Source organism: Astyanax mexicanus, chromosome 10 (assembly GCF_023375975.1).
Source record: "Astyanax mexicanus isolate ESR-SI-001 chromosome 10, AstMex3_surface, whole genome shotgun sequence".
Lineage (NCBI taxonomy): Eukaryota > Metazoa > Chordata > Actinopteri > Characiformes > Acestrorhamphidae > Astyanax > Astyanax mexicanus.
Genome location: NC_064417.1, coordinates 10,351,260 through 10,639,617, shown reverse-complemented (window position 1 = coordinate 10,639,617; position 288,358 = coordinate 10,351,260). Strand labels below are relative to the sequence as shown.

The following is a 288,358-nucleotide window of genomic DNA, read 5'->3' as shown; positions in this document are numbered from 1 at the left end:
GGAGAGTGCACACACACAGGTAGAGTGAACACAGACACGGAGAGTGCACACACACACACACACACACACACACACACACAGGTAGAGTGAACATAGACACGGAGAGTGCACACACACACAGGTAGAGTGAATACAGACATGAAGAGTGCTTATACAAAGGTAGAGTGAACACAGACACGGAGAGTGCACACACACAGGTAGAGTGAACACAGACACGGAGAGCGCACACACACAGGTAGAGTGAATACAGACACAAAGAGTGCACGCACACAGGTAGAGTGAACACAGACACAGAGAGTGCACACACACAGGTAGAGTGAACAAAGACACGGAGAGTGCACACACACAGGTAGAGTGAACACAGACACAGAGAGTGCACACACACAGGTAGAGTGAACACAGACACAGAGAGTGCACACACACAGGTAGAGTGAATACAGACACGAAGAGTGCTTATACAAAGGTAGAGTGAACACAGACACGGAGAGTGCACACACACAGGTAGAGTAAACACAGACACAGAGAGTGCACACACACAGGTAGAGTGAATACAGACACGAAGGGTGCTTATACAAAGGTAGAGTGAACACAGACACAGAGAGTGCACACACACAGGTAGAGTAAACACAGACACAGAGAGTGCACACACACAGGTAGAGTGAACACAGACACGGAGAGTGCACACACACACACAGGTAGAGTGAACACAGACACGGAGAGTGCACACACACACACAGGTAGAGTGAACACAGACACGGAGAGTGCACACACACAGGTAGAGTGAATACAGACACGAAGAGTGCTTATACAAAGGTAGAGTGAACACAGACACGGAGAGTGCACACACACAAGTAGAGTGAACACAGACACGGAGAGTGCACACACACAGGTAGAGTGAATACAGACACAAAGAGTGCACACACACAGGTAGAGTGAACACAGACACAGAGAGTGCACACACACAGGTAGAGTGAACAAAGACACGGAGAGTGCACACACACAGGTAGAGTGAACACAGACACGGAGAGTGCACACACACACACACACACACAGGTAGAGTGAACACAGACACGGAGAGTGCACACACACAGGTAGAGTGAATACAGACATGAAGAGTGCTTATACAAAGGTAGAGTGAACACAGACACGGAGAGTGCACACACACAGGTAGAGTGAATACAGACACGAAGAGTGCACACACACAGGTAGAGTGAACACAGACACGGAGAGTGCTCATAAACAGATAGAGTGAACACAGACACGGAGATTGCACACACAGGTAGAGTGAACACAGACACGAAGAGTGCTTATACAAAGGTAGAGTGAACACAGACACGGAGAGTGCACACACACACAAGTAGAGTGAACACAGACACAGAGAGTGCACACACACAGGTAGAGTGAACACAGACACGGAGAGTGCTCATAAACAGATAGAGTGAACACAGACACGGAGATTGCACACACAGGTAGAGTGAACACAGACATGTAGAGTGCACACACACAGGTAGAGTGCACACACACAGACAGAGTGCACACAGATACGAAGTGTGCTCATACACAGGTGGAGTAAACACAGACACAGAGAGTGCTCAAACGGTGGTAGAGTGAATACAGACACGGAGAGTGCACATACACAGGTAGAGTGCACACAGACATACAGAGTGCACACACACAGGTATAGTGAACAACATATGATACACTGTTTTCAATAAAAAAAAAAAAAAAAAATCTGAAAGCATTCAGCCCCCTTTACTCTGAATCCCCTAAATAAAATACAGTGCAGCCAATTGTCTTCAGAAGTCACTGAATAAGTTAACAGAGTGCAGCTGTGTGTAATTTAGTCTCAGTATAATTACAGCTGTTCTCTGAAGGTCTCAGTGCTTTGTTAGAGAACACTAGTGAACCAACAGCATCATGAAGACCAAGGAACTCACCAGACAGGACAGAGATAAAGTTGTGGATAACTTTAAAGCGGGGTTAAGTTATAAAAACATATCCCACGCTTTAAGCATCGAAAAGAGCACTGTTTAACTGGTCATCCAGACAGACACAGACAAGTGGAGCGCACTTAATTAGGTAAAGTAAACATAGGTAGCCCGTTTAAGGTGGAATGGAAAATTATATAATATTTTTATAGAATTATTATATAAATAGAAGATGGTGAATAAGAATGAGCGTAGGAAATGAAGTCTGACTCTATTCTTCTCTGTTTCTCTAATTTTACAATTAGACAAAAGCAATATATATAATTCTGGAAGGCTCTGTTTAGGTCCATTATTATTTACATTATACACGCTTCCATAGAGCACTTTTGTAATTAAACACAATGTTAACTACAACTGTTACGCAGACGATACGCTACTATACATATCAGTCAAACCTGATGACAAAAAGACAACTGAGGACTGTGAAAATGCTGAATGTTTTATATTTCTCTTATAAAAAACTATGTTTTTCAAACCTGCCCTGCAATGTTATTGCTTTCTCTTGTCAAAAAAGCAACAGGCATTAAATGATTAGACTTTAAGTTAAATATGACTGATTTCTCTATTTTGACTATTTTCAGCAGCTACACATCAAGGTGTTATAACTGATTAAGATTTAATTTTAAAACTTTGCTTAACACACAAGTACAATATTATTATAACAGCTTTTTACATTTTCATAACACTGTTGCATGCATGCCTTATGGTACCATCTGTCTTTCTCTCCTAAGCTGTTCTCCCTGCTATATGGAGATCTGCTGAATTATACTGAAAAAATACTATAGAATAAAAACTGTTTTAATTTAATTAGATAAAAAGATTGCTGAGTGAGAAGAGTGATCTACAGCAAAATAATCCACGAGCTGAACCAACACAACACAATCAATTTAAACCCGAAGAATTAGGAGATATATGTCATTGGCTAAACTGAAACTGGTCTTCTGTGTGAGCTGGTTATGTAATGGAACGTTCAGCTCCACACCCGGTTGGTGGGTGTCTGATGGATGCAAACCATTACAGTTTATTTCCTCTGAGGTTAATTCTGCGCCCTGAGACAAAGCGGAAACTATGAAGAGCTCTTCACATCAGTGGGGTGACGTAGACTGACCGTTACTAAAAATCGGGTTTTATAACCCTTTCTGCCACTAAAAGTCGAACTAGAGCAGTAGTGGCTCTAAAATCTCTCGGGAGTGCAAATATTATGATACTAGAATTTTATGGTGACCTGTTCAATATTAACAGCAATATAACTAGACAGTAGTCAATCTGCACTGTGCAAATTAATAAGATAAGTTCATTTGGCATTGACACCTTGCATTAACAAGTTTTTTATGTTCACTTGGGTAGTATTACCTTCAGTAATCATAACACATAAAACATTTACATATTTACACACATTGTGTGTACATACTGTACAGTTTGTGTGGACTGCTATATCACGCTTATTGTAAATGTCTACTTAAATGAATGATTTCCTGGTTGTGATTTAAGTGGAAAAAGAAACAGTGTGCCAGTCTGTACCTGTGGGCAGGTAAATTACTCTTGACACAGAAGTGCAGTATAGCTAAGAGCAGTGCGGTGAACATGGAGCTCTGCTTGCGCTCCAGACCACATACATCTGCTGGAGCCATGTTTCTGGGATTATGCTATCACATCCTTTTCCACTCGGACAACCTCTTTTTACAACAAAATCTTATACAACAATCACCATGGAGGGACTCTATTCTGGCACTGAGACTTGTGAGCCTTCCCATGGAAGTGTTACTGAGGGTGACTCATTTACCGGAGACTCTCAACCTTATTGAGACCTCAGTCTTAGTATATTCTGTGTTTTTTCTACCTACCCTCTCTGTTTATTTATCCTGTTTTATGTTAGTTTTTTGCTTAATTTCTTGTCAAATAAATAGTATGTGCATTTATGTTCAGTAACCCCGCATCCTGACATAGACCTACTTTAATGAAGAGAAAAGTCTCTTAATTAAACAAATCAGCTTTAATTTCACTAGTTCATCTAACATTCCAAACAGCAATTATGTAAAAACACCAGTGACTGTCTTCATATGTTTGCTCGTTTATGTTCTGCGCTGTCTCCAATTCTAATGTCTTTCCCTCGTTATTTGTTAACAGTACAGAAATGTTCTGCTTTGTTGGCTGTGCCTATCATCACATAACCTCAATATTTCATTTCTACCTTTAAATCTGGACCTATAAAAGGGAGAATGGTTCGTGTTGCTATTATAACGATGAACAGTAGCTTCATGCTGTGGCTTTTTGTGTTTATTTATTATACAACATATATAACAAATTTATGATGTGTCACCATTTTATTACAAATGCGATATATTTGCTCAGGGTGGGAATCATTCCAGGCCACACATATACTCACAGCTGCTTTATCTGCCTACGTAGCATAGTATTGCTTGTTTTTGTATATTTAAGTCAATTCAAAATTGATTACAACCTCAGTCACCTAAACTGGCACCCTTAATGCATTTTGTTTATATATTATATATGTTATATTAGTATATTTATGTTTTTTTATCATGAGGTAGAACTGATATAAGCTATACCTGAACTTTTATGCTTTCTCTCTGCCTGCATTTTTAAGTGGCACAAATTAATTATAAACATACCTAGTGAATCTAACACTTTAGTTTTAGCAACCAATGTATGCAATGATTATTAGGTGGCTCGAGCTTTTCATCATGACATACTGCATGATTTATTTTTTAATGCATCCTAAATATAAATCAGAACCTCTTGTAGAGACATCCACAAATGAGAAAGTGTGACTTAGGTTTGTAAGGCATTTTTGTTCATTTTGTAAATTCTTGCTGCACAATAAAACTTCTAAAAAATTAATTTCCGTGAGAGGCAACAATTTTATTTTAATAATACATCATGACAGGGAAATGCCATGAAAAAGGACTGAGGCTTCTCTGTTGATTTCCTAATAGTGGTTAGTTTTACATAACCACTAAAAATGCAAACCATTACAAAGAGAACAAAAATCTGTGTGAGGACTAACAAATTTTAGTATGTAAAAATAAATACATTTTCTGTTACCACTATTTTTTTAGTGGAAAAAGAGAAAACGTTTTTTAGTGCAGAGTTCCATTTTGTAAAATATTTGTGAAGTTTTGACCAAGTGTCTAACTATTTTTGAATTTATGTTTAAAGTTTTTAAGCCTCTTAAGGATGATTTGATTTTTGCATCCAGAATTTTCATTTGCAACATATTCTTCCCTCTACTCTTGCAATATTATCACTGCCATTGATTGCAATGCAAGCCCAGAACAATATACACCAGGGGCAATTATTCTTCCCATGTGGCCACATGAGACATTGGGACTATTTTGGAGAACAAATTGTCCTTAATTTGACTCACTGTTAATTTTATTTCTTTTAAAAATACAGTAATTTCGTTTCTAAGCTATGACAGTGCAGAGTAGATATTACAAACAGGCAATTAAATGTGAATTAGGCAAAGTAATTACGCATCCACATTTACATAAACAGTTGTAAATAAATGTATATGTGTTTGCAGTAAAACGAGCATTAAAGGAGATCTTCAGTGTGAAATAGACTTGAGTTACAGTGAAACATGATAACGAGTACAAACATTTGTCAACTAGCCCATCTCTGTTTGCCCCGAGCATTCTGAGATACATATAGTACGGACTCTAGATTTTGTCAATGTTGTTTTTTATTGCATTCATCCACATGAGTGTTTGAGTGCTGAAGCTGCTGCTCTCTCCTCAGCTGATGGGGCTGAATGTCTCTTATGAAAGCTGAGGCAGAAGAGGAACTCAGGATGCTGACTGTCATTATGGACCTCATTGAATTCCTTTAAACACAGTAACACACCTGCAGACATTGATGCAGATGCTGAACATCAAACAGCTGGAAAGGTTTCTGATTCTCTGAATGAACAATGATGTCATCATCCGTCATAGATCTCATCATACAGCGTACACAAGGGACCACTTCCGATTGGTTGGTGGTCCATCTCTGGCAGCTGATTGGTTGGCGGTGGATAATTAGCCTCCAACACAGTCAGCAGCCAAAGCCCTGTATATAGGCTTCAGCACTGTGGTGTGTTCTACAGAACCAGGAGTCACTCCACAGGAGAAGAAGACGACTGTGTGTGTCTCTCGCTGACAGTCTCTCAGCTGTGTGTGTCTGTGCAGGAAGACTCCACACTCCCACAGTAAGTGCTCACTCCTGACACTCTTCTCTGACAGGCTGTGCACTCAGAGTGCTGCTGCTGCTGCTGCAGCTTAAACTCTCACCTGTGGACAGACAGCAGGTCAGTGACCAGGATTTTACCTTAACTCAAGTAACTTAATAAGAGACTATATTTGAAACTGATAATAATCTGATAATAATCTGTGTGAGAAAAGAAAATAGAAGAGTAAGTGAGGAACAGCAGGAGAAAGAAAAACATTATTAAGTAAAAAATGGAGAAAAAGGAAGAAAAAAATATTTAAGAAGAAAGATTTAGAAGAGGAGAGAGTGAGTGGAAGACAATAGAGAGAGAGAGAGAGACAGAGAGAGAAAGGGAGAGAAGAGAAGAAAGAATCAAAAGGAAAAAGAAAGTAAAAAAGATACTAAAGAAAACTGAAAGAGAGAGAGAAATGTGACTGAAAAAGTGAATAGAACGAAAACCAAGAGACAGAATGAGACAAAGACAGGGATATAGGAGAGAAACAGGAGAGAGAGAGAGCATTAACAAGGATGAACTGAAGAGGAAAAAGCTGCGAGAACAAGGAGGTATAGATGAGAACGATAGATGAGGACAGAAGAAAGTGGGGGAAGAGAAAAAGTGAGTGGGTGAGTGTGATTAGGAGGGTATGAGTGTTAAACAATAGTGAGAGTATGTTAGAGTGGAAGAGTGTTATACAGTAGTGAGTGTATGTTATAGTGGAAGAGTGTTATACAGTAGTGAGAGTATCTTAGAGTGGAAGAGTGTTATACAGTAGTGAGTGTATGTTAGCCTGGAAGAGTGTTATACAGTAGTGAGAGTATGTTAGAGTGGAAGAGTGTTATACAGTAGTGAGTGTATGTTAGAATGAAAGTGTGTTATACAGTAGTGAGAGTATGTTAGAGTGGAAGAGTGTTATACAGTAGTGAGAGTATGTTAGAGTGAAAGAGTGTTATACAGTAGTGAGTGTATGGTAGCCTGGAAGAGTGTTATACAGTAGTGAGAGTATGTTAGAGTGAAAGAGTGTTATACAGTAGTGAGTGTATGTTAGAGTGAAAGAGTGTTATACAGTAGTGAGAGTATGTTAGAGTGGAAGAGTGTTATACAGTAGTGAGAGTATGTTAGAGTGGAAGAGTGTTATACAGTAGTGAGAGTATGTTAGAGTGAAAGAGTGTTATACAGTAGTGAGTGTATGTTAGCCTGGAAGAGTGTTATACAGTAGTGAGTGTATGTTAGAGTGGAAGAGTGTTATACAGTAGTGAGAGTATGTTAGAGTGGAAGAGTGTTATACAGTAGTGAGAGTATGTTAGAGTGAAAGAGTGTTATACAGTAGTGAGTGTATGGTAGCCTGGAAGAGTGTTATACAGTAGTGAGAGTATCTTAGAGTGGAAGAGTGTTATACAGTAGTGAGAGTATGTTAGAGTGGAAGAGTGTTATACAGTAGTGAGTGTATGTTAGAGTGGAAGAGTGTTATACAGTAGTGAGTGTATGTTAGAGTGGAAGAGTGTTATACAGTAGTGAGTGTATGTTAGAGTGGAAGAGTGTTATACAGTAGTGAGAGTATGTTAGAGTGAAAGAGTGATATACAGTAGTGAGAGTATCTTAGAGTGGAAGAGTGTTATACAGTAGTAAGAGTATGTTAGAGTGAAAGAGTGATATACAGTAGTGAGAGTATCTTAGAGTGGAAGAGTGTTATACAGTAGTGAGTGTATGTTAGAGTGGAAGAGTGTTATACAGTAGTGAGTGTATGTTAGAGTCGAAGAGTGTTATACAGTAGTGAGTGTATGTTAGAGTGGAAGAGTGTTATACAGTAGTGAGAGTATGTTAGAGTGAAAGAGTGATATACAGTAGTGAGAGTATCTTAGAGTGGAAGAGTGTTATACAGTAGTGAGTGTATGGTAGCCTGGAAGAGTGTTATACAGTAGTGAGTGTATGTTAGAGTGGAAGAGTGTTATACAGTAGTGAGAGTATGTTAGAGTGAAAGAGTGATATACAGTAGTGAGAGTATCTTAGAGTGGAAGAGTTATATACAGTAGTGAGTGTATGTTAGAGTGGAAGAGTGTTATACAGTAGTGAGTGTATGTTAGAGTGGAAGAGTGTTATACAGTAGTGAGTGCATGTTAGAGTGGAAGAGTGTTATACAGTAGTGAGAGTATGTTAGAGTGAAAGAGTGATATACAGTAGTGAGAGTATCTTAGAGTGGAAGAGTGTTATACAGTAGTGAGAGTATGTTAGAGTGAAAGAGTGATATACAGTAGTGAGAGTATGTTAGAGTGGAAGAGTGTTATACAGTAGTGAGAGTATGTTAGAGTGAAAGAGTGATATACAGTAGTGAGAGTATCTTAGAGTGGAAGAGTGTTATACAGTAGTGAGATTATCTTAGAGTGGAAGAGTGTTATACAGTAGTGAGTGTATGTTAGAGTGGAAGAGTGTTATACAGTAGTGAGTGTATGTTAGAGTGGAAGAGTGTTATACAGTAGTGAGTGTATGGTAGCCTGGAAGAGTGTTATACAGTAGTGAGAGTATGTTAGAGTGGAAGAGTGTTATACAGTAGTGAGTGTATGTTAGAGTGGAAGAGTGTTATACAGTAGTGAGTGTATGTTAGAGTGGAAGAGTGTTATACAGTAGTGAGAGTATGTTAGAGTGAAAGAGTGTTATACAGTAGTGAGTGTATGTTAGAGTGAAAGAGTGTTATACAGTAGTGAGAGTATGTTAGAGTGGAAGAGTGTTAAACAGTAGTGAGAGTATGTTAGAGTGGAAGAGTGTTATACAGTAGTGAGTGTATGTTAGAGTGGAAGAGTGTTATACAGTAGTGAGAGTATGTTAGAGTGGAAGAGAGTTATACAGTAGTGAGAGTATGTTAGAGTGGAAGAGTGTTATACAGTAGTGAGAGTATGTTAGAGTGGAAGAGAGTTATACAGTAGTGAGAGTATGTTAGAGTGGAAGAGTGTTATACAGTAGTGAGTGTATGTTAGAGAGGAAGAGTGTTATACAGTAGTGAGAGTATGTTAGAGTGGAAGAGTGTTATACAGTAGTGAGAGTATCTTAGAGTGGAAGAGTGTTATACAGTAGTGAGAGTATGTTAGAGTGAAAGAGTGTTATACAGTAGTGAGTGTATGTTAGAGTGGAAGAGTGTTATACAGTAGTGAGAGTATCTTAGAGTGGAAGAGTGTTATACAGTAGTGAGTGTATGGTAGCCTGGAAGAGTGTTATACAGTAGTGAGAGTATGTTAGAGTGGAAGAGTGTTATACAGTAGTGAGTGTATGTTAGAGTGAAAGAGTGTTATACAGTAGTGAGAGTATGTTAGAGTGAAAGAGTGTTATACAGTAGTGAGAGTATGTTAGAGTGGAAGAGTGTTATACAGTAGTGAGTGTATGTTAGAGTGGAAGAGTGTTATACAGTAGTGAGAGTATGTTAGATTGGAAGAGTGTTATACAGTAGTGAGAGTATGTTAGAGTGAAAGAGTGTTATACAGAAGTGAGAGTATGTTAGAGTGAAAGAGTGTTATACAGTAGTGAGTGTATGTTAGAGTGAAAGAGTGTTATACAGTAGTGAGTGTATGTTAGAGTGGAAGAGTGTTATACAGTAGTGAGTGTATGTTAGAGTGGAAGAGTGTTATACAGTAGTGAGAGTATGTTAGAGTGAAAGAGTGATATACAGTAGTGAGAGTATCTTAGAGTGGAAGAGTGTTATACAGTAGTGAGAGTATGTTAGAGTGAAAGAGTGTTATACAGTAGTGAGAGTATGTTAGAGTGGAAGAGTGTTATACAGTAGTGAGTGTATGTTAGAGTGGAAGAGTGTTATACAGTAGTGAGAGTATGTTAGATTGGAAGAGTGTTATACAGTAGTGAGTGTATGTTAGAGTGAAAGAGTGTTATACAGTAGTGAGAGTATGTTAGAGTGAAAGAGTGTTATACAGTAGTGAGAGTATGTTAGAGTGAAAGAGTGTTATACAGTAGTGAGTGTATGTTAGAGTGAAAGAGTGTTATACAGTAGTGAGTGTATGTTAGAGTGGAAGAGTGTTATACAGTAGTGAGTGTATGTTAGAGTGGAAGAGTGTTATACAGTAGTGAGAGTATGTTAGAGTGAAAGAGTGTTATACAGTAGTGAGTGTATGTTAGAGTGGAAGAGTGTTATACAGTAGTGAGAGTATCTTAGAGTGGAAGAGTGTTATACAGTAGTGAGTGTATGGTAGCCTGGAAGAGTGTTATACAGTAGTGAGAGTATGTTAGAGTGGAAGAGTGTTATACAGTAGTGAGTGTATGTTAGAGTGAAAGAGTGTTATACAGTAGTGAGAGTATGTTAGAGTGAAAGAGTGTTATACAGTAGTGAGAGTATGTTAGAGTGGAAGAGTGTTATACAGTAGTGAGTGTATGTTAGAGTGGAAGAGTGTTATACAGTAGTGAGAGTATGTTAGATTGGAAGAGTGTTATACAGTAGTGAGAGTATGTTAGAGTGAAAGAGTGTTATACAGAAGTGAGAGTATGTTAGAGTGGAAGAGTGTTAAACAATAGTGAGTGTATGTTAGAGTGGAAGAGTGTTATACAGTAGTGAGTGTATGTTAGAGTGAAAGAGTGTTATACAGTAGTGAGTGTATGTTAGAGTGGAAGAGTGTTATACAGTAGTGAGTGTATGTTAGAGTGGAAGAGTGTTATACAGTAGTGAGAGTATGTTAGAGTGAAAGAGTGTTATACAGTAGTGAGTGTATGTTAGAGTGAAAGAGTGTTATACAGTAGTGAGTGTATGTTAGAGTGGAAGAGTGTTATACAGTAGTGAGTGTATGTTAGAGTGGAAGAGTGTTATACAGTAGTGAGAGTATGTTAGAGTGAAAGAGTGTTATACAGTAGTGAGTGTATGTTAGAGTGGAAGAGTGTTATACAGTAGTGAGAGTATCTTAGAGTGGAAGAGTGTTATACAGTAGTGAGTGTATGGTAGCCTGGAAGAGTGTTATACAGTAGTGAGAGTATGTTAGAGTGGAAGAGTGTTATACAGTAGTGAGTGTATGTTAGAGTGAAAGAGTGTTATACAGTAGTGAGTGTATGGTAGCCTGGAAGAGTGTTATACAGTAGTGAGAGTATGTTAGAGTGAAAGAGTGTTATACAGTAGTGAGAGTATGTTAGAGTGAAAGAGTGTTATACAGTAGTGAGAGTATGTTAGAGTGAAAGAGTGTTATACAGTAGTGAGTGTATGGTAGCCTGGAAGAGTGTTATACAGTAGTGAGAGTATGTTAGAGTGAAAGAGTGTTATACAGTAGTGAGAGTATGTTAGAGTGGAAGAGTGTTATACAGTAGTGAGTGTATGTTAGAGTGGAAGAGTGTTATACAGTAGTGAGAGTATGTTAGATTGGAAGAGTGTTATACAGTAGTGAGAGTATGTTAGAGTGAAAGAGTGTTATACAGAAGTGAGAGTATGTTAGAGTGGAAGAGTGTTAAACAATAGTGAGTGTATGTTAGAGTGGAAGAGTGTTATACAGTAGTGAGAGTATGTTAGAGTGGAAGAGTGTTATACAGTAGTGAGAGTATGTTATAGTGGAAGAGTGTTATACAGTAGTGAGAGTATGTTAGAGTGAAAGAGTGATATACAGTAGTGAGAGTATCTTAAAGTGGAAGAGTGTTATACAGTAGTGAGTGTATGTTAGAGTGAAAGAGTGATATACAGTAGTGAGAGTATGTTAGAGTGAAAGAGTGATATACAGTAGTGAGAGTATCTTAGAGTGGAAGAGTTATATACAGTAGTGAGAGTATCTTAGAGTGGAAGAGTTATATACAGTAGTAGGTGTATGTTAGAGTGGAAGAGTGTTATACAGTAGTGAGTGTATGTTAGAGTGAAAGAGTGTTATACAGTAGTGAGAGTATGTTAGAGTGAAAGAGTGTTATACAGTAGTGAGAGTATGTTAGAGTGGAAGAGTGTTATACAGTAGTGAGTGTATGTTATAGTGGAAGAGTGTTATACAGTAGTGAGAGTATGTTAGAGTGGAAGAGTGTTATACAGTAGTGAGAGTATGTTAGAGTGAAAGAGTGTTATACAGTAGTGAGTGTATGTTAGAGTGAAAGAGTGTTATACAGTAGTGAGAGTATGTTAGAGTGGAAGAGTGTTATACAGTAGTGAGAGTATGTTAGAGTGAAAGAGTGTTATACAGTAGTGAGTGTATGGTAGCCTGGAAGAGTGTTATACAGTAGTGAGAGTATGTTAGAGTGAAAGAGTGTTATACAGTAGTGAGTGTATGTTAGAGTGAAAGAGTGTTATACAGTAGTGAGAGTATGTTAGAGTGGAAGAGTGTTATACAGTAGTGAGAGTATGTTAGAGTGGAAGAGTGTTATACAGTAGTGAGAGTATGTTAGAGTGAAAGAGTGTTATACAGTAGTGAGTGTATGTTAGCCTGGAAGAGTGTTATACAGTAGTGAGTGTATGTTAGAGTGGAAGAGTGTTATACAGTAGTGAGAGTATGTTAGAGTGGAAGAGTGTTATACAGTAGTGAGAGTATGTTAGAGTGAAAGAGTGTTATACAGTAGTGAGTGTATGGTAGCCTGGAAGAGTGTTATACAGTAGTGAGAGTATCTTAGAGTGGAAGAGTGTTATACAGTAGTGAGAGTATGTTAGAGTGGAAGAGTGTTATACAGTAGTGAGTGTATGTTAGAGTGGAAGAGTGTTATACAGTAGTGAGTGTATGTTAGAGTGGAAGAGTGTTATACAGTAGTGAGTGTATGTTAGAGTGGAAGAGTGTTATACAGTAGTGAGTGTATGTTAGAGTGGAAGAGTGTTATACAGTAGTGAGAGTATGTTAGAGTGAAAGAGTGATATACAGTAGTGAGAGTATCTTAGAGTGGAAGAGTGTTATACAGTAGTAAGAGTATGTTAGAGTGAAAGAGTGATATACAGTAGTGAGAGTATCTTAGAGTGGAAGAGTGTTATACAGTAGTGAGTGTATGTTAGAGTGGAAGAGTGTTATACAGTAGTGAGTGTATGTTAGAGTCGAAGAGTGTTATACAGTAGTGAGTGTATGTTAGAGTGGAAGAGTGTTATACAGTAGTGAGAGTATGTTAGAGTGAAAGAGTGATATACAGTAGTGAGAGTATCTTAGAGTGGAAGAGTGTTATACAGTAGTGAGTGTATGGTAGCCTGGAAGAGTGTTATACAGTAGTGAGTGTATGTTAGAGTGGAAGAGTGTTATACAGTAGTGAGAGTATGTTAGAGTGAAAGAGTGATATACAGTAGTGAGAGTATCTTAGAGTGGAAGAGTTATATACAGTAGTGAGTGTATGTTAGAGTGGAAGAGTGTTATACAGTAGTGAGTGTATGTTAGAGTGGAAGAGTGTTATACAGTAGTGAGTGCATGTTAGAGTGGAAGAGTGTTATACAGTAGTGAGAGTATGTTAGAGTGAAAGAGTGATATACAGTAGTGAGAGTATCTTAGAGTGGAAGAGTGTTATACAGTAGTGAGAGTATGTTAGAGTGAAAGAGTGATATACAGTAGTGAGAGTATGTTAGAGTGGAAGAGTGTTATACAGTAGTGAGAGTATGTTAGAGTGAAAGAGTGATATACAGTAGTGAGAGTATCTTAGAGTGGAAGAGTGTTATACAGTAGTGAGATTATCTTAGAGTGGAAGAGTGTTATACAGTAGTGAGTGTATGTTAGAGTGGAAGAGTGTTATACAGTAGTGAGTGTATGTTAGAGTGGAAGAGTGTTATACAGTAGTGAGTGTATGGTAGCCTGGAAGAGTGTTATACAGTAGTGAGAGTATGTTAGAGTGGAAGAGTGTTATACAGTAGTGAGTGTATGTTAGAGTGGAAGAGTGTTATACAGTAGTGAGTGTATGTTAGAGTGAAAGAGTGTTATACAGTAGTGAGTGTATGGTAGCCTGGAAGAGTGTTATACAGTAGTGAGTGTATGTTAGAGTGAAAGAGTGTTATACAGTAGTGAGAGTATGTTAGAGTGAAAGAGTGTTATACAGTAGTGAGTGTATGTTAGAGTGGAAGAGTGTTATACAGTAGTGAGAGTATGTTAGAGTGGAAGAGTGTTATAAAGTAGTGAGTGTATGTTAGAGTGGAAGAGTGTTATACAGTAGTGAGAGTATGTTAGAGTGGAAGAGTGTTATAAAGTAGTGAGTGTATGTTAGAGTGGAAGAGTGTTATACAGTAGTGAGTGTATGTTAGAGTGGAAGAGTGTTATACAGTAGTGAGTGTATGTTAGAGTGGAAGAGTGTTATACAGTAGTGAGAGTATGTTAGAGTGAAAGAGTGTTATACAGTAGTGAGTGTATGTTAGAGTGAAAGAGTGTTATACAGTAGTGAGAGTATGTTAGAGTGGAAGAGTGTTAAACAGTAGTGAGAGTATGTTAGAGTGGAAGAGTGTTATACAGTAGTGAGTGTATGTTAGAGTGGAAGAGTGTTATACAGTAGTGAGAGTATGTTAGAGTGGAAGAGAGTTATACAGTAGTGAGAGTATGTTAGAGTGGAAGAGTGTTATACAGTAGTGAGAGTATGTTAGAGTGGAAGAGAGTTATACAGTAGTGAGAGTATGTTAGAGTGGAAGAGTGTTATACAGTAGTGAGTGTATGTTAGAGAGGAAGAGTGTTATACAGTAGTGAGAGTATGTTAGAGTGGAAGAGTGTTATACAGTAGTGAGAGTATCTTAGAGTGGAAGAGTGTTATACAGTAGTGAGAGTATGTTAGAGTGAAAGAGTGTTATACAGTAGTGAGTGTATGTTAGAGTGGAAGAGTGTTATACAGTAGTGAGAGTATCTTAGAGTGGAAGAGTGTTATACAGTAGTGAGTGTATGGTAGCCTGGAAGAGTGTTATACAGTAGTGAGAGTATGTTAGAGTGGAAGAGTGTTATACAGTAGTGAGTGTATGTTAGAGTGAAAGAGTGTTATACAGTAGTGAGAGTATGTTAGAGTGAAAGAGTGTTATACAGTAGTGAGAGTATGTTAGAGTGGAAGAGTGTTATACAGTAGTGAGTGTATGTTAGAGTGGAAGAGTGTTATACAGTAGTGAGAGTATGTTAGATTGGAAGAGTGTTATACAGTAGTGAGAGTATGTTAGAGTGAAAGAGTGTTATACAGAAGTGAGAGTATGTTAGAGTGAAAGAGTGTTATACAGTAGTGAGTGTATGTTAGAGTGAAAGAGTGTTATACAGTAGTGAGTGTATGTTAGAGTGGAAGAGTGTTATACAGTAGTGAGTGTATGTTAGAGTGGAAGAGTGTTATACAGTAGTGAGAGTATGTTAGAGTGAAAGAGTGATATACAGTAGTGAGAGTATCTTAGAGTGGAAGAGTGTTATACAGTAGTGAGAGTATGTTAGAGTGAAAGAGTGTTATACAGTAGTGAGAGTATGTTAGAGTGGAAGAGTGTTATACAGTAGTGAGTGTATGTTAGAGTGGAAGAGTGTTATACAGTAGTGAGAGTATGTTAGATTGGAAGAGTGTTATACAGTAGTGATTGTATGTTAGAGTGAAAGAGTGTTATACAGTAGTGAGAGTATGTTAGAGTGAAAGAGTGTTATACAGTAGTGAGAGTATGTTAGAGTGAAAGAGTGTTATACAGTAGTGAGTGTATGTTAGAGTGAAAGAGTGTTATACAGTAGTGAGTGTATGTTAGAGTGGAAGAGTGTTATACAGTAGTGAGTGTATGTTAGAGTGGAAGAGTGTTATACAGTAGTGAGAGTATGTTAGAGTGAAAGAGTGTTATACAGTAGTGAGTGTATGTTAGAGTGGAAGAGTGTTATACAGTAGTGAGAGTATCTTAGAGTGGAAGAGTGTTATACAGTAGTGAGTGTATGGTAGCCTGGAAGAGTGTTATACAGTAGTGAGAGTATGTTAGAGTGGAAGAGTGTTATACAGTAGTGAGTGTATGTTAGAGTGAAAGAGTGTTATACAGTAGTGAGAGTATGTTAGAGTGAAAGAGTGTTATACAGTAGTGAGAGTATGTTAGAGTGGAAGAATGTTATACAGTAGTGAGTGTATGTTAGAGTGGAAGAGTGTTATACAGTAGTGAGAGTATGTTAGATTGGAAGAGTGTTATACAGTAGTGAGAGTATGTTAGAGTGAAAGAGTGTTATACAGAAGTGAGAGTATGTTAGAGTGGAAGAGTGTTAAACAATAGTGAGTGTATGTTAGAGTGGAAGAGTGTTATACAGTAGTGAGTGTATGTTAGAGTGAAAGAGTGTTATACAGTAGTGAGTGTATGTTAGAGTGGAAGAGTGTTATACAGTAGTGAGTGTATGTTAGAGTGGAAGAGTGTTATACAGTAGTGAGAGTATGTTAGAGTGAAAGAGTGTTATACAGTAGTGAGTGTATGTTAGAGTGAAAGAGTGTTATACAGTAGTGAGTGTATGTTAGAGTGGAAGAGTGTTATACAGTAGTGAGTGTATGTTAGAGTGGAAGAGTGTTATACAGTAGTGAGAGTATGTTAGAGTGAAAGAGTGTTATACAGTAGTGAGTGTATGTTAGAGTGGAAGAGTGTTATACAGTAGTGAGAGTATCTTAGAGTGGAAGAGTGTTATACAGTAGTGAGTGTATGGTAGCCTGGAAGAGTGTTATACAGTAGTGAGAGTATGTTAGAGTGGAAGAGTGTTATACAGTAGTGAGTGTATGTTAGAGTGAAAGAGTGTTATACAGTAGTGAGTGTATGGTAGCCTGGAAGAGTGTTATACAGTAGTGAGAGTATGTTAGAGTGAAAGAGTGTTATACAGTAGTGAGAGTATGTTAGAGTGAAAGAGTGTTATACAGTAGTGAGAGTATGTTAGAGTGAAAGAGTGTTATACAGTAGTGAGTGTATGGTAGCCTGGAAGAGTGTTATACAGTAGTGAGAGTATATTAGAGTGAAAGAGTGTTATACAGTAGTGAGAGTATGTTAGAGTGGAAGAGTGTTATACAGTAGTGAGTGTATGTTAGAGTGGAAGAGTGTTATACAGTAGTGAGAGTATGTTAGATTGGAAGAGTGTTATACAGTAGTGAGAGTATGTTAGAGTGAAAGAGTGTTATACAGAAGTGAGAGTATGTTAGAGTGGAAGAGTGTTAAACAATAGTGAGTGTATGTTAGAGTGGAAGAGTGTTATACAGTAGTGAGAGTATGTTAGAGTGGAAGAGTGTTATACAGTAGTGAGAGTATGTTATAGTGGAAGAGTGTTATACAGTAGTGAGAGTATGTTAGAGTGAAAGAGTGATATACAGTAGTGAGAGTATCTTAAAGTGGAAGAGTGTTATACAGTAGTGAGTGTATGTTAGAGTGAAAGAGTGATATACAGTAGTGAGAGTATGTTAGAGTGAAAGAGTGATATACAGTAGTGAGAGTATCTTAGAGTGGAAGAGTTATATACAGTAGTAAGAGTATCTTAGAGTGGAAGAGTTATATACAGTAGTAGGTGTATGTTAGAGTGGAAGAGTGTTATACAGTAGTGAGTGTATGTTAGAGTGAAAGAGTGTTATACAGTAGTGAGAGTATGTTAGAGTGAAAGAGTGTTATACAGTAGTGAGAGTATGTTAGAGTGAAAGAGTGATATACAGTAGTGAGAGTATCTTAGAGTGGAAGAGTGTTATACAGTAGTGAGTGTATGGTAGAGTGGAAGAGTGTTATACAGTAGTGAGAGTATGTTAGAGTGAAAGAGTGATATACAGTAGTGAGTGTATGTTAGAGTGGAAGAGTGTTATACAGTAGTGAGTGCATGTTAGAGTGGAAGAGTGTTATACAGTAGTGAGAGTATGTTAGAGTGAAAGAGTGATATACAGTAGTGAGAGTATCTTAGAGTGGAAGAGTGTTATACAGTAGTGAGTGTATGTTAGAGTGAAAGAGTGTTATACAGTAGTGAGAGTATGTTAGAGTGAAAGAGTGTTATACAGTAGTGAGAGTATGTTAGAGTGAAAGAGTGATATACAGTAGTGAGATTATCTTAGAGTGGAAGAGTGTTATACAGTAGTGAGTGTATGGTAGCCTGGAAGAGTGTTATACAGTAGTGAGAGTATGTTAGAGTGGAAGAGTGTTATACAGTAGTGAGTGTATGTTAGAGTGAAAGAGTGTTATACAGTAGTGAGAGTATGTTAGAGTGAAAGAGTGTTATACAGTAGTGAGAGTATGTTAGATTGGAAGAGTGTTATACAGTAGTGAGAGTATGTTAGAGTGAAAGAGTGTTATACAGAAGTGAGAGTATGTTAGAGTGGAAGAGTGTTAAACAATAGTGAGTGTATGTTAGAGTGGAAGAGTGTTATACAGTAGTGAGAGTATGTTATAGTGGAAGAGTGTTATACAGTAGTGAGAGTGTGTTAGAGTGGAAGAGTGTTATACAGTAGTGAGAGTATCTTAGAGTGGAAGAGTGTTATACAGTAGTGAGAGTATGTTAGAGTGGAAGAGTGTTATACAGTAGTGAGTGTATGTTAGAGTGGAAGAGTTATATACAGTAGTGAGAGTATGTTAGAGTGGAAGAGTGTTATACAGTAGTGAGAGTATGTTAGAGTGGAAGAGTGTTATACATCAGTAGTGTGTGTTACAGTGCGGGAGTGTTATACATCAGTAGTGTGTGTTACAGTGCGGGAGTGTTATACATCAGTAGTGTGTGTTACAGTGCGGGAGTGTTATACATCAGTAGTGTGTGTTACAGTGCGGGAGTGTTATACATCAGTAGTGTGTGTTACAGTACAGGAGTGTTATACATTAGTAGTGTGTGTCTACAATGTCTAAAATGTTCATAGCAAGCAACAGTGTAGAAGTGTGTGTGTGTGTCTGTGTGTGTGTCTGTGTGTTTGATAGTTTACACTGGAAACAATACTTGACAGGGCCAGTGGGGGGTGCTGACATGACTGAATCCCCCATCCAAAAAAGAGCCTGGAGTGAGAAAGGCCCATGTTGAGACAGAACAGCAGGCGGGCAGTCTGTGCTCAGGAACAGATTCTGTAACAATTGGGTCAGGATTGGGAGGTTTTAACAGGTAATGAGTAACCTGTTATGACCACATAGGTTATAACAGGTTACTCATTACCTGTTAAAAATGTGTGTAATAACAGACTGCACTTTTTTGTATAAAAAAAGTGCTGCAGCCAGAATAAATTGTTGGATTGCAATAGTGCTGAAAAGCAAGATACAGCTCATCAGGAACAATAAAATATTTTTAAAACTATTGACACGAATTACATTTATTTAACCACACATACAGAAGTAGTGCCTAACTCATGTGTAACGTAACTTGCCAGATGTTTCGGCAGGAGTTGCAGAGGTTCATAAAGATTTCTTGCGATAATCCATCTGTAAAATATTCTCATGTAGCTCCTGCAAGATGAGTAGAAGTTGGTATGTTTTTTAAGCTCCACACTAAAGTATTCAAAATTCAAAAGTAGTGGATTCTTCTTCTAAGTTTATAAGATAAGCTTGATCGCTTGATTTGCATATTGATGAGCATATTCATCAAACCTGGTGGCAGTGCGATTTACTGCTCTGGCACTGAAAATATGGATTTAGAGATAAAAATAAAAATCCAGTGCAGAACAGATACAGTATTTTAGCACTTAACTACAGTAGTGAAATAGTTCTACTTAATTAATATACATCTCTGGAGTGCAGGAGTGTTAACAGAAGGAGTGTGTGTTACAGTACAGGAGTGTGTGTTACAGTACAGGAATGTGTGTTATAGTACAGGGGTGTGTGTTACAGTACAGGAGTTATAACAGTAGAAGTGTGTGTTACAGTACAGAAGTGTTAACAGTAGGAGTGTGTGTTACAGTACAGGAGTGTGTGTTACAGTACAGGAGTTATAACAGTAGGAGTGTGTGTTACAGTACAGGAGTGTGTGTTACAGTACAGGAGTTATAACAGTAGGAGTGTGTGTTACAGTACAGGAGTGTGTGTTACAGTACAGGAGTGTTAACAGTAGGAGTGTGTGTTACAGTACAGGAGTGTTAACAGTAGGAGTGTGTGTTACAGTACAGAAGTGTTAACAGTAGGAGTGTGTGTTACAGTACAGGAGTGTTATGAGTAGGAATGTGTGTTACAGTACAGGAGTGTTAACAGTAGGAGTGTGTGTTACAGTAAAGGAGTGTTATGAGTAGGAGTGTGTGTTACAGTACAGGAGTGTTAACAGTAGGAGTGCGTGGTACAGTAAAAGAGTGTTATGTGTAGGAGTGTGTGTTACAGTACAGGATTATTAACAGTAGGAGTGTGTGTTACAGTACAGAAGTGTTATGAGTATAAGTGTGTGTTACAGTACTGGAGTGTTAACAGTAGGAGTGTGTGTTACAGTACTGGAGTGTTAACAGTAGGAGTGTGTGTTACAGTACAGGAGTGATAACAGTAGGAGTGTGTGTTACAGTACAGAAGTGTTAACAGTAGGAGTGTGTGTTACAGTACAGGAGTGTTAACAGTAGGAGTGTGTGTTACAGTACAAAAGTGTTAACAGTAGGAGCGTGTGTTACATTACAGGAGTGTTAAAAGTAGGAGTGTGTGTTACAGTACAGGAGTGTTAACAGTAGGAGTGTGTGTTACAGTACAGGATTATTAACAGTAGGAGTGTGTGTTACAGTACAGGAGTGTTAACAGTAGGAGTGTGTGTTACAGTACAGGAGTGTTATGAGTAGGAGTGTGTGTTACAGGAGTGTTAACAGTAGGAGTGTGTGTTACAGTACAGAAGTGTTAACAGTAGGAGTGTGTGTTACAGTACAGGAGTGTTAACAGTAGGAGTGTGTGTTACAGTACAGGAGTGTTAACAGTAGGAGTCTGTGTTACAGTACAGGAGTGTTAACAGTAGGAGTGTGTGTTACAGTACAAAAGTGTTAACAGTAGGAGTGTGTGTTACATTACAGGAGTGTTAACAGTAGGAGTGTGTGTTACAGTACAGGAGTGTTAACAGTAGGAGTGTGTGTTACAGTACAAAAGTGTTAACAGTAGGAGTGTGTGTTACATTACAGGAGTGTTAACAGTAGGAGTGTGTGTTACAGTACAGGAGTGTTAACAGTAGGAGTGTGTGTTACAGTACAGGATTATTAACAGTAGGAGTGTGTGTTACAGTACAGGAGTGTTAACAGTAGGAGTGTGTGTTACAGGAGTGTTAACAGTAGGAGTGTGTGTTACAGTACAGAAGTGTTAACAGTAGGAGTGTGTGTTACAGTTCAGGAGTGTTATGAGTAGGAGTGTGTGTTACAGGAGTGTTAATAATAGGAGTGTGTGTTATAGTACAGAAGTGTTATGAGTATAAGTGTGTGTTACAGTACAGGAGTGTTAACAGTAGGAGTGTGTGTTACAGTAAAGGAGTGTTATGAGTAGGAGTGTGTGTTACAGTACAGGAGTGTTAACAGTAGGAGTGTGTGTTACAGTAAAGGAGTGTTATGAGTAGGAGTGTGTGTTACAGTACAGGAGTGTTAACAGTAGGAGTGTGTGTTACAGTAAAGGAGTGTTATGAGTAGGAGTGTGTGCTACAGTACAGGATTTTTAACAGTAGGAATGTGTGTTACAGTACAGGAGTGTTAACAGTAGGAGTGTGTGTTACAGTAAAGGAGTGTTATAAGTAGGAGTGTGTGTTACAGTACAGAAGTGTTAACAGTAGGAGTGTGTGTTACAGTACAGGATTTTTAACAGTAGGAGTGTGTGTTACAGTAAAGGAGTGTGTGTTACAGTAAAGGAGTGTTATGAGTAGGAGTGTGTGTTACAGTAAAGGAGTGTTATGAGTAGGAGTGTGTGTTACAGTAAAGGAGTGTTAACAGTAGGAGTGTGTGTTACAGTACAGGAGTGTTAACAGTAGGAGTGTGTGTTACAGTATAGGAGTGTTAACAGTAGGAGTGTGTGTTACAGTAAAGGAGTGTTAACAGTAGGAGTGTGTGTTACAGTACAGAAGTGTTAACAGTAGGAGTGTGTGTTACAGTACAGGAGTGTTAACAGTAGGAGTGTGTGTTACAGTATAGGAGTGTTAACAGTAGGAGTGTGTGTTACAGTAAAGGAGTGTTATGAGTAGGAGTGTGTGTTACAGTACAGGATTATTAACAGTAGGAGTGTGTGTTACAGTAAAGGAGTGTTATGAGTAGGAGTGTGTGTTACAGTACAGGAGTGTTAACAGTAGGAGTGTGTGTTACAGTACAGGAGTGTTAACAGTAGGAGTGTGTGTTACAGTACAGGAGTGTTAACAGTAGGAGTGTGTGTTACAGTACAGAAGTGTTAACAGTAGGAGTGTGTGTTACAGTAAAGGAGTGTTAACAGTAGGAGTGTGTGTTACTGTACAGGAGTGTTATGAGTAGGAGTGTGTGTTACAGTACAGGAGTGTTAACAGTAGGAATGTGTGTGTTACAGTATAGAAATGTTATCAGTAGGAGTGTGTGTGTGTTAGTGTGTGGAACATTAAAAGAGAAAAGATCAGGAAGGTCACTAGATTGTGAGCAGGTCAAAGGTGACAGTGTTTCTTATTATACTGATGAAATGGGAGTCTGTGTGTGTGTGTGTGTGTGTGTGTGCGTGTCTGTATTGAGGGGTGGGGCTGTGGGTGTATTGTTGACGGCTTCCTGTAATGTTTAATTTAATTTAGAACAGTGAGCACAGCCAGACACACACACACACACACAGTGCATCAGGTCTGACACTCAGTGGATGAAGTTGGATCTATATGAAAGGAGAGAGAAAGAGAGAGAACAGAAAGGGGAAGAGACAGGAGGATGGACAGCAGGAGAAATTAGAGGGATACAGAGGAAGAGTGGAAGAGATGCAAAATAAGGGAAAAAAGAGTGAAAGTAAAAGTCAAAAGTCAGTACCAGTCACAAGTTTGGACACACATTAAATTGAATAAGTTATTTTTAAATATTACAGTCATCCAAACTATGAAGAAAAACATATGGAACTATATAGTAACAAAGTGTTACGCAAATCAAAATATGTTTTATATTTTAGATTCTTCAAAGCAACACCTCTTGCTCAGATGACAGCTTTACACATCTTGGCTGGATTTTCTCAGTCAGCTTTATGAGGTAGAGTCACCTGGAAGGGCTTTCAGTTAACAGCTGTGCTAAACTTGTTAAGAGTTGATTACTTGTCATATTAATGTGTTTGAGAGCCTCAGTTGTGTTGTAAACAGGTAGAGCTGAAGGTCAGTCAATCAGAATAAAATAAAGAACTTTGGAAATATTCTCAAGTGCAGTCACACTTGAAATGTTCATTAGAGTTACCAGCCTCAGTTACGAGCAACCCAGACAAAAGCACCTAAATAAATTCCTTATGTGTTCCTTCATAGTCTGGATGACTCCAGGATTCATTAACAATGTAGGAAAAAATAAAATAAAAACATTGAATGAGAAGGTGTGTCCAAAATGTTGAATAGTTCTGTATATTTATGATTGGACCCTGCATGTACCCATTTATCATTTGAATTAATAACTAAAACACATTTTAGAGCCAAAGTTTCTCAGAACAGCAGGCAGTGGTGCAGTACCTTTTTTACAGGTTCAGCCTTCTGGTTCTGGTTTATTATCATTTCAGAGATTTGATGTTTTTTTGTGACAGATGTATTTTTCTGTGTGTGTTTGTTTGTGTGTGTTTTTTCTCGCTGTGAGCAGGGTTGTATATTTATTATTGTGTGGAATCATGTTCATGGTGAAAGTCTCCGCCCTCCTCGCTGCTTACTTTCTGCTCATCTCCCAAATGTACAGCTCCCATGCCGCTCCCAGGTAAGAACAGTCCTAAATACACACTTCAACACACACAATCACACACGTCAACATACACCCACATAAAAACTTTTGCTGAAATCATTAAACATCATTAAAATCAATTTTTATAGTCAAATTCGAAGTAAAATTATTTCATTTACAATTAATAAAAAGTAAAAGACATAAATAAACATACAGTATATAAATTATATACGTAATATAATTTTTTTTTTTTTCAAATACAAAGGCAAGACTCACCTGGTGGTCTTTTTCTCAGATAAAAGGGGGCATCTTGTCCTATTGATAATGGATTTGATGTGGATAAGATGTTCTTTTTTGTGCTAATAAAACAGAACAGACTGTTCCACCATTACCATCATCACCACTATTATCTTCATTATCATCATGCTGTACCTGCTAAACTGCTGTCACACATTCAATTTACAGTGGACGGTGTGTGTGTGTGTGTGTGTGTGGATGCAGACCTGCTGCAGATGCTGTAACAGACACGGTGGTGCTGACGGATTATGAAGCACGCAGGTTAATAAACGCCATTGTTAAAGAGTTCGTTCAGATGACAGCAGAGGAGGCGGAACAAAGTGAGGGAAACAGGTACGGCCCCTCTCCTCCCCTTTCTCCTCTCACCTCTGCCTCCTTCATTAGTTCTTCTTTTATCAGGTCATCCTCCTTTTTGTTACTCAATTTGTTTATTGTTTTTATTTCCTTGTTCTTTTTATTTTTGTCTCTTCCTAAATTTTACTATCACTTTTAGGCTAATATTAGACATCTGAACCCCTTTTTTATTCATATTTCTTTTCCTTAATCAAATCATTCAATATACATGTTCTCTGTCTGGATACTGATGGTAATGTATGTTAGAGCACAGAGCCTGTGCTGTGTTCCACTGGTCTGTGAAACAGTTAAAAGCAGTGGAGGCTGAGTGTAGTGCAGTGAAGCTCCGGTGTTGCTGGTGGGGTTAGTGGAGAGAGGTATGTGATCTGAACAGCAGCTCCAGTACAAACACCTTCAGCTCTAACCAGTACACCTTCCCAGTCCTGCTGCATGAACTCTTTAATCACGGAATGTAAGAGTGGACGTTCTGCTTGCAGACAGTTTGAGGGGAATGCAGAGAGGCCCACTAAAGCATGAGAACCCTGATCTGACTGAATGATTGCATGACAGCAGCAGCACTCTATAGCTGGAGAAGAGCATGTGACTGAAGTACAGCATGATATATGGAGTCTAGGACAGTGTGTGAATGTAGACCCTTTAACCCCTTAAACTCTGCAGTATTGCACAGTAATTGATTTTAGGGATTATTAAACATGTTTCTAAGGGAAAATATTTGATAAATATAATATAGATAAAACAATATAAATAACTGAGCTCAGATCTTTATTTCTATCTGATACGTAGAGTCTTTAAAACAATGTATTTCTGGCCTGTTCAGCTTTGGATACAAATTGTTTAGTACTGGATACAAATTATTATTTATTCATTGATCTCTTATAAAATATTCCAATACATGGTAAATTATTGTGTATCTACTGTAAACTGTTCAGTATTCACCATCAATTATTGAGCAGATAATTATTCATTTTCCAATATTAATTAACTAGCTACAATATTATTTTTTGCCCTATTATGAAGTACTTATTATATATTGTAATTGTCTCAGTAAATAATGTGAATGTAGTATGTACTGTGAAGTACTCATAGCATCCACTATGAATTATTCAATATCTTTGATTATTTTTCAGTATTTAATTTGAATTATTTCAATATATAACACAATATTTACTATGAATTCTTAAATGTATTTAGTTATAAAAGAGTCTTTACAGTTTAAGGGGTTAAACGCATGTAACCACAGGAGTGTGTGTGTGTGTGTGAAAGAGAAAGAGAGCTAATGTAAAGAGAGTAAGAGAGCATGGGGTCAGTGTGCATGTCACTTTGAGTTTGTTTCTGCATGTTTATCTCCTCACAGCCCGGGCCGAGCTCTAACCAAGCGCTGCTCCAACCTCAGCACCTGCGTTCTCGGGAAGCTCTCGCAGGAACTTCACAAGTTACAGACTTTCCCACGGACAGACGTGGGCGCGGGCACACCGGGCAAGAAACGCAGCCTGTCTGTCACCGAGCGTCGCAGCGGCTACGGAGATGCATTTGATATCATCTAACCCTGCGCTGCATTTGCATGTGGACTCTGCCATCTTGAATGACCTCCCAGAATGAACCCCACCCCCTTCCACACCCTCTTCCTCCCCCCACACCCTCTTCCTCCTCCTCTTAGTCTGATTTCAGTTGTTTGTGCTGATTCTGGTTCAGCTGAGAGTGAACGGCTCTGTTTCAGTACAGAGTTTCTCTCCTGTTGCTCTGAATCTGAACGTTCAAACTGAAACATGTTGAGTTTGGAAGTGCAGATTTCAGACACCTCGCTGAAGAGCAGCTCAGCAGTCAGTCAGGCCGATCTCAGTGTCAGCGCTCACCTGTGTTTTTACTGTAATAAACATATTTTTCTATCAGGAAGCTGCTTTACTTTTATCACTCAATACTGCAAAACACACTGACACACACACACACACACACACTCACATTTAACATCCTTACTCATTACAACTCAGCCTTGATGCCCTCTAATTAATCTGACACACATTCGTCAAATTCTCCCAAATTCACACACATTCACACTCTCACTAAAACTAGCAGGTAAGGTAATATTAACTTAACTCGGTTTGTGTGTGTGACTGTGTTTATGCATGATTACATGTTTAATTTTGTGTATAATTTGTTTCTGTCTTTACCTTTTCTGTACAGCTATGTCCGATGCATATACACAGTCAAGTCAGAATATTTAACCACCCACTTGTTTCTACAGTCATTGTCTATCTCAGGGGTCACTAATAGGCGGACCACGGTCCGGGTCCGGACCCAGCGCAGGCGTGCTCTCTTTACTCCCAAAACAACCCTACCTCACAACTAAGGCAAACCCCAGGGGACAAAAAGCATTGGCAACTTCCCCCATCAGTTTTACTCACAACATAATAAAGTATGCTAGAGTAATAATATTAAATAAAATAAAACTACTGTTTTTTTTTAAGGTGATATTTTGGCCAAGTTCAGCAAACATTTCTCCATATATTGTACGATTTATCATTCATGTAATTTTTATTATGACAGGCAGGCATAAATCTAATATAAATAAAATCAAATAGAATAAATATAGCATTTTGAAACAAAGTGAACATACAGATTCACATTATTAGACTCGATATGTTAGATTATTGAGGGTGTTTCCATTTATTTTATGACAGGTTGATAATGTAATTATTGTGACAGGCCTATTTAAAACAATACATATTGTTGAAATATACTAGTATGTTTAATTTGTTTTGTCTTTCAGTTGTTGATAAAACACTGACAGCACTACTATAGGCTTCTTCAGTAAACAGAATAAAACACTGAATTATAACACAAGTTAACCCTGGCGACGGTCCGGACCTTAGCCTGATGAAATTTTCTTTAACTTGACCAAACTGAATTCTAATTAAATACCCCTGGTCTATCTTTTTAGCTCCAATGAGCATTTGGAGTTCTATAATTACAGACTGTAGTCCTGTATTTGTTTATCTGTATAATTTATTATCATCCTCCTTTTACACTGTTCTTCAGGTCAAGATCCCACAAGACCACAACAGAGCAGCTATTATTATTATTTGGGTGGTGGATCATTCTCAGCCCTGCAGTCACACTGACTGGCATGTTGGTGGTGTATTAGGTGTTAGTTTGTGTTGTGCTGGTATGAGGGGATCGGATACAGCAATGCTGCTGGAGTTTTTAAACACTAGAGTCAGGGTTCATACACGTTTTAACCAATACATATGCATGATTTTTTCATGACTTATCCATGCTTTCGAGGCAAATTTTCATGACCATATGATTTTTAAAACATCAGTGCAGAGATGGACAATAAAACTAATAATTAATTGTTATTATATGTATTTGTGAACTTCTTCACCAATAAACTGAAACACAAATATTTGTAGACCATTCCATTTGTAGACATTTCCATGACTTTTCCAAAACTTTCTGGGTATTTTTATTTTTCCAAAACTTATCCAGGCATGGAAATTGCTATTTTTAAATTCCATGAGTTTTCCAGACTGTATGAACCCTGTAGACTGTGACTGCTGGACTGAGAAGAGTATACCAACCAGAAATATCCAGTCCACTGCGGGTTGAATCCTCTGAATACTGAATAAAGTCTAGAAGATTACCAACACAAACACTAACACTTCATACACCACCACCTTGCTAATCAGTGCTAATATTTCATACCGGCTATGGTGCAGGCCTGTGTGGTCCTGAGCACTGAAGAACAGGTTGAAGGTTTATAATAATAAAGTATGCAAAGAAAAAGATACAGGACTACAGTGGATCTGAAAACATGGACAATGACCATAGGAACAATAGGGTGGTCATAATATTGTGACAAACTGTGTGTTATATATATGTATCTTTTTATATAGATTCTATATTATACAGTATATGGACAAATGTTTTGGGACACCTGTTTCTTTTTACAGTCCAGGGTAGGGTTTCTACTACATCCTGCTGTCAGGATTTGATTGCATTCAGTGATTATACAAGTGGTATTTTTCTGAGATTTTCCTAAATGGTCAGTGCAAATGACAGTCAGAATAAATTCTAAGTTATAAATCCAATTTTATTGAACAAACCTCCTAATGGTAACAGTAATAAAAAAAAACTCAAAATGCACTGTTCCACGTAATTAAGCAGGCCACAGGTTTGTACAGATAACAGATGGGTTCATGCAGATAAAGGCAAAATAAGGAAGGTTTCTGCTAAATTCATCAAATTAAGAGAGCAGCTACTAAAATACCATTACAAAACAGCAAACAGGTATTTGAAGCTGCTAGTGCCTGTGGGTGTAGGATTCTCCAGAGGCTTACAGTTGTGCATAAAACTATTATTCGGCCACCCCTACCCAGAGCTCTCAAGCAGAAACGGTTGCAGTAGCCCAGACATACATGAAGACTCATTTTCAAACAGTCCTGTTTACTGATAAATGTGGTGCAACCCTGGCTAGTCCAGATGGATGGAGAGTGGATGGTTGGTGGATGACAAACCTCTGTGTCACTGGCTGCTTTGGGCAAAAAAGGAGAGAAACTCATGGTGTGGCCATCATCTTTTGCCTAACCTCAACTCTATTAAGAACCTTTGAAGTATCATCAAGCAAAAAGGTGATTTTAAAGAAGTGGTGTTACGGTTGCAAGTTAAAGTATATGAACCCTTTGGGAGGACTTGGTATTCTGCACAAACTTTTCATTAAATGTGTTCTGATCTTCATCTAAGTCACAACAATAGTCTGCTTAAATACCACACAAAAAATATGTTTGCATGGTTTTATTGAACACAACATGTTAACATTCACAGTGAGGGTGGAAAATGTATGTGAACCTTTGGATTTAATAACTTTGGCAGCAATAACCTTTTGGATCATTCCTCTTCACAGAACTGTTTCAGTTCAGCAATATTCGTGGAATGTCTGGTGTGAATCGCTCTCTTGACGTCATGCCACGGCATCTCAATTGGGTTGGACTGTTGATTTAGTTCTATGATTTGGGTTGTTGTCCTGTTGCGTCATCCATACTCTTGAACTTCAGTTGTTGGACAGATGGTCTTAAGTTTTCCTACAAAATGTCTTGGTAAACTTGGGAATTCATTTTTCTTTTGATGACGGCAATCTGTCCAGGCACTGAGGCAGCAAAGAAGCCATGATGCCTCCTCCACCATATTTCACAGTTGGGATGAGGTTTTGATGATGGTGTGCTGTGCCTTTTTTCTCCACACATAGCGTTGTGTGTTCCTTCCAAACAACATTTTTTTTGCACTTTTGCAAATTTCAAACATGCAAAAATGTTTTTTTTGGACAGTAGTGGCTTCCTCTGTGGTGTCCTCTCATGAACTCCATTCTTGTTTAATTTTTTCCTTTTTGCAGATTTGACAACAAAAATGTTAGATTGTAAGTTTTTAGCTGACACTCTAGGATTCCTCCTCACCTCATTGATCATTCTGCACTGTACTCTTGCGGTCATCTTTACAGGACAACCACACCTAGGGAGCGTAGCAACAGTGCTGAACTTTCTCCATTTGTAGACCGTCTGTCTTACTGTGAACACATGAACATCAAGGCTTTTAAAGATACTTTTGTAACCCTTTCTAGCTTCATACAAGTCAACAGTTCTTGAACGTAGGTCTTCTGAGAGCTCTTTTGTGCGAGGCATGATTCACATCAGTAAATGCTTCTTAGGAACAGCAAACTCAAAACTGGTGTGTTTTTATAGGACAGGGCAGTTTTAACCAACACATCCAATCTTATCACATCCTGGCTTTAATTAGCTCTTAGAAAAGTCATTAGCCTAGGGGTTCACATACTCCCCCCCCCCCTGCACTGTGAATGTTAACATGTTGTGTTCAATAAAACCATGCAAACATATCATTTTTTGTGTAGTATTAGTTTAAGCAGACTGTGTTTGTCTATTGTTGTGACTTAGATGAAGATCATAACAAATTTAATGCCCAATTTATGCAGAAATCCAAGTAATCCCAAAGGGTTCACATACTTTTACTTGCAACTGTATGTTAACATATACAATAACTAGGTCTGTTAAGATGTTTTAGATTGAAATAGTTTTTAAATTTTGGTAAATGTGATAACTTAATGCTGCAAATAAAAGAAAGAAGAAAAATGTTTTGAAACTTTGTGTAAAAAAGAAAATACCATCATTGGGAGGTTTTTTTTTTATAAAAATTGGCTCTATACTTAACGGGTCATAACTTGGAAATTATACTGGCTGTCATTTGCACTGACCAATTACATCTGAGAAAAATATCACTTGCATAATAATTTGGAACATGGTGCAGTGCATATATATTTTTGATGTAGATTTTTGCTCACTCTTTTTATGTTTTATTTTAAGCAGTGTATTAGTGCAGAAGCGGGCATGTAACACAGCAACGTGTGTAACTCACCGATTGGCTGATTTCCTGAGCCGCTCGGGAGGAATGGGCAGCAGCAGTTTTGTTCCTACCAACGTGGGCTCCAAGGCGTTCGGCCGCCGCCGGAGAACAGGCAGCATGTGAGAATCACTGTTTAAGGTAAACATATATATTTGTGATACGATGTAATTTGTGAGTCAGATAAAATAATGATAATAATAAAATTAATAATAATTTGATTGTTTCAGAGGCTCCATCTGGGCTCCGCTGCTTTCTATCTAATCTGAGGACAACAACAGCAACAACAACAACAAACATCAACCAACAACAAACAACAACAAACAACAACAGCGACTGCCACTGCCCTCTTCCCTTTCCAGAGTGTGTGAATCGCCTCACTGCTGTCAGTCTTCTGCTTCTGCTGAAAAGATCTAAGATCATTTGATCAGGAATCATCACAGATCAGATCAAACACAGATTTAAATTTTATATGAAAACAATTTGAAATAAAATGAAAAAAGCCATTTTGTCCTTCTTTCTGTTGAAGATGAACCTGTGCATGTTTTACTTTTTAAACGCAGTGGATTGATAATCTCACATTAAAAACCTGCTCTATATCAGAAGCTGACATTAACCTGCATAAACAGTTATTAATGACTGTTAAAAATGTGTCAGTTTTGTCCGTTTTTTTTTGTTCCTGTTGTTCCCCAAAAGAACGACTGTAATGGATTAATACATTCCTGGCTTTTTTTCCCTAGAGTGTTTTCAGGAACAACTCCAAAAGCTTGGTTCTCTCATGGTATGGAGTTGTAAAAATGTCCCTTGCAAAGGTCATTTACACTTCTGTTCTGAGAGCTGGGTCCAAAGCAAGATTCTGATAAGAGGCTCTCCTAATGGATCTCTTTAAGCCAAAAAGTGAAAAATTTTGAAGCTAATATAGGAATTGCAATATAGGTAAACTGATAGGAGGAGTGTAATCACCCATCACATCCTTATGCTGCTGTAAATGCTGGAGACTGACACCAATATGAACACATTTAAACATGCAGATGCACAATTTAAAGCTGGGCATACACACTATGATATTTGTAATCGTTTTACTCAGGGTGTAAAAGCTTACAGCTCATGATACATGTTCTCACACAATATGGCCTGATGCTCTGATGCTTACACTGTACGTCCATACATGACACGTCAGAATCTTGTATACGAAACTGCAACTGTAAAGAAAATGGAGGAGAGATCTCAGGAGGAGTCAAAGCAACAGAACATTGACTTAAACAGGTCAAGAGATGACCCTGAAAGAGAACGCACAACAAAGAAATGTGCTGCCCTGGCAATTAAGCTTGTGGGCCTGATTCAACAGTGAGATACCTTCATAAAGGGCCACCAGGATTTCAAACAGGTTTGATTTAAGATTACGTACAATTACTGATCGGTCATGAGGTTTTAATCAACTCTCTTTTCCCCATGTATGATGCACGATGCACATGATTAAAGCCCAAACTCGGCATAATAACAAAAATAGTTGCACAAATGAAAAATCTATTTTGCTCCCCATACGGCAAAATAACAAAACAGAAATAAAACACATTGTAGCAGTTCAATTTTACTCCTTCACTAGTTAAGGCATACCAGAATCAAATATAACTACTAATTGTATAAAAATTTGAAGAACTAATCAGAAAGTAATTTTTTAAAATGTATTGAAACACAAATTTACCCAACCGCAGTCTTTTTTCAGCTTTTTATATCCTAAAGGACAGTTTTGCTTCATCTTCTGATTGATGTGGGCCACTAACTTTTGCTAACCTGATGAGGTGAGGGAGAGATGCATTCAGTGCAAAAGAACGGTGTTCTCTGGAATGATGGTGCTCCATCTAAAACTTTGGTCATAAGCTGGAGATGAGATACTGTAGTAATCATTTAACATTCTGACATCACTAACACGTTTGTTAATGATTGCAACCAAAACCTTACAGCAATGCTCCAAAGTCTTAAAGAAACCCTTTACTATACAGTGGACACTTTATCCATATTCGATGAGCAAGTGTCCCAAAATTTTTGTCCAAATAAAGTATCTGGACAAGAAACTGACCTCCGACACAAACAGGCAGAGGCCAGATAGCATACACTGTTCATCAACAGATGAGCTACAGTCTCTAATTGAACACAAGTAAGGGAGGGGTTTCTGATAAAGTGACCGCGGAGGATATCCGATGCTTTTAATCAGAAGTTAATTTCATTATAATGCAGACACAGTGAATCAGCAGCAAATTCTGTAGAACAGCTCCCAGTAAAGTCAGGAAGGAACTGGACTGGAGGCCTGCTGACACGCCTGTGGCTTAGAATGGCCGAGCCCTGAACACGACCACATCCAGCAGCACATTATCAGAAAACACTATATGGACACAAGTAGTGGGACACATGCTCATTCATTGTTTCTTCCAAAATTAAGGGTATAAAAAGTGTGTTTCCAGTTTTTTGTTGGAGTGACTTTCTATACTGTCCAGTTAAATGTATTTTATTAGATTATGGAGCATTGCTGTGAGGATTTGATTGCATTTAGTAATGACAGCAATAGGATTGGGTCAGAGTGTGGAATATTCAGCACCCCAGCTCATCCCGACCCTGACTCATTCACAAAGTACTGGATGAAGTGCCATCATTTCAAACAACACAGTTACACTAGCCCTCCACTGTCATTAGGCAAAGAGCCAATGCATACATCTTTTCTGCTCTAGGTATTATTATATCCTATTTTTTACCAGTGGCATCTTGAAACTATGTTATATTTATTTTGATGACAAAAAAAATAACTCTCTGAATTTACATTGGTTAATTGTGTTACGTGGAAGAATATAAACTGACCTCAAACAAAAAACAATAATTAAAAACAATCGACTTGACATTGCCAGTACAATTAAGGGATGCTTGTATAGAGACAATATAGTCTCTTTATTTATTTCATAAATTAACATTTCAAGAATGAGTGGTCATCTGTTTTTAAATCAGTGATTGTTCCTCTTCCGTATTCATTATCACCTTTATCACCTGTACAACACCAGAAAAACACAATAACACCCTACTGGAAAGAGAACAGGAGTATATTTATGAGTGAGTTTATTTATGTTTATTTATTTATGTTTCCTCTCCTTTGACTTTGCCAAAATGTACTGTAATGCAATCTATTTATTGTTTTAAATATTCTAAAATAATAAAAAATAATCTTTATAAAAATGTAGATATAAAAGAATAAACATTCGTCTAAGAAATGTGTTTATATAACACATTTAAAAGTGCAGCCATCACACTATACAGGCACTGTGTACACATATATTTATTTATTTTTATATTATATATAATTATGTTGATGAAAATCTAACTATATTACAATTTCTGTTCTCCAGACCTTATTATTCAAAAATAAACTATTTTTTCATCTGGAATAGTGTTGACACATTCCTAAGAGAAAACAGCATTACAACTATTCCTCAACAGAGGGCACTGTTTTTATCTGCAATACTTTCCTAAAAATCTTCAGTGTGCCTTATGTATGAATTTTAGCAGTCAGGTTGTAAGGAGCAGTAAAACCACTCTGTTGAAGTACAGCATTATACAGGAGTTTCAGTTTAGTTCTTCAGCACAGAGGCTGGAGCAGTATTAGCTGCTAAGCGCAGCGCTAGCTGAGGAGAGGGTAACACTTTATCATACTGTTCCATAGTTAATAGGTAACTAAGCAGTAACTAAGCAGTAACTAATTAATAGTGCTGCATTCACACCTAAATATTTTCTATTAACTACCAGGGAGTACTGAATAATTACTCAGTAGATAGTACTGAACTAATGATTATAGTAGTTCACTATTAACTCCACAATAATTACTGAGACTTACATATCTCCCAGAGAACTACTTACTAATAATGTCTTCTTTATAATAACTACTTATTAATTACTTTATTATCTTATTATCATCATTATCTTCCAAATATTAGCAACATATAGTAAAATACTACAGTGTGTCGTAATCTGCTTAAACCCCATTTTTAAAAGAAAAAAAAAATAATAAAAAAATAACGTAATATTATTACATAGTACCCAGATAGCCAGCGACTTTGGCCCGGAGTCGTTTCTAAGTCGGCACTGCTGGTTTAGAGTCGCAAGCAGAAAAATACTTCTGGCCCACAGCTGGCCCAGTGTCACTTTCTGAGTGTTCTACATCAGTGTCACTGAGCAGTCGTTTTGGTGCTGGTGAACGACTGACGCACCTGACCTGTTGATTCTCTGAACACAGGAATGTACTGGCTCAAATACGGCAGACGACCCTGTACCAGCACTGCACTAACAAAGTGGAAAACTGACTGTTCCCTACTGTTAGCACTTTTCTACCAAAGCTGACTTGAATATTTTCTTTTTATTTACAGTTATAGATGACTCCTGTCAGTAAGAATACTTACTCCCGCTGTTATGCTGCTCCTCACACACACACGCACGCATGCACGCACACAAACACACACACACACACCCACACACAGAGCCTGTTATAGTACACACACACACACACACACACACACACACACACACACACACACACACACACACACACACACACACACACACACACAGCCTGTTATAGTACACACACACACACACAGAGCCTGTTATAGTACTGCTACACGCACACCTTGGTGCCCCTGCGCATCAGCCCAGTTCAACCCGTGCGGTTTCTCGTAGCACTTGGTGCGCGGATTCCTCAAACATTACAACGTTCCTCAACTGTCAGCTATCCTGAAACCTTTGAAGTTTGTAGGTAGGTAGCAAACCTAACTAAGTATTACGTACCTTTTTTGAAATATAATTTATTTTGACTTAATAAATATTTTGGCCGTCAAATATGATTTATAACCCTATCTGTGTTGCCTCTTCAGTTAGCTAAGCTAGCTAACTTAGCAGCATATCAAGGTGATATTATCTGAAGCTAAATTATCTCAGAATGTAGCATTAAACACATTTCATGTTAATGTAAATGTTAATGTAGCTATAACAGTTACTAACAGACAACCAAAAAGTATGGTTTTACTTGAAATTCAAATTGTTAACTAGTGTACAAGGCCAGAACAGAAGTACTGTTTCGGTATTTACGTTAGCTAAGCTATAAACAGTTAGCTAGCTAGGATAGAAACCAGCCAGTTTGCTAGCGTTAGCTTAAATGCTTTTACAAACATACATACTGTAAAAGCATTTAGGCTTGCTAGTTAACCAATTTGGTAGTTAGCTAGCGAATTGGTCTTTACTAGTGTTGTAGAAAAGAAAATGAAAGGTGGGCTAGCCCCCACCTCTCGTCCGGGGTACAACTCCCCTGCATGTTCGTTTGATAGAGAGAGTCAGACAGGTGGAGTGAAGTTGAAAGCAAACCAAGTATTTATTACAAAGTACTGAATATTCAGGAGAACTAACACATGAAAGACCGTCTAACAGCCGTCCCAGCATAAGTTCTGACCCCCCTCTGATCTGACTCCATGTTTTATACCCCAAATGACGTGAAACCTGTTGATGAGGCGTTGTTAAAATCATCTCATGTTAGCATGCACGTGTTAGTACTGAAGTTTCACGTGTCTGACTGGACCACTAGTGTTTGACCTTGACTGCGTTCCTCCAGAACGGAACCTCATGGCACTATCTGTGTGTGTGCGTCACCCCCCGCTTTGAAGCAGAGGTTTTTTAGGGAGGCACTCACTCACCAAAAGGCTGCTTTGATCTAATAGCCTTTTTTGTAGCAATTTAGCCCCGTACCAGTCGAATTGATGACCGTTAGTTAGGGTCCTGCAGTAAACAAAATACTTCAAGCCTGAGCTACATCTCACATGTTATATGTTAATGTGTTAGTAGATGTATCATGTGGGTTAATTTGTCATATAATAAAGTCTGTGTTAGTCACATGCCATATCAAACAATGTTTTACTATATGTGTAAAGGATATATTGTGATTATTGGTTAATCTTTTATATAATTGCGTGTAAAATACACTGTGAGTAAAAATGATCAAATATAATGTGAGTATTGGTTAATGCATATACAATACAAGGTTTCACACAATAATTATGTAATTATAGATACTAAGATAAGTAATCATTATTGAAAGATATTTGTCAATACACTGAAGGTAAAATAAACAGTTACTCTTTACTAGCTAACCTAAATGCTTCCACAGAACTTTTGTTTAGATGTTGTACATTAGCTAGCTAGTCAGCTAGGTTAACTTAGTGGTTGTGTGTCTCTACAAGTCACTGTGTAATTTTTGTTTTGGCTAGCTTTTTAGTTAAATAAAATGGTGCTGTGTCTGTGAGTTAATATAAAAAAATCTTTATTTGTATTGTTTATTCCAGAGTTCAGTAATACGTTCCTGCACACTCTGCTACTTCGTTAAAAGTGTATGTTATTAACTTAGCTAGCACATTTTTATATAAACACACTCACTACAACCAAATAAGCTTTAGTCAACATTTCTCTAATTTGTAAAATCACACTAGAAGTTGTTTGTGTATGCAGTATATTAGTATACTAGAGACAAAAATGTTTTACTTGAAAAAGTTTAAAATTAAATGACACACACACAGTTATCCTGTTAGACACAACAGGAGAATTTAACAACATTAAGTAAAATAGTGGAGCTTTTCAGAGCAATTAAATTATTCATGTTTTATATTGGCAAAAAAAGGAAATATGAAAATCATAGATACATTTTATTATTGTCAGTAAATTAATATGTTTTAATGTTGCTGCCCCTACTTTCGCTTCTGCTGGTGCCCAATTTTCCAAGTACTTATTTCAAGAATGTGATGCTGAATTTAAAATGGTCATGTCATAAAAAAGAAAAAATATAACAGCATTATATTTGTAAATATGACTGCAATAAACATATTTAACATTAAACTATTACTGTACTTTGATTCTATTAGTTGATAGTTGTATCTATAGAAACAAGCGTACAATTAAATATGTGTAGAGAAGGTATAACTTGCTTTTAGAGCCTACTCAGAAAATATAAATAAGAAAAACTATACTGGTGCGTGTGTAATGCTCTCAGGGAGTAAGATATAAATTTACTGAGGAGGAGACATCAATGAATTATTAAATTATCTTTATTTTAATTGTCTTTATATTATTTTAATCTTTATAATCAACACATTTTCCTTATAATTAATGTAGATGTATTTATATATTTAAGTATTACAGTAAAAATGACATACGTATAAATAAATAAATAAATAAATAAATGCACATATAAATGTAGAAATAAATAAATGTTGAAATAAATAAATGAATAAATAAATAAATGTTGAAATAAATAAATACATATATAAATACACATAGAAATGAATGAATAAATAAATAAATATATAAAAAATAAATACACGCATGAATAATTGTATAGGTAAATAAATAAATTAATAAATACATTTCTAATTTTTTATATTTATTTTTATTTATTCATTTATATGTGCATTTATTTATTTTTTCATTTATTTAGTCATTCATTTATTTCAACATTTCTACATTTATTTATTGATTTATTGCCACATTTATTAATTTATTTATTTCTGTATTTCTGCATTTGTATGATAGTTAGGTAGGCGGTCCTATCCTCGCTCTAAAGCAGGATTGGTTTTTGAGCTGCAAAAGTTTTGGCTCTACTGCTCCTGCCTTGGCCTGCAGCAGCGACATTTTTAAGCTGTTGACCCTCATTCATTTTCAGCAGTTGTTACTGCAGTAGGGGTTATAGCCGCGATGTTGCTGTGCCGTCCCTTTTGTTCTGTCTCACTGATACCGGAAGTACAGGACGGTGGAGATAAATAAATAAATGAAGAAATGTGGAAATAAATAAATAAATAAATGTAGAAATGTTGAAATAAATAAATGAATGAATAAATAAGTGTTGAAATAAATAAATGAATAAATGTTGAAATAAATAAATGAATGAATAAATAAATAAATGCACATATAAGTAAATATATAACAAATATATAAATAAATAAGAAATGTATTAATTTATTTATTTACCTATGCAAATATTTATTCATTCATTCATTCATTCATTTATATGTGCATTTATTTATATATTTATTTATTTATTTCAACATTTATTTATTTATTCATTTATTCATGTATATATTTATTATTTCTACATTTATATTTGCATTTATTTATTTATACTTATGTCATTTTTGGTCCTCCATAGTACAGCTCAAACACACACACACAAAAACCTATACAGTATGTGTGTATATGTACAGTACTGTGAAAATGTTTTAGGCCGATGCAAATTTCTTAAAACCAATTATCTCAATATTAAGTTGAGTTAATATTGAGTTTTACTTGGCAAAGGTACCATATATTAAAACAAATACAAATAAAAATAAATACGGTAAAAAGTAACAAGAAGTCCACAGGTGCCAAACCTTTGTTTGGGCGAACCTATTAAACCAATGTTTTTCATAGTACAAAGTAGGGCTGTGAATCTTTGGGAATCCCAAAATTCGATTCAAAATTGATTCTTGGGGTCACAATTCAATTTTTTTCCTGATTCTTTCAAATCAGTTGGATTTCTTTTTCTTCATCCTCCATACTTTAGCGGCGCAACAACAAACACTGTAACACAACACTACATGCCCCTCTGTAGCCTAATAGGGAGAGGCAGTAAGAGCACTGTCGTGGGGAGCTTTTTAACTGTACCGCAGAGCTCAGCTAGTTAAAGAAACAGTCCGGGGGCTCCGTTCTCGTATTTGGTCTTCATAATGCATGCATAATGTTGTTACCCCTGTCTTAACTTTTGGAACATGTTACAGGCATCAAATTCAAAATGAGTGAATATTTGCAACATTAAATTTCTTGTCTTTGTAGTGTATTCAATTGAATGAGTTAAAAAGAATTTGCAAATTGTAATCTGTTTCTGTTTTCTTTTTTTCCCTTTATTTTTTAAATATGTAAACTTTATGAATTAAACATAAATTTAATATAAATCTTTGTTTTATGTCTTTCTTTGAGCTTCCAGACAAAGTTTTTCTCTCATTAACACTTATTGAGTAAACAGAATACTCTATTTAAACCAATGGTGAATTCCTTATTAGTGTTTCCTATAATAATATATAATAATCATATTGATGTACTGATGTACAAAGTGGTTATTTACATAAATTTTATGTACAAATAGCTTGTAGCTTGTAGTAGTAGGAATAACATTGTAGGTTCCTGAACCTCCTAGTTCTTAGAAAACAACATAGGCGTAGGAACCGGGGGGGATGGGTGGCACATGTCCCACCCAATATTAGAAACAGGTGGATTTGTCCCCCCCAAAAATGATATCAGTTCGCTCAGGTCAGCTGTACTATTAATGAGGAGACAGACCGGACCAATCACGGAGCCGGTTCAGGTATTAAGTCACGCCTCTCAGTAGAAACAGCCAATCAGCTTGCTGGTTTTGCGGCGCGCGGAGCAGAGTCAGTTTGCTGTTGGGGAAGCCCCGCCCCCTCGCTGTGAGATTTAGCAGCGGGATCGGGACGCAGCAGCTTCAGCTGATTTTAAAACAGATATGGATATACGGAGATTTTTCTAAAAGAAAGGTAACGATAGGCTAACCACGTAAACTGTGATGATATGTTTCTGATAGCTGGTTAAAAATACACGTCTCTGAATCAGCACACAGTTTAAACCCACTGTGATTAATAAACTGCAGCTGTGTTAGTGTGTAAGCTTATCTTTGGAATTAGCTAGATTGGGAGTCAAACTGTTTATTCATTTAGGATTACAGGACTTACTGTGAGCTATAATGAACGAAAATATATAAGAACTGGGTTGAGAAACACTGCTGTAACGTGACTTCTGTTCATTTGTATTTCACAGTAAGACCACATATCCTGACGTTTATAAAAGTCTCTATGAAACGTAAAGTTACATTCTTTTACATAAAAGGACACCATCTTAAGAAGAGCTCTCAGTAGAAAAAAATAAAAGTGCAGGAGAAAATGTAAATATACAACAGAATTGACATGCCAATACATAATAATAATAATAATAATAACAATAATAATAATCTGTTATATTATTTTAAATATTAGGTGATAACTCAGACATTGCTTGCATAATTTTTCTAACAACAGTAGCTGTAATGTGGAGTAACATGTTTAGGTTGTAAAATCACCTTATAATAATAATTTACTTTTAATTAAAAGTAATTTCCACAAATGTTGTTCTAGGAAACTATTGGATGGGCTTGGGTTCATATTGGCAAATGTGTCCCCCCCAATATCAAGCCCGCTCCTACGCCCTTGGAAAACAAATTCACCAACAGTAAAAGACAAAGTACCTTCAGTTACAAAAGTTTTGCTTAACTTGTGTTGGGCACTGGACCAAGTTCGGTGGCAGGATCTCAGCCAGCTTCAAGAACAGTCAGAAACCAGTGTAGGCCCAGTCCTGGTCCTACGTTCAAAAAGACACTGGGCCGAGTCCGGTGAACGAATCTCAGCCAGCTTTGAGGAGTCAGAAACCGAATAAGGCCCAGACTTGGTCCTACGTTCAAAAAGACACTGGGCCAAGTTCAGTGGCCGGATGTCAGCCAGCTTCCAGAACAGTCAGAAACCAGTGCAGGCCCAGACCTGGTCCTACATTCAAAAAGACACTGGGCCGAGTCCGGTGACCGACTCTCAGCCAGCTTCGAGGAGTCAGAAACCGAATAAGGCCCAGACTTGGTCCTACGTTCAAAAATACACTGGGCCGAGTCCGGTGGCCGGTTCTGGGCCACCTTTGAGGACAGTCAGAAACCAGCTAAGGCCCAATACTGGGCCAGCACTCGGTGGCTATCTGGGTAGACATTATTTATGTTCTCCAGAAGACTCTAAGACTGACTGTACTCAATTTTGTTTTAATGGTCACTGCTTTAATTTTCAGCACCAACCTTATAAACGTTCATCTTTAGCCTTGCAGTCTCACAGACTTTGAGTGCCCATTATTAGGGTAATTACGGTAATTCCACAGCGCCGGACCGCTAGCCTCTATCAGTGTGTTTATCTGCTGCTGCAGGTTATTCTATCAGTGGTGATATTAAAGTCAGTGACACCACTTATCATATATTAACCTTACTTACCTTAGTATGCTCAATATCTTCCAAATGTTAGACACACTGAAATGTGCAGTAGTCTGCTTAACCCCCATTTTTGTAATGTTCTGTCAGTGTGTTACAGGTGTTTATTCTAAACCTGTGCTCTTCTTCAGTCCTCCTGGAGATGTGCTCAGTAGAAGTGATGGCTCACATACAGCTTTACTCTAGGCTGTGTCCTACATCCTTATTCTGGGGGAAATCATGTTTAAATGAATAAATATTTGTGTTAGATAACGAACTAGGTATCCCTGTGTTCTTCATAGATAATTAATAAGGGGTCCCTGTCTTCTTTTTTCGGGAGTTAACAGCAGCACATGGTAACCCATTACTAATGACTGAGGAGTTACTGTGTTCTTCTTTAGGAGTTACTGCAAATCATACCACAGTATTATAAAGTGAGAAACATGTTAACTAATTACTAATTACTGAGGAGTTACTGTGTTCTTCTTTAGGAGTTACTGCAAATCATATCACAGTATTATAAAGTGAGAAACATGGTAACTAATTACTAATTACTGAGGAGTTACTGTGTTCTTCTTTAGGAGTTACTGCAAATCATACCACAGTATTATAAAGGGAAATATACATTAATAATAATACTAATAATAACAACACACAATTAACCTAGCTAATACACACACATTTCCCCTAGCTAACTTAGCTGGCTAACTAACACACATTTAACCTAGCTAACTTAGCTTGCTAAATAACACACATTTAACCTAGCTAACTAACACACACCCATTTAACTTGCTAACACACATATAACCCAGCTAACTAACCCACACATAAAAGTTTACTTAGCTAGCAAATGAACACACATAACCTAGCTAACTAACACACATTTAAACTAGCTAACTAACACACACATAACCTAGTAAACTTAGCTGGCTAACGCTAACTACACACACAACTTAGCTAACTTAGCTAGCTAACACACATCCTAAAGCTGGTTAACAACCCACAAAGAGTCCTCCTCTGATCCGGGGGTAAAATAAGCTGGAAAAGATCTCAATATCTTGATTACTAGTTTATTTTCAATCAAATACAGAAATATGAAAGCAGCAGAGTCTCTCTTAATCCTCCTCCAGCAGCAGCAGCAGCGCACAGCAGAGAATTTACACGAAGGACCAGGAGAGCTGCGTCCGCTGTGAAATTACCGTAATTACCCTAATAATGCGCAGTAAAATAAATAAATGTGAGACTGCAAACGCTGAAGATGCACTTTTATAAGGCTGCTACCTAGTATTAAAGCAATGATTGTTACATTATTACAGTCTTACAGTCATTCTTAGAGTCTTAGATGCCTTCTGGAGAACTTTCATCAATGTCTTCTATGCAATAATATGACGTTATAATGTTGTTTTTTTCTTCCAAAATTGATGGTTAAGCAGAGTAATACACACTGTAGTATTTTACTATATGTTGCTAATATTTGGAAGGAACTGGGGATAATAAGGTAATTAAGGTTACCACTACTACAAATGGTGTCACTTGCTTAATTCAAATATGCCTTTAATTAATATGCATTTAACTCAAATATGCCTGATTTAGATCTATAGTTCCCCAGGTGGGATGTAAGGGTTTTCAGTAGTTAATGTTGATTTGAGCAGTAATTAATGAATAGTTATTATAAAGGAGACATAATTAGTAAGTAGTTCTCTGGGAGATATGTAAGTCTCAGTAATTATTGTGGAGTTAATAGTGAACTACTATAATCATTAGTTCAGTACTATCTACTGAGTAATTATTCAGTACTCCCTGGTAGTTAATAGAAAATATTTAGGTGTTAATGCAGCACTATTAATTAGTTCCTGCTTAGTTACTGCTTAGTTACCTATTAACTATGGAACAGTATTATAAAGTGTTACCGAGGAGAGTATATCAGACTGCAGTCTGCGCACGTTTATCATGTTAAAACAAGCTCTGTGGGACAAACTGCTAACTGATAGCGCCCTTGGTTACCGGAACAGTCAGGGTTCCTCAGTGTGGTGCTGTCGAGCGTCATTTACTAGCTGCTAACCGTGTCTAGCGCTGTTACTTTCCACACTAAAATACTGGAAGCTCAAATTACTGCAAATAAACGGAAGCACTTTACTCACCAAAAGGAGAGAAATTTGTGTAGATTAACATCCAGCACTATTTTGACTTGACATATTTGATAGAAAATGTTTTCTTTTTTTTAAGATTTAGAATTAGAAGGGATTTAGCTGAATTAGAAGGGAAACAACTATATGCGCTATATGTATGAAAATGCTTTTTTTTCCTACTTAACCCTTAGAACCCTACAGACGGATTTTACGTCCTAAATCACACCTTGTGTTCTCAGCTTAATTACTCAGGAAATCCTTCACACATCAACATAAACCATATATGGTTACAAAGGGCAGTTACATCCCAGTGTGGTAAAGCATCTGTGAGAAATCACACCTAAAAAATAAGATCTCTTTTATAGGTTCCTTATTTTTTTCTTCCATTACAACTCAATTTATTTGCTCATAACACATAATCAGCTTATGTACATTCACTCTCGGGTCTCCAAGTTGCCAATTGATTCCTCAAAGTGTTGAGAAAAAAGGACTTTCCTCACAAAAAAAAAACGTGCAATTTTACCCAACCATTATTTACTTCCAGTGCTTCAAACATATTTATATGATATTTCAAACCAAATAATATTAGTAAATGACCCAATAGTGTCCACAGAAAAAGTGTGAAAACTGATTGGCTGTTTCTCGTGAAAGGCGGAACTTTATCCTTGAACTGATTAGCGTTAGCAGATTTTTTTTTTATTCACGCACGGCCAGTGTGTTAATTGAAAGTGAGCTAAATGAGGGGCTGCTGGAAATTTATTTAGGGCTAAAGCCCAGGAAGCCCAGGCCAGGCGACGCCCCTGAGCTTGTTGTCTGCTTTTAGCTGTTTAGCGTCTCTTAGCTCCATCAAGAGATTCAAAGACATTTCTATATTTATTCTTGTCGGGCCTTTGGGCCGATTAGTCTCTCTTTCTGCCTTTCTGGCTTTTACAGACATATTACATGTCTTTCCAGCTTCTGCCATAGTGTCTGTATGTTAGTTAACGTCTGTAAAGAATTTAAGATCGACAATGTCATTTAAGGTGACAATGTCTAGTTAGCCAGCTGATTCAATTGCACAGTCCAATTTGACTATTTTTCTGGTTAAATAGCTGTTCATTTACCTATTGAACAAGTCACCATAACAGCATACTATCATAACATTTGCCACTCCTGAGATTTTTGGCTGGAGCCACAACTGCCTTCCAGAGATCACTGTCTGTGAACACTGTTTGCTGTTTAAACAAATGCAAGTAAAAGCTCTATCATGCAAAGGAGAAACCACATGACTTTATCCAGAAACACCGCAGTTATATGTTATATGTATAGCTGTGGAGTGTGGCAAGAATCAATACATTTAGAGATCCAGAGCAGGACAATAACGCAGCAGGCAGCAGGGCAGTGGAGAACCAGTCTGGACAGCACCCGAACAGAATAAGAGGAACAGGGCATAAAACAAGTAAAAGAGCTGGTTTCTTTAACTTTCTGACAGGTGCTTCTGCAATACTGGGGTTAAATGTGGTTTGCAGTGCTTGTTTTGTGTGTGGTTAGTGATGTTTGTTAGCTCTGCTACTGACTGACTGGGCCGAAAGATGAACTGTGGAGAGCGATATTATCCGGTTAGTAAGGTTAAAATCTTTACTCTCTTTCCTACATGTGGCGCATTAGACCTATGAACTGCAGAAACTGGGAAAACGCTGCAAAATAAGCATGCAGCATGGACTGTAGCACTGAGTGCTGTTGATGAGCGAGTTGAGAAAGCAGAGTTTCTTAAAATGGTTATGAATCTATGCTGCAGCTCTGAAATTTCAACTAGAGATTGGACAAGGAACTGCAGTTTCCTGTGGCTGAGCAGCTTCAACAATGATACAAAAACACGATTTCAAAAGATTTCACAGCCGCAGACAAATTTCCAGAGTCGGGATAAAATCACAAGAGTCTGGCGTTGAGTCGCAGTCGCGTTATCTTGATCGTTCAGTGTAAGGTGGTTAGGACTGAAAGTATTAATTTGCGTCCTGGGTCTCTGATAAAATTAACTGTGTTTAATATTATTACAAGTCTTGAGACTTGGCTCACGCAGATAGTGACATGAACAATGTCAACATCCAATAGGAGAGCTACAGGAAGAGGCAAGATTATATTTCATGTGACTGTTTAGAAAATATTTCAAAAGAAGACATTTTGCAGTTAATAGGTCTTATATGTTTCTTACTTTAATATGTACAGTATTTTAAACACAGGTAGCACTTTAAAGGCATTATGTTTAAAGTTGTTTTATGTTGCACTATTTGTCTTATTGTGCAGTGTTATTTTTAAGTTTAATAAACACACATTTTGCAAGAATTATGATTTTTATTGCATTAATTCTATCTAAAACAAAGGCAAATGTATAGCAGTGAAGCTGTAATTCTTTGCTATACAATGTTGTAGCAAAAAAGGGGGTAATGAAGCTTATAGGCAGAGTTGAACACAAAATGTATTCTATTAAAAAATATCTAACTAACAGTGTGGCAGAAAAATAAACCATTGGTGGGTCTCTGATAAAGCACAGTCTTCATATACACATTATTTGTAATGTAATATGTAATATGTAAGTAATTAGTAAATTGTATGTAAACCCCACCAGAAGCATGATGGGATACAGTCTCAGAAAGAATCTAGTCTCTGTCTTGCAGTTAGTGAGCCCCAGTCTTTGCAAAATCTTAGCCTGTGACTATTCTGTGACAAGTTTTTAGATGTAAGAGGGGATCAGACTTCAGTCTGTTAAAAGTCTTTTCAGAGTCGTGTAGTGTATAGACAGCGTTAACTGCTTAACCCTCATCTCCTGAATCAGATCGGCTAAATCAGAGAAATTTTAGCCAATATTTTGGCTAAAAATCACATAGTTGATCGACCTTCCCACCATTTTGACCTTCTTGGGCTCTACTTTTAAATATATTAGATAATAAAATTTAAGTTATTAAACCTTAACGTTATTAAATGAAATATATCTAGATTCTAGCTTACTTAGAGCTAAAGCAACAAACAAGCTTCTTGCCTCAGATGAATGCTGAGTATCTGTTGGTGTTGCCTGGCCTCAATACACTTTTCTTCTAGAAAGAATTGAAAACCCAATAATTAAAATATGTATCTTCCAATTACAGTACATAAAAATTATACTCTCTATGTGTGGCAAGTGAAAGTATAGGACAGTTATTTATAGTCTTAAATTAATAAACCCAATAAATAAGTACATTTGTAGCCAACTACGCCACCTGGACAACCCAGGAATTAAGAAAAATGACCCAAAACCAAATTTTAATCTACCAAGCAAAATAGGTCACACAAGAATTACACTGCCCACAGCAGGCTGACAAGGTAGGAAAAAAGGACTCGCTAAATGTTTAAAAAAACATGTCAGTTAAAAAATTGAAATACTGTCAATTTCCAAATAAACAAATAAGCAGTAATGTTTTAATGACCCAGAGCTTTATTTAGCCAAAATGCTCCTAGGCTACAAAACAAAATACTCATCCTGCCACATATGCAAGGCTCTATTTTAGAAATGGCATTAATTTTCACAAAAACACAAATGATACACTACTATACATATAAACCAATCCTGGTAATAAACTTAAATGAAAGGAAATTTCAATATAACCATAATCAAATCCTTTTGTTTTAGAATGGGTGGGGCTAAAATGCTGTAGGCTCAGTGGACTGGGTTAAACTGCTGTACACTAAATAGGCGGGGCTTAAGTGATGCACAATGTGACCTGTTTGTAGCTGTCACATATGTCTACATACTGCGTACATATATTGCTGTAATTAACCAGTAAACTTGTTTTGTTATTCTGTCACTTGTATTTAATATTAAAATGTAGTGATTCTTGAGTTAAATTTGTGTTTTAGTCTGGTACGATTTCTGCTTCACTCTGAGAGTCAGTGATCTGAATGCCATTATTCCACAGGCACGCAGTTCTCATCTGCGTCTGTTTTTATGGTTTTTCCGCTGTCTCCATGCGATCTGTCTGGGTGAAATCAGCTCCTGACTGAATGGGACTGGAATTCATATGGAAAGTTTGCTCGGGAGATGGAAAAGCGTTCTGTATAATTGTCGGGGACTAGAAGGCACTTTTTTCTGGTTTGGTTTCTTTCTCTCTCTCTCTCTCTCTCTCTCTCTCTCTACACTATGTGCTCGCTTTACCCTTGAAGAGAGCAGCTCTAATAGTGAACAGCTGTAAGTCATTTGGTAATCCCCCCCCCCCCCCCCCCCTTTAACCACAGCAGTGCTGCAGAACGTTCATATACTTGTTATGCGACTCCTTCATCCGCAGCTCCAGTCCAGTGCTGACCGTTGAGGCTGGACTCAATGGAAAGGTTTTTAAATTCCTGTATATTTCCCTCTCTGTGTTTCTGATGGGATGCTGCTGCCGTGATGAACTCTCACTGCTACAAAATACTCACTGACTCTTAAACTGTCTTTAAAGGTTCCTTAGAGGCCCTTGCCTTGAAGTTATGGAACCCTTGCGTTATAAGAAGCTGATAAAACAGATATTATGTTCTCCTGCCCTCAGTTCTTTCATTGTTCAGGGAAGAGAGAGGTTTCTTCATGAATGTACAGTTCTAAACAAAAAACACCTAGTGCTTCCATAATTTACTGAACATGGGTTCTAACGTAGTCTTGGCTTGGCTTCTTTGGTTCATGTAGAGCCCTGTAAGATGTACAGCTAAACATTTCTTTACACTCTAAAAAGGTTCCTCCCTTTTACTTTTACTTTAAGTTACTTAAAGTGTAATTCCTCTTCTTCTTCAATTTATATTATACACCTATTTATTACATCTATTGCTACTATCTGTTTACATACACCAGCTTCAAGAACTGACTGTTCACTTGCAGACTAATATATCCACCCCTTCACTGTCACATCCTGGTCTCGTCTCGTGTCTGTGTGTCTTACTTTCCTCGTCTCCCTGCCTGGGTCATCCGTGACATTCACAGATAACATTAAAACCAGATCATCAATGTTACTCAATCGTCTACCAGTGGTTGTAATATTATGATTGATTGGTGTAAAATGTTAGCTACTGTTTATCTAATGGTTGTCAGTGTTTATTGTATTGATGTTTCCACTATTGTGGCCTTGTCTGTGTTCTGAAGTGAGGGCCTACTCTGTGTGCTGCTGTGTTTCAGTGTTCCAGGGAGTCATCACTTCAGTCATCACTTCAGTGAAACAAGACACCTTTTGGAAATTTGATGGTAAAAGTACAGTTTTTCCAGACAACATCCTCACACTCCCCAACTCCCCTCTACCCTGCATTCAGGAGAAAGTAAACACACTCCAGCCGGGAAAGAAATATGATTTCATTCTGCTGCTGTGGCAGCTCTGCCGTCTGGCTCTCTCCAGTGTTTTCTTCGGCTCCGTCTGCCTCCCCGCACATCTGGATTCCAGTCCCTCCATTTATTTATGCGGTTTCTGTTGTTTTTGTGGAACTTTAAAAGCCCACCACCTTTTCACATCAGCAGTTTGGCCGGATCCGATGAGGTCTACAATTACACCCCACCGTTACTGGTCACTGTGCAATTACACGCCTGACCACACAGTCTAAAGAAGAGAGACGTTTTCAGCCTTGCCTCTCAAACGGCGACAGAAATAGAATAGTTTTCATGTCTGTCTGGCCTGGAGCCCAGCTGGAGCTGCCTGATCGGCACGCCGACGTGGGCTTTACTCCAGAGCAAATCTTAAGGTCATTTTAGTCTGCAGCACCAGTGTGTGTGTTTCACACACTCTCTGGGCTTTGAGCAGGGCTGGTCTTTAAAGAGGGAGGATGAAAACCTGTGGAGTGTAGCTCTTCAGTCGGTGCTGCGGTGAGTCTCACCTTTTCACTCATTCTGCTTTAACTGGAGAGGTTTAAAGGAATGCTCTGGTGTTTGTTTTGTCTTATTTTCTAGTCTAACCTATCTGCTGCATCTGTAGTGCACGGTCGATTTCCATGCACAATAACTTTGACAGCTTTGACTGAACTTATAAAAACACACTTAACTGAAGCAACTGCCTGTTGATTTATGCTCTTTTATGCTCTAAACACATTCTACATCCCACTGGAATAACATCATGTGCTAAATGACTGCAACAGACACAATAACTAGAGATTATGTTAAACCCACTGGAGTCTTTTTTTCAAGGGCTGTTTATTCTCAGGTATGCTTTTAATCAGCTGTTTACTATAGTATACATTACCATCTTTATTGAAAAGAGGTGCATCTGGAGCACAAACATACTCGCAATACACTGCAATGATCCACTACCAGAGCCAAGACCTTGTTCATTCATTATTCATACTTTATCAGACTTTATAAGTCTTTAAATTAGAGTTGACATCTATAGTAAAACAAAAACCCCAAGATGGAAACTGATAGAGATGGTCATCCATTCAGTGCCTCTGTTTGAGGTATAACCTTATGAGATTCATTTGTGAGATTAAATTACAAACCAAGCAACAGTTTAAAGAGGAGTCTGGGTGTGTTCATGAAGTCTAGACTACCACAGCAGCCTGGCGCTAATGACAGAGCACAGCAGAGGCAGAGATTCACCACTAATGACCGTCCTGCACTGGCACACTCAGGCTTATCGGCCTGCGCTGCCTTCACCAACCACACAGTCACACACACCCACAGAAGCAGGCAGAAAGCTGCAGGGATACTGTTACCATCACAGACCCTCTTTGTTTTCCACAGCCGGGCCTCAAGTCAAACCCACTGATGCATTGTCTTACTCTGCTGACGGCCTTCAGGCTCGGTAACGGTCAAATCTCACTCCAGTCTGCCTCTCACTGAGAGCATGAGAGTACAGACAGTCTGAGCACAGACTGAGACAGACGGGCACGGAGGACTGTTGATGCTACACTGACTGAAAAAGGAAGTAAAGCATCTCTATTATTGTTACTTCATGCTCAGAGAGCTGCTAGCTGCACTATGTAACTCTGGTGGGCAGGACAAGGTTTGCCAGAACTGCATAACTTTGCACAACTCAAGTTATATTTGTGTAAAATCATGTAAAATAACTCACATATTCTTTCACTTTCTATGACAGTTCTGTATCTCTTAGCTTGTCAACAATGATGAACAAATTACACATTTTTGCATAATATAGTTCTACTTACTTACTTTTTTGTACATTTGCAATACACAAAACAATACTGTTAAGGAGGGTTGTTTGTAAGGCACCACAGTAGAGACTTGCATATCTCATTTACAAAATGATTTATCAAAGCACTTCTGGCAGGGGTTTTAGGAAACAAATTGGCCCTATTGGTGCTTTATACAAAAAAACTTTTTTGGGCCTTTTTTTATGTTTGTACTTTTGCTGTAGCCCCTAGCAGGCAGGTTTAGAAGAGTCACATTAATTTACTAAATTAATACACTTTGTTGAAACATTCATTTTGCATCATAGATCTTATTTGCAACACAATGTATGCACCTGCGTAATTTTGTTTAAAGAATTATTGCACACTTTCTGAAAAAAATTGTAAACATCATTTCACTTCTCAAACATTACTGTGTTCATCTGCTATATGATATATGTAACTAAAATTGCTGAGCAAAGATTTATAAAGGAAAATAATGAAAATGATTAATGGTGCCCAAACTTTTTTATACCACTGTATGAGACATTTTACGCATTCCTAGAGAGAGGAAGCCTTTGGAAGGACATTATAAGATAAGATCAAGATAAGATAAGATAAGATAAGATAAGATAAGATAAGGTCACCAGTCACTATAACTATAATGATCCTTTACATTGTATTTTTTTTTTATGTGAAAATAGGAACTGCCTTTTCTAACTTTTATGAACCACCACCAATAAACAATTGAATTGGTTTGATTTTACAACACATCAACATACCAGTATAAAGTATATATCCAACCCTAAACCCAAACCTAAACCCTGTTATTTTAAAGGGGCATTGTGTACATTTACCCAACACGGGCCTCTTCCAGCCAAAAAAATCTGAGCCTCTCCTGCTGACATGTACTGTACTCAAGAAAAGTGTTGTAATACATAAATATATATATATATATATATATATATATATACCTATGTACAGTATGTATACAATATTACATGTTAAATTGTTGGAATATGCATTTTGTAAGCCTGAAATCTGTAAATCTGTTTGTGAGGTGTATCTTTGTATGTAGAGTGTGTGGAAATAGTGAAATTTTCACTAAATATTCTATGGAAATAGTAAATTATGGGTCATTAACTCAGCACTGCAGTTACTCTGACATGGTGGTGGTTGTGTTTGAAGTGTTGTGTGCGATGTGTTTGTACACATTGAACAGACACAGCAGTGCTGCTGGAGTTTTTATTCGATGCCCTTCACAAACAACATCTTAAATAAAGTGAATGTCTAAATATGGTTGCCCTAGTCTTACACATATCCAGATTCAGTATTCATATACGCATACATAAAGCCTGAGTGCCTATTTTCATTCACTCTCTTACTGTATCACAGCATTTAGATTTAGTTTAACTCTGTATTTTAGCTGCATTTGTATTTCAGATCAAGTTACGTCTCTGAAACAACAATCTGATTTGAACTCTTCCAGAAACGTTCTGATGTTCAGGAGTTCAGATGAAGGTGTGTTTCAGGTCTTTTAGCTTCAGCATCCTGCTTGATTGCTTTATAGCTGTGGAGAGACTGTTCTCGGCCTCATTTAGGAGAGTGCAGATATAAATTACTACGCCGGTGGGTGTGTGATTATGTGAGTGAGTCCCAGTATGGTTAAGTCTGTGGGGGAGGAAGTGTCTCAAGTCATGTGGGTCATGATGTCACAGAATGATGACGGCAACATCTGTACCTTTGGGAACAATTAAACTGAGTGTGTGCAGAAAGTGAGTGTGTTCTGAGTGTGTTCTAAGATGCTTCAGAGGGAAACACGCTTCTTCTCCCGCTGTTGTGTATGTAACCTTGCCCTCCATGCTGCGTTTTGTGTGTGTGTGTGTGTGTGCTGGGCCTTAAGTATCCCTTCACACAAGTACAGTCAGTAGTGGGGAGAAGGTGGGGCCCCGTCTACCTACGCAGACATAAGTAAGCTCAAGATAATGTCTGCGTTTATACATACGCTACCATTGTGAAACTGGTCATCACTGTCTAAAGTTTAACTATTAGCATCCAAAATAGCTTTAATTTACTTGTTAGCTTCACTCAGATAATGCTAATATGTCCCACCCAGCACCAGACATGATTTAGACATTGTATTTTGGGTTGAATCTGGTAGGCCATTTGATTTGGCTGAATATGAGCCTAAGAAGGACGAAGCTTGTTACATCAATGACAAGGAGCCCAGCAACAGTGACTGACACGCAACTCAAGAGGCAGATGAGTGAACAGGTGTGTTAAAGTGGGGGCGGGTCTGAGTGGGTGGGATTGTTAATAGGGACTCTCTGTGGGTGGGACTCTCAATCAATTATACAATCTACAGGAATATTTCACCCACAACAGCTCTGTGAACCTCCCACACTGATTAACACTGTCTACACAACTCTCACTCACTAACACTGTCCACATAATTCTCACTCACTAACACTGTCTACACAACTCTCACTCACTAACACTGTCCACATAATTCTCACTCACTAACACTGTCTACACAACTCTCACTCACTAACACTGTCTACACAACTCTCACTCACTAACACTGTCTACACAACTCTCACTCACTAACACTGTCTACACAACTCTCACTCACTAACACTGTCTACACAACTCTCACTCACTAACACTGTCTACATAATTCTCACTCACTAACACTGTCTACACAACTCTCACTCACTAACACTGTCTACACAACTCTCACTCACTAACACTGTCTACACAACTCTCACTCACTAACACTGTCTACACAACTCTCACTCACTAACACTGTCCACATAATTCTCACTCACTAACACTGTCTACACAACTCTCACTCACTAACACTGTCTACATAATTCTCACTCACTAACACTGCCTACACAACTCTCACTCACTAACACTGTCTACACAACTCTCACTCACTAACACTGTCTACACAACTCTCACTCACTAACACTGTCTACACAACTCTCACTCACTAACACTGTCCACATAATTCTCACTCACTAACACTGTCTACACAACTCTCACTCACTAACACTGTCTACACAACTCTCACTCACTAACACTGTCTACACAACTCTCACTCACTAACACTGTCTACACAACTCTCACTCACTAACACTGTCTACATAATTCTCACTCACTAACACTGTCTACACAACTCTCACTCACTAACACTGTCCACATAATTCTCACTCACTAACACTGTCTACACAATTCTCACTCACTAACACTGTCTACATAATTCTCACTCACTAACACTGTCTACACAACTCTCACTCACTAACACTGTCTACACAACTCTCACTCACTAACACTGTCCACATAATTCTCACTCACTAACACTGTCTACACAACTCTCACTCACTAACACTGTCCACATAATTCTCACTCACTAACACTGTCTACACAACTCTCACTCACTAACACTGTCCACATAATTCTCACTCACTAACACTGTCTACACAACTCTCACTCACTAACACTGTCTACATAATTCTCACTCACTAACACTGCCTACACAACTCTCACTCACTAACACTGTCTACACAACTCTCACTCACTAACACTGTCTACATAATTCTCACTCACTAACACTGCCTACACAACTCTCACTCACTAACACTGTCCACATAATTCTCACTCACTAACACTGTCTACATAATTCTCACTCACTAACACTGTCTACACAATTCTCACTCACTAACACTGCCTACACAACTCTCACTCACTAACACTGTCCACATAATTCTCACTCACTAACACTGTCTACATAATTCTCACTCACTAACACTGTCTACACAATTCTCACTCACTAACACTGCCTACACAACTCTCACTCACTAACACTGTCCACATAATTCTCACTCACTAACACTGTCTACATAATTCTCACTCACTAACACTGTCTACACAATTCTCACTCACTAACACTGTCTACACAACTCTCACTCACTAACACTGTCCACATAATTCTCACTCACTAACACTGTCTACACAACTCTCACTCACTAACACTGTCTACATAATTCTCACTCACTAACACTGTCTACACAACTCTCACTCACTAACACTGTCTACACAACTCTCACTCACTAACACTGTCTACACAACTCTCACTCACTAACACTGTCTACACAACTCTCACTCACTAACACTGTCTACACAACTCTCACTCACTAACACTGTCCACATAATTCTCACTCACTAACACTGTCTACACAACTCTCACTCACTAACACTGTCTACATAATTCTCACTCACTAACACTGTCTACACAATTCTCACTCACTAACACTGTCCACATAATTCTCACTCACTAACACTGTCTACACAACTCTCACTCACTAACACTGTCCACATAATTCTCACTCACTAACACTGTCCACATAATTCTCCCTCACTAACACTGTCTACACAACTCTCACTCACTAACACTGTCTACACAACTCTCACTCACTAACACTGCCTACACAATTCTCACTCACTAACACTGTCTACACAACTCTCACTCACTAACACTGTCTACACAACTCTCACTCACTAACACTGTCCACACAATTCTCACTGTCCACACAATTCTCACTCACTAACACTGTCTACACAACTCTCACTCACTAACACTGTCTACACAATTCTCAATGACTAACACTTTCTACACAATTCTCACTCACTAATACTGCCTACACAATTCTCACTGACTAACACTGCCTACACAATTCTCACTCACTAACACTGTCTACAGGACTCCCATTCACTCGCACTGTAGGATTTTTTGATCATTGTATTAATAATACACTGTATAGGTCTCTATGTTCACACGCACACACACACACACACACACACACAGACATATTGGAAGGTAGTATGTAATATAAGCTCAGTGCATACGCTGCAAATTTTGTGTTTATTTCCTTCTTTCCTCTCCGCGCTCCATTCAGATTCACTCGGCTTTGATTTCACTGAAATAACACGACTGTGAAAACACCGCAAGAATTCCACACACACACACACACACAAGATGCCTTTGTTTTGGTGTGTGTGTGTGTGTGTGTGTGTGTGTGTGTGTCTGTGCGCGTGGGTTCTGATCTGTACAGAGGGATAGAGCACTGAGTTGCTGTCACTAAAACTATTTTATTGTTATGGGATACAAAAGTGGTCATTTGTTCCCTTATGGAAAGGCAGAAAAATTCATTTTAGATCCTTCTTTTTAAATTCTATGTCTTTTTTTAAGTGTCTCTGTATGAAAGTTTATTAGGTAGGAGATCACTAGATCGTCTAGTTTATCATTACAGTCTAATGTTTTATTGTGAATTTTAGGTTTTGTACATAAACTAAAGCAAGAAAACAAATACAGAGAATCTCTCGTATGCAGCTAATTAGCAAGATCATGCTCGTGGTGAGAGGAGAAAGACAGAGGCTCATTCATTATTAACAGTGAATGTGTTTAGTGGATGCTGCTACTGCTCACTGTGCAGGTCAGAATACACTGGACACAAGCAGACACACACCTGAGAGGCCTCTGTAAACGCCAGCAGCTCGGTAAGATAGCCATCCTGTCTGTATTCTGTTCAGTTAGAACAACAGTAAGCAGAGAGCGGTTCTGTTAATATTCTTATTAAAACGTAAAGGAGGGGTCTGTTCTCCAGCTCTGGTTTAACTGTATTTTAATGAAATATGACTGTCTTTGTTAGTCTCTGTTTTAACTGTTTTTTTGGTAAAAGCTAAGAGTTTCAACTTATTTAAAGAAATGATGACAGGGTTAACTGTGTTTTAAAGAAATGACACATGGTTCAACTATGTTTTTAAGAAATCATGACTGGTTAAACTGTGTTTTAAGTAAATGATAAGTGGTTTAACTGTGTTTTGAGAAAAGAGAACAGCCCCTAAACCTCACCAGTTTAATACATACATCAGCAGGATCAGAATCAGAACAGGCATTTTACAGGGCAGGACCTCTTTCTGTGGTTACTGACTGCTCTGCAGCTTTAGGGGATCAGAATATTTTAAAGCAGAACGTCAGACAGTTTAAAGCGTTTACAAAACAAAAAAAGCCAAGGTTTCTGGGGTGGAGGGTGAGAATACTTGATAAAACTCCAGTTGTCAAAGATAATATCACTAACAGCTCACTGAGTGTGAAAGTAATGGGAGTTAAATGTTAAAATTCCTCCATTTGTGAAGTTGTGGTGTTATAGTAAGTACTCTGTATAATTATTTAAGCTCCATTTATTTTGAAAACCCTAAAGGTTGAAGCAAATAATGCTTGAGACTGTGCGTTTGTAACTTTACCTCTCTCTGTCATCTGATCTCTCCACGGCTGCCAGCAGGTTTAGAGCTCAGCTGTAAAGAAAAGGTGAAAAAGTCACACAGCGGGAAGTGTCACAGTAAAGTTTTAATAAAAGTGTACAATAAAAAAAATGCTCAACTTGAAATTTCACACTGCATTTCAGACATGTCACATTCTTTTAAAACCCCTTATTTATATACAGTTGTGGTCAAAAGTTTACATACACTTGTAAAAAAACATAATGTTATGGCTGTCTTGAGTTTTCAATAAGTTCTACAACTCTTATTTTTCTGTGATAGAGTGATCGGAACACATACATGTTTGTCACAAAAAACAGTCATAAAATTTGGTTCTTTCATAAATTTATTATGGGTCTGCTGAAAATGTCACCAAATCTGCTGGGTCAAAAATATACATACAGCAACAAAATTTGTCAATTTTGGTGATGTAGCGAGTTGTGTCAATCAAATTAGCTTCATGTCATGGCCTCTTCACTTCTTGTAAGTGATTCTGATTGACTACAGCTGTTGACTTCTCATGAGCCCATTTAAATAGGGCTCATTTGACCCAGTGATTAGACTCAGCTACAAAAGCTACATTGGGAAAGTCAAAGGAACTCAGTGTGGATCTGAAAAAGCGAATTATTGACTTGAACAAGTCAGGGAAGTCACTTGGAGCCATTTCAAAGCAGCTACAGGTCCCAAGAGCAACTGTGCAGACAATTATACGCAAGTATAAAGTGCATGGAACAGTTGTGTCACTGCCACGATCAGGAAGAAAACGCAAGCTATCACATGCTGCCGAGAGGAGATTGGTCAGGATGGTCAAGAGTCAACCAAGAATCACCAAGAAGCAGGTCTGCAAGGATTTGGAAGCTGATGGAACACAGGTGTCAGTCTCCACAGTCAAGCGTGTTTTACATCGCCATGGACTGAGAGGCTGCCGTGCAAGAAAGAAGCCCTTGCTCCAGAAAAGGCACCTTAAGACTCGGCTGAAGTTTGCTGCTGATCACATGGACAAAGATAAAACCTTCTGGAGGAAAGTTCTCTGGTCAGACGAAACAAAAATTGAGCTGTTTGGCCACAACACCCAGCAATATGTTTGGAGGAGAAAAGGTGAGGCCTTTAATCCCAGGAACACCATGCCTACTGTCAAGCATGGTGGTGGTAGTATTATGCTCTGGGGATGTTTTGCTGCCAGTGGAACTGGTTCTTTGCAGAAAGTAAATGGGATAATGAAGAAGGAGGATTACCTCCAAATTCTGCAGGAAAACTTAAAACCATCAGCCCGAAGGTTGGGTCTTGGGCGCAGTTGGGTGTTCCAACAAGACAATGACCCAAAACACACATCAAAAGTGGTAAAGGAATGGCTAAACCAGGCTAGAATTAAGGTTTTAGAATGGCCTTCCCAAAGTCCTGACTTAAACCCCATTGAGAACATGTGGACAGTGCTAAAGAAACGGGTTCATGCAAGAAAACCATCACATTTAGCTGAACTGCACCAATTCTGTCAAGAAGAGTGGTCAAACATTCGACCTGAAGCTTGCCAGGAGCTTGTGGATGGCTACCAAAAGCGCCTAGTTGCCGTGAAAATGGCCAAGGGACATGTAACCAAATACTAATGTTGCTGTATGTATATTTTTGACCCAGCAGATTTGGTGACATTTTCAGCAGACCCATAATAAATTTATGAAAGAACCAAATTTTATGACTGTTTTTTGTGACAAACATGTATGTGTTCCGATCACTCTATCACAGAAAAATAAGAGTTGTAGAACTTATTGAAAACTCAAGACAGCCATAACATTATGTTTTTTTACAAGTGTATGTAAACTTTTGACCACAACTGTATAAAGGAATACTTTATATTTAAAATCTTCATAAAATGAAGGAGTATCATATGACATGTATTATCATTTTAACTGCAAATACATATTTACACTCTCAGTGTGTAATAAGTACTGAAAATTATTATTTGACTCACAAGACAATGACCACATTAACCAAGAAAATAAACTTTTATCCAGACTAAACCACATTAACATGTCAGTGGACCATTGTTGTAAATGAGGAATATTTGATCATTCAGAGAACCTTTTCATATAAAAAAGAACCTTTAAAAAGCCAAAGTAGTCTTTAATCATGAACTTAACCCATTAGCCACTGTGCTTTGCTCTGCCAGATTGTGTGTCTACCTGTAACAGAGAGAACTGAACATATATACAATCATCTAATTACTGAAGATTCATCTGGAAGTTTTAATTGATTATGTGTTTAATTAAGTAATTGCATTTAATTCAGCTCTAAACACCTGAAGCAGAACACCTCTGAACACGACTCAAACTTTAGGTCAGCCTGATTAACCCTCTGACTCTGGAAGTGATGATTCACCTCTCTGCAGAAAGCCATCGTTCTATCTCTCTCTTTCTTTATCCCCCTCCCCCCTCTCTCTCTCTCTCTCTCTCCTTGCACCTCCAACTCTTCTCTCTGCAACACTCTGACACACACAGTCTCTCTCTCTCTCTGCACCTCTCTCTCTCTGCACCTCTCTCTCTCTCTCTCTCTCTCTCTCTCTCTCTCTCTCTCTCTCTCTCTCCGTGTCCCCCTCTGACTCTCCCTCTCATTCATTAGATCTGAAGTGAATGCATTAATTTAGAGTGTAATATATAACAGCACAGGGTTCATCAGGATAATCAATTTCTTTGGCGCTGGATATAGTAACTCCCTTTTCCATGAGGGTGTATAAAAAGTGTGATATGTATTCACTGCAGTAGTGTTATGTTAACCAAAGGCGGTTCTTTAATTAGGCAAACCTAGGAATTTGCCTAGGGCCTCGACCAAATCGGTCCTCCATAGGGGCCCCCAAATCTGACCATCCCATCTACAGTAAATATACCAAAAAAAAAATTAATTTGTTACTTATGTAAAGTAAAGAAAAACATATTTCTATTAAAAAAACAACAGAAATATCAGTAGAATACCGAATTAATGTCTAAATAATAATTTAAGATCGCCGATCGTCTTTCACCCCGATCGCCGATACCGATATTGGGCGGGGCCAAATGCCACATTAATGCCACACAGGTGCCAGGCAAACCTGGTACAGATTTCCCTAATTACATCCACGCCAAAGCAAACACTGGTAATTTACGCTGCTAGTAAATAAACACGAGTGTTACTGACCAAAATAAACGCTTTTCAGGAGAGATATAAATGTGTAAATATTTATAAGACAATACCTGACAAAATCTGTTTTAATGATGTTAATAAACATCACTGTGAGAGCGCTAGTCACAGTTTCACCTCAGCAAAGGACGAGGACGTGAATTACTTATCTAACCAGCCTTTACTGATTTCTGCCCCCAATAACCCTTTCAATAACCTCCAATAGCCTTTAATTGTCTTCAGTCTAACAGTCTAACCTGGCACCGTGTCCACTAAAACTCCGTAGTTATAAACATCATGAGGTTAGCAGTAGAGGTGGGCGATACCGGGAATTTTGGTATCGATCCGATACCAAGTAAACGCAGGGCCAGTATTGCCGATATCGATACTGATACCGATACTTTTTAATATTTAAGCTTTATAGATCCAAATGATCCAAAAACCTAGGATATAATTTCACCAAACATTGTAAGTGATAACAAAATACTTTAGTATCACAATCAACATTTTTTGTTTAGAAACAATGGAACAGTAACAAAACAAAGTTTAAATATAAAGTAAAAAAATATTAAAAAATAAAATAAAAATTCTCCCCTCACTAGACATCTTTTCTAGTTCTTTGTTTCTTTGTTTCTTTTTTTAATAGAATTGTCATTTGGAAAAACAGTAAAAAATAAGGAATTGTCTTCCTTTCAGTGCAATTCAAATGCAAGTTTTTCTTAAATAAACAGAGTGTAAAAAAATATCACTCAACACTAATCTCCTGAGGTAGAGGCGTGTGGAGGAGAGCGCTGAGTGGGCGGGGCCAGGCTGAGCCTACCTGCGTGGCGGTTTGGCTGGCTTTGCTGAGCCATGTGATGCATGTGCAACAACAAGAGACCAGAGAGTAGACTGTGGTGAATCCTCGTGCGCAGCAGTCAGTGCGTGCGGCAGAGAAAAAAGCTTGAATATCGATATTTTTACACAAGTATTGCTCAATACCAATACCAGCGTTGGTATCGATATTATCGATATTTGGATCGATCCGCCCACCTCTAGTTAGCAGCACGCTAACTGACCTGTTTATAATGTAATCCGAGCAGTGACTCCGTGACGGCTGCTCTAAACTGCTGCTGTTAGCTGCTTGGGCTGAAAGATGAACTGTAGTGAGCTGTATTATCCGGTTAGTGGGGTTAAAACCTTTATTCCAGACTGGCTGAGCTGAGCCTGTAGCCCGTGGCTGGGCTGTAGCTCTGACTGAGTAAAGACAGCGGGGCTTGTGCTGCTGCTGCTGCAGCTCCTACTAGTGGTTGGATGAGGAACTGCAGCTTCCTGTGAGCGAGCAGTTCCAACGGTTTTACCAGTTTCATCCACACACAGCTCTGATAAACTGCTTAACCCTAAAATCAGAAGAATATCTGCCGATCGCCGATACAATATTTTGCCTGAAAATCGGCCGATACCGATACGCTGCCGATCGATCGTTCCATCTCTTGTTATTTGGTTTATGTGTGTGTTTTAAGAACGAGGGCCCCTTGTTTATATTTTGCCTAGGGCCCCAAAATGGCTAGGTCCGCCCCTGATGTTAACTCCACTGATATTATTGGGGAAGCCTAGGAGCAAAATACCAATGCTTTACAGCGTCATTATGCAAGAACTTGATAATCTGGCTCCTGGGCTTCTCTCACAGTCAGGGAGTATAATTTACACTTTGAGCCACCACATGTTACACGTTTACATTTCTGGACAATTTGAGAGATAAAAACATGTGAAATGAACAGGTAGTGTAATATTGCAGGATTTTACACAAATGCAGCGTTCTGCATTTCTTGCAAGTATTCTCCTGCCTGTGTCACCAAAGCTATACAGTGCAGGTTCTTGTGTACCAAACACAGAGTGGCAGTAAAGGAGATGACATCCTCCTTCCTGCAAATCAGTGGAGAATCAAAATTATTATTTTTTTTAAGCTGCTAAAAATGCAAGTTGTTTTAGATTAGTGTGTGAATCTCAAGACCAATGTGTATGACATGTAGCATTGATGTTCTTCATTAGACACGTATTTGGTGGATGTGACCTCATCCCTAGTGCTTTTTAAAAGGATCTGCATTGATCTGGAAGTGAACTGATATTTAGTAGTTTTCTTCCGGCAACTTTACTGCCTGACTTTTTAGTGGATGTTTTTTGACACTGTGTGTATTCATGCCCACTCCTGCGTGGATTATGTAACGCTTCGTGCTGTCAGTCAGTCGTATGTGCAGGTTATGTGCTTAGCTCTGTCAGGACAGACTGAGCTGCACCTGAAGAACACCCTCACCTCTGACAGCTCCGTTTCAAACCCAGCAGAGGGTGGAGGGAAGCAATCATCTCACAACCGCTATTTTAACACCCACGCACGCACACACACACACGCGCGCACACACACACACACACACACACACTGCCTGATTAAAACTTCACAAACCTTTACTTCCGGCAGAGCTTCAGCAAAACCAGCGTCACACTGCATGAGGCCAAAGCTCTGGGCTGCTGTGTGTGTGTGTGTGTGTGTGTGTGTGTGTGCGTGTGTGTGTGCATCCGAGACAGAACATTTCCTGCTGTTAAAAATGTTCTGATAAATACACACTGACACACTTCGGCTTAAACTCAGGCCTCAGTCCGACTGCTGCTGTTTTTAGCTCTCCTCGATTCCTTATAGATACTCTGAGTCACACAGAGTTAGAAACCGCATCATTAGAGATGACCTTTTAAAAATAATATTGCGCTCTAAACAACACTTTTCATAAATGTAGAAGCTTAAAGTGCTTTACTGACAAGTTCCATATAAAAGCCATGAATAAATAAACATTTCAGCAAAATAATTTTTATTACTTTTAGATATTCAAATAAAGACAAAAGAAAAAAAAATACATACAAACTCATATGAAGTTGTCCTGGGTGTATACACTAAACACTGTCTCATCATAACTTGTTTATGATTTGGCATTTAGAACCAAAGATGTATGGTCACGAAGTACTTAAGTAGTAAAATGCTGTATCTGTTTCCAGAATATTATTTTACTAAATATTTTTTTTTCAACTACTTTCACTTTTACTTCACTAGATATTTTCCCTGAGTTTAATAACGTTACTTTTACTTTCATACATTTTTAAGGTGCTGCATCATTACTCGTTACCAGAGGCATCGCCAGTCCTTTTTTAGGGGCTCAGAAATCACGAATGATGATCTATGTTCTCTCCACAACATTAAACAATGCTTTTTATTCTGTTCTGTCCCACTCCTGATACATCCTGAGTGTCATGTCTTAGCCCTGTCTCATGTCTCTGTGCGTTTTCACGTCTGTCACGGCTGTGTTAATCCCGTCTGTTAGTTGGTCTCCATGTGTCTGAGTTTCTGTTTGGTTTATGTTTTGTTTTCTGTTTTTCAATAAATATTACTTGCATTAGCGTCCGCTCTCCTCGTCCCGTCCTTCAACACAGCGTTACAGAAGCAGTGAGCCTCGGGTCGAGCCATGAGTGCCCGAGGCAGAGGACGCGCAGCCCGTGGGACTTCCTGGGATGTGCTCCCAGTAGCTCCGAGGAGGAGGAGGAGCTCTACCCCGCACCAGCCCGTACTCCGTGGCCGTATTCCCTGGCGGCTGAGAAGCCACGCTCTGTGACTCCCGTGGCTCATCCGCGCTCCGAGAATCCCGCGACCGAGACACCACGCTCCGTGAAGCCAGTGGATGGGACGCCACGCTCTGTGACTCCCGTGGCTCATCCGCGCTCCGAGAATTCCGCGGTCGAGACGCCGCGCTCCGAGAAGCTTGCGGCTGAGGCTCCGCGCTCCGAGACCCCCGCGGCTCATCCGCGCTCCGAGAAGCTCGCGGCTGAGGCTCCGCGCTCCGAGAAAGCGCCGGCGGCAGCGCCGCTCTCTGAAGCTCCGGCTAAGCTAGCTAGCCTGCTAGCTCCACCGCGCTCTCAAGCCCCACCTGCTTCCAGCTCTCCAGCCCGGCCGGATTCCAGGTCTGCGACTACTGCTCCAGAAGCAAGCTCCGGTCCGGTTTCTACCGCCTCGCCCACTGCTGAATCTGCGGTTCCAGGCCGGATCTTGGCGGCAGCCGCACTCTCAGCTCCCGCTGAATCGGCGTCTTCGCCCTCTGTATCAGCGCTGCCTGCGGCTCCGGCCGTCTCTGACTCTGTGCCCGCTGCCACCCCAGTTCACGTGCCTGGGCTACCCGCCTCTGCTCCTGTGCCTACTCCCAGGTCACGAGCTCCTAGGATCGCCGCGCCTGCTCCAGCCTCCGTGTCTGCAGAAGCTGCTCCAGCCTCCGTGTCTGCAGAAGCTGCTCAAGCCTCCGTGTCTGCAGAAGCTGCTCCAGCCTCCGTGTCTGCTCAAGCTGCACCCGCCGTGCCTGCTCAAGCTGCACCCGCCGCGCATGCTCAAGCTGCAACCGCCGCGCCTGCTCAAGCTGCACCCGCCGCGCCTGCTCAAGCACCAGCAGCTCCAGCTGCCCCTGTTCCCACTCCAAGAACAATGTTTGGCCCTAGGCCCCGTGTCCCTAGGCCAGCTAGACCTCCTGACTTTGCCCCCAGTAATGTGCCCAGGCTAACCCCACAGACTTTTGCTGGTCCTGGGCACCCTCTTGTGTTTTTTGTGCCCCTGTCTCTCCCTGTCATGGTTCCCGTGTCTGTCCATGTTCCAGTTCCTGTCCCCAGTGTTTTTTCTGTTCCTGTCCCTGTTACTGTGTTCGTGTCAGTCCCTGTTAATGTCCTCGTCCCTGTTCCCATGTCCAGTCCCGTCCAGTCTCCTGTCCCGTTTCATGTCCAGTCTCCTGTTCAGTCTCCGTCCACCGTCCAGTTCCCTGTCCAGCCTCCGTCCCCTGTTCTGTCTCCGTCCAACATCAAGTTCCCGTTCATGTCCACTGTCCAATCCCCTGTCCAGTCTCTGTTCGTGTCCAGTCCCCAGTCCAATGTCCAGTCCACAGCTCCATCCCCAGCTCAGTCCACTGTCCAGTCTCCTTTCAAGTTTCCTGTCCAGCCCTGTGTCCTGTCCCCGGTCCAGTCCCAGTCTCCATTTGTGCCACATGTCCAGTCTCCGTCTTCTGTCCAGTTCCCCGTCCAGTCTCCGTCTTCTGTCCAGTTCCCCGTCCAGTCTCCCGTTCTGTCTCCGTTCCCTGTCCAGCCTCCGTTCCCTGTCCAGTCTCCGTCCCCTCTCCAGTTCCCTGTTCAGTCTCCTAGCCCTGTCCAGTCTCTCGTCCAGTCTCTGTCCTCTGTCCTGTCTCCGTTTCAGTCCCCGGTCTTGACTCCTGTTTTCCCCGGCCTCTCCCTGCCACCAGCCCCCGGGGTTCGTTTTTACGCGCCTCGGGAGCTGCGCGTTTAGGGGGAGGCTTCTGTCATGTCTTAGCCCTGTCTCATGTCTCTGTGCGTTTTCACGTCTGTCACGGCTGTGTTAATCCTGTCTGTTAGTTGGTCTCCATGTGTCTGAGTTTCTGTTTGGTTTATGTTTTGTTTTCTGTTTTTCAATAAATATTACTTGCATTAGCGTCCGCTCTCCTCGTCCCGTCCTTCAACACAGTGTTACACTGAGTGTGTCTAAGCGCATGTGTGTGTGTGTGTGCATGCGTGTGTGTGGCCAGCCAGTCAGTCATTCATGGATATTGGGCTGATTTCCCAAAATAAAAGACCATATTTCAGTTATTTAAGAGAAAGGTAAAGAATAAAATATATTTCATTGCTTAGTGTGATCAAATGCCCTGAATAATCTATACTGAATTTTGAGTAGCTTTCCATTCTCAGCTATGTAAATTAGACCATATAACAAAGCTTCAGAAGGTATTTTTTGATAGAAATATTTAAAAATGTTTAATCTCTTTAGCTGCTGAAAATATATCTTAAAAGATAACACACCTGCCCCCTGTACATAATAGTTTGTGTCAAAATATTTTAATAAAAATAATTATATTTCTACTTATATATCACACTCAGCCCTCCTGGAAACTTTTCTCAAATTCATTTACATTCCATGTTTTTTAGGGAGGGAGGTGTGGCTCAACACCCCTAAACCTCTAATCTTAGAATTCCCCTGCTCATTACAATTGTAAAAATATTAGGAATCATTTCACTAAAGCCAGAGCGGTAGATGCTCTGCACTATCACCGGTTTGATAAAGATGCTCATCATTGAGTGAATCAAGTGATTAAACTGGTCTTTTAAGAAGGCCAAACTGCTCCTGTTCTGCCTTTTTCATTTCTGCCTGCCTGCATTGAAAATACTGGAGCTTTGTTAGTTTGTTTTGAGATGAAAGATGCAGAAGAAAAGCCCTGGTCCTGGAGTCCATGTTTAATTTGTTGGGGTGGGGAAGAGAAGGGAGGGATGATTTATAGGTGGAGGGACATAGTTGATCTGTGGTTGTTTACAAAGAGCTCAGTTGTTTAAGGTGCTCTAATCTCTTGGTCTTAGACAGCTTTATTTGATTTTACAATAGTGATAGACCAAGTAGTGACCTTTTATGCTGAATTTGTTAAAATATCCTGACGGCTTGTTGTTTAGCCTCTCTTTTGGGTAAGTTGGTTACCAGGAAAACATCCCTGCAAGGTGTTTTGGAGATGTTCTGATCCATTTGTCTATTTATCACAATTTATCGCAGTTTTTTCTCAGAGTGTCTCAGATTCTTACGCTTGCTCTCCTGTCAACACGTCCTGTCAACATGCCAGAGCTAACCATTCACGTACTGCCTAATATATCCAGCCAACAACAGGTGCCAATGGAACCAGATCATCAGTGTCACTCACTTAACCTGACAGTAGTTTTAATGTTGTGGCTATAAAAAATAATATAATATAATCACAGTGGTGTTCATATGCAGAGCAGCCTGCATAAAACAAACACAATGACTTTATATTTAATTAAACAAAAGTTCTTAATCTTTAGAGTATCTTCTATTTTAAAAATATCTATTTTTGGTTGGAGAGGTAGAGATCATACCAGAAATGATTGGATGTTTAAATGTAAAGGTCAAAGCCACAGGCTGTGGTTAGAATTGCAGAGTTTGATTCAGGCCTTCTGTAATAACCCAGCCTGCCCTATCTGAGGAATGAGCTCCTTTCACACCCACTCTGTCCAGCCAAGAAGCTCTTAAATGTCACTCACTTTCTTAAAGGTATAGTGCATTAAAAATCCGCTCTTAACAATCTTGTTCACAATTGTTCATGGTTATCATGGTTATAAACCAATGTCAAAAACCACATTAGCAAGTCACTGGGTGACTGTAAATCTTTGACCTTTTGCTGACAATTTGAGTATCTCCAAGTGTGTGAGGAGCATTTCAAAAGTGTGTGAGGAGCATTTCAAGTGTTTTAAAATAATGTACCGATTTTCATTGCTGCAAAAAATGTCTTACATCACAAAAAAGAAACATTAAAGGAGACATTTTTGCAGCTTAGTTTACAAATATGGACTAGAGACTGAATGATATTAGTCTACATTCCTCATGCACATTTTATTTCAAAATAGCAAGGAACAGTTTCCATTTCTTTAGATGCCCCCCCAACCTCCCTCTCTCTCACCCTCTCTCTCTCCTTCTCTCTCTCTCTTACCCTCCCTCTTATTCTCTCTCTCTCTCATTTTCTTTCTCTCTCTCTCTCTGCTGTGCTGTGCTGTGGTGGATTTGGTTCTGTGAGCCAGAATATGCTGGATTCAGTCAGTTCCCACAGACTGTCAGTCTACACCCCCACCTCCGCACACACACACACACACACACACACTGGCAGAGATGACATGCTTAGAAGACCATCAGAGGTCACACAGGGAGCTTTTTAAGCGGAAGCATTTTCAGACACAGGCACAGTCCAGCAGTGCAGAACAATTCCCAATATTTCTCTTTATTCCAGTTTTTTGTTGTTTGTTTGGGAATCGCTATTATTCTTGTTGGCGAACTCAGATTGCTTTCACCGCTCTTTACTCCTGGAAGAGAAGAAAACAGTCAGACTGTATTTATGGTTTTAAACACACTCACAATCAGGCCTCAGAATTTATCTGAATGTAATTTTGGATGTTTATATAGCGGTGTGGCTCTTTTTCAGTAATGCTCTCAAGATGTTGTTTACTTGGGCAAGTTGGTGTAGGAAATCACATGAAAACAGACGGTACCAGACTTCAGAAAAAGTTTACTCTAGAGCTTTTCATAATGTTAATTATGTGCACTAATAATACACAAAAATACAAAACTAATATAACTTAAAAAAAAAAGGTAAATCAACATTGAAGGGGAAGGAAAAAGTATTTTTTCTTTCAATTAGGGCTGTACATTGGCAAGAACCTGACAATACAATATGAAGTGCAATGCAGAGCTTACAGTTCAACATATTACATTATACTGTGATAATATAAGCAATGCAAAATATTGTGATTGTTTTAGTCAATAAAAAACATGAACTTATTTATAAATCTGAATATAACAGTTTACTTCTAATTTTTTATGTAATCAGAACAGTGCTATCTCGTGAGCAGGGTTTAATCACAACACAAAACCAATCACTGTCTGTCACAAATCGTAACATGTAAACAAATAGTTATAAATCAATATGGTGTTTTTGAAAATCTACATAGTATTGCAAAACAGAATATCCTACAACCCTACTTTGAAGTCAGTGCAGAAAGATTTTGGAGAATTGTCTATTCTACGTTATTTAAAAAATATATCTGAGGAACTGTTGTTGTTTTTTTGTTTGATATCGTGAAAGAACCTCTTAATGTGCTTTTAGGAAACTTCAAGAAACATTAAGCACCTTAGGGGTAGATATGTAGGGTGGAGTGAGCTAAAGATGGGCCACTTTTTGGTAAGATTTTTATAAGATCTTATATACCATTTACTGTATAAAATGTAAGAGCGCTTATTGTGATTGGCTGTAAAATTGTTAAAAGCTATGACTCCTAGCTGATTCCACTGTTCTACAGCAATGACTGTAATGGATACTTGCCCGTGTGTTATATTTGTTATTAGAGACTTCCACTAGAGAATAAACAAGAATATAGATGCAAGAAGCCATTTTTCAAAACTTTTCCTCACATTGATGCTGCTGCATTGATGAGTGCCTGCACTGTCCCTATAGTGTTATTGTGTGCACCTAACATACACATTACCCAAAATTTATAAAGCATACAACCAACACACCACACAGCTGCAGGATATGCAAGGTAACAATTACACACACACAAGTCTGTATTTACCAGCACATATCAATATGTTCCAATCATCAGGAAATCTCGACACATTGTGCAAGTTTACTTTACATCTAAAAGTAAAAAACTACTACTAAACTGCATAAATGGAGACTGGATATCCTCTCTGTACATACATATCTACCTATTACAGCTGATTTTACAAGCAGAGTTGTTGATTGACAGTCCTGAAAAGTATGATTCATCCAATAATGTCACAAAAATCAGGAGAGGAATGAGAGATTGGGCACCACAGAGGACAAACTGCAGCAGTTAAACTCTCACTATCAGATATCACATAGTCTGAGAGCCAGAGCCAGCGCTAAAATGAACAGCTACACCACTTCAGTAATAAACGCACTTGACTGTTGAATTATCTGCAGTAATGAGGACACAGCCAAGAGCAATATTCCACGTAATTCCACTTCACCGATGAGGAGCTCTCTCCCGGAATTGGAGAGAGGGTCCTCAGTGGTGCTTGACATCATTTTAGCCTCCTCTTCAGCTTCCCCATTTAAAGAAAAAAGTTCCACTGCTGAAAGTGCAGATTTGATCTTCCATGTTCAAACTTTGAACTTTTGATCTTGAACATAATTTTAAATGTTCTCCATCCACACTGCTGTCACTTGTTCCTCTAAGTGACAGCGCACTAGCATAATACAGTATTACTGTTCAAACTATTCTCAAATGTACATCATTTAAAATTTCATTATTCTTGAAATATAGCTTCTCCTATGAAAAACTAAAGAAGTACATGTCAGATACTAACCATGCCATTGGCTGATCAGCTGCATCTGTGTTCAGTGACCAGTCAAGATTATTTGATTGTTTCACCAAACTATTCCTTTACCATATTTGCCTGCTTAACTTACTGTGTGTCTGTTTGTGATGCTGCGACTCTTGAATATTCTCCACCACTTCCTCCAGGGCCTGTTTTACATTAGAATTAAGGTTTTAAGGTTTCACGGGAGCTACATTCTGCTATTTAAACCCACAGCCATGCCCTGAACCCTTAATAAGACTGATTTATTCAAAGTCAGTAGTTTTGCTTGGCTTTCAGAATGGAGAACATGTCTCTCTAGTTTCGACTACTTAATTCATTTACATTCATTCTGTTTTAAACACACTAGAATCGAAGCCCAGACTGTACAGTCCTGTTTTCCCTGTTTCAGTTCATCTTTGTGTTTATGAGGATTTCAACCACATGATCAAGCGGGATCCATAACTCTGTCCAGCAGTGGAGAGTGTCCAGTCCTGCAGAGCTCTAATCAAAGCGCTGCAGGATGTCATTATCTAAATGGACCACAACAGCACAGTGCTCTGTCTCATGCAGGGTTAAAAATGGAATAATCTAAATGGCATCCATCAATAAAGAACGCTGAATAAAGTTTTTAAGCACTTACTACGTCACCTGCAGCCCGTTCCCGAACAGTAGAGTCAGGGGATGGCAGCCAGCCAATGAATTAGAAGATAAGAAATATTCTATTGGCTCAGGTCAGCTCTCACTATTTAAAAGGGAAGTTTATTGATAATAAAATTACTCTAGGAAAAAAAATCAGACAAGAATAGAAGCTTTTGGATGCAGATCAATAGAGTGAAACGATAGTGGGCTTTGAGCCTGATTGGAGAGCCAATTACTGTGTTTAGTCATCATGACTGAGGGCAAAAACACACAAAATACACAACTTTGTAGGGAGATTTGCTGTAGCTTTTTGAAATATACACTGTATAGACAAAAGTAGTGGCACTGATAGTAAAAAAGTTTATCCTGCTTGTATTGGAGTAAATCTTTCTGCTTGTTTGAAGTATTGCTGTGATTATTTGTTTGCATTTAGAAATGAGTGTTAGTGAAGTAGGATGTTGTATGATTACCACCACACTGTTCCCTAAACTCTCCCACTCATCCCAAAAGTACTAGAGCTCCTACCCATTTAGCTAACACCAGACATAGGGCACGGTGCAAATAGCTTTGTGTTTATCTGCTCCAGATTGATGTAGATATTGTCAATATGTCTCTAATGTTTGTGTACCTTTGTCAGCAATGGGTGTAGCTTTGTTACTGTACTTTACTAGATTTCTGGAGGATCTGTAGAGTACTTTTTTACTTGATACTTTATGTTCATTTTTACACTCTACTCACAAAATTAAATAAAATCACTTATCACACTTGGTATCTGTTTACTTCTTCTTCACTGTTTTTCAAGGGGGAAACACAGTATGAGCTGTAGGGCTTTGGTAGAAACGTCAGCTGCGTAAGCTAGCTAGCTTTGTTTACCTGAAGTCTTATCTTCAGTGGTCTCTGTGGTCTTGATAAGAATTTAATTTAATTTAGTACTGTCATGCATTTTTCAAATATAATTCTGTTTTCCTTGTGTGCATCATGCAGTCTAATCTTACTGTTATTATTTGCTTGAGTGTTACAAAAGTTTAAATAGCGATTTAAAAGATTCCCTATCACATCAATTGCCATATATTTAGTGCCAGTGCTTCACCCATGTGGACCACGCACTGCGTGTAGGGTACCAAATGCGCGGGGAGACACCAAAAAATTGATTAATATAAAGACATATGTAAAATAAAAAAACCTCCTTGCTCAAGAAAAAGATAAATCAAAGTTAGGGTGTGCATCTTAGAGTGTGCATCAAAGCTCTTCAAAGAGCACTTACTCTCCTAACACCTCTAACAAACTAACTATACTTTTAAACTTTAATTTCCTTCTTCCCCTCCTTCACTTCTCTATCCCATTATTTCCCTTTGATCTCTTTTAGGCCCTATATAAAGAAGTCTTTTACCTTTAACTTCTATTACTTTTTCTATTACTTTTTCTATTACTTGACTATTGTAAGTCGCTTTGGACAAAAGCGTCTGCCAAATGTAATGTAAAGTAATGTAATGTAATGTAATCTAAACCATGTATTACTGCATCCTGGGAAAGAAGTTGCTGGCACTTCTTGTGCAGAGACTAAAAATTCATTTTACAGCTCAATGAACATGGCATAACATTATGTTATGTATAAGCCACAATTTAAAGTCATATTGAAGAAGAAAATCGATGTGTTAAAAACACATAAGTTTTGAAGAACACTTACAATAGTATTCATTATGTATTTTTTAATGTTTACAAGAATTTAAATATTAATGAAAATTAAAGGGTAAAGCAAGATCTCTTTCTCATGTATTGAAGGTATATGTTTCAAGTGATGGGGCATCACAAAGCATTTGGCACCCAAATGACTGATATTTGCTTATATTTACCATGACATATCTACATATCTTTATCTACTGGAAGCATTCTCTAAGTTGGTGTTTTTTGCAGACTTTATGGTAGCACAAATTGAGAGACAAACATTTCAGAAAATTGTAAAGCATTGTCCTTTTAAAACCAGTGAAAAAAACACTGAGGGGAAGCTAAAATATAAGTATAAGTATGTCTCTCTTGGTGCATAGGTACGATTTAGCTTGAAAAAGCCATAAGGAGAAAGTTAGTAAGATGTACCAAATTTAATTGATGTTTCTGTTATTTTGTCTTTAGGCCTGCTGTTGTTGCTATGAGGCTTTGGGGAGCAGGATGGCATCTCCACAGATCTCCAGGAGCAGCAGTTCATCTTTATCTACAAGCAAGAGGTGCGTCAGCTCTTCATTCTGGAACGTGGACAGATCTGAAGATATTAACTCAATTATCCTGAGCTGTGTTGAACCTTGTATTCACTGTGAGTGAACATCTGTGTTGTGCAGCGTGGTCCTGCCCGCGACTTGTTGTGTAAGATAATCCATGGCGCAGCCGGAGACGAGGGTTTCCGGTGTGCGTTCTAATGTGCAGTGATGGAGGCTGATGGGTGTCATGTTGATGTTGCTGTTTCACCTCTTCAGTGTGGAGAGGCTCAATCACACACTCGCGTGTTTCTGCTGTTTTTCAGCGGACTGCGGGCGGCTCGATCGCCCAGCTGTCTCCGCTGTCATCCTGACTGCACTCAGGCCGGGACGCTCTCACCACGCTGACACTCTCACAGCACTGACGCTCAGATTAGATGGGAAATGTTCCTGTTCTGTTTATACCTGCTCCACTTCTCCAGCAGAAAACACACTCAAACAGCAGATACTCATTTCAGTTGAACATATAATCACTGTTTATGTGAACCATTTTAAGTTGAATAGCTTGAAGCTGAGTGTCAGTGCTGGTGTGTGTTATCATTAAATACAATGGTGTGACATTTTAGTACACGCTACGCTAAGTGACGTCAGTAAGTGAACAAATCCACTGATGCACTGCTGTCGTCACTGTGCCTGAATGATTTCTTTTATTATTGTTTAATGTATTTAGTGTCTCAGTTAATTATTCAGCATATAGTGTAACCATCTAAATGGACCAGTGAAAATAGTTGTAGAGCAGTGATGCCTGGTCAGTTTAGCAAACTGAAAATCTTGGAAATATTGAAGTTTATAATATTCATATAGTGTATAGGCTAGTTGATCATTATTACTGTTTCAATATGAAAGTGAAGAAATTGTACACTGACATGCAATAGGGCAAACGTATTGAGAGAGCACTGTGTAAATTGATCCAGAAACCCATATCTCTGTAAGTTGTGAGCGAAGTTGATTACTTGCCAGTGTGCTCTAGGCATAGTGACATGAAGGCCTGATTGTGACTGTGACATGGAATTGTCATTTTAAAGTACACTTTTGTATCTGTATATATGTTAGCTGATCTTTTGTTATTCAAACAGACTAGTAACCCTACTCCATAATAAAATGCCTCCTCTCATAAGTCTAAAAAGAGAGCAAAGAGCCATTTTAAGATTTTAAGTCTCTAGTAAGACGGACAAAATCACTGTACATAGGTTTCAGTAGATGTTGGGTAAGTGTGTTGGCAGGGAACCATGAAGATATGACCTGAACTGATATGAGGTATTTCATAAACTGCAGAGCCGCAGCAGAGTAAAAGTCAAAGGCAGTAACACTCTGCTAAAATCTTGACAGAAACATCTCAAAAAAACTCAACTGCTGAGGGAATCTTTACTCATTTAAAAGTAAACTTGGTGCTTTAGTTACCAAGACAGCACGGTGTCCTGTATTAGGGGCTGAGAACCCATCTCTGATTCTCAGAGTCAAGACATAAATGGTACTGTCAGCCCCAATCCAATTTGTGGAAGTCTGGACAGTCAGAAACTACATGAAATCAGGTTTTTGCAGGTCTTTTAAAGTGTGATTACAGATGCGTCTCATTCAGACTCGTATATCAGTATATCAGTGCTGTGTTTTCACTGTTTATCAGTCTGTGTTAGAATTTACTTTGTATTATCTGGATTATGAAAGCTGAGGGTGACCTGTGCTGTTTATAGTTTACACACACACTCCAGATATTGCCCCCTTGCCCAGTGGAAACTATGCATATAGGCTGTGTGTGTGTGAGAGAAAGAAAAAGAATGTGTGTGTGTGTGTGTATGCAGCCCGGTAAAGTTGCGTATCTGCTGCTAAATGGTGAGAGAAACATCTGGGCCTCAGCTGCAGCGCCCCATTCCTCAGCCCAGCCCCTGGGCTTTTTTTAGACTCCGACTCTGAGGCAGGAACTTTCAGACTGCGGCTTCTGGAGTTCCTCAGCAGAGCAGCAGAGCTGGGTGGGGCAGGGCGTAAAGTTAAATGGAAGTTAGACAGTGTGAGACAGTGGCAGACACGCCCTCAGCTCTGAAACCTCCCTGTAAAGCGGAGCAGGTGAGTGAACCTTTTCTCGTTTAAAAGTGATGATCTCAGGCAGTGGTAGTGAAAACACTCTCCCTTGCAGAGCTCATCTCCTCACCTGAGAAACGCTCTCTGATTTATAGTTCTCATACAGAACATAAAGACTGATTTAACCACAGTTGGCTGGGTGTCCTAAGCTGCTGTTCTGATCCGCTCATTCATTTTCAGTCTTTGACCTTTTTGGTGTAAAGCTTTCAAAAAATGTTCTTTTGAAATTGAAGATTTTTTTTTTGAGAACAAAGTGATTCTACAATTGCTCAGTGTGTGTGTCTATCTGTGTGTGTGTGTATGTGTGTGTGTGTGTGTGTCTGTGAAGTGGTCTGTCTTTTAGGCTGAGCTGAACTCCCTGAGTGCCTGCCATTTAGCTGTGAAAGTGCTTTATGGTGGAGCATCAGGGCAGCTGAAGTCTCACATGTGCTGAGAGCTTTCATGTATTGAAAGGTGAATTTGGCTGCAGTTTAAAGGGCTAATATCCTGGTTTTGTACTGTGGTTTTATGTGAGCATATAGGATTCTGGAAAGTACTGAAAAAAATGTCTTTGGTTTGAAACAATAGTGGAGGTTAATTGTCTTCAGGTGTTATATAAAACAGGACATTTACTGAATATGCAGGAGGTTTTCACAAGGCAAAAATGGTTTTATGTTATCTTAAACCCTTAATAAACTCCCACTTTACAGAGTATATGAAAATAAATGTGAGCATAACCCTTGTTCTAATGTAATTTATTGCATGTTTTGTTGCACCAATCAAACAGATGAATAGTATTTTGACTCTTTTGATCCTTGTTAGAATCATGTTTAAAAGGTTATATTTAAAACCTTCTACAAAAAAAGTTTTCCTTGTATATGTGAGCCGTTTTTCTACATTATTTGAGTTGTCATGGTACTATATTTGAACTACATTATTTGCTATAAATTAGCGTATAACAGTGTATAATTATTGGCGTAGGAACCGGGGGGGATGGGTGGGACATGTCCCACCCAATATTAGAAACAGGTGGATTTGTCCTCCCCCAAAAATGATATCGCTTCGCTCAGATCAGCTGTACTATTAATGAGGAGACAGCCCGGACCAATCACGGAGCCGATTCAGGTATTAAGTCCCGCCTCCCATTAGAAACAGCCAATCTGCTTGCTGTTTTTCCAAAACAGATCTGGATATACGGAGACTTTTCTAAAAGAAAGGTAATGATAGGCTAACCACGTCCACTGTTATGATATGTTTCTTATAGCTGGTTAAAAATACACGTCTCTGAATCTGCACACAGATTAAACCCACTGTGATTAATAAACTGCAGCTGTGTTAGTGAGTTAGCTTAACTTTGGAATTAGCTAGATTGGGAGTCAAGGTTAAAGAAAAAAAAAACTATAAATGTAATGTTCAACTTGCCCTGTACCTGATCAGATAATCACTGTTACATTTTCAAACTGTGTTTATTCATTTAGGATTACAGGACTTACTGTGAGCTATAATAAACGAAAATTCATTTAGCTAACTAGTTATCTAGAAGCTGCATGTAGCCAGAATGTAGTACAGTACTTTATGTTTGTAGTTTAAAGCAGTTTCTTAACCCTGATCACTGCCCTAAAATAGTGTTTTCCACCTGATCCACCTGATCAGCTAATAAACAGTCATTTTCTGAGTTTACCTGTTAAAATCCTTTAGCCCCCTATGGAGCCTAAATGAATCATACCTCCTCTTACTTTATTACGTGTCTTTAAAGCAGAGGAAGCTGTAGAATATGCAGAACAGTGTTAATATGCAGTAGACGTGACTTCTGTTCATTTGTAGTTCACAGTAAGATGTAATGTAAATGTACTGACATTTATAAAAATCTCTATGAAACGTTACATTCTTTTACATAAAAGGACACCATCTTAAGAAGAGCTCTCAGTAGAAAATAAATAAAAGCGCAGGAGAAAATGTAAATATACAACAGAATTGACATGCCAATACATAATAATAATAATAATAATAATAATAATAATAATAATAATAATAATAATAATAATAACCAAATCTGTTATATTATTTTAAATATTAGGTGATAACTGATCATTTTTGTCATATGTAATTTAGACATTGCATGCATAATTTTAGCAGTAACTGTAACGTGGAGTAACATGTTTAGGTTGTAAAATCACCTTTACTTTGATGTTAACTAATAATAAACAAAATACAGAAAACATTTTTTATTTGTGATTAAAAGTAATTTCCACAAATGTTGTTCTAGGAAACTATAGGGTGGGCTTGGGTTTATATTGGCAAATGTGTCCCCAACAATATCAATATAATATCATACAATATATTACGTATGTTGATATACTCTTTGTTTTTGATATTTATAAAAGTCATTCATCTTTAAAAAGGGGTCATTGCTCTAATATGCTATTATATGATCATTTTTATCAGTGGCATAATATGATAAATAGATAGACACCTTGGAAAATTATGAATTAGGCTTCTGGTCCAGTTTAAGGATTGACTGGTGCACAAAAGAATGCTGTAGTCTAATCTTATTAAACCACTGAACACAGTATCGTTGTTGTATTGTTGTTGCCAAACAAAAAAGTTGCAATGATAAGCTCACCATTTTTTAAATAAAGAATCATTAAAGGATCCTTTAAGAGTGTGAGGAATAAAGAGAGGTTGGAATACTCTTGTGGAAGTGCAGGACAGGAGTGCAGGAGAAAGCTTGGCTCTGAGCTCTTTGAGAAACTGCTTTAAATGATGGATCTTCTGCTAATCAGTCTTACAGGTCCTCCTCGAGTATGTGATCTAAAGTGTGTTAAAGCTCCCAGCAGCCCTCACGCCTCGCTGCATCACCACAAACCAGGTGGAGATTTCACAATCAGCAGGTTTGAAGTGTGGCTGTTCTGTTGCGGGTTCTGATGCGGTGTGTGTTCTGTTCTGTGGAGCGCGAACTCCCCATTCTGATAGACAATTAGCGTTCCCCACCCAACCAGCACGCACTACGCTCCAGTTTCGACAGGTGTTCCTCTGTGCTCGGCCGAGCCGCACATCTGTTTACCCTCACTGTTTACCATCTCATCCACCAGTGTTCACACTCCTGGATACAAAATACGGCTTTTACTATTCATAATGATGAAAGTTTTGATAGTGGTTATTAATGAGGTCAATGATCAGTCCTAACAGATGAATAAAAAGACAAAAGTGACCTGATACTTTTCAAACAGCTCAGATGTTGCTGGTTACCAGGTTGCCTTTTTTGTAAAAGATTTGTAATAACTTATTACAGTTTAACACCAATCTGAGCTTTTATTATTTTGTTTTTTTTGCTGTTGTTGTAAAGAGCTTAACAGTTAAAAACACTAACTGAGCTTTGACTTTATGTTTGTTTGGATTTATTCTAATTCTATATTGGATTTTACAGGTAGACACTCTCAGTGACCACTGATTCTATGTTATAGGAAATTGCGGGTGGACAGATTTGAGATAATATCAGTTGTTTGAAAATTTGCTTTGAGCCGTGCTCTGTCCTCTGTATTCTGCACCTCTGACTCCGGCACTGTGCGATGTTGTTGCGTGACCCACAAAGCTCAGAGAGATGTCAGAGAACACGAATGACATGGTAATGCTGACATGCCAGTGCCAGATGAGAAGCAGCAGCTCTGTTTGGCGTGCGCGTGACTCAGTCTGTGTAATGTCCTCACTTTGAGCTCTGCATGAATAATACAGAATGCTGTTTTTACGGTTCTGCTCATGTAACAGATGGGCTTGACTGACGAGCGCACAGCCAATAGTAACAGAGAGGCAAACTTTTCTCTATATGACTCAAATGGTAAAAGAGGAGAAGGACCTTTGTTGTTTTAGATGCATTGAAAAATGTGTCACCCTAGCTGATCTGATACAATAAACATACAACAAATAAAACAGCAGTCATCTCCTCACTGTGGACGAGAGCACCTGAATAATTGATGTGTCGTCGATGTTGAGACAGAATTGCATAGTTGTTGACTTTTTGTTGAGTGTGGAATAATTCTCTTTCTGTGTACAACAAATGTTGTCAGAAGGAAAAGATTTAGATCATGGTAAGAGAGGAGCCTGACGCATCTGCAAGACTACACAAAGACTGAGCGAGAAGATATTTCTATTTATAGTTCTAGTGGTAATTGGGAACAGACTCAAATTAAAAAGCATTTTGTCCCTGCTGTTCCAGAGGTACTGGACTGGTCATCATCAGGATGATGATAATGATGGAACTTGGCCATTAAAAGGTCCTACATATCATATTCTATCGGCACACACACTTCCCAGTCAACTAGAGACTGAAGAAAATTCATCTTCTGACAGCAGAAGAGACCCAGCAGCAACAGAGATGCAAACTTTTCTCTGTATGATTCAATAAAAAAAAACCTTTGGATGGTGGTAAAAATAACCCAATTCCCAAAAAGTTTGTGCACTTTTTAAAATCTACATAAATGTAAATAACCACAGAATGCAATGATTTGTAAATCTCATAAACCCATATTTTATTCACTCATATTAACTCATTTACATTTGAAGACATTAATTCATCTTAAGAAAGAAACATTTTCTAAAATTGTTCCACATTTATTTAATAGATTAGTGAACCTCTGATTTCACCTCATGCAGTGGACCCTGGATGACCACCCTGATTATAATGACATATATAGATTCAATACATGATATTTGCGGTATTTTAAATACATGTCTCTCAGTTTACTGGCGGCAAAGATCTACTGTGGTTACAGGAAAATATGTTCTCATACAGTACCAGTCAAATTTTGGACACACCTATTTTCACTCAGTGTGTTTTCTTTCTGTATTTTTTTATTTTTTACATTGTAAATTTAATATTGATGTTTTTTACAGCTATACAGGAACACATTCTGAATTATTTTGTAGACAAAAATGTTAAACAAACTGAAATATCTTTTATACTTTAGATTCTTGTAAGTAGCCATATTTATCTTTATTTAATTCCATATGTGTCCCTTGTTTCCATGCCTATAATATTAATCTTAAATATATATATAAATATATATATAAGTATAAATATATATATCCATGCTGTAGTAGGGCAGTCAACACAGAGAAGAAAGGTAGATCATGATGTACTCTCTACATGAAAGGTAGTAGAGTTATTTTACTCTTTAGATTAATGGATCTGTGGAACTTGGATCTATAGTGGAACCCTTGTGGTATATAGAAGCAATTTTTAATGTTCCTACAAAAGTTTCCTACCAGTTGGAAACATTTTATCCAGGCAAAGAGCAATTAATCAAACCACTTGTCATTATTCTTTTTACAGTAGTGTCATGCCTTTACTTATGAACAATTATGAATGTGGTGAATTATGAATTATGAGGGTGGTGAAGGATGAGTTTTACAGAGATATTTGATGGTTGAATGGAAACTGTGAACACAGTATGGGAGATGGTGTCTAATACCATCCTCCATTAGTCATCATTCTCCTTCTGAATCTCTACCCAACTCTAGTGTGTGTAGAGTTGGTATGTGGTTGATATTTCTGGCTGGCTGCTTTAAGTTTCCAGAAAGGAAAAATCACAGCAGAAATTTCTCCTGTGCCAGCAGTGAATCAGTATTTACAGCGCCAGGTTATTGATGACAGGGTTGTGGGTTCAATATCTGGGTTTGAAAAGCTGGCACTGTTTGGCCTGTGGGTAACCTCACTGCTTCCTAGGAACCAGAGCAATGGCTGTCGGTTACTCTGGGCATGTGTGCTCAAAGTATTACTGAACTGTAGAAGGTATCATCACTCCATTCCCAAATAACATTATTGAAATTTGTGTATTTTTAATGAACTCCCAAGTCACATTAAGCTGACTAAAGTATGTTTTAGTTTCTGTATCTCAGTAGATTTTATTTAAATAATGTTTCACCATATTTGTAACACAGGGGAGGAAGCAGGATGCAAATGCAAGTCTTTATTTTCCATATTTTTAACTAACAAAAACAAAACACTAAAAAACAGAGAATAAACTAAAAGACTGAAACAAACAAGCAAAAATAACAAACAAAGAAACAAACTACAAAAAGCAAACCTGAAACACTCAAGACAAAAAACACAGTGGGTCTGAGGTTAAACAAAACAGATAAACTAGATCTGGACAGAGTAACAAGACAAGATCAGACAAAAAGTGCGACAGAGAACAAATGAGCACATGAGGTATTTATACACAGGCACACACTAAGGACACCTGTGGAGGTAATGAGGGGGCGGAGTTACTAATGAGACAGGAGGGGTTACAAATGACAAGGCGGGGCTAAGGAGGAGACAAGACCAAAACACAACAGTAGCACATGGCTGGGAAACATGACAGGTAAACAATAGAACAGGACAGGAGCAGAAAGGAACCAAAAAAAGGAAAGACACTGGACAGACACAGGCTTAGGTGTGACAATATTAAACCATCCATCTTCCCTATTGGGTCCTGACATTATTTATTTGCATAAAAGTGTCCCCCACCAGTAACACAACATCCGTTTATAGTCCTGTTCACAAGAGCTACCCTGTATTCTCTCTATTGTTGGGTAAAGCCGGCCACCATACATGACGAACTGCGGCTCATTCAATCATTTGGCATTTCTGCCACAGCGGGCAACACAAGTAGTTTTATGAATGGTTGTCTTGTCTTGTCTTAAATATGTTTTAGGGGACCACGGTCTTCAGAACTCATCTCTTTAGATGCTTGTACCACCGTATGTATATTCAGGTCATCAGCCTCATCACATATGAAAGTAAAATGCAAGTACTTAGTGATTCTCATGGGGATGTTAATAATCAATACTCACTCTTACTGTGACCTTATGTAGTCTTTTGCACTCTGTGCAGGTTTGTGAAAATAACAGATCCCTCTGTCCTTCTTCTCCGTAAAGAAAAATCCCACAGACTCTGGTGAGGTTGATGGCTTGCTTCTCACCTCCACGTTTCTTTTCCAGATAATGAGTAGACCAGGAAGTGTGGAGGAGTAGTCCCTGACAACATCTCAGAGGCACTTCCAGATATCAGTCAATAGCAGTATCACTTATACACCCAAATCAGATTTATATCTGCCTTTCTGTTCCTCAGCCTGAACTAAAAGTCATACCAAACCAAAGGGATTTACTGTCCTGAATTCTGAGAATTAATAATGGAATACTTGCTTTGTTTTTAATACTTTAATTAAGTGATACTGTGGACGATTTGTAGCTGTCATTTATTTGTAAAGTGAACTTTTGATTATTTTTCTAATTAATGTTCAGACTATTCAGTGAAACTGAATTCTCAACAATTATATGGTCAGATTTAGGGACAAAAACCAAAGCTAAATTTGCTAGATATTTAGATAAAAGTAAAAGGTTTGGGATTGGGGGTCTGGTTACAATTTCAGCCAAGCACTTTCTGTTGCTGTGGTTCAGACCTGCATATCATTCGAGAGGAATTTCATGCAGCTGAGCTAAAGCATCTGAGATCTGGGCTCTGACTTGGCCACTTCAAAATGTGGATTTTGTTTTATAAAATAATTCTGTTGTGGACTTGCTCCCATGTTTTGAGTCATTGTCCTGTTCCATCACCCAACTTCTATGGAGTTTTAGCTGATGCACAGACACTCTCACATTGTCCTGAAGAATTTTTGATACACTTGAGAAATCATCTGCCCCTCAGTGATTGTAAGCTGGCCAGCCCCATAATAGGCAAAGCAGGCCCTTGTCATGATTTTTCCTTCACCATACTTTATGTTTGGGATGATGATTCCATGGTGATATGCCAGATGTAGTGCATCAATAGTTTAATCCTAGCTTCATCTGTTCATAAAACATTTGTGGAGCTACACTGTGCTCTTTCACAATCTTCAGGTGTGCAGCAATATTCTTGTAGTAAGCAGAGGCTTTATGGTCATTGTGTCCTGCAATAAACACCCTGTTTGATGTTTCCAGTGACACCTTTACTATAGTACAGTTCAATATTGTACAGGTGTATTTTTTAGTTAAGTTTGTAATTATGATACAGTAGCCATATGTTTCATACAGTGTTTATTTATGTGCATGTGATGTGCACAGTTTCTGGACTTTAAATGTATTTAGTTTTTGACTCAGTACCATATTTGCACTACAGTACCGTTTCTGCTTTTTTAAGTTAGACCTGTCCCTTGTTTTGGGCAGTAGCAGTCCCTGCTGCCTCTCTGTGTAAACAGCTCCCCTGCAGCACTGAGAGCAGCTCGTGCTTCCAGCAAACACTCGACTCACGGAATAAAGGGCTGTGCTTGCTAACCTCTCTGTGCTCAGCTACGTAAATATTTGTAATTTTCTCTTCTCAAGAGCTGCTATTTCATACCCTCCCATAAAACAAAGGTATTATCATGATTATTCCATTCATCTGAGGACCGCTTTGCTGCTATTGTTGTTGGAAGATGGAATTGAGAGATGCAGTCCTGGAGCTTTGTTGAGCACATCCTCCAATGGTCCAATAATGTTTATATATAAATATGTCTATACACACGAGCATTACGATAATGCCCAGTTCCCTGAACAGACCATTTATCATGATGAAAGCCACAGGACAGTGGAAAAGTTCATCTGAAAAAAGAAGTTTATTTTATGTAAGTTTTTGTTTTGTGTCATGTGCTTCCTGAGTGTTTACATGTTTTATGGAATCACTGTAAAAACCTGTATAAAAACAGTTTATATCTATTTAAATGTTTAAAAGCAACATTGACAAATCTTACTTGGTTGCAGAGAAGTACAGTGGTGTGAAAAAGTGTTTGCCCCCTTTCTGATTTCCTGATTTTTTGCATGTTTGTCACACAATGTTTCGGAACATCAAACCAATTTAAATATTAGTCAAAGACAACACAGGTAAACACAAAGTGCTATTTTTAAATGAAGGTGTTTATTATTAAGGGAGAAAAAAATCCAAACCTACATGGTCCTGTGTGAAAAAGTGATTGCCCCCTAAACCTAACAGCTGGTAAACCTCAGCAGCAACAACTGCAACCAAGTGTTTGTGATAACTTGCAATGGGTCTTTTACAGTGTTGTGGAGGAATTTTGGCTCTAATCATTTTTGCAGAATTGTTGTAATTCATCCACATTGTCATACCACAGCATCTCAATCGGATTCAGGTCAGGACATTGACTAGGCCACTCCAAAGTCTTTATTTTGTTTTTCTTCAGCCATTCAGAGGTGGACTTGCTGGTGTGTTTTGGATCATTGTCCTGCTGCAGAACCCAAGTTTGTTTTAGCTTGAGGTCACAATCAGATGGTCGGACATTCTCCTTTAGGATCTTTTGGTAGACAGCAGAATTCATAGTTCCATTTATCACAGCACTGGTCCTGACACAGCAAAACAGCCCCAGACCATTACACTACCACCACCATGTTTTACTGTTGGTATAATGCTCTTTTTCTGGAATGCAGTGTTTCTTTTACACCACATGTACTGGGACACACACCTTCCAAAGAGTTGCCTTCCAACGTTTGTCTCATCGGTCCACAGAATGTTTTCCCAAAAGTCTTGGGGATCATCAAGATGTGTTCTGGTGATCTGGTGAGCAGTGATTTTTGTCTAGGAACTCTGTCATGTCTCTTTCTGATGGTGGAGGCATGAGCACTGACCTTAACTAAGGCAAGTGAGGCCTGCAGTTCTTTGGATGTTGTTGTGGGGTCTTTTGTGACCTCTTGGATGAGTAATTTTGGGCAGCCGGCCACTTCTGGGAGAGTTCACTACTGTCATTTGTGGACAATGGCTCTCACTGTGGTTCACTGGATTCCCAATGTTTGGAAATGGCTTTATAATCATTTCCAGACTGATAGGTCTCAATTACCTTTTTTCTCAATTGTTCCTGAATTTCTTTGGATCTCAGCATGATGTGTAGCTTCTAAGGATCTTCTAAGGGACTTCACTTTGTCAGGCAGGTCCTATTTAAGTGATGTCTTGATTTAGAACAGGTGTGGCAATAATCAGGCCTGGGTGTGTCAGAAACCACAGAGACTGTATGTTTTAACAAGGGGGCAATCACTTTTTCACACAGGGCCATGTAGGTTTGGATTTTTTTTCTCCCTTAATAATAAACGCCTTCATTTAAAAATAGCATTTTGTGTTTACTTGTGTTGTCTTTGACTAATATTTAAATTGGTTTGATGTTCCGAAACAGTGTGACAAACATGCAACAAATCAGGAAATCAGGAAGGGGGCTAACATTTCTTTACATCACTGTATATAAATAATAACATTAATATCCAGAATGAAGACTTCTAATGACAGTAATAAATGTTAGTATAGGGAAGATGTTTGTTTCTCAGAGGAGCTTTTGCAGTGTCACAGTAAGGTGTGAATCACTGTCATTATGACAGATTTACTTCTGTTTTAACTTAATAAAACCCATCAGTGGTGATCATCTCAGCTAGATGGATTTTTGTCTTTCTAATTTGGTTACATAAATACATGATGGAGTGATGGGAGGATGTCGGGGGCTGCATCCAAATGATGGCCAATTAAGTGACAGCAAAATTCTCTGCTTTCCTCTTAGCTGGGCCATGCCACTGATTATCCGCTATTGACACCGCGTGGGCAGCAGGTGCCCTTATTGTGTGGATTATACGACCCGGCGCTTACCTCACTGCTCTTCCTGCGTGCGCTCCTGACCTGTACGTATCTGCTGACCCCTGGGCTATTAACATCGTGAACTCTGCCACAGGGGGCAGCTCTCTGGAGCTAATTGGCCCCCACTTGTGCCAAACATCATCAGTGTTCATGTCTTTATCATGGCAGCATATGCGTTAACCTGCCCAGTTCTGCCTCTAACCCTCACTTCTCTGGGTTTTAGGATTTGTTTTGTTACAGAGTGAGAATTGTGTTTTATATTTTACCCTCAGTTGAATCAAACATATCAAACCTTTAGTTCAGCTGCAGCCTTTCAGTCACTCTGTTCATCATGTCTTTAATCAACATCTTTGAATTTAGTTTATCCAGAGTTCATCATCTACATATCTAATCCATGTCTTTAAAAAATGACAGCTGTATTGATTTTTCACGAGTTATAATTACTCTGACTATCACATATTCTACTAACACTTTAAACCTCAACATTCAAAGCGCTACAGTTTGGCCACAGTCAGCCAATATGTGGTGGATGTGTTAATGGAAAACAACAGAAATGTATGTAAAGGATCTGGGTGGATGTATCATATTTTGGCAAATAGCATTGGCTATTGCTTTTAGTTCTGTATAGCCCTGACAAAGGGTTTTAGTAACAATGAAGGATCCTATTTGAAGTAAATAGAACCACTGCCTTCACTATTAAACTAAATTATTGTTTTCATTCAAAGATCATTTAAATACATATTTTCTTAAATTGTATAATATTGTGTAAGTGTGTACAAGTTGTAGGCATGTTCAAAAACCTCTGTGTGCTGTAAAGATTCTAAGCCAATTAAATATTTTAGGTAACACATGGAACAGTATTATAAAGTGTTACCAATATTTTATGAAACTAAGCTGAACACCATTGAGAACGTTTTATTTTCCCCCTTTATACCCAGTAATTATATTTACCATTATGCAGGTGAAGCTGGATTGTTTGCAGGCAGACCTCATTAGTAGTGTGGGCTGTATTATTCTTCTGTATGTTAGTGGTTTCATTTTAGACCTGAGCTTTTATGTCTTTATTTGATCAGCCCATCATTTATGCATGAAGTTCCCCAGCTGCAACTCATGGGATATTGCATCTGTATGTACACTCTAAAAAACTGAGGTACAATATGAGTACTTTTTGTACTTAAAGGTACACTCTTTATAATTGTACCCTCAATGGTACAATATTGGTCTTTACAGGGTCAGATTTGCTCCCTCTGAAGTACAAAGTAATTTCTAACAGTAATGAGTACAGATTTGTATCATTTAACCATCCAAAGGGTACAATCAGTATTCTGTATCACTGTACTAATAAACAATATATTTAGTTGATTTATAATCTTTACTGGCACAAAAACCAGGGGTACAAAAAAGGACTTTCACTGAAAGGTACTTTTTCGTACCTCAATAAAAGGTACAGCCCCAGCGACAAGCTTTGTACCATTTACAAGTACAAATCTGTACTTACTTTTCTTTGGAACAGGGTTAGGAAGGTTATAAAGATTTGGGACAGGGTTAGGAACGTTATAAAGTTTTGGAACAAGGTTAGGAAGGTTATACAGTTTTGGGACAGGGTTAGGAAGGTTATAAAGATTTGGAACAGGGTTAGGAAGGTTATAAAGTTTTGGAACAAGGTTAGGAAGGTTATACAGTTTTGGGACAGGGTTAGGAAGGTTATAAAGTTTTGGAACAGGGTTAGGAAGGTTATAATGTTTTGGAACAGGGTTAGGAAGGTTATAATGTTTTGGAACAGAGTTAGGAAGGTTATAAAGATTTGGGACAGGGTTAGGAAGGTTATACCGTTTTGGGACAGGGTTACACAGGAAATTTGGCAGTGTTAAATCAACACTGTTAGTGTTAAATCAACACTAATAAGTGTTGATTTAACACTAATAAGTGTTGATTTAACACTGCCAAATTTCCTGTGTAGGAAGGTTATAAAGATTTGGGACAGGGTTAGGAAGGTTATAAAGATTTGGGACAGGGTTAGGAAGGTTATATAGTTTTGGGACAGGGTTAGGAAGGTTATAAAGATTTGGAACAGGGTTAGGAAGGTTATACAGTTTTGGGACAGGGTTAGGAAGGTTATAAAGATTTGGAACAGGGTTAGGAAGGTTATACAGTTTTGGGACAGGGTTAGGAAGGTTATAAAGATTTAGGACAGGGTTAGGAAGGTTATAAAGTTTTGGAACAGGGTTAGGAAGGTTATACAGTTTTGGGACAGGGTTAGGAAGGTTATAATGTTTTGGAACAGGGTTAGGAAGGTTATAATGTTTTGGAACAGAGTTAGGAAGGTTATAAAGATTTGGGACAGGGTTAGGAAGGTTATAAAGTTTTGGAACAGGGTTAGGAAGGTTATACAGTTTTGGGACAGGGTTAGGAAGGTTATAAAGATTTGGAACAGAGTTAGGAAGGTTATAAAGATTTGGGACAGGGTTAGGAAGGTTATAAAGATTTGTAACAGGGTTAGGAAGTTTACAAAGTTTTGGAACAGGGTTAGGAAGGTTATAAAGTTTTGGAACAGAGTTAGGAAGGTTATAAAGGTTTGGGACAGGGTTAGGAAGGTTATAAAGTTTTGGAACAGGGTTAGGAAGTTTATAAAGATTTGGGATAGGGTTAGGAAGGTTATAAAGTTTTGAAACAGGGTTAGGAAGGTTATAAAGATTTGGAACAGGAATAGTAAGGTTATAAAATTTTGAAACAGGGTTAGGAAGGTTATAACATTTTGGAAGAGGTTTAGGAAGGTTATAAAGATTTGGGACAGGGTTAGGAAGGTTATAAAGTTTTGGAACAGGGTTAGGAAGGTTATAAAGATTTGGGACAGGGTTAGGAAGGTTATAAAGTTTTGGAACAGGGTTAGGAAGGTTATAAAGATTTGGAACAGGGTTAAGAAGGTTATAAAGATTTGGGACAGTGTAAGGAAGGTTATAAAGCTTTGGAACAGGATTAGGAAGGTTATAAAGATTTAGGACAGGGTTAGGAAGATTATAAAGATATGGGAAAGGGTTAGGAAAGTTATGAAGTGTTGGAACAGGGTAAGGAAGGTTATAAAGATTTGGTACAGGGTTAGGAAGGTTATAAAGATTTGGTACAGGGTTAGGAAGGTTATAAAGATTTGGAACAGGGTTAGGGAGGTAACAACGATTTGGAACAGGGTTAGGAAGGTTATAACGATTTGGAACAGGGATAGTAAAGTTATAAAGTTTTGGAACAGGGTTAGGAAGGTTGTAAAGATTTGGAACAGGGATAGTAAGGTTATAAGGTTTTGGAACAGGGTTAAGAAGGTTGTAAAGATTTGGAACAGGGATAGTAAGGTTATAAGGTTTTGGAACAGGGTTAAGAAGGTTGTAAAGATTTGGAACAGGGATAGTAAGGTTATAAGGTTTTGGAACAGGGTTAAGAAGGTTGTAAAGATTTGGAACAGGGATAGTAAAGTTATAAAGTTTTGGAACAGGGTTAGGAAGGTTATAAAGTTCTTAGCCGCTGTGAGGTTATTTTTAAAGTTCTGTATATAAGAGAGGTCAACTGTGGTAAATAAAGGGCCACAGCTCTGGGGGAAAAACTGTCAGTATGTCAACCGAAGGGAAGTGGATGGAAGAAGAGATATCCAGGGTCAGGGGGGTCAGTTATAATCTTGCCAGCATGCTTTGTGTGCCTGCTGTAACATATGACCCGAAGTGTTGCCAGATAAGACCTCAAAATCATCTCTGCTGTTCTGATTATGTGCAGACAGGCAGGCGGAGTCCTTGGCATCTTGAATAGTTCTATGGCTTTAAATTCTCTAACATTAAAAACATGTCAGAATTTAGAATAGTGATTTTCTGACAGAATGGCTAAAAGCGTTTGTAAAATGTTTGTTTTGGAGGGGGGTGTTTGTGTTTTTAGGTGCAGTAACAGTTCCTGAAGCCTTGTCTGAGTCACCTCAATTCTCCAAACTTTTCAGCTTCCTCTTTCCAAACCTTGTTTTCCCAATATGGTCATGCGTGTGTCTAATATCCTGTTCACTACACTGAGTGGGTGGTGTAGTCATCACCGCCGCTTAGCTGACAGTGGAAGCGGCTTTATTGGCTGCAGTGTTTGTGTGTAGGGCAGGTGTGGTAAAGCTGTTCTTCAGGGAGGGTTAGTTTGCGTGAGGTCACAGGTGTGAGCAGGAATCCCCTTTAAATCCGTTTCATTAAGTCTCAGCCTTACTGAGGAAATCTCCCCTGAAGCCACCTTAAAAGACAGAGTGGGGGTTCACCGTGGGCTTCTGTGTGTTTTCAAGGCTCTTATAATTAACTCTTGACTGATCTTGTGCACATATTGGTCTGTAAAATCCAGCTGCTATTTAGATCTGTTTAACTGTTGTTGGTTTTGAGCATGCCTATGGATCAGGTCTTATTGTGGAAAGGTCATGACCCGGCTGCAACTTTGACCCAAGCTGTCTTGCATGCTTTGAAATTTATTTTGAAATAAATGTAAGGTATAAGGTCTATTTAGTTGAAGATCAAGTATTTGAAAGGAGTAATTACATATTTAAACCAAAAAAATATATATGGATAATTGCATCCAGGAATAATAAAGTCTCTGCAGATTCAGTCATTTATTCAAATTATTAATTTATTATTTTTTGTGCAAGGGCAAATTATATACTCCCCATTCATATGAACTCCCCTTTTTACTAGCAATGCCCTCGACACTAGGAGAGTGAAGAATAACACATGCCTCCTTTGACACATGTGAAAGGAGTGATGTAAGGAAGTAATGCTATCAGTCCACCCAGAGAGAGCAGAACCAACTGTGTTCCAACACTCTAAAAAACAGAGGTACGATAAAAGTACTTTTTTGTCCTCAGAGGTACACACTTCATAATTGTACCCTCAATGGTACAATATTGGTCTTTACAGGGTCAGATGTGTTCCCTCTGAAGTACAAAGCCATTCCTAACAGCAATAAGTACAGATTTGTACCATTCAACCAGCCAAAAGGTACATACAGTATTCTGTATCACTGCACTAATAAACAATATTAATTTTATTGCACGTCTTTATTTGAAAGCCAGACAATTATGGATCATCAAGTTCTTGACACATTTTCAGTTGAAGATAATGTTTATAATCTTTTTAATTTTTACTGGCACAAAAAATATGGATACAAAAAAGGACTTTCACTTAAAGAGTACAGTACAGGCTTTGTACTATTTTAAGTACAAATCTGTACTTATTTTTTTTAGTGTGAACAGTGTGGCAGTAAAAACGACTGACTATCTGTTTCCAGTGGCACTTGTCAAGTAGTGAATAAATTAGGCAGCAAATCAACAGTCAGAACCTGAATTGATGTGTTGGAAGCCAGAAAATTGGGCAAGCGTAAAAATTTGGGACACAAAAATGAAATTATAACGATCTGATCCAAAACATCTGGCAGGTCTTGTTGGGTGTTAGGGATATGCAGTGGCCAGTATTTACCAAAAGTGCTACAAGGAAGGACAACCAGAGGACCAGCAACACGATGCTCATGAGGCTCCACCTCACAACCTACAGGCCTGCTTAAAGGGTCTGCTGTTAAAACTAATGCCGACTTGGTGCCAGATATCACAGGACACTTTCAAAGGTCTTGTGGACTCCATGATTTATAATGATGTAGAAGCATCAATTTTAGCAGCATGAGGGTGAACTATTCAATATAAGAGAAGGTGGTTTTAATGTTATGCCTTTTGTGCCTTTCTGTGCCTGATGGAGAGAGGTTGTTTGTAGAGAGGAATACTACCTGAAACTAATGATAGTGGTCTAATTATACATGCATGTGTGTGTGTGTGCGTTTCAGGATGCATGCCATTCAGGTGGACTCGGTGCAGCGCTGGATGGAAGATTTGCGTCACATGACGGAGGTGGAGTGTATGTGTGTTCTGCAGTCTAAGCCCATCGCCGTGGACGAGGACTCTCTGGGTGAGCTCATTGTCTCTGCTGTGGGTACGACTGGTGACCATGTGACCAGGGACAACCTGCAGACGCTCCTGAAGAGGGCTCTAGTGGTCAGCACGGAGCTGGGGAAGATGTTCCAGAGGCTGGAGCGGGGCCGCTGGCAGCGCGTTCACAGCACCGCAGTCAGGGCCAACTGCCACGTCCGCTCACTGGTGCACGAGTACAGCACTGCCCGGGCCACGCCCGCTCACATGCAGAAGGTGAGGGGGTACCTGAACCCCACAGCAACAAAAAACACCTTAAAATACTGTAAATACCTTTATTAAAGTGCTTGTATACTGCATAAGCTTAATTTAACAAACTGTTACTGTACCTTCAAGACCTTTTATAGTCAAATATTAGTGTCATCAAAAAAACACTGATTTAAACTGGTTCTATTTCTTATTAGGGTGAATATTAATAACCCAATCTTAATTTAGGTAGAGCAGAGTTACAGTCTCTCATTTGGGTGAATATTGATGATAATTAAAAATCTACATAGTAGCATTCATTTTATGAGTATTATTTTTTCTGTATATGAGTTTTCTTTTTTCTGTATATGAGTATTAAACACTTCCTTTACTTTACAACAGACACAGGGCAAATCAAAATTACATTCAAGGGATTCAAGGGCAAAGCATATCCATAGAGCCAGATGTGACAAGGAACTATATAATAATAATAATAATAATAATAATAATAATAATAATAATAATAATAATAATAATAATAATAATAATAATAATAATAATAAAAGTAAAAGTAAAAGTAAATCAAACAAGTCAGATGGAGATTGAGCAGATGAAGGGTCTGCTTGTATTACACTTGTAGCTTTATTTGCTGCCACAGGTTTTGCCAGGCAGTATTTATAGTTATGTCTTGTCCTGACATTACAGCTAGCATATATTTATAAGAAGCAGTTTCTGTCATTAAATTCAGCCATTCTTTTAATTCTGGTAACTTAGTTGATTTTCATTTCCATGTTTTAAAATTATTCTTAATGTGGTAATTAAACCTGTAATCAAAATTTCTAATTTAACCTTATTTATGCCTCTTACCAAATCTCTATTAGTAAGCACAACTGTGGACATTGAGTTACTCAACACTTTTAACACCCCTCTCCAGAACGATTGTAACAAAGCACATTCCCATATACAGTGAAAATAGGTGCCCCTTACTCCAACAGCAGTCATTGTTTATAAGACCCATTCTTTATACTCAGCCTGGTATCCAATAATATCTATGCAATATTTTATATTGGACAAGTTTTGTATATCAGTATTCTGTACGTGGGCAGTGCGTAATTGAGGTTTACAGTGGGAGTCATGCAGTTAAACCAGGACCTAAAGATCTCCTGTACCACACCAAGCAAATGACGTCATTTTGGGTCAGAATGTATATGGGTTCCTAAGAATACATATGGTTCCTATAAAACCTCAGCTGGGTGTAGTCCTCCTCTGAACTGAGCTGTGTGCATGCAGGGTTTATAGCTTCCAGAGTTTGTGAAAATACGGGTCTTGACCATAGTTTAATTACTGTAAGCTAAAGGAATTAATTTAGATGTCCTGCTGGTATCCACTCTCTTTTAATTAATCATGCACCATCACTGTTTAATCCTTCACCCTGAGCAAGGTGTGCCACAATGCACATCCGTTTTTTACACCCCGTCAACACCCCGTCAATTTTGCTGCTAAAATTGTGTCGGAGTTTAGGAATATATATCTACACTGATGGGTGTGGTGATGTGGAAGTGAGGTGTGTTCAGGTAAATGCCTGGCATGTTGCTATTTTGCCAGCGGAAAACACAGGAGCTCCACTGACTGAAATTAACCTAGACAACAGTAAATTTTCAGAGTCCTTATTATCTTAGCCACGCAGGTGCACCATGTGTCTACACCCCCGTTGTTATACACACACACGGACGCAAACCCGACTTTTACCTGAACAATAAACAGAATAAAGAATAAAATAACATTGCTGTTCCCTTACATAAGGTGCTTGCGTACCTTCAGAGCGTGAACGCGCAAGACAGTATCCTCTGCTGCGACACGAAGAAACGGTACACTGTTAAAATACCAACACACCAACACACCAAACAACAAGTAACACACTGGTTGGTTTATAATGCAGTAAATTACTGTAGAAATGCTGGTTATTGTTGTATAAATGCTGGCTGAGCTGTGTTGTCTTCCTTGTGCTGCAGTATGAAACAGCGCTGCTGGAAAAGTGTATGGAGCTTACTGTTATCACTGAGAGGTAAGAAACACGTAATTAACAAATACATACATATTGGGACACCTGACCATTCACTGTTTCTTACAAAATCAAGGGTATTTAAAAAATAGTTTATTCTGCATTTGTTGGAGTAACTCTCTCTGAAGATAAGTGATGCTTTGTAATAGATTTTGGAGCACTGGTATGATGAATTGATTGTATTCAGCAGCAAAAGCATTAGTAAGTTTATGCTGTTCGATAATCACCATCCCACGTCATCAGCAGTCTTGAACTTTGCTATTATTATAGAAAATACAAGAAACTGGCAGTATAGTCTTTTAGTATTCAGCCAGACCTAGGGTCACATTCAGCAACGCAGAAAAAGCTAATTGCTCTTATAGCCCACAACACTGGGGCCATACTGTAAGTCATTTTATTAGGAAAACTTAGATATCTAAGGGAAGGTAGTCTGAGGAAAAGACTACAGAGTGAAGAATCCGCACAGTATGCAAATAGATGGTGCCAGGAGCCAATAGAAAAGGCTGCACTGTTCAAAAGCACTTTTTAAACTTCAAATGGTCAGTGGCTGTAAAATTGGGCATGGCTATGTATGTTCCAGATAAAGAAAGTTGAATTCACAATGTTAAATATTGTAAATGGTTATAATGTAATTATGAGAATCAGTTTGTGAAAAAGTAGATAGCATATAGATAGATGCAGCATTTTATGGGAAATATATAACTATGTAGCTCACTTCCATACTATACACCTGTGCATACACTGTACGTACACTGTGTCAGGTTTCAGAAGTGTACTGAGTGGTTATGTCCTGTGTCCTGTAGGTGCCTTCACACTGATGACGAGTATTTCCTGAAGTCCATGAAAGAGGCCATTCATGAGATCCTCACAGACGTCAGTGATTCCTTCAGCCAAATGATTGACATGGCCCTAGCCAATGAAATACAGGTAAAGACATGAGTATAGCTGCAAAATGAATGACTGTGTATACATACTGAGAGCTGTACCTTATAGCACAGGATCAGAGATGCGGAACAGTGAGCTGGTGGCCATTAGAGCTCATCAGGTTGCACTGAGAGTCATACAGGATTATTTTCAATGCAATTTTGTCAATTACTGTCATGGGTGTGTTTCGATGGGTATTAGACACTGCTGCAGCAACACATTTAGTCATCAGCACACATCAGTGAGTAAAGTACTACTAGCATACTTCGTATGGTCTATGAACCTGTCTTTAAGTCATATTATACTTCTACTGCACTTTTAAACCTGTGTTGTTAGGGTCTAGTCTTAAACAATGATATTAAAAGCCCAAAACTTTCCTGACTTTTTACAGTAAATATATGATCTCTGTTGACATTTCCCTTTTAATCAATGGAGGACATTCATAAGTCTATATGAGCTTTTCTGATATCTATACTATAATCTATACTATAATATATGATATACTATACTATAAGATTTCTATACTATAAGAAAAATAGATTGTACTTATTAGTAAAAATGGTTCTTGGATTTGGGATAGGAACTATACTACACTGCACCACTGCCTGTGGGGTATGCATGTGGGATATTTCCGCATTGAATACTGTATGGATGTGATTTCTACATGTCACTTGTCTGTTTACACTGACAGTTCGAGCCGGATGCCACCGGATACAATCTTTACCACCCACTGCACTTTTCACTGTGGGTAATTGGTAAAGCCTTTTACAACATATTATTGGTACGCACGTCATACTGCATACTGAGTAATGTTAACAGCCTGAACAGCTTCAAAAAATGAAATGCCATATGGCATCTTAATTCTTTTATATTTTCTGAGACTTCCTTCATGACAGCTGGGATTTGTTGGAATGCTTATATCTGTTTTCATTAAAGACTGACATCTATATAATTACAGAATTTCCAAATTTGTAGAAAAAGTAAAAAACCTCAGTGTAAACAGGTCATTCTGGAGCATTTCTAATGGTCCATTCATCATGATTTTGTACAATAAGGTAAAATAACCAGACTGCAGGATTTCCAGAAACTACACTATACGAAAAAGTATTATGACACATTACATTTTCAGAGGCTTTAATAATATCCCATTCTAAATCCATAGGCATAAATTTGGAGTTGATCTCCCTTAGTCGCTTTAACAGCAGAACTCTGCAGCTATTGAGTCCACTGACTTTTTCTAATGTTATCATCCTTTTATAGTGCCACAATACAAATGTTTAACCAATGTTTGTAAAATGACTATAGAAATGCAATGAAATTGATCTTTGTATCAACAGATCCTGATTAAACAGGTCGAGGAATCAGATGATGTGTTTATTATTGAGAACGCCATCAGCAACCTGCTGTCTCTTACTCAGGATGGACCACAGCTCTGCAGCATCATTGCCAAGGTAAAGACCACAGTTACACAATAACACACACTCATACAAACTCATACACAGCCATGCACAACAATACACACTCATACACAACCATAAACAAGCATACACAAATAATACACACTCATACTTATTTCTACACAATGACACACACTCATGCACAACCGTACACCACAATACACACTCATAAACAACTGGACAGCTATACACATTTCTAAACACTCATAGACTCACTGTTTATTTTAGAAAGCTTCAAGGAACATTTTCTTCTACAAACCTTGAAGCAGAATTGAAGATCCTCAAGAAACTTACTTTTAACAGTGCTACACATATTCATATACACCTACACACAATTATACACACGCTTACAGTCCGTACAGTTAAATACACTCACACACATGCTTACAGACCATAGAGTTATATACACTCATACACAACAAAACAGACACATTTCTACACTTGCATTCACACTAAGGCATCCTAATATGCTGTGTGGAGATACATGATGTTGTTTATTCCTCCACCCCCCTTGCCCTTTAGTTTCACCCCTCACCGCCCAATATCAGATCAATAGAATCTCTTTCCTATAATACTGCAGCACTGATCCCCCACCTCCACACACACAGACACACATACACACACACACACACACACACACACACACTCAAAATGCCTCGTCAATCCATCACAATCCTGTCAAATAAATGGTGCTGAAATGCAACCTCTGCTTCCATCTGCTTCCTCTGAGCTTTTCACTGTTAAATCTACTCTTTGGGAATTCCGAAAAAACACGTCAACACCACGCTGAAGACTTCTGCTCCAGACCAGCTTCTGCTATAAACTGATTTCAAAGAGCTATTGGCTATTTGGCTTAGCTATTTTGATCATACTGGTTGATTGGCTTGGTCAGGTCAGTAATGTGCTTAGTATGAACACAGGATATTTCATGTTTTGTCTACTTAACTTTATTTAATTTGTTTATCCATTGCTGTATTTCAGGCTGTACACATTACAAAAAGTAAAGCATTTACCACTTTAAAATGTTTCCATACTGTGTAACAAAATACACAAATTACACATCCTCTCCAAGGATACACAGGGATAAAGTTATTCAGGTGCTATTTTACCTATTCTTCCTGTGAACACATCTTAAAGTGTACAACAATTAATTATCCCCACCCATTCTCTACTGAGTCAAGTATGGAAATGTATCCTCTTCCCTGCAGTAATGCCTTGTAATGTGTGCAGCATGTGTTTTTTTAATGGTATTTTTGAAAATGCATAAATGATGTGGTCCTGAAAACAGGATATGTATTTTAATGTAATTTTCTGAATTAATTCTGCATTACAGACCCTGCTTTTTGGACTTGTTTATAACAGTCTGAATGGTGCTTTTCATATTTGGTCATGTACCACACAGCATTCATTACTTCCAAAAATATCTTGTCTACTGAATTGTCTCAGTACATGTTTGGACTGATGATCTATCTCAGATTCTTAGCCCAGAGAAGTAAATGATGTTTGAAGTCATGATAAAAAAACGAGGCTTCTGTTTTGCACAACAAAAGTTAAAGTGAATTTTCTAAATTTAACTGAATTGTAGAGATTGACACAGGCTTGGAAAATGAATCACTAGTTCATGTGAATCAGTCATTGTTGATTTATGGTTCTTGATGCCATGCCATCTGAGTGATGGAGATTTTAACCCTTGTGTGGTGTTCATATTTTTGTTACTCGTTTACTTTGTTACTTGTATTTAATTCATCATAATTAAGCAATTTTACATTAAAATGCTTTACACATGCTACAGTGTGTGTTTATGGAAAATGTGTTTTGATATATGTTTTTCACAAAAAATGAGCCAATGCCAATGAGTGAGTTAGAAAAAATATTTTTTTAGTATCATTTGATGAAAAATGAAAACGGGTCCCACAGACCCGAACACCACACAAGGGTTAAGGATTTTTTTTTTGGAATGTGATGCAGACCTAAAATTTGATAAAAGGATAATAAATTAAATGTAGACCAGAGAAAACAAGAAAAATCCTCATACTGTTTATACTGTCTACGATCAAATAAAAGTAAATGTAATTTTGCATTTGCAAGTTGGTTTATTATTCCAAACAACTACTGGGTTGTAGCCAGTCTTTTTTTTAAAGCTGATGATTGGTCAGACAGGGTGTGTGTTAGTGAGTGAATGTGTGTTTTTCAGAGAGACCGAGTCAGAATGAGATTCGAGTGTTTACTAACTTAAGCTGAATAAAGGTAGTTTACCTGAGTGGAAATGCGGCGGATGGGTTTCCCCTGAGTGTGTGTGTGTGTTTGTGTGTGTAGAGGTGCTGAGATTGAGAACCCATCGCAGTCCACCGGTGTACAGCCCACCATTATTACCCTCCTGTCAGACAGGTAATGAAGCTGCTTGGGGTAATGGTGGTGATTATGTGGTGTTTTACTCTCCTCACGGTAAAGCCACAAGCACACATACCCAACACACACACACATACACATACACATACACATTCACAAATACACATTCACACACACACACACATTCACTTGCTTCTGCTCTAAAAATAGAAAGTGCTTTAGTATTTTCCACTGCTGTTCGTTCCCCTCTGTTTGTTTGCTTTTCATAATCAGTGAACTTTCTGAGCTCAGGTTGTTTGTTTATCTAACTCAGGTTCAGGTTTCTGCATAGTTAAGCTAAATTATTCAAAACCCACTTTTTGTGTGCTGCTTGGGTGCTGCGAATGCCCTAGAGTGGTATGAAAAGGTTTTGCCACCCATAATCATTTTCATGATATTCCTTTATAAATCATTGGTTGTTAAATCAGAATTTTAGTTAAATATATCATATAGCAGATGAACACTGTAATATTTGAGAAGTGATAGGATAGGACAGGATTTACAGAAAGTGTGCAGTAATTCTTTAAATATAATTAGGCAAGTGCATACATTTGGGCACCCTAACAGAAAAATGATAATAATGTATGTAGTAGATTCTTCTTTTGCAAACATAACAGCCTCTGAATGCTTTCCACAGCCTTCTGGGTTGAAAGTATTTTGAACCGTTCTTCTTTAAAAAAAACATCTCCAGTTCAGTCAGGTTGGAAGTTTTCTGAACATGAACATCCCGCTTTAAATCACATCAGATTTACAATAATATTCAGGTCTGGGGACTGAGATGATAATTCCAGAACGTTGTACTTGTTATTCTGTATGAATGCTTTAGTAGATTTTGAGCAGTGTTTAGGGTCGTTGTCTTGTTGAAGTATCCAGCCCTGGCTCAACTTCAACTTTCCCACTGATTCTTGAACATTGTTCACAAGAATCTGTTGATATTGACTGGAACTCATGCGACCCTCAACTTTACCAAGATTCCCAATAACTGCACTGACCACACAGCCTCACAGCATGATGGAATGCTGTGGGGTTTTTTTCGCATACATACCGCAATCCAAATAACTCAATTTTAGTTTTCAAAATGAAGCTGGCTTGTCCAAATGTGCTTTAGCATACCTCAAGCGACTCTGTTTGTGGCGTGTGAACAGAAAAGGCTTCTTCTGCATTACTCTCCCATACAGCCTCTCCTTGTGCAAAGTGCACTGAATAATTGAACGATGCACAGTGACTCCATCTGCAGCAAGATGATGATGTAGGTGTTTGGAGCTGGTCTGTGGCTATGTGTGAAAATGACTGTTCTCTTTCTTCTCTGATTATCTGAGATTTTTCTTGGTCTTCAGATCTTAACTAGAACTGTATGGAGTCAAAAAAGGGTCATAAAGATTTTGAGTTTGTAAAACAGAAGTCACAAATGTACTGAAACTTGTAACTGCGTTTAAACAACTGCATGCACGAAAATCCAAATCCACAAATTAACTGGAATGTGCAAACTTGAAACAGAAAGTAATATTAATAATATTTATATATTTATATATTTATTAATATATATTTTTAAATTTGTAAATCCAATCTCTTGAATGTGTGAATCAGTACTGCTCAAATGGCTTAAGCTGGATCAGACCAAAAATCACATGGAATTTGTGAGGTTGTAAATGTGACAGTGGGTGTTTTTCACTGTGGAGCTAAAAATCCTCTCATTCATCTTCTCTGCTGCGTGTGCGAAGCTCTAGCTGCAGTTGCGAATTTTGACCCTGTTTTGACGCCTGATTGATGGACCAATAGGAAAGCTTTATCCGGACCAATCAGATTACGGGGTTTGTTTAACCAATCAGAACAATGGATGGGTCTCTGCAGCTCGGAGTACTGGGTGTGTCGAAAGGTGTGGGCGTGTCGAAAGTGTGGCCGCCATTTTGGAGTCGGCCACCATGCGCCCCCCAGTGGATCAATTTACACTGAGGAAGGAGTTTAATAAAACAATAATATTCATAACTCTACCAATTTTTACCCGATTTACACACGGTTTGGTTTGTTACAAACAGCAGAGATGTAGTAATGATACAGGACGCTGTCACACATTACAAATATGTGCTTTCATACTTTATATTATGCTCTTTATCAAAGACAGACATATGGTATAGCATATTAATAAGTACATAAGTTAATTAATTAATTATATATATATATATATATATATATATATATATATATATATATATATATATATATATATATATATATATGTGTGTGTGTGTGTGTGTGTGTGTGTGTGTGTAATATAAAATTAATTCATATTATTAGAACATAATATAAAGTATTTCAGCATGAAAGCACGTATTTGTAATGTGTGACAGTGTCCTGTGTCATTACTACATCTCTGCTGTTTGTAACAAACCAAACCGTGTGTAAATCGGGTAAAAATTGGTAGAGTTATGAATATTATTGTTTTATTAAACTCCTTCCTCAGTGTAAATTGATCCACTGGGGGGCGCATGGTGGCCGACTCCAAAATGGCGGCCACACTTTCGACACGCCCACACCTTTCGACACACCCAGTACTCCGAGCTGCAGAGACCCATCCATTGTTCTGATTGGTTAAACAAACCCCGTAATCTGATTGGTCCGGATAAAGCTTTCCTATTGGTCCATCAATCAGGCGTCAAAACAGGGTCAAAATTCGCAACTGCAGCTAGAGCTTCGCACACGCAGCAGAGAAGATGAATGAGAGGATTTTTAGCTCCACAGTGAAAAACACCCACTGTCACATTTACAACCTCACAAATTCCATGTGATTTTTGGTCTGATCCAGCTTAAGCCATTTGAGCAGTACTGATTCACACATTCAAGAGATTGGATTTACAAATTTAAAAATATATATTAATAAATATATAAATATATAAATATTATTAATATTACTTTCTGTTTCAAGTTTGCACATTCCAGTTAATTTGTGGATTTGGATTTTCGTGCATGCAGTTGTTTAAACGCAGTTACAAGTTTCAGTACATTTGTGACTTCTGTTTTACAAACTCAAAATCTTTATGACCCTTTTTTGACTCCATAGAACTGTGCCTGTGTTCTTCCATTTCGTCACTATGTTCCTCACAGTGGAAACTGACAGCTGAAATCTCTGAGATAGCTTTTTGTATCTTTCCTCTATGATGTCATACAATGTTTGCTTTCAGGTAATTGTAAAGTTATTTTTGACGCTCCCATGTGTCCAGTCTTTAGAGAAAATGCAAAGAGGAGAAAAACTTGCAATCTTAACTCTTTCTAATAATTGGATTCACCTGTGTATGTAGGTAAAGGGTCATTGAGCTTACCAAACTAATTTTGTGTTCCACTAATTGGTGCTAAATGGTGCTATAATTGTGTATTTTACTATTGTGTAAACTATTTTAGAATATTCTTTTTAATACTCTCACACAGTAATAATATATATATATATATTTTATTTTCCCACAAAAACAATGTAGACATTGTACATCCAAACCAACATACAGCTGCATGTACATTGGTCTACATATAAAACAACAGAATAATTTGATGTATATAAAAAAAATGGTCATAGTAGAGTAATTGTGTGTGTGTGTGTGTGTGTGTGTGTGTGTGTGTGTGTGTGTGTGTGTGTGTGTGTGTGTGTGCATGTGTGCATGTGTTGTGCTTCCTTGTAGGAAGGTGCGGTGGTGGCCCTGCTGAAGATATGCAGACAGGACTGCTTCAACAGTCTTTACGCTCATGCTCTGAGGACAGTGGCCTCCATCTGCTGTGTGGAGGAAGGAATCAACCAACTGGAAAAGGTACCATATCAGTTCTCTTTAATGAGTCCACATTTATCCCATATTACATATTTTTTCCAATTGCTAAAACACAATTTTGTAAACTAAGCTGTTCTTTGCAAAATACACAATTCACAAACCACACACCCAAACTGCAAAAATACCTCATATATTCAGCAATATGAAGCACTGAAAACAAAACTCCATATAGCATTATCACAATTAAACTTTTACACCAAATAGTTTCAAACACTTTATTTATATTAGCTGATTTTTGTTGATTATGCACATGCACAGAAATATTTGCAGATACAAACACATGCTGCTGTATTTATTTATTTTTTTGCTTTCATAAAACAAGTCAGTGCACACATGCCCAACAGTATATCTTCCACTGTTATTGTAAACCTTTTTAGATTTCCTGATTGAAGCAGCAACAATTAACCACTGAGGTGGCACATATATTGGCCAATCACAGTTTTTTGTGATTGTTTAAACACATTTTCTGAAAACATCATATTCTCAGATCATATACTCTACACACACCAAACATCAAAACACACATATATTCTTATCTGTTGCTGTCTTACCTGTTGCTCTTTCATGCTAACGCTCTGACTGCTATTTGTAAACCTGTGTGACAGGTGTTTGCCAATGTGTTTGCCATGAGTCACTGTGTATATTAGTGCAATGGATTTTATAGTTTGATTAACAATGTGTTCCTTGTAAAAACAAGAGATTACCTTGCCAAATGCAGAAAATTGTGTGTAGTGTTTTGGAAAAAGTGTGTTTTAGAACTGCAGTTTGGGTATAATTCAAAAATTTAGCTTGTAGTTTAGAGTTGGTTTAGGGGATTGGTGCATACGCTGCACATTGTGATCATTGTGTCTCAGGTAGCAGTATTTGTGTGTAAACATTTAAGAAAACTGTAGTCCATGATGTGTCATTTTGAATGACAGTATGTTAATATGGAAACATGTGACTTTATGTCAGATCGTTGTGTCTTATGCAGAAAACCGTGTTCAGGATATTTTAAAAGTGTCATTTTGAACTTTAAAATGTGTTTAGAGTGTTGTAGCCATGAGAAAGGTTTATAGTGTCTGTGTGTCAGTTTAAGTAATTGTGCTACTTGTGTCATTTTACTGTGTTAGTAAAAAAAATATATAATACTAAAGATCACTTTCTCCTGAGCTCCTCCCCCAGCATCTGAGTTCAGGAACAGAAAACAGTCCCAGTTCATTTCTACATCAACCCCTCTCTATCCCTGACAGTTAAACACATGTTTTTCTTACTGTGCCTTTAACACTGATACACTATATAGAAGTAGAACAAATTAAACATGTACTTGCTTCCTCTTTATTCTACCATTTACTGTCTTTACTGTGCAGGGTAGCCTTCTAACTCCACAACCATACAATCTCACAAATATCTGATGGAGTACCATTAATTCCAGAGAACACATTTCCACTGCTCCACAGCTTAATGGCAGAGGACCCCTCTAGCCCACACCTGGTATTCATATTTGTTTTATCTAGAGGGTCCTATTCTTTCTACAAGGAATATACAAGCTGTGTGTGTACATTTGCACATCTTTTTCAGTAATAATTGCAGCTTTAGACATTACTAAATAATTACTTATATGTTGTTTATATATCAGGTGTTTCTGATAAATTGGCCAGTAAATTCAGCTATAATGTGAGTGAGGAAAGGAAGTGTGTGTAGTTGAGGAGCCCGGAGAGCAGAATTATCGGGCGTAGAAAAAGGAAAGGCAGTGAAAGCTGAGATTGACGTGAGAGCCCCCGGAGAACCTGCCAGTAAACTGTCACTGAACAGTGAGCCTGAAAACACACACCTGCTGCACACAGGAAGAGCGCACACACCTGCGGCGTTTACTGGGAGTCTACTGACATACAGAGCCCACCTTCTTACCTTCAGCAGTAATGACGCTCATATATTTCACTAATGTGGATCATTACTCATCTCCCAATATGGCACAATGCTTTAAAAATATAAACATGTGTATTTTATTAGAAATAGATAAAAAAAAGTCCTTATAGGAAGTCGTAGGGTAATTTTCTTTGACTAAAATATGTGAGACGGAAATACTGGAAACTAAGGTTAAATTATAGTTTCAAAAATCTCTTTTAAATCTGTGATAAAATCTGATAAACCCCTATGAACAGTTTAAAGAGTTTGGCTCAATAATGCAAAAAAAATCCATAGCAGGTACTGTGTCTCTTCTGCTAGCAGTGTAAGCATAAAGTTAACTGGCTCTTTTTGTTGAAGGATGGTACTTTATCTGTAAACAGACACCATGCTAAATGTTATGAGAACTGGTCTCCTCATTAATACTGTCTCTGGTATCAGGCAGCATTGTCTATGAATTAGTTCTACTGTTTATATTTTACATGTGGATTTATTAAATTGTTTGATATCTGGTATGAATTATTCTGTATTGCCTATTAATAAATACCTATCCAATAAAAATTATTCAGTATCTACTTTAAATTATTATTATTCAGTATTAATTATTTAGCTTCTAGTTCAAATTATTATCAAATATGAATTTCTTGTATCTATTTTGAATGATCATTTTTGGCTGATAATTATTGCGCATCCAATATGAATGATTCATTATCTACAATACCTTTTTTAGTATCCAGTATTAATTAGTAAATTGGTACTAAATATTAATTTATCTACTCTAAATCATTAAATTTCTGCTATAATTTTTTTCATTACACAATACAAATTATTTTGTATCTTCTACAAATTATTCAATAACATCTAGGAATTGATTATACTTGCAAATTAATAATAATTTATATCTACTATGAATTATTCAGTTTCTACACTACAAGAACTGTGTAAGGTTTATTATGTGTATGAAGATTAGCTATGTGAGAGTAGAGAGTAGATATGTGTAGATGATGTAGAGCTGTAGGGCTGATGTTCTGCAGGAAAGCGCCGCTGTGTGATAATTTGTTAAAGCTGGTGTAACATCGCCCCCACATGGCCAAAACAAGACAAGACAAAATATCTTTATTAAACTGAACATCAGTAAATCCAGGACTGCTGTACTGTTGCTTACATGCTTGAATGCTGAAGTCTCTCAAAGTTCCACTTATACGTTACTAAGTACGTATAATACCAGTCACATGTTTGGACACACCTTGGACACAGTGTTTTTTCTTTATAAAAAATGTTTTCTGCATTTTATGTTAATGAACTAAAGTCATCCAAACTATGAAAAAAAAAACATATGGAATTATTAAGTAAACAAAAAAGTGTTTAACAAACCAGAATATGTTTTAGATTTTAGATTTTTTACAGTATTACTGCTTGCTTAGATTATAGCTTTCCACATCTTGGCATTTTCTCAGTCAGCTTTACAAGGTAGTAACCTGGAAGTGCTGTGCCTTAGTTTTTTATTTGAATTTCTTGAATTTGAGAGCATCAGTTGTAAAGTTGTAAAGAAGTAGAGATGGTGGTATACAGTGAATAGCTCTATTTGAGTAATGTTCTAATCCATATTATGGCAAGAACTACTCAACTAAGTAAAGAAAACAATGACTTTCATTAATAAATGAAGGTCAGTCAATTCCAACATTTTCAAGAACTCTAAAATTATCTTTAAGTGCATTGACAAAAACAAAACAAGACAAAAGTGCTATAGTGAAACTTATCTGGACCAACCCAGTAAAAGAAGACCAAGAATTACCTCTGTTGCACAGGATAGGTTTATCAGAGTTCTCAGCTTAAGAAACCACAAGTTATCAGCTCCCCAGATAAGATCACCTAAATGCTATATTTATTTTAGTATAGTATATTAGTTTGTTTAACACATTTAAGTTTTACATGATTCATTGTGTGTTCCTTTATAGTCTGGATTACTTTAGTGTTCATTCACAAGGAAGACAAAATAAATAAATAAAACACTGAATAAGAAGGTGTGTCCAAACTTTTGACTGGTACTGTATGTTTCTAAAAGCTCTGCTTTGTTGGTTTAAAAATGTTAACATCACCCTTTAACAAACACTCCACTCTCCACACCTCTGAATGAGCCTTTTGGTGTGTGTGTGTGTGTGTGTGTGTGTGTGTGTGTGTGTGTGTGTGTGCAGGTGGATGGTGTCCTGTGTCTTGCTGATATCCTGACTGATGAGGGGTGTGCAGAAGCAGCTCGAGCTGAGGCAGCGGCGGTCGTGGCTCAGATTACCTCTCCTCAACACACGTCCACTCAGCACCTGGCCAGCTTCCTGGAGAGCATGCAGGACATCGTCACTGCCCTCATCAGTGAGCACGCGCAAATAACTGACCTCTTAACCCATAAACATTCAGACTGATTATGATTCAGTGCACGCATCTCCTAATTACACTGATTCACAGTTAGGTTTAGAGTAGAACAGTGGTTTTTAACCTGTCGGCCGCCCAGCGGGCCACAGCGGTACTGCAGGACTATTTTTTTTCCTATTTTGCAAAATAAAACGAATTTTAAATATATAAAAAGTTCAGCAAATGTAATTTAATTTACAAAGTTAATTAATAAGATGATAATATTTTGCAAAATATACATGTTAAGTTCAAACCATAGTTGATTGGTTTGGCACAGTACAGTGCCAAACAGTACCATCTGTGATCTTTGTGATGTTGCTCAGGTTAGAATGGTAATATAATCAATGTAATGGTATTATACAGGTGAGTTTCTCCACTTGTCTGCAGCCGCTGCTCTGTGCAGGTGAAGCTCCGCATGGCTAAAATTAAAGCTTCTCCACGCGGCTAAAATTGAAGCTCCAACCGTTTTTTTTTATTGTATGGTGATGAAATGTGAGGGCAGAAGGTTGAGGACATTATGTTGATTCAACATTAAACTTTCAATGTTTGCGCAACCATTTAACATTAAATGTTGTTTTAACATTTTTTCAACGTTTGTGTGTGGGTTTACAGAGCTGTGTGAGAGTGCCTCGTGTGGTGAGGTGTTTCTCTTGGCCTCAGCTGCTCTGGCTAACATCACCTTCTTCGACAGTATGGCATGCGAGATCCTTCTGCAGCTCAATGCTGTTCACATCCTTCTCCAGGCCTGCAGGGATCGCCAGCGAATTGACACACCATACTCTAAAGACCAGGTCAGAGGTCTGCTTTGTTTTTCTGCCATTAAAAAAAAAAATGGTGGTGCTGTTTTTATTTTTTCCCTTTTTCCCCATGTTGTTCATGTACAGATAATTTGTGCGTAACTGAGGGCCGCTAATACATAAGCTGTGCTCTTCAAAACGATTTTCATCCCCTTTCACCTACAGAAAGCCATACAAACATATAACCATATAAATGTAAAAAAAAAAAAAAAAACTAAATATGTTAGGACTCCTAAAGTATCCTTTTTTTGTCTGAAAATCAGTGTGAACATTGTTCCATAGTTGTACTATTCGTACCAGGCGTATCATTACTACACCTAGTTACTGTGGGCTGAGGTACTTAGCTAATGTAAGCTAATATTTTGATTAAAATGCACAAGTCTAAAGTCTACTATGTGGTTATCCATTGCCTCTTTGTTTTGTGATATTCTAAATTAAATAACCTATGTACGTATGATACATTTAACTGTAAAAGCAAACTACTGAAGTGTAGGTGCACTCTTAGCTAGCTCTAGGGAGCCCTGCTGTCTGATAGATTTCTGCCAACTCTAATGTCTTGTTGGCGCCATTTTACTTTTTTGGAATCCAGTTAAATTTTCGTAGACACCTCTTTTAGTGAACGTCTTTAGCTACATTACGTTGCACCTTACATTACCGGTCTAGAGTTTGAATACAGCTTCTAATCAATGTTTTTATTTATTTATTTACTTTATTTTCTAAATTATATATTAATATTAAAGACATGACAACAAGTGATACACATATGTAACTATGTAGTAAACAAAAAAAGTAGCCTTCACAATTCCCTAAAGGAAAAGGAACAACTATTGTTCAGCACCTCCAGGAACTCCTTCAAGACGTTGAGAAAACTATTCCAGGTGACTCTCCCTCATTAAGACACTGAGATTAAAATACCCAGAGCGTGCAGATCTGTCCTCAAAGCCAAATGTGATACAAAAAATACTTTTGGTGTGAAAACTGGGAAAACAGGAAATTTCATTAATTAGTATCAATGTACAAACAAATAATTCAGATATACAACAAATATTAAGTGTTGGGGCATTACTAGTGCCTAAGTCCAAATGAGTGGAGAAAATGGGAAAAAATGTAAATAAAATTATATTAAACATGAGGCATGAGGATGTACATATCAGTGTCTATGCTTGTATTTGTTGTAAATGTGTTTTATGTTATTTAATATTCATATAACCTACTTTTGTCTTTCTTTCTTTCTTTCTTCAGGTTGTAACAATTCTGGCAAATCTCTCTGTTTTGGAGCAGTCTGCCTCTGAAGTGTTACAGGAGAATGGTGAGTGAAACAAAGTCTGTTTGTTTGTGTTTGCATGTATGTGTTAATAGCACACATGTCCAAAAACCTTAAGAGAGAAAGAGAGAGAGAGACTGTGTATTGCCCAGAGGTGGAAAAGGTACTGAAAAATTGTAATTAAGTGTCAGGGCCAGACAGGAATGAGACTGGTGCAGATACAATAAAATAACTTTATTAAAAGTTATAGAGCAGACAGGGGTAGTCAACGGAAACAGGGTCAGTACCAGTAAAACACAGAGTAGAAAAACCATACCATAACCGGAAGACCATCCAGAGTTCAAACACAGGTAGGCAGTATCACAGGGTAGGCAAAAATCCAAAGTACTATAAACAGTCCAGGTCATACACGGATATCCAACACAAGGGAGCAGGCAAAAATCAACGTCGGTAGCAAACAAAAACAAGATCATACACGGATCAGGCAAGGGCAAGAGAAACGCTTTGTATTGCAGGAATTACCAAACAGATACTCGGCGAGGTGTGAGCGTGAGCATGGTCCTTAAATACTGAGGATAATCAGTACTCGGGGCTTCCTGGTGGCGTCATGTGATGTGTCATGTGATCGGGAGTGTGTGTTGTGTCATGGAGTGGTGCGTTCTGGGTATTGTAGTTGTTACTGTGGGAATCGCAGATAGAGCTGGATGTGGGAGACTCAGACATGCTTTCAGCACCAGACATGACATTAAGTAAAAGTACCTTTACTTTGCTAAAATTCTACTTAAGGAAAAGTAAAAGTACCGTATCTTTTAAGGTCCCCCGGGAAAATTCTGTTGTGTTGTGACTCACTTCCGTTGTGTTGTGGTTCTATTTGCAGCGCGTTTTTCTATTTGCAGCGCATTTTTCTAGTTGCAGCGCATTTTTCTATTTGCTGCGCCTGTGTTGTAATTTTGATGGATGTGTTTTGTGCTTTTGCAGCGCTTTTCAATTTGCACTGCGTTGGGCTTTCTCGGCCACCGTAGTTTTCCAATGTAGCGAAGTAAATTACTTTTGTCAAAAGGTACTTGAGTAAAAGTAAAATTATCTATTTTAAAAACTACTTTAAAAATTACAAATTACTCATCAAATCTACTCTATTACAGTAACGTGAGTAAATGTTATTCATTATTTTCCATCTCTGGTATTGCCAGTGGATACTTATTAAAAACTGCTAAGCAAATAGACTTCAAAATACTCAAGCTTTATCTCAAGTACTGAACTGTAGTGTTAACTCTACTGTAACTGTGTAGGAATTGAGCGATTGTTGCTGTTATTGGGTGAGAAACCTTCTTCATCCAATCCATCAGAAGGAGCTGCCTGTGAACGGGTTCAACAGAAGGCTGCGGTCACACTGGCCCGTCTCAGCAGGGACCCGGATGTTGCACAGGCAGCCATAGAGCTTCAGGGTAAGACAAAGCACACTGAATAATTCATAGTGTATACCGAATACTTCATACTGTATACTAAATAGTTACTAAATAATACTGATATCATTTATAGTTGATTTTAGATAGTCCTGAAGTGGATACTTATTGATAGAGGCTAGTGGATCAGTTCTAAATACTGAAAACTGAGTCATTCACTGCAGATACAGAGTAATTCAAGGGAATACTAAACAATTCATAGTGGATAGTGAATAATTAATAATTGATACAAAAGTGGATTTTCAGTCGTTCTTGTTTTTGATTCTAAATATGTACTGAATATAATGTTATAAAGGTAAAAGTTTAGAAGTGAAGGAGTGTAAATCCAGTGGTTGTGTTTGTTTTAAAGCTGTGCCACGTCTCATCGAGCTTTGCCACTCACCGGCCGAGAGGAACAGCAGCGACTCTGTGCTGGTAGCCTGCCTGGTAAACACCTGCATCATCTGTTATACCCAGTGTGTGTGTGTGTGTGTGTGTTATCCACCTTATTCTGCATAAAGAGAAAGGGGAAGGCCGCGTTTGTTTACTTTGTATTGTTCAGAATGTTCAGTACAGCTGCGACTCATTGATAAAAGTTACACCCAGAGTGAAAATAAACATACAAAATACGTAATATACTCAGTTAGTTATAGGTGTCGCACTCCATAAAATAATTTAGCTTGAACAGCAGTGTTTTTAACACAGGAATATCAGGGTCTTGAGGAGTTCCAATCTTATATACCTCTTTCCACAGAAAAGGAGCTGGTAAATTTGCTAGTTAACTATCTAATAAATATGTAAATATGTAAGCTTCTCATTATCACCTCACCGGAGTTTCAAAACACAGTTTCCCTCCACAGAATAGTAAAAGCAAACATATTGACATTTGGGTGAATGTGTTAAAAAGCCTTTAGCTCCTTTAACCACAGACACAGCTCCCCTTCTCTGGAAGGCAGTGGATATGAATCAGCGAGCTAGCTCTGCACACAACTCCAATCTTTTTGTGTGTTTTGTGTGAAACCTGGTTAGATATGCTGTAAATAGCTGTAAATTCCTGTTGGAATGCTGGGTTAGTATATCTGGCTAATTTATGGTCAGTGTCCACAGTAGCTACTTCAGACTGCATATATTTTAAACATTATAAACCAGAAACCACCTAATACACTTTGACTGGATATTCTAACACAAATGCGAAATAAACAAAATCTACAAAATAGGTGTGGGAGAATAAGATGAATAGAGAGCAAGTAAATAGCTTGGGCCTATTTATACAAATCCCAAACTGTAACACCTGATGTAATAAGCTGTGTGTGTGTGTGTGTGTGTGTGTAGGCTGCCCTGAGGCGACTGGCTGCCGGCTGTCCGGACAGTATTGCTCCTTCAGATCATCAGCAGCTGATCAAGCCAAGGCTGGTCGACTCCTTCCTGCTGTGCTCAAACATGGAGGAGAGCTTCGTCTGATTGATTCTTACAGATCTGATCATCAGCATGAACACTACCAGTGCAACTGGAATATGACTGTCCTGTCCATCAGACACACACACCACAGACACGTCATGTTTATAAACACATTTATAGTAATGTTAATGAATGCACATTAATTTTAGTAATTGCAGATATTTGTATACTAAAAATAAACACAGTGTAAATGAAGCTCCTGGTATTGTGTTGATACTGTTATGGTGATTTTATTTAAAGAAAATGATTATATGGCAATAAACTGGAGCTGCTGCTTTGAAATTGTAGTTTTGTTTTAATTCCTCGTTTGGAATGTATGGTGTTTATTATAACTGAATACTGAGAAACCCTTTTCAAGACATTTCCCTGTGGAACAAATCAGTCAATTTGATTTTAGTACTGTCATTATACACTATGCCCAAATGTTTGTGGACACTACTTCTAATGAATGCACTTAGATAATGCATGGTGCTGCATCCCAAACTTTTGGGTAGAGTTTGTGATGAGGTGTCTTCCTGACCTTACTCATGACCTTCAGTTTATCACTGAATGCATTGCTCTATCTAGTTACAATAATTCTCTCCACAGTAGAGACTCCAACCAAAACAGGATAAACTCTTTTTTTAATAGTATAATTTTAGAAGAAACAATGAATGAAATTTCCTAATAATTATGTCCATAGTGCACATACAAAATTAGAAGTATGGTGAGAAACAGGATTGCTCACCAAAGGACATCTTGTTAAAATAATGCTGCTGCTACAAAGGAATATCATAGAAGAAACACTGGCCTACAAAACCCAGGAGGTTGTCACTGATCATCGTAATGAACAAGAAAAGAAACCCATAATCTTAGGACACATTACTGCTGACAACCTTTGCCTGACATAAAATGTATTAGCTTCTTAAAATATATTTGAGGCTACTGCTACAGAGCTACATGGAGTGGCAGGACAGACCAGTGATGCACCAGCCGATGCCTAGTCTTCCAGCATGCACAATATAGCAGCTTCTCTGATGAGATTAATAAAGTGGTGTAAATTAAATTACATTAAATTGCAGCCAAACAGTGATCATGGTGACATGATCAGGCTGCATTAAAAGGAAACATTAATGTTTCATATAACTTTCCAGAATAACTGCACATCTTAATGGGTTAACATTGACAGCAACATATTAAAGCTTTTTCTGCATGGAACCCAGTTGCATCAACAAGCAGACTTCTTGCTTTAGCACCTGAACTTGGACTCCTTAGAGTTGAAAGTCACCTGTGATGTGCTGATGAACTCTCAAGCTACGTTCAAACAGCAAGTACTTTTTTTCGTTCTTTTTTTCCTGGCCATAATTACAGGAGCCATAACGTTTCAGCAGTTCAGCAGACATTCTAATAAATTAATATTCTTTGATTGAAATTGTTCCACTGTAGCTTTGGCTGTATGTTTAGGATCATTGTCTTGTTGGAAGGTGAATCTCTGTCTCAAGTTACAGCCTCCAACAGGTTTTCTTCCAGGATTGCCCTGTATTTATTTCCATCCATCCTCCCATTAACTCTGACCAGCTTCCCCGTACCCACAGCATGGTGCTTTTCCACCATGCATGGCACTTTGCATTTAGGCCAAAAAGTTCAACACTAGTCTCATCTGACCACAGGACCTTCTTCCAAATGGCTTGTAGCAAACTGCAAACATCGCTTCTTATGACTTTCTTTCAACAATGGTTTTCTTCTTGCCTCTTTTCCATAAAGGCCAGATTTGTGGAGTGCACAACCTATAGTTGTCCTGTGGACAGATTCTTCCACCTGAACTGTTTTTACTTTTTTAGTTATAAAATATGTTTTCCATTTTTGGAAGATAAATTTAACAGTGCTCCAGAGTTGGTCTTTTTGATGCTGTTTGTTCACTAAAGTTTTCTAACAAACAACTGAGCCTTTCACAGAACAGCCGCGGCCGAGAAACGTTATGAAACCCCCCTTAGCCCAGCTAAGACTGCCCACCCCGACAGCGCTTGCCCCGATCTCCCCACAATCCCCCCACTCTTCCCTTCTGCTTGCTATGCAACACGTCACATTTGTCTTTAACTGACCAGGCGTACCAAACTTGGTGGATTATGGGAAAAAGAGATCAGATCTCTGTCTCTGTAATATTTAGTTTAATAGGTCAGCGTGAAACCCTAACCATTGTATATTTGTGCTTGGTGTTATATATTTAGTATAGTGATTTGACTTACTAAATTTGCTGCTTCTTTATTCCACATGGTGGTGCTAATCAAATAAATAGGCTAAACCTGCCGCAAAGAATATTGGTTGTTAAATTCTGTAAAATTTACACAATACATCCATAATTCCTGGTATTTTCTAAGTAGGAGTAGTTTATTCTCTTCAGTAACTCAGATGCTGGAAGTTTCGTAGAGAATCGTCGTGATATATCAAGTATCACACACAGAATCATGGTATATAATAATTGTACTACACTTAGTTTGATCAATCTCTATGTTGCACATAGACTCCATGTCTCTGTGTTATTTCTTTGTAATATATATATATTTGAGACACTAGGTGCTTTTTAGGCGCACACTTAAAATATGAGGTGTTTTTGGTTTATGATTCTGTTCAGAACCACATAAATATGCACTGTAATGTATAAAAAAAACCTGTATAATAAGTTTGGAAGAGTAAAAGGTATTTCAGAATTTATTCTAACCGGATGATCCACAGACATTACAGTCTTTCCCAAACCTAATTTAACCCACGGTTAAAACTAAGTTGTGCTCAAAAGTTTAACCTAAAAACAAACGTAAGCATACTTTTCACATTTTCTTTTCAATCATTTATTCTTGCAGATTTGCTTCTGCTCAGTCACATGCACCTTCAGGTCCTGCCCTAACATGCCTATAGGTTTAGGTTGCCTGTTTGCAGTTGCAAGCTATTAAATATGAAAGCAGAAATCACTTTGTCACACTGTGCGATTATAGCAAAATATTATAATTTCCTAATGAACACATAAACCATGCTACTGTTGTGTGTTTTTATTTTCTCAGGGTCTCATTTACTCATTACTTTAATGAGGTTTAAGAGGTGATGTCACTCAAGAATTCTGTCAGGGTTTTAACACTTTTTCAGTACTGTATTTGAACATGGATCTACATGAAATGTAACAATGAACAATCTGTAACATGCATCTCCACCAGTTTACTTTAAAATGCAAAAAGAAGCAGTACTCAACCAATGGCGGCATGCAGACATATAATGCTTGCCATGAAGGAAACCTGAAATTGTTTAGAGGATTGTTATTGTAAGTCGCTTTGGACAAAAGCGTCTGCCAAATGTAATGTAATGTAATGTAATGTGTGTAAAGTGCGTAAAGTTTAATGTGAGTAATGTAATCATTTTAATATATGCAAAGGAAAACAGTGCCATGTAAGGACTTAGAAAAAAAGATGCCCACCTAGGAGCTCCTAAGGTCGTCAGGTTAACCTAAATATAATGATAATAAGCATTTCTACACAAATAAATCTGTGCTGCTGATGTATATTTTTACATCATGTTCAAGTGCTTTGTTGTCAGAGCACATGCTTGGGGAAACTGCACTAGTTGTCTCAGTTTTCCACTGCAAATTTAAATTTGAGATAGTGTTTTGTGCAACTTCCCAGTCGCAAACCATAATTTTGACTAGTGCTGCGCCTAAAAAAATAATCTTCACTTTTTTTCACAAAAAATTTGATTTTGGATTATAATCTTATTTTTGGATTTTTTCCCCCCTACTAAAAAATCAAACTACAGATGACAAAAAAATAAAAATGATATTGGTTTGGTGTTCAGACACTTTGGGTTGAGTCAACTCACTGAGTGAATCAATAACTCAAAACATTGTTTTCAAGCCCATGTGTTCATATTACAAGGTGAAACTCACACACTGATGGACACTGGATTATACTTCATAATGCGGGTTTGTGACAGAAAATCGAGAAATATCGCCTCAAATGAGTCACAGAAGAAACTTTTTTTAAGGAGAAATTATTATTTTCCATAGGATTTATTTCTAGCTAAATATATGCTTTATCCCACCGGGTGTTTGTGTCGAAAGTGCTGGAACTTTTTTCGGTACGAGCTCAGCCCTCTGCGGAATGAAAATATGCGCATGTTACTCTGTGGGAGGTGCCAATAAGATGAATAAACATTTTATGACATTTTTACTGCTGGTGATATTAGAGGTTCATCACAATGTTAAAATGTATATATTAATTAGCAAAGCCAATTCAGACTAGAGGTAGTTTCTGCTCGAAGAATGAGGGAAATATTGCCTGGTTTCTGAGGTACAGCTACAGTTTAAGCACAGCTAAACCTAACCCAACATTAAGAAAGCTCCATTCCAAAGTACTCCTTCTTCTTCTCAAAGTAGTAACTGAACCGGGCATCTGCATACCTACAGAGGAGAGAAGAATCATCTGATAAAACTTTTCATGTGAAAAAGATAATAGAAATACTCCATAGGCCCTACCTTACACCCTGTGTTGCGAGGCTCAATGGTATCTTAAACCCCACCAACAGTCTATTTTCATGGCTTCGTCATTCAAATAGCAAGAGTAAATATTTCTTTTTTTTAACACAATGTACAGTGGCCCTGAGGTGCAAAACGAATTAACATGCCAGAAGAAAAAATACAAAAATTGAAACAAATTTACATACGAAAAATAATTACATTCAAGAAAACAAAATTACCAAAGAAAAAACTTTTACACTTTTACACTGGCAAAAAAACATTACATTACAACAAAAATTTAAACAGTCTTACAAACTGCGATTTCTGACAGAAAAGGAGGGTCTAACACAAGGGCTTGTTGCGGAACCTCCTTGTTAGTCAAGCTGCTTCACGATGAGAGAGTGGAGTTATGGACACTCAACTATGTTTTGTGGCACGCATTTTAGCAGCAGCAGTAAATGCAAAAACTGTCCTTGTACTGTAGCTACTCCCCCACGGGGCTCAGCAACTGCCCCAGGGGCAGTAGTTGACTGCCCTGTACTGTACTGTAGCTGAGCACTGCGAGGCAGTATCAACAGGACAGGTACAGTTTTTGCATTTACTGCTGCTGCTGAAATACATGCCACAAAACATAGCTTAGCGTCGCACACTCCACTCTTTCATCGTGAAGCAGCTTGACTGACAAGGAGGGTCCACAACAAGCACTTCCAGTGTGTTAGACCCTCCCTTTCCGTCAGAAATCGCAGTTTGTACAAGTGTTTCAGAACTGATAAAATTGTTTAGCGTCTTTGTTTTGCACTTCTGGGCCACCGTACAGATGCAACTCTGAATGAAATTAACATAGATGTCAACAGTGAGATGTTCATTGCTATCTATAATGCTAACGCATGTGCACTCCCACTTGTTACACACAGCAGTGCACATACCTATAGCGCATGCCTGTTGGTAGTTATGCAATCCTTTACACCAACAACAGAATGAACAAGCACGAACAAGCAGGTCAGTTACTTCTGCTGTGAAGTGTTGGACGCATCAAGGTAGCTGCGCCCCTAAAATAGCAAATTGCCAAAGTGCACCTGGCTCTTAAAAATAAAGGCCAAGCTGATTGGTTAATTGCACCTTACACCCAAAACACACCCATAATTAATTAAGAGAATTCTGACTGTGCGCTCTTTGCAGTGTTTAATAAAGTTAATTAAGTAGCTCAGCCACAAGGCTTAGCATAGTAAACCTTGTTAAACCTGGAATTCAAAGAAAACTCACCGTACAAAATCGAAGTCAATAGTGGAATAAGTGGCCTGCAGCAGAGACCAGGCACCCCAGCAGAAATGAGACGCCTGAACACAGACATGATTAATTAGAGTTTCAGCAATAAATCTAAGGGTTGCATGGTTGTTTGTGTGCTTTTCCAAGTGGTTCCTCTGGATCTGCTAAGAGGTTGCTATAGTATACCAAGTGAATGGTATCCTCTCTTTCCTTAATGTTAGTGAAACCAGCCTGCAATCATATTTCCCTGACTAGTACTGTATATATACTGTAACAATTAAGATACCACTTTCAAAATAATCAGTTTCTCTGATTTAACTCTCTGTAGGTATATGTTTGAGTAAAATGAAGATTGTTGTTTTAATCTATTTATACTACTGCCGACATTTCTCCCAAATTCCAAATAAAATATTGTAATTTAGAGCATTTATTTGCAGAAATGAGAAATGGTCAAATTAAAGAAAAAGATGCAGTGCTATTAAACATCAAATGATGCAAAGAAAACAGTTCATATTCCTCAAGAACAACAACAACAACAACAATACTAAAGTTTTATCTTTACAATCACAAAGAGTTCACAATCAATATTTGGTGGAATTACCCTGATTTCATGTATCCCAGCATGCTCTCCACCAGTCTTTCACAGTGATTTTGGGTGACCTGATTCCACTCCTGGCTCAAAATTTCAAGAAGTTCAGCTTTGTTTGATGGCTTGTGACCATCTTTCTTCCTCTTCTTTACATTTAATAGGTTTTCAATGGGGGTCAGGTTTGGAGAATGGGCTGGCCATCACACTGTCTTGATCTGGTGGTCCTTCATCCGCATCTTAATTGACTTAGCTGTGTGAAATTGAGCACTGTACTGCTGGACAAAAAAACAGTCCTCAGAGTTGGGGAACATTATCAGACCAGAGGGAAGCAGGTTTCTTCCAGGATAACCTTTTATGCAGCTTAAATCAGAGTCTTTTGCAAAGACCAAACTGCCCAATCCCAGCCTTGCTGAAGCATCCCCAGGTCATCACTGATCTTCCATCAAATTTCACAGTAGGTGCAAGACACAGTAGTCTTATACACCTCTGCAGGTCTCTATCTAAAAATTAGATGACCAGGTGTTGAGCAAAACTGAAAATTGAACTGTCCTCTATAGTTCAATTCTTATGATCTTTTGCAAACTTTAGCCTGGCTCTTCCTTGCTTCTTAGAAGAAGGTCCTTTTTCTAGCTGGAGTTCTGCCTCTAAGAGATGAACTGTTCTTTCCATGCACTTCACCCCAGCTGCCATTTGCCATTCTTTTTATAGGTCACTTGATGTCATCCTGCGGTTGCTGACTGACATTAAAATAAGATGACGGTCAATCTTCAGACCTGAATCCCGTTGAAAAACGTCTGAATGTAATCATGTAAGATGTAAGTTGGATGAAAGACTTGTGGAGAGCATGCCAAGATGCATGAAATCTGTGATTAAAAATCAGGGTAATTCCACCAAATATTGATTTCTGAACTCTAAAAAACTGGCATTGTTGTTTCTAAATAAATATGAACTTGTTTTCTTTGCATTATTTAAGGTGTAAAAGCACTGTACCTTTTTTATTATTTTGACCACTTCTCATTTTGTGCAAATAAATGCACTAAATGAAAATATTTGTATTTATAACTTGGGAGAAATTTTGTGAGTGGTTTAAACCACAATGTTCATTTTACTCAAATGTATACCTATAAATAGTAAAATCAGAAACTGTAAAATCATTTTAAAGTGGTCACTTACATACATACCTCCCATGACAGCCAGATTATACTGATATCAGTTATTTAGTTTGTGAGATGAGAAGCAGCAGACAAAGTGACAACTAAACCCATGTTCCACTTATTACTTTTTCCAAATGTGAACAGAGTTGTAAATTGTTCTAGAGTTAAGTCAGTCAGCAGGAAAAGCCTCACCAGGGAGAATTTACAGACTTTAATGTAGAGCTCCTGCACTTCTCTCTCGGTCACTGCAGCATCCACCCCACTGCAGCTCCGCAGACTCTGCAGGTACTCGGTCAACCAGTCCCACTGCAGCTCCTGGCTGGGGTACAGACTGTAGTCCACATTATTCACCCCTAAAAACAGATTTCTGTTTATTTAATTGCCCACACTAACTGAAGGAAACATGATTGGAGCATGAAAGGTTACCTGCATACTCATTAAAGTGGTTTCCAATGTCAAAAGCTTGGTAATTAAAGTCAGCATATTCATAATCGATGAACTTTACCACACCTGGAAGCAGAAATAATAATATCATAGTGATGTAAACCAGTCAGTCAGAACATTTAATACATTTCCTTTTAAAGTGAACAATATTGGTCATAGAAGGATGCCCCTCCTTATATATTAGCCTTGATATTACATGTTATAGTACTTGAGTGAGTCTTGGTTTCCTCCTTGGTTTCCTCCTCCAGCTCTGATGTAGTTTTTCCTTGCTCCTGTACCTCACTAGGGGTTCCGTGTTGTGGGCAATGTTTTATCTAATTATCTGTCCTGATATCACATTTCTATTAAACTTCTTTGTGACATCAATTGTAAAAAACAAAACAAAAAAACAAACAAAAAACACAATCTAAATAAATTTTTTGATCTGGTTTGGTCAGTTCTTGTTGTTGGTGTGTTGGAAGCAGAATGAAATTGTGATATCAGAATCAAATATATCTTGAAAATATTAGGCAAACATGCAGTGGACAGTAGCTATGAAAAGTGCCTCCAAGAAAGGATCATTGGCACCTAAGGTTTAAAGGTGAACTCATCTAAAACTGACTTTGGATGTAGTAAAATATGATAAAAAGTATTAACCTTTGTTGAATAACAAACCTTCACTCTCCTATAGCTATGTGATATTATTGTAGGTGTATTAATAATAAATAAATGCACTGGGCGCCGGCTGCTACACCAGGAGGCAGTCTATGCGGAGTCTATATATATATATATATATATATATATATATATATATATATATATATATATATATATATATATATATATATGTCTGTCATTATTAGTACTGTGATGGCGGCGCTCGGAGCTGAAAGCCAGCGTTACGGGATGTAAACAGTGATTTTTCATAAGCTGGGCAAAATATGCCCCAAATCATATGTGCTGGGCAAAAAGCGCAAAATTACTGTATCTCAGAAAGCTGAAGGAGAGTGGAGGTGTGTTATTCAAAGAAGGTAAGTACTTTTTATCATGTTTTACTACACCCAAAATCAATTTTACACCGGAGTTCTCCTTTAATTTGCAGCACATAAATGATCTGATGCTAATGACAGATAGCACAGACAACCGTCAGAGGTTTTGTGGAGCCTGTGCCTTGACAGGTTAGATTTGTTAAATTATTACTGGATTATTCATCGTTTTTAAAGAGGTAAAATTACAGCTTCAGTGCACCACTCCACTGAGGTGTGATATGCAGATTAGCTAAAACCAAATGATAAATCTTCTGTTGACCAATTGAATGCTGTAAATGTAAAATCGCTACGTCACCTTCAGCTGAGTTGTAGATGATGTTTTTAGTCAAGAGGTCATTATGGCACAGTACAACTGGACAGTCTACAGCTGTAAGGTGTCTCCTCAGGTCCTCAATCTCCTTTAACAGGGTGTCCAGGCTAGGAAGCTTTGCACTGGGTCTGGAAAATTTCAGGAGGGTCAATATCACTGGTGTGAAAATCAGACTTCAGTTAATTTATGGTTTGATAGTGCAGTTACACCAATGCGAACAACAGGTGGAGCCACCACATGGGAGGTTTTGCACTTATCTAAACAGGCATAATCAGCTGTTTTGAGTTGCACCCATTGAGGACTCTCTGGAGCAAATCAACATAAACCTATTGGCACCATGCTGATTACAACTACAGGACTATAGTAGGGTATAAGGCCCCTATGATTTCCGTGATAAGGAAAACAATAAATTGAGGGATAAAATTGGATTTCAGATACACGCAGGGAAATATACACAATTAGAACATGTGGATAAGCTAGCTACTGTAGCCTGGTGTTGATGTTTTAAAATTTAATTACAGACATCATACACATATCATATCAAACAGCAGAACTTACTTTATCTAACCAGCACAGTCACATCATTCTGATATCAAACGTCAGCTATTAATTTATCTCAGAACACAGTTAGCACCCAAGCTAACACTCTCCAATCCTCACTGCTGAGTTCAGCTGTTAGCTAGCATTGAGCCGTCAGCAGAATTCAGGTGTTCTGAGGTCAATAACTAAAGACTGGAGCAAACTACAGTTTGTAGCCAGGTGGTGAATTGAGAATACACCTTTAAAATGTGTGTCTGTAACTTTAAGAAACGCAATCAGAAGTGTTGTCAACCTGAGAGAGGAAAGGGAGGAGCTAAGAGCATGGTAGAGAAGGAGGCTCAAGCTGCAGTGAATGGTGGTGCTCCATTTTAGAATTCATCCAGAGCCATCCTAATGAAATAAGAGGTAAAAATCAGGAAATACTGAACAATATAAGGTTTAGTTGGCCTATAACAGTAGTAGATGCCTATATTGCCTTTCTAAACATGTATTTTGGATGAATCACAACCAGATGCGGGCAGATGGCATTGTTTCTTTGGGGTAGTGTGCTCCTCGTGTTCAAGCCTTGTATTTTTCTGGGTTACAGAAGCTGTTTGTCCAAGTTCTCTTGATGAAATGCTCAAGTCTTGTTGAGTAAAGCTGAGTAAATCGAGGTGAGCTTAAAAACAAATATAAAAAGAGCTCTGTTAATGGTATTAAGGTGGTATTAATGTTATTTATCTATTTTCTGTAATTAGTGCCACTACCAAATACTGTACTGTGTTCTAAGCTAGGGTTTTACAGTGTATTCATTTTTATTTTTATTGTTTTGAGTACAATTTAATCAGAATAAAATACCCGAAAAAAAAATATTTTGTCATTTGGTGTGCGTCCTTTCCCCGGTGACATATATATATATATATATATATATATATATATATATATATACATATATATACATATATATGTATGTATAATTTGATTTATCATAATTGATCAAGTTTTAAAACAAACTGAAATATATAAAACACAATATTGTTCAAAAACAAGTAATTTCAAACTTCTAAGATCTGTATTGTAAGTATTTTCCGATCCATGCATATATTTGATTAAATTTTCCTATTTATGCAAATAATTCATATTTATTTAATTTATTATATATTATTGTTAAACACATACATTACAATGATAACTTTCATGTTTTTTTTAAATGTCAGTCAAATTTATTTATTTATATTTGCATTTTCTAAAATAAGATGTTTTTAAAAAAATTAAAACCTTCATTTATTATGTTAAAATAAAATGTAAACTGTGTGTGTGTGCTGTCTGAAGCAGTATAGAGGACATGGGTGGAAAGCTGTTTCTGAATATTGTTTTCCACTGGCGAACTATGGCATCACACGGCCCGTCCAATCACAGTAAACGAGCTAAGCTAAGTCTGAACTCTAGCCTGATACAGAGCAGGTTTAACTTATACCTGGAACAGAGCAGGATTCTCTTCTGCTGTAGTGACTGAACAGGGCTTAAGGTAACTTTAGGTTACGACCGTAACCCCGGTTCTCTGATAGCATGAGTGAGGTATCTCACTATGGGATACGCCCCTCTCGCGTATTCCTCAGAAGCACTCTAACATTACGCCAGCCCTACTGGCTGGCCAGGTCTGACGTCCGCGGGGGGAGGCACCCCCTATAAAAGCAGGTGCCCGAGCGGCAGAACGTCATTCAAAGTTAGCTATCTCTTCTCGCTCATTGCAAGAAGGGTGGTCCGGTGAGATACCTCACTCATGCTATCAGAGAACCGGGGTTACGGTCGTAACCTAAAGTTCTCTTTCAAGCATTCATTCGGTATCTCACTATGGGATATGCTTACTCCCGTATTGCCGGACAAGCCAACCTAGACGCTGCTTGACCTGACATCAGACTGGCGCGTCTTGAGCCAGCGCTGAGCTAGTGCTCAAAACAGCATGAGCCAAACGTGATGAAGTAACGTCAAGCCTGTAGAACCTCATAAAGGTTGTAGGTGATGACCAACAAGCGGCCGCACATAGCTCTTGTAAGGACACCCCTTTAAAAAGAGCCCATGATGTGGCAATACCCCTCGTAGAATGCGCACACAGACCATCGGGGGGGTTCAACCCTTTTGCTGAATAGGCCAAGCCTATAGCTTTTACAATCCAGTGTGAGAGACGCTGTTTTGTAATGGGCTTGCCCTTATGAGACCCGGACCAGGAAATAAATAGTTGATCTGATTTCCTGAATGACATGGTCCTGGTCAGATACGCTCTCAAAGCGCGCACAGGACATAGCATATGTAACCGCTGCTGTTCCGGAGACGAAAACGGCGGTGGGTGAAAAGCAGTGAGCTCCAACGGAAGACACGAATAAGACGTGTCCATAACCTTAGGAATGTACGCTGGGTTAGGTCGCAGAGAAACGTTAGAGTCACCTGGACCAAATTGCATACACGAAGAATGCACTGAAAAGGCGTGTAAGTCGCCAACTCGTTTGGCAGACACGAGCGCCATAAGCAGTGCTGTTTTAAGTGAAAGCATCTTCGAATCCACCTCCAGTAAAGGTTCGAATGGAGGTCCGGATAAAGCCTCTAGTACCAGAGGCAAATCCCACTTAGGAGATAAAGGTTTTGATACAGGGCGCAAGCGACGCACCCCGCGCATAAATCGACAAATGAGGGGGTGTTGCCCCAACGTTTTGCCATTAAGTCCTACGTGACACGCAGAAATAGCAGCTAGATACACTTTGATAGTGGAAAAAGCTCTACCATTTTCAAGAAGTGTTTGTAAAAATAACAAAACACTCCTTACAGAGCATTGGTATGGCACTTCATCTGTGTCAGTACACCAATCCTCAAACACACGCCACTTAGCATGATACAAAGTGCGTGTGGACGGTGCCCTAGCACTTTGGATGGTAGCTACTACATTCTGAGGCAGCCCACATGACGTCAAATTTAACCCTTCACGGGCCAAGCCCAGAGAGCTAGGCGCTCTGGGTGAGGGTGAAAGATTTCTCCCCGCGCCTGCGAGAGCAGATCCCTGCGCAGTGGGAGGGGCCATGGTTGAGCGTAAAGCATCTGCGTTATCTCCGCTAACCAAGTCTTTTGTGGCCAATTCGGTGCTATCAGAATAACTGATAGACCCGCCTCTCTCACTCTGATTAGAGTAGGGGATATCAGAGCTAGTGGAGGGAAAGCGTAAAGGAGGGCACGCGGCCACTCGTGTGCCAGCGCGTCCACTCCCAGCGGAGCATCCCTGTCCTTCAGTGAGAAAAACTGGTGGCACTGTGCGTTCTCCCTGGATGCGAACAGATCCACTGCTGGGAGACCGTACCGCTTCCAGACCATATTCACCACGTCTGGGTGAAGTTTCCACTCCCCATAGCGAGGGTGGCCCCTGGAGAGTAGGTCCGCCCCTCGATTTGACACTCCCGGCACATGCGTTGCTCTGAGTGAGAGGAGGTTGGCATTGCTCCAGATAATCAGTCTGTGTGCTAGCCTGTGAAGTTGTAGGGAGCGTAAGCCCCCCTGCTTGTTGATGTAAGCCACCACAGTCGTGTTGTCCGTACGGACCAACACATGAGAGTTTTCCACATACGGAAGAAAATGACGTAGAGCCAGGCATACTGCCCTGAGCTCCAGAACATTTACATGAGCCAAGCGTAAGCTCGGACTCCACTGTCCATTTACCGACCTCCCTTCGTGGGTGGCACCCCATCCCCATAGAGACGCATCGGTAGTGATTACTTTTCTGGCACTGATCGTGCCTAACGGTGCGCCCTGTGACAGGAAGCGCGGATGCTTCCACAGTCGCAGTGTCCGCGCACCCTGAGCTGACACAATAATTTTCCTGCGTGCGTACATTCGCGGGTCCAGACCGAGTTTCGCCACCCAGCGCTGAAACCCCCTCATATGTAGCCTCCCTAGGGGAATAGCAGCCAATGCTGACGCCATCAGACCCAAAAGTCTGTAGCACATCCTCAGCTCCACATAATTTCCCCTTCGAAACTGGGCGAGGCATGCCTGAAATGCCTCTACTCTGTCTGGGGAAAGCCGAGCTCTCATCGCCACTGAGTCTAGGGACAGTCCGATGAAAGTTACTGACTGGCTGGGGTTCAGCACACTTTTGGCCAAGTTGATTTGAAACCCCAGCCATGAGAGGTGTCTCATTAAGTATTCGGTGTGTGTCACGGCTTCTTCCTTTGACTTTGCAGCCAAAAGCCAGTCGTCCAAATACGTTGCCAGACGAATTCCATTCGCCCTGAGCGGCCCTATCGCTGCTTCTGTGCATTTGACAAAAACGCGCGGGCTCAGAGAGAGGCCGAACGGGAGTACCATATACTCGTATGTCCTCCCCTGAAAGGCGAATCTGAGAAACTTTCTGTGGGGAGGGTAAATGGGAATGTGAAAGTATGCATCTTTTAGATCGATGGTGGTGAACCAATCGTCTGGGCGTACAAACTTTAGCAGTGCTGAGTGAGTCAGCATCCGGAATTTGTACTGTCTGAGGTGTTTGTTTAACGCTCTCAGGTCCAGTATAGGTCTCATGCCCCCTCCCTTTTTGGGAACTATAAAATACCTCGAGTAGAAGCCGCTCCGGCTCTGCGTTGGAGGTACTACTTGAATCGCTCCTTTCTCTAAAAGAGAGGCTATCTCTGCTTCTAGAAAACTGGCAGCATTTCCCCTCGCCTGTGACCATATTATGTCTGAGAATCGAGGGGGGGTGTGTGAAAATTGGAGCCTGTACCCTTTCTCCACAGTTCTGAGCACCCATTGCGACGCGATACACGCGCGCCAGCGCGCTATTCGCTGTGTTACAGCTGGCTGCAGCGCCACCAGTGGAGCACTGCTGCCCTCTAGTGGAGGGCAGCACTGCCTCGCTCTGGCAGCTGCGCATGCGCGCGTGGCCGGCTCTGGTACAGAGCTTATGTGGCCCTGCGCCGCTAAGTGCACAGTGTTCCTTATGTTTTTCAACAATAGGGCATTTTTGTTTTGAAGTGCCCTCGGCCCGTGGCCTGGTTGCACAATGGGGTACAATTTTATTTTTGTTGAACACAGTGTGTTTTTGACAGTGGACAGGGGTTTTCTGAACTGAACAAAGTCCCACACTTCTGAACTGTGAGCCGCAACTGCAGGCTCTAGGGACTGGTCCCCCAGTGGGAGAGGGGCGTGTGTCTGGCAAACACGCTTTCCCTCCCCCGGCAGCGAGTTAGGTTGCCTGCGAGGCCCTCTTGCCCAGGCGGGCGCGAGGCGGCGCTTGTCGGCTTCCGTGCTGGTCCACTGGTGCAGCTGGCTTGTTACCCCATGCTCCTCCACTCTCAGCTTTGGGTTTTGCTGGTGGTCTGGGCTGTGGTGGGGTGGGTCGCTTTGGAATCCTGTAGCCAAGCGGGGCACGCGCTACCGCTTGTGCAAAGGATGGGCGGGGCGCTGAGGCAGGAGGTGGGTGCACTTTCCTGGGCAGACAGGTTTGCAGAGCCTCACCCTCCCGCTTCTTTTCCTCACAGCGGCGTTGCATAGCAGCCATAGCGGGGCCGAACAAGCCCTTTGGATCCACAGCAACATCCAGAAGCTGGACTTTTTCGCGGTGTGAGAGGCTAGACAAGTTGAGCCAGCGCGCTCTCTCCTGCGTGACCATGATACTCATCGCCCTTCCTGAAGCCTGGACAGCACAGCGATGTAGGCGAAGGCATAAGTCGGTCACCACACACATCTCGTCCCAGAGCTTGTGCTCCGTGGTTCCGGCCATCTCCTCCTGAAGCTCAGCCTGATACGCCATCAGCATAGACGATGCGTTCAGAGCTCGCACACCGAGGGCAACGGATCTGTATGCCTTGTCGGTCATGGAGGACTGGAATCCGTCCGCCTTTGACGGGAAGCTAGGCGCGGATGTGGTCATGAAGGCTTTCTGGCCAGGATGGAGGTGGTGAGCGACCAGCGGCTCCACCTGCGGCAGATTGGACAGTCCATTCACCTCCATTTCTGCGCAGTCCAGCGTAGCACCGCCCAGGACCGGGTTTTTCGATGAGAAAGGTTTCGGCCAGGTGCGGGTCATTTCTTCCAGGCACTCGGGGAATAGCGGAAGAACCTGTCTCTCCATACTTTTCACCCTGGGTAAGCGCTTGCCTTCATACCGAGAACCGGCCTTCTCGGGCAGAGCGCTGGGCCATGGAATGCCCAGTTTTCCTGCGGCGCGCTTGCATACGTCGTGCAGGCTCGCACCAGCAGCTGGGGAACCACCGACCTCGCCTTCCGCGCCTGAGCTACACTCGCGAGGGGCTTGAGGCATTGCTGCCTCCGTCGGTGGAAGGAACGGATCGTCATCGTCCTCGTAGGGGAGGATGTTGTCCGAACCGTCCAGTGAATCCAGCTCCGCGTCGAGGAGTTCATCCCGCTCCTCGCGCATGCAGCCGAGCTCGTCGAGCAACGGAGATACTTCATCCATGTGCTCGGCCCAGTTTGCACTGGTACTGGCTGCAGACACCTGAGGTTGACCCTCGGGAGCTGGAGGCGCCGCCATCATGGGGTCTCGATCGGTCAAACTAGCATGGCGTGCTAGTCGACGACGGAGACTTTTCATGGGCAGGCGGGCGCAGTGGATGCAAGAACCCGTGGGGGCTAGTGCGTCCTGGGCGTGTTGCAGCCCGAGGCACTCATTGCAGCAGGGGTGAGTATCTCTTGCAGAAATATTGTTCCCACATGAGCATAGCCGCCCCAGCTTCTCATCTCTCTCTGAGGGAGAAAGAGAAGCCATTGCTAGTTAGCTTTGCAGCTAAAGTAACTCTTAGCTTTCCGGCTAAGTGTAGTTGGCTAAGGCTAATGTTTGGTGACAAGCTAGCCGATAGCACAGGATATAGGGTTCAGCGTACTCTAGTTTGGTGACTAGCGAGTTGCACTGAGTGTTGACCACTGTTTGGAGACAGACTGGTTAGATAGTTGTTTGGAGACAAGCCTATCTTAATTGTGTCGAATGTCGCCGTAGTTAGGAATTAGCGCCCGGCGAGCGAGTGGTTAGCTCTGCTCTGTGGACAGTAGCGTAATTCCTTGGCAGCGTCGACTTGAGTCGCTTCTGAGCGAGAAGAGATGTTTGAATGACGTTCTGCCGCTCGGGCACCTGCTTTTATAGGGGGTGCCTCCCCCCGCGGACGTCAGACCTGGCCAGCCAGTAGGGCTGGCGTAATGTTAGAGTGCTTCTGAGGAATACGCGAGAGGGGCGTATCCCATAGTGAGATACCGAATGAATGCTTGAAAGAGAACTTATTTTGTGGATCTAAATTTGAACAAAATGAGCTGGCTTGTACAAAAAAAAATCACAGCTTATTGAGTAAGCTCGCTTTGTTGAATACTGTCCAGCACTGTCCATCTGTTATCAAACATCACCCAGCTCAGAAAACTGCAAAGCCAATTAGCTTATAAGCTAATCCGCCACTTTAACCTAATAATAAAGATGTGTACTAAAATCATTGAAGAATTTCCATTTTTAATTTATTTGGGCGTAAACTTTTGATCAAAATATGGTCAAATATCCAATATTCTGTTAATATTTTAAATGTCTCATTCCAAACCCAGCTGGCACACACCTCCAACATTGAAATGTGGTTAAAATATGACTAAAGTAATTCTTATGTTGTTTCAACGTTAAACAACGTTAAATCAACATTTAATGTTCAATGGTTGTGCTAACGTTGACATTTTAACGTTGAATGTTCAAATTCAGCTTACACACAACCGACCTTTAACGTTGAAATGTGGTTGAAATATGACTAAAGTCATGTATGTTGTTGTTTCAACAGTGAAACAACGTTGAATCAACATTTATTGTTCAATGGTTGTGCTAACGTTGAAATGTTAACGTTGGATCAACATACCGTATTTTTCGGGCTATAAGGCGCACTTAAAATACTTATTTTTTCCCAAAAATCGTCATTGCGCCTTATAATGCAGTGCGCCTTGTGTATGGATTTTGCTTGTGTTCTGTTGTGCAGAATTCCTCACCCACGCCAGAAAAAGATCCCCCTCTTGGGCTAGCGCGCGGTTACCTTTGACTGCCGTACTGCCTCTCGGCTGTGGTTCAGGGTAGCTAGTTTCCACTGTAGCTCCGTGGCCAGAACAAGGTGCCGGTAAACTTTCCTTTCCACCCGTTCTGGGGTAATAGCACAAACTGTTTCTTTTTAGCGCCCACTTCTAAGTAAAGTTAACCTCTTAACACGCGCTGGCCCACCGGCGGGCCAGAAATATTTAATATTTCATAACTGGCTGTGTTTCTGAATAGTTATGAACAGTTACAGGTTCAGTATAGACATCCAATATACCATTTTAAAGCTTAGAATCTCTGCTTTTGAGCTATTTAGCCTATTTAGCAGAATATCCTTTCAGAAAATAAACATTTAGGGCGAAATATGCCTTGGTTATGATTTTAATAATTCATAACTCTCATATTTGCGTTTATCGTTCGTCCATATTTCATCGAATGCGGTCATGTCATACACCATTCGAACCGTCTGGCTCTCCGGATTCCAGAACTGTGCTTTTACTGTAGGATGTATGTTTCATGAATTAGAGCTGCGTCAGAGCGCATGTTTCCAGTAATAAAAGGCTCTCCTTTTGTCCTGGGGTAACCTCCGGTCACTGCCGCCACCCCCCGAACACACACCCGCGCTCAGCCACAGGTCCTACCTTCAAAACGCGTCCAGACTAAAGAGAATCCATCAATCCAGTCTCCTGTAATCCACAGTTATATCCAAACAGCGCTGGAAATCACTTCATCCAGAAATGAAACTTATCCAATCTTTATCTCTGTTTTAAAACCGTTTTATTCACCGAATTCGGCACAACACGCTATTATAGTCAGAAGCCTCGCGGAGTAATGCGGTACTTGCTGTGCTTCAACATAATATTATGGTCTGTCGGAGCGTTGCGGCTACCGTTGTCAGGAGCGTCGCAGAGTAATACGTACTTGCTGTACTTCAACATAATATTATGGTCTGTCGGAGCGTTGCGGCTACCGTTGTCAGGAGCGTCGCGGAGTAATACGTACTTGCTGTGCTTCAACATAATATTATGGTCTGTCGGAGCGTTGCGGCTACCGTTGTCAGGAGCCTCGCGGAGTAATACGTACTTGCTGTGCTTCAACATAATATTATGGTCTGTCGGAGCGTTGCGGCTACCGTTGTCAGGAGCGTTGCGGAGTAATACGTACTTGCTGTGCTTCAACATAATATTATGGTCTGTCGGAGCGTTGCGGCTACCGTTGTCAGGAGCGTCGCGGAGTAATACGTACTTGCTGTGCTTGTTGATTTATTGCTCAGAGATGTTGTTATTTTTCACAGATATTGTGAAGGATTTATTGCTCAGAGTTATTGTTACTGATATAAATAAAGTTTCATTTAGTGCGCCTTATAATCCAGTGCGCCTTGTGTATGGACTAACACTAAAAATAGACCGTTCACTCATCGTGCGCCTTATAATGCGGTGCGCCTTATAGTCCGAAAAATACGGTAATGTTCTCAACCTTCTGCCTTTTGAATCAGCATTTTAAATTTGATCACCATATAATTTCTAAAAACTGTTGGATGGAGGAATGAAACAGTGTTTTACTTCTATTTGCAGTAACTGCTTTTTAATTTAACATCATGTTCATGTTCTATTAGTTTTACGGTTTTAGTGTTTTTGAGATCAGATGTTGAATCAGATTGGTAGTCATTTTCATTAAAATAAACAGTTCCACATTGCATTATATGTTTTTTTGAACTGGTTTTAATAACACACAGTCATCCTGCATTAGTAAAATGTTTGTTTCCTTTATTCATGTCTGGAATTGACTGTATTTGTCTATATTGTTGGTAAATAAGCTCTGTGAAGGACTGCGTGCGCTCTAACTACGTGGCAGGTGTCTTGCAGCGGGGGAGCCAACGCCACGGCCACTAGAGTATTAATTTCAGCAGGTTATAAAGGTAGATAACTGATTATCATCACTGCACCCCTGAAACAGATCAAGAGAGAAAAATGCTCCTTTCCTTCGAGCTTCTTGTCTTAGTGCGCATAAAAACCTTTCGCTCCAATTACAGAAATCGATCTCTCGAATTAAAGAAATCGTAAACACGAATTGCAAATCGTTCACTCGAATTAAAGAAAAGGTGAGCATGAACTGCTATATGGTTTACTCAATTTAATTATTTTTTTATCCACTGCCCCTCCCAGGCTCCTAGAATTACCCGTCTTTGGAGAAACAAAGGTTTTGGCTCTTTCTCATTAATATTAATACATGCAAATATATCGCCTCTGATTGGCTAAGAGCAGTAAAGCAGAGAACGCCTACCAGCCTCCCCCCACAGTCAAATTTACAACTGAAAGGACAAAATGTTTTTAGAGATACAGCTTTAGTTAAAGATATAGCACTGAGTGAAGTTAACAGCGCTCTCTCCCCGTGGCCAAGAAACGTTATGAACCCCCCCCTGAGCTCAGACTGTCCCTGCCCGTGGCCGAGAAACGTTATGAACCCCCAGAGCCGAGCTCAGACTGCCCGCCCCGGCAGCGCTCTCACCCGAGAAACATTATGAACACAGGAGCTTAGCCTCGGCTCCAATTCCATCCAATGGTGTTAGCTTAGCCGTGACTACCATTACATTTTATGGCAATAGCTTAGCATAGGTTCCAATTACATTTAATAGAGTTAGCTTAGCCTCGGCTACCTTTGAATTGCATGGCGTTACCTAAGCATAGTTACCCTTTACATTTAATGGCGTTAGCTTAGCTTAGGTTCCCGTTACATTCAATGGCTTTAGCTTAACCTCGGCTCCCCTTACATTCAATAGAGTTAGCTTAGTCTTGACTCCATTCACATTTAAAGGTGTTAGCTTAGCATAGGTTCCCATTACATTTAATACAATTAGCTGAACATACCATTTAGTAACAAAGCCATCGGGTGTAAAAGTTGTTTTTTTACTTACAGTCTGTGAGATGGTGGTCGATCGCCGTGACGGTACAGATCCAGGTTTTAATATGGAGCAAAACCACTACTATAGGCAAATTATAGCTATGAATGTAATTACTTTTTAAAACATATTTGACAAGTCTATAATCTCCTAAAAATAGCCTCTGAGTGTCTTCTATAATAGGTTTGTAATATTTAGGTGAATAAAGGTGCAGCTATAATAAATTGGTTTAGTGTTATAAGAGATGAAGTATTTATAACATCAGCTTCTCAGATAAAATTTGGTTTAAAATACTTTGATGATTAATGTTAATAAATCCATGTAGAATTTTGTATCACCTGACAGCATTATTAAAAATCTGAAATGTGACTAAAAAAATTCAAGATTTAAAGAGTTTATTGTCATGTGCACAATAAAAAACAAGTTTCCTTGTACAATGAAATTCTTTCTTTGCTCCTCGACAAGCATGCCGCATAAAGATAAAAGTAGAAAATATGCAATAAAGCAAGAAATAAACTAACTAAATATAAATATTAAATTGATGTTAAATTTACATCCAGGATGGAAATCTGTACATGAAAACAGTAATGTGTTATGGATATTATTTACAAGTAAGTACATGATTATATACAGCAGTGAAATATAAAAAATGCAAAATATTTAGTAGTGCAATTGTAACATTTTTGCAGTAAAGTGAACATACGCCTCTGGGAAATGTCCTTAAAATGTAAATGTGTAGAGAGTAAAGTGCAAAGTTATTTCTGAGGTAGGTTCAAGAATCTGGTAGCAGTGGGGAGAAAGGAGTTCTTTAGCCTGGTGGTCTTGTATCTCAATTGTATCTATTTCTCCGGCCTAAAAGCAGAAGAGTGAACAGTCCATGCTGGGGGTGGGTAGAGTCTTTGAGGATGAAGGCACCTCTCCTGAGGACTCTCTGGTGATGGATGTTCTGCAGAGAGGGCAGTGGAGTTCTGATGATCTTCTCCGCAGTCTTTACCACTCTCTGCAGGCGTGTACGGTCCGTCACAGTAGTGTTACCATACCACACCGTGATACAGCTGGTCAAGAGGCTTTTAAAGACAGAGCTGTAGAAGTATCAGAGTATCTTTGGAGACATTCCGAACTTCCTCAGCCTCCTCAGGAAGTACAGCTGCTCTTGAGCCTTTTTGACCAGCTGCGTGGTCTTCAATGTCCATGTGAAGTCCTCACTGATGTGGATGCCCTAGTATTTAAAGCTGTTCCCTCTCCACTTCAAGCTCCAGGATGAACAGTGGCTGATGAGATCTCCTCTCTTTCCTCATGTCCACTATCAGCTCCTTTGTCTGGGCGAGGTTGTTGTCCTCCCACCATGACACCAGTCTTGTCACCTCCCCCCTGTAAGCCGCTTCATTCCCGCCACTGATACGTCCTATCACTGTGGTGTCGTCTGCAAACTTTAGGATGATTTTGGCCTTATGGAAAAAGACACAGTCGTGGGTGAACAGGGTGTAGAGGATAGGGCTGAGGACACATCCCTGTGGGGTGCCAGTGTAGGTGATGATTCTGGCTGAAGTCCTATCTCCTGGAGTGAGTGCTACTGGCCTGTAATCATTCAGGCAGGTTGGGGACTCTTCTTGGGGAGGGGGACAATAGTTGTGGTCTTGTAGCTAGTGGGAACTATACTCTGGCTGAGGGAAAGATTAAAAATGGAGCTGAGAACATCAGCGAGTTCTTCGGCAAAGTGGGTGTAAAAGGTGTTGAGGTCATCTGGTAGGGTGTCTGTGGAGCTCAAGGTGTTGGCAGTGGTCCTGTAGTCTGTGATGTGCTGCAGGCCTTGCCACATCTGCCTGGAGTCAGCAGTGGAGTAGAAGCCATCCAGGTTCTCCCTGTACGGCCTCTTAGCTGCTCTGATGGCTTTTCACAGTCTGTACTTAGTTCTTCTGATTGGGGCATCTCTTTACTTGTATGGTGGGCATGATGTTATCCACACAAGTGCTGATATAGCCGGACACATGCTCAGCATAGTCCTCTATGCAGACAGAGTATCCATTACAGTCTGTAAGTTGCACTGGTTAAAATCCCCAGCAGTGATGAAGATGGCATCAGTGTGAGCCGTTTTCAGCATGCTGATGACATCATGAAGTTTGCCAAACGCTGCCGTAGAGTTAGCCCGCGGGGGGATGTAAACAGCAGCTAAAAACACAGCTGTAAATTCCCGTGGTAGAGGTAAAAGGGATGGCATATTAGCAGTATGAACTCCACATCTGGTGAACAGTGCTTATAAGCGGTCTGTATGTCTCCACACCATGCATTGTTTACAAACACCCACACACCTCCCCCTTCAGCCTTAAGGGTAGAAACATACTTGCTGTTTGCCAATGCATTTGCATAGACAACTGGCTGCGTTGTGAATGTGACAGATAACATACTAGCCTATGTGCAACGTGTATAACTGGAGGCTTCCACTAGAGGGCAGAACATGTAAACATGTCAAATGGCTTCCGTATTTGAACAATGCAAACATGCTACAACGGTTACACTGCCCCTTTTTGAAGTTTTGAAGGATGACCTATGCTCCAAACAGACGCAAAATAGGTCTCAGTGAAAATAAGAGTGCAGCACTCTCTTAATTCCTGCTGTGATGTATCCCTTGCTCTCAGCTCGTCCAGGTTTTCTTTTCCAGAGACCGCGCAATAGCTAGCAGGAGGCTGGGCAGCGGTGGTCAGCTAGCGGGAGCCTTTAGCTTAGCATGTAGCCCTCCCATCCTGCCTCACCTGCGCCTCCGCTTCCAAATCGATCTCCTGGTGTCAGCGCACTCGCTTGGGGTCGGTGTCGCTGGGTCTTCTTGGCAGCGGCGGTGGTAGCTGTGGTAGCGAACAATGGGTTGCAGCTCCATTGAAATAAAGTAAATCCAAAATTACTGTGTGATGTGATGTCCAACAGAGTGTGTCTGTCATATACTAGCAGTGCACGGCATTTGTGTACTTCAAAGAGAGCGCAAAAAGCCAAAAAAAAAAGAAGATAAAAATGGCAAACTAGAGCAGAGCGAGCAAACATGTCTGCCTCGGGGGTGCCATGATGCCAAGAAAAGGATAAAAGTTGAGGTATGGAGCAGTGGAAATATGTTCATAGGGGTCTATAAGATTACTAATGTTAATGGTAATTTTTGTTTTACTGAAGCTTTTGTTTCTTACCTTTGCCATGGTGAAGTCTCATGCCCAGCACAACTATTGAGCAACTGCATGTAATTAGTCAATTTTGACCACAGAACCGGCTGTGGGGATGAGCTGCTCTGTGGTTTTATGGAGTGAAGCTTGCCCATCTCTGCTGCAATCAACCTGAAAATTAACAGCACATTTCGTTCAGCTTCAAGCTCAGAACTAATTATTCTACATTTATCCTACAGATACTTTCCTACTGATCTCTGTTTAAACATTGCAGATTTTTAACTAGCTGTTTGTTTACATAAGACATGTCATACAAAACACTCACTGATCATTAACAGAAGTATTCCTTATACAGAATAAAGTTCAGTGCTGTTTCAGCTACAGTTACACTGGCTGCACCATAACTGCATACTACACACTAATACTATAAAAAGGGGGTGTCGAACCTGGGCAGGTGTGGCTGCAGGTTTTCATTCTAAACAACAAGCAGCACTTCTGATTCCAGTCTGATCAGAACTGATTACGTGTGCTTTTGCTTGATTGGAATGAAAACCTGCTGCCACACCAATCCAATATGAACAGGTTTAACACCTACCATGTCCACATTATGCTGACACCCACTTTCAAGAATTTGCTTCCTCCACATTTTTGTTAGAAAATCTGATCAGTTCATAATGGCTGGTTTCTGGTTGAATCGTATTTAAAGTAAACAAAGTCAAAAGTAGCTTCTGCTGTGAACACTGATCCTAAAGTAGCTAGCTATGGAAATTCAGCAGTTCAGCAGGCTATTAAACACTGTTTACAGCTATTTGGGAGAATAAATTGTATTAATACCCCTTGAACTTTTTCAAATTTTGTCCCCTTACAACCACAAACTTGTATTGTATTTTATTGAGATTTTAAGTGATAGACAAACAAAGTATTGCAGCAGTGTAAAGTGGAACAAAAATGATGCATGGTTTTCATTTTTTTTTATCAAATAAAAATCTGAAAAGTGTTCAGCCCCCCTATATCAATACTTAGTTTGTCTTTTCCCACTTTTGCACATCTAGAGATTTTTGCCCATTCTTCTTTATAAAGCAGTTCAAGCTCAGCCAGGTTAGAGGGAGAGTGTCCGTGAACAGCTATTTTAATGTCTTGCCACAGAAGCCCAAAGTGATTTAAGACTGGGCCATTTTAACACATGAATATTGTTTGATCTAAATCATTCCACTGTAGATCTGGCTGTGTGTTTAGGGTCATTGTTTTGCTGGAAGGTGAATCTACTTTCCAGTCTCAAGTCTTTTGTTCAGACGGAAGGAACAGTTTTAACACAGCGAGCGATTCTGAATGCTCATCTCATGATCTCTGAATTACAAGATAAAATAACACTTACTGAGCTTCATTCTGGAGGAGACAAAAAGGTTCCTCACTCAGTCAAACACTGTGCTATTTCTACATTAAACTACTTACCAACACAGACTGCTGACAGTCCTCACCAATAATAATCTAAACAAATACTGAAAGAACTAATGTTGAGTTTAGCATTTTTTAATTATTGTTTTCATTTTCATTTAATTTTAAACTGAACCGGAGTGAACGCTGTGCTGAATGGTGGGGTCAATGTGGTTTAGTTTCACTCTGGTTTATTAATTTGCTAGTTAAAATAACATGTAATGAGCAGAGCTTTTTTAGCTGCAGTTGAACCATTTAAATCCTGATGGGGTATAAACTCTGGTAAGTGTGTTTAACTGAATTATTGGTGTACTTAGAAACAGGCAGTAGTCTCAGCCATTGACTACAATGCGACTGTAAGTGTGAAAAAGTTCTATTGGGGCACAATCAGCAACTTCTCTTTCTTCAACTAACCTCAGGCCTTATAATGCTGTGAATGTGCAAACGCCTTAAGTTACAGAGAATACTTAACAATATTTATTACACTTTAACTTTTACTTTAATGACCAGATGTTTTATGAACCTGTGTGTATATCTCTTTGTAAACACACCTGTAGACAGCAGGCTGTGTGAGCAAAGGGTCATCCAGCACTGTTCCCTTCAGGAACTCGTAGCAGATTCCATTCTGAAAGCTGCAGTAGAGCCGAGGACCACAGCCGTGAGCGTGCAGCAGCCGGAACATCTCCATCTCCCTCTTCCGGTCCACAAACAGCTCTGTCATTTTGCCGTAGACCCGCACCAGCACTACACCTGCCTCTCCCACCGAGCCTACGTAACACCCCAGCAGCTGATTGGTGATGCCCTCTGTGAATACCTGTTAATCAACAATAACCACTGCTGTAACCAAGATACAGTCTGAACCTGCATGTGCTAAAATAATGGTTACATATGTATTTGTGCAAAAAGAACCCCATGTAGTGGCAAATTCTGTAGGAGAATGGATGTAGGTAACGAATCTGGCAGCTTATGTTCAGTGTTGGACAGTATAAGTAAAAGTAATTATGGTTGTGCATTGCAAAGCATTACTTGTAAATAGGTTTCAAGATTCTTAGCAATACCGACCGCACTTATCTGTTTCTCATTTTAATTTCCTTGTTTAACCCATTCAGTTCCATGTATTTTTACATATGCTCAAGTCATAGAGTTTTTGTGTCTCGACATAGCAACCAACATAGATACCACAGCAACACCTTGGCAACCACCTGGGATACCATAGCAAACCACATTGCAACCACTTAGCAACACCATACCATGACCTGGGAAAATTTAGCAATTAGCGTGAGCACCCATCCTATGTTTCTTTCAGGAAACACACTTTTCTAGTTTATTACTATATTTTTAGTTTCATTCTGGTCCATATTTAATATCAAATATTATGTTATTATATTACTTTTTTCCACTACATTATGCAAAATATAAATAATGGAAATTAATCATGTGATGTAATTAATAGTGGATCTTTAATTGATTTACACGCCAATCTAAAACCGATTCTTTTATTTACATTTAAATACCCATTATTAAAAGCTTAGTCTTAAAAAAATATATATATATATATATATATATATATATATATATATATATATATATATATATATATATATATATATCGTGATTAATCTGATAAGTTTTTACAGTACTAAAATCGTTAATTGCTTATAGAGATGCTAAAGGGCTGCTAAATGTATTTATAACTGTATCAGGAAATAACATGATAAATTAACATTATAAACCAATTATATGGTTTCATTTTAACCCTCTCATGCATGAATTATAATAAACTCAGTCAGGATTTTTTTTCTAAGTGTTTTTATACATGCTTAGGGATGTAAAACAAGGTTTGAAAAAAATATATATTCTATCTTTATTCGATAAAGAAATATTTATCTGTCCACTCAAGTGTACTTCATGCATTTTTTGTTGTAAAAAAAACACAAATGTAATTCAGTTATACAGTTGTAATATGGTATTCTGTTGGAATAGTGGAACTGAGGAGGATATTGTGACACAAGAAAATGTCTCTGAACCGTAGAACCTTACAGAATCTTGATTGTGACTGGTATTATCATACTGTATTCTTGTCAAGTCTCTGAACTGTTAAGTGAGCATATTCTCTTATAGTATTTTATAGCATGTATCATATTTCCTGTCAAATCATGCTTGTTGCTAATTTCTGAGACTATTTTCTATGATGGTTGCCAAAGCATACAGGGCACAAAGCTACAAGACACTGCATGCAGATGTACTTGGTTCTTCGTGTGCTGGCATTTTATACTTTCTTGAGCTGGGGCCAGTGGTTTCCAGGGGCATACTGGATATTGGGGTGCCCTTAGTTTCAACAGCCTCATCTCCTTCATCTCCGTTCCTCAGCCTCAACTCCCTCAGTAACATTTCCAGACTCACCTTCACTATCACTGCTTGACCCTACTTCTCTGCTTGCAACTGTCTGTACTGGCAGACATTCCTCAATTAAAGAAGTTGATTTACAGCCAAAACATTAAACAATATGAATTATTTTAATTATTTTAACACTGGAAGTAATTGACATTGCATTAAAGTTGAAAAATAGCTAATGATGCATGATGTACAATTAAGTGGACAGATGATTAATCTACAATTCCCTCAAATATAACATCAAAATTTCGAAAATCTTTACATAATATGTCACCTTAGATGTTACTTGATGTAATTATATATTTTTTTACCTGCAGTGATATAATTTTATAAAAGGTAGAAACAAAAATAGCCAAGGTGTTTGGTGGTTTTCCCTGTCTGCCGGCCATCTTGATTTCATTGACTTCTTTTTCCCATTACAATGACCAACCAATGGGATTTTTTGTATAGGATGATGCAATAGCTTCCACTACAGTGGACTATATGCAGCAGTGCCCAAAATTGCAAGCATATTTAAAGAAAAAACTATTTTAAACAGCTGTACACTGTAGTGACCTCTATGCATGAAAGGGTTAAAATCTATTTAGTCATATTAGAATGTTATTACCACCTCCTTGTTACTACAATCACTGTTCATTGTATCAGCTCCACTGGCCATATAGCAGCCCTTAGATCTATAAGAAGCACTGTAGTTCTATTATTACAGGTTTCTCTGCATACTTTATAGTCTCTTGTTTCACCCTGTTCCTCAGTGCTCAGGTCCCCACAGAACCACCACTGAGCAGCTATAATGGGTGGTGGGTCATTCTGAGTGGATAAGTGGATCACACGCAGCAGTGCTGCTGGAGTTTTTAAACACTGTAGTTACTTACTGTCCACACACAGGGCGCTGGTTGGTTCTGGTTGGTGGACTATTCTCAGTCTAGCATCAACACTGAGATGTTTAAAACTCCAGCAGCACTGCTGCACCTGAACCACTTGTACCAGCACAACACTAACTGCAGTGCTGAGAATAATCCACCACCCACATAATACCTAATGAGCCTGTGGGCTCCTGACTTTTGTAGAACAGGGTGAAAGAAAGATAAAAGTAATAGTAACAGTATTCAGAGAGTAAAGTATTCATCACTAAATTCTTACTCCTAGAAATTGCTCAAAATATTTTTAAACACAAGTTATAAATACAAGCTGCTCTTTACACAATATATCAAAATTTCATCAGGAACCGGCCAAAATAAATGTTTCATAATAGACCATCAATGAGTTAACAGGCTTATTTCCTTCTTCTGTAAAATTATTGATTTTAAGATTATAGTTGAATTTTATAATTTTTTCTTAAATCTCTTCTTATAATTGTACACAGGAAATTTGGCAGTGTTAAATCAACACTGCCAACTCAGAGTGTAAAGTTTAACACTAACAGTGTTAATTTAACACTTACAGTGTTGATTTAACACTGACAAATTTCCTGTGTATCTTATTTACTGATTGTAGCTTGTATTTGTAAAGCAATGTAAAGCAGTTTTTGCACAACAAATTAGCCAGTGTGTATCTGTTACTTTATGTTTGTTATGTATTCATTGGTGTTCATGTATATATTAGTGTTTTTTATTAATCAGTGTCTGTTTTACATTTCTTCATGTCCGCACACGGCTTAGTTCATGATCCCATCAGTAAGCATGTACAGCACTGTAAGAAATGCCGCAGAAGGTTACAGAACCTTTAGAGGACCTTTACGGAGCTTTTCATGTCCTACATCAGTCTGCTGTCCTGACTAGAGTGTAAAAAAAATCTCTGAAATGAAGACTAAACATTAATTGAGCTACACTTGCCTTCATCTGAATGTCTTCTGCCTTCCACTGAGGCCTCAGTGTTCTGAACAGCTCAGTGATCCCAGAGCCAGGATTGTTCTCATCCAGACAGATGTCTATGTGGAGCAGTTTATCACTCTGGCTGTTCGGGTGAGCGTCCATTCTTTCTCCTGACGGAGTTCAGAGCTAAACCGACCCAGTTCAGATCACTGCACTGCAGGAACAGACTACAGCTCAGCATCAGCTGTACCTATGCCATGTCTCTGACCCACACAAAACTGGGGTCTATTCAAAGTGCAATGTCCGTCTGGCCATCCTCACTGGCTGACCCGTGTCCAGGGTTTATATATTAACTCTATGGTTCAGAACATCAAGTTAAAAAGTTTGTGTCATTGTGAACTACTACTGGCTTATGTAACCAAAAATGGATTAATGTAAAGCTCAGGCTTTAAAATTAATCATATATCCAAGGGATGCATGTTGACGTGTCGGCTTTTTAGAAAAAATATTTTGAATTGTCAACTTTTAAAAACGCAGCCCTAAATTATGATGATCATCCACTGACTGCAATAGGAAGAACAGCATCTCTATCATTTGTGCTACCACGATGCAACACTGAAAAATTGGCAAATGCTCACCTGAACTTTCCGGCACTGCGTAACCTCAGTAATATCTGTGTAAAAATTTCTAACATGACTCTAGCTTCTAGTCCACATGCTTCTTTCAGTTTAAATGATGGATTGGAGTTTCTTAACCTGTTCAAAAATGCATTAAGTTGTTCCCATTTGGTGGTTCCCATTTGTAGAGTACATAAATTCACATCACACTAACAAAAAAACATTTTATTGGGGTTTTATGTGATAGACCAACACAAAGTAACAAGTTTTGTGAAGTGAAAACTAAATGATAGATAGTTCTCAAAAAAATATAAAATATTTTAAATAAAACATATTGTGGGTAGTTGTAGAATCGGGTAAAGAACTGATGCTCTCTTTCAATTTTATTAAACTACCAATCTGTACTAAATCCAAACTAGGCCTGTCGCGATAATAATGTTATCGACTTAACGTACATAAAAAAAAAAAAAACGCAATCATTTTTGCCGACGTCGATAATAGCCATTGGGTTTCTGCGTAAGTATGTTTACATAAGAATGAACCGCAGTTAGATTTCCGCACTGTGCTGCTCTCTCGATTTTCCCAGCTGAATACTGAATATGAATATTGTTACCCCAGAAAGATCCTGCCTCAAGCCCCACAAGGGGGGGCAACATGTTGGTGTTCCTGCTCAGCGTTTGTCTGACAGTTACATAAAAAATACATTTATAGCAACAGCTATAAATGGCCTGCTGAGACAACTGTGTCTTTGATCATGTAGACACCTCTGTTTTTGAGCTAATTTGTGTTTTACAGGATATACATATATGATCAGGAAAAAATATAAAAGTGCCTTTATGTTGTGTCCAGAGTTGAAAAAAAGAAGATGCAAATGTTACTTTAATCTATTTGTTGTTACTTTATTTTTTATACATTTTATAAAGATATTTAGATATTTAATTCTGTTTTCTCAGAACCCACAGAGTCCCAGGGTGGTTGTACTTTATTTGTTTATTTATTTAGGATATTACAATTTTTTTTATATTGGAAGCCCAATGTCTGCTCTTAATAATAAAAAGTTTGTTTCACTGTAAAATGGTGTAATAGTATTATGCTAGTATGTTATTAATGTGGCTAATTGTCTTTTGGGAGCCCAGAAGCAGGAAAAACATTTTCTATAGTGGCGCTTTAAAATGACAATATTAATACAATTATTGTTTATCACAATAATTTCTGGGATAATATATTGTCCTGAAAATGTTGTTATTGTGACAGGCCTAATCCAAACTCTTATTTAATGTTCCATTTGCTTCATTGATTGTTTCCATTAACCAACTTGAACAGCCACAGCGTGGCACTAACTATATATAACATAAACCACTGCATCTGTTTAACATTAATCACTGTTAACAATTTTACAAAAGAAGCGCCCATGAACCTTACCAGCTCACTACAACCCACAACCCACAGCCCACCCCGTCTCACAAGTGCAGAGCAGAGAATTTATAGAAGAGGAAACTATTCTATAAATGTGTTCAGGCTTTGTCAAACACCAGAAGGCCAAAATAAAGGGGGTTATAGCAAATTCATAGTTTTTGAATGTTTGATCATTTTCATTTTATCATTTTATCATCATTTTATACTGGATTTTTTTTCAACACAGAACAAAATGTTTTAATACTGCATATATATGTTTATAAACATGCTCATGCTCACATGCCATGGATAGCATGTAATACATTTGAATGTATTACATGTCATCCATGTATTAAGACTGTGTAATATGTGTGTTTTAACTAAAAATATTTTAATTTCAGGAATTATATTTATATATCATAAATTATTTGAGTAATATTGTATAATTTAAGTAATTGTAATAAGGTAATATTGTATACAGAAATTAAATAAAGGTTACAAAAAAGTATTGATTCTGCAAAAATAAATTAGGTAAAGTTTACTGAAATTCAGTTCACTTACTTACTCTATGTAACATTTAAGTCTTGAAACTAAGTTGAAGTTACTTAAATGTATCTGAAATTAAATTTACTTAAAAAAAGCAAATGCAGAAAGCAGTGAAACTTTTTAAAAGTAAATTTTACTCATATTTTTTTTCAGTGTATGACCTTGTTGTTGCTAACACCCTATTCCTCCTCCCTACTCGAAAAAAAAAAAGAAGTCAATGGCATCTGAGAGACTACATCACCAAAAGGAAGAGGACCAACCATCAGCTCATTGTGTTCAAGTTTAAAATCTGAATACTGTCCACAAAAAGATCTTACTCTTAAACACCTTGGACCTGCAATCTGAGAAAAAGCAGATTTTGGAGAGATGAGCCGAACACTTTGTACAGGTCATTAAACAACTATCATGTGGTAAAACGCACCTGCAGAATATTACCAAGGTAAAGAAGACCATTATCAAAGATCTTCTGTTCACTGATAATTGTGTCTTCACTGCAGGTTGCAACATGAAATGGATTGCTTTTCACAAGCCATTGACAAATTTTGACATACCAGTAGCATTACTAAGACCAAAGTTATATATCAGTCTGCACCTGGAAAGCTCTACCAGTCTCCACACATTAAGGGCCAGACCTTCCAAACAACTGAAATTTCATCTGGAAAGCTCACTTTCTCAAATGTTAAACATAGACAGCAGACTCATTCACATCCCTGACATGGAGGTGCTTTTTGGGCCCAGATTGGCCTCATCAACCACCTCCATACTCATACATACCTCCATACTTATCCATACTCATAGATCTTCAAGTTGTTGTCAACGTCGATTTCGAAATACAAACATAAAGAGAAATATATTGTTTAAGATGTTAGTATACCTCACAGTCAGTTATTTTCAGATAATTGCCTACCTTGATATCCAATAAATAATAAAGTATTGGGTTAGATACATTGTTCCTAATAAGGTCAAAGAAATACATTTTAAACATCAATTACATTGATTTTACCCATGCAATGTATTTCTAAACAAAATCATGTTTTTGCTAACTTTTATATTTTCAAAGATCTTCTACACAAAAATATTTTCTAATAATATTCAGTCTAATAGTTTATCTATTGAAAGTTTTTTATCTTCACTTATCATTCACTTATCTTTTCTTTTTTCTATCACTGTTTTATTTTATTTTCTTCATAGGCCATGTCTATCTAATGCTTCAGAACAGATTTCTCTATGATATCTGAATGCCTTTCTCAAAAAGAAATTGTATTTTCCTGCTGGAAAACTCAAGTAACCAAATCTTTCATGCAAGCCAGAAACTGACGTTTTCGTTGTTGGCTTCCATGTTGGTTTGTAGTCGGCAGCAGCTCTGAGGACTACATATCCCACAAACCTGCGCGGTAAATTTTCAATCCGCTTATCGCATCATCTCCAGGCTGTGGGTTCGGGATCAGGCCGGGATGGCTGTATGAGCCCCGGGGCTTAACTCCTCATCGCCGGCAGGGATCCTCCACACTCCGCGCTTCAGCTTAACACAGCGGAGAACCAGCGATGACTATGGACGTGAGCGCCGTGATAGAGCAGATGGAGACGGGCGAGCAGGACGCTGCGTTAGCCGCCTTACAGAGATACAACCAGGAGGTAAACACACACACTCACACAGCCTGCCATCCACACACACACACACACAGTACAGGTCTGTGTGTATCTGGGTTTCTGCTATATGGCCCTGGAAGAATTAGCGTGAAGTGTTATGATAAGGTGAAGCAGTAGCACTGATTTGTGCGTAGCCTGAAATGAATCAATCAATACTCCTAATACATGCATGCTGTGCACCTGACAGCACTGTCTCTATACTGCATATTAAAACATTACAATAAGTAAACATCTTTCTTTACTTACAAACCATGAAAGTAAATGTAAGTCCTTATTTTATGTGACAAAAGCACCATATTCCTCATACAGCTCATTTAACAGATTTTGGGCCCTGAATTGACTTAAATTATATTATTTTTGTGGAAAAAAGCTTTAAAGCTTCAACGGAGGCTAACCTCACAAGTATAATAAAAAAGTGTGTAACAGCTGGATGTTTGTGATTTTGCCTCATATTGGTGGTTTATCTGACTCAAACAATCTTATAAAGCTTCCAGAAACTTCTAGAAGTGTGATTTACCTTCTTGTACAGAAAGACAGTTAAGCCCAGGGGAAGGGTGTAAGTAGGGCTGGGCGATACAGCAAAAATGACAAGTCACGATTCAGTTTCACAATAAAGTAGTTTCAGAGCCACAGTGTTCAGGTATTTTAAAATGGATTTCAATTAAATCCATTTACTTTTCCAAATCCAAAATGTTTAAGTGCATGACGTGCTGTAAGTTAGATATGGTTTATGCATGTATTATTAACAGTAATATGCATTATTTAGTTCAACATTAATTACTGGTTTGTAAGTAATTCCACATTAATAATTGAACTTTAATTATTTCATCCAGCTTTAATGTCAAGCATCATTTTATTAAATGTTAGTTTATGGTTTATGTAACAGAAGAAATTAGTAAGTAACTGCAATTACTTGTGCAGGTTAGACAGATATTGTGCACTGGTGGTTTTAGAAGGTGTGCATCAATTACAACATCAACTATACATATACAGTCATTTAATCAGGAGTGCAACAAACCTTTGTATAAAAACAACTGGTGTGTGTGCATGTTTATGGTTGTTATGATAGTGCACTCCTACAAATAAAGGAGCCACAATGTGAGAGTGAAGAACCTTTACATCAAACCAAGCCTTTTAAAGTGTGTTTTCTGTGGAACTTCTCTTTAATAACTAGGGTTCTTCATGGAACTAAATGTGGTTCTTCTATTGCACTGCTCTTTGTGGCACCTTCATTTTTACAAGTATGGACAGATGGATAAGACTAAATGCTAAAGCTAAGAGGCATGGAAATAATAGCCAGGTTTTAGACCAGTGCAGTTTTTGTGGGCTGTACAGTAGTAGTGACTACAGAACAGTTTGCACTGCAGTATTGTAGTGCACTGTCTGAAATCGTTGAAGGCCGGCAGGATCAGCACAGCAGGAACACAAATAGCTTCTCTTAACTCAGTGAGATCCTGAGGGTCTAAATGGCTTCAGTTTGATCCTGATCTTCCTGAGCCGACTGTCTCGCTAATCTGACCCTGGCCTGTATGAAGGAAGTTATAATGCTGTGTCCGGGGCTTAGTGAGAGACACTGAGATTTTACAGTGTATTCCAAACAATATGACTACTAACATATATTAATGTTAGTTTTAGATCACAGTATACAGTATATCTGTTTGTACTGTTGAAGACTACTTAATACCTCTAACTCACGATCAAGAACACTAGCAGAAAATTATTTGAATCGTTTTATACATTTTTATAAAACAATGTGATTTACATTAAACCTTCCCCGTTATTCTACACTCCCAAGACATCCCTACTGTAAAACTACTTGACAGATCTTAGGTTTATCAATAATTCTTTAGTTAAACTCATAGTACATTGGGATTCACAGTGAATACATAGAAACTGGGAAGACCCAGCATTTTAATAAGACAAATAATATAAATAATATATACATATATATAAACATATAAAATAATAACCATTTAAGAGTAGGTATTATAAAAATGTAGGTAAAAAATATATATATGGTAAAAATGTGTATACATTTCATACCAATGAATACACCCCACTACCAACACTTTAACACATAAAACTGTAAAATATAAATAAGCAGTAACTACAAACAATAAAAAAATGTATACAAAGGAAAGATGAAAAAGAATGCTTAAACATACCAAAAAGTTAACTAAAAATTAAATAAGACCAAAAACAAAGATAACTAAAAAAAAACCCCAAGCCTATTAAAAAAATTAAATCAGCTAAAACAGTGGCAGGCTGTATGGAGGTGGTTAAAAGGTAGTTTAAAATAAAAATTTAACCAATGAGCTTTAAAGATTTCTGTAGAGAATTCCAGCTTACTGGTGTAGCTAAAAGCAGGTACCTGAGGTACTCCGGTCCCTGAAGTGAGTCTGGTAAGTTTTTTTTTAATACGCATTTTTGTGTTGTACGGAGGCGTATGGCCAGAAAGTGCTTTAAGGTAAAAATAAACCAATGTGTTTCTGGACACAACCTTTTCATACAATCAATTATGCAGTTTACTGCTTCTGAAATGCTGGTTTTAAAGGATTTTAATCTTGGACCATAGACACAATTTCTTCAACAAAAGCAGGAAAACCCTTTTTTTAATATATATATATATATATATATATATATATATATATATATATATATATATATATATATATATATATATATATATATATGATTTTGGTATGTTTAATGTGCAGTATAAGGAGAATGTGAATATGGTAAAATCTTAAATATTTATTTATGAATTAATCATAACCCTTCCGGTCTATCTTCAGACTATATTCTCTTTCTCTTTTTTGGGACTAATTTTAAAGTGCATGTAAATTATACTACTGGTGCCAGAGGCATAAAAAATAAATGTATTATTATTAGTTCTGTCAATGTTTATGCAATAACGCACAAAATCAATCTGGAAACTTTAACATTAAAAAACTAAAAAAAAAATTAAAAAAAAACTAAACCATTACAAAACTTTAATTTATCAACGCATGTTGCCACGTTTGGCCCCCACTTTCTTGCAGCAGTAGAGCCTGATGGGTTTTGATTCATGTGGGGGAAAAAAAATTAAATAAAGGATTCATCACACAATTATTGCTGCCTCCCTCCCAGAATACAGGGAAGTACTAGCATTCAAAAATGTAATCATGATTATTCACAAAATATTGTTGTATTTATTTTTATATGATTGACCCCACTACTACTAATACAATTCTACTTTGCCAGTCTAACATTGACTATTAAAAGCATAAGTCTAAAGAAGATTAAAAACACAATTAATCACAAAATACTGTTTTCATTTAACTAATGTCAAGTTTAAATTCAACAGGACAACTTTTACAAATCTTTAAACATTGTTATTATTGCAGTAATAGTAGACTGCAAAAGAATGCATTTTAATTCATATGGTTAAGACAGACAGGCAGATGTTGTTATAAAGATGTTTTGTGTTGTTTGTCTCTCTGTAGAAAAGCCAGTGCTTCTCTTTCCCCTCAGAGGAGCAGCAGGACCGAGAGGTACAGTACCACACTAAACACTCAGAATTGCATACAAAATCAATGTAACACTAACCAAACTTAGGCTTTCCACACATTAGTTTCATACTAGTTACAGAAAGGATATGGAAAAATTCACAGTAGTTGCTAAATTCTTAGTACTGTGTAGATAATTAACAGAAGTCAATGAGTAATTCATAGTATATGCTAAATAACTAACAATGGTTACTAAATAAAACAGTGGATAATTAATAATTCATAGTTCAGAGTTAATTAGACAGTTGTTTTGTTCCACATTTCTTTTTTATTATTATTTTTAACTTAGTTTGTTTGAATCTGTGTTTTATTGTTTTGTGTTAAGCATGTGTTCTGTTTTCTTTCTGCATGCTGTTTGTCATAGACTGGAGAGTTAAAACAGGTATACAAGCACACTCTTATATATACAAAAATGTAATATTACAGACCCTAGAGTTTATTTCTGCCTTTACATGATGCAATCCTGGCAGTAAGGAATACTTTTTTATTAACTAATGTTTGACCATTCTATGACAGTAATGACCAATAAGGATTTTGAGGTGTACAAAATTCAGAAATACAGTCATTTTTTGTCAGATAAAATGTTATAGCTCCTCGTTTAATGTTATGTGTTGTACAGTGCTGCAGTACTGATGGATGTAAACCATATTTTTATTGATATTTTGGTCAGTTTGTTCGAGTTATAGTTCTAATATGGCACTCTGAATCTGTAATTTTATTTAATTTTCCAGACATTTTGACTTTGTAATTACCTTACAACTTTGTTGCTTCAAAGGTAGTGTATTTGGGTGGTTGACATATTTGGCTAAAATAAAAAAATGAAGTCTCGGACATCACTGGGTTATATTCTACCAACTGTTATATTTCCAAATATATATATGGTCATGTAGATTTTTTCTTAAATTTACCTTTATTCACTAGTTTATGGTCTTAGTGACTAAAATTGTCATATGGTGTGACATGAATATTATTGTGAATTAAATTACAAATGGGTATAATGTGATGAATCACACCACACAACAATCTGTATGCAAACATCTGTATCAGCTGCATTTCGCAAACAAACAAACTTGGTTTGTCGAATGACTGAAATCATTTTTAGTTACAGCAGAATCACAAAATTGTTGAAGAACAAGTGAAGTCTACTCAACGTAGTGAAGAATGTTTATAAGATATTAACTAATCCACTTACTGTATTTATTAGATGTTGCACTTTTTATTTTTATCTTTCGATTGTTAGCTAAAGGAATTCTAATAATCTTTAGTAAATAATTTATTTTTTTATATATTTAAGGCATCATTTATTTTTAAAATGAGAATGAGCAAAACAATGATGGATCAGAAAGCTGTTGATGTATTGTTAAAAACAGTGTACCACTAAACATTGTGACACATTTGGCTTCTACTTAAAAAAACTATAATATATGCCTCTACTGGTTTTGTGCTAAAACTGGATGTTTAGGTGCTACAGTGATCTGCAACTGGGTCAGACTGAACTTTTCCTTTTGCATTCAGGAGTAACTGAGTCTGTGAATCTGCATGAATAAGTGAGTGTTGCTGTATAAATAAAAAACCTGAAGTATAATATACTTTAAAATGTATTAAATGAATTAAATATTTAAAATACTTAACTGTTAGTTCTAATATATGTATCTAATGGCATTATTTGTGTATTTAAATGCAGTTCATACCATATAGTGTGACAAAAACCCTGTCACACTGTATGACATTGTGTCACACCATATGACATTTCATGTACTTGCGTAAAATTAAGCAATGTGACTTCATGCTAACAGAACTTTCTCCCATGACTCCTTTTGGCTCATCCAAATGGTCATGGGCAAACTTAAGACGGGTAACCTTCCCTGCCATGGATGACTTAAACTATGATGTCTTAGTATATTACTCACAGTAACTATGGAAACAGTGGTACCAGCTCTCTTCAGGTCATTGAGCAGCTCCTCCCATGTAGTTCTGGGATGATTTCTCACCTTTCTTAGGATCACTGATATGCCACGAGGTGAGATCCTGCATTAAGCCCCAGTCTGGCGGAGATTGCCATTGTCATGTTAAGCTTTTTCCATTTTCTAATAATTGCTCCAACAGTTGATCTTTTTTCACCAAGCCGCTTGGCAATTACCCCGTAGCCCTTTCCAGCCTTGTGGAGGTCTACAATTTTGTCTCTGGTGTCTCTGGACAGCTCTTTGATCTTAGCCATGTTAGTAGTTGGAGTTCACTGATTGTGTGGGGTGGACAGGTGTCTTTATGCAGCTAACGACCTCAAACAGGTGCTTCTGATTTAGAATAATAAGTTGAGTGGAGGTGGACTTTTTAGAGGAGAACTAACAGGCCTGGGAGAACTAACAGGCCTTTGAGGGTCAGATTTTTTACTGATTGGCAGGTGTTCACACAAATAAATTATAAAAAAAACTAATTTTATTTTTAGATTATGTGTCTCACAGTGGACATGCACCTAAGATGAACATTTTAGACCCCTCCATGATTTAACTTGCAAAGTCGCAGGGTTCTCAAAAACGTATTTTCCTCACTGTATTTCAGTTTATTTAAATTAATTTGCATTATCTGTTTATAATCTTAAGGTAATATATATATATATATATATATATATATATATATATATATATATATATATATATATATATATATATATAGATTATTACTATTATTATTGGTAATATTATTATTATTATTATTATTATTGTTGTTATTTTTTCTGACTACAAATTATGCTTCATAATAAAGAGAGAGGAATCAGCTGAACCTAATTGCAGAAAATTACAGCTCTGTAAGCACTGTCTTATATTGGCGATTTTTTTTTTGTAAATGATGATAACTGGTTAATGGACCGATTTACGTTAGGTGCAGATTTATAGAGACCAACATTGTCCACTTACAGGTGTGTTTTTTAAATCAGATTTTTGTAAAATAATTTCCTTACTATTAAATGACACAATAGTGCACATTAGTTTTATAGTATGAATTTGTAATAGTTGCTCAACAAGTCTCCTGTTCTTCTATTTTAATTGAAAATGTAGGAGCATAAAGAAGTAATTATGTTCACAGTTCTGTGGCTATGTGTGTGTCTGTATGTGTGTCTGTGTATTTGTTTGCGTATGTCTATATACATAAATGTAAGTAAATATGAAACATGTAAATTTTTCTTACACCCTGAATAACTTCCTCCTGTGCTCGTCCACAACATTAGATATCTTTTGTCTGGTTCTTTAGGCTCACTCTAACATTGCAGTTTGCTCCTCAGCGCTTGGGGAAGCTGGTTCTTGGTTTTTTGGAGCGCGACCTGCAGCCATCCTGTAAGCTGGCCTGCCTGGAGACCATCCGCATTCTGTCCCGGGACAAAAACAGCCTGGCTCCATTCTCCAGCCGCCATGCCATCCAGACACTGGCCCGGCACGCGGCTATCAGCCTGGGGCAGGGCAGCAGTACGCCGGAGATGCCGGATGTGGAGGTGATTGTAGAGGCTCTGAAGTGTCTGTGTAACCTGGTGTTTAACAGCAGTGAGGCACAGGAGGCAGCGGCACAGCTGCAGCTGATGTTTGGTGTGGCCGAGAGGCTGAAGCAGTGCCGAGAACCGCAGTGGAACCATGATGTCCGATTTTTTGACCTCCGCTTGACCTTCCTGCTGACGGCGCTGCGTGTGGATGTACGCACACAGCTGGCCCACGAGCTCCGGGGAGCTGCTCTGCTTGCCGATGCGCTGGATGCCACGCTGGGGCTGTGTTGGTTGGACACGTATGAGGTGGCCCGAGCCGGAGAGGAAGGGCAGAGTGAAGTCTCTCCACTCGGGAGGATGGAGACGGAGAGAGCCATGGAGATCCTGAAGATCCTCTTTAACATTACCTTCGACACCAGCCGCCGCAAAGTGGACGAGGTAATGGATTACATCACTGTACACACACACACAATAAACATAATCATATACACACACACACCTTATATTTATTGGTTAGTAGGTAGTTATTGTGTAGAACCACACTTACAACACAGAATGTTGAGAATAATGAAAATAAACAGAAAATTAAGAATTTCAGAGGTGCATATGACTGTAAAGCAGCAGTTGACCTGTTTAATCTAATCAGTGTGTTCTAAACTCCTCTGCAGGAGGAAGCAGCAATCTATAGGCACCTAGGAGCCATACTGAGACACAGCCTAATGAGCACAGCGGAGGGAGAGGATCGCACTGAGGAGTTTCACAGGTACACACACACACACACACACAATGGATACACAATGGGCAAAGCATAGATGCTTGTAATGTAATTATCCAAACCACAAAATAAAAAATACAACGTTGCCCTGTTACTCCATGTGTTCACTATAGACTCTCTGTCTCACACACACACACATATACACTCGCTCGCTCACTTGATAAAGTCAGGATGTTGACCGTGTTTAGAAACAGTCATTTAATTATATTAATGACATGTATTTAGGACATTTTAAGGTTTTGCTTTTCAGTTCTGTCTGAATATTCTTAAGAAAAAATGTCTTGCTTTAGAATTTAACTGCATTATTATAAAAGTGACACAGAGGAAATTGTTTATCGCAATAATTGTTGAGACAATATATCGTCCAGATGAAAATAGTTATCGTGACAGGCCTTCGCAGCACTACTACACTCACAGAACTGTTAGAGAGAAGCTTAGTGATTAATCACTGACAGAATGCTGAGGAGCTGCAGGTGAAGCTGCAGCCGACTATGATTTGTACATATGTAAAAGAGCTGTAAACGTGTTTGAAGACAGACACTCTGGCATGCATCCTCCTCTACCTGCTCTACTTCTAGAGCCTCATTTTCCACTTTATAAATGCAATAGTAAGAAATTAGAACAGAGCATTTGGGATTTCAGTCTATTTAGTCTCGCCAGGTGCTAATAAAATAAAACAGCCTCTGAAGTGTCCTCACAGGAGTGTGTGTGTGCGCACCTGTGTGCGTGTGCCTGTGTGTGTGTGTGTGTGTGTGTGTGTGTGTGTGTGCCTGTGTGTGTGTGTGCCTGTGTGTGTAAGCTAACAGTGTACGGTGTAAAGAACCCGAAAGATCATACTTGAAATCCATAGCAGAATGTGCATTATGCAGAGTAAAGGGCATGGCAGTTTCAGTCTCTGATTAAGAACAGATAAATAACAGTAGTGAGAGAGAATTACAAATATATATTCGCATTTACAGTAAAAAAAAATAATAGACCACTTAAAATTATGAGTTTTTATTTTGTTTTACCAAATTAAAAACCTATGGAATATAATCGAGAGGAAGATGGATGATCACAAGCCATCATCAACCCAAGCTAAGCTGCTTTAATTTTTGCACCAGGAGTGGCATAAAGTTATCCAAAAGCAGTGTGTAAGACTGGTGGAGGAGAACATGCCAAGATGCATGAAAACTGTGATTTAAAAACATGGTTATTCCACCAAATATTGATTTTTACAATTCTTAAAACCTTCTGAACGTGAACTTGTTTTCTTTGCATTGTTTGAGGTCTGAAAGCTCGGCATCTTTTTTCTGCAAATAAATGCTCTAAATGAAAATAATTTTGGGGGGAATTTTGAAGTCTGTAGTTTATAGAATAAAACAACATTGATAATGTTACTCAAACATATATCTATATATAGCAAAATCAGAGAGACTGATTCAGAAACTCATGTGGTCTCTTATTTTGTTCCAGATATAATATAATAATTAGATGTAGGTAATTATGTGTGTGTGTGTGTGTGTGTGTGTGTGTGTGTGTGTGTGTGTGTGTGTTCTTCAGTCACACAGTGAATCTGCTGGGGAATCTTCCTCTGCCTTGTTTGGACGTGTTGCTGATGCCTAAAGTGCAGCAGGGCTCTATTGAGTACATGGGGGTCAACATGGATGCTGTGAGCATGCTGCTGGAGTTTATGGAGAAAAGACTGGACAGGGTGAGTTACTGTGTGACCCCGGTCTTCACCCGCACACCTCTCAGTTACCCCAGGCTTTTTGCCAATTTTCCATTAGTGTTTGTGAGAAGAACATGGTTTATTATGATCTGAATGTCGAGTTATTGTCATATATCTGTAGCTTCTTTTGCAGAGGCAATTTTAGATTTTTGCATTAGAGTTTTTATCCTATAAATAATTAAAATTTTCATATTTAAACCATTAAAACCAAGTATTAGTAAAACAACACTATTAACTCTAGTTTCAGTAAGGGCAGGAAAACACTGTTATTGAATCTGGTGTTCTCCAAGGCGTTTTCTGTTGAGTCAGTTGTTTTGCAGAGGTTTGCTTTTCTGCTCTTGCTTGTGTTGTTGTTTTTGTGACCTGTGTGTGTGTGTGTGTGTGTGTGTGTGTGTGTGTGTGCGTGGGTTTGTGTGTGTGTGTAAAGGCAGTGGGAATTCCTGCTCCAGCTGATGCTCTGAGCTCTGACAGCACTGCAGCAGGTGTGTGTGTTTACCTGCAGTACAGCTGTAACATAGTTCTCCTCTGATCTTTAGGGTAACAAACTGAAGGAGACGCTGCTGCCCTCTCTCAGCCTGCTGACTGAGAGCGCCCGCATCCACAGAGAGACCCGCAAATTCTTACGGACAAAAGTAAGATAAAAAAGCTTATTATGAATCGTTATGATAAATGTTGATGTTTTTGTATGAATTCTTCTGATAAACATGCATGTGTGTTTGTGTTTGTGCAGTAATGTTCTGGTGTGCTTGTGCGTTCAGGTGCTTCCTCCACTGCGAGATGTGAAAAATAAGCCAGAGGTGGGGAGCTCTCTCCGAAATAAACTGGTGCGTCTGATGACCCACATCGACACAGACGTGAAAACCTGCGCTGCAGAGTTCCTCTTTGTTCTGTGCAAAGAAAGTGGTGAGCAAGACTCCACTGAACACGCAAATTGAATTTGATGCCTTGAAACCTCCAGGTTAAAACTTTTCAAACGATTTCTCTGTTAAATAAATAGATTATCTGCTCCAATCAAATACAAATAGATTTTTGTAGTAAATTTTTATGCTTGCAGACAACTGAATAAATAAAAGATACAAATGTCATTGTTGCACTCATCTGGTAAAAGCACAGAAACACACATTGGAATTCATAAAAAAAAACACTGTTTAATTAATAAGTTGATCATTTATAAGTTATAATTCCTGTATTCTGTGTGGGGCAGTATCTCGATTCATTAAGTACACGGGTTACGGTAACGCTGCTGGACTGTTGGCCGCTCGTGGGCTGATGAGGGGTGGCTGGGAGCCGGGGCATTACTCAGAGGATGAGGACAGCGACACGGAGGAATACAGAGAGGCCAAACCACAGTAAGCCAAACAATCACACTATACCAAATACACTACACATACCTTCAGAACATATTAAATAATCTACACCTACAATCACAAGATCGCATAAACTACACTTACAATTACACTACACCTACAATCACACCCCATAATCTACACATACAATTAATTACACTATACCAAATAATCTACACCTACAATCACACCCCATAATCTACACAGACAATCACAAGATCGCCTAAACTACACTTACAATTACACACCACATAAACTACACCTACAATCACACCCCGTAATCTACACATACAATCACAAGATCGCCTAAACTACACTTACAATTACACACCACATAAACTACACCTACAATCACACCCCGTAATCTACACATACAATGAATTACACTATACCAAATAATCTACACCTACAGTCAAAGTACACCACATAGTCTATACCCATAATCACACTACACCATATAATCTACACCTACAATCATACTACACACATAGTCTACACATATAATCAGGCTACACCACATAATTTACACCGACAATCACACCATAGCACATAAACTACACCTACAATCACACCATACCACATACGCTACATCTACAAGCACACTACACACATAATCTACACATTAAAGCACACTACACTCATAAACTACACCTACCATTACACCATACCACATAAACTACACCTACAATCACACTACACCTCATAATCTACACCTACAATCACACCATACCACATAAACTACACCTACAATCACACTACACCGCATAAACTACACCTACAATCACACTACACACATAATCTACACCTACAATCACACACCACATAAACTACACCTACAGTCACACTACACACATAATCTACACCTACAATCACACTACACACATAATCTACACCTACAATCACACTATACCACATAATCTACACCTACCATCACACTATACCACATAAACTACACATATAATCACACTACACACATAATCTACACATATAATCAGACTACACCACATAATCTACACCTACAATCGCACTACACACATAATCTACACATATAATCACACTACACCACATAATCTACACCTACAATCACACCAAACCACATAAACTAAACCTACAATCACACTACATCACATACTCTACACCTACAATCACACTACACCACATAAACTACACCTACAATTACACTACATACATAATCTACACATTAAAGCACACTACACACATAAACTACACCTACCATCACACTATACCACATAAACTACATCTACAATCACACTACACACATAATCTACACATATAATCACACTACACCACATACACTACACCTACAATCACACTACACACATAACCTACACATATAATCACACTACACCACATACACTACACCTACCATCACACTATACCACATAACCTACACCTACAACCACACTACACACAAAACCTACACAAATAATCACACTACACCACATACACTACACCTACAATCACACTACACCATATAATCTACACATACAATCACACTACACACATAATCTACACATATAATCACACTACACAACATACACTACACCTACAATCACACTACACACATAACCTACACCTACAACCACACTACACACAAAACCTACACATATAATCACACTACACCACATACACTACACCTACAATCACACTACACCATATAATCTACACATACAATCACACTACACACATAATCTACACATATAATCACACTACACAACATACACTACACCTACAATCACACTACACACATAACCTACACATATAAATTACACTACACCACATACACTACACCTACAATCACACTACACACATAATCTACACATATAATCAGACTACATCACATAAACTACACCTACAATCACACTACACCACATAATCTACACCTACAATCACACTACACACAAAACCTACACCTACAGTCACACTATACCACATAGTCTTCACCTACAATCACACTACACTATATAATCTACACATACAATCACACTACACACATAATCTACACCTACAGTCACACTACACCACATAATCTATACCTATAATCACACTACACCATATAAACTACACCTACAATCACACTATACCACATAAACTACACCTACAATCAAACTACACCACATAAACTATACCTATAAGCACACTACACCATATAATATACACCTACAATCACACTATACCACATAACCTACACCTACAATCACACTACACCATATAATCCACACCTACAATCACACTACACCACATAATCTACACCTACAATCACACTACACCATATAATCTACACATACAATCACACTATACCACATAATCTACACCTACAATCACACTACACCACATAGTCTACACCTACAATCACACTACACCATATAATCTACACATACAATCACACTACACACATAATCTACACCTACAGTCACACTACACCACATAATCTATACCTATAATCACACTACACCATATAATCTACACCTAAAATCACACTACACCACATAAACTACACCTACAATCACACTACACCACATAATCTACACCTACAGTCACACTACAACACATAATCTATACCTATAAGCACACTACACACATAATCTACACCTACAGTCACACTACAACACATAATCTATACCTATAAGCACACTACACTATATAATCTACACCTACAATCACACTATACCACATAAACTACACCTTCAATCACACTACACACATAATCTACACCTACAATCACACTACACACATAATCTACACCTACAATCACACTACACACATAATCTACACATATAATCAGACTACACCACATAATCTACACCTACAGTCACACTACACCACATAGTCTATACCTATAATCACACAATACCACATAAACTACACCTACATTTACTTTGTAAAGAGTTGAATCTTTCTTGTATTTGACTGTGTGTGTGTGTGTGTGTGTGTGTGTGTGTGTGTGTGTGTGTGTGTGTGTGTGTGTTAGTATTAACCCTGTAACCGGCCGTGTGGAGGATGAGCAGCCGAACCCTATGGAAGGGATGACGGAAGAGCAAAAGGAGTACGAGGCCATGAAGCTCGTCAACATGTTCGACAAACTCTCCCGGTACAGAGCCATACTCAGCCATAGCTAGAGAGCAGGGACAGAACTGTTTATGGACTGGGGAAGTAAAAGATTGTGGTTATAGTGATACACTGTAGTATAATGTGAATCACACTATTTCAGATTTTAGATAAATCGCAGTGTGGTAAAGAATTACAGTAAATTATAAGCTTTAACACGCCTTCACTATGTTGTGGAGGGAAGGGGTCACCACTGTAAGTTTTAGTTAATGTATAAAGTTCACTGTAAGTTGACTGACTATTCATTAGCTATTATACTGGAGAAAAGGTTTAGGCCACTAATCACATAATTCAAATACTTTATCACACAGCAGCAAGAGAGTTTCTACAAAATGACATTACAACTAACTTTGTCAGAAGCAAAGACATTTTTCTGTGAAAAACTGTAAAAAATTATTTAATTTTGTAAAAATTACATTGAGGAATTATTGAGGAAACTGTGAAGCTTTCTGATATTCAACCAACTACAGTACACTGTATTATAAAAATAAATCAGTGAAGCTGAGGGAATCCCTGTTTGCGAGGGACAATTAATATTGGATTCTGGTGATCTTTGGACCCTCAGGCAGTATTAAAAACAGGCTGTACTGATTATGTACTGGAAATCACTGCATGGGATCAGAAACACTTCCAGAAATCATTTTGTGTGAATAGGCCTGTTACGATAACATCATTTTCAGAATTATGTATTGTCCCAGAAATTATTGCGATAAGTGAAAATATTGTCATTTTAAAGCACCACTATAGAAAATGTTTTTTCCTGCTTCTGTGCTCCCGAAGGAGCTTTAAGACAATGTGCCACAGTAATAAAATACTAGCATAATACTATTACACCATTTTACAATGAAACAAACTTTTGTTATTAAGAACAGACATTGGGCTTTCAATATAAAAATATTTAATATCCTAAATAAATAAAACAAATAAGGTACTACCCTGGGACTCTGAGAAAACTGCACTAAATTTTAAAAAGACAACAAATAGATTAACGTAACATTTACATTAATATTTTTTTTACTCTGGACATAACACAAAGGTACTTCTGATCATATATGCATATGCTATAAAACACAAATTGGCCCAAAACAAAAGTTTCCGTATGATCGAAGACACGATTGATGGCTCAGCAGGCCAGAGGTCTTGCTATAAATATATTTTTTAATGTAACTGTAACTGTGTGTGTGTGTGTGTGCTGGTGAAGACGCCGTCACTGCTGCATAACATCTGAGGCACTACACTAATTTCCAAACCGATAGATGATGCTGTCTGACAGAGTCGTCCTCGCCGGCGAGAGAGCAGAGCTACTCGCTGAAATCCAGCTGTTGTTCATTCTTATGTTAACAAACTCACACAGAAACTCAATGACTATTATCGACGTCATCAAAAATGATCGTTGTTTTAAAAATTACTGTACGTTAAGTTGATAATGTAATTATTGCGACAGGCCTATCTGTGAACACAGTTCTCCAAGTAATCCACAATTGCAAATTGCAAGCATGTAAAATAGAAAATTTTGCTGTAGTCAAATAAATTAAAATTCTGATTTGTCTCCTAAATAATTAGATGTCCGCATACTTTTCATTGTCACTGTAGATTTGATTTAGAAGAAAGCAACTGTGTTTTATTAAATACCTGCCTGTTCCCTCAGGGATCACGTCATTCAGCCTATGAAGCTTGGAGCAGACGGCAAGATGACCAAGCTGGAGCCGCACGATCTGCACTGTTTGTCCCAGCAGCCCTTCATCAACCCCCACCAAAATGAGGAGGAGGAGGAGCGGGAGGGAGAGCACTCAGACTGATCACCTCACTGAGCACTCGATTGCAGGCTGATGATGTTATCAAGCTGTAAGAAGAGTAGGTTGGAGAATACAATCACATAGACACAGCAGCTCTGTAGATAAAACGGAAGAAGGAAAACTAATATGCTGTCTGCCACACTGTATATGCATGGTTTTCCTCTTAATGGAACACGCAGACACAGATACACACACACACAGATACACCAGGTTATTACTATCTGCATTTTCTATATCAACATCTCTGTTCTGATTGGTATAGTTTTTAAATCTGCTGGCTGTTTCTGGTCTGGTCTCGGTACAGCTCTTATGTGATACATTTCCATTAGAACCCTGCATGACATCTCCAAGAAGCAGTGGATGGTGAAGAAATGTAGGTTATGTTCACATTACAGTCTGTAAAATTCAGAGTTCTTTATTGACACACAATGCTGGTGTTTAGATGTGATCCAGCTCTGTGCATAAATGTACACTCAGAATTGGCTGCATGATTACAGTGCTTGCATGTTTCTTCAACTCATATCACTTCCTGTGTTTACTATTCAAAATGTAATCAGAAAAACACTTCACATACAACAACTGGGCACTTCATTAAAATCCCTTTCTTGTTTGTATACTCATTGTCCATAGATTTTTTTTTTCATTTCCACTGACTAAATAAGTTTACATGTTCAGGTGTTCAGGACCATACAGGAATTAATTTGGTGGTGGAACTTTCTCAGTGCTGCAGTGACACTGGCATGGTGATAATGTGACCTAACTGGTCCGCCTTGCAGATAAAGTAAAGTCAGAGACAGAAGCTCTGAATCTGTTGCTCCACAGTTTTTGTTGGTCATATTTTAGTCCTTCATCAGTCCTCACTGGATGCTGCCCATGTCATGAAGCTAGCTGGATATTTTTGGTCGATGGCTATTCTCAGACCAGGAGTGACACTGAGGTGTTTGTCTGATCCCCTTAAACCAGCACAACCTACACTTACACCTCTTACAACATCACCATGCCACTGCACTGCTGAGAATGAGACACCACCCAAATAATAATAATAATAATAATAATAATAATAATAATAATAATAATAGTAATAATAATAATAATAACAATAATAATAATTGCTGCTCTGTGGTGGCCCTGTGGGTTCCTGACCTAAAGAAAAAATAGTGGTACTATATATTAAGTTAAGCTAATAATTAAGAAACAATGGGGAGGTTTTATTGAAGTGGCCAGTTAGTGTAGATCAGCTATTGCTTATCTAACAAAAACTGGAACGGTTCATGCGAACTATGCTGAAGATTTGTTGCAGAAGTATACATTAGCCTTAACACTGTTAATACACCGCTGCCACCTACTGGGCATTGATAAACATTGGTAAACATGCCTTAAATATTAGTCAATAATGAAATTGAATATTATGTTTGCTTTTGGGTGTATCCAATTCCAAAAAGCAGAGATATACAAAAATAAATACATCACATGATTTGTTCAGGTATAGACAAAACAAACCAATTGAAATAAATAAATAACTATATATTTGTGTCTAGACAAATAAAAAATCAGATCTGGGCTACCTCAGCCCTGTATTGTGAACATAGCCTCATTTTTCTTCTTCTGATAATAGAGGTGGATATGTTCTTCTGAGTGCCAGACACAATTTTAAGCTCTGTTTTAGTTCTGAATGATGTGTCGTATGCTGCTGTAATTATATTTATTTCTTCACCCTGGGCTTTAGTAACAGCTAAAGCATAGAAATCTGTAATATTAATAGTGTACTGACACCACATGGTGTTTCATAGCAGCATTTTATTTCTGGTTTACCTGCTCTTGTTAACTCTTCTGTGCTTCTGGAAAATTATCTGAGTAAAAAACAATTTTACTTTTCAGTAAATATAGTGATTTTTGTTATATGCTGAACAGACAAATTGATCTACATTGTGATGTTCTTTATGTAATTTGTATTATGCTGTAATAATGTTATAAGAACTTTTGTTGTGAAATTAATGACAAAATAAAGACAGCTGAATTTTCATTGTCATTTATTCTATTGTGTTAAATAAGTAGTAGTAGTGGACTTTAATTTGTATGTATTTACTTAAAATCACGCTGTTTTACAAATTCAGTCATCTTGGTTATAAACTGAGCTAATGTTATTTAGCACGGATCTGGCTGTGTGAGAAGGCTACTGTAACGTTTTCACATTTAAATTTGAAAACGAGAGAACAATTATTGATAGCAAGAATTTTAAAATCATGTTTGTAAACAGAATATATAATATTGAATGGAGAGTTTATTATTCCGTTTTGTGTTTCACCTTCATGAGAAATCTGTTTGCGCTTCCAGTATTTTTTTTGCTCAGTTGCGCTTTTGGTTCAGTTTTTACGGGTGGGTGGGGACTAGTCGGTCATTGGCTGCTGGAAATAAGCCCCGCCCATGGTGGTCAATCATAGTAGCACAACCTGCGATTTATGGTTTGTAGGCAAAGCGTCACAGCGCGGGAACTCGCGGACCGGGGGTGCGGTTCCCGTACAACGACGGAGCCTAGCATTGAACTAACGTGGTACGATGCACCGTTAAACTAACTAACATCAGAAGTACGACCGTTTCCCAAAACCATCGTACTTTGTTAGTACCACAGGAGTCTGAACTATGTTGGTCTGAACCACTGTGGTCTTAACTATAGTGTTCGGCCAGACTTTCCCAGCAGGAATCTTGCAAAACTCACAATCTTTAAAATATAATGCCAAAAATATGTTAGTAATGTGTAATTTAGGCTATTTATATTGTAATTATCACCACAACATTAACCGATAACAATACTATTAATAAAATAACAATGAACTGCAAGTAAAATCCACACAATTATTGCTATACATAGGCGTAGGAACCGGGGGGGATTAGAAATAGGTGGATTTGTCCCCCCCAAAAATGAAATCAGTTCGCTCACATCAGCCGTAATATTAATGAGGAGACAGACCGGACCAATCGGAGGAGGAGAGTCAGTTTGCTGTTGGGGAAGCCCCGCCCCCTCGCTGTGAGATTTAGCAGCGGGATCGGGCTGCAGCCGCTTCAGCTGATTTTAAAACAGATCTGGATATACGGAGATTTTTCTAACAGAAAGGTAACGATAGGCTAACCACGTAAACTGTGATGATATGTTTCTGATAACTGGTTAAAAATACACGTCTCTGAATCAAAACACACAGTTTAAACCCACTGTGATTAATAAACTGCAGCTGTGTTAGTGAGTTAGTTTAACTTAAATTAATTAGATAGGGAGTCAGGGTTAAAGAAAAAAAATATATATATGTAATGTTCAACTTGACCTGTACCTGATCAGCTAATCACTATTTCATTTTCAAACTGTTTATTAATTTAGGATTGCAGGACTTAGTGTGAGCTATAATGAACGAAAATGAATTTAACTAACTAGTTAACTAGAAGCTACATGTAGTGGATAGCCAGGATTTAGTACAGTACTTTATGTTTGTAGTTTAAAGCAGTTTCTTAACCCTGATCACTGCCCTAAATCTGTGTTTTCCACCTGATCCACCTGATCAGCTAATAAACAGTCATTTACTGAGTTTACCTGTTAAAATCCTTTAGCCCCCTATGGAGCCTAAATTAATCATGTAAATCCAGCAGTGTATTAGACACATCATACCACCACTTTATTAAATGCCTTTAAAGCAGAGGAAGCTCAAGAACATGCAGAACAGTGTTAATATGCAGTAGAATATGTAAGAACAGGGTTGAGAAATACTGCTGTAACGTGACTTCTGTTCATTTGTAGTTCACAGTAAGACCACATGTCCTGACGTTTATAAAAATCTCTATGCAACGTAAAGTTACATTCTTTTACATAAAAGGACACCATCTTAAGAAGAGCTCTCAGTAGAAAAAGAAATAAAAGCGCAGGAGAAAATGTAAATATATGACAGAATTGACATGCCAATACATAATAATAATAATAATAATAATAATAATAATAATAATAACCAAATCTGTTATATTATTTTAAATATTAGGTGATAACTGATCATTTTTGTTATATGTATATAATTCAGACATTGCATGCATATTTTTTTCTAACAACAGTAACTGTAACGTGGAGTAACCTGTTTAGGTTGTAAAATCACCTTATAATAATAATTTACTTTTAGTTTAAAGTAATTTCCACAAATGTTATTCTAGGAAACTATAGGGTGGGCTTGGGTTCATATTGGCAAATGTGTCCCCCCCAATATCAAGCCCGCTCCTACGCCCTTGTTGCTATATATTAATTATTAATTGTAACAGTGTTACTTTAAAAAATATATATACACATATTTGTTATTGCTATATATTTTAAAAATAAAATATATATACATCACCATTCTGAATTAGACTTATTAATATGAGACCTGAGAAATGTGTGTTACTAAGTGGTTCAGCAGGAGCACCTACGACGGTGCAGCGGGCGGTGTTCTGTCGAATTGTGCAACCTATCCAGATTTAACACGAGCGCCCATGCGTGGAAACATTTTATATTTATTATTTTTTATGGTAATTCTGTTCTTCTTGGGTGCATTAAACAACCAGAAACCCCTTGCCATTATTTCTCTGAGTTTTACAAATGCGTAAATGACAGTTGATAATAATGAAAGTAATAATAAGTGCCCCTAATATTTTGTCTAATAGCTCTATTTATTAATTACTGCATTCATTTAGTCATGGCAAGCATTATAAATTGACATCTGATCATGTAGATGTTAATGTTATCTCTGAAGGTGTAATAAAATGTAAAGTAGTTTACAGACTTGTTATATTAAAAAAAAACTAAAAACACCACAGGCTTATACATTTTAACAGATTATTTTGTTTTGTTCTCACAGTGCCAAAAGCTGTTGATGCATGCGCACAACTGATAACAGCCATGGCTACCAGATCTGTGCCCATCCTCAGTTTGCAGCACATATCAGGCAGGGGGCACAGATCCGGTAGAGACACGCTGTATTAATGGGATTTCTTGTAGAGCTAATAAAAGTGCGTAGTGAACAGTCTTGTCTTGATTACACTAAAGCAGGTTTTGTAGAAATAAAAGGGACGGACAAGCAAGTCTAACCGGCGGTACAGCTCACTTACGTTCATTAGCATTTCCAACTCCAAGTAGTCCAGAGGTCCGCATCTTTTCCTCCGTAGGCTCTTTTAAAAGCCCTAAAGATCTTCCATAGAAAAAAACTAAAGTGTACTAGTTAGTTAAAATGGACAGAATATGTTTTAGTGTTGTCACCATCCCAAACTATACTCACGAAAGGGTCTAAAAAGCGGCAAGAGTGTGCAGTTCTAGCTTAAAACAGCCCAAGAAGTCTAAAAGCAGTGAGAGTGTGCAGTTGTAGCGCAGAAAACCTGCCAAAGAGTCCAAAAGTAAAACAGCCGGATCCTCTTTCAGAGGCTGTAAGTGTTATGTGGCCAGAAGAACTCCCGCAAAAAGCGACCGACACCCCAGTCTTTAGAATTAATATATTAGGCTTAGCAGGGATGGTCATTCCAGCACACTGGTACCATTAAACACAATATTTTACCCCCTCTGCCCTCAAAAAGTCCCCTGCTTTCAACTTAGAAACAAAATAATGCAGACTACTGCTTTAATGTTACTTAGCGTTTGGGAGAACCTGGCAACTCCAAAGAAACGAAAAATGAACAGCAAATGCAGAAAAGTACTATTTTTTAAGTGAGTTCAGAGGGAAGTGTGTAGGTTTATTTTTTCTGGAATCAGTTGCCGTAATAAAGGAGTATAATATTAAGAGACATTATGAAACGAAACATCTATTTGAAAAACCATAGTCTATACAACACTGTCAAAGATAGATAAAGATACTCAAGTAAAATGGTGTGTAAATTAAGAAAATGTATATTGTAAGTGGTATATTTCATAATTTGTTTTATTACAGAGTCTGTGGCCCGTGACTACACATATATTTCTCCTTCTGGCCCCCAACAAAAAAGGTTTGGACACCCCTGGCCTGGACCTTCACATTCTGTGTTGTTAGTTATTTATTTATTAAATGTATTTTCTACATTGTAGATTAATATTAAAACATGAAAACAATTGAGGGACACATATGGAATTACATAGTACACAAATAAGTGTTTGTCCACAATCCTCTGAAATAAACCCCACAGATATGGTGATTAGGGATGAGCTGGAGCTTCGCTTCACAGTGAAGAAAAAGCAGCAGCTATTGTTCAGCACTTCCAGGAACTCGCTTCAGGAAGACGCTGAGAAAACTATTCCAGGAGACTCTCCCTCATAAAGACACTGAGATTAAAAGATACATGTGCATGATCTGTGCTCAAAGATACATGTGCTACTTTGAAGAATCTAAAGTATAACACATTCTGGTGTTTTTAACACCATTGTGTTTCTGTATAGCTTTAATTTTTTCAATACTAAATTTACAGTGTTAAAAAAACCCATAAAAAAATAAAACACATTAAATTAGAAAAGGTTTGCCTAAACTTTGGACAGGTACTGTGTGCTGATGTGTTGTTTCCTCCACATTTCAGTAGAGAATGAACTTGATTATAAAGCTGCCGGTACAGAATGTGTGGTTCCTCCCCTGTGGCTGTTATGCAGTGGTCCTGCCGCTGGGTGTCAGTAGTGACGTAACTAACTCAGCCTGAACTGTAGAGTAATTAGAGTGGGAGCTGTGCTGTTAGGCGGTTAGTTGTTAGCCGGAGTAAATACAGTAAAATCTGTTAAATCTCTGAATTTCAGGATGAAGGACGCGCTCGGGTTCCTAAAACAGCAGCAAAGCAGCAGCGCGACGCCAGAAATGGCCGCAGAATGGCACAGACTGGAGGATTTCTACAACAGAAAGTGAGAATACCCCTGAGTCACTCAGCTAGCTTAGCATCCAAGCTAAACCGGGGAACCGCCGTGTAGCCTAGCTAACAGCTAACAAGAAAAATAAATAATATAGGTTAATTTACCCGGTTTAATACAGTTATAACGGGTTTAATACAGTTATACCGGGTTTAATATAGAGGGGAAGAGGCTCGATATTCCAGTATCTGTGTCAGTTAGCACTGTTTCTGTTAAAAAAATTTAGGTTAGCTAGACTAACTACAGAACAACAGTGGTGCCTACAGCTCGCTGTATTCTGTTAAAGGACACTTAACCTAATATTATAGACACAACAGCTGTAACTTTTTCCATTATCACAGTCTAGTCGTTTATTACTGTACAATGAAATCAGCTGTCAATTGTGTTTCCAGTTCCAGTCAAAAGTTTGTGGACACCTCTTCCCATTCAACTCAGTCGTTTTGTTTAGGGTTTTTACATTGTAATTTTAATTACAATGAAGACTACATTAAAGCTATACAGGAACGCATATGTAATTATGTTGTAAACAAATTATAAAACTATTAAACAAACCAGAATGTTTTATACCAGGCTATACGATATGTCAAAAAATGTAAATCATAATATATTTATTAATATAGTGCAATTCCGAGATGGATGTGAACAGTATAAAAGCCACCAACTTCGGTGTACATAATCGTGCACTCATAGAGCTGCTGGGTTGATATGGCAAAAAAAAATACTGTCGCACAGTATTTATCATATTTTGACACACAGACAAAATGCATCAGCTGTGGCAGAATCTAATATCCTGTTATTGAAAAACTCTTTCATATGTAGTGCATTATACTTTTTGCCGAACACTAAGCTGAAGTTGGTTTGATATTCGCAGCTCCAGATTCGTTTGACATTGTCTAATTAAACAGGATATTTTACACTCTCTATAATTATATGTACAGTTGATTCTGTGTTCTTTAAGTACTGATGGTATCCTCTGTATGCTTATTGCTGATACAATAAATAAATACATTATCGATATATTGTCCAGCTAAATTTTATACTCTATTTAATTAATCTAGTGTAGAAAAGAAATGAAATAAATAAATAAATTCTTCTTATTAATATATATATATATATATATATATTTTTTTTTTTACTAATACTGTGTATGAGATTGTTTGCTTATTTGCCTTGAAAGGTTATGGCACCAGCTGACACTGAAGCTGTCCGACTTTGTCCAAGATCCATATTTCTCCAAAGGCGATGCTCTTATTCAGGTATTATATCTACAGTGTTCTACAGTATTCTGCAAAAAAAACATAAACAAATACTTTTTCAATTTAATATAATGAATCTGTCATTTTTGCACAGCTTTATGAAAACTTCATCAGTGATTTTGAACACAGGTGAGTTTGTGTTTCGGTCATAATTATTAATTTGTTAATTAATTAGTTGTATTATGAATCCTGTCTCTTACCCTGTGCTTGTTCCAAATCGTTGTTCTCTTGTTCAATTTTAGAATCAATCCGTTGTCATTAGTGGAAATGATCCTACATGTTGTCAGACAAATGCCAGGTAAAATACCCATATCATTTGAGCTGCACTGTTATGCACTGAGCTGAAGTCAGTGTTCAGTGTTGTTAATGTGGAAATCTGTGTAAACATTTTTTCAGCATAAAAGTAGGAATAAACCCATCTGTATTGTCACTACAGAGTAGTAGAAAATGTATTATCAGGTTCCAACAGCAAATTAAATAGGATTCAGTGTACACTATAAAGACAAAGGTATTTGTGCACCATAGTTTCTCTGCAATAAAGAGTATTAAAATGGGTAGTTTCTCTACTTTAGGCATGTTGTTGAGAATAGGTTCATGTTTACACTATTATTGTAGCAGTACCTTCAGGTAATTGGCAAACTGTTTATGGGCATTTGCTCCTTTATGTCAGGTATGGGAGCAATGTAAAGTAGCTAAATGCATTGGTTAGAATGGATGTCCACTAACATACTTTCTAATATTGCCAAATATCACAAACACTGCTATAAAAGCTTTATTAAAATAGTTTTGATTATTTGCTTTTTCTGATCGTGATAAATGATTTTTTTTTTCAAAACCGTTAGAATTTCAGTATCAATGTGGAGTTATACTTTATGTATTCTGTTGAGTTGAGAATTACCTGTATTAAACTGAGTTCCATTTTTACAGATCCCAATACTGCCATAACTTTTCTTGAGAAAACCAGAGAAAAGGTAAGACATACAGTAAATTATGATTTTTCACTTTTCATTGTCTTACAGATTGTTGGTCAAGTAAAAAATTATTTTATTTTCTGTCCCATGAAACCAGGTGAAAGCGAGTGATGAGGCAGTTATTCTCTGTAAAACGAAGATTGGCAGCCTCAAGCTGGACATTAATGATCTTCCAGCGACAAAGGTGGGCTGTAAGGAGCGTAAATCAAATTTAAGAAAAAATAAATAAATAAAATGTATATAATATATGTAATGTGTGTGTGTGTGTGTATATATATGTATACGTGTGTGTATTTCATTCAGATATGGTGATATTAATTATGTATAATTAAATTTTTAAATGTTATATAATTGTTTCTTTTAACCATCTTTTTTTTCTTCTTTCGTTTGTTTAGAAACTGATCGAGGAAGTGGAGGAGTTGTTGAACAGCCTGCCAGGAGTAACATCCATCCATGGCAGGTTCTACGATCTCTCCAGCAAATATTACCGCATTATTGGAAATCATGCCCTCTACTATAAAGATGCTCTCCGGTACCTCGGCTGTGTGGACGCAAAAGACCTGCCAGGTAATCCTTCACATACCTCTTTTATCATCACTAAACCTGTTTTTTTTTTTTATGTCTCTAATATGATGTGATGATCAGTGTACTGTTTTTTAGTGGTTATTGTGTTTGTAAAAGTAGTGATGTGTTTGTATTTTGTCAGAGGCAGAGCAACAGGAGAGAGCCTTCACGTTGGGATTGGCTGGGCTCCTCGGGGAGGGTGTGTACAATTTTGGAGAGCTGGTAAGCGATGCACATGTGGCTACTGCCAGTACTGTAATAAATATAATAAATAGAATTTGGTATATTAGATGCTGATCAGTGAATCATTTTTCCCAGCTCATGCATCCTGTGCTGGAGTCACTGAGGAACACAGATAAACAGTGGTTGATAGAGACGCTCTACGCTTTTAACTCTGGAAATGTGGAAAAGTTTAGAGCTCTAAAATCCACTTGGGGGCAGCAGGTGAGACAGGAGTGTTGTTCAAATTTCATGAATAGAAAATAGTGTAATATATTCAATGTTTATATTTTACTGGAGAAATTATGACCTGCAAGTTCATGATTTTTTTTTTTATATTTACATAGAATATTTCAATCATAAATGTGAGTATTATACAATCCTGCTTAATTTGCTAAATTGATCAAGAGAACTGCTAAAAGCCTAAATAATGTAAATTTCTCTGCAACTTTATGTTTGACATCATAATGTTGCCAAATGCAGTAATCCTGATAATGTATACCTTAACTTGGAGCTCCACAAATATACCTGTATTGCATTGTCTGCAAACCTAACATTAATGTTGTGTTTCTTTTGCCATTTTGTTATTGTTTTTTATTTTGTTTCCTAAGTGGTCTTACTTACAAAAGTCTTACATTTAATTTCCCTATACTTGCACATACCCAGAAATGGTAAAAATGTCAGTTGCTAAATCCAATAGTGTTGCTGTTCACATACACAAGTAATCTGCAGTAAGGTACTGATGTGAGGGATTTGTAGATATGTTTATGATGATGATGATGATGGTGATGGTGATGTGTGTTGTGTGTGTGTGTTCCAGCCTGACCTTGCTGCACAGGAGCCCAAACTCATGCAGAAAATCCAACTGCTGTGTGTGATGGAGGTGAGATGTTCAGTGTTTAGATTTGTGCTAAACATAGACATACACTAGTGTAGCTAAAAAAAAACTGGAATATTATGGATTAGTTAATTTACTGCATAGCTGCTGTTTGGAATGGAAGCAGTCAAGCCTTTGGCACTGCTGAGATTTTCTTAAAGCCCATGTTGCTTTTCTAGTAGCTTTCAGTCCCAGCTCAGTATTGATGCATAGTATTATACCCATGCTAATGGGTAAAACAGTAGTTTTTATTTTTCACGTTGTTTTCCCAGATGACTTTCACCAGACCAGCAAATCACAGGCAGCTGACATTCCAAGAAATCTCTCAGAGCACCAAGGTCCCGGTGAATGAGGTATGTTAAAATAAATTGTCTACAGAGGTCCATGTATAATGTTTGGTCATTTTGACTATTCCATTCTCCCATAATCATTTAAACAAACTATTTTTGATACTGTTCCCTAAAGACAAATGTATGTAAATGAGCTCTGTTGTGAATTTGTACCATTAAAAGCAGTTCAGACAGAAATACTCAACACATTTATAGCTCCAATAGTGGGGGCTTAACTGTTGTAGACTGACATTAATAAAGTAATGTGTAGTAAGGTGTCTTCTCTTCAAAGAGTTTATCTTTGTTGTTTAGTAAGTTTGATAACTATTTCAGTTCAGATTAGCAGAACCAGTACACTGACAGCGTTTCTTCTCAGGTGGAGCTTCTGGTGATGAAGGCTCTGTCTGTCGGACTCATCAAAGGCAGTATAGATGAGGTGGATCAGAAGGTGCAGATGACATGGGTTCAGCCGAGAGTGCTCGACTTGCCACAGGTAATGCACACACTTGGATGTAACTCAGCGTAATTATCTGTTGGATTTGATCTGTGAGGGGTGTGGCCTAAACCGTATTTCCTTGATGATTTAAAACTGTAGGAGAGTACTAAAGAGTGTGAAATTAACTTTCAACAAATTACATATGTAGGTATGTTTATGTGTTGGCTCTGCAGGGAAAAATGTATTTTTAGCCCATTTCTAGCTGATTGCAGATATTTCTTTTTCACTAAAACCATTATCTAATAATATACTTTTCATAATTGTGGGAGGATTTTTTATTATTTATTTAAATAATAAATAAATAAATAATTCAATTCATTTTGTTAATATTTTTGTGGCTGCTGGTGATATTACAAATTACCTAAATAATACATAATGATTTCAGTCACAACTGGTATATTTTGGCATAATATTGTTTGAGTTTATGATATTAGTTGTTGCAATTTTCCTGCTGGAAAAGTCTGACTGAACACTTCTGGAAACACCTTAGTTCAGATTATGGTAGTTCAAACCAATGTAGTTCAGATTACTAGAACCAACAAAGTACGGCGTTTTTGGGAAATGATTGTATTTTTATTGTTAGTTAGTTTAACAATGCATCGTACCACATTAGGACAATGTTAGGCTCCATCGTTCTACAGGAAACGCACCTCCGGTCAGCTCTTGAAAGTTTAGCTGTTGAGGGTCACGTCATTCCACTGCTGTATCAGCAGCACCAGCAGAGTTAATCTGAAGATGTGTTTGATTAGTTTCTTGTTTGTTGTGTGCAGATAAAGGGCATGAAAGATCGCCTGGACTTCTGGTGTGGAGACGTGAAGAGTATGGCCATTCTGGTGGAGAAGCAGGCTCAGGAGATCCTCACATAAACTTAAATACACACACACACGGACACCGTAACCTGTTCTTTACTTGTGAGATGTTGGTGCATGACTTTACATATTTCATTAAAGAGATTTCTCATAATGTTTGTTCTTTGTTTTGCTTTATTTTGTGGACAATAAGTTAATGCCTAGCCCACCCTTGAAAACACGAGAGACCCCACACATAAAAGATATATTGTTGAAGTTATTATTATTATTATTATTATTATTATTATTTATTATTTGCATGTTTCAGCTCATCAAACTAATTTAAATTTAAGTCAAAGCCAACACGAGTAAACACAAAATGCAGTTAACAATATATATATAATTTTGTTCCTAAATTTATTTGAGTATTGGCATGATGTCTACCTTTTGAGTATCTTTTGGTCTACTTACCTTTGTCAGGCAGGTTCTATTTCTGTTTTTTTTTTTTTTTTTTGAGAACAAGTGTGGCAGTAATCAGGCCTGGGTGTGGTTAGAGAAATTGAACCCAGGTGTGTTAGAACCCCACTGACACAAATTGTCGCAAATAGTTTATACAGCTTAATTACTCAGGAATGCATCAACACACATGATTTATACATTGTAACAAACAAGGAACCCTATTGTTTCTAAAAAAAAAAAATAGCACTTACCTCATGCTGAACTGAAGTGTTTTTGAGAATTCTAGAGGTGGGAATATTAAGAAAAAAAAAATCCACCTGGTGATGCTAATGTATTCTGTGACAGTAATAAGCCATGCAATGAACTATCATCAAAATCATTATACTTTCAGTTAATATACACTCTTATTACTAAGAAAGAAAAATCTTGTGTGAATTGATTTGAAATCTGTACATTCAAAAATGAGTAAAAAAAACATTACATTTACATCTCAAATAATGCCATTTTTTTAGCAGCTCCATGTAAAAAGGGAAAAGTAAAAAGGGAACTGACAATAACGAAGAAAAAACACCAAAATAGGCTGGGGTTTAAAGACTTAATAGTGAAAACCTTTATTTTGAGTTGTCTTTTACTAATATTTATATTTGTTTGATGATCTGAAACATTTAAGAGTGACAAACATGCAAAACAAGAAATCATCAAGGGGAAAACTATTATTCACACCACTGTATACAGTTGCAAGTAAAAGTATGTGAACCCTGTGGGATTACTAAGATTTCTGCATAAATTGGTCATGTGTTCTGATCTTCATCTAAGTCACAGGGGGGTATTATGTAAATCCATAGACTAATGACTTTTCTAAGAGCTAATTGGAGGCAGGATGTGATGGAATTGGATGTGTTGGTTGAAGCTGTCCTGCTCTATAAAAACACACCAGTTTTGAGTTTGCTGTTCTTAAGAAGCACTGCTTGACCTACGTTCAAAAAGTGTTGACTTGTATGAAGCTGGAAAGGGTTACAAAAGTATCTTTAAAAGCTTTGATGTTCATGTGTCCACAGTAAGACAGACGGTCTACAAATGGAGAAAGTTCAACACTGTTGCTACTCTCTAGGTGTGGTCATTCTGTAAAGATGACTGCAAGAGCACAGCACAGAATGATCAATGAGGTGAGGAAGAATCAGTGTCAGCTAAAGACTTACAGAAATCTCTGGCACATGCTAACATTTTTGTTGACAAATCTACAATAAGAACAAGATTGGATTTCATGGGAGGACACAGAGGAAGCCACTGCTGTCCAAAAAAAACATTGCTGCAAGTTTGAAGTTTGCAAAAGAGCAGCTGGATGTTCCACAGCAGTACTGGCTAAATTTACTGTGGACAGATAACACCAAAATTGAGTGTTTGAAAGGAACACACAACGCTATGTGTGGAGAAAAAAGGCACAGCACACCATCATTACAACCTCACCCCAACTGTGAAATATGGTGGAGGGGGTATCATGATTTCACATGCCAGTACAGAAGGAACGTGAGCGAAAAAGAAAACAGGATTTTAATGGTCCCCTCTCCCTACTCGGGCCCCCACTACCACGCTCATGCTTGTCTTGTGTTACTATAAGTACATTTTTAATATACATTAAACTATTAAAACTTTTGCTGGGTTTATTTTTACTGTGAATATAGCAGACTTTATAACTAATAGAAATGCACTGAAATAACTTTGAATAAAGACTAATCTAAGTCTAGTCCTAATCTTAGCTTTAACTGTAAGTCTACACTTAACCTTGGTTCTATCAATAACCCTGGCCTTGACCATAACACTTACCATAGCTTTAGCCCTAATTCTTAACCCTAGCTTTACTAGGGTTTAACCATAACTTTGACCTTAGCTCTAGCACTAACCCTTGATCCTAATCCTGACCCTAAACCTTAACACTAAATCTGACCCTAACTCTACCCTACATTTCCAAAAAGTCCTAGCCCTGTCGTGTGTAAACAAATGCTTGTTTAATTGTGGTTCTAAATGAAAGAATAGCAGTGATTCCAAAAGCCACTTGCACTAAAAGTGTAATATCACATCATTTATTAATCACAGGGATTAAACAGGCTTTTTAATGAGGAATTCAGATAGACTGGACAGTCAGCAGGAGGATTCGGGTCACTCAGGGACGTTTCTTATAGTCCTCCAGATGTGCCAGAATCCATCCAGACGGGCCCAGGATGGTCAAAAACATCACAGTCATCACAAAGACCTGCTCCTGTAGTGGACACACAGAGAGGTTTAAAACTCACCATTTACTTATGACCTTCAAACACAAAAGTACATACTTTCTCCCTTCTGTCAAAGAGAAAATTTATATAAGAATAATTTATTTGAATAATTAATAGATACTGAATAAAAATAATAAATAATTCATACAGAAAAATCATATTATCCATTGAATAATTCTTAGTGGTTACTGGATATTCCTAATATTCCTAATTCCTAATTGATATAATACATTTGAATACATTCTGAATAATACACACTGGTTACTAAACTATTTTTAAAAGATACTTATAAGATAATTCCTGGTAGATTCTGAATTATACACAATAAATAAATGCAATTAACTTTCTATTAGAGAACAGAATATATACTGATAAACTAATAATTATTTAAAAAATCATAGTAGCCATTAAATGAATCTTAGTGGTTACTGGATAATTATTAGAATGTATTTTATAGTCGTTTCTAAACTGCTGCATAACTACATTGTCACATTTGAGTTGTATTTGACGTAAAATGAAAGAAAGTCAATTATGAGATTTTACAAGATACTAGATACTGTGCTTAACAGTAATAAAAATACTGTAAATTATGTAAAAAAAAATCCATTTGGATAAACTTTACCGTTAAATGTTTACATAGCAACATGTCTTATTTTGTCACTTATTTGTCAGTTTTTTTTTTTCTAAAATATGTCAGTGTCAGTTTTTATTAAGCACATAAACAGGCCTGATTAATTTATGATAAAGCAGATATTTTCCATGCACAGTTATCCCGGGCCGGGGGCGGAGTAACCTTGGGTCAGGCTGCATTCCTCTCTGAGCACTAGTTTGAAGCACTAGTAATAGTGTGACTTTTGGTCACAAGGTTAGACGTCTGGCAGACGGCCAGGTTATTTTTATTCATAGATCACAAAGCTTGATCAGTGCTGAATACCGGACTGAGGGGAAACGGGCTCAGAGTGAGGAGGGTTTAATGTCCTCTGGCTGAAGCTGAAGTCTGTATACAGATCTGTTATAAACACGCAGCTGATGGCGGCATGTGGCGCATGCCTTAAACTACGTGTGGAGAGTGGCAGCTCCAATGGCGACGCTGGATTAATAATATCTATAAATTAAAACGCATGAATTTTAATTAAGATGGGTTGCAGAAGTACATTTAATGGCAGTAAATGACTAAAAAGGGTACAGTTTATAATTATAATAAAGCAGTAATTTGTTTGTACTTACCCCTGCAGAAATGTGGTGTTTGGCAGGTTTATCGGTGATTTGAGCTTTTTGGGTGATACTGTGCCTCAGTGGAGCTCTGAGGAGGCTGAGAGAGCGACTCCACATTATTCCCTTTCTGCCTGTTTCAGTGAAAGCTCTGGATCTGGAGAAGAAGCTTCTGGACTTTGCACTCTGTCCACCTGCTGTTTAATACCTCAAAGTATAAGAGCAGTCTGATACACACCCACACACATTCTGATCCGCCCTCTACTGTGTGTGTGTTAAGCCTTCCTTTCCAACCAACAACTTGACAACAAGCACCAAAAAAGTGGAACAGAGCCATAGAATTCCATTTCAGGTATTTACATCTGGATCTGATACAACGTTCAGGGGCCAGTTGTTCAAAAAATGTAATCCGGATCAAAATTATCCAGATTTGGTAATCACATTTTTTGCTATCCAGGATCAGGTGATCTGTCTTACTTTTAAGCCAGTTTTTCAAAGCAATATTGGATTGGATCAACCTGATCCAGAAACACAGTTTTCAGGATTAGCTAATCTGGATTACCAGCTATTTAAAAAACAGATAGAAGAACCAACAAACGGGGATTGATGACTCCTTTTCTTGCAGTAACAAGATACTGCTTATTGCAAAACAATACGAGCAATTGAGCGTTTAAATGGAGTTCTGCAGAGACGCTTTGCATGACTTAACTATTTGCGAGTCGAACCACAGGGAGCATGCAACATAACACTTGCATGTATTGTCCTGCCCAATGTTGCTACCAGACGCAATGTCCCTCTCTGTGATGTTTATGATGCACCTGAGCCTGTTGAAGAACCAGAACAAACTCTGGTGTTCTTTGCAATTGTTCGAAATAATTTTTGACAGCTTCATATCTGATAAATGTTTCTTTGACATTAATATACAGTGATGAATGACAGTGACGTAGATGAAAAAAATCAATTTATTATTTTTGTTTGTTATTGAAATCTTTTGGGGGGTTTATTTAATGGGGTCAAGATTGTTTTTATTTTTACGTTACTATAGAAAAAGGCTTAATTGGTAGCCAATGTCTACTCTATCACTGTAACGGTTAAACAGGTCAAGTGCAAAACAGAAATAAAAGTATATACACTAAATTGTACAAATGTATTTTTTTTTTACTTTAAAACTTTGATTTTAAAGTTTTACCACATTTTCTTCATGAAATCCACTTTGAAATCCTACCCCTTGTTGGGATCAGGGTAATCCTGTTTTTTTGGATCAAAGTTATCCAAATCCTACTGAAAAGTTTTGAACAACAGAAACTGAAGGTTTGATCCATTTACAAACTAGGATTGGATTACGTGATCTGATCCGATTTCAGAATGCTTCTTTTCCTTTTGAACAACCCATTTTTCAGATTTGATCCAATCCGATAACCAAAATCCGATCAGATTTCCTTTGAACAACTGGCCCCAGAAGATAGCACCTTCTGTCTGAACCCACCTATTTTTCTTCTGAGCAAAAGTATTTGAACATGTGACTGTCAGGTGTGTTTTTTTTGCCCAGGTGTTTGAATACAATAATTATTCAAACAAAAAACAGCGCTGAATGTCTAAGTTCAGTTTTAGATTTAGGTTTTTCATGTGCTGACTGTGCATTTATTGTTTGAGAAGTAAACAACATGAAAATCAGAGAGGTGTCTGTGGGTAAAAAAACAAGCAACTGTAAAGCTGAGATAAGATGGAAAATCAATCAGAGCCATTGCCTAAATATTGGCTATGGCCTGTACAACCGTTTGAAATGTCCTGAAGACATGACTGGTGTACTAAGTAACAGATGTTAAACAAGCAGAACAAGGAACGCCACAATCGCAGTTAACATTGTGCTGTTAAAAAAAGACCCTGAAAGGAGAACTCTGGTGTAAAATGGACTTTTGTCGTAGAAAAAAAACAGGATAAAAAGTACTTACCCTTGATGAGTAGCACATCTCTGTTTTCCCACAGCGTTCTGTGATCCAGAAATGAACAGTTTGCACAAACACCAATCAGACTGAGTGATAGGAGCATAATTTGCCCTGATAAATAGTTTTTTTCACTGTTATCCAGCTCAAAGTAGCTCTACACCTCCTTGCTAGAATCCGGAGAGCTCTGACATTTAAAACGAGGCATTAATAACTTAAAAAGTGCACAAGAAGCTAAAAACCTCAGTTTACATTCCATGCCGCTAGCTTCAGCTCTGTGTGCCGATAGCTTTAGCTCTGTGTGCCGCCATCATTGTACTGATAATGACAGACATATATATATATATATATATATATATATATATATATATATATATATATATATATATACATAGAAACATAGCCTAGATTCCTGGCGTCGTCTGCAACAGTAATGGCGGAACCCAAATCGTTATGGGATGTAAACAGTGGTTTTTATAAGGCTTCTTGTGCACTACCAGAAAGTGGCAATGCCAATACACAAGCCTGTACAGGCTACATGCACTAATCAGCCATAACCTTAAAAACAATAATACATTTTGTGTTTGGTCCCCCTTGTGCCACTAGCTCTGACATGTTGTCATGGATGCCACAAGACCTCTAAAGGTGTTATGTGTTATCGGGAACCAAGAGGTTAGCAGCAGTCTCTTTTAGCCCTGCAAAATGTGATTTGACAGTTGCATATTCTACATAATTTTTCTGCTTCCAACACATCATTTTCAAGAACTGTTTACATGATACCTGGTATATAGATAAAGTAAGCAATGTTACTATACAGCAGCAACTTGTTGAACATTTTCACTTTTCTTTTCAGTAAAAAACTTTTCACTCTGAAACCCGACCAAGCTGAGTTTATGCACTGTCACACTGTGAGGAGTGTGTGCAGGAAGCCACGTATCTCTGAGGGCAGATTACACACCTCTCACACACTCTGCATTTCAGCTGTTCACTGGCTCTGCCTGGCCCACTGAAACAGAGCTGTACTAAATTATAAATCATATCATGTCCTTATTTTACATAAATAAAACACATTTGTCACATTTCACATTTGTTGATGTTATATTTTTGGTTTATTATTTTTATTAACTGACAAATGCATTGAATAAACAGTACATGTTTATTATAATGTCCAGAAGTATGTCACTGTAGATACACTTACATTATTTACATGGCCTCTGACAAAGTAACAGCAAACCTCAATAACTTAATAGCATTTTTCGTGTTCATTCATTTTCACTGAATAGGCTGATTATCATTGCATTAGTGTAAAAAACACAAAGCAAAAGTGAATTTTATTTAAGCAAATTTACACAAACAACATAAGCAGTCCCTAAAAACACAAAAAACAGTGCTTTATATTTACATAATTAAATTTTGAAAGTAATACCATGTCACATCAACTTTTTACAAAGGAACGTTTGTACATGGAAATGTAAAACTGTCCTTACCACGACATATTTTTCATGTAAAATGCATTCTTTGGTACCTTCTGTTTTTGTTAAAATACACAGCCTGTCCCACACAGAAATAAACAAGAAAATTTGAGTATAACACCATCATTTATTTTGTTTGCTTTTATGAGGTTATATAAATTACAAAAATACACACATAAATGCAATACAAACTGACTGCTGTACAGCAGCGGTAACAACTTCAGAATTTTAATTACGAATTATATACCAGTCATGTTTAGTTATATATTTGGCATATATATTTAATTTTACATAAGTGAATGTACAAATCAATGTGTTTTATTCATGGGTACCCAAACTTCTAAACCTCACTATATACATGCTGACCATCAAACAGAGTTCGTGAAATGCACAAATTGGCGCACACTGGTATTGATTGGTGTTTTGTTTTGGTGTCCTTGTAAATCAGGGTCTTACTGACTATACACTGGATTAATTAAATCATCATCATCAAATCTTTTTAATACCTTAAAAAAAATTACCCTCCTACTCTGTATAATGTATCAGAACATTCTCCTCTGTGAAGAAATGTGTAGGTCTGCCAGCGGCCACGGTCTTCAACTTCTGGAATTCTACATTAAACCAGGAAAACACACCATGATAACTTCACTGATATTTTAACAGGAGATAATGCACTGATGACAATGATGTACAAGTTTTTTTTCATACCTTTAATAACTGTGTACCAGCTTTTTAACCCTGAGTTATAAATATTGTCATCACTGTCTGGTACATATCTTCTGCCATCTGTGGAAAAATTAAATCACACTAAATAAAAATCTAAGAAAACATATTCCAATAAACAAGTGATTAGATAAATAAACAGATTTGCTATTAGTGAATGGAACTGTAATTATCAAAACATATTTGGCCTTAAAATATAAAGCATTTTATGTCTGTAAAACTACAAACTTGGCAACAACAATTAACCCACTACATTGTTTACTGTATATTTAAAATAACTATCTAACTAAAAACTGGAAATTAGCATTTACCTAACATTTTCATGATTCCAGACATTAAGTTGTCTTTTGTTGTTTGACAACCCAAATATGTGAGTATCAATAAAAAAAACAGTAATAGTGTCTCACTTTTCCATCAATTCTTTTATCAAGACATTGTAAAATGTCAGATTCCTTATTGGTTCAGCTGGATTCCTATTAGTCAATTTTCAATCCAAGTGCTGATTATTTCCAGTCCCAAGCTTTTCACAGTTGTCTGAAATCACAGTTTTAACATACTAAACAACTCCTTGTTCTACCTCAGGCTTGTGCCCTGAGGGTTCTGTTTTAATGACCCTGGGTCAATAAGGGAAGACTCACATTTGCCCTTCAGATACAGCATTGACTGCGGCCCCCAGTTCTTAGACAGAGTCGTCTGTAGACATGAAATATGGGACATATTAAACAATAATACCTGCTTTACCATGTATTGAAAAATTTGAGTGAGCCATCCTTACCTTCTGGATACAGTGTGACTCCGAAAACAAGATGACCATCACAACTGAGCATGTCCAAACAACCCGTGTCCTCGGACTCTGTTTATAAGAGAAACATCAGCTTAACTCTCTCACTATACAGTCTGCATGAAAAAGCAGCACAAGCATATTTACCATTTTCATTCCACCGGGACAGGCAATGGATGAGATGGAACTGAGTGATGATTCTGATCGGACCACTTCTCAGCTCCCTTTTTATTCCCATCAGGAGCAATGGGGCCATTGGTTCGATAGAGCCTACTGTGAGGAACGGCTGAGGTTTATAGCCCATCCTATCACAGAAAACTGCCCATATTAACCCCTCTAAAGCTGACGTCAACAACTCAATTGCCATAATGAAGATCAATGGCGAGATTTACCATCTTCAAAATCACACACAATTTGTTTTCATTTCAAAACTCACTCCTGGAGTGATGCCATTTATTTAACACACGTCAAGGTGAATACAGACAGACATATCACAGAAATTCACAAATAAAATAAATTAACTACACATCACAAACAGAATTATGAAGATAAGTTAAATACTCACAGAGGTGATGTAAATTGTAGATAGTATAGAACACTTTCGTAAAATAGCTTTTGTATGGCTAGAAAATAAATACATGAAATAAATCAATAAATAGTGAGGTATTTATAAATATCTAGACTATATTTACATATACACTAATACAAATAAGAGTGCAAATCAACTGAAAATATATATAAATCTATATTAATTAAATTAAATTACTCTTTGTTTACAGTCAACCTAGACTCAAAAAAGTGTATTGAATGTATTAAACATATATGTGTTCATCCTTTTCAAGAGAATAAACATACAGTTTTTTAGTATATCTGTTGCTAAGCATAAGCAATAGATAAAAATGTTGATGCAATACATTGTATTTATGTGAAAAAAACATTAAAGTCTAACTAAATACACCTAAATAAAAATGTGCTGTTTTAGTAACTGAACTGAAAAAATAGGTTAAATAAAAAGATGAAAACAGAACAGTGGGTTTACTCAATTCAAAAATCTCAAATGACGGCAGACCAACTAAATAAGCTGCATCAGTACAATCACTATCTTTCAGTTAAGTTACAGGTGGCTGAGATTCTGCTGATATGACGTCACAGCACTACTTTTTGTGTCCTATGGTAGCAGTGGGAGATGCTGTTTCTTTCACTGCACTCCTGTGGATTTAAACATCGAACGCACAATTTGTGTCAGGCACTGGCCAAACTCCTCTAAAATCATTCGCTCAGCGTGAGGCTGCGTGTGCCTTTCCCGCTCGGCCTCCTCGGCCTGGGCCAGCAGGCAGCCGCATGTGGCTTCCACAACATCAGGCGTGATGCAGGAGAGAGGACACCTATTACCAACACACACACACACACACACACCTTCTATAAGTGTGACACACACAAGTGTGGAAAATAACAAGCTTTTGCAACCCAAAAATAAGCTTAATGCACTGAGTTAGGCTGGATTTAACAGAGCCCTGAACATCCCTCTACTCCTCCATCAAGACTTTAATTTTAACTACTTAAACTACAATGATGCAAGTAACATATAAATTTTGTAATCTTTTCAATATAGTAATCATAATTTATTTGGAATTAGACACACAATCAACCTGAAAACGTGATACAATTATAAGACTATATTAATAATATATAATATTATCAGTTACAAATTTTATTTATAATATATTGTTGGGAAGGTTTTATTCAATTCTATCTAATTGCATTTGTCAGTTTGTTTTTTGATAAAGGCTGTTTGTGCCAAAAAAATCAAATCAATATTTATGTTTACACTGGAGCTGCAATGATAATATAGCTAACAAGTATAAGAGGATTATCTCACCCATTAGCATCATGTCTAAATCACCACGCACATGCATTACTGATACCTAAAAGACAGACTAAAGTACAGATGCAATTCGGATTGCTACTACTGTTTTGTTGTTATGTGATACCTTAACCACTGTTTATTTCTTTTCTGAATATTGAATCACGCAGTCTTTTACTAATCACGAAGTGTCTTTAAGTGAGTGACTGTCCAGCAAGTCACACATCTCTCTTTAATAGGAACTGAAAGGGAGAGATAAACACTCTGTGTCACAGGATGAGAGAACAGGGGCCATGGAGATAAAAGCTAAATAAAGCCTCCTCCATTTTTTTCTAGTAGCTTATTATACAACCTAACATATATGCTCAACCGGATATCTAGACTAAAATTCTACAATATAACGTAGTTCTACAATGTAGTTTTACTACATTTGTCACACTGCATCCAAAGACCTTGGGCACTAAATTTGTAACTAATCTAATTCTTATGTGTTAATAAAATTGCAAACGTGTCTTTCATAGTTTGTATATTAATATCATGTGCATTTAAAAAAAAGGCATATTTTCTTTTGTGTAAATTGTGTATTTACTATGTATACAGGCAGCATGACTCAGTATTCAAACCATAAATTATATAAATTTAATAGATTAAAGCTTAGCAGAATAAGTAAAGAAAGTGCAGACTATCATCTTAAATTCAGATGACATTAGTCTTTGTAAATGTAGGAGATATTTCCCATAATTATTAAACAGAGCTGCATAATCTCACTTGTGCAGACCGGAGCTGTTCTCAGGGGTGTTGGGGGTTTCCCTTCCAGTGAGCTCTCTCACCGGACTTCCATCATAATTGCGACAGCCAATGCACTTACAGGTGGAGGAGCACATGATCTTGGCCTGCAACATAAACACGCCCAGTCAAAGAAATCCTGGTTAAGATTATAAGGTGCACTTTTTTCTATAAAAAACATGGTTGCACTCAGTTTAATTTCCTATTTTCACAGAGATAGTATCATATTTACACTTATACTTATACTGATAATTTACAACGTATTGTGTTAAATTAACACATGTCTTGTTATCAGCTTCTTCTACTACATTCATCACTGGTCAGTCTCTCTCCAGAGGGAAGCTACTGTACAGACATTAGGGGTTGTGGTCTGTTCTCAGCACAGCAGTGACACTGACATGGAATGATGACAGGGTTGAGGGTTCCTTTAACATGGCTTTTAACCCTCACTGCTACCTGGCCTGTAGTACAATTGATTTCAGTCTGGATGTAGACCATAGTCTACCTGGTCTAAAGGAAAGCTAACATAAACTGTGTATCAACAAATAAACTATTGTTTCTAACTTAACAACAATAAGGTGGAGCTAAAAGAGGGGTTTCGAAAAATTTGCTCCTGTGTGTGTGTTTACCTCGTAACACTCGCAGTAGTTCTTCAGGCAGCCCGAACGTTTGCAGTTGCACCCCTTTGTGTGACGACTTTTCACATCCCCAACCTTTCTGATTCCGGTTTTTGGATGAAAGGCCTTTGGGTTCCTCTTTAAGCAAATCTGAGAAAAACAAATGAAAGCAGTACACAGTACTTCTTATATTTTTCTTCATTTAATTTATTTCTACAATGTATAATAATATTAATGTACAGTGCCCTCCATAATTATTGGCACCTCTGGTTAAGATGTGTTCTTTAGCTTCTCATAAATTGAGTTTTGTTCAAAATAATATAGGACCACGATGGGAAAAAAAGTAAAGTCCAACCTTTAACTCAAGTAAATTTTAAGGGGGAAATAAAATCCCTGACTAAGAAATAATTATTCTTCATAAAATCACCTGTTCCACAATTATTGGCACCCCTAACAATTCTTAGGAAATAAATTTAATAAAAGTATTTCTGTCACTTCTACAGTAGTTTACGAAGTTGATCAGAGTATGTAGGAACATTTAATTAGTAATTCACAACTTCCTGTTTCCCTGGGGTATAAATATGACGTGACACAGAGGCCATTTATCTTCAACATGGGAAAGACAAAGGAACATACCATTCAAGTGAGGCAGATGTGTGTTGACCTTCACAAGTCAGGCAATGGCTACAAGAAAATCGCTACTCGCCTACACCTGTCCATATCTACTGTCAGAGGAATTATTAAGAAGTTTAAAACAACTGGAACAGTGGTAAACAAGCCTGGACAAGGACGCAAGTTTATTTTGCCACTACGCACAGTGAGGAGGATGTAAAGAGAAATAAAAAGTTCTCCAAAGCTCACTGTTACAGAATTGCAACAAATGGTAGCTTCTTGGGGTCACAAAGTCTCCAAAACAACCATCAGGCGCTATCTACATGCCAACAAGCTGTTTGGGAGGCATGCACGGAAGAAACCATTTCTCACTCACAATCATAAACGCAAACGTTTGGAGTTTGCTAAGCGGTACTATGACTTCAACTGGGACCGTGTACTTTGGTCAGATGAAACAAAGATAGAGCTTTTTGGCAACAAATGCTCTAAGTGGGTCTGGCGTAACACAAGAGCTGAGTATGCAGAAAAGCACCTCATGCCCACTGTGAAATACGGCGGGGGATCAGTGATGCTGTGGGCCTGTTTCTCTTCTAAAGGCCCTGGGAACCTTGTTAGGGTGCATGGCATCATGAATGCTCTAAAATACCAGGACATTTTAAAACAAAATCTGGTGGCTTCTGCCCGAAAGCTGAAGATGGGTCGTCACTGGGTCTTTCAGCAAGATAATGACCTTAAACATGTGGCCAAATCTACACAGAAATGGTTCACCGCACACAGAATCAAGCTCCTCCCATGGCCATCTCAGTCCCCAGACCTCAACCCCATTGAAAACCTGTGGGGTGAGCTGAAGAGGAGAGTGCAGAGGAGAGGACCCAGGTCGTTGGATGATTTAGAGAGAATGTGCAAAGAGGAATGGTCAAAGATCCCTCTTTCTGTATTCTCCCATCTTGTGAAACATTACAGGAGAAGATTAGGTGCTGTTTTGTTGGCAAAAGGGGGTTGTACAAAGTATTAACATCAGGGGTGCTAATAATTGTGGCACATATGATTTGATGTTAAATAATTATTTCTTAATGTGGGATTTTTTTCCTACTGAATAAATTCACTTGAGTTAAAGGTTATATTTTACTCTGGTCCTATATTATTTTGAACAAAACTCAATTTATGAGAAGCTAAAGAACACATCTTAACCAGGGGTGCCAATAATTATGGAGGGCACTGTATATATTAAAGACCTGAAAACAATGAAGGAACACATATATAATTGTGTAGTAAACAAAAAAAGTGGCCTTTACAATTCCGATCTAAACCCTACTGAGATGGTGATTTGGGATGAGCTGGAGCTTCACAGCATAACGGAAACGCAGCAACTATTGTTCAGCACCTCCAGGAACTCCTTCAAGAGGCCGAGAAAACTACTGCAGGTAACTATACCTCATAAAGCCACTGAGAAAATATATAAAGTATAAAACATATTCTGGATTGTTTAAAACTTACTGTTTACAAATTATTTTCACATGTTATTGCATAGTTTTAATGTTTTAAATATTACATTTACAATGTTAAAAAATCGTAAAATTGAACAATTTTGACAAGTAATTAAATTACATTTATTTACAATAATATTTATTATTATTATTTTTAAATAGCATTTATCATAGAGAACACTCACAAAGATCTTTACAGATTAAAATGAACAAACACATTACACGACAGTTCAGTTCAAGACAATGCCTGCATAAAAATATTAAGTCTTTAACTGCTTTTTAAAAGACTCTTAAAATGTTAGGTAACGTATTTCACAATTTATGAGCAACAACCTCAAAAGCGTGATCTCTGCGCATCTTCAGTCAGGTACATGAAACCCACAGCAGGTTCAGGTTGCTTGACCTGAGAGAGCGTGCAGGTATTTGTGGGTGCAGTAGATCAGCTATATACATGGGAGCCTGCCCATGCAATGCTCTGAAATTAGGGTACGAATTTTAAACTATATCCTTTGCTCCCCAGGAAACCAATGCAGAGAAAACTATAATGGGAGTTATACAGTGTATCATAAAAGTGAGTACATCTCTCACTTTTCTGCAGATATTTAAGTATATCTTTTCATGGGACAACACTGACAAAATTACACTTTGACACAATGAAATATAAATCCGTGTGCAGCTAATATAACAGTATAAATTAATTCTTCCCTCAAAATAACTCAATATACAGCCATTAATGTCTAAACTACCGGCAGCTAAAGTGAGGACACCCTTTACTGAAAGCACCAGAAGTGTCAATATTTCGTGTGGCCACAATTATTTTCCAGAACTGTCTTAACTCTCCTAGGCATGGAGTTTACCAGACAGTCACATGTTGAAACTGGAATGCTTTTCCACTCCTCCATGCTGACATCAGGGAGCTGGCGGATATTCGAGGCGTTGCTCTCCTCCACCTTCTGCTTGAGGATTCCCCAAAGATGTTCTATTGGGTTTAGGTCTGGAGTCATGCTTGGCCGGTCAATCACCTTTACCCTCAGCCTCTTCAATAAAGCAGTGGTCGGTTTAGAGGTGTGTTTGGGGTCATTATCATGCTGGAACACGGCCCTGCCACCCAGTTTCCTGAGGGAGGGGATCATGCTCTGCTTCAGTATTTTACACTACATATTGGAGTAAATGTGTCCCTCAATGAAATGTAACTCCCCAACACCTGCTGCACTCATGCAGCCCCAGATCATGGCATTCCCACCACCATGCCTGACTGTAGACATGACACACTTATCTTTGTACTCCTCACCTGATTGCTGCCACACATGCTTAAGAGCATCTGAACCAAACAAATTACTCTTGGTCTTTGTTGACACGTCTTCAGCAAACTGTTGCATACAGAATTCTGAAGAGTCTTCCCTCTGGGGTGACAGCCATGTAGACCAATTTGATGTAGTGTGCAGCGTATGCTCTGAGCCTGACAGGCGGACTCCCCACCTCCTCAATCTCTGCAGCAATGCTGACAGCACTCCTTTCAAAGACAGCATTTGGATGTGATGCTGAGCACCTGCACTCAGCTTCTTTGAAAGACCAACAGGAGGTCTGTTCTAAGTGGACCCTGCTGTTTTAATCGCTGGATGATCTTGGCCCCTGTGCTGCAGCTCAGTTTCAGGGTGTTGACCATCTTCATGTAGAGCAACAATTCATCTTTTATTATCCTCAGAGAGTTCTTTGCCATGAGGTGCCATGTTGGAACTTTCAGTGACCAGTATGAGAGAGTGTGAGAGCTGTACTACAAAATTGAACACACCTGCTCCCTATGCACACCTGAGACCTAGTAACAGTAACAAGTCACATGACATTTAGAGGGAAAAATAACAAGCAGTGTTCAATTTGAACATTTAGGGGTGCAGTCTTTTAGGGGGTTATTCACTTTTGTTGCTGGTGGTTTAGACATTAACGGCTGTATATTGAGTTATTTTAAGAGAAGAATAAATTTACACTGTTATATAAGCTGCACACAGACTACTTATAAGATTTATTTGCTCTAGTAAGCAATGTGAGCAGACATGGAACTACATTTCTATCATGTAGGCCAGGGCTCTGATTTGGCCACAAAATGACAATTACCTTGCTTTCCATAATTGACCACAGTGAAATGTTAGAATCAGGCTGTACCTTCATTGCTCTGTATCTCTCTGACTTGTGCTCCATGTTGTTACAGCAGTTGGTACAGTTACAGTTGCTGCAAACTTCTCCACTTGCAAAGCAGTCACAGTATCTGGTAGATAGATTAACTTTAGGTGCCGGCATTGTAACAAAACAATGTTATTGTCATATATTACTATTTATACTACATATTAGCTGTTATGTGGATATTTTTCTTTTAAATAATATAATTAAAATTTTAATTAATTAGCTATACTGCTCTATTTGTAATATACTGCTGTTTATGTAACACCTAAAATGTGAGCAATCAGATTTGTTTAGACCAGTATTATATCCCTAACTGAATTTAAAAAAGAATGAATGAAGGGTCACTTACAGTTTCAAACACTGTGACCTAGTGCAGTTGCAAGGCTTCTTCAGTCTTTCTCTGGTATTGAAAAACACAGAAACATTTTAACATGAAACGCACACTGACAAAACATAACACACCCCTGCTAAACTCTACATGCAGGCAGATATGTAAATGATTACAGGTGTCTGCGCACACCCTGAGCAAGGTGTGTGTCTAATTTCATGCCTTGCGTCCACGCTGATAAAATAACGTTGGAGTTTAGGAATATATTAGTGCTGATGGGCATGGCGGTCCGGAAGTTCTTCTTTTTTTTCTTTTTACCTATATATTGTATTCATCTATACTAAATGTTGGTTTAAAATGTGAATTTCTTTCTAATTTCTTATTTATTTTTTACTATTTTGTTATTATTATTATTTCTAATGAGTGAAAATAAAGGTTGATTGATTGAAATTCATTGTTGCAAACTCTTTTGCAACAAGCTTTTACATAAACAATAAATAGCAATTAAATGAGCTGCCTTTCCAGCGTGAACACCCAGGTCAGTATCCCCTGAGACACAGTACTCTTAAGGCACGAACACACAAAAGTCAGCGCACACCTGCCTCTTAAAGGAAATGATTACTTGCACACTGATTGGTTTATTTCATGTTACTCCCAAAACACACCCATGAATAATTAAGAGAATTAGTACATGCCTTTTGCGCAATTTAAGCTGTGCAAGTTATATTTTCTACACCCTCACGATACCAAAAACACAGGACATGCCCCTAAATCACTCTGTGCAAAGCGCTACTAACTGGTGCGCTATAGATCGCAGAAATAGGGCCATAGGTCTTGCTACCAGATGTAGAGGTGTAAAATGCTTTCCTCACTGCCCTATAAAAATATTCTCAGAAGATATTTTAGACAAACAGAGGCGTGTAAAAGTATTTTCCCCCTTACAGATTTCTTTTGTTTTTGTATTTTTGTCATACTTACATTTTTAGATGAATAAAATTTATATCAGACAAATATAACCTAAGTAAATACATTGTAAAAACATTATGCCCTTATCTAAAGAAATTCCATAACAGGTTTTTCCAAAAGGGCATAGACAACTCATAAAAGGACCCAGAACAATATTTAAAGAACTGTAGATCTCACTTGCCTCAGTTAAGGTCAGTGTTAAAAATGTATTAATAAGAAAGTGGCTGGTCAAAAATGGCCTGTCTTACATTTACCTTAAGAAATTTGATGATCCCCTGAATATTTAGACTGATGTAACAAAAGTGGAACTTTTTGGAAGTTTTGTGTCCCATTACATCTGGGGTAAAACTAACACATAATTTCAGAAAAAAGAACATCATACTGAACGTAAAACATGGTGGTGGTAGTGTGATGGTCTGGGACTGCTTTGCTGTTTTAGGGTCTGGACAACCTGCTGTAATAGATGGAACCAGGAATTCTGCTGTTTACCAAACAATCCTGAAGGGGAATATCCGGGAATATATTCTTATATCTTTATAAGATTGTATGATAATCTGAAAAATATCTGTATGACAAAAAAGCAAAAAACGAAGAAATCTGTAAAAATACTTTTTCACCCCACGGTGTATTCATTATATATTCATTAATAATTGGTTACTGATAGTAAAACCTTGCCAGGGATTTTGCTCAGAGTGAGTGTGTGTGTGTGTGTGTGTAAACTGAGCTAAGCAGAATGTATATTATTCTTTTAGTCTCAGGGGACCTCTGAGCAGGATCTCTGGCGTCCTTCAGCAAAAGAACCCGTCTATTCTTAAAGGTTTGAATTATGTAGAGCTTCACAGAAGTTTACATTGTATGTATACCCAAGTTTCTCACAGAGGTTTTAGGAATAAAACCCGTAAGCATGCATGGATACCCAAAATGCAAAGGGCAACACCAGTACTAATGTCTGTGTGGGTCTTGGTTTGGAGCAGTTGAGGGGAGCAGAGCCTTAATCTTAATAAATGAAAAACAGCTTTTCTTTAATTAAAGCCAGTTGATTTATCAGTAATTGTGGTTGTAAGAATAATTAAGTGTTGGGAGCTGAGAAATAGTTGCTGAAAGTAATTAACCTCTTGGTAAGGGATCACTTACACGAGTGCTACAGTCCTGCTGTTGCTGTAGATGCAAGATCTGGTTATGAAATCTCCTTTATCAACAAACCGAACAGTTTTAACCTTTACTTAAATTAGTTTAAAAATGTGCATATTAAAAAATGGTCACAAACAGTTGGATGAAAAAAAACACTGTTGTAGGTGGCATGAAACAATAATAATATATATGTACAAAAAAAATAAATAAAATAAAATATATTAAAAGATAATAATAAAATAATAATAATAAAAAAGCACCACTTATGTAGTATGTGTGAGTGTAACTTATTCACACAAATAAAGTTTAATTTGATTCCAACAACTCTGTGGTGCATTATTTTTTGTCAGTAAGTGTAACGACTAATGAGTATGTATGCTGTAATTGTTCATACCGCACACTTTGGGTCTCACTGGACTCCACCCCTCCTGGTTTAGGAAGTTCAGTGCAGGAGCTCTGATGGCACAGCAGAAGTGAAAATCACTTAAAATAAGTAAAAACCAGATACAAAATATTGGATTGTTATGAATTTGAACTTTGACTAAAGACCACCTATTTCAAGATAGCTTAATTTAACACTTAAAACGTTCTTAATAAGAAAACCTATGAAAACATTGGCTCCTATCTTACGAGCTTTGCGATGCACTTAGCAATTTTACAAATAGAACAGTCTATTTTCACTGATATTTTCATGTACATTGTTTAAATAGCAAAAGTGTTTGTGAATATATCTACACTGATGGACATGATTGTCTGGAAATTAGGTGTGTTCAGGTACTATTGTACTGCTAGCTTGGCAGCGGAAAACACAGGAGCGCCACTGACTGATTTGAACTATGACAACAGTTAACCCGCATGTACATTTAGTGCACGTACACCCCCGCTCCTTACGCACACAAGAACAGGTCGCAGCACACAAACCCAACTTTAACGTACACAATAAACAGAATACTAAATAAAATCAGATTGCTGTTCCCGTAAATGAGCTGCTTGCGCACCTTGAGCAGGTCAGTTTCCTTATTAATTGACACACTGACTGGTTTACTTCATGTTGCGCCAAAAACACACTAGTGCTGGACGATTATGGCCTAAAAAAAATCTTAGTTTTTTCACAAAAAAAAAAAATCTGATTTCCCCCCTACTAAAAATAAAGATGACAATGAAATGGTTCAAAACTAGGTTTACCTGTAAATATCTGTTTGATGTTCAGAATTAATCGTGAAAATGGCCTAGCACTAAAACACACCCTTGATTAATTAAGAGAATTCGTACAGGCCTTCTCCCAGTGTTACGATATCAGACATTCTAACAAGCCCTAAATAATGCTGCACAGTGCACGGTTGACAGCTCGCCTATACCTTGTTAAAAAAGATCTTAATTCTTTGATGTCTCTGACAATGGTATTTTTTATATTGTGTAATGTGTAATGTATCTGCTGTGTATTGTGTATATGCAAATCTAGGTACACCATATGTCCAAATGTTTGTGGACATTTAAATAAAAGTATTTTGTTGAGCTACCCATGCAAATGCACACTTGTCTGTTTTCTGTAGAGAAGTACTCTCTGGAGCAGATGATTAGATAGATATTTTTTAATGGAGAGTGAAACACTTCTGTGTTTTGCTGCTAAATTGCACAAATGTAAATATACTTTGAAATGTGTGTATAAGTTCTATCTAAAATTCTATCTAAATGATCTAAATAAGGAACAGAGGTGTGGACACACATACAAACCCTGAAAGTTTAAGGGCATAACAATAACTTGAACCAGTTAACATGCTAGGCAAGGAATAAATCTACAATGTTATTATAATAAAATGTGGATAAACAAATAAACAAATCCATTTTAGATGTGTACTGACCGGAGAGATGTATGTCCCTAATGTGAAATTGTAGCTGGGAGTAGAAGAATTCGAATTGGAGGATGGGTGGACATTAGAGCTGGTGAGGGAGGACAAATACATCGGAGAGGAGAATCCCCTCTGCACCTGTTTCGGTAGTGGACTATCAGCTGGAAATCAAGGTGAGAGTCATAATCACCACCACCCAATCATGTATATTCTCACTGTCAGGTCAAAATCTTGTACCTTGAATTTACACCAAAATGGTCAAAATACTGGGCCATCTTTAAAGAATGAAACTGGACCTCTTCAACCCTGTGTTGTGAACACAGTCTTAAAGTAAATCTAGTTGTTATTTATTTACCTGTTTCCTGTGTGAGACAGCGCTCAGGGGAGTGTGAGTGATCTGCAGTGTACAGAAGGGGGTCAGGATTTGGTGTACTTTGGTCCTGGACCATGGGTTGGATGATCTGGTTTGGGCTGCAGTGATTCAGTACCATCATCTGTCCACCATCATTTACGTTACACACAACCTGCACATACACACACACACACACACAACTGGGTATCCTACAGTATCCTATGTTCTGCGTTTTTTTTGTCATCTTTGCAGTGGGTGTGTAAGGAAAGAATCAAATATGCAACAATCTCTAAGTAAAAATTATATTCATGCAGAAACCTACAGCAGAAGGTTGACAACAAAATAATGTAACAGCACCTTTAATGAGCTGAATCATGTGAGCTTAATGAGGCAAAGCACAAAGATGGAAATAGTCTGCGGTTCCATATTACTGATACTGGGGAGTCACTTCATCATGTTCAGTGGCTTGCAAAAGTATTCATACCCCTTGAACTTTTCATATTGAATACTTTGTATGAATACTTTTGCCAGCCACTGTATATGCACAGGATTTTATGTTAATTTGAAAATTATGTTTCCTGGTAGTACCTAAATGCTCTTTACAGGGTAAAAGCACTCAAATATCTAATTTTATTTATTTAATTTTAAATTTAATTTTAAATTTAAACAGTACTAAAGTAATTATACATCTAGAAGCATTTAAAGTTGTTAAACCTCACATTGTGGCCCATGTCCAGAAGCTCAGTGACAGACTCTTGTCTGGAACAGGTCTGTTTACAGTGCTCGTCTGCTCCCTCTGAGGTAATGCTGGCAACACCTTCGTGCATCTCTGCCTGTCACAATAAAGGGATTAAGTCATTAAACAGATTGAGTTCAAGAAAAAGCTGAGGTATTTCTTTGTAAACTATCAATCCAACATCTACAATCACTTTATTATTATATATATATTATTACTTACTACCTATACACAGTAGACAAATAATCTGTTTGCAGTAATTTCCTGTCAAATTATCTGCATCAAAATCGCGTTATCACTTACCCCAATATTTGCTTTATTCATTGTGGTTTTTAATTTTACTAGAAGTTTATTCTGGATAATTTGTATAATTTACTGTCATACTGCAATTCCCAATTCAGTTCCAGTTGGCAATTTGAAACGTACATCAGGTATGTGATTAGGTTTGATTAAGCAACACAAATAAGGAAGAGACAACTACTGAGTTACTATTGCTTTATCACAGTCTGAGGGAATATAATGCTTCCTCCACTATGTATATAAAAGCTAAGAGGGAAAACAACATCACAAAGGAAGAACTTATTGTATGATAAGTATTTGTATGGAAAAAATGGACTCTGCTTTTCCTAACATCTGATATAAAAGCACACAAATTAGGCAACACCAACCATGATGGAGGATGTGTGCTCTGGCCAACTATATTCCCATATTTTGGGAATGTATTAAATTGCAAATTACATTTTTTGTGGATTTTTTTTTTAATGTTATAAAAGATAATCTACCAAAACATGCAAGGTTATTTATTTTGGTGATCTAAACAACTTTGTGATACACCTTTGTGAAACCTATTGATAGCTACTTGATTAGAACTTTATTTGGGATATTGATGATATTAGAACTTAATTATAGATGTTAATGTTAATAAAACCTCCTTCTACTTTCCAATGCTGTCCCATTTTGTTTTACAAAAAAATGCTTAAAATAAAAAAATATCATAGTTGTAAGGACAAAACACTTTTACAATGTTTTTCCCCCTGCACACGTTTTAATTTCTTATACTTACCGAAGTCATCCAATAAGGAAAAGCTTCTTCAGGTGTCCAAGTGGACAGCGTGTTTTTACAGAGGCCCACCGGTGGATTCATAAAGTGATATGGTGCGGCTTGACATAGCAGGTAATCAGGATACGGAACAAGGGGGCACTGGGACAATGGGTCACAGTACATTCTGGACTTGCCCAAATCATTATCCAGTCTGGGATAACCGAGCTCGTCTGGATTTGTGGTATGTGGGGGTCCTTCACTGTAGTGGTGAACTGAGCCTGAATAAAAGACTTCGTTTGGGATTTCAACATGGAATAAAGACGCAGGAACAAAAGACCCTCTGTTTAAGTCTCCTTGAAAACTGCACTCTGGACCTCCAAAGCTATTCATCTGCAAATCTGGAAAAAAAGATAATATATTAACTGGCTCACAGCTAGCAACTCAACAGTGTTCAAAACCAAAAGACCATGAGATATACTCATATAGGTGATTGTACTAATTTACTAGTTTAAGCAAAAAATAATATAATATTAGCTTTCAGATTTAGTGCCTGAACCAAAAAAAACAAATATTTTGTTGCCTTTAGCTTTGATTGCGGCACCCTTTCATTGTGGCATTATTTCGATAAGCGTTTGCAATGTCACAAGATTTATTTCAATCCAGTGTTGAATTAATATTTAACCAAGATCTTGCATTGATGATGGTAGAGTCTGACCACTGCACAAAGCCTTCTCCAGCACATCCCAAAGAGTCTCAGTGGGGTTAAGGTCTGGATATGGCTATAACTTTGCCTATTTAATCTTTTGAATATTTTAGCTTAATTTGATCAGTGTTTAAAGACAGACCTTATATAACCAAACAAATAAAACTGAAGAAATTACTTTTGAATTGTAATGAATAAAAATGTTAATTTCATAAGAGGGAAAGGTTATGATTCACTTTGTGCTTAAATGCTGTGCTTGGTTTGTGCAATACATGCATTTTGTTACTGTGCCCAAATAATTCAACTTCACATTACTCTGTCGGAGGCACATTGTTTTAGATAATTTCTGATTTATGTTAGGTGTCCTCTTGCAAACTTAATTTAGTTTTTTTTTACAGCAGGTTTTTTTTGCACCCCTATGATAATCAAATGTGTTTGGTTTCTTTCTAATAAGAGATCCTGTAACCCCTCTGAAGCCTAGTACAGTTACTACTTTTTTACACACTTTTACAAGGTGTGACAGTGACAACATATACTTGCATGTGTATATTTGGCTGAAATAAATGCCTCTTATTTGAAATGTCAAATGTGTGTACATTAATTAATGTTTTTTTTGTTTGTTTTGTTTTAGAATATGGATTAGAACATTACTCAAATATGACTATTTACTGTATACTAACACTACACAACACAACAAATGCTCTCAAACACATTTAGAGGAGAAGAAATTCAAGAAATTCAAACTTTTGACACGTTCAGCACAGTTGTTATTACAACGAATAACACATAAAGCTAATTGACAACATGCCAAGATATGCAAAGATGTAATTTAAGCAAGAGGTGCTACTTTGAAGAATCTAAAATATAAAACATATTCTGGTTGTTTAACTATTTTCTTAATTGCTAAATAATTCATGTTTTTCTTCTTCATAGTTTGGATGACTTAGTAGACCTAGTATTAATCTACAGAACATCTAAAATAATGATATACCCCTGAATTTAGTTTAACATAGTTAAAAGCTTATTTTAACCTTTATCACTTTTTATCCCAATACTGACCTTCAGTTATCACAGGAAGCTGTAAACTCTACAGATTATTTGCTTTTTATCTTCTAAATTAGCTAAATCCACTGGATGCTCCCAGACACGCCAATAATAAATGCAAATAATATATGATAAACTACGCTAAACTAAACTAACCTACACTAAGATAAATTAAGCTAAACCTAGCTACGCTAAACTAAGCTAAACTACGCTAAGATAAGCTAAGCTAAGATAAATTAAACGAAACTACGCTAAACTAAACTAGGATACGCTAATCTAAACTAAGACATGCTAATCTAAACTATGCTACGATAAGATGAGCTAAAATACGCTTCGCTAAACTAAACTAAGCTACACTAAGGGAATGCAAGCTAAACTAGATTAAGCTAAGCTAAAACAAGCTACGCTAAGCTAAACTAAGCTAAGCTAGGCGAATTTGAAGCTGGTGTTGACCGTTGCTGTCATGTTCAGTCAGTTTACACGGAGCCGGGGTTTTACTGTGCGGGTTTTTGCTGAAATGTGCCGTTTAAATCGCAGTTTTGTTTACTGTATTATTAAGAATCAGCTCGGTTATTTTTAATGATTGTGTGTCGGTTTTATGCTGTTTAATTCGGCTCCACCGATGTACTGGAGAATACACTAAGAGTAATTAGGTAACTTAACCCTAAGTTCCAATACAGCCGCATTTACAGTTCAAAAGAGATGAAAAAAACAAAATAAGAAATTAGAATTTATAAATATATTTTTTTAAACAAATACATTTGACATAAATGAATAATATATATAATATAGAAAAATTAAAATAAGATTAATATAAAAAAATAACATACAAATTAAAGAATTTATAAAATAAATAATGAAAATAAAGTAGCTTAATAATAATAATGGTAAAAAAAATTGATATGATAAATATGACAGTAATAAACTAAGATCATAATTAAATACAAAAAGTAAGAACAATTAAAAATTAAAAGTCAATTATATGAGAAACAATAAACAGTCACAGGCTCAGAGGGTGATTAGAAACTAAAAGTTTTGTTTTGGTTTAGTGACCCCAGCGAGCTGAGATTTACTGTTTCCTGTAGTGAATTCCAGCTCGCTGGTACTCTGTAGCTAAAAACAGCATAATTTCAGTAAAAACTCTTAGTACCTGACAGGTGATTTAGCCACTGGAACAAGTGTGATATATATTTACTGTTATTTATTGAGATCAGAAAAGAGATATAAGTATATAATGACCAGAAAGTAATTTATATATAAAAATCTATCTACAATCTTAGTAAGTATTTCTGTGATTGTTAAAAAAAAATTATTGAAAAAAACATTGAATCATAGTAAAATCAACTTGCACAAATAAATACATTCTGACATCAGAGAAATTATGGGGGGGGGGGAATTAAAACCCTTTTGCTATTTGGAAAATCTAATGTTACAGAACCGTTCTATGTTTTTAGGTGGGCTGTGTAAGACAAATTGCATTTAAACACGTAATACACCGATTATAGAGAACAAATAAATTTCTCCATTCAGATAGAACAAATTTGATTGTGGTTTATGAGAAGTATAAACATATACCATTCTCACACCCTATTGGTTCGCAATCCACCACATCTGCACACATCACGCCCACACACCAGCAAGGACATAGCAGATGTATGTACTGTGGTATTAAAACCTTTGGGCACCCCTGATCATTTTCATGATTTTCCTTTCCTCATTGGTTGTTCAGATCAGCAATTTCAGTTTAATGTATCATATAACAGACAAACACAGCGATATTTGAGAAGTGAAGGTAATAGGATTTAAAGAAAGTGTGCAGTAATTCTTTAAACAAAATTAGGCAGGTGCATAAATTTGGACACCCTTGTCTTTTTATTGATTTTAATACTTTTAGCACTAATTATTGGAACAAAAATAACGTGTGACGTGGCCTAAGCTTTTGTTTTTTAAATTGCATTTGCCCCTTACTTACTTACACTTTTACTTGGGTAAAAAGCTTGAGTTGATACTTCAACAGATTTTTTTTAAACCTAGTATTTATACTTCATCCCAAGTAATGGATGTAAATATTTTTGACACCTTTGATAAGAAAAAAAAGTATTATACTTTGCAGTAATTTTACTAATATTAAATGTTTAATGCCCAGACCACCAAGCAGTTACAACTGCATTTTCAGCCTCACTAAAGTGTTCAATTTCAATTTAGTGCACATTCTGACATTAAAATGTAAATGTTTTATTGTGATTTTCTTTGTTCTTATAGATCAGTTGAACACTGGTGTGTGACTAGTTCCTGCAGAAACAGTGAATGTGGTGCAGATTTGTGGGGTGCCAAAACTTTTGCTCAAATGTTGCATAGTCAATACTATAAACAGTGTCCACAAACGTTTGATTAACCTTTGGGGTGCGCAAACCTTTGCCCAAGAGATGGTAGAAACTCGTCAAGCCATCAGACAGAAGTTGATAGAACTAAATTAAACTGGACAGCAGATGGCGGCAAAAGCTTGGAGTTGTTATGCAGGATGAACACGTCCATCCGGGAACCGAGACAAAACGTTTTAGGGAACTGTTTGAGTTCTGTTTCTCCCACAGTACTCCGCGACTTAAACAGGGTGTTAATGCAGAGAGTTATTTTCTCTCTGTGCCGTTTAGTTAAAACATGGTTTGGATCAAGGAATTAAAAAAAAGAGAGACAGAGAGTGTGTTATGAAATTAGCCACGCCCCCACAGCACCGTGTGCACTCTTTGTGTGTGTGTGTGTGAGAGTGAGCGCTTGATAGTAGAGGGAGAAGCTGTGCTGCAGGCTGGCTGTGGATCATGGCTCTGAACTTCAGTAATTGCGCCTCTGTGCTGATTACAGGGGCGAGCCGAGGCTTAGGGCTGCAGATGATTAAGCAGCTGGTCAGATCTGCAGAGAGACCGGGCAAGATCATCGCAACTGCACGGAACCCAGCTGCAGCTCAGGTGGGCTCATCTTTTACTTTCAGAACTGCTACATGTTTAATTACACGAGTTCAGAGTTTCAGATGATCCTGCAGATCTCACTCTCCTGTGTGCGGAAATCTGCTGCCTCCTCTGCATTCTGTTCCTCTGGTTCCTTAAAGCTGCTCTGCAGAAGGAAACCGTGTTAAGTTTAGTTTCTGTTGTTTTTCAGGAGCTGAGGCAGATTGCAGAGTCTCACACAGGCATTCATGTCATACCTTTAGGTGAGTTTTAATAATTGATTCTACTTGGTATAGTTTTACTGACATTGTAAGAAAATGAGTAAAAAAAGTGCAAGTCACTGTGTAGTCAACGTGAAATTTTGACTCAAAGTAAAGAACGGATATATATGTTGTCAAAAAGTGAAAAATAAAAAAAGGATAGTGTCTGTTACATAAATTCCTTTATGGGATTATGTTTAGTGTGCTAATGGTATTTTATTGATATTATATTTTTTTGGAATAACAGCTTGAATTTTTGACACAAAGTACACACAGGGTTGAGCTAATTTTGTGCCAAACATTTTTTTTTACACACAAGAAAAGTGCAAACAAAATATTATTAATTAAATCAAAAGGAAAAATGTGTATTCTAAAAAATACATAAATATATTTTTAAAAGATACTGGGTTACATTGATATTCTTTGCAGTTATTAGAAAATTATTTTAATTTGGATTTTGCCTACCTCTGCTTTTATGTGGGAGCTTTTTACACTTCTACTTAACTGAAGGGAGTAAAAAACTATATATAAAAACCATATAGCAATTATTCATAATGTTAATCTTAACTTTTAATGTAAAAAATAAGTTTTACAGATGCTTTGTGAAGGGGCGAGGCCGTTCCGCCATGTTTGGAAATTCATGAATGCTGGTATGGTGGGCGTGGCTAAACCCAGAGACAGGTTTCACTGTATCCGTCAGACTTAAATCAGAACCTATGTATGTACAAGGTCAACGCCTCCTTCTTAGCCCACCAGTGGAAACTGTTCCGAAACTTATAAACAAAAAATAAAGCAGAAGCAAAAGACTACAAAAACACAAAAATTAAGCAAATACTGAAAAAATACAAAGTAATAAAATAGCTTTCAAATATATATTTAATGTATTTATTTGTTTTATCATATTATACAAATATGAATCATTTTTAGTTTTAAAATTCTCTTTGCCGTTTTTACGATTCTGTGTAAAACTTTTGGTATCAAATTAACTCAATACTGAACACTGTTCAAGTCAAACTACATGACAAAACAGCCCACAATTTTTATTTGAGCTACATTCTCCTGTAAGAAGCAGTTTGCTTTGATGTTGTTGTACATAGATTTGGACAGCAGATGGCGCACAAATGCTTTCCAGCAGTGCGACATATATCGGGTCTCAATGAGTTTACGAACAGATGGCCGTACATTCTCCTCCAGTTCAAAGAATATTTAATAAGTCCTGGGGATCATCAAGAGGTTTTTTGTTCAGCAATGTTTTTTTGCCTTGGAACTCTCCCATGAATATCATTTTCGACCCGTCTCTTTCTTATTATTGAATCATTAACACTGACCTTAACTGAGGCAAGTGAGATCTGCAGTTCTTTAAATGTTCTGGTTTTCTTCGTGACCACCTGAATGAGTTGTCCATGCCCTTTTAGAAAAATATCAGTCGGCCGGTTACTCTTGGGAAGGTTCACCGGTGTTCCATGTTTTTTCCATTTGTGAATATTAGCCATCACTGTGGTCTGGTGAAATCTATCTAGCCTTAGAAATGAATTTTCAAAACTGATAGATGATCAACAACTTTTTCTCATTTGTTTTTGAATTTCAGACCACAGCATAATGTGTTGCTTTTTGAGATCTTTTAGCTGTTTCATGTTGAATCTGCTTTATTGAAATTGAACTAATCAAAAAGCTAGATTGGTTTAGATATTTTTTTCAATAATTAATAAAATCATTATCTTAGGTTATATTTACCTGATATTAAAGTTTGTTTGACAATCTTAAAATATAAGTATGACAGAATGAAAACAAAAAAAAACAAAAAATAAATAAATATATATATATATGTTTTCGCTACTGTTTATTTATTCACCCAAATAAGTTGTATTGCCTCATAAAAAACTAAATATAATTGAATATTAATATTTTCTTTCAGATGTGGTCAATGAGGCCAGTATTGACACTGCTGTCAAAGAAGTGGCCACCATAGTGGGTGCTGGTGGTCTCAACTGTTTAATTAATAACGCTGCAATCCACATCAATTCTGACCTAAACTCAGTGACCAGAGATGCCATGATGAAAACCTTCGAGAGCAACACTGTCGCTCCTCTGTTTGTGACCAAGGTAACTGACATTTGTATATATTAATTGTGCTGTCCATACACGGTAATACAAAATGTCCAGGAGTTCACCAGTCTGCGAAAAACGTATTAAAATTGTTCCTTGGTATAAAAATCACGAAGACTTTGGATAGCCAATTAACAGCACATAATATCATTAAAATGTTCAGACAAACTGGAGAAATCAATGTGCACAGAGACAAGGATTATTACCTGATGCTTTTGATCTTTGTGCCCTTATGCAACACTGAACACAGTTCACTGTGCAAATTACATTAGCAAGTAAAAGCTGAATCCTGCAAAGAAGTACACGTATCCTACATTGTACATGAATACCAAGGTGACGAATAAGGAACACCTAAGAAATCATGTAGTAAACATAAGTGTTAAACAAACTAAAATTCTCTGTGAAGCATTTAGGTGGCCTCTTATCTGGGCTGCTGTTACCTTGTGGTTTCTGAGGCTGGTAAGTCTGATTTGCAACAGAGGTAACTCTTGCTCTTGCTCTTTCCTGGGGTAGTCCTAATAACATCTAGTTTCATTATAATGTTTTTGAATGTCTCTCATTCCATAAAATATTTAGTTGAGTAGTTCTTGCCATAATATGGATTAGATCATTACACAAATAGAGCTTTTCGCTGTATACCAACCTCTTCACAACTTTACAACCGATGCTCCCAAACACATTAAGAAGCAAGAAATTTAAATAATTAACTCTTGACTAGTTCTGCACAGCTGTTCATTAAAAGCCATTCCAGGTTACTGTACCTCATAAAACTGACTAAGAAAATACCAAGATGTGCAAAGCTGTCATTTAAGCAGGAGGTGCTCCTTTAAGAATCTGATAATCTGGTTTGTTCACTCAATAATTCTACGTTGTTCTTAACAGTTTGGAAGACTTTAGTATTAATATGCAATCTTAAATAATGAAATCCCACTGAAGGTGAGTCCAACCTTTGACTGGTCATTGGGCCGAAGCTAATTTTAAATGGACTAAGGCAAAATTAATTAATAGAAATTATTTTTGAAAACCGAAAGCCATTTAGCTTATTAAAAGCTCACATTTTAGAAGCCTGCATCTCTGATGATATGAGGTTGCATTTAGTGCCTATGGTGTGCAGAATCCTACATCAAACAAGAATGGGACAACATTTCTCTCCCAAACCTCCAGCCATTGGTCTTCTCTCTTACCAGTCATTTTCAAACTTAAAACCAAAACTTGATTATTAAAAGCACAGTAGGTGAGGACTTCAGTAGTGTCTTGGACAGGCAAGGAAGTAAACAGATAATACAGATTATGCATAAACAGATGCTTTCTAGGTCTTTGTTTGGTGACACTGATATTGTTTTTTCTTTCAGGCATTTCTGCCACTGTTAAAGACCGCTGCAGTGGCTGGTGAAGGTGGAGGGATGGGGATTCACAAGTCAGCTGTGGTTAACATATCCTCTTCTTTAGGCTCCATCCAGCTCAATTGGGGCGAGGGAGCTTTCTTTAAAAGTTATGCTTACAGGGCCTCTAAGGTAAGGAGCAGCTGCACACTGGGTTAATACAGAATCTTTCCCACATACAGTGGTATGAAAAAGTTGCGCCCTTGATCATTTTCATGATTTTTCTTTATAAATCATTGGTTGTTCAGATCAACAATTTTAATTAAATATATCATATAGCAAATGAACACAGTGATATTTGAGAAGTGAATTGAAGTTTATAGGATTTACAGAAAGTGTGTAAACAAAACTAAGCAGGTGCATAAATTTGGGCACCCGAACAAAAAAATGACAGATATTTAAGAGATCCTCCTTTTTGGACCATTCTTCTTTACAAAACATCTCCAGTTCAGTAAGGTTTGAAGTTTCAAAGCATGGACAGCCCACATTATATCACACCACAGATATTCAATAATATTCAGGTCTGGGGACTGAGATGATCATTCCAGAATGTTGTACTTGTTTCTCTGCATGAATGCTTTAGTAGATTTTGAGCAGTGTTTAGTGTTTAGGGTCGTTGTCTTGTTGAAGTATCCAGTCTCAGTGCGACTTCAACTTTCCCACTGATTTTTAAACATTTTTCTCAAGATTCTGCTGATATTGACTAAAATCCATGCGACCCTCAACTTTAACAAGATTCCCAGTCTCTGCACTGATCACAGAGCCCCACAGCCTGATGAATCCACCACCAAATTTTACTGTGGGAAGCAAGTGTTGTTTTCTGAATGCTGTGTTCTTTTTCTGCCATGCATACTACATTCGGTACTTCCTATAAACATCATTTCACTTCTCAAATATCACTGTGTTTATATGATATATTTAACTAAAATCGCTGATCTGAATAAACAATGATCTATAAATAAAAATCATGAATATTCAGTGGTGTTCAAACTTTTTCATACAACTGTAATGTACAGGGAAGGAAAAGTATTTGATCTCTTGCTCATTGCTGAAGTTTGCCCACTGACATAGAAATTAATAGTCTAGTTTAGGGCTGCAGCTATCGATTATTTTAGTGATCGAGTACTCTACTGAAAAAAATAAGAGATTTCATAAAAATAAGAAATTTAATTTAATAATGAATGAACACTTGGTTTCATTTTTATATTCACAACAAACATTTCCACATTGCAAACACAATTAGAAATGAATAAAACACAAACTAGACATAAATGCCACAAGTAACAATTTAATAATTAATAATTTAAAAATTAAGTTAAATCATAGGGGCCTCACTTCCGCCTCACAGCAAGACGGCCTGGGTTCGATTCCCGGCTGGGGCAACCCGGGTCTTTCTGTGTGGAGTTTGCACGTTCTCCCCGTGTCTGCGTGGGTTTCCTCCGGGTGCTCCGGTTTCCTCCCACAGTCCAAAGACGGCACGTTAGGCTGATTGGATGTCAGACACAAATTGCCCCCTAGGTGTGAGTGTGTGAGTGCATGTGTCTGTTTGTCTGTCTGTGTCTGTCTGCCCTGCGATGGATTGGCGGCCTGTCCAGGGTGTATCCTGCCTTCTGCCCGATGCCTGCTGGGATAGGCTCCAGCACCCCCCCACGACCCTTAATGGATAAAGCGGTTGATAATGACTTGACTTGAAGTTAAATCATTTAAACTTAGGATTTCTTGTAAGTATTAAATATAGGGCATTAATCAATAATAAACGCATAAACATTGGCTTTATGTTATGCATCTTAGCTTCTCAACAGCAGAGACGGCAGATCTGCCATTGTTAGATAAGCTCGCTGCAATCAATCAGTGGAGTCTCCTTCTTGGATGTTTTTCGGAAATACCTGTGATACACTACTCAGATCTAATTCATTGACATAACTAAGACTAAATGACATAATACAGTTCACATCCGTGCATTCCGGCCAGAGTAACTTTAACATGTATTTATTTTTAAACTCCATAGCTCTGTGTTTACTGATTACATAAAGCCTGTATTAAGTCTAGACTTTGTTTCCATTGTAATAAACTAACCAGACATATTAGACAGTGTTAATAATAATCAGCGCTCCACAGCGCTGTTATTATGGTATTAAGGTACATTGATGTTAATCTCATTGATTTGTTTTGTTGTTGTTAAATTTATCTGCTCACCGCTCCAAAAACCTCCGCCCCCTCTACCTGCTTTCTGTGCATGGGTGACGTAATGCTAAGCGCAAAATTCTGTGCTCTGCGTTTTAAAATTAATTAAACGATTCCTCGAGGCACAGACAATTAATCGATCAATTTTTTAAATCGAGTAATCGTTTCACCCCTGGTCTAGTTTTAAGAGTAGGTTAATTTTTAGGATACATTTTTGTCCACTCCTCTTTGTACATCATCTCTAAATCATTCAAATTTTGAAGCTGTCGCTTGGCAACTCGGAGCTTCAGCTCCTGCTATAAGTTATCTATGGGATTAAGGTCTGGACACGCCATGACCTTAATGTGCTTTTTTTGGAGCCACTCCTTTGTTGCCTTGGCTGTATGTTTTGGGTCATTTGAGTCACTGTCAGCATTTCTCTTCTTCCAAACACAGAGCTTAATTTTTGTCTCACCAGACCACAGCACCTTCTCCCAATCGCTCTCAGAATCTTCCAGGTGTTAGAGGAACCTTGCAGGCACTGGAGGATTGTAATCCATTACTGTGTAATGTGTTACCAATTATTTTATTGGTGACTGTGGTCCCAGCTGGCTTGAGATCATTAACAAGTTATCTCCGTGTAGTTTTAACCTGATCTTTCACTTTTCTCATGATCAAGGATACCCCACGAGGTGAGATTTTGATGGAGCCCCAGATCGTCTTTAATACAGGTAACAAGTTAATTAGGAGTGTCTGACTGGTCTGTAGGAGCCAGAACTCTTAATGGTTGGTAGGAAGTTAAATACTTATTTCTCTCTGCAAAATGCAAATTATACAAGTAATTTTTTGGATTTTTTTTATATAGACTGGTTATGACCCTGTCAGTGGGCAAACTTACAAAATCAGCAAGGGACCAAATTTCCTTCATTGTAATAGTAACATCTAATATATACAATTTCATATTTTACCACAAACATTGTACACAAATGTTGGGCAGTAAAACTATGTATTTTTGCTGTATTGTTCCTGTAAAGTCTGGTCTGAACATGGTGACTCGATGCCTGGCGACTGACCTGGAGTCTGATGGAATTCTGTGCACCGTGCTTCATCCAGGCTGGGTTCGCACTGATATGGGAGGCCCTGATGTAAGCTTACAAAACACACACACACCATTCTTTGTGTTCTTAGTGTTCCCACAGCTCACCTCAGGTCTGTCAGGTTGTATGTGATTATTGGTCACATAAAGTAGTCAAACAACATAATCAGGCAGGCTTGCTTTTCTGGTTTGACAGACACACTGCACTACACCAATAAGAGTCCTTGGGCTACTAACTCGTATCTACCCTACCTGAGTAAGGTCATTTATATGTAAGAGCTCTAAATAAAATTCATAACCTTCTACCTAAAAACAAAATTATAAACATTTCCTAAACTATTCATAACTAACGCCGACCATAGCCTCTTCTGTAGTATTCTGTCCTGTTTTCAACTCACCAAGCTAAGCTAAGCTTAACTAAACTAAACCTAAAATTCACATGCAGTTCTACCACCAAACAAGGTGCAGTGTATCATAATCCTAATCCTGGAGTACCACTGTCCCTCATGTGTTAGAGTATACACTAATTTCAGCACACCTGATCCAACTAATTACTAAACTCTCTGAGGAGCCCTAGCTGAGGTGAACTGAGTTGCAGCAGTAAGTGTACAGCAGGGCAGTGCTACTCCAGGACTGGGACTGAGAACCACTGGCCCCGTCCACACGAAAACGGCATTTTAGGTTCGGGAAAATTGAGCTTTGCGAAAATGCCTTCCAGCGGAGCCGTGTGGACAGGGTAAACAGTTTTCTGAAACATTTACATTAAACAGTAAGTCTAAAAACATGTCTGTCTTTCTCTACAATAGCTTAGCTTGCTCAGAATGAGCCTGAAACCTGCCTTGATTGTGTTTTGTGGTATTTTTAACTGCAGACAAAAACCTGTTGTTTTTTTGAATATACAGATTTGTGTGGACCAGGCCTTAATGTATTTTCTCCAGCACTGAAAAAACAATAAATAAAAATGCAGGAAACCCAAGGTCTGGCCATATCCACGTACCACTTGTTCTTTGATAATTGAGATTGCTGTCAAGCACATTGTCATTGCACATGAGTCTGAGAGGTTGTGTATTTTGCAGGGCATGTGACTATAATGCATACCCTCTGTTCTGTGCTTTGTAGGAAACAAAAATGTATTATTTAAGTCTTCAGAATGAGTCTATATGTACACATGTATAACTAAGTAGAATATTATACTTTGTTTAACCCCAGATCCAAAAAAACTTTATTTTTTCCTCTGCAGGCTCCTTTAAGTGCAGAAGAGAGCATTTCGTCTTTGTTGTCCATCATTTCTGGACTGACTGACAAGGACCACGGGGAATTTTTGGATTACACTGGAAAAAAAATACCATGGTGATCCCAACTTTGTCTAAATTCACAAAATGTGTGGGTGTTCACATCAAGGACAGCTATTGCTACTGGCCTATAAATTATCTGCATTAAGTCGTTATTCTTCCTGATACAAACATCAGTCTGTAAATGGTGTGACAAATACAATATAGCCATAGCTCTAAAACTACTTGGCCAAAGTTATGTATGTTTCTGCTCCATAAGACCTCTTAAAGCATCTCACTCCTCTGTGAGCATCAGAGATGCTTGGGCACCTATGACCCTGTTCTGCCTTACTGCATAACAGGAACACTCCAAAAATATGCAGCCTGATGGGGGAGGTTTTGTGCTCAAATAGACCTCAGTGGCTTTAATGTTGTGGCTGATAGAATTCTAATTTTAAAAGGGATATAGTTATGATTGGATTGAGTCTCGAATGTTTGGTCTAATCTGTTATATTATCTATATACAAGTCTCTGTTTATATACTTAATTATTACCTGCATATTACAGATCTGTCCTTATTTTGCAATGATGCATTAAAGTCAGTGTAAAACTGAGCTTCTCCTCCTTTTGTATGTTAGGCTATGAGCTGAGACCCCGATAAGTGGGGATAGGGGTAGGTAAGAGGAGGTAAAAACCTCATATTATTGGTTCATATTATTTTACCCTTTCTCCTGGTACACAGTGACTGCATCAAAAAAAAAACAATTTTTTGAAGACTAAAGAAGTCTTTAAGAATTTGGTTAAGCTCATCTGGTGAATGATGATTAATATGGGAAGAAATATGGTCAAAAAGGTAAGGTTGGGTTACAGAGTTGAAAGTCGGTGTGTGTGTGTGTGTGTGTGTGTGTGTGTGCACAAACACGTGCACTTGTACTATAGATGTGTGTGGGTGTGTGTAAAAATGCACCGTCGTGTTCTGGATAATCATAATGCCAAACGACCACCAGTGAGCTATGGCCAGATTGGATAATTAATTATTCATATATAAAACCTGCATGTGAGACAGAATAATAATACACAAATGAGTAAGCTAGGGATGGGTAAGAATATCAGAAGCCAAGCAAAAGGAGTAGAGCTGTAAACATATTCTTCGATGCATGCGTCATCTCATTAAAAGATATCGAAAGTGAACGTATAAGTGTAATATAATACAATCAGAGTCAGTCAAAAGCCATTTACAACTTTTATTTGTGACACGTTCTTCAATCAACCATTCAAGTTACCGTTCAGCTTTTGTCTTGAAAGAGAAGCAAAAGATACAGTGAAAGACTAAGGACAAAGTGGCATTCATTCAGAAGATTATAGTGTTCGGACGGCAGAGGTCAGAGAAATGTGAGGTTTTGAGTTAAGGCTGACTCAGCTCCTCTGATGTGAGGGAAGAAGGCAGATTATCCAGGGCTCCCACTTCTGCAGAAACAAAAATATAGGATAAAGCATTTATCCATCTGCTTCATTGACTGATTGACATGATTGTGCATGTACAGATCTCTTTGAAAGGTTCTCAAAGGGGCGTACAATTTGCTTTAACAGCAGTGGTCTAAAAGTTAATTACACTCCTCCTACATCTCTAAAAGGAGGCCAGACGTGGAAAAACTCCCAATTCCTACATAATGATGCTTTAATGTGAGCTTAATAAAAAGATTCTGCATCACACTCACCTTTCAACCTAAGGTATGTTAGGAAGTCTATAATGGTGTGGATGGTGTCTTCGTCTGTTATCCTCAGAGCTCCTGAGAACATAAAGAGGATCACATTCACTACATCTTTTACTCATAGTGCTGGACGATATGGCCAAAATTTATATCACGATATATTCCATAATTTCGGTCGATACGATATAATTTCGATATCGACATAAATATTTTGAAGGCCTAAGAAAAACTTAAGTCTTTAAAGCCTCCTTTCACAAAAACTATATAATACTTTAGAAATAAAAAATGGTCAAAATAAACCAATGATCACTTTTAATCACTTATAGCAAAATAAAAACATGACATCTCTGTCAAACACAAGCCTATAACCTATATACAGTACAAGCCAAAGGTTTGGACACACCTTCTTATTCAATGCGTCATGAAATGAAAGAGTCATTAAAATAAAGAAAACGCATTGAATAAGAAGGTATGTCCAAACTTTTGGCCTGTACTGTACATATTACCAATATAAATAACTTTACATTTACAACAGAGGCAAAGCTTCTTATTCTTCCGTAAACAAATTTAACAGATCAAAACAAAAGTGCTTCAACCAGGATAAGGAAAAAAAGCCTTTATATACATAAAAGGAACATGATATCACAGTCAAATAAGCAAACCTGTAGGCTTTTATAACTATAAATAACTTAGATATAACATAAACTACAAAAGTGTTTCAGCCAGAATAAAGAAATTTAGGAGATTCTAAAAGGAGATTTTAGATGCTGACCGGAGCGCGGCCGAGTTTCAGCGCGAGAGATTTTAGATGCTGACCGGAGCGCGGCCGAGTTTCAGCGTGAGAGATTTCAGTGCAAGTTTCAGCGCGAGAGGTTTTAGATGCTGACCGGAGCGCGGCCGAGTTTCAGCGCGAGAGATTTTAGATACTGACCGGACCGCGGCCGAGCTTCAGCGCGAGAGATTTCAGCGCGAGAGGTTTTAGATGCTGACCGGAGCGCGGCCGAGTTTCAGCGCGAGAGATTTTAGATGCTGACCGGAGCGCGGCCGAGTTTCAGCGCGAGAGATTTTAGATGCTGACCGGAGCGCGGCCGAGTTTCAGCGCGAGAGATTTTAGATGCTGACCGGACCGCGGCCGAGCTTCAGCGCGAGAGATTTCAGCGCGAGTTTCAGCGCGAGAGATTTTAGATGCTGACCGGAGCGCGGCCGAGTTTCAGCGCGAGAGATTTTAGATGCTGACCGGAGCGCTGACCGGAGCGCGGCCGAGTTTCAGCGCGAGAGGTTTTAGATGCTGACCGGAGCGCGGCCGAGTTTCAGCGCGAGAGATTTTAGATGCTGACCGGAGCGCTGACCGGAGCGCGGCCGAGTTTCAGCGCGAGAGATTTTAGATGCTGACCGGAGCGCTGACCGGAGCGCGGCCGAGTTTCAGCGCGAGAGATTTTAGATGCTGACCGGAGCGCGGCCGAGCTTCAGCGCGAGAGATTTCAGCGCGAGTTTCAGCGCGAGAGGTTTTAGATGCTGACCGGAGCGCGGCCGAGTTTCAGCGCGAGAGATTTCAGCGCGAGAGGTTTTAGATGCTGACCAGAGCGCGGCCGAGCTTCAGCGCGAGAGATTTCAGCGCGAGTTTCAGCGCGAGAGGTTTTAGATGCTGACCGGAGCGCGGCCGAGTTTCAGCGCGAGAGATTTCAGCGCGAGAGGTTTTAGATGCTGACCGGAGCGCGGCCGAGTTTCAGCGCGAGAGATTTTAGATGCTGACCGGACCGCGGCCGAGCTTCAGCGCGAGAGATTTCAGCGCGAGAGGTTTTAGATGCTGACCGGAGCGCTGACCGGAGCGCGGCCGAGTTTCAGCGCGAGAGATTTTAGATGCTGACCGGAGCGCGGCCGAGCTTCAGCGCGAGAGATTTTCAGTGCGAGAGATTTCAGCACGAGAGATTTTCAGCGCGAGTTTCAGCGCGAGAGATTTTAGGGGCCGAAGGGAGCGCAGCTGAGCCGTGTTTCTGTAAATAATACATATCGATATGACACAAAAATGATATCACCGTTATTGAAACATTTCTTATCGCGATAAATACCGTTATCGAATTATTGTCCAGGCCTATTTACTCGGTTTAATATTTTCGTTTTAATTATTGGCAAATGCATGCAATATGGGTAGAAGAAGTTTCATGTATGAATATGCTCAGAGTGACCTACTGTGTTTTAAAATGTTCTAAAAGCTTTCTTGAAAAATTACAGCTTTAATTAGTCAGAATGGTTGTCATGTCTGTTGCTGAAGCAGGAAATGGTTCACAGTTTTTTAATTTTTTGATGTTATGTAAAAATTAATGGACTCCGGCTCACATACTTATACTACAGGCTAACAGGCTACAAAGCATAGACCAGACAAACATTACAGTGTTTCCTCTTTTTATCTAAATGTTGAAGAAACAATTATAAATCAGATTAATTTTAGTGAAAATGTTCTAGGTTTCCTTAAAATGCAAACAAACAACTGACTTAAAGATATTAAAACATAAATATTTGATTAAACGTGGAAAACCTCACGCACCCACTCACATTTAGCAGCCTGATGATGTTCCACAAGGGAGAGCTTTTGTACTCAAAAGCTGTCAGTGCTACACATCAATAAATCTGTCTATAATGTTACATTCAGTAAAAATAAAAACTGTTTCTAAAAAGTGTGGACAAATGTGAAATCTAAGTCCCATATATAGAATTTGTTTACATTCAGAATTTTGACATAGTGAGTAACTTTGGCCAACTTGGATTCAATTCATTGGCTGGACAAGCCCACCCTACAACATCAACAAGAGTTTCTGGGTGAACTACTCATTTTGCATTCCACCTGTATACCGTGTGTGTGTGTGTGTGTGTGTGTGTGTACCTACCTGATTTGAAGTCGTCCTCCATGTCCCTTTTTCCTGCTAGGCCATGTTTGTCGCTGAGCGGCCGGTGACTGTCAATGGCATCTGATCACAAAGCACAACCACAAATAATCCAGTTTATCTGCACAAACACGTGTTAAAACACACACACACACACACACACACACACACAAACACTCAAAAACACGCATTACAGCCCTTTGTGACATAACAGGAGCTGTGACTTGGCACCCACTTGGGAACCCACTGAGGTGCATCATCCTAAATGTGTGTGCACCTGCTCTGGGCAGAAGAGCAACCTGCAGGGCTTCAGTCATGGAATTGCTTTTAGTTTGCTTGTCACCAGTTTTTGCAGATACACAGAGGCAGAGGAGCGCAGAGTTCAGACAAAGAGAGGGAGCAACCTGAGGAAAGGCAGGTAGATACGATGGTGGGATCTCACAACACGGCCAAAAACAGACACACACAGGCAAAGGAAAGCTGGAGGAGGTAGGACTTGTTTCCTGAAGAGCTGCTTAAACACACTCACACACAAACACACACCGGGCTGTAAAGGCCTTAGGTTTCTGCACTATTAGGGACTTTAAGCAGCAACAGAAACCAAACATAAAAATTTAATAATTTCTGTAATTAATTTCTGACTTCTGTTGTTTTTGTGTGAGTATTTTATTTACATTATTACTACAATTAGTTTAGCTCAAAGGGGTTTAACTTAAAACATTAAAAAAAGTTCTATATAGATCTACAGCAATTCAACAAAACAAAAAATGGTTCTTTACTCTGACTGAATATCTGTTTGAACCTTTTTTTTCTTTAAACTAAAACACTAGTTAATTTAGTCATGTTTTATTTCACAGCAAAGGCTCTGATCTGCTGTGTGGTTTAGACACAATAATGCAGCTTAATTAGGTCACTGATTAAAGTCCTTTTTATGCACTGTTTATGTATAAAACAACATATTAGATTTTATGATAATTTAATCACTTTCATTATTATTGTTATGGAGATGTAGCTACCCTGTATGTTAACTTATTTGTTTAAAGAAATAGTTTGTTGAGAAATGAAGTTTACAGGGATGCACCGATATGCGAATTCTGTGCCAATATTGGTATTGTTGATGTGTGTATCTGTGGTTGGAGATACACTTACATTTCTAAAGTGTACCTGGATCAGATTTACAGAGAAGTAATACATTTATTACTTGAGGTTACAAATGCAGTAAAAAAAGTAAATTGCAGGTATTTTAGTGCATTATTACCTAAACACTGTTCTTTTGAGATCAGCGAACACACACCAGCTTCAGGCATTGCACAAATCATTAGTTTTTAAGCAACTATCTGCTAATAGACATAATTCCGATATGCCAGTGCATCCCCAAAACTGACCCAAATTCCTTCCTTACTCCAGATGTAGTCAGTCAGCCAAGATCTTTAGTTTTACACTGAAACTACAAGGCTAATGTAGCTAATGACATCTGAACCACATCTATATCAGAAACCTGATATACAGAGATTACTAGGGTTAATTGATATACAGAGATTACTAGGGTTAATTGATATACAGAGATTACTAGGGTTAATTGATATACAGAGATTACTTCAGAGAATGTCATGATTTAAGGCAGTTATCAACAAGCTAGTGCCTGTGTGCAACAGTATTCACTGCTTGTTAACTACATTTGCCTTGTAGCCCCAGTGCAAAAGCTAAAAAAGAATCTAACTTTAGACATGTCATTTGAAGTAAAGGTAAGATTGTTCTTTTGATTTTCTTTCCCAAACTATTTTGTGTCCCTCAAGTTGTACATCTCCTCCAATACAGAGGTTTTTATTTGCTGGCTATCTGCTGACAGTACAAACACACAGAGCAGTACAGCACAGAGCAATTCCCTGTGTTGACGTGAGCAGCCTGCAGGAGCTATCTTACATTCACCAAGCAGCTCTTCTCTCCCCCTTGCACTGGGAGCATCCTTTATCTGTATAAGATGATCAATACGACCTGAAACACACGGATGAGGGAATTTTACCTGAGCTTACACAACTACTCCACACAGGAACACCCTGTGAAAACCACTCTATTGTGTTTTAATATCTTATCACAAACTATTATCTTAAATATTGTCTTGATATTTACTACAGTACAAAGACAGAAGTATTGGAACACACCTCTTAATCACTATAGTGCATAAAACTCTGCTGACAGGGACCAACACATTTAATAACATGGGATGTTATTAAATCTCCTATAGGTGTCCCAATACTTTTGTCCATGCAGTGTATTTTGGGACTGCTCTCAGAATATAATCAGATTAAACACTTTGGCAAAAAAAAAACATTCATTGATCAAACTGATCAATTTCTTCAGAAGAAATGCTAGGATAGTACATGCTCAAATATTAGTTTGCCAAAATCAAGTGAAATGCTATGCAAACTGTTTTTAATAATTCAGTAAAATGGACAGACATTAAACTAAAGCTACATTATTGTATTCATGATGTGTAGTGGTATTTAAACAGGAGCACAGCATGTGGAGTGATACCACACAATGTGCCGAGGTGAAAGTAGTTCTGGTTACTCAAGAGTTCAGCTCTGTTCAGAAGTACGTGTAAGTAAGTCAAACTGTGTTCTAAACCTCATCTATTTACCAAACTAATAAAGATCTGTAGGAGTCCTAACATACAGGTTTAAAAAAAAAAAAATTATTATTAACTTATTTTATTATGTTCTTGAAGCAATCTCAAAAATGCTTAATCATTTTTAATCAATTTGTTACTACATTTCCTCCGTTATTTTTAAACACGTCAAAAATATTTAATAATTAGTAAACAAATGGAGTACAGGAACTGATAACTGACCTGACTAACTGTTAATATAATGTAGAAAACCAGGCAGGTGAGTGTGAGTGCGTGAGAGAGAAAGAAAGAGACTTACGCGGGCCCAGCAGGTATCCAGCACTGTTCAGCGTCCAGCCGCGCTTTTCTTTTGCCTGGGGTGGAGGAAGGAGGTGGCACTTACGGGTCAGTACATATTACTTAAAGAACAGTTCAAACCAGAGTTACCAAACCAGGTATTATTTATTATACTGTTTTTACTCTAACACCCACATTCAACCACACAGGCAACCACTTAAACACATCAACACTCTATATGAGGTTAAAATGTGTCTCTCATAACAGGAAAAACAAAACGAGTAGAGGATTTAATAGACAGATAAATGGACACTTTAAATCATACACGCAGATAAATAAATCATTAAAGCATTAGGTTCTAATGGATGCATTAGAGCAGGAAAACACAAAAAAGGTACAGATCAGAGGTGAATACAGAGGCAGAACTAGAATACAGATATACACAGTTATAGAAATGAAGAGACAGATAATTAGACAGAAGCATCTGCACCACCTCTTTCTCTATTTACACCATATAGAAAAAATCACCTCCTCATTAACTGTTTCTTGTGAAATTAAGGGTTAAAAAAGTTAGTCCTGCAGTAACTGTTTCTACTCTCATGGAAACTCTGTCTACCTGGAGCATTGCTGTGAGGATTTGATTGCAGTCAGTGACAAGAGCAAAATGAGGTTAACATGTTGGATGATCATAACCCTAACTTCCCAAATCATCCCAAAAGTACTGGATGGAGCAACACCATCAACATAGTTCTACTGCTACACCTCTCAATACAGATTCATTATTATCTGCTCCAGAGGATCCTGTTCGATTGGCAATTGCAATCTACAGAGTGTATTTGCACATCTAAGTCAGAAATGGGTGCACATTCATGTAGCTGAACACAATTAATGAAAGAGATGTCCACAAACATTTGATTATTTATTTGTCTTTCTGAATATCCACTTCAATTTCCCTAAGAAAATTTAGTAGCAGCATACTTTCCTTGTAATATTGAAAAGAAAGTAGTGCTGCTTAAAGCCTTACTTATTGTAAAAATGATAAACAATGCTTTTAAATAAAAATGAATATTATACTTACCGCGATCACCATGCCCAGAGTCTCTGAGAGGACAGCACACAGAATGAGGGACACACAGACTACACCAACACACTTCTGCATCTGCAAAGCAGCAAATAACACTCTCATTTTTTTTTTTTATTTTACTGTCTCAAATGAATCTTACTGTGTGTAAATAGTGACATCTTTTGTGAAAGTAAATCAAATTATCAGGAAAAGTAATCATTTCCAGTAAATTAAGTCATTTCCTTCACAATATAAGGTACAATATTTTGGTTAAAACTAAAACAGTCAGGAAATTAGTCACTACTTTAAGACACGTGTCAAAATAAGTTAAAATGTCAAATATTTCGAGATACCCATAAGAAATATTTGACTTCAAGATTTTAGGAATATTTGATTAAACAAAAAAATAATTTTGATAGATGTCATTAATTCAGTATACCAAGTAAAGTATTTGGTAAATGGTTTATTCGTTAAGGGTATAAAGCTGATATTTTGAGGAAATGCAATTATTTAAAAAATATCATTACCCTTCATCAAAGTAGGAATGATTATTTTATAGAAAATCACATTTTGTAGAAATAAGTAATTCTAAGACACTAATTCAGAATGTTATAATCATGATATGTAACTTTGATTAATATGGCAAGAAAATGTTCATTTTAGGTACTGAGGATTTTCAACAGAGAAGTATTATATAAAAAAACGTCTTATTTTGAGAAACAATTTTTGTAGATATTTCAGAAGTCCAGAATCTCAAAAATGCTTAATCATTTTTTAATAAATTTGTTACTACATTCCCTACGTTCTGTTTTACACGGCAAAAAGAGAAACTGTCAAATTATTTAATAATTTGTGAACAAATGGAGTAGAGGAACTAATAACTGACCTGACTGACTGTTAATATAATGTAGAAAACTGGACAGGTGAATGTTAATTTATGGCAAGAAAATGTTAATTTTGATAGTTGCCAATAATGTAAGAAAACTATTTTCATTTTTAGATGTTTTATATATATATTTTTATAGTTTTATTATATTATATTATTTTAGATTTTTTATTTAAAAATCCAAATATACATAATATATATTTTTTGCATTTAAAAAATAGAGTATTTAAAGAAATTGGAAATTTGAAATTCTAAGGCATATTTTTTAAGAAACATCATTTTATGTCAAGGCAAAAGGTAGCAATAAAACAAACTGCTGCTAGAAACAGAAACTCAAAAACAGAAGAGTTAAAGGAGAGAAAGAAAGGAAGGTGAACTCACCCTGAGTGTTTTTAGCTGCTTGTTTGGAGAATAGCTCGGTGTGTGTGTGTGTGTGTGAGAGAGAGAGAGAGAGCGAGAGCCTGTGCCCTGGGTGGAAGAGTGTGAGCAGCTCCTCTGCTCCGCTGCCTTTATGCGGCTCTTCACGGCTCTACGTCAGCAGACGGAGTCTGAAAGTAAATTAGTGATGATCCTGACTTCATATTCACCTGCACACGACCCAGCTGACTCACCACAGCCTAATGCAGGATAATGTACTGTAAACAGCGTGTTCTCCATCATCCTAAACACATTCTTCTCTTTACGCTGCGGAGTAAATACTTCACATTTGTTCTACAGCAATGCGCACAATGGTGTGCAACCCTGGTCAAACTCCATATACAGTTTTCTTTCTTTTTATGAATTTTGTTTTAACAATTTTACTATGGAAGACATTAAAGCTATACAGTAACACGTGGAATTATTTTGTTAACAAAAAGTGTTATACAAACCAAAAGATGTTTTATCATTTAGCTTCTTCTTAGTAGCAATAAGCTTTGATGACAGATTTGATATTTCTTGATATTTTCTCAATGGCTTCATGAAGTAGAGTCATCTGGAATAATGTTTTCAGCGTCTTGAAGGAGTTCCTGGAAGTGCTGAACAATAGTTGCTGCTTTTCCTTCACACTGTGCTCCAGCTCATCCCAAATCATCATCTTAATTGTGTTTATGTCAGAAAATGGTGGAGAACAAAAACTTTTTTTGTAATTTCTTATGTATTAATCTTTAATATTAATCTACAAAGTAGAAAATACATTAAATAAAAAAACTGGTACTGTATAGTTAATGTGAAAATTAAACTACTAAAATAACTACTTTTTTATATTTACTTTAGCACTTAATGCCCACCTATACAGCCTACAGCAGTTTAGCCCTACCCATTCACCCTTTAGCAGTTTAGCCCTACCCATTCACTCTTTAGCACTTTAACCCCACCCATTCACAGCAGTTTAGCCCTACCCATTCACTCTTTAGCACTTTAACCCCACCCATTCACAGCAGTTTAGCCCTACCCATTCACTCTTTAGCACTTTAACCCCACCCATTCACAGCAGTTTAGCCCTACCCATTCACTCTTTAGCACTTTAACCCCACCCATTCACAGCAGTTTAGCCCTACCCATTCACCCTTTAGCACTTTAACCCCACCCATTCACAGCAGTTTAGCCCTACCCATTCACTCTAGCAGTTTAACCCCACCCATTCACAGCAGTTTAGCCCTACCCATTCACTCTAGCAGTTTAACCCCACCCATTCACAGCAGTTTAGCCCTACCCATTTACCCTTTAGCACTTTAACCCCACCCATTCACAGCAGTTTAGCCCTACCCATTCACTCTTTAGCACTTTAACCCCACCCATTCACAGCAGTTTAGCCCTACCCATTCACTCTAGCAGTTTAACCCCACCCATTCACAGCAGTTTAGCCCTACCCATCACTCTTTAGCACTTTAACCCCACCCATTCACAGCAGTTAAGCCCTACCCATTCAACCTACATCAGTTTAATCCCACCCATTAACCCGTCAGCACTTTAACCCAACCCATTTAACCTCCAGCAGTTTAGCCACACCCATTTACTCTTTAGCAGTTCAGTCCCACCCATTAACCCTTCGACACTTTAACTCAACCCATTTAACCTACAGCAGTTTAGTCCCACCCATTCACGGTTTAATGGTTTAGTCCCACCCAATAACCCTTCAGCATTTTAGCCCCACCCATTCACCCTTTAATGGTTTATCCCCACCCATTTACCCATTAATGGTTTATCCCCACCCTTTCACCCTTCAGCAGTTTAGTCCCACCCATTAACCCTTCAGCACTTTAACTCAACCCATTTAACCTACAGCAGTTTAGTCTCACCATTAACACATTAGCACTTAAGCCCCACACATTACGTTTTCAGCAGTTAAACCCAGATGTTCTGAATTTTTGTCTCATAAATTTAGCTTATAGCAGTTAAGCTCCACCCATTCACAGGTAAATGTAAGACATGGGCTCTTCAGCAGTATAAACGGACCCTAGTGGCAGTAAGTCATGTAATAAAGTAAAGACTACAGACTTTTGAAGACAGGCTTTAATGCTGTCACTATGGAAGAGAGCAGTATAACCACTCACTTTAAATAATAGTCATATTTAAAGTCTATACGTTTAACTCTAATGCAGATGTGTTCCTTTTGTTCCTTAGACTGGTGGACGACCCCTGCTGCCAAATATCTGACCCAATGGAGCATCGAAAACAAAAGGGAAATGGCAGGCTCTCGCAACACCATGAATATGCCAGTAAATAAGCAGGATGACAAACAGGAGACCGCAGAACAGAAGCACAGCAGACAGAAGATCCCAGGCTGTTCTGGCAGCTCTGCAGGTAGAGCTGTGCTTTGGTTGATCTTTTTTCCCATGCAGCTCCAGGGCAGTGTGCAGGGGGGCGCTCTCTGTCTGCACCACAGCCTCCCTTTTCTCACACAGGCCGGAGGTGAAACCTGAGCAGTCTGCGCTGTGGGATTCCTGACCATGCTGAGGGACAGCAGGGGATGCTCTGGAACAGCTCCAGGTTCCAGGATGGTCCTGAGTCGTGCTGCTTGTTTAAAACACAGAAATAAGCTATTAATAGTTATGAATGACGTGAAGCAGATTTTAGCGGATAATTCAATGTTTTAAACAGTCCACAGAGTAACAGTGGCGTTTGGTGTGAAATGGTTCATTGTAGAAATTTAGATTTCTTTGAAGGAAACCAGGCACTATGACTACAGCACAAATATAACCATTTTATTTACTATCCAAATCCACCAGTAAACATACACATTTCTATGGGTGGGTCTATTTTTTGTTTTCACAAAACAAAGCCATGCAGCATATATTGAAGGCATTTTACAAAAAACATGTTTTGTAGGTACTAATACACAGTAAATATGGAGTTGGATCATTTGATATATATCTTTTAATAAAAAATATCCAGTGGCCAGCTTAATCAAGAACATATCCATGTTGATGCTAGATGCAAGAGGTGGCGGACTGATCCAAATGTCTTCAAGATCGATACCAACGCTGGTATTGATATTGAGCAATACTCTGTAAAAAGATCCATACTCAAAAGATTTTTCTCTGTCACACGCACAGACTTCTGCGCACGCAGATTCATTAAAGTCTACTCTCTGTCTGTAAGAGTAGAAACAAGAGACAGAGCGCAGCGCACCCTCCCCCCCTCTGTCTTTTGTTGTTGCAGGTGCGTCACGTGGCTAAGCAGAGCCAGCCAAACAGCCATGCAGGTAGGCTCAGCATGCCCCGCCCACTCAGCGCTCTCCTCATCCACACGTTACAGTATAGAGAGAGACACAACCAGAGTTTTTAAATATATTTTTTAAACTCTGTGTATTTAAGAAAAAAACAGAGTTGTACTTATTTTTCATTGATTTTCCTGAGAACAATTCTATTTAAAAAAAGAAAGAAAGAACTAGAAAAGATGTCTAGTGAGGGAAGAATTTGTATTGCATTTTTGTATTGTGGTTTCTCCTTTTCTTTCTCAAAATAGATTTCCTAAAACTTAATATTAGCTGATTTCTGGTTAAATCCAGTCTGAAGTAGCTTCTGCTGTGAACCCTGTAGCTACGGTAGCTATGGATACCCAGCAGTTCAGCATGGTATTAGACGTTGTTTACAGCTGTTTGGGACCAGTTGTGGGGACACCACATAGCTATAGCTACATTAGCTAGGTTAGCTGAGCTATGCATCCACTGCCTTTCAAAGAAGAGGAGCTGTGTCTGTGTTTAAAGGAGCTAAATATAATAAACCCTCTGTGGAGGGAAACTCTGTTCTGAAGCTCAGGTGAAGTGGACACTCTGGTGCTGTTGTGAGGCTGTGGGAAATCATATTAGCTAAAGAGCTAATTTACAATTGCAGGAGTACGGTAATGTGTACCAGGTAAACCTGACAAGTCACCAAATGGTACTAAATAGTAAAAGCAGAGGTATGGACGATTGGGTGGGTCTTTAAAATGTAGCTCTTTTAATCACAGGTGCAGCTCCTCCTCTGTGGAAGGTGGTGGATGGAAGTTAAATGGCACTCCTCAACACTGAGATCTTTCAGTGTTGTGTTCTCTTCTTCTAACTACTGTGACTCCTCTAACTAACTGATCATTTAATTTAGCTAATTTTTATTATTACTGTGCTTTTAATCTTTTTTAATCTGCAGCACCGGACATTCCAACACAAAGTAAACAAACATGGCCCCCTCCTTGTTGTTGCACACAAAAGGTTGGACACAAAGCAGCTCAGCACTGGGTTGAAGTTAAACTGCTTGGAAAACAGCGTTTCTGTCATAATTTTATGTTATTTCATATATTACGGTATGTTATGTTTTTATGCTCTACAGTCTGATAGGTTCACACTGCATCTTCCAACTAAACTCTTTTAGCTATTAAAGCTGTCTGAGAACTCCCCTCAGTGCTGCTGGCCCAGTGGGGTAATTATATCCATTGATAGCACCTTGAGGACACCATATAGCACTTTGAGCAATGTTCTTTAAACAAAAACGTGTAGCTGGATTTAGATTAAAATAACATATACCCTGCCAAATACATTAAATATGTTAACCTATACGTTTACGGAGCGATAATCTTTTTAGCAAATACATTATAGACAAATAAATCTTTTTTACACATGAAAACTTGGCTATTGGCTGATCCACTACCTACAGTAAACTATTCCAATAAGTGTTCATACAGTTTTAGCAGCATAAAATGAACAGTGTTACAGCAGTCCAGATCAACCCAAATAGAAAAAGCTACTTAGAGTTCTTACATTTTAGTACCATGTCCTCTGGATGGTGGTGTACTCAGGCGAAGTATGAACAGTGCTCGTGATTTTGGGCTATCCATGCTCGCTCTCTCTCTCTCTCTCTCTCTCTCTCTCTCTCTCTGTAGCACCAACTGGGCAAAGCAGAAGCATTTTTTAAAGGTAAAACATCAGCAACACTTTGAAAAAAAACAAAGAATAAACGAACCCATATACAATCGTAATGGATGTTTTTTTATATGAATACATAAAGTGGGGACACAGCTTGTTTAGTCGCTGAGGAGACGTTTTGCCAATAGAATAGGACCCCTTGGAGCAGATAAGCATAAGCTTATTCCCTTACAGAAAGAAATATATAGGCATGTATTTCTTTTGCATACATTTCAAATATATTGTTTAATTTCGATGTGTTTCAAACAATTACAGTACATTAAAGAAAGGCACATTTATTGCACCTTTTCATACACTTTAATGCATTATATACAAATTGTCCATATTGGTTGGTACTATGCCTAATGCCAGGCATGTGTGGGTATAAACAGACATCCCACCATTTGTAGAAGTTCAGTGAGTCTGCTGCAAAGCAAGCGAAAGTGACACAGCTAGCATGTGAACAAAGAGCTAAAAGAAAGACACACAAATAGTGAGCATGACAAAGAGAGTCCACTGAAATTCTATTATATATTAAATACAGATTTTATAAGTACTGGTTAAACTGGTTAGAGGTGGAATATTTTGTGTAATATAAGTGTAAAAGCCTTAAGTTTGCCTTCTCTGGTGTGTAAGATGCACCGAGCGAAAATATAAATGCAACATTTATGGGTTTAGTCCCATTTTCCATGAGCTGAACTCAAAGATCTAAGGATTTTATCATGTACACAAAAGTACTTTTCTCTCAAATTTTGTTCAAAATTCGTTCTAAATTCGGTCTAAAAGTGTTAGTGAGCACTTCTCCTTTGCTGAGATAAACCATCCACCAGTCACAGGTGTAGTATATCAAGGTGCTGATTAGACACAGTGATAATTACACAGGTGTACCTTGGGCTGTCAACAATAAAAGGCCACTCTAAAATGTGCAGTTTTGTCACAAAGCACAAAGCCACAGATGCTGCAAGTTTTGAGGGAGCATGCAATTAGCCTATTTCACGCAAGGAGGAGGGATCAAGCTCCGGGCTAGGTGATGGGTAAACCTATTACCGGTTTGGAGCACCGCTATGCTAGTTCTTTTTCGAGCAGTTTATTATTGATCATAAAGGTAAATGACTCCAGTTCTGTACTGTGGGTTAGCCTTAGCTACTTGATCACTTAACCTTCTATCATTTAAGCTTTCATCAAACTGTCTGTGTATTATATTGTTAAATAAAGCACTATTATAGGTGCCTGCATTATTGTGTTATATGATTTTGTGTGCTCAGTGTCCGAACAAACCTATTTTTTTCCCCACATTTTTATGATTTTTTTAGTTTATCTTCATTTACAACTCATTGTCATTGTTTGAGTGATACAAAAGTGTAAATAGCCATTAACAAAATAGCAGTAATAAGCATTAAAAATACAAAAAATATATATTTTAAAAATAAAAAATATATCTAATCACGTCTCATTACCTTAACTTTACTTTTTGATAAAGAGACTTAGTAAGCTAGCTTATCCAAATATCCTGTTGGAAGCATATCTCTAAAAGTGTGCTTATTTTTTTAAGTTGAAGTATACACTAGGGTTGCACAAGTGGACAAGGTAGCACAACCAGTCATAACAGTGGTCTGTAAAAAAAAAAAAGCGAGGAACCACACAAGTTAGCTAAACCATATGAATTTCCCCAAATATATTTACTAGTTATTATTAAAAAACCTGATGCTCTGTTGAGTTTTATATGCTCCACCAACACACACCTTTTTAACCCCCAAGGTTGTTTCCTAGTGCCACACATGGATGAATGGAAAGTCATGTTTTTGAAAAATACACATATGAAGTGTGGGGTTAAGCTAAAGAAAGACTACAGCTTGTTCTTTTTGAATGTTCTGGGCTATATTTTAGTAGCAGTATCTTTTTAAATAAGACCCTTAAACTATGGTACTGAACTACGCCCCATGCTTTTCTTCTGCTGTTGCAGTTCTTTCTGTTTGTTCACTTCAGCAGTAAACATCCTATTCACCTTATTCTGCTTTAACAAAGAGGAAAGTTGTACCTAAGGTGGAAAAATAGGGTTTCTAGTGTTTGTGACCCACAAACCCAAAAGCAAACATTCGTAATGACTGTAAAGCCCAAGAGCCTTTAATGGAAGTTTAAAAGAAGCATGGATTATATATATACAGTACAGGCCAAAAGTTTGGACACACCTTCTCTTTTTTAATGCGTTTTCTTTATTTTCATGAATATTTACATTGTAGATTCTCACTGAAGGCATCAAAACTATGAATGAACACATGTACTTCACAAAAAAAGGTGAAATAACTAAAAATATATATATATTCTAGTTTCTTCAAAATCTTGTGTGACCAGCATACTCAACTGACATGTCATCCCAGATTCTCACAATACTGTCAAACTACATATTTTAGAGTGGCTTTTTATTGTGGCCAACCCAAGCTACACCTGTGTAATTATCCGTGTCTAAAAATAAAAATATGGAAAAATGACACAATGTAAATTAGACCTTCCAGCAGTAAATATTCTTTTAGCTTTCTACTCCTATTTAGAGAAGCCCTTGAAACTCAGCCACTGAATCACCACTGAATGCATGTGAATGTGCTAGCACTGCTAGCTATTTGATTAGCTGACTGATGGACATATAGTTGTCTAAAACTTTCTTTCTGTTGTTAGACGAGTTTGCAGGTGTTTTCTTTGTAATATTTTACTGCTAAATTAAGTAATCACAATAATTTGTTGTTATATAATATATATATAATGAATATATAAATTCTCCATTTTTGTGTTTTTAATTTATTACATAATATAAAAAGCAGCTGCCCTTTTACTGCAAAACTAAAGAAACACAGACCAGCTAATCAGAGCAGCTTAAACCAGTTTAGACCAACTGAGATGAACATGGAATTGCTGATCTTCGCTGTTTCCCGTGGGTGCTTGAACATTTTGTGATGAACTCTTAACAAACCCACAAGACAAAAACAAAAATAAATTTTTATTAAAATATATTTGACTGATCGTGAGATCACAATTTCGTTCCACCTCATGTACCACATGTGATGCGAATGACAATAAAATCTCCTTGAAATCTCCTTGATTTGTGTGGGGCGCCGAGTGGTCCAGCGGTCTAAAGCGCTGCCACTATGAGCAGGAGGTCGCAGGTTCGAATCCCCACATCACTCCTACGGTGATGTCCACAGCACGGGGTGTCTGTGAGCTGATGTACTGGAGCTGAGTCTCTGCTCCCCCAAGCACGCTGTCTGCTTGGCAATGCTGCATCAGCAGCAGCTTGAAAAGAAGTGGTGGCTGACTTCACATGTATCGGAGGAAGCATGTGTTAGTCTTCGCCCTCCTGGTGTGTTGGGGCATCACTAGTGATAAGGGGAGTCGTAATGGGTGGGTTGGGTAATTGGCTGTGTAAATTGGGGAGAAAAATGGGAAAAATTTGAAAAAAAAAAAAAAAAAAAATATATATATATATATATATATATATATATTTGTGTTTTATACATATACAGAATACCACAGGGTGTAGTAGTTTCAGTTGGACTAGGTGATGATCTGGTACAATTTGCCAGTGTGTAGCTATTAAATCTTTTGATTGATCTGCAGCTGCCACCTCCTCTCCTTCTGTGGGTGCTGATATTGCTCTACACAGTGGTTTAAATGATTTCTGGCTTGTTGCTGGGAACACTTAGCTTTCATTATCCTGAAGTAAGATTACAGTCACATTTATCAAGAGCCATAAAACAGAGATGGTGCAGTGGCAGTTTTTCTTTTTCAAAACAGATTTTTAAAAAAGAGTTTTGGTATATTTTTGTCTTTTCAAGCTTCCTTTCCTTTGTTACAGCATTCTCCTTAAAATAAGCATCTAAACTTAGACCATCATGCTCAGAGTACTTAAACAGTTAACTACCCCACAAGGAGAAGCTCAACTAACAGCACATCACATAGTGTGAGGGTAGCTGTTTCAGAATAGATTTGTAAAGGTCTCATTCTATCGTTTTTTTCATTTGTTTTAAAATGTCTAGTTGTGGTCTCTAGTATGAATGAATGGCATGTGAGACGTTTTTTGAGAAAATAAGTCTTCAGGTGTTTCTGTTTAGCTCTGCTTTAGATCACTGAATTACTCTAAAGAAAGACAGTTTTTTGTTCTTGCTCATGAATATTCCTACATGCAAATATATTGCCTCTGATGTGCCTACAGCACTGCAGCAAAGAACGCAACCTGCTGCCTCCCCCCACAGTCAATTTTACAGTACTAAAACTCAAACGACAAAATATTTTCAGAGATACAGCCTTAGCTGTAAAGAATTAGTGCTAACTGCCCTCTGCGGCAGCTCTCACTCTGCAGCCTCCCACCCCCCTCTCCAGCACTGATAACGCTTCTTTCAGATAAACCAACGCTATTAAACTCTTACCTCAGGCTCCGTTGAAGCCCCAGAGCCTGCTCTATACCATAAAATCCGAAGCAAACGGCACTCGCTTTGACTGGTGTTCTGTCGAGTTGTGCTGCCCGGTCAAACCGTGCTTCCCTAGTGTATATATTTAAGGTCTCGGTAAAACGCAGAATCAATCGGAGATAAGATGTAAACCTATAGTGACTTACACAAAATATCTAGCGCTAACTAGCTCTGTAAACAGAAGCTGTAAGCTCCCCCTGTGGGCAGTCCTGAGCCGAAGTGGGCGAGGCCATAAAGTCACTGGTTGATGTTGACATTTTACTTCTCTTTGATCAACTCGTATTCTTGAGGCTTTTCTTTAACTAACTACTGCGGAGGCTGAGAAACAGATATTAAAAGTATTATACAAAGAACAAGAAAAAGTACAATTTAGTGGACAGTGGCAAAAAAAAAAAACAGTCCAGATGGCGGCGCGCAGTAGTGCAGCGGCTTCTTACGCTCCTAGAGAACACCCTATTTTGAGCAGTTTTTACGTTGGTTCTAAACCCAACTTCATGTGCCCCAGGCGTGTGAGTTATAGCAGAACCAAACTTTTGAGGATTAATGATCGATTGTCCAGTAGAACAGCAACTATGGACAATAATATCCGAGCTACGCTGGGCAGACTACAGTTCCTCCGCACTCCGGCGTGGATTAGCGGATCTCTGCAGACAAAGGCGCCAGAAGAGGGGGAAGCGCGCCGGAGTGCTAGCCAGGCTAAAGGCTAATACTTACTAACCCCTGTTTCCGTCGCTTTTAGTGTCTTAACGTCCCCTCTCTGGATAACAAGCTGGACCTGCTACAGCTGAGGATGAGTGTTTCTTAGGGTCATGGAAACCTGGCTGAAGCACACCATGCCGGACTCAGCCTTCCAGCTCGCCGGCCGGCAGCTCTACCAAGTGGACCGCAGCCAGCTATCTGAGAAAGCCCGGGGGGGGGGGCGGCTTGTGCGTCTACATAAACAAAGGTTGGTGCACAAACTGCGTGTTGGTAAACAACCACTACTCCGAGGTTACAGAACAGCTGACTGTAAAGTGTCGCCCTCACTATCTGCCTCGTGAGTTTTCGGCCGTGTTCATTATTGCTGTTTACGTAGCACCAGACGCTAATGCTAACAACGCGCTGAAGGAGCTTTATGACAACATCAGCTCGCTTCAGAACAAGCATCCAGAAGCGTTCTACATGGTAGCGGGGATTTTAATCACATAGAACTGAAGAACACGCTGCCGAGGTTTTACCAACACGATAAGCATCCCAACGCAAGGTAATAACACACTGGACCGTGTTTACACCAAAGTGAGGGACGTGTACAGAGCCTTCCCCCGCCCCCAACTCGGGCTCTCCGACCAAATCATGCTGGCCCCTGCATACCACCCCCCCGCTGCGACACATGGAGGATGTCACTGCCACCAAGACTGTGACTTGCTACCCGAACCAGAAGCCCTGGCTAAACGCAGAGGTGCGTTCTCTGCTGAAAGTTAGGGATGTTGCCTTCAGGTCTGGTGACTCAGATGAACTCAGGAGGACTAGAAGGGAGCTGACTGTTGGAGTTAAGAGGGCAAAAGCTGCATATGCTCAGAAAATCCAGGGACACTTTTCCTCCCAGGATCCACAGAGCATGTGGAGGGGCATCAAGTGCATCACGGACTACAAATCTAACATTGCACAAATCTCCAAAGACCCATCCCTGCCTGAGGCTCTCAACAGGCACCAGACTTCCCCACTCACACTCACCAGGAGAAGAGCCCCTCAGCGTGACACCAGCAGAAGTAAGGAGGACACTATAAGGAGGATCAACCCCCTGGAAAGCTGCTGGCCCGGACAACATACTCGGATGGGTGCTAAAAGACTGCGCAGACCAGCTCTTGGACATCCTGGCGGACATTTTCAATGCCTCCCTCATCCAGGCAGCTGTCCCCGCTTGCCTGAAGACTGCCACCATCATCCCGGTCCCCAAGAGCTCCGCAGTGACAGGTCTGAATGAATTCCGGCCAGTAGCCCTCACTCCGACAGACACAAAGTGCTTTGAAAGACTGGTTCAGACCCACATCAAAGCCACCATCAACGTCACTGTGGATCCACACCAGTACGCATACAGGAAGCATCGGTCTACAGAGGATGCCATTTCCTATGTTGTTCACACTATCCTCACCCTCCGGGAGCAGAAGGATTCCTACGTCCGTATGGGGAGGAAACTCTCACCCACCTGGAGCAGAAGGATTCCTTTGTCCGTAGGGTAAGGAAACTCTCCTCACTTAGACTGAGCTCTTCCCTGTGCAACTGGGTCCTTGACTTCCTGACCAACAGGCCGCAGTCTGGGAGAATTCACAACATCTCCTCCCCCACCATAATCCTCAGCACTGGCTCCCCTCAGGGCTGTGTGTTGAGCCCCCTTCTGTTTACACTGCTCCCATATGACTGCTCACCTATCCATCCAGGCTGTCATACTGTGAAGTTTGCGGATGACACAGCAGTGGTTGGATGCATCACGAACAGAGATGAGTCCAGCTACAGGCAGGAGGTGGAACACCTGGGGGGTTGGTGCAGAGATAACAACCTCTGCATCAATGTAAAGAAGACGAAGGAGATGATTGTGGACTTCAGAAGGGGCCAGCATGCCCACCTCCCCCTGCACATTGGAGGATCTGCGGTGGAAGTGGTCGAAAGCTACAGGTACTTGGGTGTGCACCTGAGTAGCAATGTCACCTGGAGCAACAACACTTCCACTCTGGTCAGGAAGGCACATCAGCAGCTCTACTTCCTCAGGAGGCTGAGACGAGCTGGACTCGGGAGCGCAGTCCTCACCTCCTTCTACAGATGTGTGGTGGAGAGCGTGTTGAGCTCCAGCATCAACGTGTGGCATGGAAGCTGCACTGCTGCAGACAGGAAAGCTCTGCAGAGGGTGGTGAAGCTGCACAGAGGATTGTTGGAGTCAGCCTCCCCAGCACCACAGACATCTACACCTCCAGATGCAGGAAAAGGGCCACCTGCATCAGGAAGGATCCCACCCACGCACTTTTTGTCCCGCTCCCCTCAGGCAGGAGGCTGCAGAGCATCAAGTGCAAAACAACGAGACTTAGACACAGCTTCATTGAAGAAGCTGTAAGACTCTTAAACTCCACCTAAACAACACACTGCACTGTCACTTACAAGGACAATTACTGTTTACAAACACTGTCACTTTAAACTGCACTGAGACACTTTATGCTCCTAATTCACACTATTATGCTGCTATAGCAAATTTGCACTCTGGACTTTGCTGCTACCTGTCTACTCTCACTATATATTTTTATTTTTGTGTGTATTTATCTTTATCTATTTTGTTCTATTCTATTTTTTTTGTATTCTTTTATTTTGCTATCTCCTTATGTCTATATTATCTATTTTAACAACAGCTCTTAGGTGTAAACTGGATTGTGAGATAATTTCGTTCCACCTCATTTACCATGTGATGCGAATGACAATGAAATCTCCTTGAATCCTTACAATTCTTTGATCTCTTTAAAATCCTATTCATGATTTTATGTGGCTATTGGATCAACCTAATATACACATATATACACTGATATACACTACCATACAATGATACACACTGGTATACACTGCTATACACTGCTATACACTGATACACATTGATATACACAGATATACACTGATAAACACTGACATTCAATGATACAAACCGCTACACACCGGTATAAACTGCTATACACTGTTATACAGTGATATATGTACTGAGGGTATGGGAACCTATGCATAGTACAAGGATCTGGTCAGGCAGAGTAGGAGCTGTTCTGGAGGATGAAGATAACACTCTTTTTCTTTGGAGCAGTATCCGCAGGACCTGGAGAAAGACAATGAAGGTAAATGGCAAAGACATCACTTTCAAATTGGACACAGGGGCAGATGTGACTGTGATTCCAGCATCAAGTTACTCCAAAGAACTGTACAGCCTACTAGTTAAAGCGGAAAAAACCCTATGTGGCCCCAATGGGAAACCACTGAAATTAAGAGTTTAGTTTACTGTCGTCCTAACAAACAAGGACAAGACAACATCACAACCAGTGTTTGTTATACAGAGACTAGTTACACCTCTGTTGGGCTTCCCAGCTATAACAGAGCTAGGACTGTTACACCCAGTGCACATTGTTAAAGAACTGGAGGCTGACATGAAAAGACAATACACCAAAGTCTTCAAAGGACTGGGACTCCTTAAAGGAGAGTACAAAATTAAACTGACAGAAAATGCCAAGCCCTATGCCCTGGCCAAGCTGGCTGGCCAAGTCTTCACAAAGCTGGACGCTACAGCAGGGTTCTGGCAGGTGCCTCTACATCCCCAGTCAGTCCCATTAACCACATTCATAACTCCATTTGGGAGATATTGTAACAAAAGACTTCTATTTGGAATTTTGTCCGCACCTGAACACTTCCAAAAGCATCTGATCCAGATGCTCACTGGGCTGGAAGGTACAGTGTGCCACGCCGGCGAAATTCTTGTCTTTGCATGCACACGAGAAAAACATGACCAGCGACTGCACCGAGTGTTGGAGCGGCTGCAGCAGGAGGGACTCACACTCAACAATGAGAAGTGTCAGTTCGCAATGGAGAAAGTTAGGTTCCTGGGCCACATTGTTTCGGCACAGGGTATAGAAGCAGACCCAGAAGAGATAAAAGCCATCAGGGAAATGCCCATACCTAAAGAAGTTGCTGACATGAAAAGATTTGTGGGCATGATTAACTATGTGGGCAAATTTACCCCTTGCATAGCAGAACTCACACAACCGCTGCTTAAAGGTGACACCAGGGGACAGTACATCAGCGAGCCTTAAATGAGCTACGCCAGGAACTGAGCTCGCCCACTGTATTAGCCCAGTACTGACAAAAGTCGATGCAGATGCTTCCTCCTTTGGATTAGTAGGAGTTCTGTCTCAAAAGCAGTCACCAGGAGACTGGCGCCCTGTCGCATTCATCTCACGCAGCATGACAACTACAGAGTGCAGATATGCACAATTAGAGAAAGAAGCACTTGCACTGATGTGGGCAAGTGAGCGGTTTCAGCCTTATTTGGTCAGAATGGACTTTCTTATACAGACTGATCACAAACAACTCATTTCCTTGCTATGAAGTAGAGCACTGGATGACTTGCCCCCGCACATTTTGAGATTCGGAACATGTTCCAGGAAAGAACTTCATTGCTGCAGACACATTTTCTAGGGCCCCAATACAGGCAGTGCCCACAACAGAGGAAAGCAGCTGGAGGAGGATGTTGGACAGTTGCAAGCATCAGAGAGAAAGCTAGCACAAAAAAGACACATGCAAGACTGCGACAACACCTGCAAAAGCTAAAAGAACTTGTACAAACAGGCAGGCCTAACAACTGGAAAGCTCTTCCACCAGAACTCCAGCTTTGCTGGCAGTATCACCAGAATATGCTATTTGGATGGACTACTGATGTAAGGAGAGAGACTAGTCATTCCTGAAACAATGCAGGAAGAAATGCTAAATTCAGTACATGGGGGGTGACCAGGGCATGAAAAAATGCCTTGATAGAGAAAAACAGTCTATATGGTGGCCTGGACTGTCGAGACAAATCAAACTAAAGGTGGAGAACTGAATAATCTGTGCACAGGAGGCTGCACCAGAGCCACTGCTGACAACAGCATTGCCAAACAGACCATGGCAGCGGACATGTTTCAGTGGAACCATGCCATGCATAGGCGTAGGAACTGGGGGGATGGGTGGGACATGTCCCACCCAATATTAGAAATAGGTGGATTTGTCCCCCCCAAAAATGAAATCAGTTCGCTCACATAAGCCGTAATATTAATGAGGAGACAGACCGGACCAATCGGAGGAGGAGAGGCAGTTTGCTGTTGGGGAAGCCCCGCCCCCTCGCTGTGAGATTTAGCAGCGGGATCGGGCTGCAGCCGCTTCAGCTGATTTTAAAACAGATCTGGATATACGGAGATTTTTCTAACAGAAAGGTAACGATAGGCTAACCACGTAAACTGTGATGATATGTTTCTGATAACTGGTTAAAAATACACGTCTCTGAATCAAAACACACAGTTTAAACCCACTGTGATTAATAAACTGCAGCTGTGTTAGTGAGTTAGTTTAACTTAAATTAATTAGATAGGGAGTCAGGGTTAAAGAAAAAAATATATATATGTAATGTTCAACTTGACCTGTACCTGATCAGCTAATCACTATTTCATTTTCAAACTGTTTATTAATTTAGGATTGCAGGACTTAGTGTGAGCTATAATGAACGAAAATGAATTTAACTAACTAGTTAACTAGAAGCTACATGTAGTGGATAGCCAGGATTTAGTACAGTACTTTATGTTTGTAGTTTAAAGCAGTTTCTTAACCCTGATCACTGCCCTAAATCTGTGTTTTCCACCTGATCCACCTGATCAGCTAATAAACAGTCATTTACTGAGTTTACCTGTTAAAATCCTTTAGCCCCCTATGGAGCCTAAATTGCCTAAACAGTAGAATATGTAAGAACTGGGTTGAGAAATACTGCTGTAACGTGACTTCTGTTCATTTGTAGTTCACAGTAAGACCACATGTCCTGATGTTTATAAAAATCTCTATGCAACGTAAAGTTACATTCTTTTACATAAAAGGACACCATCTTAAGAAGAGCTCTCAGTAGAAAAAAATAAAAGTGCAGGAGAAAATGTAATTATATGTCAGAATTGACATGCCAATACATAATAATAATAATAATAATAATAATAATAATAATAATAATAATAATAATAATAACCAAATCTGTTATATTATTTTAAATATTAGGTGATAACTGATCATTTTTGTTATATGTATATAATTCAGACATTGCATGCATATTTTTTTCTAACAACAGTAACTGTAACGTGGAGTAACCTGTTTAGGTTGTAAAATCACCTTATAATAATAATTTACTTTTAATTTAAAGTAATTTCCACAAATGTTGTTCTAGGAAACTTTAGGGTGGGCTTGGGTTCATATTGGCAAATGTGTCCCCCCCAATATCAAGCCCGCTCCTACGCCCTTGATGCCATGTACATTGTGGTTATTGACTACATCTCACGTTATGTGGAAGTGTCAAATCTGACATCCACTACTACAGTATCAGTGATCAACAAGCTGAAGTCTATATTTGCCCGCCATGGAGTCCCGGAGACATTAGTCACTGACAATGGACCACAATTCTCAGCAGCAGAATTCACAGCCTTTGCCAGAGACTACAACTTTACTCATAAGACCAGCAGCCTTCACTACCCTCAGAGTAATGGTGAAGCTGAGAGGGCTGTAAGGACAGTGAAAGCTCTTCTGAAAAAGGGGGAGGATACACACAAAGCGCTCATGGCTTATAGAGCTACGCCCTTAGCTCATGGATCGTCTCCTCCACAACTACTGATGGGACACAACATCAGGACCCCCTTGCCAACTAGCCAGAAAAAGCTCCGACCAGGTTGGCCCGACCTCTGAGTTTTCCGGAGGTAGCAACAGGACTTGAAACAGAAACAAGAGTGTGGCTGTAATTTTCATCAGTCTGAATTATAAAAACATACAATATAGAGACAAATATGACTGGAGCAGTGGAACAGTCTTGGAGCAGTCTTGTATTTTCAGTCTGATCTCTGTGCTACATCTGGGGTATAAAGCCAATAAAATAAGAGAAATCCTGTATTAAGCAGTATGATAATATGTATTGGTAAACTACTTATTACAGCTGGTAGCTTTTATTTTTATTTTGTTATATGTGTCACGCCTGGCACCATAGAAGCTTCTGTCTCTCCAGGCTCTGGACTGTGATACCCAAAATGCATGTCACACTGACATCATGCACTTATGTCATCAGCAATACCAGAAAGTCACTTATCAGAATATTGATGACACCTGTTCGCCATCCTATTTATACACCCTTACTCCACTCACTCCCCACTGAGTATTAAAGATTTACCTCTCTACAATCCGTTTTTTAAATTCCTGTATTTGCCAATCCAGTAACAACTTTTTTCTGTTCATTTTTTTATTCAAATTTTTGCCTGCCCTTTGTTATTGCCTCCTTGTGTATGACCCTTGGACTGTTAACCGTGTATGGTATGTTTATTCTCTCTGTCTGCTATTTACCGTTATTAAACCTGCTTGTTTTGACTACCCCTTGTATAGTTGCTTTATTTAATAAAGTATCTGATTCTCCTGTCCAGCCATGACAATATGGCTGTAATTCATTTTTCAGAAAAAAATAACTCCTGTATAAAAATGTTTGAGACAAAATGAGACAATATTGAGGTGCTGAAATATTTAGATTTTGTCCAGATTCCAGAAGGTGACATACCTGGTCATTGCCCTGATCTTCTGTACAATTCTGCACATGGCTCTCAGTGATTTGTACTACAGTTAAATGTAAGTCATAATTGGGCGTTTCTCTGCTGTAACAGAAATGTGATTACAAACTGTAGTCCTTCTGTTTCTCTGCATATGTTATGATCCTTCTTCCACCCTGCTTAATGGTCAGTTGATCAAACTGCTGGAGTTGCATTTTTAAATAAGTGCCCACATCATTTTTTAACAAAGGATTACAAGTTGTGGACAGTAGTGTGAAAATGTGTTTGATCTCTTTTTATTATCCACAAATAGTGAAAACCTGGAACAGTGGTGAACCTTCCCAGGAGTGGACGACCAAAATTACCCAAGAGTCATCCAATGACAAAAGACCCCACAAAGTCCAAAGAACTGTAGGCATCACTTGCCACCATAAGAAAGAGAGTGGGTGAGTGAGTGTTTTCTGCAATTTGTGTTTACTTGTGTTGTGTTTAACTAATATTTAAATGTGTTTGATGATCTGAAACATTTAAGAGTGAAACATGCAAAAAATAAGAAATCATAAAAACGGCAAACACTAATAATAACTAAAAATAATAAATGGCTGGCTAACCTACTACTCAAAATAAAGTTTACTGCATTGATAATTACATTTTATTATCAGTTAGTTTTATTAGTTAGTTATTAGTTATTTTATTAGTTATTTAAGCTCAACGATATTTAATTTTTGTAATGATGTTCATAATATGACCTCTGTTTGCATTAAACCAGAATTATTTTAGAATAAATACAATATAGTATTCAGGAGGAGATGTATACATATGAATCCAGTATGTCCAACATTATAGATATTTTTTGTGATGTAGAAAAAATATACACAATAGGTTTTTTTAATTGCAGTGCTGTATTAGAGATAAGTAGATGTAAGTACGTAAGTACAGGCTGTGAGATGTGAGTGGGATGAAAGCAGATTTGAAGAACGTGACCTCAGTAATTGCCCCCAATAATGCATTCAGACAGTGTATAACCTTAAGAGCACTTCAGCCTTTGACACCTTATGAACTATTTTTACGAGTGTTTCACGCCATGTAGTAAACCAGAAAATACGTTCAGAACACCATGAGATACTTTAAAAAAAAATCCTGTCAAGCTTTAAAATTAGCTGTTTTCAATTGAAGCACTTCATTTAAGACGAGTGTATAAAAGTAGGATAAAAGTATTACGCTCACACACTCTTTTTCCCCACAGCACAACACACAGCCAAGATCATCATGTTACACAGTGTGAGTGTGTCCATTTACAGTGTTATAGAATTTTTTGTTACCATCAATATTAAAAATCAGCCAGATATCATCAGTACTGTCTGTACATGTAAGGCCAAGTTCACTCTCTCTATGATCCCCTCTTTACATTTTTTTAATCATACATTTATATCTAGGTGTCAGCTACATATAATTGTCCTTAAAAACTGTTATGCATATACAGTGTCCACACAAATTGTTTGTGCTTGTGTTTACTCATTTAAGAGGTTTACTCATTTTATATTTTTGCTACAGCAGTATTATTTAATTAAAATTCTAAAAGGTACAGTCATGTCAAGGTCTGGAACACAAAATATCTAATTTTCAGTGCCTTATTCTGTATTTTGAAGTAGACTAGTAGTGATATCACGTTTATTTGTGCAGTTAAATGTCAAATCAAATTACAAGGACAACTTCATTTCATTAAGGACACACAGGATGGTTGCGCAGCTAAAATGGTGCATAATGGTGGATAAGGTATCCCAGGTGGTTAATAAGCTGTGTCTGAGTGATTTCTAGTTGGTTGCTAGGGTGATTTGTAGGTAGTTGCTATGGTGTTGCTAAGTGGTTGCTAGCTGGTTGCTATGGTGTTGCTAGGTTGCTTGGCAAAATACTTTGGCTAATATAGACAACATGTGATGTGACCAACTTTTGCTCCTCCATACATAGGCAGTACTTTGTGTACACTAATGTTGGCTGGTGTGGGGTACCAAAATGTTTGCTCAAAAGCTGGTTGGTTTAATAGCTCCTCCATACACAGGCAGCACTGGAGTGCTGGCTGACATGTGGGGTACTCCAATAGCTGGTTTATCCAGCAGCTCCTCCATACACAGACGGTACTGGAGAGCAATGCAGAGAAGGGGTGCCATGTGCAGATTCAGCTGGTGTGTGGGATAAATTGTTGATCTCTCTGATAATAATGTATTATTAGTATGGGGAAATCTGTATCTTACAAAAAACGTACATTATATTGGTGAATTAAGATATATTATAAAACTCTAAAATATCAAACTGCTAAAGCTTAAAAATTTTGCCAGATACTTTTCAATGTTTCCAATAGGAGAATTTTGCAACTTTCGTTTTTTTGGACGCACCCTGCACTCTAAAAAACAGAGGTACGACATGAGTACTTTTTTGTACTCGAAGGTACACTCTTTATAATTGTACCCTCAAAGGTACAATATTGGTCTTTACAGGGTCAGATTTGTTCCCTCTGAAGTACAAAGTCATTTCTAACAGCAATAAGTACAAATTTGTACCATTTAACCAGCCAAAGGGTACATTCAGTATTCTGCATCACTGTACTAATAAACAATATATATTTAAATTGCACATTTTTTTATTTGAAAGCCAGACAATTTTGTATCATCAAGTTTTTGAGCCATATTTAGTTGATGATAATGTTTATAATCTTTATGATCTTTACTGCCACAAAAACCATGGGTACAAAAAAGGACTTTTTTGTGCCTCAATATAAGGTACAGCCCCAGCGACAAGCTTTGTACTCTTTTAAGTACAAATCTGTACTTACTTTTCTTAGAGTGTGTACGAATAATTTAGCATTTTTTCAAAAGCCGACACAGTCTTGGAGCAGTCTGAGTTGAAGCAATGTTGAAACTTTTTTATGTCAAGTGAAGGTGTGGTTATCTCCAATCACACCCTATTGGAGATAACCACACCTTCACAAGTAAAAACTAAAAATAAAATATTTTTAATAAAATACTTAAAAAATCTTAAAATAGAATGCCCAATAATGTGTTTTGTTGTGGTGCTTGACATTACTGCTTTCAATTTTTGCCACAGATTTTTGAACATATGAGACATAATAGAATTGACTGTGGGAAGAATGAACAGTAAGTCAATTCCTGTTTTTTTGCATTTGTTTTGCATTTTTTTTGCTCAGTGAATTTCCTGGGCTCCACACCACGCAAAAAAGTGCTTAAGTAAGAACATTATAATGTTTATATTGATGACATTATGATAAAGCTAGCTGATGCGTCAGCTAGATTATTGATTATGTAATAAGTTTAGTTCAATGATCAGCAAAATAAAGGGTTGAAATTTTCTGGTGCTGTATGTCTGCTGTGCATAATTACACATGTGCCAAGATAGGTAGTGACCAAAGTGGGATTTATTTCTGTTCAAAGAGTCGAATTGAACCTGTCTCATGTCATGTTCCTCTTTCTCTATGTTCTTCTCCAATGCGTCCCAATCCCTTACCTTATTACATCTGTCCTAGTCGTGACTGATGAGGTTATAATGTCATCTCAGGGTCACAGTGGGCTCTGAAAAAGCTCAAACCCAATGTCCTACAGCATATAATGCAGTTAGCATTGAGAGAGTGTGGGTAGGGGAGCGGGACTGAGGTGCATGTGTGGTTCATGTACTTTACTGTCTGTTCATCTTTACAGAAATTAGCACAGCTCCAAATTGCTGAACACGGAAGCTGCACGGGCAACATGGCTGAGATCTCTTTTAGTTGGTGTTCCTTTTGCTGTGTTACTCCCTTAAGGGTGTACTCACACTAGGCAATCCATGCCATGCCCAGGCATGGTTACCCCCAAAGCATGGCTCGATTGACTAGTATGATCGCTCTGAACCATGCCCGGGCACAGGCACTTTTCAATGATTTAACAGGGATTCTTGAGATGAGGGACAAAAGATGTCCGAGAGATCAAATTCTTAAAATGTGTTTAAAAAATGTCAAATAATTAGATTAAACAATAAAACAAGAACTTTTTTATACCAAAAATGTGAATTAATGTTTTTTACACATATATTTTATTTTACATCACCTAGTGTGCTGCCTGAACCTAAACAAACCCTTGTCTGAAAGCAAGTTTCATGACTTTACAATACTTAAATAATACTTTAAAGTAAAATAAAACAAACACAATAGCTACTGCGATCATGTATTTTAAGTAATTATTCAAACTGTATAGAAATTTACAATTTAAAAAATATATTTATGTACTTTTTACATGGTTAAAATCGTGTCCGGAGTTTCTGTCAACACCATAAGATTTTTCTAAAAATGCAAAAAAACAGGCATTATATTGGCCAAATCACACTCTAAGAACCACTTTTTCACTTCCTGTTTGGTGGACATGCCGTGAGGCCACTGCTCTGGTAAGTAAATATTTCTCATATGTTTCCTTAATTATCTTCTTTTACAAAACCAGCTATGTCTCAACCAGTGTCAACACCATGTTCGATAAAATTCAAGGTTTATGTGATTTTATTTAGAAATAAAAGTTTAATCTAAATTTATTGTTGAGGCCACAAGCAGCTGGTGATAAACAAGATGGCTTCTGCAAAGAAATCACGTGTTATGATGAAAAACTGAAGATTTCGTCAACTCCGTAAGACTCCATCAGACGTCAACTCCGTAAGCAATTTTTTGTTATAAGGACCTTTATAATCGACTGTTTCCAGGTGTGTAAATTCATGTCATGATATAAGACGAGTTCAAGATTTTATTCCCTTTCCATAGGGTGAATTAATGAACATACTTAATGTATTTCTCCATGATCTGTATATTTGATGGGTTTATGATAAGTTGAGTGTTTGAAGTTCAATGGTCTTGTTAAATGAAGTTATCTCCAGTTCTCTTATAATGCATCAACACTGTCAACTCCTTAAGATGAGTTTCTGTTCATTTTTGTTTTTAAAAAGAGATTTTATTTCATTGTCTCAGATTATCTCAATAAAAACACTGCTTTTGCCTAAATACATTTGTAATTTCTGTGTTGCTGACTATCATTGTTTGTTTTTTAGATTAAAAAATAAATGTGTAAATGTTTATTTCCCCAGTTATAATAATCAGCAGCTTGATAATATATATATATATATATTTTTAAAGTAATAGTATTAGTTTAAAAACATGGATTAAATAACCCAGACTAAAATAACATCCAGTAGTCAAAATAATTTCAATAAGTTTATTCAAAATAGGCCTGGACAATAATTCGATAACGGTATTTATCGCGATAAGAAATGTTTCAATAACGGTGATATCATTTTTGTGTCATATCATATGTATTATTTACAGAAACACGGCTCAGCTGCGCTCCCTTCGGCCCCTAAAATCTCTCGCGCTGAAACTCGCGCTGAAAATCTCTCGTGCTGAAATCTCTCGCACTGAAAATCTCTCGCGCTGAAGCTCGGCCGCGCTCCGGTCAGCATCTAAAATCTCTCGCGCTGAAACTCGGCCGCGCTCCGGTCAGCGCTCCGGTCAGCATCTAAAACCTCTCGCGCTGAAATCTCTCGCGCTGAAGCTCGGCCGCGGTCCGGTCAGCATCTAAAATCTCTCGCGCTGAAACTCGGCCGCGCTCCGGTCAGCATCTAAAACCTCTCGCGCTGAAATCTCTCGCGCTGAAACTCGGCCGCGCTCCGGTCAGCATCTAAAACCTCTCGCGCTGAAACTCGCGCTGAAATCTCTCGCGCTGAAGCTCGGCCGCGCTCCGGTCAGCATCTAAAACCTCTCGCGCTGAAATCTCTCGCGCTGAAACTCGGCCGCGCTCCGGTCAGCATCTAAAACCTCTCGCGCTGAAACTCGCGCTGAAATCTCTCGCGCTGAAACTCGGCCGCGCTCCGGTCAGCGCTCCGGTCAGCATCTAAAATCTCTCGCGCTGAAACTCGGCCGCGCTCCGGTCAGCGCTCCGGTCAGCATCTAAAATCTCTCGCGCTGAAACTCGGCCGCGCTCCGGTCAGCATCTAAAACCTCTCGCGCTGAAACTCGGCCGCGCTCCGGTCAGCGCTCCGGTCAGCATCTAAAATCTCTCGCGCTGAAACTCGGCCGCGCTCCGGTCAGCATCTAAAATCTCTCGCGCTGAAACTCGCGCTGAAATCTCTCGCGCTGAAGCTCGGCCGCGGTCCGGTCAGCATCTAAAATCTCTCGCGCTGAAACTCGGCCGCGCTCCGGTCAGCATCTAAAATCTCTCGCGCTGAAACTCGGCCGCGCTCCGGTCAGCATCTAAAATCTCTCGCGCTGAAACTCGGCCGCGCTCCGGTCAGCATCTAAAACCTCTCGCGCTGAAATCTCTCGCGCTGAAGCTCGGCCGCGGTCCGGTCAGTATCTAAAATCTCTCGCGCTGAAACTCGGCCGCGCTCCGGTCAGCATCTAAAACCTCTCGCGCTGAAACTTGCACTGAAATCTCTCACGCTGAAACTCGGCCGCGCTCCGGTCAGCATCTAAAATCTCTCGCGCTGAAACTCGGCCGCGCTCCGGTCAGCATCTAAAATCTCCTTTTAGAATCTCCTAAATTTCTTTATTCTGGCTGAAACACTTTTGTAGTTTATGTTATATCTAAGTTATTTATAGTTATAAAAGCCTACAGGTTTGCTTATTTGACTGTGATATCATGTTCCTTTTATGTATATAAAGGCTTTTTTTCCTTATCCTGGTTGAAGCACTTTTGTTTTGATCTGTTAAATTTGTTTACGGAAGAATAAGAAGCTTTGCCTCTGTTGTAAAGTTATTTATATTGGTAATATGTACAGTACAGGCCAAAAGTTTGGACATACCTTCTTATTCAATGCGTTTTCTTTATTTTAATGACTCTTTCATTTCATGACGCATTGAATAAGAAGGTGTGTCCAAACCTTTGGCTTGTACTGTATATAGGTTATAGGCTTGTGTTTGACAGAGATGTCATGTTTTTATTTTGCTATAAGTGATTAAAAGTGATCATTGGTTTATTTTGACCATTTTTTATTTCTAAAGTATTATATAGTTTTTGTGAAAGGAGGCTTTAAAGACTTAAGTTTTTCTTAGGCCTTCAAAATATTTATGTCGATATCGAAATTATATCGTATCGACCGAAATTATGGAATATATCGTGATATAAATTTTGGCCATATCGTCCAGCACTAATTCAAAATACATATTTTTATGTTTCTTTGTGTCTTATGGTGTTGTCAAAATCCCAGGCTTGTCCACCAAACATGAATTTTTTAAAGAAAAATGTTAAACCTGGGAGATTGTATTATCACAGCATCAAAAGGCCAACACCTGGGAAAATTATAATATATAAATATATTTTGAAAAAATCTAAATTTTTATTTTATAAATTAAAAACCCATTGTGTCCCTTGTCTCAAGAATCCCTGTTAAACGAACCGTGCTTAGTGTGAGTACACCCTTAGTCTCCTCTTTATCAGGGAAAAATATTTTTTATTTTGCCAGTCTTCCACTTCTTGCCACTGATTAATTATTTTGTGATTTCGGCAGTGGGTTTTGGCTCTGTATACATTTGAGTCCACTGGACATAAATGGAGATTGTTGAACCAGTCTCAGAACAACCCATGCAAGCCCAGTCTTCTGCAAAAAGTAGATTGCAATACCTTGTTCTGTGGAGGTTGTTGCTGATGTCACTAACAATTGTTCTATGGTCTTCTTTACAGCACTCACAATATTTCTGTCATTAACTGCTGTTGTTTCCCTGGGTCTGTCTGTTTGAAATCTGTTATTTAATTGTCTGTTATTCTGTTAATTTCTCTGATTGCACAAATGGCTCTGATCTTCTCTCAGCTTCTCAGTTGCTTGTATTTTTCCACTCATAGACAGCTCTCTGTTCTGTTGATTACTCCTCTAACTATAAATGCTCAGTGTCCACAGGCAAAACCCAAACCTGAATCTGAATGTAGACATTCAGCACAATTTATTGTTTGAATAATCAATATATCAGGACACACCTGTGCAACAAAACACATCTGGCATTTACAAGTTAAAATACTTTTGCTCATGAAAAAATTGGGAGTGTTCAGACAAAAGGTGTTATCTTCTAAACTGAGTATCACATTCACAACCCCTGTATATACACAACCTGCAAATAAAAGCTGAATCGCTGCTCCTTTGTCTCATATTCATCTTCCAACGTCAAACCCAAATGTTTTCAGTAAAGCAGAAAAAATAAGATTTGAACTGTATATGTGGAATGGTCAGTGATTTTTTTACCTGTAAAACTTTATATAACATTAGAAAAAAAAAACATCCTAATGTATGTAGGTAGCAGAGTTTGCCTGTAAAACTATATGACATTGGCTTTAGGAGGGTGAAGAATAGCATGTGCCTCCTCTGACACGTGAAGAATCATTGGGTAGCATCACAGCATGCTCAACTGAGATCACAGCAGCCTTGGTCTCTCAGGTGTAGTCAACAGACCATTTTCACACTTCCTCTTTGGTCAATGCAGAGGCATAAACAGCAGTGTTAAGTGGTTTTCGGCATTCCTAAATACACTCAACAGAATTTATATTCCATCAGGATTTAAACTCCAGCTGAACAGCTCTGCTTATTCCGTGTTATTTTAACCAACAAATCAATAAAACCTGAGTAAAACTAAAACAAAGTGACCAACCTTTTAACATTCACCAGTAAAGATGAATCAGGGAGACTGTAAACCAGTGAGCGCTCTATTAAACAGTGCCGGTGGAAATTCAGTAACACTGCTTCTCAAAGCCGAACATAGGTTTTTCAAACAAATGTAATGCCATGTATATTCACGGTGTACATTTAATTGAATTCAAACAGTAAATCTCAACTGACGTTAATCAGAGCGCTATGTCACCCACTCACTTCTGACTCACCCAAAATGTCTTTCTGCTGTAGATGTGGATGTTGAAGCTGCTAAAGCTGAATGTTTTTTATGTGTCTGGGCTGTGCATCACATGACAGGTTATTTTAAACAGATGGTTTTAAATTGAAATGGTTCAGTCACAGCATTAGCCTAGCAACTTATGTTGTAAACTAATGACTGAACTGAACTGAGTAATCAATAACATTCATTTGATTTTTAAATAAATATGGCACAATATAATAAATACTCAGAGCCAGACAGTATGAGACAACGGGTTTAATGAATATCTTTAAAACACATTAAAGTTCAGAGAAATCCAAATTCTACATTTATGAACATTTAAGTATATCACATATCAACATTTCAGTGGAATTAGACCTGCAGGAGAGCTTGCCGGAAAGCAACATCCTGACAGATCAAAAAAGCATGTCAGGTTACTCTAGCTCAGACTGTCACCTTCTCTGAACACCTCCAATGGCTGGCAAAATAAGAGAGGGGAAAAAGCCTGCTGACTTTTCCTGCTTTTAGAGCAATCTCCACCAACGACACCATCAAAGGAAATGGGCCACATCACAAAATATAAATGATTAGGTGTGTTATGAGGTAAGATGAGGCTTAAGAAAAGAGACTCAGGCTGGATGTACCAGCCCATTGTGGGCTGTGAAAAACAGCACGAGTGCACAGAGGTTCCACCTCAAAGAAACGGATTACAGGAGCACTGCTGGACAGAATGCCACAAAGCCGCATTCTTAGCAATGCGCGTCTTTTCTCGACAGCCGCGTAAAACCTGATTAGCATTAAAATTGTATATTTGTGTCAGCCCCAGCATTGAAGGTAACTGATTCACAGATTATAAACATATCACACACACTCATGTTCTTAAAATGGATATTGATTCTCACACAATGCACAACTAACATGGATTTGACAGAGAAGACACACTGGTTTTGTGGTCTGAGAACACCTACCCTCAGTCAGTTGTACGGGAAGACATATAGCTTCTCCAAGTATGTAATAATATAGGGCACAAATCATAGAAAAATAGTCTGATGGACTCTTTCAGCAAAGTTTCAAAATAAATATTTTACTCCCTCTGTATACGTACAGAAACTAAAAGGTGAAGACAGTCTTAAAATACATGATTTCTTTAATACTGTAAATATTGTTTTGCTGAAAGATGTGCTTTTTGCTAAATAAAAATGGACAAATCATTATTTATTTATACATAAAATGTCCAAATGTTAGTGGACACTGCTTTTAAAGACACAGATGGGCAACTCTTACATGACTTGTCTAGTCCCTGTAAAAAAACTATCAGCAATAGAAACATAAACCTGTTGGCACCAGGCCCAAAGCCCCTTAGCACAGAGATGTTGAAGCAGTGGAACGGTGCTCTCTGAAACTGTGTTCTCCACCAAAGATCTTATTACTAAATGCAATCAGATCCTCACAGCAATGCTTGAGAATCCTGTACACAATCATTTCATTTTTGTAGAGAAAGTCACTCCAACAGAAGCTGGATAAACTATTTTAAATAGCCTTGATTTTGGAAGAACCAAAAAGAAGGTGTCCCAAAACATTTGTCCATATATCAGTTAACCTGAACAGTACTAACACAAGGGGTGCCAATAATTGTGGCACACGTGATTTAATTTAAATTATTTTAATGTGTGATTTTTTGCCCACCAAATAAAGACAATTGATTTAAAGCTTTGATTTTTCTCTCTTTTTGTATTGTTGTCGTATATTAAAAAAAATATATTAGAAGCCAAAGAACACTTTTTAACCAGCGGTGCCAATAATTATGGAGGGCGCTGTATAATGTCACATAGGGTGGAAAACAAATTCCAGGCTTTGTGAGGTCTGTGTAAATGAGCACAGACCCAACATTTATTTCTGTGGCCAATGATTTTAATTATTTGTAATTGTCCCAGTTATTTGCCAGAGAGTGCCCAAAACCTCAAGCCTGATAATGCCTCATTAACCTAAACACAGTAAAGATAAGGTTATAGTTATTTTTAACAGCTGATGATGCTGCTTAGCCACATTTAGCGATTGCAAACACAAAAGAACATCTGAGATTTCTTAATCAGGAGTTTAGCAATATTGATCTGGACAGTAATTCTGAAAGAACCCTGATAGTGTATTATCTCCCCACTGTCAGTGCTGGCATAAGAATCATTAGAAATGTTGTTTATAGTTCTATCCTCTGTGAAATTGAGTTTTACTCATAATTGTCAAGGCTTTATTGATCCTCACAGCCAGTTATGCAAGTCTGGTCATTATGTCCAATGTTGTAGGTAAAACAAAGCTGCACATTGCAAAATCACATTTGTAAAACTTTGAGGTTAAAAGTTCACCTTAATTTTGGTTACAAAAAGCTGTTGCTGTAACAAACTGTGGGGAAAATAAGTATTTGATATACTGCCAATTTTGCAGGTTTTCTCACCCACAAACAATAAAGATAAAAATATAAAAATGCAATTAATACAGATAATGAGTACAGGTCTGTATAAGTTGGAATTCTTGCTGGTTGGTAGGTGATCAAATATTTATTACATGCAATAAAATGCAAGTTAAGTATTTAAAAATCATATAGTGTGATTTTCTGGATTTTTCCTCACAGTTGAAGTGTACCTTCAATAAAAAATATAGACTATATATATTTTTTTATTGAAGGTACACTTCAACTGTGAGGAAAAAAACTGAAAATCACACTATATGATTTTTAAATACTTAACTTGCATTTTATTGCATGTAATAAATATTTGATCACCTACCAACCAGCAAGAATTCCAACTTATACAGACCTGTACTCATTATCTGTATTAATTGCACCTGTTTGAACTTGTTACCTGTGTAAAATATACCTGTCCACATGCTAAATCTATCACACTCTTACCTTTCCACCATGGAGACAGAAAGAGCTGTCTAAGGAAACCAGGAACAACACTGTAGACCTGCACAAGGTGGCTTGGTAAGAAGGAAACAACTAGCAGAATTATTAAACAATGGAAGAATATGACAATATGACTGTCAATCTTTTTTGAGAACTGGGACTAAAGTCTCAAAGATTACCATCAGTACACTATGTTGTCATGGATTAAAGTCCTGTAGAGCATGCAAGGTCCCCCTGCTCACGCCAGCACATGTCCTGGATGAGATGACGGTCATGTGGTCAGATGAGACCAAAAAAGAGCTTTTTGGTATCAGTTCTATTCGCCATTTTTAAAGGAAGAATAAGGAAGAGTACAACTCTAAGAACACCATCCTAACTTTGAAGCATGGAGTTGAAAACCTCATACTTTAGGGATGCTTTTCTGCAAAGGAAACAGGACGACTGAACCATATTGAAAGGAGGATGGATGGGGTTATGTATCAGAGTATTTTGACCAACATTTTCCTTTGCTCAGTAAAATCATTGAAGATGAAATGAAAATTAATTATTTAAAAATAATACAATGTGATTTTCTGGATTTTTAGAGATTACGTCTCTAAGTGTACCTACGAATAAAAATTAAAGACCTCTCCATTCCTTTTAGGTGTGAAAACTTGCAAAACTTCCTTATTTTACCAACGGTGCAGTCTATTTATGTAAAAAAAAACAATATTACTGACAGTGTTTCTTACACTGACTCATGGTGGGGTAGTGAACGTACATACAGTACGTCACAATAGGCATAGGCAACAGTAGTCAGATCAAAAAGCTCAATACAAATGGACTGGACAAAAATATAGGTAGGAAGGGCACGTGGCATGGTGCTGTTCATGACATCCCCTTAGCTCTGGGAATAATGAGACAGACTAATTTGCCCTGAAGAACACACCTGTAGTGTAAGTCTTGTCTCAGCTTTAATTATCCTACAGCGAGGACTGGGGGAGAACATAACACAGAGCATACTGGTAATGCCATTAATATGTGCAAATTACACTTGATTTGTCACTTTTTGCCACCTTATAATGGAGCACAATATTAGTAATTTCAACACATTACAATGTGGCCCTGCAATTATGGGTTATTTGGAAAGATAGGGCATAATAGGCCTGGCTGTCAGTGTCGCCACAGTTACTTAGCTTTATGGTGCATCACTTGAACATCAGCTGAGGAAATGCTTTTCTCCTTATAGACTTCACTGGCCTTCTCTTACAATACACATTTCACTAAAATTCAGTTGGTTTTAATATTTTATACATTTTATTTTTTTTATAAATCAACAGTTTTATACAAAAGTGAAACTTTTTTGTAACTGAGAAGTAATAAACACAGCCTCTGAAGATAGTCAAACATAAAATGCAATATTTTTAGTAAATTCAAATGCAGTGACTCACAGCTTGTTCTTTCTGTTATGTAGTTGGATTTTTTTTCCTTCTCTCTGTAGAAAATATTTATTTCTGATATATTCTTGGGCCATCTTGAAAGGTTTCTATGAGGAAGTGTGTCTGAAAAGGTAGGGCCACAAGTTACAGGAACTTATTATTGTAATGTTGGGCTGTCAAAGTTACTGCAATGACATTAAACATGCATTACACACAATTATACATTACTTCTGTATATGTAAATATTGCACATATTAGTGTAATTTTATTGATATTATCATAGCATTGCAATCAAAAACTTCCTTTTGCATTATAAAGAACTACACACACACACACACAGATCAAAGTACATTGATGTATCTGATGTAACTGGACAGCACATATTATCAAAATCTTTTTCTGAATTAACACATCAGTAAACACTAATGATTATACAGACTGAATCTCACATGAAGGGTACTCCTAAAGTTCACAAATATCCCCTCTACTGCAATCAAAATGGATTAAACACATGTTACATATTACACATGTAAGGGCTGGTGCCAGATCGAGGCATCCTCCAGGGCATCGGAGGGCGCGCCAGCCCAGCGCCGAGGGTTGATTTGGCTAATTACCAACACCTGCTGTGAACACTTCAAAAGCAACGCCAACCAGCCACTCGGCGCTGGATCTTTGATGCTATCAGAGCGAATCTATGCCGGTTTCTCGAGTGAGCCTCGGCTCTTTCTTTTCCTCCCTGCTCTATCTACGGCAACAGCCGGTTTCCTGGCCTTTCCCTTTGGAGAGAGCATCGTTCAGCATCGCTGGCGTGCCCCTCCCGCCAAAGTATTTTCTTCTATCCCTTTTTCTTTCGAGTTTGGTGTGGCTGTGTAGAGCTGTGTGCTCCACCGCTCTCCTCTTGCGTTTCTGTGTCTGTGTCTGTGTGTGTGGGTGGGTGAAACAGCCGCGAGGCCACGCGGCTCGCTCACCTTCTCTCTCCCGCGCTGTTCCTCTCCTCTCTGGTGGAGCAGCGTTAAAATCCACAATCACCTTAGTTCACTTCTTTGTTTAGTTTGGAAGCCCTTGTTTAATTAATCCTCACCTCGCGCCATAAGAGGTAGCCGGCACTTACCGGCGGTCTTTGTTTTGATTCACTCCCCTTCTCTCTCGCTCACGCTAGGCAGGACTTTTGTTTTCCGCCCGTTTTTCGTTGCTCCGCCCTTTTCGGCGGAGGTTCTAAAGGCGAATAAAGCGGCTGCGTCCCAATCCGCTCGCTGGTTCAGCGGTTAGAGCATTGGGCTGCGGCCGTGACAGCCTGGGTTCGATCCCCGCGTGGAGCGGGGTTTAATATTAATTATATATACATAATATTATTACATAATATTATTATATATCCTATATATAATCACGGAAAGGGATCATGAAAGTTCAGCTTAGGCTTGTGTTTCTACGCTTTACACTCTGAAATTCCTTGTGGTTTCTTGAATAGTTTCATGATATTATGCACTGTAGATGAAGAAATATGCATTTCTTTTTAGATTTGTTTTAGGAACAATGTTTTTAAACATTTACATTTTTTAAACATAATTATTTAGTTGTTTACCTCATTACTAGCCTTAATTAGCTTTTGTCTTGAAAAAGCAAATTCCTGAAATGCAGGAATGAATATATATCTGTCACCAGACAAAACATGAAATATCTTTTTATTGTTCATACCAGAGACTGTAAAAAAGATGGACGCCGTGTCACCGTTCCCATTCACTCAATGAAAATGAAGCCGAAATCTTCCGCCATGTTGGCGATCCTGAAACCCGAGTCTGCGCAGTAGAGACCAGAGGAGAGAGAAAGACTGTGCAGAGACAGCCTACTCATTTAAATAACCCCGCCCCTGAGGTCTGCCTCAGCAGAGTTCACACAGTAGGTCACAGTTTGGGTCCCACCCATACATTCATTGGTCCCACCCTGGCTAGGTGTAACCCAGCCCTTTTACAATAACCACACTTTTTTAATAGATCTGAATAACGTTTTAAAAAAAGAATTATGTGGGGATATAAAAAAATGGTCAATATAAACAGAGGTTACAGTAGCTGTTGCATTTAAATAATGGAGGTAGAATTACAGTATATTGGGGAAAAAACGTGTTTGAAAGTTGTCCGTTTTGCCATTGAAACCTATGGCAATGGGTGGGGTTACACAGCTTTCTGAAACCGAACAGCAGGGGGCGCCCGACCTGTGATGGCTTCACTTTTGAGAGACAATGCCATACCTGTCAAGTTTTGGACTTAAAAATAAGGGATTTTTTCCGCCGCCCCAACAGCCCAAACTAGGGGAAAAAAAAAAAATATATATATATATATATATATGTATATATATATATTATATATATATTTTTTATTTAATAGATTTAAAATTGAAATTGAAGGGTGCACAAACTTACAAAAAGGACATGGATCAGATATATTCCATAAGTAAATAATAGTCCTACACAATTAATAATCTTTCATTAATACTTCTTTCTATCGTTCAGTCCACTCCTGATCAGTTCAGTTAATTTCAGCCCTCTCCACATTTTCTCTCTCTCCAGCTCAACCATCTCTTCTACCCCTTCTAAATAATACATTACACCACAATACAAATTCTAACAAACCCTAAAACTAGCCCTGAACTAATAGAGTTTGGAAATGATAGTTATTGGCTGATCAGGCACATCAGGGCAGGCATTATATATATGTAGATTTTTCTCAAACCCTGAATATCTATCTAGCTAATTCTAAAGTTAAGCTAACTGAGTCACAAGCTGTATTTTATTAAACACACAGTGGGTTTAATTTATGTTTTGATTCAGAGAAGAGTCTTTTTAACCAGCTATCAGAAACAATCTCATCACAGTTTACATGGTTAATTACCTTTCTTTTAGAAAAATCTCCGTATATCCAGATTAGTTTTAACGACAGCTGCTCCGACTAGCTGCCTGAACTCACAGCGAGGGGAGGGGCGGGGCTTCCCGCACACTAAACTGCGCTCCGCAAAACCAGCTAGCTGATTGGCTGTTTCTCCTGAAAGGCGGGACTTTCTCCTTGAACCGGCACCACGATTGGTTAAGAGACACACAGCGGTCAGTGCATTGTCGCCTGTGGCCTATATTTTTTTTATTTAGTATAATACGGGAAATTTACGGGAAAATACTAATACGGGAGGACGGCGGGAAAGAGGAGTAAAATACGGTAGTTTCCCGGCCAAAACGGGAGACTTGACAGGTATGCAATGCTCTGTCCAGCTATACACAGTCTATGATTCATACTGAGTGCAATCAATTAAAAGTCAAAGTAAATGTAAGAAATATTATGTTTTTTCTTGAAATTTGGTCATCCAGCTTTTTACTTTCAGTATACTCTCTGGTCTGGATTTACCATTAGTGACGTACAAAGATGATAATGGTGACAGTTTAAGACACTGTTCAGACCCCCAATCCCCCAAACACAATAGGCATAAGAATATTCTTTTTAAAAAAGCAGAAAGTAAGCGTTTTTTTTTCTCACCGAACAGGATTTGTTTTCCAATGGAAATGTTAGTGCAGTTAGCTGGCTAGTTAGTATTAGCAGAGCTATCAGCTAGCTTAATGTTACCTATCATTTCATCCAAATTCATTGATTTTTGGGCAGTACCGTACTGTAATGTCAAGAATGGGGCCAAGTCCCCTCAGATGATATTCACTGATTTGCTGTTGTGATTTAACTAGCAGTGAGTAACCAGAATATTCTGTATCCTAATTTAGGCATCTAAAGTAGCACCAGTTTATTATAGTGCTCAGAGCGCCACCTGCTGGGGTTCATATTATCAGCAAGAATAAAATAATCATATCAGAGACGTTTATTGGAGTCTAAAATAGTTTCTCCTTGTGTAAAGGGTTATGTCCTGGTATCTCTTTCATGCTCTGGAAGACACAGCAAACCTTCTTGTAACAGCACATACGGATACTACTTCATGTAATGACAAGAACACTAGCCAAATTTAAAATTAGATAAGAATCATTTAGAGAACGAGGAGAGAGTGTTTCTCTGGCACCACCTGAAAACTGTTTTTGGAGGATGTCTTGCTGCTGCACCTGTTCTCACTTTCATTTGATATTTCTACACAGTTTACTGGGCAGATTGAAATCCCTGAAGTTTGACTGACATTATGTTATACTGTGATTATTAATTGATCCATAAAATTTTTGTGCTCAGTATATCTTAAGCGGCAGAATTAGTGACCACTGGTTTAATGCATGTTACTGTAACTGCTTAATCCTGTTAATCCTGATCGATTATATAGTGATTTACATCTTGTCAAGATTAATTTATTATTCCATAACTTTGTTTTGTGAGGGGAGAAATTGTGTACAAAGCAAAGCTTTCATACTAAGAGATCCTGCAAATGAAACTAAAAGTTTTACAGGAATTTTGGTAGGAGAGAAATTGCAAGAAAGAAGGAATTCTAAGCCCACTACACTTTTAACTATATTATGAGGGATAAAAAAATATATTGGTGACTTAATACATCTTTTAATCCAATTGACTTTAAAGGTATTGTTCACATAAAAAAAATCTACCATCCAATCCTCCACTAGCTTTCCCTGAGAATACAACAGCATTTTTTAAGTGATAATGCCCATTTTTCCAAAAACAATTAATTTCTTTTTACTTATCTGTTTACAGCTGGATACCTGTAGAAACCAATATTATATATACATTACTAAGTTATATTTATATTACTGAAGATTGTATTCACACAGTCAGACCCATTAAAGTCAATAGTCAGGGTGAGTTTTTTAGTCACGGCTGTACTGCCACCTGCTGGTGTTTGGGCTGAAGTGCTGTGTACTCTACAGATGTTGCACCTCCTGCTGGCCAAACCCAGTGATTTCAACATGACTTTAGAATAGTCTCCTTTACCCTGTTACTTTATGTCTCTGAATACGAAACTTTTTAATCTCACATACTTCATGTGAATGACTCAATCTGAAAAGATCTAAACTGATTAACAACACCTACCCTTCTGACCAGGGGGCGCAGTTTCTCAAAAGCATCTTAGCATTAAGAATATTTAAGAATCATTTTAGTTATATGAATCCCAGATTATTATTGTTGATGTGTTCCTGTAATAGTTCCATCCAGAAAAAAATTACTCATGCTGTTGTTTTGGTAGTATTCTGTGAGAGAAGTATCCCTTGGAGAAGTTTGAAAGCAGATGGAGCAGTTAGAAGAATTAGAGAGGGGTTGCAGCAGAGGTGGAAACAAGTCACTAAATTGATTTAGGACTGACAATCACCATATATATTTTTTTAAATCTTTGCCATAAAGCAGTAATTTAATCTGCATTTACAACTTAAAAGTCAACTTAAAGACAGCGGTAGACATGTTAGATTTTGAAAATGCATGGATCTTGGCCTGCGTGGTGTTCACTTTCTTTTTATAGAGTTAATTTTTAAATAACAGTTAAAATCTTACTTTAATTTACTGTATTATTTGGGGCAATCTACAGTAATAAAACACCTTCTTGTAGGGAGTCAATTCCAAATGAGTTCAATAAAAAACATATAAGATCCTTATCCTACCAAGTGTTTAAAAACATATTCAGGAACTATTCCCAGCACACCTGACCAGACTAATAAACCAATTAACATGTCCTTTCTGAGCTGAACAATAAACAATCATTGAGGGTCTCCTTCTGCTAAAATCCGCTTTTTTCATGTTCTTTTTGAAATACTATAGATCTCTTTGACTTGTATGTGCATGCTGCATACGAAACTGTTCTTTAACATACATTGTCTGCAGAAGCTAGTAAAAACATTTTTCAGAAAAACGAGTCGATCAGGAAAAGCACTGTGTCTACATCAACACATGAGTTCATTGCCTTGCTAGAGTCGAGCTGCACCTGTAAGGTGGTTACAACTGAAAGTTTTAGTCAGCCGGGTTCACATCCTCGTCATCAACCATGTTTAATATTAATATAAGTCTTGAGTCTTGCAAATAGTGACGTGAACGATGTCAACAACCAATGTCTACAGGAAGAGTCAAAACAATATTTCACCTTAGTGTTTAGAAAAAGAACACATTTTGCAGTTTACATTTTGCAGGTATTATATGGTTCTTACTTTAACATGTACTGTATTTTAAAGTAATTATATTTATAGTTATTTTATTTTGCACTACTTTGTCTTATTGTGCAGTATTATTTTTAATAAACATGTTTAGTAAATACACATTTTGCAAGAATGATGATCTTTATTGCATTAATTCTATCTATAGCATTAAAACTGTGATTCTTTGTTTTACAAGGTTGTAGCAAAAAAGGGGAAAAAGAAGCTTATAGACAGAGTTGGACATAAAATGTATTTCATTAAAATGATCAAGAACTAACAGTATGGCAGAAAAAAATAAACTGATGGGGACAAATGTGGTGAGTCTCTGATAAATCACAGTATTGACTGTAATTTAATTATTTGTAATTTAATATGTAATATGTATTGTATGTAAACTCCACCAGAAGCATGATGGGAAATAATCTCAGAAAGAATCTAGTCTCAGTCTTGCAGTTAGTGATACCCTGTCTTTGCAAAATCTTTGCCTGTGACTATTCTGTGACTAAAAAGTCTGTGACTTTAGATGTGAGAGGGGATCAGACTTTAGCCTGTTAAAAGTCTTTGTAGAGTATTTTCAAAGTCGTGTAATGTATGGACAGCTTTAGACTGGAGGTCACTAATTGCAAAACTGCAACTAGATTCTTTCTGAGATTATTACCCATCATGCTTCTGGTGGATTTAATATACAAAACATATTACATATTAAGTTACAAATAATATATCAATATTGTGATTTATCAGAGACTCACAACCTTTGTCCCCATCAACAATTTTTTTTTTGCCACACTGTTAGTTCTACATATTTTTAATAGAATTAATTTTGTGTTCAACTCTTTCTATAAGCTTTAACCTTGTATAGCAAAGAATCAGTTTCACTGCTATACATTTGCCTTTGTTTTAGATAGAATTAATGCAATAATTACATTATTCTTGCAAATATTGTATTTCTTAAAATTGTTTGTAACAAAACTAACACTGCGCAATAACACAAAATAGTGCAAAATAAAATAACTTTAAAATACTGTACATATTAAAGTAAGACGCATATAAAGTCATTAATTGCAAACCAAAATATTATTGCCTTGTGGCATCCCCATCCCTCTCCAATTGGTTGTTAACATTGTTCACGTCACTATTTGCATGAGCCAAGTCTCAAGACTTGCGATGATATTAAACACGGTTGATATCAAACCCGACTGATTAAAACGTCTAGCCACCCTACACTGAACGATCAGAGAGGGTGGTCTGGTACTTCAGGTATTTCCTTCAAGAAACTCCTGTGTGGGTGATGGATGAGGGGAGCTAATTACCTTTAAAATAAACAAATAGTCTCTTATGGCACATTTACTTCAGCGTGAGGTATGCAGAGCTGCACAGTGCGACAGGAAACAATGTCATGAAATCAATTAATTTGAACACTTGGAAATAAAATAATAATAATAAAAAAATTAAAACTGCGTTGCCAATTATTTTTGTGTCTTTAAGCCCAAGTCCCAATCCTAGTCAGTGAAGGTAAATTTAAAGTAGAGTCAAGTCTTATTTTGTTGAGTAAAGTCCATGTCATGTGTCTCAAGTCAATGCATTGTAGAGCTTCAGGAAGTGCTGTGTGTAGAAGAAAGCACTTACCAAGGAAATGAAGGACCTGGGAGAGTTACACAAACGAGGGACAGGGAAATCCATTAATTATCCTTTTAGTGCCTGCACCTTTGGCAGATGGCTGCATGACACAGGACTGCATGCACACAGACCATTCCTGTCAAGCCAGACTATCATAGAGTGATACTGACTGTGAAAAAAGCACTGTGGTCATTGCCAATACTGTTTTAAATCACGTGGCACACATCCAGGACAGCTGGTGTCATAGTGTAGGATGCATATTCCTAACGTGACAGATCACTTCTGATCTTCATTACAGGCAACCCAACATTATGTGAACATGGTCTTGGAACTGGTGGCCTGGTGCAATATTCCAACAAGACAATGATTGTCAGCATTCTGTTGTCATCTCAAGCGCTTGAAGACCAGCCACATCACCAGAATTGATGCCAGACTGAAGATATTTGGTTTTGTATGTGTCACGATACCAGCACTCCACCCCACCTTAAAATGTGCAGGAAAATATTTAAGCTGCACGGATGGATCATTGTAGGATACCATTAAGAACAGCTACAACTTCATGCTGAAACGTCTGTCATGTTGAGTTACACATGTTACACACTACTTCTGTATGAACTATTGTCAGTATAGTCTACATTTTTTATATTTTGCTGTTCCTGGTAGCCTTTGTTATGCAATCTGACACTTCCACCTTGGTGCTAGTATTTTTTTATGATACGTATATATTGACACATTTGATATATTATTAAATGACATAAGAAGTATACATATAATATGTTATAATATAGATTCTTCGAGGTAGGCACTACCTGCTTGGATGACAGCTTTGCACATCTGAATTGTCTCAGAACAGCTGTTCTGAACCTATCAACAGTTAATTACTTGAATTTCTTGTCCTTTTAATGTGTTTGAGAGTATTAGTTGTGTTGTGAAGAGGCAGAGTAATCCACGTTATGACAAGAACTACTTAACTACTTACCTTATCAATGTATCAGTCATTAAACTGCTCCTTACATTTCAGTTTCTGTTTTATTTTACTGGTTTATTTGGATCCCTGTTAGCTGCTGCCTGCACAGGTAATAATTTATAAAAAAAAAAAAAAAAAAAAAAAAAATATATATATATATATATATATATATATATATATATAGATTGTATATATATATTATATAAAATATATTATATAAAATAAATATAATAAAACATATATATATATATATATATATATATATATATATATATATATATATATATATATATATATATATATATATATATATATATATATATATATATATAAAATACTAAATTCTAAATGTAAGTTTTTACCACGACAATCTGCGTGGTTCTGATGTAAAGTACAGTACAGCTCATGCACAATCATATTACACCACACCATGCTCCGGTCTTATCACATTGCACGGATCTCTGAACCACATCTAAGGGTCAGATGTCAGGTCCAATTTGCTACACCACACTGAACCAGCCGGGCAGTAGCTGCTGCGCTTCATGGCATAAATGATCCTTGGGACAGTCTGACCTATATTTTACCAGTGGGGGGAGGAATACATCTCCTTATCAGTGAACACGGATAATAAAAAAGATCCTGAAGTGAATCACAGTCAGAGTGTGAATTTAAACATGACATGATCTTATATCACATTCTGGTTATTATGACTCCTTTCATCACACTGTGCTGATAAAAAGTCCAACAACAGAGATGTAGCTCTGCCTGCTTCACCCGTTACAGCAAACACAAGCAGCGCGGCCACAGACGGCAGCGACGCTGATTGGCTGAGGGCCCTGTCGGTCACACTGACGTCGGGTTGTTGCTAAGGCGTTGAGAACAAGTAAGACAGAAGAACGAAGCGAATCGGAGTTTGAGTTTTTTCCTCTTTAAACGTGTTTCTAATCCTCCCTTTCTGCTGTAAACCTCTGAACATGTGGGTACCTGAGAGGGGAACATGACGCGCACTCGATAAGTCGGTGAGACGTTTTATTCGAATAACATTTTACACGAAACGTTAAAACGTAGTTTGATGCGGGTTCAGCTTTTCTGTGTTGAGGGCGGGATTTGTGGTTGAAAACGCAGCCAATCCAATCAGTTCGCAGATTTTTGTAGTACGCGAAAGTCTTATTGGTTGAATATAGCGTGGGCGTGCCCAATGTAGCAGATTACTATAATATTAATTTGATAGCGGTGAATTAAAATAGCAAATTAGGTTCAATGTTGGTTAAGTTTTCTCCAGCTGAACTGAGCCACAGCGTTTGACGTTCCTTGAATTTCAGTGGCCTGTGTTTACTGACGTGCGCACGGTCCAATCAGCGCTCGGCAGTCGCCTTTGATTGACATGTACAGTCAATGCAGTGGGGGAAGGGGACGGTAGCTCCATCTTGAAGAGGTGCTGTGTGTGTTTTTCGCGCCTGTCAGACTCGGACTGTCAACACTTTAACACCAGTATCTTCATCTTTTCATCGGTATTCTTATGTTTAAACCTTTTATAAGCGACTTGCCGTTTTATCCGAGGAGTCTCCCAGCTTCATGTCGGGGTCCTGCTGTGTAAAAAGCTCTTAATTGGTACGTTTCTCTCCGTTTGTTCGCTATGAAAGAGCGTTAGCTTAGCATGCTAAGCTAAAGCTAAGCTAATGCTAAAGCTAACCGTTTCCGCTCTGCGCAGTCGGACTACGCGGCTATCGCGTTTTATTACATTTTTCCAACGTTTACACACGTTTAACTAAGTTGTATGGTCCGTTCTGAAACAGTATCCTGATATACGTGAACTTTAAAACCCAATCAGCTGGCTGAGGCGAGTTATTGTTAACGTGCTAACCAGCGTATTGCGTTTCTGTGGACGAGTGCTAATAGTAAAGCTAATGCTAGCGGAGTTCTGCGCTGCCAGTGCCTAAATTTTGATTTAGCTTAGCATAGGCAGCTAATGCCGGGCCTGTAATGGAGTAACTTTTGAGAAACGGATTCATAAACAGCACATTAGAAGGTGTTTGACTTTTGTTTAGGGGATTAGATTGAGTTATTGGGTTCTCAATTACAATTGATCGAATTAGCTAGCTAGCTTACTAGTTAGTTTACCTTAATATACTTTAATCCGGTTAGCCGGCTAATGGCGAAGTTGGATTGTTTTTGTGATTTATAGAAACTGTAGTACAGTGGAACACAATAATATAAATGAATAACAACAGATCAGGGCTGAACAGTCCAGCTGTGAATTATGATCAGCTGTAAGACGATCAGACAGCGTGTAAATACAGGGGTGCGTTGTTCCTATTGCAGTCTTCGCAGTTGATGTTCCTACAAAGAAATTCAGAAAACTCAGTAAATTTTTCCCAAATTGCCAACAGAATGCCTCTGTTCCAGGAACACCGTTTTACTGATCAGTTTGATTGTCTATTTTGTGGGGAAAATCTACGAAATGATTTTGAACTTGACTGACTGTTCGTGGGGGGTTGGTAAGGTGTCGCTAGATGGTTGTTATGGTGGGTGCGAAGATGTTTTTTGCTCTAAACATTGAAGTCCAACCACGTCTGGATAAATGGTAGTTAGAGACGGGCGATATATCGTTATTTTATTTTACTGTTGTAATACATTTTCATATCAATCTAATCATTGCTTAAAGAACACTAATCCAACTGTACTTTTCATTACAGAGATTGTAAAATCCTGTTTAATTGGATGGTGAGCAGCAAAAATTTAAGAAGAATCACTGTACTATGCATTAAAAAACAAATTAATAACAGAATATCAGAATCTGCCACTGGTTGTGCATTTTGTCTGCATGTCAGATTACGATAAACACTGTTGAACTGTTATGTGAAAATGTCTTTAAATATTGTGATAGAATGTTTTACCATATCACCCAGCTCTCAGTGCATTATTGCATACGGTGGAGGGTGGAGACTTCAATACTGTTCATATGATATATAGGAAATTGTATCATTTCAACAATAATTAAGAAATATATTGTGATCTAGATTTTTGCCATATTGTCCAGCCCTAAATTAAGTGCAAATTAATATAACTGTCAGCTAAATTGTAGAGTACCAAAACTCTACAGAGCTAATCCAGAACTCATCCATGCGCAATGGAGAGAAAACACCTGCAGACTTTAGTTCTGTGGTGCTTGTAAGATGGTACCTGTTGTGTTTTAAAGTTTATGAGCAAAATTTTAGGGCACTCTTATTTGTGTGTTTTGACCACACAATTTGAATGCTTGTGTAAATATACAATTACTTTTGCACTAATCTGAAATCTGTAAACAAGAAGCCCAAATCAGTTTATCTTAGGTTTATTTAATAGTATATGGCTGATTTTGTCAATGTGGTTTGAACTACACCTGTCAAACACTTTGGAGTTGTTTTATAGGTTCCAGAATAAGATAAAATATATTAGTCATTTTAAAAACACATAGTGCTTGTGACATTAGAATGTCGACTCCCTCGAATTAATGGGCTCTGCTCACTAATTGCAAACTCTAAACTGTTTAGAGTGGATCATGTCAGACCAGCACAAAAACAATTTAGACACACCTGAATGTTTAGATGTGTGGCCATGCTCATTTGTATTACCACTGTCTATTATATAAATTTTGACCATTCGTCTTTTCTCCAGTTAGTAGTGTCACTCCAGACCAGTATAATATCAGGTTAGGATTGGTAAAAGTCATTATGTTTCTTCTGAAATGATTCTTAGTTTTGCACTTTATACCGTAGATTTTATTCATATTAAATGTAGGGGTTTTGCTACTATACGCAATGTTTGTGTGTAATGCATTAGAACATAATGCTACAAATGTTTATTTAGGCTTAGTCTGATAAAACTTCCCTTTACTTTGTTTACGAGTTACTGAAATAATATTGGTTTCACCAAGCAAACTAGTTTCAACATATCTCTTAAGGTATAATATGAAACCTTCACCTAGATAATTAGCATACAGCTATATCCCAAAAAATATAATAAAAACATTTGCAACACAGCTAGCTAGCTAAAATTAATTTTATTTTATTTAGTTATTTTTCAACTGTACAGGACAATTCAGCTAGCAATCACTTTGTTAGCTTTCATCGACATTATCGATTAATAAATAGAGACCCAGTTTAAACTCGTCCACAAGACAAAAAGCAGCGATCAGAAGAAATTTAAGGGAAAAATACAGAGCAATTAAAAAAAAACCGTAAATAATGACAAACATTTAATAAAAAGCAATTTACTATTTAATAAAATTTATGTTGGAGAGCACTCCTGATTGGCTGCAGAGAGATGAGTCTACCTGTGTGACAGTGTTTTGATCCATCCTGACTTGTACAATGTACTACTTACTATATAAGAAGCATCTTAAGTGTCTGTGGTGCAGCTGAAAATTTGTGCACCTCTAGTTTTCTAATAATGTTTATTGACTGTTTTGCAGAGAGCAATTTAAAAATCCACATTTTCTCACCACATCATCACAAGGAGGTTAACATACAAGATAAATGCGCCCTAAGAAGCACTTGTGAGCAACAGTGGTCGTACAAATCATGCTTGCTGAAACTTAATGACCACATAAAAATATAACCTTCTGTTTTTGCTGAATACAGTAAATTTGTTTGCCTGAGTAATGTTTCTGTTAATGATGATGCTTTTCTGTTTGTTTCAGGTGTGTGTTGATTGTGTTGCCGAAGTAGGCTCTGCTGCATATGTGCTGTTCTTTAGTGTCTCTCCTGCCTGCGGTGCCTGGAATGGGCCAGAAGTCCAAAAGAGTTGAAGCATTTTCTTTTTAATCAGAGTTTTTACCCTCTGAGCTTTGTTACGCTCAGGTAAGCCCTTGATACTGTGCAGTTTACATTTGACGATGTTTAGTGGTCTATGAATTAGGTGCGCAACAACTGGTCCTCAATCTGTTGATTGTTTTTGTCATGAGTTATAAGCTAATGCATGTTTTACTGCACCTTGATTGCTCAACCAATTGACCCTAGACCAATTTCATTTTGGTAATTGACATCCCTATATGAAAAAAAAATGATAGGAGTCATCCACACAGACAAGATTTTATTTTCATGAAGTTCTAGACATGTAGTAAGTCTCTAATTTTACAGTTCATGAGCCCCCTCTACTCTATTTATCACTGTTTAGATTATGATCTAGATGTTCTTGGGATAGTGGACAGTTATCAGCCTTGCAGAGACACTTTTTTAACTCACAAAGTATTGTTTTTATTATTGTTTTTCATTTTTTTAAATTACTTTTACATTTTTGGTTTTTAGTGGTGTGATTGCTAATTTGCTTTTTACTTATGTTGTAAATTGTCATTGATTTTGTGTTGTCTAATGTGTTTCTTTAATATTTGATTTGTTCCACTTAAGCACCATGTTTTGGAAGTTTGACCTGCACACAACGTCGCACATCGACACACTCCTGGATAAGGAGGATGTGACTCTAACGGAGGTGATGGATGAGGAGGACGTTCTTCAGGAGTGTAAAGCTCAGAATCACAAGCTGGTGGATTTTCTTGTGCGGCCACAGTGTATGGAGGACCTGGTGGGCTACATCACTCAGGAGCCTAATGATGATGTGGAGGAGAAAATTAAATACAAGTAAGATCTGTCTGCTAAATGTAATTTAGTCTTGTTTTTATTTATATTTGTATAATATATATTATATAATTATATATTATATATTTGTTATATTATTTCAATAGTAACGTTTTTGTCTTTTTTTATTTAAGGTATCCCAACATATCCTGTGAGCTTTTAACTTCAGATGTTGGGCAAATAAATGACCGATTAGGTGAGGATGAGAGCTTACTGATGAAACTCTACAGCTTCTTGCAAAATGAGCCTCCACTGAACCCTCTCCTGGCCAGTTTTTTCAGCAAAGTCCTGAGCATCTTAATTGGCAGAAAGCCGGAGCAGGTGAGAAGAGTTTTTTTTGGGTGGATAAGCTATCTAGGTAACTTAATTCAGCATCATTCCTTTTTATTAACAAACAACTTGCTGTGGAATAATGTATAATTCAGAAGGGAGTTTAAGTAACTGGTCCTTTGTTGGTAATGTGCAGGACTTGGTACAGAATGTTAATTAATTATAAGTGTTATAAGCGTTCTACCCCGAAAGCTAAAACATCTAGTTAATTTTGACAACTAGAGCACATCTGACACTTAGATCACCAACCTCCATATTCTACTAATTGATGTACTGTCTATATCAAAATACATATATTTAAGTAAAAATACAGATTTTATCAAACATTCTATTTTAGTTGGAAAAGTAGGTAATACATTGAAATGCACTCATTGGCTGTATTCCTCTGATTGGTTTGAATGTGAAATGTAATTATTTAATTAAAAGCATCTTTCTTTCAGAGTTGTGTATTACTGGTTTGATGTGTGTGTGTGTGTGTGTCTGTGTGTGTTGTGCAGATTGTGGAGTTCCTGAGGAAGAGGGAAGACTTTGTGGATCTAATGATTAAACACATAGGAACGTCAGCCATCATGGACCTTCTCCTCAGAATGCTTACCTGCATTGAGCCTCAGCAGCTTAGGCAAGATGTTTTGAATGTGAGTGCTGCTTGATTTTCCTTTTACCCTAAATATAGAAAAAGGTGGACTACAGTCAAATCTGATTGTACTCCTCGTTACTTATCAATTTTGTCATTGTCCTGTCCATACCATTGAAGAAATATGTCTGGTTGAAGTGCATGAATTTTTTGCTGTATGTGTAAAATGTATTATCAATATCAGCACTAATATCTGTAACTAATTGTATTTGGGATCAGTTAGCACTGTTGTATTCTGTATTCTCAGCATTATAAAATCTATAAACATTTAACTGTAATAACTACAACACTGTGATTTACATTTTACCACTAATGTAATAAATAACATCACTGTCCAACAGGGAGCGCTGTGCATTCACTTCTAACCCCTAGCTCTGCCAGGGAAGCATTGGTTAAGCTAAGTTAATTGTTTTTTCTTTATTTTTACCTGTCAGTGGTTGAATGAGGAGAAGGTGATCCAGCGTCTGGTGGACATGGTACAGCCCTCTCAGGATGAAGATGTAAGTGCCCAGTCAAGAATTGATGTTTCTCATGGTTTTTAGTTTTTTTTTTGCAGGAAGAAATGTATATAATTTAAATGTTTTATTTATTCAGGGTTTTTTTTTCTCTTTTGCAGAGGCACTCAAATGCGTCCCAGTCGCTGTGTGAGATCATTCGACTCAGTAGAGATCAGATGTTCCAGGTACAGGGCTGCTCTGAGCCTGATCCCCTTCTGGCCACACTGGAAAAGTATGTGCCCCTCAACAGAACATTATCTCAAACCCTCGGTTTATTATATAGTATATTATATTATATATTATATTGTATATTATGTTGTATATTATATATTAAAGGGCTGCACAAATGGCCTAAATGTTGTTCTAATAATTTTTCAGTTTTTATGTAAAAAAAAAAAAAAACAGTCCAAATTCCACCCACTGTCATGCAGTATTAATTTTGACAGGTGACTTTAATTTAGTTTTAGTCTTAGTCTTTTGACAAAAATGTATAATAGTTTTAGTTACATTTTAGTCTTTTGGTTATTATTAGTTTTAGTCTAGTTTTAGTCAATGGAAAAAAAAAAAAAACTTTAGTCTAGTTTTTGTCTAATGAATCATATAAAAAGTATGTATTATGTATGTTAAATTATGTTAATTTTATATTCATGTTGTTATTTTGACATTATTTACTGCTAAAGTTTATTAAAATAATGTCATTATTTAAATGCAATAAAACTTAAAGGCTAACATTAAAATATTTGAAATCAAGTGAACTATAAAGATGGTTGGACAAAGTCAAGTTTCTGAACTGATATACTTCTACTGCAGTACAGATTTATACCAACATTACTGGCTTTAAGTAGAGTAGGCTTACATTACTTAAGTGACAAGAGAGTTCTGCCTTCAGGGTTTTCTGACTGAAACAGTGCTGCTTCTCTGTGTTTACTAATCCGTTACCTGCTCGTGCTGGAGTTAACAGTAATTTACACCTAAAGTGGATCAACGCAGCTAATGTGTATTACCCATTAGTTTAATAGATGTAAAGTGCAGTGAAGGCTGTATGAATTGTGTCTTGCAGCTCGAGGAAGAGGGATGTTTGTGTATAATATAACTGAAACACCTTAGCTAATGATGGATTGCACAGATCCTTTTTACACATTAAACAGAGCTAACTAACCTAACTAGTTAACGGAGCTGCATTACTTGACTTACCTGCCTCCAGAAATCTAAACAAACTTGGTGACGCATTCCACATATTTAGAGTTTAGTTCTTTCCTGGTAGAGCAGCTGAACTTATCCTATAAATTATGTTTATTCAGTAAATGAGAGAGGAGCTGCTATCAGAATCAGCCGTGTTTGGTTCAGAGTGAGAGGCTCACGGGAAACCGAATTCAGCACCCCCACCGGGAAAAGGGGGTGCTGAATTCAGCACAACACCGGTCATGAGGACGGTGCGTGGAGCGGCTGTGTTCAGATTACTGCTCAATAACATAATTTATCACAAGCAATTCCCCCATTCATTAGTCTTTTACATTTTCGTTTAGTTTTTATTAGTTGACAAAGTGTAATACATTTTGTTTTCATCACAAAAATTAGGTCGTCAACGAAGTTTTCCTTCATACTTTTCGTTAACGATTTGAACACTGCTGTCATGCCGTGCTTGCACTCTGAACTCTGTATATAAATGTAGAACTGCTATCCCATGACTTTACATGTCTGTGTTCTTTCCACACCCCTACAGCTTTCTTTCTGATATTGTACTTTACTCACACATACACCACAGAAAAAGAAGAATTTATGTTCTAATGCACAATGATGTTTAAACTAGCTTGACATACTGCAGGAATGTCTTGCACTTGATTAGCCCCATAATATTAACCCTATTCTAAATCTAGAGTGTAAGTTTGTAGGTTTTATTTTGGATTTTAAAATTAATGGTATGTTCTGTGTTTGGCTTGTGGAGCCAAAAGTAATTTTGGTTCTTTCCTCTTTACAGACAAGAAACTGTAGAGCAGCTGCTGTCAAACATTTTTGACAAGGAGAAGAATGAGTCTGCAATAGTCAGTGTAATCCAGATCCTTCTAACGCTTTTTGAGACACGGCGACCAGCGTAAGTGGCAGTGACATTTTTTTAGTTCTTATGTACAGTGGCATTATGACTTTGCATAAATTTAAAGACTGGTTTGCTTTGTTTTGCAGGTTTGAGGGTCACCTGGAGCTTTGTCCTCCCGGGCTGAATCACCCGTCCTTCTCTGTTAACCAGAGCATTCTTGATGCAGTCAGACCCAGACTAAAAGATTTTCATCAACTTTTGCTGGAGCCTCCAAAGGTGAGTAAGGTATTTCTTCCGATCTCCTCAGTTTTTTTTTGTATTGATACTCTAATGTGTCCCCCTCTGCCGTCTGCTGTCTGTATGTGCTGTCTTTGCTTTACCAAGACTGAATCAAGCATGTCTAGTAGGATGTTTGTGTCTTGTTGACTTATCAGAAAACCGTTCTGAAGACCACATGGGGGGTGTTGGACCCGCCGGTGGGGAACACGCGCCTTAATGTGGTCAGACTAGTGGCTAGCCTTCTGCAGACCAACACTCATATCATCAACCAAGAGCTCATCAACCTCAACATGCTGGGAGTCATCCTGGTGAGTCTTTTTGAGATCAGTCAGTTACAGAGTGTTGCATATTAACACAAGTGGTAAAATTTGGAATATATTTTTAATCATATCTACTCTAATCAGAAAATGAGAGGAAAGATCATCCAGCTTACTTTTTTTTTTAATCTTCAGGATATGTACTTCAAATACATTTGGAATAACTTTCTTCACATACAAGTAGAAATTTGTACTGCCATGATCTTAGCGATGCCCCCGACCCAGAGTGACTCAGAAATCAACAGAGAAGACGACCAAGAGCCTGTCAGAGAAAACATCCTCATCACACACGTCAGTATACAGTCTGCACTCTTGTTTCTTTCTGTTACACATTAAATGATGCAGCTGTTTATATTCTTCCACCTTTGCAATTTAAATGTTACGGAAAGGGAAGTTAAGTTCACCTGGGCTAAAGCTGAAGTCCGAGACCACATTAATGGGAGCATTAAAGGGTAAAGCTGTTTAGATGTTGGGGATGGATAGGAGAGTAACCCCGACAATGTTCTCAGCTGTCCTCACTCTCTGCTGCTGCTGCTGTTAATCAAACCAGGAATCTTCTATATTGATGCATCTCTATTTTAACTGTTTTTTTGTTTGTTTTTTTTTGTTTCCCCCCCTTCCCGCTTTACAGCTCTTTCAGAAGTGTAGGATGATACAGAGAATTCTAGATGCGTGGAGCTCCAATGAAAAAGAACAGTAAGTAATATACAACATTAATACTAGTGCATTTCAAAAAAATTGATTGTCATTCTTACAGAAGTTACATTCTTTCAGTAATTCAGTTCAAAATGTGAAACTCATGTAGCTGTATTACACACAGAGTGATCTATTTTAAGCAAGTACTTATTTTATTGTTGATGATTATGGCTTACAGCCAATGAAAGCCCAAGTCAGTGTCTCAAAATTAATACAATTAGTAAATTAATACAAGACCATTTGGTACTTTTGGCAGTCAGGGCAGTGTGCCAAGTCCTGCTGGAAAATGAAATCCGTGTCTTTATAAAAGTTGTCAGCAGAGGGAAGCATGAAGTGCTGTAAGACTTTTTGGAAAAACACTGCACTGATCTTAATAAATCACAGTGGACCAATACCAATAGATGACATGGCTTTTTGTGTTTTCATTGTCTGTAAGCAATAACCAACAATAAAATAAATGCTTTAAATGGATCACTAATGATACATCTATATAGTAAGTTCTGTATTTTGAACTGAATTACTAAAATAAAAAATAACTTTTTTTAAATGAAATTCTAATTTGTTTAGTTGCACTAGTACATTTGCGCACACGGATACATACAAAAAAAAAACAGAAAAATGTATACACATTAATTTTTAAATCAAATTAATCTTTTTTTTTCCCCTCTTTCTTTTCTTTTATTTTGTTTTGTTTTTATGTCTCTTGTTTTACGCAGGTCTGAGGGTGGCCGTCGGAGAGGCTACATGGGTCACCTGACTAGAATAGCAAACTCTATAGTGCATAACAGTGACAAAGGGCCTAATGGGGCTCAGATTCAGCAGCTCATTTCAGGTGTGTTTTGACTCATCCAGTAATTTTGTTGCTTCATGTTCATTTCTTTTCCTTTAGGAAAATCTTTTCCTAAAATCACAGCTCGAATGAAACTAAATGTAAAGCACTTTTAGGGGTGTACGATATGGCCTTAAAATAATAAAGTATAATTTAAGGGCATTTTTGCCATGACACAACTTTTGGTGATATGACAAAACACTGAAAATTTAATCCAAGAGCATGCTATAATTAACACAATTAACATGCTGTCTCATCAAACCTAATGTTGAGGTTATTTTTTTTCCCAGTTAGGGTGCAAAAATACGCTCTCGATTTAATGCGGTTCACGATACACAATTCCATTTAATTGTGACAATTAAAAAACATGGAAATTAATCTTTTTTTTTTGTCTGAAGTGTAAACAATGTAAAACAACTCATATTTCCTAATTACCAAGAACAGAGGTTTAATATTGTAAACAAAATGCTCTATATATTTTAAAATATTATTATTCTTAAAACATAACTTTATATCTTAGTTGTCTGCAATTAAAATTATTATTATAATAATTATCTTATTAAGCTGCGGCAACAAAATATGCTACTGTACCAGAAAAAGCGTTACGTTCCGTGAACAGTGCTGTGACATGACTGGTTTAAAAACATACAGTAGCCTACCAGGAAAGTCCTAATATTACGAGAATAATGTTGTAATATTAAATGGGAAAGTAGATTAATTACTTATTTTATCATCAGTTATCTACATTTATAACCTGCTGCTTATTAATACTGTAGTGTTCTAGTTAAATAATACAGTGTTCAGATTTTGCTTCGTCTCCGGCACCTGCTTTAAATCTGGAACACTATATAAAGTTCAAATAGCTGGTCTAAAATAAAAATAATGCAATGTTGTAAATATGTTTTAGATGTGACCAAATGTAATTTTAAGATGATAAAGCATTCATAAGTAGCAGTTTAGAACTGTGATGAGAATCTCAGCAGCCCTTGTAACAGATCATTACTGGAAAATGTCCTTTGCCTCTGAGCTTTTTAAACTGGCAGCCCAATCAGCCAACTTTGTTCTTGTAATATTACGACTTCATTCTTAAAGTCAACTATTTTTATTTTTACAGTGTGCTGGCGCACTCTGTGTCAATTTGTCTTCAGGCAAATGCTCATTTGAGCTTGTTCTGTTCTCTTCCCCACGCAGCAGTCCAGCCTTTCGAAACCTGTTGCATTACAGTAGGGCAAGTGCTCACTCCGCTCCGTATTACGCGCTTGACTTACAGCGCTGTGCAGTGCAGCCATATTACTGTTTTTTGTTTTTGCACACAGTCTTAAAGCCTAATATAAAAATAGTGAACGTGCTCCGGCCGTTCAGTCATAAATGCCTTTCTTTTGTTATATACAACTAAACTAGCACTGCAAGTGTTTTTTGTTTGGCTTCATATATTTGTGTTCTGAGTGAAATATAAAGATAAAGCGTTATTTACACACACAAAATAACGACAGCACGAGTGTAACCTCTAGTGCCCGCATGTTTACTTGATGCGCGTGCAGGCTCTGAGCGCCACTTTAAATGCACGATTCATGCTGATGTCCAGTATCTGCAAATACTTTGTTGTCCTGACAAGCTCTGAATTAATCTACACACTTATCTCTCATGAAAACAGTTTATGTGGGAGAGTAAAGCACATTTGAAGCTCATTAGCCCATAAACAATAGCGGGTGAAAAACGTTGCGGCTTATAGCCTGGAAATGGTAAATGCCATAATTAACAGAACCCACTTACAATCATCAATCTCTATGATGCACATCGCTACATTTTTTAATCGCGATGCATAAATTATTATAAAGAAATACCCTTAAAGCTTCACAGTAAATAGCAAAATAAATGCAAAAGGCAGTGCTTTCGAAACAGAATACTGCTGTTATCATTATATTTTTTTCTTATTATTCAAATAATGTTAACAATATTATTGTGTACAAAACTATTTGGCACACCCTTAATAGATATGTTACTTATTTTATGATTGCAATTTTGCAGTTACTGTTGATTGTGGCTGTAAAGCTTGCTGGCCACTGATATTTGAATAGACTCAGAAAGGGAGGCTTTTCTGATAGGAATTTGCTTTCAAGATTGCGAAAGTTATTACTTTAAGAGTGTATTTGTTCAAATGATAAGATAAATTATATTATTCACATATATTTGGACACAAACTGAATTAAGAATATTTGTTCCAGGTCCTTGCATTTCTAACTTTCCTCTTAACGTTTCTAGAACTTCAAGAGGAGGACCGGGAGAGATGGGAGGCCTTCACCTCGGGGCAACTAGCAGACACAAACAAGATGAACACTGTAGACTTAGTAAGTACCATGTGTTGGTTTATTAAGGAAATACCTGCCAGTTTTGGGTGTTTTAGAGAGCTCTCAGGTGGGAATGTGTCATTATATCAAGCATGTGGAGGAATACTGTTAAAACCTGCCTTGTGGTGTAGTCTCCTCTTAAAGTAGATTAATCTGATTGCAAGTTTACATATATTTAAGCAGTCAAAGGGAAGCTGTCATGTATTTAGAGAGTACTGAGATGTTTTTTTAGAGGATATTTATTGTTTATCATTTTATGAGTTTTCAACCCGTACAAATATATAATGGCACATGGCTATGCATTTCCACAGTACTAACATTTTAGATGAAGGTAAAACGTATTATACTGTTTTTTGTTGAGAATAAGCTATTTTATAATACGGCTGTAGCTTCGCGTGAACAGGTAAAAAGCTGCTTATTACAGCTGGTAAATGTGCTTAAGTGTGGCTAATGCATCAGAACCGTTGGTTGACACGGGTATAACTAAATTGTTGGTAAACTTGTGCCATACACACATCCACAACCCCTGCAGTTTAGAAAGTAGCAACATAGTCATGTCTTTTTAATGCACACAAAACACTTTTATATTCTATTATCTTTGCATATACAGTGCCAGCAGTGCCAGCCACTCCCCTCTTCTCATTTAGCATATTCTTTCTTTCTATGTTGTTTTACGTTTATTTTGTAAATTTAATTTTAAACACATTAAAGCTATACAGTAACACACACAATTATTTTGTAAACAAAAACTGTTGAATGTTTTTTATACTTTAGGTTCTTATAAGTACACTCTGGGTATTTTAATCTCAGTGTCTTTCTGAGGAAGAGTCACCTGGAATAGTTTTCTTGAAGGAGTTCCTGGAGGTGCTGAACAATAGTTGCTGCTTTTCCTTCACGCCGTGAAGCTCCAACTCATCATAAATCACTATCCCAGTTAAACTTAGATCAGGGGATTGGGGAGGACAAACACCTTTTTTTGGTTGTTTAATGGGGTGTGTTGAACTTTTGAATGGTACTGTATGAGGAATATTAAATGTCTGGACAACTGGCACCCACCATCAGGCCTTCCTCAAACTCTAATAATTCACATTGCTTTGCCATGAATACGCAGGCCAATATTTTGTAACACTTCCCTAAATCATGTATTACTGGTGTGTGCATTCCCAAGTTGTCCCCTGAGTAGGGCTGCCACGATTATGTCGACTATTAAAATAGTCGACGACTAATTTAATAGTCGATTAGTCGTTTTTTTTTTTTTTTTCTTTGTTTTTCTCTCCAAACTGCTGCGACTGCCTTTCTGTCCTGGACGCACATGCGCAGTAGTGGAAACCGGGGTAGGTAGTGGACGACATCTCAGGACATTATACAGACAGGCTCTGGTTTCATGGCTACCCCGCTACAGAACTCAAAAGTGTGGGATCACCAAGAAAATAAAAGTGAAACGCGTGCAATGCAATATCTGCAATGAAGAACTTGCCTTCTTCGGCAGCACAACCGCGATGCACGAGCACCTGAAAAGGAGGCATGTTGTGGCTGATTAAATGACGAAGAAGCTAAATTGCTATTTAGCTGCTAAAATTAGCGTAAACAGAGCGTTAACTTAGTACTTAACTTACTCATCTTGATAGCTTTAAAACAGAGGTCACTAATAGGCGGACCGCGATCCGGATCCGGACCCAGACGTTGTCACAAATGCCGTCCCAAACCGATAAACTACAGAGAAGGATTTCATTCTGACAGTGGCTTCTGTTTTCAGTGCTTTTCGGTGCAGTAAACTCACAGATCAGTCATGTGTGGTGTAAAATCACCAAACGCTCTCCTCTGCCAATCAGATCTGTGCAGACCGCTGCCCTGTGTACGGTAATGTACACAATATCTGGACAGAGAGGCATTTTTTATTAATATACTTTTTTTTCATAATAGTTCAAACAACCTCACGGTTGAGATGTTTCATAAATGCCAGTGCCTTATCCTTATTTTACACAGTTGTTTACACTTTATGCTAAACAGTAAAATAATTGTCTGTTACAACAAGCTGCATATTTCATTAAAGGTTTAATGAACTATGATTTTAATTGTTTTTATTTTTAGTTAGCATATAGCTGAAATCTAATGTTGGTTGTATAATAGCAGCTGCATTCTATTGTGATAAACTGTGTTTTATATTCAATTAACGTATGATCCGATTAGTCGACTAATCATAAAAAATAATCGGTGATTAGTCGACTATAAAAAAAATCGTTTGTGGCAGCCCTACCCCTGAGGTAGTTATTGTCCAGCATCTGGTTTGGTGAATGAGTACTTAATGATGAGCTTGTGATGTAATTGCACACATGCTGCCTATTTAAAATAAATCTGAAACCAAGCTTTGTTCTTTAGAACAGCTCACAAGATCTCAAATACTTTCCTCAGAAAGAGAAATTCCTATTATTTTCCCGTCTATTAATGTAAACCTACATTTGTTCTGATGTAATTTGACCTCTGTACAGTAAGGTTTGTGTATATAAATCATGTTCGTTTGATTTAATGTTTGTGTGTCCGTTCATGCCTATGTCAATGGGAAAACAAAAAATATATACATTTTTTTATGTGTTCAGGTTAACACACATCATATTCACTCGTCCAGCGATGACGAGGTAGATTTCAAAGACAGCGGCTTCCATCAGGATTCCTCTTTGCAACAAGTAAGTCTGTAAAGGAATGAGATGTCATTGACCATTGTCTGTTGTGGTCTTACTATCTACATTAATCTGTATCTTTGGCCACTAATACCATATCTAGGCTAACAGCTCTCTGTTTTGACTTAGTGTGCACGTTATGTTTAAGTCTGAACTAATTAACTGATGTTAGCACTTTTGAAATGAAGAACTTGAAGCTTTTCTTGTAGTGTCGAGACTATATCACTATCGTTGGTCCTGGGTTTGCCAGGCCTTTTCTGATTATCAGATGCAACAAATGACGTCCAATTTTATTGAGCAGTTTGGCTTCAATGACGAAGAGTTTGCCGATCAGGACGATGTTGTGGAGTGAGTACTCATCCTGCATGTTTTTCCTTTCCATCCCAGTCAAGGTGCAAAAGGCTGCTTTTCCCCCACACACAGTCTCAGTCTGAGCTAAATAGATGTTTTAGAAACCTGTTAATTTTTTACTAGCCAGTGCTTGGCCTGTGTGTGGAAATGATGTGCGGGATTTTGGGTGGGATATGCTAGCTAACTGTGGTGCTTTGGTTTAAAGACTTTACTAGGGATGTAATGATTCACAAATAACATATTTAGCTAAGTAAAAGTAAGTGTATTAAGGAATATTTCATTATGTTTATTAGTACAATTAGTATTATAAATGTTCTTTACATCGGAACAGTAGAGATTATCCTTATCCATTCTCTGATTTTTGCAGCCCAGAAACAAAATACTTTACAAATACGCTATTTGTTTTAAGATGAAACATTAGCGTAAGAATTTTACCCAGTGCTCTGCCGATATGCATTTTCATTGTTGATGCAAATTTTTATTATGAGGTGTAGATTTTATTTCCTTTTTTTGATTTGACCCTGTAATGTATTCAAATTTTTAATGAATTCTAGCTGAATTGTGTGTTTTTTTGGGCCACGTGCATAGGTAATCCAATAGAATCTTTTTAACATTGCTGGTATTTCTAATTTAAAATAAATAAATAAATAAATAAAATGGTGCAAAATTTCAAGTTTTTCACCATCCCCAAAAATACCACTGCCTATTTAGGCCCATACACACCTACCCATACCTATCTATGCCCTACCGACCCATACCCGTTTACATCCTTACTCATGTCCCTATACATCTGTCCCTATACCTGCTGTTAGCCATCCCTATCATTCCTCATTGCCACTGCTGATTTAGAATGCTAAGAAATGTCGTAAAATTGCAATTACAAAGTGAAGTCTCCAAACTAGTCTTAGATTTTTTTAAGATTATAGTACTTCAATGTTGAGTTAGATTTACTGTTAAATCAGGTTTTACAGGTGAAAAAAGTTGCAACATATTGTAAAGCCTGCTTCACAGAATGCAAACCTTTGTTCATGTAAAGGGTATACAGACTGCCACTGGGTGTCAACAAACACACTTACTGACTCTGTTCAGTTCTTCAGTAAGTACTAAAAAAACTTATTTGAAACACCACCTTATAAATCTGTACCTGCACTACGCATTCTTATTTTATACCTTACAGACACCTTACACCTAGTGAATTACTGACTAAATATTTTGTTACAGAAACATCACATTACGTCTCTGAAATTGCTGCAGTAATACTGTTTTATAAAACACATCAAAATGTGTACCTTTTTCAGTTCTGTGGAGTGGCACCACTGTAAAAATAAACATTTTTAAATGTATCTTTTAGTTGTTACGGGTATTGTAATTTACTGATGGAACTGATTGGCTTTCTTCCATTTTTCTCCCCCATTCAGCTGTACAGACCACTGAGGTTATGTGTTATTCTACAGTTGTGGAGATGCCAGTATGAGGAATTTTTAACCTGTTCATGTGAATGTCTGTAGGAACTTTGTAATTCTAAGAACTAAAGGGGAATTAATGTAGGCTTTGCATTTTTTCCTGACAAAGAAAAAGCACTGTATGCCTGTAGTTACCTAATATTGGCACAATATAGACGGTTTAATAGCACACAAGTTCAGTGGTGTATCGTGGGTGACCGGGTGCTGTTTTTATCTCTGTGTGTAAGCTGTTGTGGTGTCTCTGCCTAACGGACTTAACTGAACTAATCTCTGTTCTCTTTAACCTTGCAGTATTCCCTTTGATAGAATATCAGACATCAATTTTTCCTTGAATACAAATGAAAGTGTAAGTATGTTAAGTGTGTTCACTTTACAGCAGCGGTAATAAAGCTGTTATTTAAAGGTTAACCATGCTGGTTCTGAGCTGCATATGCAGTGCATGCATTAGAATAAGTTAACTTTCAGATTATTAAAATGTAGAACATATAAGAATACAACAGTTAAATGGTGTTTCCTTGGTGGAGAACTGCTTGTACAGTTTGGGGATTTGTGTGTTTGTCTGTATGTGTTGAAACAGGCCAGCATGGCTATGTTTGAAGCGTGCTGCAAGGAGAAAATCCAGCAGTTTGAAGATGCTGGATCAGATGAGGAGGATATTTGGGATGAGAAAGATGTGACGTTTGCTCCGGAAGCTCAGAGACGCCCCAGGTATTAAGTCCCAGTTAAACATACTTATGAAAGGATTTTTTTTCTGGTGGAGTAGGATTAATGTAAATTAATGCAAATTCGTGCTTGTGGGCATTTTGCCTGGAAGAGTACTCAAAAGTAGTAATTATTATACCATAGCAGTCAAAACTTTGGACACACTGTCTTATTTTTTTTCTTCTTCTACATTGTAAACTCATTTAGTGTTAAACAAACCAAAATACTCTGTAAAGCCTTTAGGTGGCTCTTAACGGTGATGCTGTTAAATTGTGACTTGTGACTGAGGCCGTTAACTAAATCCTGTGCAAAAGAGATAACTCTTGGTCTTTCTTTTCTGTGTATGTCTCCTACAGTCCTATACTATACTAGTTATTTTAGCACATTAAAAGCAATATTAATGATTCATTAAGTGTTTCTTACTTGGTGGCACTGTTGAATCCTGGTCTAGCATGTGTTTACGATCAGATGTTGTAATTCATAGGAGCTCAGGGAGCACCGACAGTGAGGAGAGTACAGACTCTGAGGAGGAAGATGTGAAGCAGGGTCCATTCGAGCCAGCTAACACGCCCGCTGATGACCGAATGGAAGTGGACAGTGGGGAGGGTAAGGAGAGGAACTGGATGCCTGGATGCAGGCATCTGACTTAATATGCATATCTACCAATGCCGAGAATAGATATTTCCTACATGAAGCAGTTCAGGATGATTAAAATATAGAGGTTTGGAATTGAGACTAAACCCAAATGGATTAACTTGTGAGAAAAAAGTAGAAGAGAAAAAGAACCGTTATCGGCAGAAGACCCTGATGCAGTATAATGAATACAGAGCCATCATGTAGCATCACCCTTACTTCTTGATCATTGTAAATGATGGAGTATTTTTGAGTAACCACTTAGTAAACGCCTTGCACTGTGATATGTTTTTGCCATGTGGCCCACCTTAAGGTTATTTAGTTGCCATGTGTGTAAGTTAGGGGTGTCACGATTCTCTAAATCCTCGATTCGATTTCATTTTCGATTTGAGGGTCACGATTCGATTCGATTCTCGATTTTCTTGTTTTTTTTTTCTTGTTATTATTTTATGCCTCATAAAATTTAAATAATATATTTATTATTATTATTATTATTATTATTATTATTATTATTATAAATATTATAAATATTATTATTATTATTTATTAAGATATATATGGTAATGCCATCTAGTGACTTTTTTTGGTAGCAACAGTGTGCACTATTAAAACAAGCAGTTTATCAGAGCTGTGTGTGGATGGCTGGTGAAACTGCTCGCTTACATGAAGCTGCAGTTCTTCATCCAACCACTAGTCGGAGCTGCAGCAGCAGCACAAGCCCAGCCCCCTTCACTCAGTCACTACTTCAGTACAGCCCAGCCATGGGCTACAGGGCTCAGCCAGTCCGTTTTTACCCTTTCTGTAAACAAATAAAGGTTTTAACCCCACTAACCGGATAATACAGCTCACTACAGTTCATCTTTCAGCCCAAGCAGCTAACAGCAGCAGGTTAGAACAGCCGACACGGAGTCACTGCTCGGATTACATTATAAACAGGTCAGTTAGCGCGCTGCTAACCTCAGGATGTTTATAACTACGGAGTTTAGTGGACACACCACGGCCGCCAGGTAAGTCTTTTAAAGGCTACTGAAGACTATTAAAGGCTATTAGAGGTTATTGAAAGCATTATTGGGGGGCAGAAATCAGTACAGGCTGGTTAGATAAGTGATGTGGTGAAACTGTGACTAGCGCTGTCACAGTGATGTTTATTAACGTCTGCATAGCGCGCTGCGCTATTTGCGTTGCGCGCGCGGGAGGGATCGTCGATCCTCTTTTTGACTTCGATACTCGAGACCATGACCTCATTTCGATTCGATTTCGATAAAATATCGAGATCGTGACACCCCTAGTGTAAGTGCTGTGGCTTTAGAAGTGTGTTGGGAGGTGAACAGTTCATTAAGTAAAAACATGAATGAAGAACTTAACCTTGTCTTTAGGGCCTGTTTGGACGGCCAACTTCGACGATATCCCTATGGATACGGGAAGTGCATCAAATGCCCCTCTCTCCTCTCCTTCTGAACCTGCAGCCTGGAGCTCACCTTCTGCCAGTGGCGCCACAGAGACCGGCTGGGCCGATTTCTCCAGCTTTACACCTGTGAGGTAAGCTTATTTTTTAATATACTGGATGTACAAAAGACTGTGGATACTCCTAATAATGTATTTATCTATTTTAAGTTGCACCCAGAGATCTAAGGAAGTAGAAGTACTTCACTATTGTATTTAAGTACTGAAATGCTGTATCTCCACTTTTACTTCACTATTACAATACTTAAGTTAAAAATATGCTGTAGAACTTCCACTTTAAAGTGGGGTGCGAAAAGAGCAGTTCAACTTCTACTGAAGTTGCTGTTTTGATAGCATTTGTGCTTTTACTCAATTATTGGGCTTTAGTATATTATACATTGCTGCTACTGACACAAAAGTGCAAATACTGCTAGTGTCTGTAGAAATGTACTGTCAATATTATAGGACACTTTGGACCAGATAAACATCAACCAATTGGCTCCACTGAATTGTGCGTTTGTAAAACTACTGCTTGGAAAGATAATCGCTCCCCCATGTTCAAAATGAGTTAGGGAAAGTGGGGTGGAGGTTATAAGACATCCTGACCTCGCATAAACTCTTAAAGACATGATAAATGCTTTGATCAGTTCTACAGATAATCAAATATATTACTTAATTGTATATTATTTTGTTTTACTTGTATTATATTCAATATTGAATATATTGTGACCACCAGCTTGTTTCTACATTCATTGTACATTTTATCAGCTCTGCTAAACATATAGGAGCACTATATAGGGACCCTATGGTGTGCTCCAATGTGGTCAAAATATGTTCTATGTGATTAGTGACTACATTAATTTCCCAAATTAATTCCCTCTACGTCGATATAATAATATCTGAAGCTTATTTCAACCCTGCATTTACACTGGCAAGCAACAAAAGGACAGTTGACCAGTCACCATTTCTATGGGGGAGTATGATTTCTTGACGCAAGTTTTTGATTATTTTAAGATGCGGAGTTCAGAAAAAAAAAATTGTGAAAAATAAAACATGCAGATGAATGGCAGATTCCTCGGTGGGTAGCTTGATAGGTTAGCCAGCATGCTAACTGGCCACACGGCTATACACCCACATGTGGCAAACATGTGGGCAAATAATTGATTAGAAACAAGATTAGTCTTGTTGCCAGTGTAAACACAGGGTAATGTGTTGCGGAGTTGTCGGTACAGTACTAGAATTCCAGTTCTAACTAAAGCAGAAGTACATACTGCCGAGTTCAGGCCTTTTTTTCTAATCAGTTTTTGTTCTTTTCAGCCCTAAAGACCCACTCAGGAGCAACTCTCCAGTAGCCATGGAGACAAGTATAGAGACTGTGGACCCACTTGGTGTGAATGCTCCTGCACGTAAGTCTAGTGCTATTCCAATGTAAACCTGTTCTGTGGGTCCACACCCACATTTGTCCACACAGTTGACATTCAAGGGTAATTGGCAGCAAGTTTTAGGGTGTTTTCGTACCTGTAGTTTGTTACTCTGGTCTGAATCTGTAATTAGTATGTTTTACTTTGAGCGTTTTGCCCTTATTTTGGTTTCATACAGGAACAAACCTTAAATGCATAAAATGTGTCCCAAAAAACATGTGAGCCTGTTTGGTCCTCCAATTGGTCAGAGCTGTCACACTTAGAAACAAGAAAGTAGATACAGTGAGAGGGTCCTGTGTTCCAGATTGGCACACGCATTTGTGCAGTGTGACACTGCTTTAACTCTGAACACAGAATGTGGAAAATCTGCTCCTGCACTTTTAGTGTTTTCAAATAAATATGCAAGTGCCTTTTTAAATGGAGTTGCACGTTTTTGAGCGGCATGGAGAAGCAGTTTGAGACTGCATCAGTTTATAGCTGTAATCATTTTCGTGGCAATAAATCAGGTTTAAGCTGCACCTGAACAGTAATTTAAGCTCAAACATTGGTGTATATGATATTCCTATTGGATCAAGATCGGAACTTTTTCTCAGCTCAAATAAACCGCTTTAGTTGCACCAAGGGTGCAAACGAACCCAAGTCCATTTTAACCGGACCAAAAAGTTATTTCTCTGTGCCCATGACCATAACCGAGACAATGTGATAGCACCTTGGTTCTGATATGGATGCAGATTCAAGAGATGTACAGATTCTTCTACTGATTTAGTATCTGCTTTAAAAGAAGCTCAAAATAAGACTATCATTCCTGTGAAATGAAAATAAACCCAATCTGGTCATGTAAGATATTTTTAAACGGCACACGCTTACATTGATTGATTGTTTCTGTGTGGTTGAAGAATTTCTGAGTAGTTTGCGTTTAGATGCTCGTCTTAAGTGAAAAGCTTTAAGCATATTTGAAAGCACAGCAGGTTTTGCAGAGGAAGTATTAGATCAAAATGGGTATAAAATCATCTCTACATGTGCAATACACATCCTTTCCTTCTGCAGGTGTGGGGCAGTGGCCTAACGATGAGGACACTCAGTCACCCACTTCTCCCAAGGGCACGACAGGAAGTTCAGATGCAGAGGAGGAACCAGCCAGCGACCGTATCACAGAGACTGTCACGAACGGCTCCATGAAGGAGACGCTTAGCCTTACTGTAGATGCCAAAACCGAAACTGCTGTTTTCAAGAGGTACGATTTTTTATTTGCACGAAAGGTCTTTTCCTCATCACCCTCCCTCAACCCCACCCCCCTTCCACCCAAAAAAAAAAAAAATCTGGCTTCATGTCACACTGCACGAAATCCCACGCCCTCTCCCCCTACCACTGTCAGCAGGCCAGGGACCTACCCTCTCTCAGGGCTTCTGAAATGTATGAAAAACTGTTTTTATTTGTTTTAATTTTATGTCACCCTGTGTACAGAGCCAACATCTGTTCTGTTTCTGCTTGAAAAACAAAAGTGTGTCCTTCCACTGTTAAAACATGCGCTTCCTCTCTCTCTCTGCGTGCGTGGGGATTCAGGGTGTTGAAATCTTATCGGTATGTACAGCCAATCGGGAGGAGGGGGCAGCCCTCTGCCGTATCTGTTTTTCATGTCAGCCATTCCGTTCTAATTTAGTCATGTTCTGTTTTGTTTGTTTTTTTGTTTTTTTAATGGTTACTTCTCCATTTTCATTTGCATGTTAATACCAGATGTGCAGGTTGTGCGATATTATAAAGTCCTCCAGCCCCATCTTGAATTTAGCTTTAAAAAGATCTGCAGGAGTGAGAACTCAAATAATGACCATCTGTATGGGTCATACTCATTCCTTTGCTGCCGGTCGGCCCTTTGGTTTTGCATATGAATGCTTGTCACAAGATATGGCTAAGATGTAGATCTATATTAAACAGTGATGGTGATTAACACTTCTGTCCAAGTTGGTGTTTTAAAGCAAAGAAGCTGCAAAAATGTGCTGTCTATGGTGCCTCCAGTCCTAGGATTGATGAGCAGTAGCTTAATGAGTGTTGAGAAAATGGTCCCTTTGTTTTAAAAAAAAGAATTGTTTGATGTATCGCGAGAATTAATACTTGGATATCATTATGAAGAACAAATTCTTGTATTGTGACGAGAGTACAGTCGTGCACAAAAGTGCGGGTACCCTGGTCAAGACTTATGTGTAGCTGATAAGCATAAATGGGTCACAATCTCTACCGAGACACACTTCGGTACATTTATTACTTAATTACTGTTAGGTACTGTTCATTTACTGTGTTCAACAGATTAGAGAAAAGAAAACCGTGCCTTAATCTTTGACTATGCCATACATGTTTTATTGTTTTTCAGTCTGGTAAATAAATGTACGTGATCTAAAATGGGCAGGAATATTTTTATTTAAAATTTTTTTAAGCGGTTCTGCCCACACACACTTGCTGGTTGAGGGGTTTTCTACTTGTACCACTTGCTAAACACCAAAACCAACATATGTTTTTGCTTCTTGCTTTGTGTAAAAACAGAAAATGGACAGTTTTAAAACTGGATTTAGCTCGTGGTCTGTTGGGTTAGATTGATTAACCAGAATACTGTACATTCTTTATGTTGACAAAGATTTTAAGCAGAGGATCAGAGACCTTTTTAATGAAGTTTGAGACGGACAGAAACGGCCTAAACCTTATAGACTTTCAAAAGATGTTACTCTATAAATTTGTTTTTATGCTGGAGTTTCTGGTGGTTACACTTCCCCATGAATTCCAGTGGTAGACTTATGATGCCTGTATCCATAGGCTGTGCAAAAAATTACAGTGAATACAGAGGCTCCACTCATATCCGTAACTTTGAGCATAAATCTGCCTTTAAATGAACAGGTTATTGAACAGTACCCAGCCTTTGCATAAAACTTGTGCTTCTCCAGATATCGTCAGACTTCTGAGGGTTCTAATTCATTCCATATCTTTCTTCTAAACGAATTCCATCTCCAGACAGACTCCCATAACTGATTCAGTTTGCGATTGAACTTAAGCAGATGTCCCTCTGCTTCCCTATGTGCTGTACATCTTCACTGTCTTGTTTTTTTCCAGCCCAGTCCCCATTTTCACACTTTTGTTTGCCCCTGTTTCTTTTGATGTGCTCCACTTTGTTTGTTTTGCATGTCTTGTCGGATGTTTACAGTTGGGGCTGGAGGTGGTGGGGTGGTTTGGGCAGGTGGAGGTGAAGGTGTTTAAACTGATGTATTTTTGTTTTTCAGTGAGGAAGAGAAGCAGTCTACCTCTGAAGATGCATCTGGGAAGTACGCTGTAGGGGAGAGTGGAGAGGCTGAGAGGAATGCATCAGCACCGCCTGCTAGCAACTGTCAGAAATCAGGGTAAGCGAGTCTGAGTCGATCAGCTGTGATTTGATAAGGTGTCCTTCTGACACTAGAAATAAAACTACAAACCTAATCTTGCTCGATCTTGCCTCATTGTTTATTTATTATTTATTCCACCACAATTATTATAACTGTATCCACTCTCCTACTTTTATCTGACAGTGCGAAGCACTTAGAAGAGAAAACAAAAGCTACCTGCGAATCTCTCAACGGTCCTCTAGAGAACACGGCAGCCTTGGAAGAAGCCAAGTAAGAACTTTTTTTTTATTCTATTGTCTTGAAAGCTCCTAAAACCAGCATTTTTGTTAGAATAAAAATGATTTTTAAACCATTGCTGAATGGTATGCTTTGAGCAAAAAGGGTTGTACATAAATTTGGAACAGTACTGGAACACTTTTTGTGAACCATTTTGGTTAAAAAGATTCCATAACAATTTTTAAGGTTTTTGTATATATGAAGCTTTTAATCCGGTTAATACACACACACACACAGGTTATTAAAGTCTCTTTCTTGTTTTTTTTGTCTCCCACAGAACAGAGCAGTGTGTGCCCTCTCCCGAAGCGGTGGTAAATGGCCCGGTGTGACAGCAGGCAGTGCCAGTTTAGATACACCCTCCAACAGGGGGCGCAGAGCAGGAGCCAGCGCCGCCACACCAGACTAACTTCACCAGATCAGGACCAGCAATATTCATATTAGACAGCTGTACAGAAAATTCCAACTGTATGAAGAAAAACGTACTCTGAGGATTTTTTTTTTTTCATTCATTTATATACTATTGTTCTTATGAGGTGATCTGTCTGATATCTTGCCACTCAAAGTTAATAGTAATGTTGCTATAGTTAAATGATTGTATGAATAAAAATATTTTATAAAAGACAAATGTATACAGAAACAGAAGATTAATAACCAAACTATACTGATTGGAAACACCTAGTGTGACCGAAACACAAGCTGTTTTTGGTTTTTTTTTTTTTTTTTTGGATAGGGTTTTCTCTTGCACAAAAAATCTGGTATTTAATTTCCAAGTAAAAGCAACAGCTACAACAAACAAATGTAAATTGGCAATCTGTCTGTTTTATTCATAAATTTATTACTACAGACATGTTTTAAATATTCAAATAGTTTATTTTGCCACAGGTATTATTTGTAAATGTTTCTTGTATCGTTTCAACAAGCAACTGAAAAAGAGTAGACATTTTGGTATAGTTTTTAACTTATTGAGAAGTAGGTAAAATATTGTTACTAGGAGCCATGGAATTATCCTTCCCCCTCTGTGTTTCTCTCTTTCCTCCCACTCTCTTTCTCCCCCAGCTAGTAAGGCTGAGGTCCAGTTTGCATGTAGCTGCTGAGAGTAAACTCTCCGATGGCCTGCGAAGAAACTGGCCAACGTTTTTTTTTTTTTATTATTATTACACAACTGTTTCCTCAAAAGTCAACTTTTCTACCTGGAAGAGAGCTGGACTAAGATTTTTCTGATAGACCATCAATCATGAATCTTGCAATTTTTTTTGGTTTATCTTTTTTCCATTTTTTTTAAATAAAATGCTATATGTGCCAGCAAGAAACAAGGGAATAATTTCCTTACTAAAACCATGATGTAAATTCATTTATTTAGAGCATCCCTGTGTTCAAGAAGTGGCTGTTTTCCCTTTTTTTTTTTTTTTTTTTAAATAAATTCTTTTCTTTTTGCAGCTACTTTTCCGTCACCATGTGTTGCGTGGAAGAGTTTGTGTTCAGCAGCTCTGTCCAGTTAAAGATCCTCATTTTGATTTTCTGTATAATATTAATGATACTTTTAACAACAGACCCTGTTCCAAACCCGTCCCCAGCTCTACAGAAACAAGTTCTGCCTTGTAGTGTGGAAGTTGGCAGTGAAACAATCACCACGACCCAGAGGACGAAATGCTGACATTCATTAATGGAATCTGCACTTTGCAAGTTTTAAAACATGAAACACATTTGTTACTAAATGCTGCACTCCAGTGCAAAATACGAGTACACCTTTGCTTTTGAACATTCTTAAACATACAAACATTTGAACATCATTGAGAAATCAAGCTTATATTAATAAAACTAAAGAAGTTCATTTTTAAAGAGAAGTTGTAAAATGTAAGGAGAAAGTGTATTTTTGTGCAGCACGTCAGCTCTATTTGATTAGACCATGTTTAAAGAACACACTGGAGGAGTCTAATTTAAACCCTATTTAAAAGAGGTTTGCTTTTGATTGAAGAAGTATCTCCAGTGAAGTAGATCTCCAGTAGAGAGCGCTCTGTGGCCTTCAGAAAAAAGGTCGTAGATGAAGATGAGTCTGTGATGGATTTGAAAAGATCTCAAAACAATAAGTCGATCATTCCACTGTGTGGAATGGCCGTTCTGTACAACACAAAGATTACAGTATGGCGTGTTATTTTGCTATATTGTGATTATTAAGTAATAGCGTATATACGATACACATAGCGTTATGAAACGTCATTGAACATTTTCTTAAAAGTGGTGGTAATTCGGCTCAGGTAGAAAAGCTAAACTACATGTGAAGCTTAGTAGTGCTGCTTATGGTTCTCTTGGTCAGAGATTCAGTGGCTGCTTCACCTGTAAAAGGTGCAGCTTCAGGGTCTTTTGTTGTCAAAGACCTCAAAAATATTAATTAACCACATCTTAAACTGCATTTGCTGAACTATATATTTCAAAGTATTTTTTTTACTTTAGAATAGAAAACAAAAATGTTCTACGTCCCCCCTGCAGTACCTTTCCAGTCCCTGGTTGGAACAGGTACGTCTCGCTGCAGCCTCACTGCGTTTAACTCGCACAGTCTCAGTCACTCACCTCGTCCACAGTGTCTGCCTCTTTGTAGAAAGCTATTCAACAATTGGTCTATAATAGGTTTGAAAATATAGAAAACTTATGTAACTTTTTTTATATATATAAAACAAAACTAAACAAAAAACAGAATAACAGTTTCGGCTAAAGGCTGATCTTATAATAACATTTAACACGGCAAAAAAAACTGATTTATACGGAGCCCCTAAAGGACCATGGACTGAAAAAAATCAGAAAATGACATTGCATTCCTACGCAAAAGTTTTGCATTCCACAAAATACATGTTCGACAGAGTGCAAGCACGTAAGAGGTGCCCGATGTCATCGCCTCGCATTTTAACCTGCAGATTTAACACACAGGACATTTATTTCAGCTAAGGTCTGTTGTATTATGGTAAAGTGTAGTACAATTATTTTAGAATAGTTTTTAAGCTTGTAAGCAATGGAGTCAAATTGGGGTCTGAAAATAAAAAATAAAATAAAACTATCACGAAAAAAAAATCTCCACGAATTGCAAATAAAATCTGATATTGCAAACAAAGAAGAGAACATAAGTTACCTTTTTCACTTGTAATATTTGTTTTAGAATGAATCCTTTGAAATACCACTTTTTCTTTG

The 288,358-nt window shown here is 38.1% G+C and overlaps 11 protein-coding genes and 1 non-coding gene across 28 annotated transcripts; 7 read left to right on the top strand and 5 right to left on the bottom strand.

Annotated features, from left to right (window-relative positions):
- Nucleotides 1–6,057: 6,057 nt before the first annotated feature.
- Nucleotides 6,058–31,343, top strand: LOC103038640 (calcitonin gene-related peptide). 3 transcript variants are annotated; one of them, XM_049484467.1, is made up of 5 exons: nt 6,116–6,198; nt 23,707–23,817; nt 24,283–24,411; nt 30,804–30,978; nt 31,068–31,343. In XM_049484467.1, exons 2-4 carry the CDS (start codon nt 23,735–23,737, stop codon nt 30,961–30,963), a joined length of 372 nt encoding a protein of 123 aa, XP_049340424.1. In that variant the 5' UTR covers nt 6,116–6,198; nt 23,707–23,734; the 3' UTR covers nt 30,964–30,978; nt 31,068–31,343. The 3 variants fall into 3 exon arrangements, with proteins under 3 accessions (XP_049340425.1, XP_049340424.1, XP_049340423.1); XM_049484466.1 differs by having other exon boundaries at nt 30,801–30,978; XM_049484468.1 differs by lacking the exons at nt 30,804–30,978; nt 31,068–31,343 and adding an exon at nt 25,787–29,140 and having other exon boundaries at nt 6,058–6,198.
- Nucleotides 31,344–49,452: 18,109 nt separating this feature from the next.
- On the top strand, nt 49,453–112,464 carry LOC103046649 (INSC spindle orientation adaptor protein). Of its 3 annotated transcripts, none has more exons than XM_022683939.2 (13): nt 49,453–49,891; nt 73,328–73,419; nt 91,958–92,315; nt 94,298–94,350; nt 95,151–95,274; nt 96,609–96,722; nt 102,785–102,910; nt 107,011–107,182; nt 107,834–108,012; nt 109,261–109,327; nt 110,629–110,727; nt 111,095–111,171; nt 112,057–112,464. In XM_022683939.2, the coding sequence occupies exons 2-13, from the start codon at nt 73,364–73,366 to the stop codon at nt 112,183–112,185; spliced, it is 1,554 nt and encodes a 517-aa protein (XP_022539660.1). In that variant the 5' UTR covers nt 49,453–49,891; nt 73,328–73,363; the 3' UTR covers nt 112,186–112,464. The 3 variants fall into 3 exon arrangements, with proteins under 3 accessions (XP_022539660.1, XP_022539658.1, XP_022539659.1); XM_022683937.2 differs by having other exon boundaries at nt 49,455–49,891; nt 110,572–110,727; XM_022683938.2 differs by lacking the exons at nt 49,453–49,891; nt 73,328–73,419 and adding an exon at nt 75,261–75,507 and having other exon boundaries at nt 110,572–110,727.
- A 2,726-nt stretch (nt 112,465–115,190) lies between these two features.
- Nucleotides 115,191–141,958, bottom strand: zgc:113516 (ETNK_euk domain-containing protein). The gene is made up of 8 exons (XM_022683940.2): nt 141,716–141,958; nt 138,041–138,303; nt 136,083–136,226; nt 121,436–121,578; nt 120,095–120,178; nt 119,861–120,021; nt 117,923–117,996; nt 115,191–116,602 (listed from the first exon to the last, which is right to left on the bottom strand). Exons 1-8 carry the CDS (start codon nt 141,854–141,856, stop codon nt 116,533–116,535), a joined length of 1,080 nt encoding a protein of 359 aa, XP_022539661.1. The 5' UTR covers nt 141,857–141,958; the 3' UTR covers nt 115,191–116,532.
- Nucleotides 141,959–145,638: 3,680 nt separating this feature from the next.
- On the top strand, nt 145,639–163,700 carry ric8a (RIC8 guanine nucleotide exchange factor A). Of its 2 annotated transcripts, XM_022683941.2 has the most exons (11): nt 145,639–145,887; nt 149,388–149,435; nt 149,815–149,832; nt 152,731–153,360; nt 153,591–153,685; nt 155,240–155,390; nt 155,945–156,040; nt 156,167–156,311; nt 156,613–156,757; nt 159,747–159,866; nt 161,532–163,700. In XM_022683941.2, the coding sequence occupies exons 1-11, from the start codon at nt 145,798–145,800 to the stop codon at nt 161,680–161,682; spliced, it is 1,689 nt and encodes a 562-aa protein (XP_022539662.1). In that variant the 5' UTR covers nt 145,639–145,797; the 3' UTR covers nt 161,683–163,700. The 2 variants fall into 2 exon arrangements, with proteins under 2 accessions (XP_022539662.1, XP_022539663.1); XM_022683942.2 differs by lacking the exon at nt 149,815–149,832.
- Nucleotides 163,701–168,322: 4,622 nt separating this feature from the next.
- On the top strand, nt 168,323–174,213 carry psmd13 (proteasome 26S subunit, non-ATPase 13). The gene is made up of 13 exons (XM_007241475.4): nt 168,323–168,532; nt 169,716–169,794; nt 169,889–169,923; nt 170,037–170,092; nt 170,722–170,765; nt 170,863–170,949; nt 171,161–171,332; nt 171,472–171,551; nt 171,648–171,773; nt 172,369–172,431; nt 172,698–172,778; nt 173,131–173,247; nt 174,021–174,213. Exons 1-13 carry the CDS (start codon nt 168,432–168,434, stop codon nt 174,114–174,116), a joined length of 1,137 nt encoding a protein of 378 aa, XP_007241537.3. The 5' UTR covers nt 168,323–168,431; the 3' UTR covers nt 174,117–174,213.
- A 2,349-nt stretch (nt 174,214–176,562) lies between these two features.
- Nucleotides 176,563–178,260, bottom strand: LOC107197304 (cytochrome c oxidase subunit 8B, mitochondrial). Its single transcript, XM_015603785.3, has 2 exons — nt 177,995–178,260; nt 176,563–176,754 (listed from the first exon to the last, which is right to left on the bottom strand). Exons 1-2 carry the CDS (start codon nt 178,097–178,099, stop codon nt 176,659–176,661), a joined length of 201 nt encoding a protein of 66 aa, XP_015459271.1. The 5' UTR covers nt 178,100–178,260; the 3' UTR covers nt 176,563–176,658.
- A 2,837-nt stretch (nt 178,261–181,097) lies between these two features.
- LOC125804757 (spexin prohormone 2-like) lies at nt 181,098–183,619 on the bottom strand. The gene is made up of 5 exons (XM_049484185.1): nt 183,046–183,619; nt 182,893–182,970; nt 182,756–182,810; nt 182,103–182,180; nt 181,098–182,005 (listed from the first exon to the last, which is right to left on the bottom strand). The coding sequence occupies exons 1-5, from the start codon at nt 183,052–183,054 to the stop codon at nt 181,920–181,922; spliced, it is 306 nt and encodes a 101-aa protein (XP_049340142.1). The 5' UTR covers nt 183,055–183,619; the 3' UTR covers nt 181,098–181,919.
- Nucleotides 182,073–182,141, top strand: LOC125804881 (small nucleolar RNA SNORD36). The gene has a single exon (XR_007441102.1). It is a non-coding gene; the product is annotated as a small nucleolar RNA SNORD36 (small nucleolar RNA).
- A 187-nt stretch (nt 183,620–183,806) lies between the features above and the next one.
- On the bottom strand, nt 183,807–201,108 carry tesmin (testis expressed metallothionein like protein). 2 transcript variants are annotated; one of them, XM_022683945.2, is made up of 11 exons: nt 201,008–201,108; nt 196,869–197,245; nt 195,789–195,902; nt 195,073–195,241; nt 194,730–194,878; nt 193,262–193,323; nt 190,792–190,842; nt 190,425–190,527; nt 186,178–186,315; nt 185,531–185,655; nt 183,807–184,283 (listed from the first exon to the last, which is right to left on the bottom strand). In XM_022683945.2, exons 2-11 carry the CDS (start codon nt 197,235–197,237, stop codon nt 184,097–184,099), a joined length of 1,467 nt encoding a protein of 488 aa, XP_022539666.2. In that variant the 5' UTR covers nt 197,238–197,245; nt 201,008–201,108; the 3' UTR covers nt 183,807–184,096. The 2 variants fall into 2 exon arrangements, with proteins under 2 accessions (XP_022539666.2, XP_022539665.2); XM_022683944.2 differs by lacking the exon at nt 201,008–201,108 and adding an exon at nt 198,610–199,284.
- Nucleotides 201,109–201,189: 81 nt separating this feature from the next.
- On the top strand, nt 201,190–210,428 carry zgc:110339 (SDR family oxidoreductase). Its single transcript, XM_022683946.2, has 6 exons — nt 201,190–201,557; nt 201,748–201,799; nt 203,712–203,899; nt 205,255–205,416; nt 208,482–208,592; nt 209,784–210,428. The coding sequence occupies exons 1-6, from the start codon at nt 201,411–201,413 to the stop codon at nt 209,895–209,897; spliced, it is 774 nt and encodes a 257-aa protein (XP_022539667.1). The 5' UTR covers nt 201,190–201,410; the 3' UTR covers nt 209,898–210,428.
- Nucleotides 210,429–211,044: 616 nt separating this feature from the next.
- On the bottom strand, nt 211,045–220,502 carry gal (galanin/GMAP prepropeptide). 2 transcript variants are annotated; one of them, XM_022683947.2, is made up of 7 exons: nt 219,644–220,502; nt 218,392–218,472; nt 217,336–217,390; nt 216,332–216,403; nt 214,412–214,492; nt 211,533–211,604; nt 211,045–211,281 (listed from the first exon to the last, which is right to left on the bottom strand). In XM_022683947.2, exons 2-7 carry the CDS (start codon nt 218,470–218,472, stop codon nt 211,220–211,222), a joined length of 423 nt encoding a protein of 140 aa, XP_022539668.1. In that variant the 5' UTR covers nt 219,644–220,502; the 3' UTR covers nt 211,045–211,219. The 2 variants fall into 2 exon arrangements, with proteins under 2 accessions (XP_022539668.1, XP_022539670.1); XM_022683949.2 differs by lacking the exon at nt 216,332–216,403 and having other exon boundaries at nt 219,644–220,077.
- Nucleotides 220,503–260,158: 39,656 nt separating this feature from the next.
- ppp6r3 (protein phosphatase 6, regulatory subunit 3) lies at nt 260,159–286,618 on the top strand. 10 transcript variants are annotated; one of them, XM_049483930.1, is made up of 26 exons: nt 260,159–260,288; nt 263,951–264,110; nt 264,657–264,887; nt 265,019–265,205; nt 265,712–265,849; nt 266,283–266,348; nt 266,465–266,577; nt 268,324–268,437; nt 268,527–268,656; nt 268,815–268,967; nt 269,112–269,267; nt 269,608–269,672; nt 270,389–270,504; nt 272,764–272,849; nt 275,447–275,533; nt 275,778–275,875; nt 277,633–277,687; nt 277,919–278,049; nt 278,528–278,649; nt 280,053–280,215; nt 281,437–281,525; nt 282,588–282,774; nt 283,104–283,121; nt 284,804–284,920; nt 285,086–285,172; nt 285,456–286,618. In XM_049483930.1, the coding sequence occupies exons 3-26, from the start codon at nt 264,661–264,663 to the stop codon at nt 285,505–285,507; spliced, it is 2,757 nt and encodes a 918-aa protein (XP_049339887.1). In that variant the 5' UTR covers nt 260,159–260,288; nt 263,951–264,110; nt 264,657–264,660; the 3' UTR covers nt 285,508–286,618. The 10 variants fall into 10 exon arrangements, with proteins under 10 accessions (XP_049339887.1, XP_022539680.2, XP_022539678.2 ...); XM_022683959.2 differs by lacking the exon at nt 260,159–260,288 and adding an exon at nt 260,671–260,880 and having other exon boundaries at nt 275,829–275,875; XM_022683957.2 differs by lacking the exon at nt 260,159–260,288 and adding an exon at nt 260,671–260,880 and having other exon boundaries at nt 275,796–275,875.
- The last annotated feature ends 1,740 nt before the right edge of the window (nt 286,619–288,358 follow it).

What these genes read in the sequence shown, in the direction of transcription:
- zgc:110339 (XM_022683946.2), top strand. Translation starts at nt 201,411, where the DNA reads ATGGCTCTGAACTTCAGTAATTGCGCCTCTGTGCTGATTACAGGGGCG. An exon ending in CATTCATGTCATACCTTTAG is followed by an intron (nt 201,800 to 203,711) that starts GTGAGTTTTAAT and finishes ATTTTCTTTCAG; the next exon opens with ATGTGGTCAATGAGGCCAGT. An exon ending in ATGCTTACAGGGCCTCTAAG is followed by an intron (nt 205,417 to 208,481) that starts GTAAGGAGCAGC and finishes GTTCCTGTAAAG; the next exon opens with TCTGGTCTGAACATGGTGAC.
- psmd13 (XM_007241475.4), top strand. Translation starts at nt 168,432, where the DNA reads ATGAAGGACGCGCTCGGGTTCCTAAAACAGCAGCAAAGCAGCAGCGCG. An exon ending in TTGAGAAAACCAGAGAAAAG is followed by an intron (nt 170,766 to 170,862) that starts GTAAGACATACA and finishes CCATGAAACCAG; the next exon opens with GTGAAAGCGAGTGATGAGGC. An exon ending in AATCCACTTGGGGGCAGCAG is followed by an intron (nt 171,774 to 172,368) that starts GTGAGACAGGAG and finishes TGTGTGTTCCAG; the next exon opens with CCTGACCTTGCTGCACAGGA.
- zgc:113516 (XM_022683940.2), bottom strand. Translation starts at nt 141,856, where the DNA reads ATGGACGCTCACCCGAACAGCCAGAGTGATAAACTGCTCCACATAGAC. An exon ending in CAGAAGACATTCAGATGAAG is followed by an intron (nt 138,304 to 141,715) that starts GCAAGTGTAGCT and finishes GTTGATTAACAG; the next exon opens with GTATTCACAGAGGGCATCAC. An exon ending in AAGTCTGTAAATTCTCCCTG is followed by an intron (nt 117,997 to 119,860) that starts GTGAGGCTTTTC and finishes GTCTGTGTTCAG; the next exon opens with GCGTCTCATTTCTGCTGGGG.
- ppp6r3 (XM_049483930.1), top strand. Translation starts at nt 264,661, where the DNA reads ATGTTTTGGAAGTTTGACCTGCACACAACGTCGCACATCGACACACTC. An exon ending in TTTGAGACACGGCGACCAGC is followed by an intron (nt 268,438 to 268,526) that starts GTAAGTGGCAGT and finishes TTTGTTTTGCAG; the next exon opens with GTTTGAGGGTCACCTGGAGC. An exon ending in GGAAGTGGACAGTGGGGAGG is followed by an intron (nt 278,650 to 280,052) that starts GTAAGGAGAGGA and finishes CCTTGTCTTTAG; the next exon opens with GGCCTGTTTGGACGGCCAAC.
- gal (XM_022683947.2), bottom strand. Translation starts at nt 218,472, where the DNA reads ATGCAGAAGTGTGTTGGTGTAGTCTGTGTGTCCCTCATTCTGTGTGCT. An exon ending in AGAAGAGCTGCTTGGTGAAT is followed by an intron (nt 214,493 to 216,331) that starts GTAAGATAGCTC and finishes CTTTGTGATCAG; the next exon opens with ATGCCATTGACAGTCACCGG. An exon ending in GGAGGACGACTTCAAATCAG is followed by an intron (nt 211,605 to 214,411) that starts GTAGGTACACAC and finishes TTATGTTCTCAG; the next exon opens with GAGCTCTGAGGATAACAGAC.
- LOC125804757 (XM_049484185.1), bottom strand. An exon ending in GCTGTATCTGAAGGGCAAAT is followed by an intron (nt 182,181 to 182,755) that starts GTGAGTCTTCCC and finishes ATTTTTCCACAG; the next exon opens with ATGGCAGAAGATATGTACCA. An exon ending in CTGGTACACAGTTATTAAAG is followed by an intron (nt 182,006 to 182,102) that starts GTATGAAAAAAA and finishes GGTTTAATGTAG; the next exon opens with AATTCCAGAAGTTGAAGACC.
- ric8a (XM_022683941.2), top strand. Translation starts at nt 145,798, where the DNA reads ATGACTATGGACGTGAGCGCCGTGATAGAGCAGATGGAGACGGGCGAG. An exon ending in GCCGCCGCAAAGTGGACGAG is followed by an intron (nt 153,361 to 153,590) that starts GTAATGGATTAC and finishes ACTCCTCTGCAG; the next exon opens with GAGGAAGCAGCAATCTATAG. An exon ending in ATGTTCGACAAACTCTCCCG is followed by an intron (nt 159,867 to 161,531) that starts GTACAGAGCCAT and finishes CTGTTCCCTCAG; the next exon opens with GGATCACGTCATTCAGCCTA.
- tesmin (XM_022683945.2), bottom strand. Translation starts at nt 197,237, where the DNA reads ATGAATAGCTTTGGAGGTCCAGAGTGCAGTTTTCAAGGAGACTTAAAC. An exon ending in TAGGGACATACATCTCTCCG is followed by an intron (nt 193,324 to 194,729) that starts GTCAGTACACAT and finishes CTGTGCCATCAG; the next exon opens with AGCTCCTGCACTGAACTTCC. An exon ending in AGTGAGACCCAAAGTGTGCG is followed by an intron (nt 190,843 to 193,261) that starts GTATGAACAATT and finishes TTTCAATACCAG; the next exon opens with AGAAAGACTGAAGAAGCCTT.
- LOC107197304 (XM_015603785.3), bottom strand. Translation starts at nt 178,099, where the DNA reads ATGTGGAGTCGCTCTCTCAGCCTCCTCAGAGCTCCACTGAGGCACAGT. An exon ending in AACACCACATTTCTGCAGGG is followed by an intron (nt 176,755 to 177,994) that starts GTAAGTACAAAC and finishes TGTCCACTACAG; the next exon opens with GAGCAGGTCTTTGTGATGAC.
- LOC103046649 (XM_022683937.2), top strand. Translation starts at nt 73,364, where the DNA reads ATGGCATCTCCACAGATCTCCAGGAGCAGCAGTTCATCTTTATCTACA. An exon ending in CATCGTCACTGCCCTCATCA is followed by an intron (nt 107,183 to 107,833) that starts GTGAGCACGCGC and finishes GTGGGTTTACAG; the next exon opens with AGCTGTGTGAGAGTGCCTCG. An exon ending in CTGTGCTGGTAGCCTGCCTG is followed by an intron (nt 111,172 to 112,056) that starts GTAAACACCTGC and finishes GTGTGTGTGTAG; the next exon opens with GCTGCCCTGAGGCGACTGGC.
- LOC103038640 (XM_049484468.1), top strand. Translation starts at nt 23,735, where the DNA reads ATGTTCATGGTGAAAGTCTCCGCCCTCCTCGCTGCTTACTTTCTGCTC. An exon ending in AGCTCCCATGCCGCTCCCAG is followed by an intron (nt 23,818 to 24,282) that starts GTAAGAACAGTC and finishes GTGTGGATGCAG; the next exon opens with ACCTGCTGCAGATGCTGTAA. An exon ending in GAACAAAGTGAGGGAAACAG is followed by an intron (nt 24,412 to 25,786) that starts GTACGGCCCCTC and finishes ATCTCCTCACAG; the next exon opens with CCCGGGCCGAGCTCTAACCA.